General features: G+C 31.9%; 9 protein-coding genes across 11 annotated transcripts; 4 read left to right on the top strand and 5 right to left on the bottom strand.

Annotated features, from left to right (window-relative positions):
• Window positions 1-11,828: 11,828 nt before the first annotated feature.
• Window positions 11,829-28,690, bottom strand: LOC134692691 (forkhead box protein J3-like). The gene is made up of 9 exons (XM_063553168.1): window positions 28,221-28,690; window positions 22,057-22,131; window positions 21,384-21,470; window positions 20,892-20,999; window positions 20,069-20,183; window positions 19,129-19,245; window positions 18,133-18,273; window positions 17,130-17,248; window positions 11,829-16,141 (listed from the first exon to the last, which is right to left on the bottom strand). The coding sequence occupies exons 1-9, from the start codon at window positions 28,584-28,586 to the stop codon at window positions 16,028-16,030; spliced, it is 1,242 nt and encodes a 413-aa protein (XP_063409238.1). The 5' UTR covers window positions 28,587-28,690; the 3' UTR covers window positions 11,829-16,027.
• A 10,315-nt stretch (window positions 28,691-39,005) lies between these two features.
• LOC134692506 (complement C1q tumor necrosis factor-related protein 3-like) lies at window positions 39,006-44,478 on the top strand. Its single transcript, XM_063552963.1, has 3 exons — window positions 39,006-39,096; window positions 39,987-40,199; window positions 44,042-44,478. Exons 1-3 carry the CDS (start codon window positions 39,006-39,008, stop codon window positions 44,476-44,478), a joined length of 741 nt encoding a protein of 246 aa, XP_063409033.1.
• Window positions 44,479-57,073: 12,595 nt separating this feature from the next.
• Window positions 57,074-88,881, top strand: LOC134692690 (homeotic protein female sterile-like). Of its 2 annotated transcripts, none has more exons than XM_063553167.1 (19): window positions 57,074-57,187; window positions 58,079-58,154; window positions 58,666-58,722; window positions 60,044-60,170; window positions 63,581-63,670; window positions 64,316-64,503; window positions 65,257-65,305; window positions 68,887-69,007; window positions 69,933-70,027; window positions 71,529-71,700; window positions 73,461-73,587; window positions 75,477-76,093; window positions 76,718-76,865; window positions 78,072-78,167; window positions 83,414-83,500; window positions 84,356-84,495; window positions 85,531-85,590; window positions 87,137-87,299; window positions 88,492-88,881. In XM_063553167.1, the coding sequence occupies exons 2-19, from the start codon at window positions 58,112-58,114 to the stop codon at window positions 88,773-88,775; spliced, it is 2,664 nt and encodes an 887-aa protein (XP_063409237.1). In that variant the 5' UTR covers window positions 57,074-57,187; window positions 58,079-58,111; the 3' UTR covers window positions 88,776-88,881. The 2 variants fall into 2 exon arrangements, with proteins under 2 accessions (XP_063409237.1, XP_063409236.1); XM_063553166.1 differs by having other exon boundaries at window positions 57,080-57,214; window positions 88,492-88,880.
• A 5,231-nt stretch (window positions 88,882-94,112) lies between these two features.
• On the top strand, window positions 94,113-106,548 carry LOC134692689 (proteasome subunit beta type-6-like). Its single transcript, XM_063553165.1, has 6 exons — window positions 94,113-94,238; window positions 96,846-96,913; window positions 97,948-98,079; window positions 103,171-103,300; window positions 105,449-105,593; window positions 106,343-106,548. The coding sequence occupies exons 1-6, from the start codon at window positions 94,152-94,154 to the stop codon at window positions 106,471-106,473; spliced, it is 693 nt and encodes a 230-aa protein (XP_063409235.1). The 5' UTR covers window positions 94,113-94,151; the 3' UTR covers window positions 106,474-106,548.
• Window positions 106,549-112,499: 5,951 nt separating this feature from the next.
• On the bottom strand, window positions 112,500-132,459 carry LOC134692688 (pleckstrin homology domain-containing family M member 2-like). Of its 2 annotated transcripts, XM_063553164.1 has the most exons (17): window positions 132,307-132,459; window positions 130,971-131,080; window positions 130,227-130,336; window positions 129,393-129,517; window positions 128,645-128,707; window positions 127,832-127,963; window positions 125,940-127,045; window positions 125,613-125,682; window positions 124,608-124,763; window positions 123,637-123,725; window positions 121,371-121,497; window positions 120,611-120,819; window positions 118,784-119,018; window positions 117,015-117,143; window positions 115,581-115,625; window positions 114,563-114,682; window positions 112,500-113,996 (listed from the first exon to the last, which is right to left on the bottom strand). In XM_063553164.1, the coding sequence occupies exons 1-17, from the start codon at window positions 132,376-132,378 to the stop codon at window positions 113,895-113,897; spliced, it is 3,000 nt and encodes a 999-aa protein (XP_063409234.1). In that variant the 5' UTR covers window positions 132,379-132,459; the 3' UTR covers window positions 112,500-113,894. The 2 variants fall into 2 exon arrangements, with proteins under 2 accessions (XP_063409234.1, XP_063409233.1); XM_063553163.1 differs by lacking the exon at window positions 115,581-115,625 and having other exon boundaries at window positions 116,970-117,143.
• Window positions 132,460-137,123: 4,664 nt separating this feature from the next.
• Window positions 137,124-144,659, top strand: LOC134692686 (uncharacterized). The gene is made up of 6 exons (XM_063553159.1): window positions 137,124-137,370; window positions 138,407-138,472; window positions 139,292-139,377; window positions 141,529-141,646; window positions 142,445-142,503; window positions 143,115-144,659. Exons 1-6 carry the CDS (start codon window positions 137,158-137,160, stop codon window positions 143,218-143,220), a joined length of 648 nt encoding a protein of 215 aa, XP_063409229.1. The 5' UTR covers window positions 137,124-137,157; the 3' UTR covers window positions 143,221-144,659.
• A 6,607-nt stretch (window positions 144,660-151,266) lies between these two features.
• On the bottom strand, window positions 151,267-161,024 carry LOC134693553 (carbohydrate sulfotransferase 3-like). Its single transcript, XM_063554394.1, has 5 exons — window positions 160,729-161,024; window positions 160,448-160,629; window positions 155,364-155,504; window positions 154,048-154,222; window positions 151,267-152,154 (listed from the first exon to the last, which is right to left on the bottom strand). Exons 2-5 carry the CDS (start codon window positions 160,596-160,598, stop codon window positions 151,290-151,292), a joined length of 1,332 nt encoding a protein of 443 aa, XP_063410464.1. The 5' UTR covers window positions 160,599-160,629; window positions 160,729-161,024; the 3' UTR covers window positions 151,267-151,289.
• An 8,979-nt stretch (window positions 161,025-170,003) lies between these two features.
• On the bottom strand, window positions 170,004-178,721 carry LOC134693552 (carbohydrate sulfotransferase 4-like). Its single transcript, XM_063554393.1, has 4 exons — window positions 178,631-178,721; window positions 173,041-173,154; window positions 171,567-171,744; window positions 170,004-170,897 (listed from the first exon to the last, which is right to left on the bottom strand). Exons 1-4 carry the CDS (start codon window positions 178,638-178,640, stop codon window positions 170,057-170,059), a joined length of 1,143 nt encoding a protein of 380 aa, XP_063410463.1. The 5' UTR covers window positions 178,641-178,721; the 3' UTR covers window positions 170,004-170,056.
• An 11,960-nt stretch (window positions 178,722-190,681) lies between these two features.
• Window positions 190,682-224,939, bottom strand: LOC134692682 (ski oncogene-like). Its single transcript, XM_063553154.1, has 7 exons — window positions 223,707-224,939; window positions 215,564-215,757; window positions 213,895-213,981; window positions 210,123-210,313; window positions 208,659-208,855; window positions 207,722-207,907; window positions 190,682-195,855 (listed from the first exon to the last, which is right to left on the bottom strand). Exons 1-7 carry the CDS (start codon window positions 224,580-224,582, stop codon window positions 195,616-195,618), a joined length of 1,971 nt encoding a protein of 656 aa, XP_063409224.1. The 5' UTR covers window positions 224,583-224,939; the 3' UTR covers window positions 190,682-195,615.
• Between the last annotated feature and the right edge of the window lie 63,419 nt (window positions 224,940-288,358).

Genomic DNA, 288,358 nt, shown 5'->3' with positions numbered 1-288,358 from the left:
ACAATTTTGTAAAACTGATATATTTTTCCAAAAAGTGGTCTTACTGGACCTACTTTCTAGAACCCTTCGGCAAGGGAAATTTGATTACCGCGAAACCGGTATTTTTTGCGAGTACCCCTTGTAAGCATGATGTAATTATTTCTATGTATCCATCTTGACCTCTCAAAAGTTTATTGTAATCAGGTATCATATTGAAAAAAGTAAAATCACAAAAATACTGAACTCAGAGGAAAATTAATTTAGAAAGTCCATAATCACATGGCAAAATCAAGTGTTTGAAGAAAAAAAATTGAGTTTCCACTTGAATGTATAATTTACGCAGTCAACTTGAATTGGCTGTATAATCATTTCTGATAATTTTGTATGTATAGTCATCAGTTTGGGTGAAGTGTAATTGAAGCTGATTCCAGTTTATGTTTATGACCTGTTGATATTGTGTTTCTGTTGAGTTTTATTTATGACCTCTGGTTACAAATGATTGTCCCATGATTATATCACTAAAATATAAAAATTATTACGGTCTGGTTGAATTAATTCATCATCCACACAGGAAATTATCTCAGAAAAAAACCATCTAATGTACCTTTACCTAACTTTCAGGTATAGATTATTTTATTTATGAAACAAGTGCCTGTGACTATCCACCAGAACTTGCGGTCAACCGATGTTCAGTATTTAAGTACTTTGATTAAGACACCGCAGCATGAATGCACACCATGTCATACTATGAGATTTTTTCAAATTATTTATTGGCGCCGAAAAAATTCTAATTATGTGTTGTCGTCGAATGCTTCAGGTGGTTTATTTCGCCACGACCTGTTCAATTTACATTAAAAAAAAAAGAGGTCAGATTAAAAATAATCAATAAATAGCGGAAAATCAACCCAGCCTTATTTATAAATAAAGTTGATACGTAAATACAAATAACATTTTCTAATATTCTGATCTGTACCAATGTTTTCCTTTTTCCAAATGGTGACCTTTTGCATAGCTGTTGGTGCATGCATGAAAGGACGTAATTTCCCTTTTTTATGCCACTGGTCTCCCTTTCTTTTGAGATTTTCAATTCCCTAAATGTTTATTTAGCATATTGATAAATGTAAGCAATATGTTTTAAAATCGGTTTATTATTGTTGCAACTTATACCTTATGTTGAAATAAGTTACTACCACTAGGTTGTTTCGTTTCGTCCCGGGGATATCATCTGCCCAGTAGTCAGCGTTATTATTGATATGATCACAATTAACTGTCAACAAAACATCAAATTTTAAGAAATACTAAGGATTTTCTACCCCAGGAATGGATATCATTAGTTAATTGTTTTATTTTGAATTCGAGCGACACTTTTGTCGATGAAGGCAACGTCTGGCATCGGCTATATGGGTTTAATCATCGTATTTCTTTTCTTTGGAAGCTTTTTTGTTCATTTCAGCAGTGGATTTGTTTTTGAAGTGGTAGACATAGTTATTACTGCTAACAAATTACATTTTTAATATTATAATACTTGAAAAAAAAACTATCATAGTTTTACTGTGAAACGTTCAAAATTTAATTAATATATAATTTTTAATAGGAAGCTATATTCGAATTAATAAGAAATAAAAAATTATTCAACAAGAGGGAAAGGGCAAAAAGAAAAAAAACAAATCTGCTAAAACGGAAAAACAGATAGTCATTGGTATCGAGTCGTCTTTTTTTTAGCAAATGTGTATAAATATTAGATAACCAGCAATAAAACGGCAAGGCAAGATGTGTGTATGCAATTAACGTAAAAATCCAAGTGTAGATTCAGGGATTCTGATTGAGGAGGGTTTCTTAAGAGTTAGGATTCAGAGGACCATATTTTGACAAAAAAATGAATGTAATTTTACCTTTAAATTACTGTTTTTTAACCTCTCCCATCTGAATCCAGGACCTTTAACTAATGTGTCAGTTATCTCGGTCTTATTGGAATTTGATGCGACTGGCATACAAGTGAGAGGTTTAGATAGCTTTAAAACCAGGTTTTATCTTCCATTTTCCACATAAGAAAATGCCTGTACCAAGTCAAGAATATGACAGTTGCTATCCATTCGTTTGATGTGTATCATCTTTTGATTTTGACATTTGATTAGGGACTTTCGGTAAACCGTTTTGAATTTTCCTGTGGGTTCACTATTTTTTGTAATTTAACTTTTTTACTTACCATAATTTTGCCTGTAATTTACAAAACACGTGTTTTCTACCGAATTGTAATTTCATTTATTGAATGGTACTGATCATTATTAGTTCATATTGTTATGATTTTAAAGATGAACGTACTGAAATATAGTGGTTGTGTTACTTAGATTGACATTAAACTTGATTTTATAACAATGCTTTTAATGATCTGTTAATATTGACAACATTTTAATTTGATTACTTCAAGAATTTCATTAATGGTCATGAAAATCCATTTCACCATTTTATGATATCAAATATGAGATTATAACTACTAGAGCAAATGACGTCATCAATATTAAGGTGTGTAGTCGATCACTAAAGGACGGTTCAATAAGGGTCGTTGGCAATATAAGTGTTATGCTGAGATTGTCATGATCATAGTCAAATTAGGAAATGTATACCTCTGGGATGAAATCAGAAGATTGAAAATTGATTGGAAGCAATAAGTTCTTCACACAGTCGTACATTTTATTTATGTTAAATATCCAGGTGTACATGTTGTGTATGCTTTAAGGTTCATCATAAGGAATTGAAAAATATGGCCGTGTTTACGCCTCAAAAATTACTATGAGTACAGACAAACTGGTACATCCAGGAAAGTTTTAAGGCATGGCAGGAACTAGATATATTAAAGTTATATGAAGTCTACGTTTCAGAAAATTAAAAACTTACCTGCATTTTGATGTGCATTTTTTTCCAGTCTGCAGAAGATAGCAAAATAAACAAACACCCGAGTTTCATTTGATACGGTCCACTCAGTTACACAGTTTAAACCTGTTAAATCACCTATTGTCTACAGGAGTCTATTGTCCATCTATTGTCCATTTAAATCAATACTACTCACAACATTGATTATATGAGGGGAGCTTCTCAATCGTTTTCACTACTTAGTTAATTTTTGCACCTTCTGCAGGAACAAAAAAAAATGGATAGCAAAATCTAGAAAAGTTTATAATTTTCTGAAACATAAAATGCATTTAAAATTTATATATCTAGTTCCTGCCATCCCTCAAAACTGTTCCAGGTGTATAGGTTAGTCTGTGCTCAGAGTAAAATTTGGGGTGTAAATACGGCCATTTTAGCCAAAAGGTTATGATGAACCTTAATGCATTTGTGTATGTACCGAGAGCAAATGTACTTAAGGAATGACTGTTATATTTTTTCTGTCTATGAAGAAATATCATTACAAATTTGGTGCACACTGGATAACGCGCGTAGCGGGTTAATCAACAGTGTGCACCACATTTTTTATGTTATTTCGAATAGACAGAAATAATATTAGAATGGGGTGCTCATTTTCGCTATATCTTTCCATGTTTTCTACAGTTCATGTTCAGGTCTATATGTTTTTGAAGTATACTGATATTTCTATATGAAGATAACTTCAAATGCAAAACATTCATATGCTTGAAAACATGTTTGTTTGAAAATAATCATCCGTAAAGTTAGATGAAAGGGGGTATGAAATTCCCTGAAGTTTTGTCAATGGGGGACACATATTCGCCGTTTTTACACATCTATTTAAAACCAAATAACTGCAGCTTTATATAATATTTATCAAATAAATTTTATTATAGATGAACAGCAAACATTTCAAAGGTGTAAAAAACAGAACTTTAGGCCAATCAGTCAAAAAATTACTAAAAAAAAAATCTTTGAAAATCCTGTTTTTCATTCAGGAAATTGACCGAAAATCATTGTCCGTTTTTCGATCTTTTGCAGTAAGTGCCGTAATTTTGTTTAAGTTTAAAAAATAATCATATTTGTTATAAAATTATAATTTAGTGGCATATTTCTTCCATTTCAGTCATCCTTTGAAGTGTTTACACCTCAAAATCATAAAACGACGAATTGTGTCCCCGGCGAATATGGGCCCCCCACTCTACAGTCATTTCTTATATTTTAATTCTAAATTCCATTTTTAACCGTAGAAAACCATGAAAAAACGTTGATGACGTCACGGTCACATGGCTAAATTATGTTTTTGGGCTCATAACAAATTAACGTCAGCCAATCAGAAAACGCGTTAGATTGCATAAATTAAACGACGTCATTCGATATATGACGTCACGACATAATGACCGTTACATTTGGGACAAATTGGAGAAAAACATATCTCTGTTTAATCTTCCGTTTTTTAATTGAAAGAAATACAGCATTGATGAGAAGATTGCATAAATTAAACCATTACATCCAAAATTAAATTATTTAAAAATGCATGGATATTGTTGTGATATTGTTACAACTGTTTCGGTTATTATACATCCTTGGCTTTCAGATATTCGGCTTTGGCGTTCATGGTAAAGATAAATCTATGATCGCATCGCATCATACGCATGAAATTTATTACCATTTTCGTTTAAATTAAACAAGTAGGCTGTAAGGTAGCATTTGTCGTTGGGTTATGTATATCATAACCCCGCCGCATTTTTGTGCCTGTCCCAAGTCAGGAGCCTATGGCCTTTGTTAGTCTTGTATTATTTTAATTTTAGTTTCTTGTGTACAATTTGGAAATTAGTATGGCGTTCATTATCACTGAACTAGTATATATTTGTTTAGGGGCCAGCTGAAGGACGCCTCCGGGTGCGGGAATTTCTCGCTACATTGAAGACATGTTGGTGACTTTCTGTTGTTGTTTTTTATTTGGTCGGGTTGTTGTCTCATTGACACATTCCCATTTCCATTCTCAATTTTATTCATTCATATATTGATTTATTTTACCACAGTTATTTTTCTTTTTAAATCGTTGCACTTTAGTGTTTTATCCCAGTGCCTTTTTAGTCAAAATACGGTATGGTATAAGTATTGTTCTTGGTTTAAGGCGGTACGATAACTTGTAATTGATCATATCCCGTTGGATAATTAACTCATTGGAACTCATACCATGTGTTATTTCGTGCAGACAGGACAGGCTTTCTCCAATTTAAGATGAAACTGGAAGAGGAAATTAAGTTTAACTATAAGTCATAAAAGATGAATATATAGCAAAAAGTAATCACGATTGTTAGTTATTTTATTTGTATTTGACGTTGATTGTTATACTTTAAATTTGTCTCGGTTATGATTTTTTTTTATTGTTTAAAGATAATCCATGTTCATACTTTCCCTTTTTCAGGTAGGAAACCAAAAGCTTAAAGATAGGCGAAAATTACCAATGACAATGCATGAAATATTCCATTTCAGATGTCAAAAACAACTATCAAAAAGACAAAACAAATAATTTTACAAAACACAATATCGAAAACTTAAAGATTGAACGACGTCAAAAAAACAACCAAAATCCGTGGGTTGTATCAGATGCTTTAAAAGGGTCAGCTGATGTGTATCCGGAGTTTTGGTCACGTTTTCTATAGGTCTCATAAGAGGAAAACTGATTTTAAATCAAATAAATATCAAATCCGGTGATTATGAAGAAATATGTAATATATATTTAGGCAGTTAAAAGATAAACCACTATTCAAACTTTATAAAACAATATCCGCATAATAGTAGTAAACGATTTTCGACACCTCTGAACAATAATGATTTTACTGGTTTTATACTTTATTTAAAGTTGTGACACTTTCACCCCTGTTTTAACCATAAAAAACATGTACAATTGTTTTACCACTAAAGATAATCAATATATTAAGTTTCGAACATTTTACTTGGACTTCATGTGGGTTTTTTTTCTTGAACAAAATATGTAAATACTAGTATTAAGAACCGTCTATTTTTTACAGGTTTTATCGTTTGAATCCAAAATGACTCATTTTATGGTCGTGACACAGACACCCCCTTTCCAACCTTTATGAAAGACAATAACATTAATTGTTTTACCATCAAATGCAGTCAAAATATTATGACTAACACCATTTTCTTTAACCTTATGTCGTGATTTTTCCAGAACAATAGATAAAAAATTAAATTATTGTAAACAATCACGCCATATGTATATAAAAATTGCAATTGTAACTTTTTTACTTGGTCTGAAATTCCTGAAATTAAAGTCGCATTAATTTTTTGTCCGATATGCCATCAAATTTAAAGTGATATTCCATGATAATAATTACCTAGCAAATGCATGTGTTGGTAGTCATTTAATTATAAATGCACTTTTACCACGTGCGTTATTTCCAAATAAATTAAATAAATACAATTTCTTATCCGAAAACCGTCCGGATACAATATCAGATCGAAACGATAGTTCACCAAAGATACAAATTGAATGATTTCTAACCGTCTACATCTGTTCTAGAAAAGGTAAAATAACAAAAATACCGAACTCAGAGGATGCATTTAAAACACATTGCAACTGGAGCCAGCATGTCAGTAACTGCTAGTATTCTTGTATAATCGTCATTTAGCTGAGTTGTTTTGTTACCTATTCTGACATCGGACTCAGACTTCTTTTATACTTAGTTTAACTGTTCATATTGCTGTGTGTTTGGTTTTTTCTACATTGTCTATAGGTATAGGGGGTTGTTGAGAACACAACACTTGTTTTACCCCGCCACATTTTTGCGCTTGTCCCAAGGTAGGAGCCGATGGCCTTTGTTTGTCTTGTATGCTTTTTAATTTTGGTTCATTTATGTATTTCGGAGTTTAGTATGACGTCAATCATCACTGAACTAGTACATATTTTTGTTTAGGTGACAGCAAAGGCACGCCTCAGTGTGTGGAATTTTCCCGCTGTGTTAAAGACCCATTGGTGGCCTTTGGCTGTTTTCTGCTCTTTGATCTGGTTGTTTTCTCTTTGATACATTCCCTATTTCCATTCTCAATTTTATTGTGCTTTTATAATTTTAAACTAATTAAAAAGTTGTTTTCTGCGATTTACAACACTCCCGCAAACTTCAACAATGGTTATTTTACGATGATACCCATGACCTTATAATTGGAATGACTTACAAGGTCACAGTTATGCTGATTGTATAATGATTTTTTTTCTCATCAAAATAAATGCAAATACGAGTATGAATCTGATCAAAAACAACTTGTAACAACTTTCAACTTTTCAATTGAAATGTTTATCCTATCCTCCAAAACTAGATACGATGAGAAAAATGCTGCCTAAAAAAGATGGTATTAGTCAATTCCCTTTAAATAATTTATCAGTTAGAATAAAGAACATACAGAAGTGATCAGATAACAAGTGCAAAAGAATGGTGTATAAGTATTAGATTCTGGAAAAGAAACGAGAAAAAAACGTGTTTTTCGACCCTTTAGGGAGGAAATCAATTTGATGAATGGTTTTGTTTTATCACCTTCAACACGGTAAAATAAATTAGTGTGCACATAATTTTGAGATAACCCCAATGGCTTACGTGCATGATTTGTAGTCGTACTCTTCCACGAACTCGGAGTCAGGTAGTTATTGTAAATCACTAGTAGTAGCACTCTTATAAGTATGTTAGTTATGTACATGTTATCTGTTCGTATATATTTTTCAATTAATTCCAATTATAAGCAGAAAAAGAATCGTGGTTTTGTAACTATTATCAAAATAGCATATTTTTTTTCGGAAACTCCAGCTTCAAACTCTCCGTTTCTGCTGTTTGCAAGGTGACACGATAGAAGTCTGCAAGTTGTTGACAGAATTATACGACTAGAGAACGAGAAGTGGTTTACTAGAGGTACATATAACACAACTAAATCGACAATCTACACGAGGCCACTGAACAAAACTGAAGAGACAACGAAGTCGTCTGAATCTGAGGAAGTATGTTTTCACCAATAGAGTCGTGGACATATGGAAAAGCCTCCCTAAAGAAGTTATATCAGGAAAAACTGTAAACACTTTTAAAAATAGATTTAGATAATTTTTGGGCCAACCAACCGTTTATGTATGAATTTGAAGCAGAATGTAACATTTTATCCGGAAGTGAGAAACGTACAATCAAATACAAAGATGATGAAGTAAAGCAGAATATAATTGTACAACAGTGTCAGCGTTCTGAAGATTCATAGGTATCCATAGGTAGGGCTAATTGAGAAAATCGTTTTGATTGTTTATTACAAATCAAATATTTGGATTGCACAGTGGAGTATATACATGTGTTTACCATATCGCTCTAACTGGTATAGGTCTTTTTAGAGTGCCAACCAGTCCCTCTGTTTTTTTTGTTTTTTTTATTTTATCATGAGATTCGAACATTGATATATTATTGTTGCCATAGAAACAGGAAAAGAAGAAATATGTGGTTTTATACTACATTTTTGTACTATTAATTTTGGCAAATGATGATAAGGATAATAATAATAGTTCAACACGCTTATAAACGAAATGAAAAATAAATTTAGTTCAAATGATTGAACAATATTTAATCATCCTGAAAACTAAAAAAAATATCAAATACTTGTGTTTATGAAATAATATAGACAGAAATGAAGACGTTTAAACCAAAATAAAAAAGACCGTTATAAATAATAAGATATAAAATAAGATAAATGGATAAATAGATAAAAAAAAAAGATGTTTTAAAGATAGAGCAGGTTCTATCTTAAATTATACCTGTCTAGAATAGAAGTGTCCAAACAGTTCAAAGGCAGAACATGTGCTGTTAAAAATCGTTCTGTATGGTAATGTAAGAGTTCCGAGTGCCAGAAACTGTTTCAGATCGATTATACGGACAGATTCTGACAGATTTCAGAGAGGTTAAAACTAAATGCAGGTGATCTTACTCTGTGAACTTAGATGACTTTATAAAACAGAATACTTAGTAATCTTAACTGTTTCAAGACTTCATTTGAAGAAGCTATACGTCCTACTATCTTGAAAGTTCAAGTCACAGGTCTGATCATATGCACTAAAAGGTATAACACCTCAGGCTTTCCTGAAGCTGTAAATATGTGGAATTCTGACCATTATTGATATTTAGAGTTTTATTTTAACAAGTTGTTCGAAATTAAGTTTACAAATTATAAACCACAATAAAATCCTTCTGATGAACTAATTTAAAATGTATGTAAGCAGGGGACAAAAATCAATTTAATTGCAACATGCTAGGATAACGTTAATTCCATTTATGATTTTTATAATTTCTTTTCATTAATAAATAACGCAGTGGAATTAAACAAGAACAATACTTTCATAACTGATTACATGAAATGTTTAAAAGTTTTGGGATTCCTTTGATGAGTGTTATCTGTACTTTGATATTTTTTTGTGTGTCATTCTATGTTGTAATGTTACACTATTTTTTTCAGGTTGTATGCCGGTTGGTGCCTAATAAAACGTTTAAACTGGTATCTATGATGAGTTTATTAACAACCACTGGGTCGATGCCAATGCTGGTGGAGATTTATTTCCCCGAGGGAATCACAAGCCCAGTAGTCGGCACTTTTTGTGCTGACATGAATTGTCATTGATATGGTTATATTTATAAATTGACTGTTTACAAATTTTTGAATTTTTTGAAATACTAAGGATTTTCTACCTCAGGCATAGATTAACTGAGCTGTATTTGGCAACACTTTTAGGAATTTTGGTTATCAATGCTCTTCAACTTCGTACTTTATTTGGCATTTAAAACTTTTTTGGATTCGAGCGTCATTGACGAGTCTTTAGTAGACGGAACGAGCGTCTGGCGTATATACTAAATTTATTCCTGGTATCTATGATGAGTTTATTTGCATCTGTGTATTCTAAGGCATGAACCTGATGTTCGTTTGTTGGTATGGTTCACAAGTGTTTCTCGTTTTTTATTAAAATGATACCGTTTGTTTTTCTGTTTAAAGGGTTTTACACTAGTTATTTTGGAATCTTTTTAGCTTGCTGTTTGGTGTGAGCCAATGTTCCGTGTTGAGGGCCGTACTTTGACCTATAATGGTATCCTTCTACAAATTGTTACTTGGATGGAAAGTTCGTCTTATTGGCAATCGTACCTATATATTTTTATATCTATTTAGCAATGAATTCAGTTTCCACAAACCCCAAAAAGAAAGATTTCTCAATGAAGGTAATAGAAAAAAAAATTTAAATAGATTTGACCGTTGGTTTTCCATTTTGAATGGTTTTCCATTGGTCGTTTCTGGGACCCTTTGTAGCCTGCTGTTCTATGTGAACCAAGGCTCTGTATTGAAGGCCAATACTTTGACCGATAATGTTTAACTTTTACAAATTGTGACTTGAATGGAGAGTTGTCTCATTGGCACTCATAGCAAATCTACTTATATATATGCCCCAGTACATAATTCAGAAAGGACTTTTATGCTGCAGACAAAAATGATTAAATTGATGATTCATAAAGGAAATGGTTTTATGCAATAATCGTAAATAGTTTCTGAGATACAGTGTGACATGAAAAAAACCCCACCTTTTTTAACTAAAAACTCAATAACTCTTAAATAAAATTTTGAATCTTCACCAAAATGTATACAGATCTTAAGATTAATATAACTAAAAAGTGTGTAAAGTTTTAATCAATTATCATAAATCGTTTTTGAGATACAGTGCAACATGGGAAAAAAACACCCCTGTTTTAGTTACAAAGTCCAGTATTTTAAAAAGTTTTAATCTAATTTTTACCAAAAAGTATACAGATCATTTGACCATCATAAGAAACAGCAATATCAATTTATATGAAATTTGGATAAGTCGTTCTCAAGTTATGGTGTGACATGTTTACGGCAGACACCGGACGTTTGTATAACATAATACATCTCAAAAAAAAATTTGATGGGCATACAAAAATCCATGCATATTTTACACTTCCAAAGCATTATTCTAGATTTTCCTTTACCAGGGAATGCTCAAACTTGGCCTCATAATACAATGGGGGCATTCATGGGTAACCAGGTATAACAAACAAAATATTTTATAAATAGACTATATAGTCCATATTTTATTTCAATTTTTAAAACAATCCAATAACCGTTTTTTTTTGTAAAGAAAACAATTTTTTCAACAGTCATGACATACAATTTAATCACATTTTAACAACATTATTGTAATGGATTTCTATGTAATTATGCTACAAGATTTAATCATAAACTTAAATATAACAAACAATGTCAATCTGAGCCATGTTGATGTTTTATATAGTAAATGTAATACATGACTGTTATAGTACAAATGTGTTGCCTAAAGAACAAATGTGTTACCTATAGTTATAGTTCGAATGTGTTGCCTAAAGTACAAATGTGTTGCCTATAGTACAAATGTGTTGCCTATAGTACAAATGTGTTGCCTAAAGTACAAATGTGTTGCCTATAGTACAAATGTGTTGCCTATAGAACAAATGTGTTGCCTATAGTACAAATGTGTTGCCTATAGTACAAATGTGTTGCCTATATTACAAAGATGTTGACTATAGAACATAGGTGTTGGATAAATGGTTTTGTATACATGCATTTTAAATATGTCAAATAGTCTTTTGGACATTGGTTTAATGAAAAGATCTTCAGTTGAGATCTTATAACAGTAAACAAAAATTACATTCATATAATGTTCAGGAATTATAAATAATGTCTTGAAAACATCTTAAAAATAAAAAGTTGGAATTTCATTTTAACAAATTACTTTCAATTAACAAATCCAATTTAATACTTGCACCTTACAATTTGTTTAGACAGCTGACTTAGTTTGATACTCTAAGTAACCAACAAAATTTAGTTGAAACATACTTAAGATTTTAATAAATCTCCTTTAAAATGGACTGCTTATATCAAATTCAAGGTAAATTAATGAACTATTTTCATGTTTTTATACATATAACTTTGCATCATTGCATGTAAAGTAGAAAAGCAATTTTAGAGTGTTAATTGTTCAACTACTACACAATATGCATATGCAAATGAGAACATGATATGCAATAGCCCATATCCGTTTATCACATGTGCTTGAAACATCTTGCATATTTTTAAAACCCAAACTAACTGAAACACATTGCAATGCCAAAAATGAGAATAATTTGAAAATGGGTTTATAATAGCAATCATATTTGTATTCATGAAAAACTTCTAAAAAATAATTTCAATTAAAAATATGACTGATTTTTAATGTATACATTGTACTTCCAACTTCTCTGTTTGATGTCAAAGCATATGAAAAATTTGGTGATGAAATAATTATAATTCAACAGGTTCCATCATAAAATTTTGACAAAATTCTCCAGTACCTTGTAAAAATGTTAAAATAGCTTTACGTCAAAAGCATTTGTCATTCCTGACTATATATCGCAAAAGGAACTTAAAATCTCATTCTGACAGCTCAAAGTCTGTTGAAAAATGAAGCAAGTATGATTTTATTAGATATGATTCTTGATACAATCGGAAAAGTTCTGACCAGTTGCAAGCAAATATGTTTTTACTTACTTATGTTCATTCTAAATTTTACAGTTGACATGTTGATTTGAACATTTTCAGAGACATAATATACAAGTGATGTGGATGGTTCAATAACTTATTTACACTGTCAAAAATTAAATTTTGAAATAAAAATTTTAGTAAGTGAGTGAATTGCCCTGATTCTACAGATAATTTATATAACAGCTGCCATTTAATGCACAAACATAAATCAGCTATTAACATTCACACAAACTTTTTCACTACTGATGTTAAAAGTTAAGTTACATCTCTATATTCAGTTTTGAATGTCTGAAAAAACTAAAACAGTTAGATTGCTTGATTTACTTCCCTTAATATATATATATGAATGTTGAAACTATAACTTAATAAATTTGGATTTATAATATTTTCTTCTACCTTCTTTTGTATTTCCTTTCATTTATCAGTAATGGTGCATTTTAAAATTTAATTCATCTGTATCAAACAATCAAATATCAAGCTAAAACTGATACACCTTTTTTTTTTTTTTTTTTTTTTTTTTTAACTTTTCCAAATTTTTTTAAACTGTTGAAATTATATGCTGATATATTTTTAAAAATCTGCATTTTAAAAACTGACATAAACAGGTAAAAAAGATTCTCTACAAAAACATTCTATCACATAATGGATTTTTTTCTCCTAATTGTGGTTTAAGCATATACAGAACTTTTGATTATAACTTATAAAATCTTTAAAACATAATTTCCTTAAGAATCATCTGAACTAAGGCTGTTTTAAAACTGACAAGCTCAATGTTACTATTGATTGATGTTCCTTTCTGTAAGGCCTTGACATCAAAAAGAAAAAAAGGAGGGAAGAAAGAGACATATTGAACCCCTCTACAACCGACAAATTTTCTAACACTTATTGAGCCTACATCAAATAATATAAAACTGTTATTGACCTACAACCAATTTCTAAAATATAAGTTACCTTCCTACCCTTCCAAATTCATTTTTAATGGTATATTCCCTATTCAAAAACAAATAAAAAAGATTTCATACCACATCTCCTTACTCTATACGGTACTTGTAAAATTTAGTTTTTGTTTTTTTATATGATTACTGTGTACATAACTAAATATTAAATTATACCCTGTATAAAAAAGCAATTATAATATCAAGCAATCAGTTGAAATGTATATTTGTTAATAAATTTTGTTTCACATAAGTGGCCTCAACAACTATGTAGACAAAATATGTTTATCATTAAAGGAGATAGACCTAGGATAAGGGAAATAACTCTTGAAATCATCAGTACGTTTGTGTCAACCATTTTCAAAAATATGTTCTAAGATTCTGGGTTACAAAGATTATTTCAGATCTGTTTCAGGTAAGAGCTTAAATACATAGATGAACTTGGCTTTTACAAACACAAAACTGATTTAAAGAGTTATCTTCCTTCACCAAGGGTTACACCCTTAAGTAGGATTATAATACTTATGTATACTATAAGTACTTAATATATGTTCAGTTATACTGAAAAACAGATCTTTTTGTATACTTAGTTAATAATTAGCACACAATAACATGTATACCTTCTTAAAACTGGAATTTCTCAATAACATACATACATGGTTAAGCCAAGCTGATACAATTCAAATTGTTTATGCCTCTGAGATATGTGCTAGCACATTTAAACTGTGGAAAAGCCCATTTGTTTTATGATATATACGGAGAGAATATATACAAAAGTATTGGTACTAAAAATCGTTCATCAATTTGCTTCCTTTTCATGGGATGTTTTAAACTGAACTTGGTAGCCAAAATGTTAACATCAATAACTGAGAAATTTTAATAATGAAGGTCACAACTTTATATTTATATTAAAAAACAAAACATAACTTTAAAATTTTGGAGTTTTTGGACTGGAATAATGATAAGCTCTTTAAAAAATTGCATTAAAAATTAAAATTTCATATTAAAGTTCAAGGTAAATTAATTATTCATATTTTCTAAAATCATGATATAAAACCTGGTTTATACAACACACTGATCTTATTTTGATAACAATAATTGTTTTATTTTTTTTTTAACCAGTACCTTTATTTTATCTGTAATGCCCTATAGTATCATTAAGAATGGAACAAAATGGATATTTTTTCTCTGTATGCAAGAAATTTAAAAACCTAATGAAATAAAACATTCTTAAATCATTGTTTGAGAAATATTGAAATACAATATGAAAATAATCATATAGGAAAGAATTGCACAAGTGATATGAAGAAATAAAAACAAACATTAAAAGATGATTGTCTGTCAGACATCTAAGAATTGACATGCCAGCATGTCTTGAGCACTTAAAAATCACGAATATTATATAATATAAATAAATATACAAACAAAATATACAACTAAAAAAGCATTATAAAAAAAGTTTGTTTACAATCAAAATTATCAAGTTAAAGCATAAATTTTCTAAAAGCTTGATGCAACTTCACAAAAAGCTGTTATTATCAAAAGATCTTGTTTATTAGACAATAGCATTGAGTTTAAAAGTGTATATATAAAAAATGTGTAAATAAAAAAGTTGTTGTAATGACTTAAAACTATTCAATGCATTACAACAATGGACAGATTTTACATATATGCTTTTTTCTGAAAAGGGCAAAAGGACAAGTAACTTTGTTCTGAATGGACGGATCTCAACAGACAAATTACAATAATTAATTTTCTGTTCCAGAACTCTGAGTTCTATAAACTATTCATCTTACACCTGAAAAATATTTTCTATCAGTAAAACACAACTTAAATCGTTCATCCCAGAAGGAATGTGTCTTTGTAGCAAGTATTTACAAAGCTAATGTACACAACGGTTTTGAAATAATTAATCTAGATTCCAGCAGTATCAGTTGAACATTTTACAGGCATTTTAACAACGATCAAAGGGCAATAAATGACCCTACATAGTTCCTAAAACCCTAAAATGGCATTTTTTTCAAAAGTTTTCATAATATTATAATATCTTTTAAAAATATTTTCACATTTAGAAAGTTTTCATGGCAACAATGAATAATAAAAAAAATATTTCTTACAGGGTTTTTAAATATTTTACTTTTTTTGTACCAATTTTGGGTTAAACAGTGTCCTGTCATATTAGAAAACAACTTCTATTGTTGAGTATACAATTAAGTGTTTCAACAACAGTATATTATGTTGACAGAATTTAAAAAATCATTATAAAGGTAAACTTAAATAATTTATCAATGATATTAAGTACATTACATAAATGTTAAAACAGTTGTGAGATCATATAACGATCTTATATTTTTCATCAACATGATAGGACTTAATGAAACATTCAAACTTCTTTCAGCTGAAATCATACATCTTGTGTTCACATATTTAATAAATTAATAATAAAATATAATATCTAACAAAAAAATCCATAACAAAACAAAAATCATTAATGAAGTTGGGATATGTGATGGCTGACATTTTGTGCCCTAAAGTCATGTGATACATTGACAACATGTCAGCTGATGAGTCATGTGATGATAATATGACAACAATAACAATCACAACAATTTATCCCAGTCTATTTCTTCATCATCAAGTTCTTCTTTACCAATATAAGGTGCAGATTGTGTAGGCTGGACGATTACTGCTTGATTTGATGCTGGACTAAAACCCTGAAAAAAGAAATATTACATTTATTACCATGTGTACATTATTTCATTTCATTAAAGTCATAACTGTATAGAATTGTAGTTCAAGGGAGACGATGCAAAAAGTAAAATAAATCTTTTTTCTTTAACTCATTCAATTCAAAACAGAAAGTCTGTAATCCAAAAGCAAAATCAAAAGCTAAAACACATCAAATGAATAGAGAACAACTGTGATATTCTTGACTTGGTATAGGCATTTTTTATGTAGAAAATGGTGGGTTAGTTTTATAGCTAGCTAAACCTCTCACGTGTATGACAGTCACATGAAATTTCAAAAATAGCAAATGATTTCTGAACTAAAGATCAGAAATTGTATTTAAACAAAAAATTAATTATTGATATAAGGTTCGTCTATATTATTTTAAAAGACTAATAGAATTTACTCTAAATCAAGTAGGACAAATGTGATTATGACATAACAAAATCTATAATTAAAAGATCTATGAGCAGTTTTCCTTTTTTTCTTTTTTAAAGACAGTGTGTATGAACAATCCACCTTTCTGAATAGTAAGTTACAATACACCATATTGCTATTTGTCTGGCATTACTGGACAACACAAAGATTCCCTTAAACTTTTGAAATCACAAAAAATGTCGAAAGGAATTTTCAGTACATTTAACACACTGATTCATATCATGTTAAGATGCAAAATGCAAGATCAAACCAGACCCTTTTCAAGACATATAAAAAGTTAAGAAGACATCAAATATTTACTGCTAATGATCTGGGACTAATGGTCAGACTGACTAAGGATGGAGTGTCTGGTATGGTTAAATGAGTGGTTTATACTTACTGCTTATTATCTGGGACTAAAAGACGGACTGACTGAGAATGGAGTGTCTGGTATGGTTAAATGAGAGGTTTATACTTACTGCTAATGATCTGGGACTAATGGTCAGACTGACTAAGGATGGAGTGTCTGGTATGGTTAAATGAGAGGTTTATACTTACTGCTAATGATCTGGGACTAATGGACGGACTGACTGAGGATGGAGTGTCTGGTATGGTTAAATGTGATGCTGGACTTAAAGATGGCAGTGTTGTGTTGTTATTAAACATCCCTGGATTATCTGAAATACAAAACAAATATTTTATCACAGAAGAACATTAACATCTTTTATATCTATGCCAGTAAAAGGAACTTTCTAGTTACTGTGGATTCATTTATTTTCATTGGTATCAATTTTCGTGGATAAGGGAAAACTTGCATTTTCATGGGTATTTGATTTCGTGGTTTAGAAAATCTTTAGAAAAACATTTGAATATGTGGTTCATTTGTAACCACGAAAACCACAAAAATTCGTATCCAACGAATAATTAAGAATCCACAGTACTTAGAGTTACAAACATAGCATTTAAACTGAAGGACTAAATATGTTGAAAAATTATGGTGTCCTAGAAATGATGTGTATTGGTTGAAATTTTAGTCAAGGACAACATTTGTCAATAAGTTGTTATTAGCAAGGATTTAGCTTTCGGTAAATGTGTGTACTTCTAGATCAGTACTCACGCCTAAATCTGTCTTTTTGTTAGTTGTTTTATTTTTTGTGCCTTAATCAATCAATTTCAACATGGCGTCAAGAGAAAACTAGAGATTTGATACAAGGGAGATATCTGCAGGTATTACCATATTTACACTAGAGATTTGATACAAGGGAGATAACTGCAGGTATTACCATATTTACACTAGAGATTTGATACAAGGGAGATAACTGCAGGTCTTACCATATTTACACTAGAGATTTGATACAAGGGAGATAACTGCAGGTATTACCATATTTACACTAGAGTGTGATGTATGAGGAAATAGAGGGAAATTGCAGTTAAGGGACAGGTAAGTTGTATTATTGTAGTAAACATCTATATTGTGTGTTTTATATAAATAAATAAATAATAGCTTGATATCTTTTAGGTGATGTCTTTGAATTAAATTCTTAATTTCTAAACATCTTACTTAAATTGGGATCCTGTGTTGTGGGTAATGGTATACCAGCTTGGTTAAAGAATGTATTTAAAGATGATGCTAAATCAGAGAACTGTTCTGGACTCACTGCCCAGTTAGTTTGGTCAAGGTTCTTCATGGAGTCCATTAAACCTGTAAGAAAAAGTCGATTTTCATTCATGTTCAAATTTATCTAATGAAAAAGTGAGAAAATAACATTGATGTTTTTCATTTGTGTAGCATTAATTATACTTATACTTTGAGGCACTGAATGAGCTTTCTCAATTTGAATGAACATACTGTGACCAATATTTGTTTATATCCACATAATTTGAATTCTGATGGATAGATGATTGTTTGGCAATCACACCACATCTTTTAATTTTTATATGCCACTAGTTTTAAATCAATGACGCCTCATAAACTGTAGAAAGACAATAATGACCCTTGCTAGAGTATATGGCTAAAAAAGAGGACACAGAACACAAGTGATAGCAAAACTAATAGAGTAATACTGGCCTAAAATATTTGAACAAACATTATTCACCGAGAATCGAAACACCCAAGTTTGTAAAGTTAACTTTGTAGTGTTTGTCTATTTCGTTCTTTTATTTTACATTCAACTATAATTTTGTTGAAAGTTATGATTTCTTTTCAAAGATAAATATATTTGATTAGTGTACATGTAAATCCACAAATTATTGCATACATTTATTATTGCAATTTTGCCATTTTAGATTAAAATGCGATTTTCCTTCTTGTGAAATTGAGAAAGATCATGTTTTATATGTACATGTGTTTAATTCATATAAAAAATTCAAAATGTGAGTTAAAGTTATTGCAATAATGATAATCCTGTTGCAATTTTTGCGATAATAAAAAAATAGCAAAAATTTCTTAATTTACAGTATCAAGTAGATATTTCCTCAATATTTCTAAAAAAAAAAGCCAGTTTACATACCCTGAAACTGTGTTAAATCTATACTATTTAAGTCAAAGTTTACATACCCTGAAACTGTGTTAAATCTATATTATTTAAGTCAAAGTTCCCCGACCCTGCCAGCCGTAAGCTTTCCTTTAATACATCTACATTTTGAACCCAATCATTTATAGTTGTGGTAGTATCTGCAAAATATAAAAATCATGATTAGTCAAACTATCTTCATGAACGCATATTACAAGGAAAATTTTCACCATACTTCTTGGCTTCTATAGAAGATAATATAATCCTTCAACTCCTCAATAACTTTGATGCAACGACACAGGTCCAAACCAGGTAAGGTCTTGTTTAATCACAACAGTTGAAAGATGTTTTCATTTTGAAAAGGTAAAGTAGCACTAACAAGATTCTGTCCATAGCACCAGATGCCACACACACACTATCTTTTTCTATATTCGGTGGGCCGTGAAATTGGGGTAACAACTAAAATTTGGCATTTAAATTTAGAAAGATCATATAATAGGAACAAATGTACTGAGTTTCAAGTTGATTGGCCTGAACTTCATCAAAAACTACCTTCACCAAAAACTTCAACCTGAAGTGGGACAGAGAGACGGACGAACAAATGGACACACATAACCAGAAAACACAATGTCCCTCTACCATCGTAGGTGAGGCATAATAAAACCATATTGATTATTTATAACACACTTTACTTATTTTGGTGTGTATTAAACATAAAAGTGATAGGTTTAGCTAGCTAGCTATAAAACCAAGTTTAATCCACCATTTTCTAATGAAAAGTAAGTAAATGCCTGTGCCAAGTCAGGAATATGACAGTTGTTTTCCATTTGTTTGATGTGTTTAAGCTTTTGATTTTGCCATTTAAAGAATTTTCCTCCTGATTTCAGTATTTTTTTGTGATTTTCCTTGTTTAATCACAACGGCTGATTGATGTTGGTAAACAGCACTATTTAAACATTATTGATAATTTATAACTTGACTTACTTTGGTGTGTATCAAACATAGATTTATAAAGACTTCTGAAAGAAGCACTGAGATCTTCAATTCCTCCATTCATAAATGGCATCTGATGTGTCGGCTGCTGTGTCTGGTGTTGGACCTACAAGGTAAAGATTTAAATTTATTTGGTATTTCAATTATATCAATAGTAACATGAAATATTCATGATATTATAGGCTACTAATTGTCTCCCTTGAATAACTCACATTTTATCAAATCAAGATCATATCCCTTGAATTGTTTCACATTTTATCATCTCATGGTTGTTTAAATTAATTATAGCATTGTAATATATAGCATCCAAGTCACAAAAGTGACCTGTACATGTATTGGTTCACATCTATTTCCTTTAGGTTTTTAATGGATAGTTGTTTCATTGGCAATCATGTCACATCTCATTGCTCCATTATGACCTTGTGTTCAATTTTTTTCTTAGCTAATGTAATGTAATGTAATGGCTAGTTCTATTATTTTTTAGCAATTTTTGACAGAATCCTAATTAACAAGCTTTTCCTTTATCTGAGAATACTTGAGTTCAAAGAAACTAATGTTTTGATTGACAATTTTAAGGGTTTAACACATTTTTTCTAGAAGTTATCAATGTGCAAACTAGTCTACTGACTCACAAACTCAAAGATATTCAGCCTTTTATTCAGCTTGAAACAATATTTACATACATTTGTATTTACACCCCACCCCCACTTTAAACATCTATAACCTTGTGATAATTAAGTAATGAGCAAACTAGGCCACTGACTATAACCTCAAAAAAAAAAGTGTATACTCTGTTAATGAAATTAATTCATACCAGGTTAGGTTGTGGAGCAGGTAAAGTTGTCACCTGGACATTTACTTGTGACAAGCTTGGTGGTGATCCTAGGGACTGGCTACCAGATTCTGGACTGTATGGTGAACACTGAATAAAAAAAAAATCATATTCATACAAGTGATTCAACTGATTAAGGAACATTCATTTCTCTTCACACATATAAGCATCATTAAAAGAATTGTTTTTAGTTACAGGTTACAAACCTAAAACTTTTTTTTTAACAACTTACCATGTAAGTTAAAATGAAATTTAAATATGACTTCAATTTGATAAAATAAACAACTTACAATATTCAGTTATTTCATATATAATTAACAAGTTAAAATTATAAAAAAGGTTTGACAAAAAACTTAAAACTTGCATTCTAATTAATCTAGAGTTTGCCCATTTTGAAATTGTAATGAAAATGCATGCAAAATTATAAACATGTACAGTATTTATGTTTCCTAAATTCATATTTAACTAACTTACCCTATCTGTGATTATGAATTTTCTCTTTTTATGCCTGGCAGGAAGTGGATCATCCGGTGGATTACTGTCTATTGCCCAGTATGAACCCTATAATTAAATGTTCTCAGTTAGTAAAATAAACATTACATTCATAAACAGGGATCTCCATGGAGTCAAATTCTTTTAGAATGAAAACCTACATGATGCATGCATTATTATTTATTCATTAATTATGTTGTAATAGATAGTTTACTTCTAAAATATTGTTTACAATTTACAGCTGTCCGGGGTTGAGTTCAATATCGTAGCAACTACGTAGCGGCTATATAGCTGCTATCAATATCTATGTAGCAGCTAGTCTATAGCTATACGTTCAATAGTCAAAATCTACATAGCACTACGTAGCAGCTACGATATTGAACGCAGCCCTGTTAAAGTGAGTATCTACATTTGTACCATTAAAGGATTGTCCAAACCCTTTTATGACAAATCTCCTGGCTTTGATCACAATTTTGACTGAGTATTCTGACATTCTGAATCCCTCTCAAACTTACTTAATGACCTACATTTTATGATTTGAAATTACACATTGCAATGTGTTCCTGTCTTCCTTTTTCTAAGCGGGAGTGGATTTATACTAGTAAGTTTTTTCAAACTACTAAAGAAGTATTATATTTAGCTTTAACTAACTTACCTTTCCTGGATCTTCCTTTGATCTTGGCACTTTTAAAAAGCACTTATTCAGAGACAAATTATGTCTTATAGAATTCTGAAAGTGAAACAAGAAATATTGTTATATTTATACTCACATGTCTAAAATTAAACTAAAGGTATTAATTAATTGTTGTTTGTACATCATGTTCATTAGAAAAAAATTCTAGAGGTGCATTTTGTTTTCTTTCAATAGCTTTTAAATATACTACATGTTTAATAGTCAATATCTAGCTATCTATTTGAAAGATTTTCATGTTAGTCGATATTTAGTTATCTATTTGGAAGATTTTGGACTGTTGATGTGGCTGTTGTTTTTCTTGTTTATCCTGTCTTTTGAGCATTAGCATGGTATTCACTGTTGTGTGTACTTTTTTCTTCATAAACTTCTGGTTTGCAATTGTCCTTAAGTATTGTCTCTCCTTGCTGATATGTATTACTGTAAAAAACTAAACAAATGTCATGTTCAAGTGCATGTGATGGATCTTTCAGCACTAATTTTAAAAACTTTTCTGTTACAGGGAAATCTCTAAGATTTCAATCTACATGTACAAAAGTCAATTTTTAAAATGTTTATTGGTGGAACCATTAATCGTGTTAATAGCTCAATCATCGCTCAAATTTTATATACATAATGAACATAAAAATAACCAGACAAAGAATGAAGTACAGATAACCATGCAATTATCTTGCATTATCCTTTTACAACTGTTGTAGAATCTAATCTAATCTCTTATTTTACACAACTCCATATGTTAATTAATTAAAGGACTGATGGAAATTCATTATTATGGCTTAAAAATATAAATTCAATTAAACTCTTGACAAAAATGACATCTATAGATACAGGTTAGAATCAATCCCTTCAGATTTAAAGATACATATACAACATATGTAATTACATCCATCATTTATTGCTACTATGATGAATAATTCATAGAAATTGTAGCCGATTATTTCCCATGCGATATAAATAATTATTTAATTTCTTTTGAAAATCACAGATCAATAAATCAATGTTGACATACACTGATTAACAAGTATGGCTCTTTTCTCCACTGATTTACAACTCCTAATTACAAAGTGATTTTTTTAATTACTGTTTGAAATGGTGGTTCTCCTACAGGGAAATAGCCAGGGATGCTATGTTTATTCAAGACTATGCTATGCAATGAATTTTGCTGAATAAGTATAAAAAAAAAGATATGCGTCAGAGACAATTTTCTCTTGTCATGCTTGTCATGTTAGTGCTTACTAGACACAGTTAATACTTAGTCATGTTAGTGCTTACTAGACACAGTTAATACTTAGTCATGTTAGTGTTTACTAGACACAGTTAATACTTAGTCATGTTAGTGCTTACTAGACACAGTTAATACTTAGTCATGTTAGTGCTTAGTACTACCCACAGTTAATACTTAACTTAATCAATTGTTTGAAAACGCATCTTTTTCATGTATTGATTTGTCAATGGAAACTTACCCGTAGCATTTCATAAATGCATCTTTTTTCAATGTATTGATTAAATTTGAAACATACTCTTTTGATGAGCTTTGTTAAAATATACTTTTGGAAAATTTTGTATGTGCTGTATTTTATAGAACCCTGTACTGAGAAATTTGTTTTGCATGCACACATCATACAAGCTGCAGTTTTTATCAAACACAATCATAGGTTTAAAGGTTGTTTTAATTTAGACTAGTTTTATCACAGAAACATGTCATTCCTGGAATTATAATTACAAGAAACAGAAAGATTGTAAGTCTAAGAACCAACAAGAACATGAAACCTATTTGATTGTACAAATACATTTACATGTTCAACTTAACACCTATAAGGACCAATAATGTACACTTTGATTTGAAAACAACATTTTATTAATGAATCTTTAAAACACAAACATACAATTACCGCACACTCAGGACTGTCAAGCTAGGAACAAATATGCTAAACTGAAGTGCATGTACATGTAGATGACAGACACAACTAAAGATACCTTGTTCTATTCAAAAGAATACAACTAAGCCAACACACTTTCTTAACAGACACATTATTATAAGCAAAATTTTATCAACTGTAGCCTACAACTCAATCTTCACATTCAACAAGTTCAAGAGATAAAGTTGCAGAAGACAATGTTGTGTTAAGAACTGATTGCAACATTTTACATACATGACATAGATTGCATATGGTTTAACCATGTTAACTATTTTAAATACTGCTAAATATTAATCTTGCCATTTCAACAGAAATGACAGTAAAATTTGACCTTATAACATGTATAATAAACAAATACTGATACTTCAAAGCAGAATTGATTGTTTTATGGTAGCAGTGTCACATACAGATACATTGTTGCAAATACAGAACGTCTTTTCTGCATACACCTTATCGCTATTACCGGCTGACCAGAGAATCTGTCCTGCTTGAACTATTGATGATATTTATTTTACTAAACCTGTGTGATGTCCAGCAATAATGGACAAATAGCAATAAGGTGAATTGACAGCAGATACATGAATATTGGTACATGTACACAAAAAATGTAGATGAAATGCATTTCATCTTTGTAGGCATTTTGAGTTGTTGCAGTCATGTGAGCCAGCCATTTAACTTTTTAAGTCTTAAGATAATCTGGTATCGGGATCGTTCGCCCTGATTACATGTTCGCCCTAGGTTCGTTCACACTGAGTTTATTCGCCCTGATAGTCCGTTCGCCCTATATTCATTTATGATATGTATATGTTACATTAATAAACGAAATATATATATATATTGAAATTTATGTACATGTATATATATCTATTTAAAGTTAAATACAGAATATTTGCCAAATTTACATTAATAGACTAGTTCAGGGAAAGCTTGTTCGCGACCTAGAATTCTGAGTGGGTCAAGCGTTTAATTAAAATTCATACGAGATTATGCGAGATTTGGATAAACTGGGGGCAAAGTCATATATGGTAGTACACATCAATATTCGATGTTTATTAGGACACCCGCCGCTTTCCCGTTTACCTGTGAAGTCGTTGAGTGTCATCTGTTTTTTTATTTGTTTATGTGCATGTGTAATAAAGTAAAATAAAAAATATTGTGAAAAATTTCGAGACCCAGTGTTGAAAATTACGAGAGAAAATTGAGAAAGAAATTTGAAGAAACTTGAAAATTAAGGCTTGCAAATAAACAAAACGATCGAAATATTTGATAAAGAAGGAACAAGGTCCTTCAAGTCCCTGAAAGCTGTTTGAGGACTTTGAGGAAGTTTATTTATTTGCAGAAATATCATCTTTGGCGATTGAGAATAATTTCCAGAAACATGCTGGTGTAAGGCATTAATTGCCAAAATAGCATATCATACTATACGGTGACGCTACATAATTTATTCTCTTTAGCTTGTTTCGGGAGAATATAAATTAACAACTTAAACAATTTGATTTTCATGTAAAACGGAGATTTTTAAAAAGTTGGTGCTGGTCAAACACATAGTCGATACCATGAATGATATTATGCGATGTATTCAAAAAAATAAATAACCATTGCTTCATAAATGTTATGTGTTCAATATTGTATAAATAGTCTGATCGTTAAACCTTGGAACAGTATACACGTTCCTTGTTCAAACCATACTAAAGAAAGTTATCATGATCTTGACCTGCATGGCTATGCATTTAAATTGCCACTGGACGATTAAACAAAACGGTTATTGATGACTGCTTAACAAACTGTTCAGGAAAACAAAGTCCATCTAGAAGTAAAATGCGGTAAAATGAAAATAAATATTTGCAAAGTTTTGCACCGGTTACTCAGTCTGTATTTTGGACATGACTGAGAAAACTTCTGTCCCAATTTCCCGAAAAATCATTATGTTTGACAAAGATTTTGATGTAAATCAAAACTTAACCACAGATTGAACCTAAATGCTGACGTAGTCGGCGTTAATTCTGACGACGAAATGTAGGGTCGCCAAGTATCGCTTTCGCGAATTTGTCAAAAAGAAGGATGTATGTCAAAAGATCCAAGTATAGGCAGTAATTTCACCCATAAATGTTAAAGACCTCCTTGCTTTATTGTATAGGGGGGGGGGGGGGGGTCTTTTTTCTATAGTAATTGTAATAAAACAATTTTTTTTTTATATTTAGTACTTATAATTTTTCTACCTATTAACGTGAATTTCTGAAACAAAAATTAATATACGACAGAACTGTCATTAAAAGTATGTAATCAAATGTCAAACTAGATATATGTGTGTAAAAATTCACTTTCTGAAGACAACAAAAAATATAAAGCATCTTTTATTCTGTTTAAGATCTTGTTAAATCTCTTTGAAATTATTTAGATATTCTGTATAAAAATATTATGTATGCTTCACAATATGTCACAATAAAATACTGAACGACCCAGATCCCCCTCCTTTCAAAAATTGTCAATATCTGATGCATTTGAATTAAGCACAATAAACTTTATGTAAATATAATACACACATGCAATCAGGGCTAGCATTTTGAACATATATTTTAATGGAACCCAACTGTCAGAACATTATTATGATCAAGGGTATATTAATATTGTGTCTAACTGTCGCCCTGGTGAGATTATTTGTCTAAGGTAAAACTTTATGATACCATATGGCCTCGGTGTTGATTGACTTTTATTTTTATGACTTAAGATCAGTGCCTCAGATATGGTTATGAAATAGCACCCGACTACCTTCTTAAATATATAGACGATCTGCTAATTTAACATCACAGCATGAATCTGTTCACTACACTCAAAGTCAGGTGACATATGAAACCGTTCCTTTTGTAATTAAGATTAATTAACATAACGGTCAAAATTGTCTGTTTTAATATGTCAGTTTTATCTTCAGCTTTAGAAGGATGTAACAAACTTTGTATTTATAAACGATATAAACTAGTATTTGGTTTTGAAAGATACTTAGATTTTCATTGTAATGTATCTATATTACCAAAATTGCGTAGCGGCACACTTAGGTTAAATGTTGAAGTTGGTCGTTATCTAAATACCCAAAGAGAAAATAAAATGTGTATATGTTGCAATATGAATGTTTTAAAGGACGAATATAATTTTGTTTTATCCTGTTCAACGTATAGATCTGTGCGTAATTCTATAGAATTTTATATTTATTCTACTGTTCTTGGCCAAATCGGCACTAGTTAGATAATGTATTCTAACTCAGTTAAAACTTAAATGACAGTAAAACTATGCAATTATTAAATGCAGCTTAGAAAATTAGATCACATGTATTGTCATATATTGTATATATATTTCGTTTGCCATAGCATGTACCTGTGTCATGTATATATGCTTTTTGAAAATAAAGTATTCAATAATCTGATTACAGTTATAACGATGCCGATCTGATAACTGATAATGCCCCCAGTTTATCAAATCTCGTATCTAATTAGTCGATGACGCAAAATCACGATCGATCTTGCACATGCGCATTGTTTCCCTGAACTAGTGTATTAAATAAAAATCTTGGCTGCATTGTTACACTTTATTTTCTAATTACTGTTGCTTGAATGTTGATTGCTGATAAGGTATTATTTGAAATCTTTGATATCACGGATTGTTATATGAATTGTCTTTGATGGATTAATAATGAAAATAACATTTTTCTCAAATAAAAGAGTCAGCTTGGATGGGTATAAACACTGATGATCAATGTACAGCAGTGTGACTGTCTTTTTGGTATGTTTTACTAATAGTAATTCAATTTAATAGTGAATGTACAGAAACTGATAACCTAGTCCTAGTAGCAGCTAGCTATAAACAATATGATACTTTGTAAATATTAGGCCAAATTGTAGACTGACTTCAACACATTCAATTATATACACACAACGCAACACTATTTACTAAAAAATAAAATCAGGGCGAACGGACTCAGGGCGAACAGGTATTAGGGCGAACCAGAATCAGGGTGGACGGACCCGGATTCAAATAATCTGGTGTCTCAAAATTCAAAAGTAAATATTACAATTTAAGCATAACTTGCAACCAGATACATGTACACATATGGTCAATATTTTATAAACACAAAAGCATTATTGCTTTAACAGTTCTAGTTTTTGACATTTCATATTATAAATCAGCATGTAAATATTTGTAAAACTAGAGCCATACCTTCCAACCATTTCCTGCATCTTTATAGTATGGAAAATGGTCACATATCCATTGGTAAATTTCACTTAATGTCATTTTCTTTTTATGAGAACTGTTTATGGCAAATGTTATTAAATTAGCATAACTATAGGGTGGCTTTCCATCTCTGTGACTTGTTGCATCGTTCTGATCGAGTGTTGCAGTTGTGTCTAAAGGTGAATTTGGGGCCTTCCTTAAGGCAATATTACCACCTTGTGTTTTAGTTAAAGGTCCATTTGACACACCGTCTTTACCCACGACACCAGCCATAGCCCCGCCGACGGTTAAACGGGGTAGCCAGTCCATTGCTGTGAGAGAGCTTTCTAGGTCCGCCATCTTAGATTTCATTAATTAACCGTATCACATCATTCGACAAGCGTATTAATATATTCGATTGTAAACAATTCCCTTTTCAACTGAATCAACCAATATCACATTTAAATGGTTGTAGTATTGAAACAAGTATTCGAAATATGATTTAAATTTAAAGCATGCTTCTTAAATAATCAGAATTAAGAAATAACTTTTTTTAAGGGGCGGAATGAATAGACGAATCACAGTCGGAAATGCTTTTGGTCCCCAACGACGTCGCATAGCAGCGTAAACATTGCTGCGTAAGTCCTCTAGACTTTTATCTATACTAAGGAAAAAACACGAGAACAACTTTCCCTGGAAATTTGGCAGGTGCCCGAAATGTAAAATTTCACAATCGTGTGGAAGTGGGAAAACCCCATAAAGATTTTGAACGAAAGAATTATACGTTTATTCATGAATGAAAAAAATGTGCTTAGCTCAATGAAATTTTACCTCTAATAGACGAGGACTCTTTAAATTCCTATACAGATATATATACTGTTAATTAATACAAATTCTAGTCCGGAAGAAAGCCGGATAGAAAGACCATTCACAATTTGTTTTACATTCGTTTTTCTCTTTTAATTAAATAAAAATAATAATAAACCTTTCAAATGTAGAGTTCATAAGATTAAAATATTCCCTGTGGAAGTTAAAGCAGGGGCGGATGCAGGAATTTTCGAAAGGGGTGCTAACCCAGGGCAAAAAGGGGGGGGGGGGGCAAAACATATGTCCCGATACAAATGCATTGATCGGCAAAAATAAAGGGGAGGGGGGTGCGCACCCCCGGAACTCTGGATCCGCCACTGTTAAAGATTTGATTTCATTCAACAAATTAGTTTATAACCTTCATGTACGTGTCGCTTAAATTAGAACCCAGCCATATACCAAATACCAAATGTTCATCCATGTAACTTTGCTCTGTGGGGTGTTTGCAGAATTCAATCAACGGAGGCAATTTCTTGGCATGTGAATACTTCACAAATACAACCCTTGGATCTAACATTTCTGAGTCAGCCAAATTATAACTTAGTGAGTTACTGACTTTAACCACCTGTCTTACACTTTTTATTAAACATACTTTTTGTTAACGACCGCCGCTTTAGTACATCCAGTCAGAGATATGATTTATTGATACGTTGAAACCGGCTTACACAAATTGTCCTATTCACAAGTACCTAGGGTACGTAGAAAGCTGAAGAGAGAACATCAATCGTGACAAATAAATAAGCAGAAAGAAATACAGGAGTCCACATAATGCGATATAATTGGAAAAAAAATGAACTGATGTCGGAGTAACACGGCAAATCCAACCAAAACTCTTCGCATGCAGCCTAGTGAAGAAATCAAATGACACAGAAATTAACAACCGTATAGGTAACTCTAAAATACGAGATTTTGCATTTATCATATAGTTATGATTTTTAATGTTCCCTGGAATCCCCCGTCTGTTTTCTTAACGATTAATAACAAAATGTTAAGTTAAGACTTTTTGATATTGTCAAGTAAAATAAGTTTTATTTGTCCATAATTAAGATTGTTTCCTAATTGTTTTAGTCGTCATGTTTAAGCATGCATTTGATATTTGCCACTGGACGTAAAACAGATAACAATCAATCATTTAAATAATATAATTGCCGAAAATTGCAAAAAGTTGGGAAATTCGGCTTCGACAATCTATACCTGGGGTAGTAAATACTACAGAAATTATAACAGAAATTGAAATACCAATGATATTTCATGTCAGCACATAAGTGCAAAGTGTTTAATACTGTGCTGTTGATACACTCAGGGAGGTAACTTAATGAATACTGTGCTGTTGATACCCTCAGGGAGGTAACTTATTAAAGTTTCCTCCCTGAGGGTATCAACAGCACAGTATACAACACTACCGTAACCTCAACCAGCAATAATACCGACCCAAGGATTGAATTGTATTTGTCAACAAAATTTAATTTATAGTAATATTGTGAACCCTAAACTTCTTTACGTTTAGGTGATATAATTGAACTACATATGTATGCAAATAAAAGTAAATCATTATGTAACATAACGCCCGTATCGCATGTCTTTTAAGACTTTATACAATGGAATTGCATGTCATTTCTAATATAATTTCCAAAATTTGCTATATTATTGACATACTAGCGCGAAAGAATTCAAAAATCAATAGAAAGTGCATAACATATGAGTTAAGTTACCCCAGACCGAATTTATTGTTGTTCGTCTTGTATTTCAGTCTATAAAATGTAAACATTGGTTTATTTAAATTTTTGCATTGAAAATGTAACTTTTTCAATTTGATTAAAGATAAGTCATGAATATGTTGTCGTTTGTTGATGAAGTTCATGAGTGTTTCTCGTTTCTCCTTTTTCATATAGATTAGACCGATGGTTTTTCCGTTTGAATGGTTTTACACGAGTATTATTTTTGGGGCTTTTATAGCTTACTGTTTGGTGTGAGCCAAGGGTCCAAGTTGAAGACCGTACTTTGACCTATAATGATTAACTTTTTTAAATTGTGACTTGGATGGAGAGTTGTCTCATTGGCACTCGGACCTCATCTTCTTATATCTATGTCAAATATCATAAGCAAACCAAAGTATATGTATATAACATGCTATATATTTTAAGTTAAATATAATTACCTGTTTTCATTTCCATCTATTTATTTCACATCACCATCATAGATACAAAAACATTGTAAAAATGTTTTCAAAAATCCCCTTAGGGAAACTTGATCAACATTACCAAAAATTAAATAATAAAGCACTTCTATATAGTTAAAAAGGTGTTTTTATAATTTTATTATTTTTGCCAATTTGCCAAGGGTACAAACTAACAATTCGAAGAACTGCCGATTTAGGGTTTTCCCCAAACAAGTGTTGTATTTAAATGCATTTATTTTGTAAATAGTATTATTCAACCTTGACATTCAAAATTGTTTATATATTCAAATACTGTAATTTTTATTATATAGGTAGGGGCTAGCAATTTTCATTACTAATAATGAGGGCCCCCAATAATGGAAATAAAAGAGAGTCAAACAAAAAAATTCAAAGGGACATTAAAAACTAATATTCGGGAAAAGAAGGCGACATTGTAGTTACGACATAAAGCCTCGGTCACACCTTACCGGATAGCTCGAACGGACGCCTAACGGATAACTTTTTTTCAATCCGTTCAAGTCCGTTAGACGTCCGTCCATATCCGTTGCATGTCCGTTAAGCGTCCGTTTAATCCGTTGCATGTCCGTTAAGCGTCCGTTTTATCCGTCGACGTTTGTTCTGTCCGATGGAAAATTGTGAGCATGTTCAAAACTTTGAACGGACGTCTAACGGATAAAATGTCCGCTAAACGTCCGTTAGACGTCCGTTAGGCGTCCGTTTTGTACGGTACTCGTCCGTTTTGTATCCGTTACGTGTCCGTTATACATCCGTTGGAGGTCTGGCAGATAAATTCACCAACGGACTTCTAACGGACGTCTTACGGATGAAACGGATGAGAAACTGACTTCTACCGGACGTATAACGGACATAACGGATGATGAACGGATCTGAAACGGATAAAATTGATGTCAATTGAAAATTTCTCGTCAGAATTGCCAAAAATATTTCTTAAGGTTCATGAATTCTTATTATTCATAATCGATCTTAGAGTAAGGGCACATCTTCACAATCAAGCAGCTGTTAAACTTATTCAGCTCAGACACTGCCCTTTAGCGGCATTTTGAAGAACAAACAAAAACCAGTTACACAGAACTTTGACTCTGGAGGCTCACAAATCAAAAATATTTGCTTTCATTATATGCATGTTCTTTCAGTTTTGTTTGGTAGTATTTGCATGATTTTTTATGTGATAGTCGGTTAAAAAGTTCACCAGAGCTCATGTTTTGTCTCTTATTATGTATATATATGCCGACTCGAAATAAAATCTACTTACTTAATTACTTAACTAGAACATTTTCAATATTAATGCGATTTACATGTATTATTAATGTCGCCTATAATTTTTTCGTATATCTTGTTTATCCGTTTTATCCGGTACGCTTCCGTTAGGTGTCCGTTTTATGCGGTACTCGTCCGTTGGATGTACGTTCGACATCCGTTCTGTTCGTTACGTCTCCGTTTCATGTCCGTTGCATATCCGTTGCATGTCCGTTATGCATTCGTTAGGCGTCCGTTTTAGTTGGTCAGTACATCAACGGACGCCCAACGGATAACAATTTTGTCAACGGACATCTATTATTTTCATCCGTTAGGCGTCCGTTCGTCTTATCCGGTAAGGTGTGACCGAGGCTTAAGGAACATATTCGTTATCATCTGTAAAACGGATATTCCATTACGGTCAACCAACTCGTGATTATGTCCGAAAAAGGGATGAATCAACCTCGCCGCTTGTAACCCTTGGCTGAATAGCTTCCCTTAATTTGTGAGCAGCAACCTTCTATCAAGGAAATCATGATAGGAAATACAAGCAATCAACTAGGAGATATTTACTCCATATTCAGGTGCTGATGGAATGTTTCCTCATAGAAATGGAAAGTCCATAAATTATCATTAATCATTAGAAAGAGATTGATTCCTAATAACATAGTTTCTTGTTCAGTTTTCTATAAAATTTGATTTTTTTTTCTAATAAAACGTCAAAAATTGTCCATGCTAACAAAACTCGTACAAAGAAGATGACAAAGCAGTTGTAATGCCACAACAAATAACTAACAAAGAAAGTAAAACTGCAAGTTTTGCATGCAAAGTTTGCCATAGATGGAATTGGCTATTATTGTTAGATTTTTTTATAAACAGTATTTCACCGACGTGATATTGCATAGTAATTTACAGCTAATACATTAATGCTAGCAAGACAAATCTTTGTTTGGCTTGCTTGCTTTGCTTGTATCAATGTTAGCTCAAGCATGGCAATTAAGATAGGTGGGGCTTTAGCTTGTATACATCATACTTAAATTTCATTGGACGGTTATGTTTGAAGTTAAGGACACTAAATTTTAAAACATCACAGGATGACAAATATAAAGCGCAATCGTAGAAATGGAAAAAAAAATGTATTTGTTTTTTCTCGAAGATATGCATTTTCATCATCCAACTGAAAAGACTGTCGTCAAGTACTTTTAGAAAAGCAAAATAACTATTCGAACACACCTACTCTGATTTAGTGATTCGTTACATAGGTACTTCATTTGATCCATATATTTCATCTTTTAGTACTGTGATTTTTTTTATGTTATAAAGTCAACCTGTAGTTTTGCGATATAAAATGATAGAATCAGAAGTGAGATGATGTATCAAATGTTCTTCCTTTGTGCGTTTTTCAGACAAATTATTCATCTCAAACACAAGAAGGTTCGCTCGATTTTCTCTTTTTGATACAATTGTTACCAATTTTTAGATTTTTTTTCTTGAGTCACGTAATGGAAGGACAGACACGGAAATAAGTAAACTTATAGATTGATATGTTCTCCGTCCGTATTAATAAAAAAAAAGGGAGTATTTTCTTCATCCAACTTGATAGATAACCATGTCGTCGACTTGATATCTAACTGTTCTGCTTAACTATGTAATAGATAAATTAAAAACTTATGCAAATGGTTGTTTTTTTTTTTACATTAAAACACTCGTATTTGAGAAGAAAATTGTTATTTTATTTGTTTCTGTTCACTTTTAAAAAATTTCTTACTAAAGTAATTTAAAACATAACAGAAAGCACTTATCGCCTTCTCTATAAACAAAGAATAATCAGTTTGAAGGTTTACAAGCAAAAATTAATCCAAAGTGCGCAATATTCAATAACAATAGACATAATGAATAAACTAATTAAGTCATCCCCCCTAATTAATTTATCCCTTTTATTAGAAAATCAAGTGCACCTTCTTTATTAGGGTGTGTTTGAGATGAATATTTTGTGTTGAAAACGTACAAAGAAAGAATATTTGATACATCATCTCGCTTCAGATTCTATCATTTTTATATAGAAAAGCTACAGGTTGACGTTATATAAAAAAAATCACAGTACTAAAAGATGAAATATATGGGTCAAATGAAATACCTATGTAATGAATCACTAAATCGGAGTAGGTGTGTTCGGATAGCTTTTTTGTTTTACTAAAAGTACTTGACGACAGTCTTTTCAGTTGGATGATAAAAAAAAATGCATATCTTCGAGAAAAATAATAAATACAAGTTTTTGGCTTCCATTTCTACGATTGCGCTTAATGTAAAAGCTGTAAAGAAATTATTTAGATTAGTACTACAACAAATGCACCAGTAAGTAAAATATGCCGAATGAATTTGATGTGTTGATCGTTTTGTGTTTGCGCCTGTAAAATGAAACGAAGTCAGAGTGATATGTTTATTTAGTTTTAAAAAGAATTATTTTATCCTATTTTCTATGTTAATATTTGTAGATTAAAATGAACATGTTAAATATAGAAAGAAACAACGAATTATGAACCAGATACATGTAAAACATGCAATTATTTAATTAGTTAAATGTACTTTCATATGTGTTTCCATTTGTCGTTTTGACTTCATTGCCCGATATAGAGAAAACATTGCGAAGAATATATTGAACAATGCTAAAATGGGTTACCAATTAATCAACATCGTCAATTTATAAAGCACGTATGTTTGCATTTTATTATTTTTGCCAATTTGCAAGGGTACAAACTAACAATTTTAATTTAATTAACTACCGACTAATGTTTTGGCTCAACCATTTTATGTATGTATTTAAATATGTTTTATTTTAAAACTTTTATCATTTAATCTTGATATTCATCCAAATTTTATTATATTAAAACGAGTGTGATATGTATGTGCAGGATCTGAAATTTGCTTGATGAATAGCAACAGCAATGTGATGAAAGCAATTTTAATCAGCAATACAAGCACTTTTCCTTCGCTTTTTGTTGGTTTTTTTTGCAGTGCATTTACCGATTTTGTGTCATGGATGGATTAAGAAATAATTCATGGGGGCTTGAATATATCGTGATTTTACCACGGGTTGGCCCTTTATGACAAATATTTTACCCTGAGCGATAGCGAGGGGTAAAATATCGGCATAAAGGGACAACCCGTGGTAAAATCTAGATATATTCAAGCCCCCATGAATTGTTTCGATTCTAATAGGACAAATACGGCAATTCTTTTGGATCGAAGCGCTCTAGGTAGAGGCTGATATTTGCCGTTCCCATAAATAAACGCACAATTCAATATTGGCGTGAAAGAACGGAACAAACTGAATTAGTGACATGCTAAACTATTTGCAATAATGTTTTAGATAGTTTTGGGTGAATTTAATGGTAATTAACTTATACGTCTTATATATTTTTAAAAAATTGGCTTATATCATATTTTAGCATCGTTTGTTTACGATTTGTAGCTAGTTGTGATGATTTTCGGTTTTACAAGCGTGTATTTTCCCGTAAAACGCTTATATTCTGACGTCGTTGTTCTATGACGTCGGGTAGGTCATTCATTAAAATACATATGACGTGGGAGTACAATAGGAACAGCCCTTTCAATATATTCATATTTTACCACGGGTGTGTACTCAAAGCGTTTGAAGGACGTCATGTTAGAATTAAGAAATAATTCATGGGGGCTTGAATATATCGTTATTTTACCACGGGTTGGCCCTTTATGACAAATATTTTACCCTGAGCGATAGCGAGGGGTAAAATATCGGCATAAAGGGACAACCCGTGGTAAAATCTAGATATGTTCAAGCCCCCATGAATTATTTCGATTCTAATAGGACAAATACGGCTACTTTTTTGGATCGAAGCGCCCTAGGTGGAGGCCATTATTTGCCGTTCCCATAAATTCACGCACTTTTAGATTGGCGTAAAAGAACGGAGCAAACAGAATAAGTGACATGCTGAAACTATTCACAAAACTTATAAAGATAGATTTCGATGAATTTTAATGATAACTTACTTATATGCCTTCTATGTATATAAAAAAAATGGGCTTATTCCACATTTTTGCATCGTTTGTTTACGTTTCCTTGTTGTGATGATTTTCGGTATCAAAAGCGTGTATTTTCCCGTAAAATGCTTAAATTATAACGTCACCATTCTATGACGTCGGGTACTTCATTCATTAAAAAAACATATGAAGTGGGAGTACGATCGGAACAGCCAATGCAATATATTCATATTTTACCACGGGTGTGTACTCAAAGCGTTTGAAGGACGTCATGTTAGAATTAAGAAATAATTCATGGGGGCTTGAATATATCGTGATTTTACCACGGGTTGGCCCTTTATGACAAATATTTTACCCTGAGCGATAGCGAGGGGTAAAATATCGGCATAAAGGGACAACCCGTGGTAAAATTTAGATATATTCAAGCCCCCATGAATTATTTCGATTCTAATAAGACAAATACGGCAATTCTTTTGGATCGAAGCGCTCTAGGTGTAGGCAAATATTTGCCGTTCCCATAAATTAACGCACTTTTAGATGGCGTAAAAGAACGGACCAAACAGAATTGGTGACATGCTCAAACTATTTACAATAACATATTTAGATAAATTTGAATGAATTTTAATGATAGTTTACGTATATATCTTGTATATATATTTAAAAAGGTCTTATACCACATTTTAGAACGTTTGTTCACATTTCCCTGTTGTGATGATTTTCGGAGTCAGAAGCGTGTATTTTCCCGTAAAATGCCTAAATTATTACGTCATCATTCTATGACGTCGTGTAATTCATTCATAAACAATCATATGACGTGGGAGTCAATCGGAACAGCCCAACCAATATATTCATATTTTACCACGGGTGTGTACTCAAAGCGTTTGAAGGACGTCATGTTAGAATACACTATATATCCTATGGTTTTCTACACTAACTGTATATTCACATATTAAAAGTCGCGTAAATCTTCACTATTTCTTAGTCACATAATACAATGTCATATTTTACTTACTTACGTCTTGTAACAATAAAATTGAGAATGAAAATGGGGAATGTGTCAAAGAGACAACAACCCGACCATAGAAAAGACAACAACAGAAGGTCACCAACAGGTCTTCAATGTAGCGAGAAATTCCCGCACCCGGAGGCGTCCTTCAGCTGGCCCCTAAGCAAATATATACTAGTTCAGTGATAATGAACGCATAACTAAACTCTAAATTGTACACAAGAAACTAAAAAAAACAAAAAAACAAGACTAACAAAGGCCAGAGGCTCCTGACTTGGGACAGGCGCAAAAATGCGGCGGGGTTAAACATGTTTGTGAGATCTCAACCCACCCCCTATACCTCTATTCAATGTATGTTTCATACTATCAATTGTTTTTTGACAATGTATTTTTCATACCATAACTTGTTTCTTGTTACTCAAGCTTCCATACTGGACTGTTTGCTTTTATCAAAACAAAATAAAACTTTGCCATATTTCATTTGGTTTCCAGTTCATACTGATTACTGGCTATTTATCTGCATGTTCAGATATAAGTTATCTATAATGTCCCTGACATAGTTACTATCACATTTTCATAAACACCGTTTAGTGTGAAAAGATAATTAGAACATGTCTAAATTTCTACAATTGTTTTTTACATTGGTTATAACTTGTTCTGGTGTAAACAGTCTAAGTAATGATCACATTTTGCAGAGATTTGGTGAGTATATTTATTAAATTTATTAATCGGTGAACGGGCTGAGTACTTTGAAAAAAATGAAGTAGCTTTTGGCAATAGTAATCAAAGGTACCAGGCTTATAAAGTAAATCTTCACTATTTCTTAGTCGCATAATACAATGTAATATTTTACTTACTTACGTCTTGTAACAATAAAATTGAGAATGAAAATGGGGAATGTGTCAAAGAGACACCAACCCGACCATAGAAAAGACAACAACAGAAGGTCACCAACAGGTCTTCAATGTAGCGAGAAATTCCCGCACCCGGAGGCGTCCTTCAGCTGGCCCCTAAACAAATATATACTAGTTCAGTGACAATGAACGCATAACTAAACTCTAAATTGTACACAAGAAACTAAAAAAAAACAAAAAAACAAGACTAACAAAGGCCAGAGGCTCCTGACTTGGGACATGCGCAAAAATGCGGCGGGGTTAAACATGTTTGTGAGATCTCAACCCACCCCTATATCTCTATTCAATGTATGTTTCATACTATCAATTGTTTTTTGACAATGTATTTTTCATACCATAACTTGTTTCTTGTTACTCAAGCTTCCATACTGGACTGTTTGCTTTTATCAAAACTAAACAAAACTTTGCCATATTTCATTTGGTTTCCAGTTCATACTGATTACTGGCTATTTATCTGCATGTTCAGATATAAGTTATCTATAATGTCCCTGACATAGTTACTATCACATTTTCATAAACACCGTTTAGTGTGAAAAGATAATTAGAACATGTCTAAATTTCTACAATTGTTTTTTACATTGGTTATAACTTGTTCTGGTGTAAAAAGTCTAAGTAATGATCACATTTTGCAGAGATTTGGTGAGTATATTTATTAAATTTATTAATTGGTGAACGGGCTGAGTACTTTGAAAAAAATGAAGTAGCTTTTGGCAATAGTAATCAAAGGTACCAGGCTTATAATTTAATATGCCATACGCGCGTTTCGTCTACATAAAACTCACCAGTAACGCTAAGATAAAAATAGTTAGAAAGCCAAACAAATATAAAGAGCATTGAGGACCCATCATACATAATTCCAAAGTTCCAATAACGGTGACCTATTATTGCTTCAATTTACGTTTTGTAGTCTCTTTTGAAGAGTTGATGCATGCGCAATCATACCTCATGTTCTTATTTATTATTATTATAAATAATCGCATCTAATTGCACTCTAAAGAAAGTAGATAGTTGATCGCTTATGTAAATGTTAATTGATGTTACAAAACATCATAACATTATATCCATGTGCATGACAACAAATTATTTAAAGCAATGTTTCAATTAAAAGAACATCACATCTAACATAGGGAAAATATAAATACCATCAGCATATTGACACATTTTCGTTATCACTGTCATGAAATTAGAGGTATAGCTAGCTTTAAAACAAGGTTTAATCTACTAGTCGCTACATTAGAAAATTCATGTACCAATTCAGGAATATGACAGTTTTTATCCATTCGTTTAATGTGTTTGAGGTTTTGACTTTGCCATTTAATTACCGACTTTCGTTTTTCAATTTTACTCGGAGTTCGGTATTGTTGTTGATGTACTTTTTACTGGATCATATTTATAATGAACAAACAACTGAGGTATGGTAACTATGTTCTGCTTAAGACTGACAATGATATTACTATCTTAAAAGGAGCAAAGAGTCAAATTTGCTTCCTTTTAACACATTTGACCTTATTCTTTTCTCTATTTCATAGCTTTTATGGAACAAGACATAGCGAAACTGAAAACAGAAGTCAATTTGTTGAATGCTGCAAATGCAAGACTTAATGAAGATAATCAAAGGCTTCATTCTTTGTTGATAAAACTGCAACAATACGAACCAACCTACGATGGTTTACACAGAAACATTGATAAACATACCAAAAACTCTGGGCCAAAAATGGAGACAAAACGGTTACTTCTAAGTTGTAAGTAGTATTGTAGATACAGCGTATACAACTATGTCTCTTTTGATAATTTTGCTCCTAGTTATAACTTTAACGTTGTTATTTCACTTGATTTTAAATGTTTGTGTCAGTTGAACGTCCATGGTAAAGAGAATTCTTAGATTTATGACGTAAGAGCTGTATCAATTATATTTTTTTCTTCAATATCATAGCAGCTGTTGGAAATATTCTAGGGATAAATTGTCACTGTAGGAATAAATATATCGTAAATACTTGTAGAGTAAACAAAGAGGCTTATTCTCATTTCGCCTTAGCTGTCAAAATCTTTATATAAAATTAATCCCATTTTCCCTCTCTTACAAATTTTCAGGTAAAAGATAATTAACTAAGGCGAAATGGGAACTTGTGTAAACAATGGAATTAAGTTATTTTTTGTTTGTATTGCAATTACTTGATATTTGTTATTTTAATGTAAAAATCTGCAATTATACTTGTCTTTTTTTCCATTATGTGATATATTTCGTAAATAAAATAAAGTCTTGTTGTTTCTTATTAAAGATAAAAAAAAATCTGTACGAAATATTTCATATTTCAATAAATAGAATAAATACAATTCTAACATGACGTCCTTCAAACGCTTTGAGTACCCACCCGTGGTAAAATATGAATATATTGATAGGGCTGTTCCTATTGTACTCCCACGTCATATGTATTTTAATGAATGACCTACCCGACGTCATAGAACAACGACGTCAGAATATAAGCGTTTTACGGGAAAATACACGCTTGTGAAACCGAAAATCATCACAACTACAAATCGTAAACAAACGATGCTAAAATATGATATAAGCCAATTTTTTAAAAATATATAAGACGTATAAGTTAATTACCATTAAATTCACCCAAAACTATCTAAAACATTATTGCAAATAGTTTAGCATGTCACTAATTCAGTTTGTTCCGTTCTTTTACGCCAATATTGAATTGTGCGTTTATTTATGGGAACGGCAAATATCAGCCTCTACCTAGAGCGCTTCGATCCAAAAGAATTGCCGTATTTGTCCTATTAGAATCGAAACAATTCATGGGGGCTTGAATATATCTAGATTTTACCACGGGTTGTCCCTTTATGCCGATATTTTACCCCTCGCTATCGCTCAGGGTAAAATATTTGTCATAAAGGGCCAACCCGTGGTAAAATCACGATATATTCAAGCCCCCATGAATTATTTCTTAAATATTATACATTTATAACAAATATTTCATTTCTGAATCTGCATTGAATTACAAGCACAATTTTAGATTATATATTTTATTATTTAAAGATTTACAGCTTATCGGTGTAAACAAGAAATACCAAATTATAATTGCAGCAGAACATGTAGACAGAGAATGTTAACTATTTTGTAAATTACTGTCCCTGACTATCCTAAGACCACCATGAGACACCTCTCGTGCAGTCCTAACTTTATGACCAACTTTAAGACATCCTAAGTAAGGACCCCTTTGAGAAACCCACTAACCCTAAGATATGTTGTAAGACCGTTCTTAGACATGTCTTAGTCCTAAATAAAGGCAACAGTAGTATACCGCTGTTCAAAACCCATAAATCCATGGACAAAAAACAAATTCGGGGTAACAAACTAAAACCGAGGGAAACGCATTAAATACAAGAGGAGAACAACGACATAACACCGAAACGTAACACACACAGAAACGGACCAAGCATCAGACAAAACACCACGAGAAAAACAAATATAACATGAAAACCAAATACATGAATTTGGGATAGACAAGTACCGTGTCACGTCTTATCTCAATATCTCCTAAGACAGCTTCGTGAAATGGGCCCCATGAAAATAAATTTCCCTATTTTTCAGCTTGTTATGTCAGCCCTGTAAGTGATTGTTTGTCCTCGATCTTGTGATGATATTTGGTATTTGTTGGACAGATTTTGTCTGTTATGTATAGTGTTTATCTCCTGCTTTCGAATGAAGGCATTTCTTTTTGTGCAGTCTCAAGGGTCTAGGCCATGGTGAACTGTACTTGGTAATTTGGGCCAATCTTGAAGGAGTCAAGAATTGTATACTAGTATCATGGATTTTCTGATTGTATATAATTAGCACAATTTAAAAAAATTCTTTATTTTTATACATCAAATTTTCTGTTATATATGGAAACAAGACTGTTGGAAAACATATGTTTTGCTCTATTGATTATTTTGTGTTGCATATATATAAGGGATAATTGAAATACGTAGATTTTTCCAATTGCATGAAATTTCTAAAATTGCAGCTTTTATTAAATGATACAAACAATATTTCAAGAGAAGCAACTTTTCTACAGACAATTGTTTTTATTGTAGATTTATTCTGATTTCACAGCTGTAAATCATAAAAATAGTCACTTTTATTAAAAGAATATAAAAATAAAAATTCAACACTTCCCTAATTACATGTTATTTACATTGTTATAAAAACACTGAGGTTTAATTTGTTTATTTAACATTTTTATCTGAATTCACAATTCCCATATCGCCTTAGTATATTTTTTACCTTTTTTACCTGACATTCACAACTAAGGCGAAATGGGAACACACCAACAAAGACACATGCGTTGATTGCCCTTTTGTATCTTTTTGTTCGTCCGTTCGTCAGTACGTCTGCCCCTCTTCAGGTTAAAATTTTTGGTCAAGGTAGTTTTTGATGAAGTTGAAGTCCAATCAACTTGAAATTTAGTACACATGTTCCCTATGATATGATCTTTCTTATTGTATGCCAAATTAGACCTTTTACCCCCAATTTCACGGTCCACTGAACATATATATAGCGATGGGGGCATCCAGGTACTATGGACACATTCTTGTTTTTAAAATTCTCTTAAGGCTGTAAATATATATATATATATATATAATAAAAAAATTTAATTTGCAAATTGAATATATATTGAATGCATCTGACCTTCACATTATTTGAAATGTTAGGAACTTTAGGTCCTCAATGCTCTTTAACTTTCGTATTTTATTTTATTTTAAATTGAAGAACCACTGATGAGCCCTTGTAGGCGAAACACGCGTCTTGTGCATAAAATATTAAGTCTGGTATATATATGATGAGTTTATTAGAAAACCAAATTAAAAAAAAACAAATTGGAGAACAAATCAATTTTTTTCCGTTACTTCAAAATTGATATGACTTTTTGTTAATGAAGAATTTCTAAAATCTCTTCTTTTGTTAACGATGTAGGTGGTGTATGTTAAATGTACGGATTTTCTTTTTTGCTAGGTATTCTTCATACATGTAAAGTTTTTTTGCATATAGTCCAAATATAAATAGGGATTTGACTTTTGAAACAACAATATTTTTGTCGTAAAGCGAGGGAAAAGTATCATCATGTTTATTGTAAAGAGAAGATGTACTCATGTTCTATATTTTTTAATCAACTTTATATCACAAGCCCAGTAGTCAACATGGGGTTGACATGAATATCAATAATGTGGTCATTTTTTCTAAATTTTCTGTTTACAAAACTTTAAATTTTTCTAAAAACTAAGGATTTTCTTATCCCAGGCATAGATTACCTAAGCCTTATTTGACACAACTTTTTGGAATTTTGGATTCTCAATGCTTTTCAACGTTGTACTTGTTTGGCTGTATAAATATTTTTATATGACCGTCACTGATGAGTCTTATGTAGACGAAACGCGCGTCTTCCGTACTAAATTATAATCCTGGTACCTTTGATAACTATTTACAACAGCGTTGATACATTCAGATACGTTTGATTCATCCGATTAGCTGCAGAAACGAACATTTTTTAGAAACAAAAAGAGATACGATTTACCTAACCATTTTTCATTTTAGCTGAATCCCCTCCTACAACAGATCACGTGGCTTTTTGTGCAACACTTACAAACACAATTTCAAACTTGGGAACACATCAAGCTATCGAATACGACAAAGTCATTACAAATGTAGGGCATGGATATGACGCAAGGCATGGCCATTTTACATCTCCCAAAAAGGGAATTTATCTTCTGTCAGTGACAGCTCACGCAATTAATGACGCAAAACAAAAAGTAGCATTGGACTTGGTCGTTAATGGGAACATAATATTTCAGCTCCTCTCTGACGGATCAGGAGGGAATGAATCAAATATGAGCCAAGTATTTCCGATTGTATTGGAAACAGGCGATATGGTATGGATGAGGACTAAGGCAGGATATGAAGGGAAATATCTATATGGTTCTACAACATGGACATTGAACTCTTTCTCGGGTGTTTTGCTATCAGCACTATGAAATCTGTTGCATACTTAAATCATATGCCGAAGTTCTAATATTGTTCTTAGTGGTTCGATGATAATGATTTAACGATGAATGAATTACCGAAAGTTAATTTTACATTTCAAAAACCGGAGATCACGCAATAACACTACAAAGCCCTAACCTTACGATATTCCAACGAATACATAATGTTGAGCCTGTTAAGAACTTTAAAACAGTCACGGTTGCAGTGTGTAATATTTTTTTTTATCCGAATGCAAAATGATCACGAGAACCCTTTCCTGTGCATAGAACTAAGAACATTATTCTTGGCCAGCAATAATGATAGTTTAACGAGAAAGGGGATTATTCAATTAAAAGACAATGTAACCATAACTAGATAGTTAGTCTAACAAGAACATGTTAAATTAATGATGAAAAAAATAAGTTTTTTAAAATAAATTCTTAGATTCTTACTCAGAATACAACAGGCATTTTATCAGTCATACTGTCTTTTTCTCCACACATCTAAAATATGTTAGCGATGACAGGATCAAAAGTCGAGTTGTTTGTTACCAATATTTTGCAGGTTTAGGTTTATTTTTGGTACCCGTTTTTTTATACTCAGTCAACTTAAGGCTTCTTGGCTTTTTATGTTACATATCATGTCGAGAAAAAACAGGGACGAAAGATACCAGAGGGACAGTCAAACTCAAACAGACAAATAATAGTAGATATGACACAACATTGAAAACTAAAGAATAAACAACACGAACCCTACCAAAAACTAGGGGTGATCTCTGGTGCTCAGGAAGGGTAAGCAGATCCTTCTCCACATGTGGCACCCGTCGTGTTGATAATGAGATAATAAATCCGATAAATAGTCTAATTCAGTAGGTCACATTCATGAAAGGGGAGGGGATTGTAGTTACGACGTAAGGAACATATCTGATATCATTTGTGAAACGGTAATTCCATAACGGTCAACCATCTCGTGATGGCGTCCGTAAATTTTACGAAGAGATGATTTCGACTCACCATTTGGAACTCTTGATTTAATAGCTGCCTTGTGAGCAACAACACTCTATCAAGAAAATCATGATAGGAAATGCAAGCACGGGAATATCGTATCAATAGGTATCGAGAACAGTGTGTACAGATTACCACTTAGTTATGAAAGTGTTAGTGGAAATAGGTGAACTAAGTTATTCATATGCATCGTAGTATGCCCTTTTCTAGGCCACGTAGACAAAAATACAAGTTGACGTTTACATCCAAACAACAAAAAAGACACTAGAAACAGATCTGAGAGTGTTCGCAGTTAACTGCCAACTAGCTCAAAGCCACTAACAACTAATTAAAAAATCATGCATCTAAGACTATATTATCAATCCGTACACATCTAACATCCAATGGATTTAGTGTAAAAACGTGGAAAATCATGAACCTTGTGTATTTTTTTTTGTATTCCGATGGGTTCGTACTATGCAGCTCAACTTGCAAAAAGTATCAGGAAAAGGGAGCATGAACAGTTCTTGAATTTCACCTTGAAATTCCCTTGTTTACGTGGGTATTTTGCCTTTTTCGACCTGAGCGTCACTGATGAGTCTTATATAGACGAACTCGACGCGCGTCTGGCGTATTAAATTATAATCCTGGTACCTTTGATACTTATATATGTCATTTGGAAAAGTTAATTTTGTTTTTTTTGGAAAACTTAAATCCTGGTATCTAGGATGAGTTTAATTTTATAACTAAATGATACAGATATGTTCACATATACACAGGCTGTATTTATTATTCTTTATGCATTATATACTTTCGGTTTATTTCTTTTAAACTTGGAAACGATGGAGACTGATTTTGTAGTCAGACTCTAATGATCGAGTTTCGAAACGTTAATCATTGGATTAACAAAAGGCGATATCTTATGTAGACAAAACGTGCGTCTAAAAGTTAAACATATCAGATTTTTATACTGACAATTTTTTACTAAATATACTAGTCAACTGAAGAAACAATGTAGAAGTTTGAACTAAAATTCATCATGCTACATCATAATTAAGGAAAACTGTTAGGTTATCCAATGAAAAACATTCATTTTCAAAGCAAATGCATATGATTAAATTAATAGAATTTGACCAAATTAGAAAGTTAGAAAATACCGAGTGATTGAACACATGGGTCAAATTTATTTTGCTCAAAATGATGACAAAAGTCGATACTTATTTTCGGAGATGAGATTTCAGTATTCAAATTTCCCAAAGGCATTCAAAATTTTAAGCAAATCATGTTTTATAAGTTTAAAATTTTGAAGTTCTAAATTGATTTTTTGTTTTAATTTTTAAATACAAATAAGTTCAAAATTTATTTTTCGCTTTCTTACCTTAAATCAATGATTCTGATGAGAAAATAACACTCTGTAAAAATAAGCACAATACGGCAATAATTTACCTCGATACAGTGTATCCAATTTCATTATAAAGGGAAAATACATTGCCTTGTACCGTTTCTTATGTTGACTACTATATATTGATGATGTCCTGTCAGCAAATAATTAACGTTTCGAAACTCGATCATTAATCAATGAACTTGATATTTTAACATCAGTAAACGTTTATTGCCTAAATGCACATACCGTTTAAAAAACAAAGGATATTTTTTCTTCTCAATATCTTTGATTTCATATAATTACTTAGTGAGCTTTGAAAACGATTTTGTTACCTTTTCATCCAAAAGCAAACAGGATCTTTCTGTAAAACGATTATTAGATGAATTGGTTTACACAAGTAATTGTTACTTGGATAGAGAGTTGTCTCGTCTCATAAACAGTAATCTTCTTCTAACTAATTATTAGAACAACTCGTCTGTCCCGATAACATATCGTGTATCTCTGGATCTATCTCAATTATTAACTTTAAATCATTATGAAATATTACCTAAAATAAAATTTTAATTCCCCCCCCACTCCCAAATATACACCCGGAAAGCAAGGGAATTTATCAAATTTGTACTATCATAAATATTCAAAGGATAAGTAAAGTGCTCCTTTGCAAGTATAAAGGAACATTTCATCACTTCGATTATAATTTTAATATCATATTACCATGTTTATAACTTAAAAGAGAGTATTGTTATATTGTCTAGGTAACAATAAAAATTATTACATGATTTATGCAGCACGATAACATTTGTTATTTCCTTTCACACCGACTTGTAAAAATGTTAACTTACTATGAACAAACTTTAAATTGTTTTTTACTAACATTAGGTACTTTTATGAATTGAAATGGGGGATTTAAATTTATTAATAGGAGATTAAAAATAGCACTGATTTCCTAGTTACCAGCATGTTTAGTGTTTACTCTTTTACACTCCCTAATATAATATGTACATCGTATGAGATATATAAATATAGAATTAAATGCTTGAATAGAAAATGATTTAAGAAGCTGTTTTTCCTTGAGATTTAATTTGAAAACATTACGACTGATGAAACAAATATAAATGATCAATGGGAAAGGAAAGAAAACATGTAATCTAGCAAACGCATAATAATATCGACCAATTCTCGATGAAAAAAAACCAAGTTACCTAAGAGAACCTTTATGGTCGAAATGTGGCAATAACATTGACGACGGTTATGTTATTATATATATACTGCAGCTGTGCTATTTGAGCAGTCAAACTGCATTGACCGTATATTCATATTTATCGGACTACAGATGAATTATCACGTTGTGATTGGTTAAACGCCGTCACGTGGTGACCCCCTATGAGACCGTATGGGGTTAGTAAGTTTCATATGGGGTTCATGACGCGTTAATGGCGACGTCATCTATTGATATTGTTGTGTTTCATTGTTTATTTTTCAACAAAACGCCGCAGAAAAAGTCCAGCGTCCGATAAATTCGTTATACGGTTAACTACCGACCCCCTACGGGTCCATAGAGGGTGAATAAAATACATAGGGGACTCGGCCTCTGGCCTCACCCCCTATGGATTTTACTAACCCTCTATGGATCCGTATGGGGTCAATAGCGAACCATATAACTTATAGTGATATACAGTCACTGACCGTATATCACTTTGTTTATGACGTTGACTATGTAGAGTTTTATTTATGACGTCAATAAATCATACAGGTTACGTCTTCCTCTCAAAATTAAGAAATGATGTTTTTGTTTACCCTAAATACTTTATTTAGAATTGCAGTATATAAAGAATAACCATACATTGTCTCGAAATATCAATGTTATTTGTACTCGGCTCTAAACAGGTATGAATGCTCGGCACAGCCTCGCTTTTTATCGGTTTCTAAGCCTTGCACAAATAACATTGATATTTAGAGACAATGTATGGTTATTCTATATATATCTCATACATCTCGTGGGACTAGAAATTATGGATGTTACAGAAACATGAATGTCTGCTTAGCATCGAGATCCTTACTATACACGATGGAAGCTGATTTGGCTATCATACTTAACTAGCCTCTTAGACGAAACGCAATGTCCTTTTTTAGTTTCCTAACTATCAACTTTTTATCTTTTAGTTACTTTCAACATAGGGTGGTCACACCTTCATCTACATCTTCATCTAAATCTGAATTGCCATCTACGTTCTTGAACTGCAAAGTGCCGGAGACTCAACACGCAAGTCAATATATTGTTTTCCCATAGTTTGCGATGTTTAACCAACCATTTTTCCTTGAAATGTCCTCTTCCATGTCAAGAATTTGGCAGTTGTTATAAAATATTTCGTTTCTATATGAGTTGGCGTTTGTTTTTTCTACACTTCAGTGTTCCTGTTATTACTTTGTTTTACTCTTGTGGTTGGGGTGTTTCACTCAGTTTGGTTTGAAACCTTCATTTGTTTTCTCTCAATAGACATGATAGATTTACGACTTTTAAGCACCGGCACACTGCTGTTATCTTTATTCATATCTTACTATATTGTCTAATTGGCTTTGTTCAAAGTTCCGATAATTGTAAAAAAAAATATGGCTAACTGGGGGCAATATATAACTTATGCCCTAATTCCTTAATCCCTAGATCCATCCATAAAATATTTAAAACATGGAAGCAGCTGAAAGAATGGATAAATTATGAGGTTCTTGAAAGGAATAGGATTGCAGGAAAAAGAGACGCGCTGGGATAAAAAAAATAATCCTAACATTCTTATTTGAATTTATTTTAAACAAAATAAGAACTGTCGCAAATGATTTATAGAAAAAAGGACAACACTTTTTTTTTCGTTTTCATAATTTTTCACTTATTTTGTAAAATTGGTTGATTTTCTTGATTATATTACGAAATATATTCATTACGTCAAGCAGGTATAATAATTGCAGCTAACTGAAGTTACTACAGTTCGTCAAATCAATAAAAACATATACCTAACGTATCTTCTGTCTTTAGAAATTAAAATTAAATTGGTTTTTAAAAACCTGTATTTGAGTTCTGCATTGACTAAATAAAGGCAACTACAGTAGTATACCTCTGTTAAAAACTCATAATTCCACGGACAAAAAGCAAAATCGGGGTAACTAACTAAAATACATATTGAAGAATCTGTATTTAAAGTGAAAAAAGTAGCTCGGACTTCTTTAAAAATGAGTTTTATTGTGCGTATAATTGTACGCTCGTTTATTCTACATTTGGTGGATTTAAAGGGGAGAGTTCGGATCTCACATGTTGAATCCCGACGCATTTTCCCGCAGTCCCAAGTCAGGAGACTCTGACCTTGTTAGTCTTGTATACATATTTTTTAAATTTTGGTTGATTTGTATTTTTAGAGTTAAGTGTTTTGTCCATTCACACTAGCAATTTCACAGTTTAGGTGCCCGCTGAAGCCGACCTCAGAGTTTGATATTTTTTGCTATGTTGAAGACACATTGGTGGGATTGTGCTGTTTTCTTTTCTTTGTTCTAGTTGTTTTTTTGACACATTTCCTGTTTCCCTTCTCAATTTTATTCAATACAAGTGATTAAAAAAGGTGTAACTATTATATTCATTACATCTATAAATTTCCAATATTTATATCAAATTGTCTATGTAACAATATTTAAACTGTCTTTCAGCGCAGTACACATGTATTCGATTTAAATAATACTGTTTATATAGTACTATATTATTTCTTAATTCATGAATGGAAAATATCTAGAGCATGCAGTTCCTGTTCCTAGTTACAAAATGTACACAAGAGTGATATTCTAATTATTTAAATAGGTGACAATAAAAATATATAGGTTAATGGTTGCTGTAATTGTCACATTGTCAAAAGAAGAATTGATTACTGTTGTGGATACCCGATATCACATTTTCTCCTTCAAATGACTTTGTTGATTATGCGAAGTAAAATAAGCGTTATTGTCATGTAGCACACATTCCAGAAAATGTAATAACGGGTAAACAATGGCATGAATATTGATCAAAATAGTTAGAAAGCCAAACAAGGACTATGTTAGAAGAGCAATGAGAACCAAACATTCAAAAAGTTCAAATACAGCTATGGTAATCAATGCCTTGGATAAGACAATCCTCAGTATTTCGAATAATTCATACTTTTGCAAACAGTTAATTTATCAAAATGACCATATAATTGATATTCATGTCAACACCTAAATGCTGACAACTCGGCTGGCGATGAAACGTCCACCATAAAAAAATGGGGGTACTGCAGTCAACATTGTGTTATAACATTAATCAATATTGGTATATTTTCCCCCTCAATAATACGTTTTGAGGATAAATGTACATTTGTACCTAAGGTTATAAATTTAAGATATTTAAAGTAAACAAAAGAAAATGTTTCTATGTGTAATTTAACTCTCTTCTCCCCCTCTAAACTTTGTTGTTTTCAACTGTTTAAGACTCCTACATTCTTACTGTCGATCACTTTCACTTTGCACTGCACTCTTTCGCATTCTCCATTAGCTCAATTCTCCCTTACACGACTCACCCCCTCGCGCACACGCAATCTCCTATATATCTAGCTATCTCCGTCTAACTAACACTCTCTCTCGTTAATACTCTATCACATTATCGCCCACGCCAACAGACTGTAACATTCTCTAGCGCGCCCTCTCGCTCTCTATCTCCCTTTCTCTCTCGCTCTCTATCTCCCTTTCTCTCTCGCTCTCTATCTCCCTTTCTCTCTCGCTCACCCTCTCTCGCTCGCTCTCTCTCGCTCTCGCTCACTCTCGCTCTCTTTTTCCCTTTCTCTCTCGCTCACCCTCTTTCTCTCGCTCACTCACACTCTCACTCGCTCTCACTCTCTATCACTATCACTCTCGCTCACTCTCTCTTTCGCTCACTCTCTCGGTCACTCTCTCCGCTCTAGCTTACTCTGTCTCACTCGCTCTAGCTCACTCTCGCTGACTCTCTCTCTCGCTCACTTTCTCTCTCCCTCTCAATGGCTCACTTTTTCACTGACTTTCGCTCACTCACTCTCCCTCGCTCACTCTCTCTCTCGCTCACTCTCGCTCGCTCAATCGCTCACTCTCGGCTCACTCTCGCTCGCTCAATCGCTCACTCTCGCTCGCTCAGTCACTCTCTCACACTCTTTCTCACACTCCAAGGGAAAAAGATAAGATAAAAGATAGAGAAAGGTTGGAAGAAAAAAGATAGAGAAAGGGTGGGTAGAGAGAAAGAAAGTAAGAATGAGTACTTAGTAGAGAGAGAAAGGGTAAGTAGAGAGAGAAAGGGTAGGTAGAGAGAGACAGGGAAGACAGATAGGGGTGGAAAAGAGACAGGGAAGACAGACAGGGAAGACAGATAGGGGTGGCACAGACAGGGTTGAGAGAGAATTAGTACAGAGAGAAAGGGAAGAAGAGAAAGGGAAGCGAGGCTAAAAGAAATATAAAGAAAAGAAAATCTTCCTTTCCACAATTCCTTCACTGCCCATCAGAAAATTGCACTGACGATACTGTGAAAGGTTAAAGCAATATTGGTTCTACTCCGTCAGGGCTGTGAATTACCACATTCCATCGGGGACAACCATACTGATTATCAGTATCATGGAAAGGTCGGTATCATTACCTTCAGTAAACTTCATTAGGTTATGGTACAACTTCCGACTACTTTGAAAGAAACACTTTATCTCATTGAAAATAATGTACATAGTGGTATTTGAAAATTATATTTATAACATTTAAATATTTTTCAATTTTTTTTTTCATTGGTTTGCTTTTATATTATGTTAATTTTTGACCATTCTTTAGATTTTTACAGTTTAATTGATATGAAAACATTATAATTTAAAATATTTTGAAATATTAGAAACGAGCATATTAAGGGGTGATAACTTCAATGGCTTTATGTGTGTATACGAATACCAAATTATTACCAATCAGTCTGTCCATGTGTAGCCAGTTTTAAATTAAGGTTTATCATAATAAATGAACAAAATATATACCTGTATTTACAGCCTCGAACACTACTCCGAGTACAATTTAACATGTCCCGTTGGAAAAGATTTAAAGCCTGGCAGCTACTAGATTATAAGAGTTAAATGCATATTTGTTTTGTTTCAGAAAGATGACTCAGAAAGATGACTTTTTTAATTTGGTGGGCTTCTTTTTCTGTTACTCTAGAAGGTATAACAATACACTAATTAAGTGGGTTAAATCTTTTAGATGCTCCCTCTCATGTTACAACTGTGTTGTACTGTATTGATTGTCCTTGATTGGCATTGACAGTTATAAAATTAATACAATGACAATTTGTGAGTTAAATGATGTAACTGAGTTGACATTATCAAATGTAATACTTGTGGTTTTTTTTAGGGACGACAACAAAAGATGGATTTAATTCAATTCAATATTTTATTTAAGTCTCATCTCTCAATAATATATAATACAACATTACATTAAATGTAAAAATATATAAATATAAAAAGAGAGCCATTCTGTACAGAATTATAAGAGACTATAACATTAAAAATTATATAAAGAATGCATCTATTATAAAACATATTGACATTAACATTATCTACAGTATAAAACATTTCTACGTCTATTTAAAATAAGATTACAGGCTTTGGCACAGCTACGAATCATATTATTATCTGTAAATAAAAACACTAAATTCTGTTTATCATCATAAGACATAAAATCACTATTAAAATGTGTTGCTTCATCAAATAATGTGTTTCTAAAATCATCATACAAATGACACGATAAAATAACATGGGCTTCATCTTCTAAAACATTCGTACAATTATCACATACTCGATCTTTTAAAATTAATTTTTCAAATCTCCCCGTTTCTATTCTTAGTGGTGCTACACCACATCGAAATTTGGCAAAAGAACTCCTTTGCGAAAATGGCATTGGAATTTTACAATAAGTTTCCGTTTCAAAACTGTTCTTAAACAAATTATATGTGCGAAGTTTGTTACCCCCTTTACCAGATAAAGCTTTCTCTGATTGTAAATTGCCTTGCCACTGTTCGACATATTTACTAAACATTTTAGACATAACAGTATTGACAACTGAGGTACTATCAACATAATCTGTAATGATACACAAATGTTCTGCATTATACTCAGAAAACGTTTTCCTTACATAAAAATTCCAATTTTTTATACACTTATGTTTTTTACTCATAATGTCTGCCCATATGAAAATTTTTCTGTTTAAACGCTCAGAACTCATATTGTTCAAACGGCACCATAGTCGAATTAAGCATTGCCATTGTTTTTGAAAGATAGGTATCCACCCCATATCCCCTGCAACTGCAGCATTTGGAGTATATTTACCCACTCCAAGAAAAAATCTGCAAGCTCTATTATGGATGGCATTTATAAAAGAAAAATTTTTGCAACCCCAAATACCAGCACCATATTCAACAATTGGAAGCACCAAACTCTCATATAATTTTGAAAAGACATTATGAGTAACACCACTTAAAATTTTGCACTTGGCTATAACAAGGCCAAGTGCTCTATTTGCAGAAGCTGCAACAGCTTTAGCAGTTACATTATAATCTAAAAATTCACTTAAAACTAAACCCAAATATGTATAAGTAGAAAAGAATATTCAATGATATCATTCCCACATTTAAATTCAACATGTGACTTATCAACAGAAGGTGTTCTAAAATGCACAATATTACACTTTTTGGAATTGATGGTCATACAATTATCTCCACACCATACATCTAGTGCATTTAACAAAATTTGTAATTCTTTTTCATCGTTTGCAAGTAAAACCACATCATCAGCATATAGCAAAATACAAACTTTTTCATCATCAATATCAATACCACACTCATATGATTTCAAGAATGAAACTAGGTCATTAATATATAAATTAAATAACAAGGGAGATAATGTGCATCCTTGTTTAAGACCACTGTTAACATCAAACCATTCTGATAAATGGCCGTTTAATCGTACTGAACATAATATATTTGAATAAATAGACTGTATAGCAGCACAAAAATTTTCAGCCACCCCCATTACATTTAACTTGGACCATAGTATATTTCTATTGATGGTATCATATGCCTTTTTAAAATCAATAAACGCACAGAAAGTAGATTTACGGATGGATGTAGGATAAAAAAAACTTAATCAAATAGTTTGGGGGTGGGGGTTAAAATTCTACAAGTTTTGTATATCTTAAATCGATTTTTACATATATCCCTATTGGTAAATCATTTTTTTCCCAAATTAAGTTAATAGGGGGGGGGTCAGTGAAAAAACTATGTGAATTAGGTTTGTTATCCTACATTGAAATTTTGATGTCGTCCCTTACACCAACAGCAGAAACGACGATTTAAATGCACATCAAAATCTTTTTGTCTTTTTGAGTAGTTTTTGTTATATTAATTAAGTAACTGTATAATGTGTTAATATTACACCTTACAGAATATATATAAGATCTTAACTTCTAGTTTATAATGTATAGAGCAGTTAGCCGGACAAACCATATATATCATGTATGCCTTATATTACCAAAATGTATAAGTTCAGCAACAATTAAAAAAGGTGCAACAGCAAATTTAAAATACCGATTTCCAAGGAAAATACGAATGAGAAAGTTCTTTCAAGTTATTAAATGGCAAAATTAAAAGGTGAAACAGATTAAACGATTGCAAACCAACTGCCGTATGGGACACTGAAAACAGACCACCTGGAGTTAGTGATACTGTAAAACCAGAAATATTGGCGCTTAGCTAAATGATTCAGACTTACATCAGATAGTGGATATTGCAGCTAAATAAAATCTCTAGCAACCGCCTTGGCATAAACTAAAACAAGCGCACTCGAACCTACAAGTCTTCGTGACCATGCTTTGTTATTGCATAGGCTGACATATGACTAAACATGGTAAACTCAATAAAGGGTTGAACTACAACAAAGCTAACTTGAAAAACATTAAAAATCAGAGTTAGAAAAAAATCAGGCTGACATACTTTAGTACAACATCTATAAATGATCCGACGTAAATACTTTATGGAAGCTTTTCAAATAAAGATTTACAATCATAATCGAAGCAATTATGTCATCAAAAATGCTAACAATACAATACCTGATTATATGATGGAGACATAATCTTTCGTCAGCCAGCTTGATTGAGGTCTAAAGCTGACATTTCAGTATCTTTCATTCAGCTTAATTGAGATCTAGAGCTGGCATTTCAGTAATTGGTAGTAGTTCTTTGTTTTGACGCACTGTGGAATATTTCTTTTAGACGATTTTTCAATTAAAAAAAAAGCGAAAAGACTAACTTCTCAGACAAATATTGAAAAAGTTAACATGCAAATAGAAAATGATCAAAGAGAAGCCATGATACTGAATATAATGTGTGACCTCACTGATACCCGTGCATCATTTCAAAATCACGCCAAAAGGGCCGGTTTTTACGTGCAAAATAGTTTTTTTTCTCAAAATCCTAGAATACCTTTAAAGGGGGCTTCAAATTATTTAAATGGTTGTTTATTTGCCTCTTCATACTTTAACAACCCAGTTTACCCATGTACGATTTGTGGTTTTGTTTTAAATTGTGGACTATAACACTTTCAAAATTCAAGTTTAAATTGGGAGTATCCATGGGTGAAACCGCACGCAAATAGTGACATTTTGCAGGTCTGTGACCTACCAATAAACGAACCAGACCACCTTTCACACAATCAGACAATATTCTTTTCTGTAAATAAACTAAATACAAGTGAGTGAGAAAAAAACCCAATATCCCGGAATAAATCTTTCAGTAAAGAGAAAAATAAAGTATTCACCCAATGCTTGAAGATCGGGACAAAATTGCCAAAACATAGAAGATCATAGAAAAACTACAAATTATCAATGATTCATCAATGAACAGGGCTTTTATTCCTTTTCTGCATCTTGACCGTCGCTGGAGGGTCTTCCAACATTGAACAAATTATTCATATCCAGCAACAAGGTCAAGAAGGTCCCTAGCATCAACTTATGCAGTAGGCTACTAATTTTAAGTTCTTCTAATAGGCCTAATGGACAGTACTGTGATTTTTTTTTAAGTTCCGGATTTTAATCCATATCCCGACGGGTGCGTTTTTCTATCTTAGATACTATAATATCTTTATCATTTGAGTGCTTGTAAATAGCAAGGTAAACTCTTTTCAATTAAACTTTTCAATGATAACGATTTGAAGCAGACGACGCAACCCGGGAAGTTTAATTTGTTTATGGGATGAAAAGTTGTTGACGAATTATACTCTTAAAACACATATGATGAAGGAGTAGACTTGAATAACTTGTAAATTTCAGTTTGAGGCTGTAACTTGTAAGAAAATATTTTTATCTGACAAATATAAAACCAAAACAAAGTAGATTCAAAGAATCATGCATTGCCATAAGTAAATACATTTTTGTAACTTAGATCAAGTAAATGCACTTTTAAAAACCAGAATAACTCAATACCAAAAGTGTAAATACGTTTACATGTATATGTAACTCGAGAGCACGAATTCTGCCAAATGGAGAATAAGGTCAAGGGTATGATTGCATGTTTTAATTACATTAATTTTTTTCTTTCTGCTGAGTTTTGTAACACGATGCTGGAGAGCATTATTCTTATTAGGAAATCAGTTTGTCATTGATTTTAACGATTATAACTGACTGAACTAAAGTAAACGACTACAGAGGAAGACGAAGGACGACAACTGATGAAAAAAAGCTCGTTTGGCATCCCAATAAAACTGCCATGGCGAAGCATCAGTTGCATTTATTCAAAAAGAGAGAAATGGAGAATGCATCTGGTACAATTTTCATTTTAGTCATTTTTCTTAGAATATGCATAGCTTTTTCTTATGTAAGTGCCAAGCTTTATCAGGATAAAATTATACATTTTTGTAAGATATCTTATCTCATCATTGTCTAGATTGTAGAATAATGCCTATCGCTAATCCCTGCTGACCCAGCCGCTTGAACTTTTCCTATGTCCTACACAATAACTTTTCCATTGTGGTGTCAGATGTTTTGTTTTATGATGTCAAAATTTTATGGAAACCTGTGTGATATCCAGTAATGGCGGACAAATAGCGATAAGGTGTATGTAGAAATAGTAACACATACTCCTATTTTGTTAAGGGTCGTACTCGTACTGGTTAATGAAAACATATTTTTTTACATTTTTGTCTCTTTCCAGAACCAAACCTAAAGACTCAGACTGTCATAGAAAATGAGTAATGCAGCAGAGCTAGACAATCTTATTCAAAGCTTTGGTGAGTGTTGTACAGATTGGAAAAGTTTAAGAAAGGAAAAGGAATATTCATGACCTTTTTAGGAAAACTTGAAAACAAATATCAAGGTGAAATGGTCATTGAATCAGACAGACTGATGACATGAATGATTTTAAACTACAATACTGCCAAATCAAAGTTAGATGTTTGATGAAATTTTAACCGAAATAAACTTTTAACAGGGTTTCAATTAATATTAACTTTCACAAAGTCAGACGACCGCTGGTCATGAGTAAGGTAAAGAAAGATTATTACATTAAATACTAGGATGTGTCCAGTAAATGTTTAATGGCACAAAAAATGACATGTTATGTTTTAGACCTAAAATCACAATACAGCACAAGTATTTTATCATGTTTATAACAAAATGAAATGATTATGCTTTTATTTAAAATGTATTTGTTTCTTTTATAGACAATGACTACTTCACGTTATATAATTGATTAAATAAAATAAGGACAAATGCATGTTATTGTATTCTTTTTACTTTTAGAATATGAAAACCAACAGTATATTAAATTGATAGAGAAAGAAAGTCAGCACATTGAAGGTAAATTTGACACAGTGTACTACTTTTATCATTAGAGTTGATCCAGAAAATACTATGTAAAGTATCATACAGTACTTTTGAAAAAAAGTTACTTTTAAAAAAAGTTAGACAAAGTTATTGCTACTTAGTCAACTCAGACTGTATCTTTTAAACAAACTCCTCATAGATACCAGGATTCAAATTTTATATGCCATAAGAGTTTTACTACATTTTTTTGTATATTTAATCTGTAATGGACTCATCATTAATGCTCAAATGAAACAAGTTTAAAAGGCTAAATTGAAAGTACAAATTTGAAAAGCATTAAATGTTTGATACTTTAAAAAATTATGTCTATTTACATGATTTATAAGTAAAATACTAAAAAATGGAAACAAATATTTTAAAATTTTGCTCTGGATGCTGTCTGTTGATCACATTTTTGAAAGCTTTTGTCCAAGTTTCAGGAAATTCTATGAAAGTTTGACAAAGATTAGATAACTTTAACCAGACTACTGTGGATTCATTGATATTCGTTGGATACCAATTTTTGTGGATTTCATGGGTACAGGAGAACCACAAATTCAAATGTTCAACGAAATACAAATTTTGTAAAGGAATGAGTGTAGACTTTGCCAAAATCACAAAATTTAATATCCATCAATATATCAGTTTTCCTCAAACAACGAAAATTGGTACCCACGAAAATAAATGAATCCACAGTATATCTAAATGAGGAGGATACAGTGTATAATAAGAATGAAGGATCTTTATATCTGGATTCTGAAACAAAATGTTACAGACTCAATCAAAAATGTCCTATTTAAAATTATTTCAACAAGGCAGTTTGTATATCTAAGCAATTACAAAATGCATCATTATGAGTTGTCTTTAAAATGTTTACAAATTTGACTGCATTGTTTTGGTGACTTTAAAGAAATAATTTTTCTGGTTTAAAAGCATCAGGGTTCCAGTTCTGCAACCATCCTCAAATCACATATAGATATAAGAAGATATGGTATGAGTTCCATTCAAGTCACAATTTGTAAAAGTAAACCATTATAGATCAAAGTACAGTCTTAAATATGAAGCCTTGGCTCACACCACACAGCAAGCTATAAAGGGCCCTTAAAAATTAAGAGTGTAAAACCATTTAAACGGGAAAAACCACTGGTCTAATCTATATAAAAAAAAAAGAAACACTTATGAACCACATCAACAAACAACAACTACTGAATGATAATCAATTTCCAGTATTACATGCATTGTTTAAAGAAAAATGTAAGCAAAATTTGTAAACAATTCATTACATTTTGAGAATTTGATTATTATTTTTTTACAGCTATTGAATCAGATATCCATGTGAGAAGAGGCCAGGCAGATACTTTACAACATGAGATAGCCCAGCTAGATGAAGATACCAAGAGAGCTCACAAGCAATTCATGCACAATAGAGATAATGTGGAAAAGTTCATATCATTACTATATTAGTTATTAGCTTTATTGTAAATGCTGTTTCATAATTAAACACTAGGGGCAAGGGACTTATGGAGAGATCTTTTCAAGAAGCCAACTACCTATAATATAAATTTTTCAGTTTACATAGAATTCTTACAAAATTCTAAGATAATACAACCACTCACAATTAACTAATATATCTACCATCTCCCACATCACAAACAATTCTGGTTAGCAAAGTATGAATTTGAAAATTTTTGTTCATGTGGTCTTATTTTGGTTAATCTTTTATAGCAAAATATAAGAAGGAACTTTTCCTTGATGTGAGAGTCCAAAACTAGCATATTGCCATTACATGAAGAATATTTTAATTGTTTCTTACATATTATAACTGGCATGGTCTAACAGTAACTATGTATAATGTTCGTTTAATACCAATTCATAATGTGATAGAAATATCATATACTGTGGATTCATTTTTAGCTCACCTGGCCTAAAAGGCCATGTGAGCTTTTCTCATCACTTGGCGTCCGTCGTCGTCGTCGTCGTCGTTAACAATTTTTCAAACATCTTCTCCTCTGAAACTACTGAATGGATTTGAATGAAACTTAGCATGATTGTTCCTTAGATTATCCTGCACAAAGTGTGTGCTTCGATTTTTGATCCGTCAAAAAACATGGCCGCCATTACTGAGGGAGGGTAGGAGGGGTCCTGTTCCCAAAATTCCGAGCTTAAAAACACCAAATCCCGAAATCCCGGGCTTAAAAAACCCGAAATCCCGAGGTCCAGAAATTCGAAAAAGGAATTCCCGGATCCCGAAAGGGTCAATCCCGAAATCCCGAGCTTAAAAACACCCGATCCTGGAGTCCCGATAAAGATCGTATTCCCCCTCATTACTTAAAATAGAACATAGGGGTCAAATGCAGTTTTTGGCTTATATCTCAATAACGAAAGCATTGAGAGCTAATCTGACATGGGGGTAAAAATGTTCATTAGGTCAAGATCTATCAGCCCTGAAATTTTCAGATGAATCAAACAACCCATTGTTGGGTTGCTGCCACTTAATTGGTAATTTTAAGGAAATTTAGCAGATTTTGGTCATTATCTTGAATATTATTATAGATAAAGATAAACTGTAAACAGCAAAAATGATCAGCAAAGTAAGATCTACAAATAAATGACCAAAATTGTCAATTGACCCCTTAAGGGGTTATTGTCCTTTAATGGCAATTTTTCACAATTTGTTCATCATATTTGCTAACTTTAAAAAATCTTCTCCTCTGAAACTACTGAATGGATTTGGATGAAACTTAGCATGATTGTTCCTTAGATTATCCTGCACACAGTGTGTGCTTCGATTTTTGATCTGTCAAAAAACATGGCCGCCGTTACTTAAAATAGAACATAGGGGTCAAATGCAGTTTTTGGCTTATATCTCAAAAACGAAAGCATTGAGAGCCAATCTGACATGGGGGTAAAAATGTTCATTAGGTCAATATCTATCAGCCCTGAAATTTTCAGATGAGTCAAACAACCCATTGTTGGGTTGCTGCCACTTAATTGGTAATTTTAAGGAAATTTTGCAGTTTTTGGTCATTATCTTGAATATTATTATAGATAAAGATAAACTGTAAACAGCAAAAATGATCACAAAAGTAAGATCTACAAATAAGTTAATATGACCAAAATTGTCAATTGACCCCTTAAGGGGTTATTGTCTTTTAATGGCAATTTTTCACAATTTGTTCATCATATTTGCTAACTTTAAAAAATCTTCTCCTCTGAAACTACTGAATGGATTTGGATGAAACTTAGCATGATTGTTCCTTAGATTATCCTGCACACAGTGTGTGCTTCGATTTTTGATCTGTCAAAAAACATGGCCGCCGTTACTTAAAATAGAACATAGGGGTCAAATGCAGTTTTTGGCTTATATCTCAAAAACGAAAGCATTGAGAGCCAATCTGACATGGGGGTAAAAATGTTCATTAGGTCAATATCTATCAGCCCTGAAATTTTCAGATGAATCAAACAACCCATTGTTGGGTTGCTGCCACTTAATTGGTAATTTTAAGGAAATTTTGCAGTTTTTGGTCATTATCTTGAATATTATTATAGATAAAGATAAACTGTAAACAGCAAAAATGATCACAAAAGTAAGATTTACAAATAAGTTAATATGACCAAAATTGTCAATTGACCCCTTAAGGGGTTATTGTCTTTTAATGACAATTTTTCACAATTTATTCATCATATTTGCAAACTTTAAAAAATCTTTTCCTCTAAAACTACTCAGCCAAATTCAACCAAACTTCAACTGAATGATCATTACGGTGTATCAAATAAAGTATGTGCTTTATTTTTTATTTCGTCAAAAAACATGGCTGTCATGGCTAAAAATAGAACACAGGGTAAAATGCAGTTTTTGGCTTATATCTCAAAAACTCCAGCATTTAGACCAAATAAGACTAGAAGTTAAAGTATTTATTAGGTCAAGGTCTACCTGTCCTGAAATTTTCAGCCGAATTGGGTAACTGGGTTTTCAGGTATAATGCCCGTGAATTGATGATTTTTTTCAGTTTTTGGTTATTATCTTGAATATTATTATAGATACAGATAAACTGTTAATAGCAAAAATGTTAAGCAAAGTAAGATCTACAAAATTGTCAAGTTGACCAAAATTGTCAATTGACCCCTTAAGGAGTTATTGCCCTTTAAAGACTTTTTTTCACAATTTGTTCATCATGTTGACTTACTTTAAAAAATCTTCTCCTTTGAAACTGCTGTATCAATTTCAGCCAAACTTAGACTAAATGAGTTTCAGAGTATCTAGTATAAATTTTATATTTCATTTCCTTGTATGTCAAGAAACAAAGCTCCTATGGCAAAAATAGAACATAGGAGAAAATGATTTTTTTTTGCTTTTGAAGAAAATAGGACGATTCAAAGAACATTTAAATAAATTGAAAAGCCAAAATAATCATTGATGAGAGATTTAACCAAAAAAATTAAGGTGAGCGATTCAGGCTCTTGAGAGCCTCTTGTTATTCACAGGATATTAATTTTTCGTGGATTTTGTAGTTTAGACGAACCACAAAATTAATTGTTCTATAGGCTTGTATGTAAACATTGGCAAAACCACAAAATTGATATCCACAAAAATACTATTATTACTGAATCCACAAAAATTGATACCCAGGAAAATAAATGAATTCACAGTACTCATATTTTCTTAGCAGCTGGTATAAAAAGACAGTTGTTTGATTTTGCATTCATTCTCATCATCCTGCTTAACCCAATATAAAGTTAACAAGGATATGTTATGCAAGAAATATGATTATGAAATCTACAATTTCAATTTTCATCCAAATATTATCCAATATATTTTTTCTGATTAGAGTAATCTCTCATATTTTTTCAGTTTGAAGAAAACAATTCCAGTTTTGAAAGATCATGAGGTAGCTTTGGAGAAAACCTTGAAAAGTTTGATAGAAAATGGCAACCAAACAAGGTATAGAAGTTTTTATTCCTTAAAATCATTAAATTTGTAATTTATTCATATCAACAAAAAAACATTTTGAAAAGAATTTCTAGAATGCATGATTTCTATTTAAAAGGAAGAGGACTTTACAGAGCATATTCTAGGCCTGGAAAAGCTATAAGGCATCTAGAAAACTAATCAAAACCCTGAAACAGATGGTATTTTGTAATATGACAACACTGTGAAATTTGAACCTTCTCTTTTATACTTACCAGCTAGCTGAATTCAAAGGGAAGTCTATCGATTTTGTTTCAAAATGGCAGCCCTTTTTTTTTTATTCTCATTCACCTATGGATTGTTTTGGTGTGTAATGTATGTAAAACATTTGTAAATGCTGCAATTTTTTGATATAAAGGAATCACCTGAAAGTCTCTTTTCAAAATCATTAAGAAAGTTCTTGAATCAAACCAGAATCATTTTTTGAAATCTGGGAGAATCTGGCATAAAAATCAAATTCATTGTGTTCTTCAATAAAAAATGAATTATTGTTCACCATTTAACTGTTTAGAAGCAGTGTATTCTACCAAGGAATATTTAATTTTCTCTTTTGTATTTAACTGATACATGTATAACATTCTATATAATAAACTTGTCAGCAAGAAAGTTTAATTGTAGAAAAGAGAGAGAGGCAATGCTACAGCACTATAGAGATGTTTGGAAAGACTATGAAGCAAAGTACAAATCTTTCCCATTAGCTCAAGAATTAGAGGCTAAGAAACAGAAAGTCAGAATTCTTCAAAATGAATTAAATGAAACAGAAGAGAGAGTCAGGAACTTACAGAAACAGATTCAAGATTTTAATAGCAAGTTGTATTTATTATTATTACTGTGGAGTCATTTATTTTCCTGGGTACCATTTTTTTGTGGATTGAAAAACGATTACATGTTCGTGATATTTAATTTCATGGTTTTGCCAAAGTTTTCATACAAGCCTATAGAAAATTTGTTTTTCACTAAACCAATTGATTTTGTGGTTCACCTGTATCCACGAAATCTATTTGGTACTATATTTTTTATTTGATACATGTTATACAAATAATAAGCTACAGATTTAAAAGCAGATTTTTAAAATAAACTTATTTATTGTATACTTAGTAGTAAATACAGATAAATTGTATGTGTAATACAATCAATGGGAAGCGTGCTGTATCAGCCACCCGTGATGATATCGATATCAGCACAGTTGCAAAAGCTTTATCACACCTTTAATATGTATGACGTCATGTCATCGATTGCAGTCACTGTTGCAAAGGCATTATCAAAACCCTAATCTGTATGACGTCATATGTCAAACCTATAATCTGTATGAAGTCATTTGAAACCTCGTCATCTGTATGACGTCATGTCACACAAAAAACATCTACTTGAGGTATATGTGTATATATATACCTCAAGTATAAAGTGTATATGATATGGCCTTTTCAATATCACACACAATATCAACCCTCAACCAATATAATCCCTTGAGCAGAGCTCTTGGGATTATATTGGTGTCTCTGGTTAATACGGATGCGATATTGAAAACGCCATATGATATTCTCTATTTATTATTGTAGGTAATCATGATGTTGATTTCAAAGATATGAAGAAACTGATTATCAAAATGTATCCATTTTCCTGTGGCAGTGTGCCTTAGAACCAGGCATGTGTGATAACATAACAAACAAAAAACCCACTCAATTTTACATTAATTTAAGTTCAAAATGTATAATGGTGCATAAATATAATATATATTTCCTTTCCCTGATCTGGTAATTCAAGATATAATTAGGTTAAAACGCACTAGAAAATGTCCTTTAAGGGGAGATAACTCTGTATTTGCTATAATTTTAACCAAAATGTATCTTATTAATATTGCTTGAATTACCAAACATGCAGAAACAAAAGACCTTTCATTACTAACTCAGGATGAGAGTACCTTCAAAATAGGGTGGTTATTTTTCTTCCATGTTTTGATTTTTGGAAAGTTTGCTATAAACTTTCTTAAGGCATCGGCCTAACCGGAAAAGAGACAGACTAACTTACTTTAGGAAGTGTGTCCTACTTCTAGATAATGTAGTACTGGTGTTTGAAAACTAATAATAGAAAGATGCTTTTGGAATTTTGAGCTCTTCTATTTTAATAGCATACAGCTTGAATAAAAATGTACTGAATTTTCATCGATAAATCAAATAATTCAACTTCATTTGAAAGAAGAACAAACACTACTTTGCGGATCTACGCTACGCAGAAAGTAAAATCAATACACACACGAGACACTAGTTTCTACGTTATGATTTTATGGGTATTCTTCAGACATGTGTCAGATCTATTTCTGTGTGTCTCCAAACGGGAGTACTACAATCCCAGTTTCAATTCGTCGCTTACTACGATTTTTACAAATTTCTATTCAATATGTAAAAATCCGAGAGTATCGGAAGTATCATGGTATCTCATCTGATCTCAGCCCACAACGAACTTTGACTATAATAAACTTGGCCTTTTACATATTCGGCATTAGAAATCGGACTGTACGAAAAATTAATTATTCTAATTGCTATTAAGACTCCTTAATAAAGTTTTTGATCAGTTCTTATTATTTTTCTTCTTTGGGTCTATTTAGTTGTATTTTGAGGGGCCAACAGAAGAACTATAGAACCCTTGGGGATTTTTTTTAAATTTTCAATAACAATAATAAATTATAAACTTGTGGAAAACAGTAAGTGACAGACACACATGGTTTTCAGTAATGCTCACAGGACCATTAAACAAATCAAATTAACTAAATTTAGGTTGAGTCCATGGTGTCACCCCACCCAACCCCTCATGTTTGAATACTTAAAAACAGTCAGATCCCCACTCCTAAACATTATATGTTTTATACGTTACAATAAAACAAATCAAATGAAATAAAAGGCGAGTCCCCTGGGGTCACTCTCACCCCCTGTTTTTTTGAGAACTTATTTACAGTTGAGATCTCCACCCACATACCATATATATTATTGTATGGGACAATGAAATAAATCAAATGAAATATAGAGGAACTCCAGAGGGGTCAGTCACCCCACCCCTTTCTTTTCGAAAACTTGTAAACGGTTGAGATCCCCACCCATAAACCATATATATTTTTGTATGTGGCAACAAAATAAATCAAATGAAATAAAGTGGGTGCCCCTTTGGGTCAGCCCCAACCCCTCATGTCTGGGAACTTAGAAACTGTCGAGATCCCCACCCCTAAACCATATATATTTTTGTATGTGGCAACAAAACAAATCAAATGAAATAAAGTGGGTGTCCCTTTGGGTCAGTCCCACCCCCTCATGTCTGAGAACTTGTAAACGGTCGAGATCCCCACCCCTAAACCATATATATTTTTGTATAGGGCAACATAACAAATTCAATGCAATAAAGTGGGAGTCCCTTTGGGTCAGCCCCACCCCCTGTTGTTTGACAACTTGGAAATGGTCAAGATCCCCACCCCTTAACCATATATATTCTTGTACTGGACAATAAAACAAATCAAATTCAAAAGAAGGCAAGTCCCTAGGGGTCACTCCCACCCCCTTGTTGTTTGACAACTTGTAAACGGCTGAGATACCCACCCACAAACCATATATATTTTTGTATGAGAAAATAAAATAAATCAAAATGAAATATAGAAGAAGTCCACAGGGGTGACCCCACCAACTTCTTTTTGAAAACTTATATGGTCGAGATGATCACCCCTAAACCATATATATTCTTTTATGGGGCAACAAAACAAAACCAATGAAATACAGTGGGAGTACCTCTGAGTCATCCCCAAACCCTCATGTTTGAGAACTTGTAAACGGTTGAGATCCCCAACCCTTAATCATAAATATTCTTGTATTGGACAATAAAACAAATAAAGTGAAATATAAGGAATTCCCTTGGTGTAACCCCACCCCATCCTGTTTTGAGAACTTGTAAACAGTCAAGATCCACCCCCTTTTTGAAAACTTGAAACTGTTGAAATCCCCACACTGAAACTACATATATTCTTGTACGGAATAATAAAACAAATCAAATGAAATAAAAGGCTAGTCCCTTAGGGTCACTCTTACCCTACCTCCTGTCTGTTTGAGAACTTGTAAACTGTTTAGATCCCCACCCCCAAATCATAAATATCACTTTACTAGACCAGACCAATTTGTATAGGACTTTGCTTAATGTCAGGTGACCGTGGGAATGACTAATTTTGAGAGCTTTGTTTGGGAGACTTCCTAGCAGCATCCTGTTACAATTATTTCTTGATAAAGTTTTTTCTTTTTTAAGATGAAAAAAAAGTTAACCATGCAATCTACACACAATCTATTTGAAATATTACAATCTACTTTTTTTTTTGAAATCTATTTTTTTCTGATTCGTACAGAGACTGACACTTAAAGTATCATTATTTTGCAAATTACTTGATATGCTTTGAATAGTTATGCCCAAAAAATTGTATGTACATTTTTTCTGTAATATATTATAGATATTTTGCTGTTGGTTAAATTCTTGAGAAAAGTAAGGAAAAAGAGATCTCCCATTATAAAATAATCATGCAAATTTATAAAACTTTTTAGAGGGATCTGTATCACTATTCACAAAAAATGTTATGACTTAAAATTGGTACATGTAGTAATTAATACTGAAATATAGGTGATTAACAAACATTTTCTTGTAAGATTAAAAAAAAAATTAAAAAAAACATACATACATGAAATTCCCACAGTTTTCGAACTTAAGGTAACGTTCAGATCTGACTCTTTTGTCTAATGTTAATATTTTGAATAATGAAAGGAATTTTAAAAAATCAAAACAAATTCTTTACAAGTGAACTTCACCTATGATTTCAAGATCAAAATAGATTATTAGATATATTTAAAATAGTTCAGATTCCCATTCATTAACCCTATATTTATTTTTATTTGTCATTGCAATATAATTTAAGTACTTCACAGTGTTTGTTTTGCCTTTTCTTTACGTGAAAGACTTTTATGAATGAAGTGGAGACATTAAAACAGATTTGCCTAATACCAGCCAAAATTGCAAATCTTAAATATTTATTTTTACAAGCTTATTGGTAAACTAGTTGACAAATATTTCGATAATGACTGTCTTTATTCTTGTTATTGATTGTGATAAAAGTGACTTTATCCACAAATTTGAATTATTGATTTGCAAGTCCTTAACGTAATCAACAGAGCAGAACTTAAAACTGGAACCTCAGAAGTTGTTAGGAAAATAAAACATGCATATGAAGAGAAAAAGGTCATTGATGAAGAAATTAAAAAGGCAAAAGAGAAGAAGCTTGCACAAGAAGAGGTATAATTGTTCTTAGTGAAAGAAAATGGAAAAAATTATCCATGCATTACCTTCCTTAGATAAACCATTATCTTCTATTTCTTTTGGTTCAATAATGAAATGGTGAAATTATCAGTAATTCATTTAATTGTTTTATACATAATCAGTTATACAATGTGTTTAATTCTTCTTTAATATATATAATTCTATAAGTAAAGAGGGTAATTAAATGTTTGACAGATGGGCAAATGCTACTTTTTGATATATTTTATATGAATAATGAATGTAATATATTTTTCATAAATTTTGTTGACCTTTAAACCTACATGTTTATCTTCTCTTCTGTTGGTCATAAAAGCAAGGATGATGATTTTAACAGTGCCTACCTCAAATTTTAGAGAAATGGTAAAAAACAAATATTCTAATTTCTTGTGCATCAGTGTTGCCTTGTTGCCTTTGACCCAGTGTAAATAAAATTTAAATTGACTTAAATTGATTTTTAAAAAAATGACTATAAAAGCAAAAGTTCTATAATGTTGTCTATAGTGCAAAAAATTAGAAAGACCAATCTGTCAGATACATGATGTTTGTTTGTTTATTTACATTTTGTGATCTGTAATAAACAAAAGTTTTGTCATTGTAAAAGTACTGTAAATTCAGAAATTATTGCGAGCATTTATTATTGCGATTTTGTCATTATAGACTTAGATGCAATATTTATTTTTGCGATAGTGAGACAAAGCCTATTAAAGTTTAAACTAAATTTCAAACATCGCAATAATTTCTGAATTTACAGTTAAACATGTGAAAGGAGGAGTTTGTAAACTGAAAAAAATACAGTTTCATTTTTGTCAGAAGCAGAATTTTAAATAAAGTCATAAATGACTTTCATATACTATTTCTTATGTTGAGTACTTCAACATTTCATTACTCATTTATTTTTTAGGCTTCAAGACTTGAACAAGAAAAATTAAATGAAAGTATGGATTTAGAGGAAAAAGATACTAGCCACGATACTTCTGATTCTTCAGCACTTATCAGGTTTGAAATACTAATTCAGAATGACACAAATAATGAAATATTCAATAATGAAAAAAATAATGGTAAATTGGTATCAGTTACCCCCCAAAAATGCCATTATGCTTACTTATATTGATAATACAGTGTGTCTATATTCTGATGAAGTAGTGTTGAATTTTACAGTAGAATAAAAATTTTACCAAATATTTAAAAAGAAAAAAAGTCTCAGTAAGGCAAGCACATGCTTCATACGCCTGCTTTACCTGGTGTTCATTTCAGTTTGATATCAGTTTAAACCAAATATTGTTTACAACATAAACCATTCATGACCAAACTAATGTTCTTGTAATTGATCAAATTTACTGATATTGCTAAAGTATGAGACGTTTAAAAAAAAATGATAGTGGTTAAAATAAAAATTTATTAGTTAGAAATCTATAAGTTCTAAGTGAGGTTGTTTTCATGAAGTTCTTCACTTGAGCTATTTTTATACCCCTGCTTTAAAAAGGGGGGGGGGGGGGGGGTATACTGTTTTACCTCTGTCTGTCCTTCCGTCAGTCAGTCCGTCCGTCCCATGAATATTTTTCGTCACATTTTTCTCAGGAACTACAATACAAGGATTTCTGAAATATGGTTTCAGGATTTATATAAGTCAGCTATACCGTGTGATGCGTTTTCAGATTGATCACTTGACAACTTCCTGTTTACCAAACACTTGTATGATTTTACACATGATAGCCAAGTTGAAAATTTTCGTCACATTTTTCTCAGGAACTACAATACAAGGATTTCTGAAATATGGTTTCAGGGTTTATCTAAGTCAGCTATACCGTGTGATGCGTTTTCAGATTGATCACTGGACAACTTCCTGTTTACCAAACACTTGTATGATTTTACACATGATAGCCAAGTTGAAAATTTTCGTCACATTTTTCTCAGGAACTACAATACAAGGATTTCTGAAATATGGTTTCAGGATTTATATAAGTCAGCTATACCGTGTGATGCGTTTTCAGATTCATCACTCAACAACTTCCTGTTTACCGAACACTTGCATATTTTTACACTATTAATATTATCCACTTGCGGCGGGGGTATCATCATTGAGCAGTAGGTCGCAGTTTCACTTGTTATTTCAACATTTAAGCATCTGGAATACTTTAATTTGATTTAAAATGGTTGTTCCTTATCCAATTTTTTTGTTTATGGTTAAAATTCTTAAAGTATTTAAGTAACAGTTCTAGTTAAATCAAAGATTTCAATTTTTTGGAATTCAATCATTATTAAAAATTAAAGATATTTTCAAATTCTTGAATTATTAAATATTTTTTTGTGAAGGACCGTTTCTTTTTTTCTATTTTAAAATGTCTGCTGACTTGAAAACTGTTGGTTTTGAAATTAAACTGATTAAAATAGGGGAAGCTGAAAATGTTTCCCCTCATTTGAGGCATAATAATCATATGGGAAAACATTTCCATTTAGTGAGTTGTGCTATTATTTTGTTTCTACATTCTAATTTTAGTATGATGAGAGATGATGAACCTGATATTAATGGTAACTTTATTATTGAGAAACAGTCCAATGTTTTATCACATTCATTGGAGCAAGCCATTGATCAGCCACAGAAGGCTTCACCATCTTTTACAGAACAGTATGCTAGACTTAATAAAGTGACTGCACCACAAAGATCAACAGTAAGTGGTGTAACAGTTCCAGTGGCGGATCCAGGAATTTTTATAAGTGGGGGCCCACTGACTGACCTAAGAGGGGGTATGCTTCAGTCACGCTTCAGTGATTCCCTATATAAGCAACCAAATTTTTTCCCAAAAAGGGGGGGCCCAGGCCCACCCCCTAAATCTGCCTCTAAGTCCAGTAAACCCAATAGTCCATTTGCCAATTACAGATTTGATTCTGTTATTACACACTTTTTAAACAAATTACTTCCCTTTGTCAATCGTAGACTGGTTCCATACCGGACAAAATTTGCCAATGCAAAGTATGATGAATTGAAAGTGATGTATCAGCAGTTTAACTAATTTTTCAAAAAAAATAATTTCTACTATCAAAAGTATTTAGATTAACAACAAATTAATGTAATTAAAAGATTTAAAAACCTTAAAGATTACTCACTTTACTCACAGGTAAATTTGCTTGTTCTGCTAGCTCTTCTTTATAAATGAAAATTAATGTCCCTCAGAAGGGAGACAACTGAGAGAGGGATCTCTAATTACAGGGTCAATTACGGGAATTGGCAAATAGCCTATTAATTAAGGATCTTTGCCACTCTGTTTCAAAATAACAAGCTTTTTAAAAGACTGTTACAAATGAATAGTTTTTGATCTATAAGCCATTGAAAATTTGATGGAAAATGATTCTCTATAGATTTTTCATACTTTTAACATTGTGCATTTTTCTCTCTTAAAAACAAGGGGGAAAAAAGATTCTATAAGATTTTCAAATACGACTTTTAAAACTGTACGAAGTACAATTATTATATAAACAAAAAAGTAGGGGTTAGTGGACAAAATTTTAAATGGCAAAGCATGGATAAACATATTTCGAAAAATCTTGGGAAGAAAAATGAAAAACAAGAGGAGCGATTTATGTTTTGCAACTTTTGGCTGCAGAAAAACAACACAAGTATCTATCAATTCAAAAAAGAAGCTAGAAAAACATGGACTGTATCAAAGTCCATAGAAAGGGCTTGGCACAGACATAAAATATGTGATAGAAGAAGTTTGTTTACAATATTTTTAAATTTTGAAATGCTGGATGACAGAAATCACAAACCATGTTATGCAAAGGTAGATTACATGGCCAGTTCATATCTAAATTGAAATTGTCATAAACTGGTTCATTGAAGGAACAACCATTTGTTTTCTCATTTTAGTTTGCTAGCACTGGGTGGACACCACAGTTGGTGGACTAAGACCCCCAAGGATATCATCAGATCAAAAATCTATGATAATTTCTAACATTTATTTCTTCAATTTATTAAGAAGTTTACAACTTCCTCAGGAAAAGTTGATCTTTTTGGGTTTGGCTGTACTTTTTTAAGTCATTTTGGTCTTCCAGCTCCTCAAATATTTATACATTCTTGGCTTTCGAATTTTGGTTTTGTCTGTTCCTGATTAATGTTAATGAACACCTCAATTTATTATAGAGGCTGATTTTGATGCCCCACCTACGATAGTAGAGGGGCATTATGTTTTCTGGTCTGTGCGTCCGTTCCTCCCTTCATTCGTTTGTCCGTTTGTTCGTCCGTCTGTTCGTTCGTCCGTCCGTCCGTTCGTCCGTCTTGTACACTTCAGGTTAAAGTTTTTGGTCAAGGTAGTTTTTGATGAAGTTGAAGTCCAACTAACTTGAAACTTAGTATACATGTTCCCTTTGATAAGATCATTCTAATTTTATTTTTCTCAAAATAAATAATGAATGTCATTTTTCCATCCTACAGGTTTCCTCTCCAGAGAACCGTCAACAATCATTACCTATGGAAACAGATGTCACTAGTCCTAGCCAAATACATCTAGAGTTTGCTGTTCAGAATGCCAAAATGAAGAATTTAGATATACAAAGACAAAGTATGTTTTATTTCTAATGGCTGTTCCATTGTATGTGTTATTACTAATGGCTGTCTCATTGTCTATGTTATAACTTATGGGTGTTCCATTGTATGTTTTGTTACCAATGGCTGTTCCATTTAGATAAGTACAGTGTAACCTGTGTTATCTGACACGGGAGGGGGGATGGGGCAGGAAAAAATGTTGCATTAAGCAGGGTGTCAGAATCTTTTTTTTTCTGCTAGGATATGTATATTTTTAGACCATGAAAATGTGTCAGTTTAATAAAGCATGATGTTGGAATTCTCATTTCATTCCATCTAAAGTGGGAGGGTGCTGAAAATCTTGTTCAGAATGAAACAGAAACTTGATGGATGAGTTCCTAAATTCCATAGTGTCATCCCAGTAGAACAAAAAAGTTCTTGCAAATAAAATCTAGTAAATTTTCCTGAATCAAATTTTTATGCCCCACCTACGATAGAAGAGGGGCATTTTGTTTTCTGGTCTGTGCGTCCGTTCATCTGTCTGTCCGTCCGTCTGTTCGTTCGTCCGTCTGTCCCACTTCAGGTTAAAGTTTTTGGTGAAGGTAGTTTTTGATGAAGTTGAAACCCAATCAACTTGAAACTTAGTACACATGTTCCCTATGATCTTATCTTTCTAATTTTAATGGCTTATTATGTTTTTTACCTAATTTCACTGTCCATTGAACATGAAAAAATTATAGTGCGAGTGGGGCATCCGTGTACTTTGGACACATTTTGTTAATACTCTACTTTGATAGAAGTTACATGATTTGGTTTCTCAGAATAATGGATTTTTTCTATTGAATTAACTGTTGCTTAAAATATATTGTAACAAAAAATTCCCTAAAAAACTGAGGGATTGACAGTTTTCATTATCAATGAAAGTTAACTTTTATAATATAAACATGCTTTGGTTTCTAGATTCAAAAAGAATAATTGGGAAAATAGGCATATGGGAGATAACTCATTTTATGAAGAAATTTTACAAGTTTTGTGAAGTTTATTTTATTTTATGAGAGACGATATTTTTTTACTGGTAATACTTATGAGCTAAGTTATATAACTATCCTATCAAAGACAAGTGATCTGAAACCATTGACATTGATCTTTTAACAGATAAAATATAGATGGTGTGTATTTCGCCTCTTTTTTCGTAATATATATTCAAAACTATCTTAGAATAAAAAACATGTTAGTAAACATAAAAATAATTTCTGGACCTATCTCTGCTACATTGTTCTTAAGATTTCCAAAAATAGATTGTCCTTTGACGATAAGCTTTAATTGAGAGATATTTCATATTATTACATTGGTTCGATGAAGTGTCATGATTTCCCAGTCAAATTAAATCTTTAAATTTCACTTCTCTGACCTCATACAGCAATAGTTGGTGCCACTGGATGTTGAGCATCTTACAGTCAGTAAATTAGTTAATCAATCATTGACCTTGCATCAAAACAAACTGAGGACACATATAAAATCATTAAGTTTCTTGCATATTTTACTTAATTTAGATTAGAAGTCAATGACAATGAAATTGAAAGAATACTGTAAACTCAGAAATTATTGTGTGCATTTATTATTGCAATTTTGTCATTCTACACTTGAATGCGATTTTAATTTTAACGATTTTGAGTAAAAATCATGCTTAATTCAGTTAAAATATTACAAAATGCTAGTTTTAATTATTGCATTTACAACTCAGTCGCATTTTTCACAATAATAAAAACCTCGCAATAATTTCTGAATTTAGTTTTGAAAACTATTAAACTATTCACTTAATATCACTAGACTTCAACCAATACACTACTGTATGCAGATAATGTTTGGCCACTTGTTATATGTTTTGAATTCTTTGACTTGATATCTTTAATTTTTATTTTACAGATCAACAGAATGTTTCTCAGCCACAAGTTAGACCTCAAACATATCAAGTATTGTCACCACAACAGCAGTTTACTCCAATGTCTGGACAACAAATGTCACAATTCCAACAGCAATTTACAAGACCCTCTGGACAACAATCATCCCAATCTCAACAGCAATTTACTAGACCATCTGGAAAACAAATGCCACAAGTTCAACAGCAGTTTACTCAACCAACTGGACAACAAATGTCACAATTTCAACAGATTGGCAGACCGTATGTGCCTCAAGGTCCTTCTCATCTTTTGAACAAGTCCGAAATGTCGTCTTTGGCTCAAACAATTCAGAAACAAACACCTAGACCATTTGTGCCTCAAAGTACAACATCTCAAGCCACAAGGCCTTCAGTGCCACAATATAATTATAGTCCAATGAACAGAAATTCTGCTCCACAAAACACAAATCAGCAGATTTACAGAAACCCACAAAATTTAAATGAACAGATGTACAAAAACTTGGTGCCCCAGATTAAATCACAGTTTACTACAAGATCAGCTGTTCCCCAGATAGTTCAACGACCAGAAACACCAAAATATACACATCAACAGGTCACAAGACCTTTACAGCAAGCCTCTCAAGTAAGTCTGATTTATATGGAAAAGTTCAAATATAATGTGATATATAAACAGTATGTGTCGTACTGAAAATTAGATAAGTTTGCAACAGTATGGACTTTGTAAAAAATTATCTCACATCTTAATTTTTTACATTGTAATTACATGCAACATTTTTGACCATCTACAGCTATTGTATTTGAATGCAAGGCGCTTTGTCTTTACTTATATTATGATTACGAAAAAAAATACATACTTTGAGTATTTTGCAAACTCCAAATGTTTATACAACCATGAATGACCAAGGATCCATTCCATGTCCAATAATACTCATTAATTTCCTACCCCAAGTCATTATTCAAATAGAATAGCCTCTTTTAGCTACATGAATATACAGACAGTCAGAAACAATGTTACAAAATCACATCATCTCTTGGTGTTTATAAATTTAGTTGTCATCAATGTTTCTAACAATTTACTTAACATTTCATCAGCAAAACAAACATATTTTTGAAGATTTAAACGTATTTTGTATTGTATGATCAAAATGTATATTTGATTTATATATTTAATCCAACAACTTTTATAATTTCTTTACATTTATTTATTCATCTTTATACGTATCTGCTGAAATGATTCTATTGGCAGGTACAAAAATATAGACAAGTAGCTCCACAAACACAACCTCCACAGACTTTTGAAGCACCAAGGACACCACAACTACAGATGCCAACCAGGCAATCACCTGTAACACTGAGACCTAATACTCCAAATGTTGCAAACCTTCCCCTGACAGGTAAACTTTTTGGCAAAGAAAGCAGTTGACAAAAAATATTTGCATTGATAGGCAAATGTTCATAAAGCATTGCAGTTTTATGATAATTAATTTGTATGTTTTTTTTTTCTGTTTTATAGAATGAATTTGGAGCAGAAATCTTAATTCATAAATTGTTCAATTAAGTCAGGATTTTAGATTTGTGTTTCAAGATAAGAATAAATGCTTAGCATACCAAATGGCAAAGAAGCAGTTTAAAACACATTGAAAAAAATGTGCATTGTTAAACAAGATTGCATAAAGCCCAACCGATAAGACATTTGTAGATTTTACCATCCTTATATCTTATTTGTGCACTAAATTTCAAGTTTTGGATTAAATTCATTGATAAGTAATTTCATTCAGAAATTAAGCTAAAAATCTTTGAACAATGGTTATTAAATTTCAATTGTTTTTCTTCATACAGAAATGAGTTAATATGATAATAGAAGTCTTTGGGTATTCTGCAATGCGACAGCTAAAAAATTGAATACATTAACTAAAAGTTATAAACCGGCTTCTATATAATATGTCTAGCAATTATTCATCCCATATCAATAACAGTTGTGTAAATATGTTTGTGGCATCACTTCCAACTAACCCATGATAAAAACATTAACAACTGTTTTGTTTAAACCAACTTATTTTTCGCAGATACTTTATTTTGCATTTAGCCCTTTCTACTCCACTTTGCAGTTATTTTATACATAATCTTGACGATTTGAATTCATGTTATTTTTCTACTTGCAAAAGTGGTGAAAAATTAGTTCGTTTACAGTAATCAATTAAGAACTAAGAATTGAATGCTTCTTTTTGTAACTTCATTGGGGTGTAAAAGTGTTGACCGAAGTACATTTTGTATGAGCACACAGTCAATTCTTTTACAAACCTATGAAGTTACAAAAAGAAGCATTCAATACTTATAATTACATTTTTTAGCTAGGATCATGAAACACAATTTTTATCAATTTTTATTTAATTTACCTGTGCTCTTTATTGTGGAACCTCGTGTCATCATGAATGACAATTTTTTTTGTGTAATGAAGTTTTTAAGGAATCTACATCTAACGAATTATTAGAAATTGAAATTAATACCAACAATTGATTTTTATTGAAATTCTCTGTTAATTCTTGTTAACTTCACAATCTCCTCTAAATAAATGAGTAATATCACATCTTTACTTTCAGATCAAGTCAGGAAAATGACACCATCAAAACAACCAGGGTCCAAGGTTCAAGATCAATCTCCTAGGAAACCACTTCCTCAATCTTCAACAACTGCTGGTAAATTATCAAAATAAATAGAAAATTCCGTATTGTTAGGGCTGTTCCAAAAAGTATTATGCCGCTTTCAAGGAAGGCACTTTTTAGCTCACCTGTCCCAATAAAATCAGTTTTTCTTAGAGGTCAGGTACAAGTTGATTATAAAAAAAAAACCAAAACAAATTATTTTTTTCAGTTATTACGGTTCTAAATGTTTATGAACACTGCAATTGAAAATTGAAACATTCTAACTTGTTTTGACAATATAATATCAGATAGATGAATATAGTTCTTTGGGAATTTTTTTTTCAAATAATATAAATATGTGCCCATTTGTACTAAGGAGTGAATTTTACAACAAAACAAAAAAATGGATTATTTTTAGCTCATCTGGCTTAAAGGGCCAAGTGAGCTTTTCCCATCACTTTGCATCTGGCGTCCAATTCATCCGACGTCGTTGTCCATCATCGTTAACTTTAACAAAAATCTTCTCTGAAACTACTGGGTCAAATTAAACCAAACTTGGCCACAATCATAATTGGGGTATCTAGTTTAAAAAATGTGTCCAGTGACCCGGCCAACCAACCAAGATTGCCGCCATGACTAAAAATAGAGCATAGGGGTAAAATGCAGTTTTATAACTCAAAAACCAAAGCATTTAGAGCAAATCTGACAGTGTAAAATTGTTTATCAGGTCAAGCTCTGTCTGTGCTGAAATTTTCAGATGAATCGGACAACCTGTTGTTGGATTGCTGCCCCTAAATTGGTAATTTTAAGGAAATTTTACTGTTTTGGGTTATTATCTTGAATATTATTATAGATAGAGATAAACTGTAAACAGGAATAATGTTCAGCAAAGTAAGATCTACAAATAAGCTATTCTCATCATCTGGCATCTGTCGTCCGGCGTCGTTAACTTTTACAAAATCTTCTTCTCCGAAACTACTGGGCCAAATAAAATCAAACTTGACCACCATCATCATTGGGGTATCTAGGGTGCAATCAACAGTTTTTTTCTATGACGTCATATTTTGAGGGACCATCTATAATTGACCCTTAGTGATGTTAATGTTAATGAAGATACTTGTATAAAACAAGATATCATTAGAATCAGAATTTTCTCTAGTTTATAATGAAATAAAAATAAATTGTACTTTTAATAGTATCAAAAAGTTTTATCCAGAGAAAATGGGAAAAACATTGCCTAATCTATGCATAAAAAACATGAAATCAGGCCATGTGCACACCCATGCAGACATGATACATGCATATTTTTCATATTCAAAACTATGAATTTCAGAGGTTTTTACCTGGTCTTTCAAAAAATTTATGCTTCACTACGTTCGCCTGCTCCGAAAAGAGCTACATTGGGTGCAAATAAGTTTTGCACTTTTCACTGCCAGAAAAACAGGATGTTTACAGTTTGTCTCCCCTTAAAACATGTGTATTTAATCTAATTTTTAAAAAATATTTTAATCATTCAACCTGTTTTAATTGAAGCTTATTAATTTATTTTTACAATCAAATATAAAAAACATGATACTTTTTTACCAATTATGTTGATAAAAAGGGACTTCCCTTCAAGTCTATTTTTAGTCGGGGAATAACCCCTAGTTTTTTATACGAAACTGTTTATAGCACCCCTAGTTTAAAAATTGTGTCTGACCTACCAACCAACCAAGATGGCCGCCATGGCTAAAAATAGAACATAGGGGTAAAATGCAGTTTTTGGCTTATAACTCAAAAACCAAAGCATTTAGAGCAAATCTGACATGGGGTAAAATTGTTTATCAGGTCAAGATCTATCTGCTCTGAGATTTTGAGATGAATTGGACAATTGGTTGCTAGGTTGCTGCCCCTGAATTAGTAATTTTAAGGAAATTTTGCTTTTTTTGGTTATTATCTTGCATATTATTATAGATAGAGATAAACTGTAAACAGCAAAAATGTTCAGCAAAGTAAGATTTACAAATAAGTCAACATGACCGAAATGGTCAGTTGACCCCCTAGGAGTTATTGCCCTTTATAATCAATTTTTAAACCATTTTTCGTAAATTTTAGTAATTTTACATACAAAAATCTTCTCCTCTGAAACTACTGGGCCAAGTTAATTATAGATAGAGATAATTGTAAGCAGCAAGAATGTTCAGTAAAGTAAGATGTACAAACACATCACCATCAAAACGCAATTTTGTCATGAAACCATCTTCATCCTTTGTTTAATATTCACATAGACCAAGGTGAGCGACACAGGCTCTTTAGAGCCTCTAGTTTTCAAGTATGTATACAGGCTATCCCTTTTACACAAAACCAGAAAAAAAGACTCATGATTTGTACTTATTTCAATCTTTATCTGATAAATGTTTTTTGTTTCAATTGTTTGATACCTAATTTTTTAGTCAGAACATTTTTCTGTTAGGTACATTAATTATGATTTACCTTTTTCATTTTGATGCATCTGTAGGAAAAAAAATTGCAATGATGTTTTTGTTCAAATTGTAATTTTTTAACTAGATTTTCAACAAAATTGGTTATTAATTTGGGGATATACTGCAGGCTGGCATCCATACAGTGTCCATGCATTCCTTCATGAACCGTTCAACCAAAGCTTTTAAAATTTTGATGTGTTGTTACTAGGGATGTCAATGAGTACTCGAGTATTTCTCTGTAGGACCAAGAATCAATTACCAAAATGATACTCGACTAATTGGTTTCCTGTTAGAATGGTGTTGTTTTTTTATTGATTTTTATACATAAGTCAAAAGTAATAAAATTTAGAAAAACGATTTGAAAGTTTACGTTTAACAGTTATTTAAAAAAAATCCAAGCAGAAGTACATGTAGGATATATGACCTCAAGCATTTTCCTGAGACTGACACTTTTAGCAAATCTTGGTCAATTCCCAAACTCTGTACCATTAGCACATATATTTTTAACAGTAGGACTGTTAGTTACCTATTCAATTTGAGAAATCTAAAGAGTTGACAAGATAATATAATTTAAATCAGAACAATTGTGTTGCACCCTGTGTCGACACTCTGTAATTGATCTAAAACATATGATTATTACATCTTTGTTAATCATTAAATGTATGTTAACGGTTCCCATATACTGTTGTTTGAGTAACATTTTTTCTATAGATATTAATAACTAGTAATTACTTGATTAGATTATAACCAGTTTACATGATAATTATAAAAAAGAAGATGTGGTATGATTGTCAATGAGACAACTATCCACTATCCACAAAAGACCAAAATGACACAAACATTAACAATTATAGGTCACCGTACGGCCTACAACAATGAGCAAAGCCCATACCACATATAGTCAGCTATAAAAGGCCCCGATAAGACAATGTAAAACAGTTCAAAGGAGAAAACTAACGGCCTTATTTATTTAAAAAAAAAAAAAATGAACGAATAACAAATTTGTACATAATCAGTCCATATAGTCAATGAGCTATCACTTACTAGTCCTAGGTAATAATGTTGATCAATAAGACAACGACACACAACACATAAATAGTATAATTTTGTGTGTCTTTTTTAGCTCACCTGTCCCGAAGGGACAAGTGAGCTTATGCCATCACTTGGCGTCTGTCGTCGTCCGTCTTCTGTCGTCTGTCGTCCGTCGTCTGTCGTCTTCTGTCGTCGTAAACTATTTCAAGAATCTTCTCCTCTGAAACTACTGGGCCAAATACTTTCAAACTTTAACTGAATGTTCCTTAGGGTATCTAATTTATAAATTGTATCCGAAGTTTTGATCTATCAACAAACATGGTCGCCATTGCTAAAAATAGAACATAGGGGTCAAATGCAGTTTTTGGCTTATAACTCAAAAACCAAAGCATTTAGAGCAAATCTGACATGGGGTAATATTGTTTATCAGGTCAAGATCTATCTGCCCTGAAATTTTCAGATGAATCAGACAACCCGTTGTTGGGTTGCTGCCCCTGAATTGGTAATTTTAAGGAAATTTTGCTGTTTTTGGTTATTATCTTGAATATTATTATAGATAGAGATAAACTGTAAACAGGAATAATGTTCAGCAAAGTAAGATTTACAAATAAGTCAACATGACGGAAATGGTCAGTTGACCCCTTTAGGAGTTATTGCCCTTTATAGTCAATTTTTAACCATTTTTCATAAATCTTAAAAATCTTTTACAAAATTCTTCTCCTCTGAAACTACTGGGCCAAATACTTCCAAACTTTAACTGAATGTTCCTTAGGGTATCTAGTTTGTAAATTGTATCTGAAGTTATGATCTATCAACAAACATGGTCGCCATTGCTAAAAATAGAACATAGGGGTCAAATGCAGTTTTTGGCTTATAACTCAAAAACCAAAGCATTTAGAGCAAATCTGACCTGGGGATATTGTGTTTATCAGGTCAAGATCTACAATGTATCTGCCCTGAAATTTTCAGATGAATCAGACAACCTGTTGTTGGGTTGCTGCCCCTGAATTGATAATTTTAAGGAAATTTTGCTGTTTTTGTTTATTATCTTGAATATAATTATAGATAGAAATAAACTGTAAACAGCAATGATGTTCAGCAAAGTAAGATCTTCAATTAATTGTCAATTGACCCCTTAAGGAGTTATTGCCCTTTAAGGACTTTTTTCGCAATTTGTTCATCATGTTGACTTACTTTAAAAAATCTTCTCCTTTGAAACTGCTGTATCAATTTCAGCCAAACTTAGGCTAAATGAGTTTCAGAGTATTTAGTATAAATTTTATATTTTATTTCCTTGTATGTCAAGAAACTTAGCTACTATGGCTAAAATAGAACATAGGAGAAAATGATAATTTTTTTTGGCTTTTGAAGAAAATAGGACGATCCAAAAAACATTTAAATAAATTGAAAAGCCAAAATAATCATTGATGAGAGATTTAACCAAAAGAATTAAGGTGAGCGATTCAGGCTCTTGAGAGCCTCTTGTTGTAAATGTTTTACCGAGCGAGTACTCAAGTATCGCTCGATAATTCTAACGAGTAATCTATTAGTAATTCTTCACCGAGTTGACATCCCTAGTTGTTACTGATGACCAGATGGAGGTCAAGTTCAATATTGATGATTTTGACTTTCACCGTTCAGGAGTTGTGGTCCTTGTGATATTTAATAATGCCAGGACTCCAATAAATGTTAAAAAAATCATGTTTGCTGTCACTCTAACAGCCTCTTGTCTTTTTTCTTATTATTTTTCATGTATATTTACTGTAAATATGCTTTATTTATCAAACATGTTTTATGTTTAAACAGGACAGAATAAACAGAATGAACAGTTAGATATAAATGGAAATCCTTACCTTAATCTACAACAGTCACCAAAGACACCCAAAACACCAGGTATAAGGCCACACTTAAAAATATTTTGGTTTGCCCAAACCCTACCCAAAGGTTGAGACATTGGGTAGGTAGGTAGGCATTTTCTTTTTTTTTCTTTCAAAAAAAGAAATTGAAGTATCAGATGTTTATTAGTCTTCATGCCTATCTGATTTAAAAAAAACTTCTTCAAATTAGGACAATAAAAGAATTTGAGTAGGCAGCTTTTTTCTGGGTAGGTAGCGTTTGGGCAAACACACCTATTATTTATTATGGCCTAACATACATGTTCTGCTTAAAATCTCACAATAGTGTAACAGATTAATTTTTACTAAGTTTTAAGCAATACTGTAAATTCAAAAATTATTGCATGCATTTATTATTGCGATTTTGTCATTTTAGACTAAAATACGATTTTAACTTTTGCAATATTGAAATCCTGTTTAATTCAATTAAATAATTTCTAAATGCGAGTTGAAACTATTGCAATTATATAACCCTGTTGGATTTTTTGAATATAATAAAAAATTCGCAATAATTATTAAATTTACATTACTACATCTGAAAAATCTTTTAAATGTGTGACTTGGATGTAACTATACCCCATTTTGAAACATTATGTTTTTTTACTGTGTATCTGTTTGTTCATCTGTCAGGCTTAAGTTTTTTGTCAAGGTAGTTTTTGCTGAAGTTGAAATCTAATCAACCTAAAACTTAGTATGTATGTTCTCTTTGGTACGATCTTTCTAATTTATAAAACAAATTACAGTTTCGACCCCGATTTAAGGGTCAACTGAACATAGAAAATGAAAGTGGGAGTAGGGCATATTCTTGTTAATTTCCCTACCTATCAAATGAAATATCTTTCCCTAACTTCAGAACACATGTTAGCAGAAACAGGATCTGGTGACTTTAGCCCATTTGATATGGAGAAACACAGACAAAAGCTCCAAAAGTTAAAACAATCACCAGGACAGCCAATGAGAGAAGCTAGACCAATGTATTCAGCTGAAAAAGTGGTAAATATTATATATTGTGTTTACTGTAGATTTATCAATTTTTATTGATTGAGGAAACTTTGTATTATTATGGATATTGATATCGTGATTTTCCTAGGTCTGCATATAAGCATAAGTTTAATTTTGGATGTAACACTTATTCTGATAGGCTGACGTTATTTTGTTATCAGCCCATAGACATAATTTAGTCATGTGACTGTGACGTCATCAACGTTTTTTCATGGTTTTCTACGGTTTATAATGGAATTTAGAATTAGATTATAAGAAATGACTGTAATATTTGTTTGTCTATTTTCGAAATAACATAAAAAATTTGGTGCACACTGTTAAATAACCCGCTACTCGCGTTATTCAGTGTGCACCAAATTTTTTTATGTTATTTCTTCAGAAAAAATATACAGTCATTCCTTTAAATAGAAAAATATTGCCTGTAACGACAAAATCAAGGAAAATTGGTATCCCACAAGTAATAATGAATCCAAAGTATATTAAAAACAGATAAAAAAATATCTCATGATTAAAGGGAATGAAGTGTTCTAAGGTAGTTACTTTTAACAGCAGAAAAAAAGTATGGTTAACACGCTTTCAGATTGTTCAAGAAGTAAATTTACTGAAGGTCAAGAATATTAAAGTTTTTTTACACTTAGAAAAAGAACTATCTGAAGAAATGTCACTTATGATGTCGCATAACATATGAAAATTAAGATATAGTTTTTATGCAGCCATTTTAGAAACCAAAATTATTTTATCATGTAAACATATACATGTATGTATGAAAGCTTGTACTGACATATTCTTTTGGGTATTAAAGATATTGGAATTATGACAAGATGTTAAAGAGAGATTATTTTTTAACCTTACTTTTTCTATTCAAGATAGTTTTCTCAATTTGGTGTATTTGTTTTAAATTTCAATTGTTTCTTTTTATAGTGTGATGATAAAGGAAAAGGAAAAAATCATTTGATATAATGCAAACTGTATTCCTTGGTTATATAATATAATTTGCATAATGGTTGAATTAAACAAACATTTCAGGATTCCAGCAAAGAAACAGAACCAGGGATATTTATGGGTGTTCAGAGCATATTTGACACAGTAAGTTAGGAAGTACTTTAAAATTATTTTACATTGTAGCATGATGGTGGGTGTTCCTCACTTGCTCATCAACTTAGAATCTTGTTTTGATGAATAAAGGAAATCATGTTTTCCATACTGTGTGCCACTCCAAAGGGATAGAAATATGCGTGTTACAAGTCTTCTTCCGACTCCCAGTAAAACCCTTGTCAAAGGAGTTTTACTAGGGGTCAGAAGAAGACTTGTAATAGTGAAGTGTTTGTTTGTCTGTGAGGAATGTACAAGTACCAAGCCACGTCTGATTAAATTCGGGATGTTGAATCAGATGCCTCGTGTTCAAAGAGTGTTATGTGCTCTGCAGGTTAAAAACTGTTGTAACAAATCTTTCAGATGTCCCTAGGTGGCCTGTTGCAATTAAGAAATAATTCCTTCATGTCATGCTAAATGCTCATTTCAACATGGGTAGGCATTATATTTGTTGATATTTTACACTGAGCGTTAGCGAGGTGTAAAATGTGGTCAAATATAATGCCTACCCTAAAATGAGCATAGAGCATGACATGAAGGAATTATTTCGATTTTAATAGGACAAATACAGTATTTTTATAGGTTGAAGCGTCTGAAATTACCGTAAAAAACTTTTGGCTGTAGCCGTTTCCTCCTCAAGGAGTCTTTGCATTGCAGTTCATATTTGATAAGTTTAAAAACTACGAGCAGGGTAAATATGTGTTGTTTCATAAAAATATATCATAAAAGTTTGCTGCTTAAATGTATTTTAAAGGATAACAATGGAAATAAAGTTAATATAAACAGTAAGATCGTGTCAAACATATTTTGTGCTCATTAGAACACAGCTTTGTTTACAAAGCATAATAAGGACGTCATATTAGAATGGTCAATATCTATCCTGTCCAAAATATCAGTAGCATTCTTTGTTTTCCTGACCTTCATCCCAAACAGCTTGTATTGCCTGATCTAACTTATATTAACTGTTTATTTGTTCTCCTCCCAAACATGCATGAAATATTTGCCACCTGAATGTTAATCAACCAATTATCGATCAATTATATCACTGTGTCAGTGTGTGCCAAGTTGTTCATATGGTGATTGGTATACAATTTTACGAAGAAAATATTATTATTATAAACAAAATACACAAATTATGAAAATCTTAACACTTATTCACTGATTGCAGCAAAAGGGTAATGGCATAAATGTGATATATATTTCTAAAATGATAACATGTTATGTCAGTCAAACTTTGATTTTTATTGTGAAAAAAAAGGGAACAATTGAATTTACCATATATTCAAGCATATTATTTCATTATAATAGATCAATTATCACAAGAAAGTAACTTTGATATATGGTTTTCTGTGTAACTAATAATAAAAGAATAACCATACAGTATCGCTATAGTATGATATTTTACATAATATAAATTTTAAAAAACACCACAATGAAAGAAATCATTAAATGATAGAATATTTGGGAATAATATTTGTAATATTTTGCAGAAATTACTTGCCAGTTGCTTAGACATTTTTTTTTCCTTTTTATTATACAGAAGAGTACCAGCAAGACTGGCAGTGCTGCTGACAATAACATAAACTTTAGTGGTTTTGCTACGGAAATGTCCATGTTTCAGTCTGGTGGTGGAGGTAACATGTTTCCTAGCGCTGGTGATGGTGGCGGTGAAAAATCTAATTTCTTTGGTAGCAAATCACCAGGTAATGCTTTAACATTTTTAGGAATATTTTGACTAAATTTTTTTTTTCTTCTATGGTCAATTTTTATTCAGGTTTCTGATGCAAATCCTGCTTATTACTGTAAATTCAGAAATTATTGCATGCATTTATTATTGCGATTTTTCACAACTGGACAATTTTTGGTTTTAATTATTGCGATTACAAAAAAATCTACAGAAAGATCTATGTTTCAGTCCTTATTATTGTGACACTCACCTGGTCGCCTTATTCGCATTGAAAAAAACTTGCAATAATTTCTGAATTCACAGTATTGATTTGGGATTGTATGGGTTTGGTGAAAGGGGTGGCTTTTTATAAACTGTTCAACAAATGCTTTTTAAATTTAACTATGTTGTTAATGATGAAAAACTTAAGTTGAGTACGATCTTGAACATTTTCACTTTTGCGGTTAAGGAAAAATGGGGCTTCATGATGTTTTCATGATACATGTATAACTGATGAACCATTCAACCAATGCCTTTCAGGATTTAATAAATAAGTTGTTACTCAACAAAATTGAGGTCAAGTTTGATATTGATGATTTAACTTTTGGCATTTATTAGTTCTAATCTTTGATTGATTTGGAAATTGCTTTATGTCGTTTCCAAGCAATAATTTTAGAAGTGTTTAAAACAATCCTTTTGCCAATATTATCTTTGCTGCTCAGGCCTCGCGGTCATTAAACTTTCGAGCATGATTTTTGTACTCAGACTCGAAAATCAACCAATCAAATTGATGGAATTCATATTTCAAGCATGATTTTTGTGCTCCCAGCACTGAGCAAAGTTTTATGCCTTCAAGGCCAGGAGTTAAGGCTGTTACTTCCTTCACACTGACACTTATTTATATAATAAAAACCTTGAATTGCTGTCATTATGAAATCCTATAGTTCTGAAAGTTGCCCCAAATGATCAAATTTATATTTTAATGCCACCTTTTAAACCAAGAGACAGGAAGCCATTGAGAGAGGTTAGTGGTATATCAATCTATATGAAAACCGCATGCAAAAGTTGACTTTAAGCAATGAATTTGAATAAATGACACCCATTATGAGGGAATATTTGCAGAATCTTGTTTTCCCATCTAAAGTTTTAAAGTCAGATTATTTTAAATGTTACCTGATAGGGATTTACTTTAAACAATTAAATTACAGAATATTAATGTTATTTGACAGATTTGGGCACAGCGGATTCAGGGTTCAGTTTTGGAGCGGCAGATAAATCTGGAGGAAGTTCTATCATGTCATTGTTTGGTAGCAGTAATTCAGAAGACGATACACAGGAAACCAGTTTCTCTTTCAGCTTTGGAGGAGGTGGAGGAGGGGACCAGTCAGGAGGAAGTCCTGGATTTAGCTTTGGCGGGGCAGATAAATCTGGAGGTGCTTCAATTATGTCATTGTTTGGTGGCGGTAAACCAGAAGAGAAAACACAAGAGAGCAACTTCTCTTTTAGTTTTTGATGAACTGGCACTTTAAATTCAATTGTTCTAGAGTTCGATTTCTGAAAAAATTATGCCTTTGATCTCTTTTTCTGTTATTATTTAAAACAATTTCGAAATCATTATATTGTTATTGTTATAAGTTATAAATATCAATGTTAATTGTTATAAATTATAAATGTTAATTGTTATAAATTATAAATGTTAATTGTTATAAATTATAAATGTTAATTGTTATAAATTATAAATGTTAATTGTTACAAACTAGAAATGTTAATTGTTACAAACTATAAAAATAAATGTTAATTGTTACAAACTATAAAAATAAATGTTAATTGTTATCAAGTACACATGTAAATCTAAATTGTTATAAATTATGAATATAAATGTTTATTTATTATATTGTTATAAAATTTGTTTTATATATTGTTATGAGACATCTCTTCACAAGAGACCAAATGACACAGAAACTAATATAGGTCACCACATGTCTTTCAACAATGAGCAAAGCCCATACATAGACAGCTCTCTCACAAGCAAAAATTCCTAACCGGAAAAAATATAATTATGTTTATATAATGTAAAAGAAAGGATATGGTGTAGTGCAGGGCTTCCAAAACAGTCATATATTCCGGACATTTGTATAATGTCCGGTAAAAGTCCGGCTGGGCAAAGCATGAAACGGTCATATACTTTTTAGTTCAAAGCTTTTTCGGTCATTTTAACATAATTCACAATCTTTATGACCAAACCTTTTGCCTTTAACATCCACACATTTCCGGTCATAAAAGTGACATGATGATTAAATACTATCAAAACAACCCCTAATTCAATACTTTCTAATTTTAATCAAGGATAATTAGTTGTTGGACAGCTGAAATCTACCTGTTCAGGTGACAGGTTAACTATTTTCTGTTCCGGACATCGTATAAATTGATCGGTCTATTCATAATTGTTTTCTTACATTTTAGCGATATGTATCTAATTGATTTAGTTCAAAAGATTAAAATCATAAGAAATTAGTTTATGAACATGATTTGATGAAAAATTTAAAAAGGATTTAAATGAAAAATCGTCAGAACTACGTTGTATGAACAAGAACACGTGTGCGCATGTGCACAGGTGGGAAATTTAATTATGCAACCTACATTTCTTCAAAAATGCTAAAATTATCATTGATACCTGTATCTAACGTTCATTTCAAGTATTTTGTTGAAGAAATAACATAGATAGAGTTTTTTCACTCAAGTCATGCTTTGAAAGTGTACACGGATTTTACGTATCGGTTTTAGAAAAATGAGATTTTAAAAACAAATGTAAAGTTTTTGACAATGTCATATTGCACAAATAAAGAGTCTAAGGCAGATATGAGTGCGCTGATGTGCATACTTTGAATAATGCACTGCCAATTTAACAGTCTACATCGGAACATCAAATTCATATCAAAGGTTTTTTTTAATCTAAAATCAATCATTGGAATGGCTATCTGATTACCATATTTGCCTTTTGTGACTAAGTCTTAAGGGATTAAAATCGGGATCAGATATAAAATGTCCGGCTGGCTCAAATATTTTTTGAAAGCCTTGGTGTGGTACCTGAAATAGTTCAAAAGCATAAAAATCTTACAAGTTACATGATAATTCAAAAGTTAAAGAATGGCACTTTAATTGCTGTTCTTCATTTCAAAGTCACAGTGGGGCCATCAGTAAGGAGGAAAAAAACTCCCAACTCACTGCAAACTCACAGACAGTACCTATCACCTATGAAAACAGAATAATTTGCTAAATGTTTTTATTGAATGACACATTGCTGGGTAATATAAACAAATCACAAATTATTACAGTCAAACAAACATAATAAATATTGTCATTACTTGTATAAAAATCTCTGTGAAACATTTATATTAGACCACTGACGTCATGAAGAATATGATGGGTAGATTGGCAGAAAATAATGTAGACCTGAGAAATGGAAAAGAAGAAAGACGAGTTATCTCTAAAATGAATTACATTGCCATAACTGAAAAGATGAAACAAAGACAGCAAATACTTTATAAAAAAAAACGAGGACACTGCTTGCTATCTCTTCGCAGCAGAAGAAATAATCTCTGTCAATGAAATGGAAAAAAGGATATGTTGTCTTAATTCAACACACACTTGATAAAATTTAAAGAAAAGTTAAAGTGTTACAAATGTTATTCTTCATCTCAAAAGTTACATTTAGGCTTTCAACACTGTACCAAATGTCATATTGTACAGTACTGCAAGTTAACTACTTGGTTATGCTAACCTATTTGCTGTCCCAGTGGATTAACTTATTCAAACTAGCTGTATTTAGGTGTTGATGGCATACTTTTTATAGTTAGTAAAATTTATTGTGATTTAGAGAGGTTGGCTTGTTGGATAGCTGCTTGTCTATTGTTAAAGACAGACTGTAATTGTGTTGACCTCTAGATGTCTTTTTGAACAGTTTACCCCACATTTCCTTAAAAATTCCTTCCTCTTTTTTGTCAAGCCTGTGACTTTTGTTGCAGAAAGCTCATCATTGGGATGGTGTTCTGGCGACAGCAGCATTAGATAACTTCTGAGAAGCTTTATATTTTAGAAGGTGGAAGACCTGGATGCTTCATACTTTGTATATAGATGCCTCATATGACGAAGTGTCCGTCAGTCAAATGTCCAATGTCCTTGACCTCATTTTCATGGTTTAGTGACTAATGTTAATTTCTCTCTTATTATAAGAAGTAGAATAACTATATTTGGTATGTTTGTACCTTGCAAGGTCTGCATGCCCATCAGACAGTTTTCACTTGACCTCAACCTCATTTCATGGATCAGTGAACAAGGTTAAGTTTTGATGGTCAAGTCCATATCTCAGATACTATAAGCAATTGGTCTAGTATATTCGTTGTATGGAAGAACTGTAAGGTGTACATGTCCACCTGGCAAGTGTCATCTGACCTTGACCTCATTTTCGTGGTTTCGTGGTTATAGTTAAGTTTGTGTGTTTTAATCTGATTTTCTTATACTGTATGCAATAGGTTTACTTTATTAGGTGTATGGAATGATTGTAAGGTGTACATGTCTAACTGGCAGGTTTCATTTGACCTTGACCTCATTTTCATGGTTCAGTGGTAAAGGTTAAGTTTTTGAGTTATGGTCTCTTTTCTAATACTATATACAATAGGTTAACTATATTTAATGTATAGAAATATTTTATGATCTACATGTCAGTCGTGCAGGTTTCATTTGACCTTGACCTCATTGTCACGGTTCATTGCTCAGTGTTAAGTCTTTGAGTTATGGTCTTTTTTCTAATACTATATGCAATAGGTCAACTATATTTAATGTATAGAAATATGTTATGATCTACATGTCAGTCGTGCAGGTTTCATTTGACCTTGACCTCATTGTCACGGTTCATTGCTCAGTGTTAAGTCTTTGTGTTTTGGTCTGTTTTCCTCAAACTATAAACAATAGCTAGCTGAGGTCAACTATTTTTTTTTGTATGTAAGAATTGTTAGCTGTACATTTCTGCCTGGCATGGTTAATCTGACCTTGACTTCATTTTCATGGTTAATTGGTCAATGTTTAGTTTTCTTGGATAATGTTAAACTTATGTGACAGTTGTAATAAAGCTTTATATTTAGGACCATCAAAATAATATCAATGATTAGTAAAGAAGGCGAGACATTTCAGCTATGCACTCTTGTGTGTTATTTCTTCGATCTAGGCTACTTACAAATCTTTAACTATTTTCCTTCTTCTTCCATATAAGAGTTGGGTTCTGAAATGAAACGTTTCAACTCTGCAGGACTAGGCATGGTGACATCATATATTTATTCCCCTAAGGTTATATACAATATTCAATCAAATCAGATTGATACGGATAAAATTGTGTACAATTATTGAGCTGGTATTAATGTGTTGTCTGTAGCCCTGAGCAGAAATCTTCAACTGATCCCGCTTCAACCACCTTGGCAGTTCTTGGCCTTCCTGTAGACATCACTGGTGATCCTCAAGTTCTACTGTTGCCACCTTTTAAGAGGTAAGTATTCTTGGTTGATATCTATCAGTTTATTCTAAATACTATAGAGCTTGCATAGCGTGTTTTCACTGCCTCAGAGATGACCAAAAAGAAAAGCGATTTCTAAACCAAGACTGGTACCTATAAATCAAATCAAATTCTATCAATTATATATAAATTAGGGATTACACAATCATTGATAACATTAGAAGTACAGATACTGGTCTACAGTTGTTCATCTTGTTATATCCCCACTTTCATGGTTCTCTAGCTTCCACATATAAAGATTGATAGAGATAACTCTGCAAAGGTTAGATCAATTAAAAATATGTGCAACAGATTCATAAATCAATAAAGTACTTATTTTAAGAAAATTTGAAACAACTGCGTCAAAACCCGTAGATTTATTAATTTTTTACTATTAATAGTTCATCAAAGAGTTCAATTTGAGATAAACAATCACATTTAAAATACTTGTTACCAACTTTTCTTTAAATAAACTCCTTCTAACTAGGGTGATTTAAAGTTTAATTTGGGGTTGGCAATAATAGATGTAGCTACAGGTGTATCACCACATCACATCATGTTTCAAATGAAAAACGGTTGAAAAATATATTTCCTTGAATAAGGCAGTCTTATAGGAAAACATTGAATCCTACATTTCATTGCAGTAAACAATTTTTAAGTCTGTTGTATTTCAAAACACCTGTATGCTTTATTTTTGGTATTTCCATAAAATATTTTAAACATTTGTTTGTGACATGGTTACTAATTAATCTTGTAAATAGAAAAAAAGGGATCATCCGATGACAATTTTAATTGGTTTATATTTCTGGTGATAGTTATTATCTTATAACTGTAGTACTAAACAGAATAAATATTGGTCAGAGTCAGGTGTTTGCCGTTCAATTGAAACAAAGATACCCCAGTAAATGACTAATATGGGGGAAAAAACCTACATATTCAGTTAAAGAACAGGTCATCACAGTGTTCACTATTATACTGTTGGTTTGATAATCTTAGGAGCTGATAATTATTTGATGTGAAAAGTTTTGAAAGAAAACAAAACTTGAATATAGATCAAGTAAATTTTGAATATTTTTTTACATATTGTGTCAAGGGAGACAATCATTTAAAATTTTCTTTTTTATCACCAAAATAAATTGAGACACTTAACATTGTTTTCTTTCTAAAATCTATCCCAGACACACTTTATTTCTAATTTTCATATATAAAAAACGTCAAAACAAAGGATGTTTCAAGCTTTTACCCTTTAATGGTACATTGTTGTATTGGGTTTCTTAATATTTTAATTGGTCTTAAGCTGTTTCTTTTGACCAGAGTCATTTCCCTTCCCAAAATTTGTGGAAAATGGCAACGATGACTAGCAACTTTTCACCGGCAGGAATGTATTCGCCTTCTATCCCAGACTGGCTGAATGCAGAACATGAAACAGGGGTAAATGATACTAGCTACCTTGTTACCTTGATTATATCAGGGTTATAAATTATGTCCACATTGAAACGAAAAGTTACAAGCCTCAGTTCCGTCGATGAGTTTCTCCAAAAATCCGTTTCTTGTACTGAAAGAGGACTAATCATGCTTTGTATTTTCCCCATTTGATATTTTCTCACATTCTTCACTTAACGAAGCATCATTTATCTCCTCCAATCATCAAAAATACATCTGAAGTATCATTGATGTGAACTTATCAAAATTTTAGGATTTACATATTTTAGTGCTCCCTATCAACAGACAACACAATGAAATCAGGAAAAACACATCTTTCTCCCCTTAATCTCAAATAGAAATTACTGTATTCTAAAATGTAAAATAACAACAACCAGCAGGATTTGAATCTGGAACCTCAGGTGTAAGGCAGCAACCAACTGAAACAAAGAAAATCCAGTACTACGATTTCATGTGAACTCCAAAAAATTGGAAGGAAGCTAAGTTTACTCATACCATTGCAAGTTCTTACCACTTAAACTTGTAAGGGAACTGTTCAAGGGAGACAATAAAGCCAATTTGCCCCAACTATCCACCAGAGCTCCAGATAAGCTGCGTATTTGCGTGATCACGCAATTCAAATAATAGAAAACCCAATGCAATTGCCCATTGCAGGGTTCAATAACCCAATTAATTCAAAGGAAAACCCAATTATATACCAAAACTATGAGTTCTCAACCCTTTTGTTGGCTACCGTTTGCGTTATTTACCCTTATCTGTTTTCACTTGTTGCGTAATCTATTTTTATTATATTTATAATTGGAAATGTCCTTTCGTTCTAAAAATAGATTCCTGCATATCAAGTAGCTGAAATGGGTCCCTGTTGGCATTTTCCCATGCTCAAAAGGTACACGTGGTTTTGAAATCATTTCGATCTTCTCGGCGTTTATCCGATTAGCGTGCGTCATATTGTCATATTTTTTTTCGAATTGCTCGAGATTTATCAAAACATACATTGAATTAAAACGAAAGTGGATGTCCAATAAAAATATTGAATAGAAGCATGTTTTCAGCTTCTTTTGCATAGCTGAGGGAAAGATATGATGATAACAACACTCAGCCAGTGTTTTTAGGAAGCGTCCATCGAACGCATGGGCGTGTTTGCGTACCTCAACGAGAACATAATTTGCTAATAAACACGGGACTTCGTCAAAAACTGAATCAGTTGCCGTTAGAAAATGTGAAAGGCCAAATCAATTATGAAATGATATGTTATTGGAAACCAAAAGTTCTAATAAGGGATGAATTAACCCAGATTTATGTAAATTGAATAAAACAAAAACATTCAAGTAAAAGAGTTTATATACTATTTTTTTTTCTTTCGTTTTCACGGTTAATGAGTGAATACACACACAGGTACTCCTCTCAGAATTTTTAATTAAAGGTATATAAGAGAAAAAAAGATTTGAGACGAGTGCTTGGGAATGCACATATCCGTTATATACAGTTTACATTATAAGTTGTGAGAAATTACAAAACTGGCAGAAGGTTAAAAACGGGACACAAATGAAACCTACAATTGCTCGTCAGTGACTTAAGAAAATAAAACAGCTATAGCATTATTCAAAGAAAGAAACATACTTAAGATGGAAAAACAGCCGGGGTTGATATTGCCTAAATATTCAATAGTGTGTTGATGAAAAAACCCAATACACTAAGGAGCTTGGTGGTGAAAAACCCAATTTGATATTTACTTGAGGGGTGAATTGGAATTGATAATGCAATTGAAAATCTTTATCACCCAATTACATAAGAAAATGGTGGGTAAAAACCCCAATTTGTGAATTCTTATCTGGAGCTCTGGAAAAATAAGCTACAAATAATTGGTTTCATTTGAATGCTTTTAAATAAGTTGGTAAGAGTTTACAATACATGTTATCGCTATTTGTCCGCCATTACTGAATATCACATAGGTTGGGATGAGTTTGCAATGGTATGAGATAACTATAATTCCAAAAATGCTATTAGCTGAATCTGAGAACTGATACCTGAAAGGAGTTATACTGCTTTTATCAATAATATTAAAGTTTGATTTTGAGATATGTAAAAATGTGCGAAAACATTCTCATTTTGATTGTGTGAATTTTTTTGAAATTTTACTATTTTGAATAATTAATAATTGTTATCATCATTGACGAGGGGGGATAGGACCTTTATCTGGACTCTGGGATGGGGTGTTTTAAAGCTCAAGATTTCAGGATTGACCCTTTCAGGATCCGGGAATTCTTTTTCCGAAATTTCAGGATCTCAGGATTTCATGTTTTTAACACTGGGATTTCGGGATTTTGAATTTTTAAGCCTGGGATTTCGGTATCAGGACCCCTCCTATCCCCCTCATTGATCATCAGATCATTCAATCTTGCAACAAAAGAAGAAACGTGTATATGTACAACATGTATATCAAAATTATTTTAACATTTAAATTGGCTTTATTTCTTTTGTCATCTTTTATGTCTTTAGGGGTTTGTTTCCATAATGTCATGTCCAATTGTTTCTTAAGGATCTTATGTCTAATTTAGACAATATAATTATAAAAGATGCATGTTATAATTCCAGACAACAATAATGGCCGTTGAATTTGATGGAGGTGTAGTAATTGGTGCAGATTCAAGGACTACCACTGGGTAAGTGTAAACACAAATACATATACATGTATGTTACTGAAGGTGGGGAATATAATAGAATTTGGTGCAACTGTCATACAAGTGAGAGGTTTAGCTAGCTATAAAACCAGGTTCAATCAACTATTTTCTACATTCGAAAATACCTGTACCAATTCAGGAAAATGATTTTTTTTCATTTTGCCATTTGATTTGGAACTTTCTGTTTCCTCGGAGTTCAGTATTTTTGTGATTTTACTTTTTATACAAACTGTCAATTATGAATACATTGTAATAAACATGATATTTGCATTTAGCATGTTTAACATTATATAAATAACACATAGCTGAGAGGGTGATAGAGCAGATTGGTACCCAGAGAAAACATTGTTAACCGCGGCGAAGCCAAGGTTGACAATGCCTTTTCGAGGGGTTCCAATCTGCTCTATCACCCTCTCAGCTATGTGTTATTTAATTCATTATACTCAATGTCCTATCATTATTGGCTTTTACAGATTACTTTTATTTTAAAAATATTTTCTATGACGTCACGTTCATAACAACGTTCATGACGTTACAGGCATTGGAAAAAAAAAAAAGTCAAGCAAGATGTTTGATTTTATTTATTCTAAAAGTCGATAATAAAATCTGAGCCAAAAGGTAAAACTTAAGCATTGTATTTAATTTCTTGATGTAAATTCATTCATTGTTTTTTGAATTATTGATTTCTGATTGGTCTAGACAAGAGGGTAACATTAAAAAAAATTGTCACCCGCTCAGCCATGTGATAGAGTAAATTGACACCCTCGTCTTAGCCAATCAAAATACGGTATTTTAACTTGAAGTATAATAATTTTAAATGCATCACTGTAATTGAAATAGATTTAATAGCATTTTAAATTTATATTATAGTCAACTTTATTGATTTTTGAAAAGTTGTGAAGGTGATATTGTATACAATTCTTGAAATCCTACATTTGCTCATGCCATATTGTAAGAGTTGAAGAATCAAAACTTTCTATTTATCTGGAATGATTGACAAATGTTTTTTTCTTCAGATCTTACATTGCAAACCGTGTAACAGACAAACTGACAAAAGTAACAGATAAAATATATTGTTGTCGATCTGGATCTGCTGCTGATACACAGGCAATAGCAGATATAGTTAACTATCATCTTAACTTCTACAAGTAAGTATGATACACAGGTAATAGCAGATATAGTTAACTATCATCTTAACTTCTACAAGTAAGTATGATACACAGGCAATAGCAGATATAGTTAACTATCATCTTAACTTCTACAAGTAAGTATGATACACAGGCAATAGCAGACATAGTAAACTATCATCTTAACTTCTACAAGTAAGTATGATACACAGGCAATAGCAGATATAGTTAACTATCATCTTAACTTCTACAAGTAAGTATGATACACAGGCAATAGCAGATATAGTTAACTATCTAAACTTCTACAAGTAAGTATGATACACAGGCAATAGCAGATATAGTTAACTACCATCTTAACTTCTACAAGTATGATACACAGGCAATAGCAGATATAGTTAACTATCATCTTAACTTCTACAAGTAAGTATGATACACAGGCAAAGATATATTTAACTATCATCTTAACTTCTACAAGTAAGTATTTCATAAAATTGAGAAAGGAAATCGGGAATGTGTCAAAGCGACAACAACCTGACCATAGAGCAGACAACAGCCGAAGGCAACCAATATCAGTTATTTTAATAGAAAGTTATTGGTCATGTCATCAATTCTAAACTTTGCTCCTTGTTGATTGCCTCTGACTGATTGAAGTGCCATCATTTTTTTCTTAAGATTTGCTGAAATTGCAAATCAGAGCGTTTCTAAAATTTTGTGACATGTTTGTCTCATTGGCACTCACACCACATCTTCCTATATCTATCATCTAACCTGAAAGTCAAATAGCTGAAATAATCAGTCACAATTCTTTTCATAATTATAGGAGTTATTGCTCATAAATGAAAAAAAAATACACTTTAAAAAATTATCATGGCTGATATTGCATGAAAATAATGCCCCAAAAAATATCACCTAGTTCTTTCCCATTTATGCAGAATACTTATGGCAGATTTTACAATAAGAAGGAATTATTGTTTTTTTGTATCCATCAAAAAAGCAATTGCTGAAACTGTGAAACAGACTGTGTAATGGAGTAATGCATTATGTTATTGAATAAAATGTGTCTTTCTGAGTAAATAAAAATAAAAATTACTCTGTGCTTGTGTTTTTTGTTAGAATTAGAGGGTTTTCAATTTCAAAATATTGGACATGGAATAGACATCATGACCTACTTTACTGACATCCAGCTTATTTGGAGTGGAATTTTGAAGTATTATTTATAAGTTGAGCCTTATCACATGGACTTATATTTTAATAAAAAGTCTTCTTTTGTCATGTTTGTGTTTTAATCATAACTTTAAGGCAGATTTTTATTGGTAAAGGCTAAAAAAGGTAATTTAATAATATTGTTGCTAAAGTCACGTCTTTTCCGTCCATTGTGGTATGTCACGATCGCAATTTTCTTGTTGGTTCTCAGACAGGCAATTGTAGTTATTTTTATCCCGGGTTTTATAAATAATTGAAAATAGCAATCATATTAAATTTGGATGACGTAAGGGGGTCAAAGGACTTGAGGAATCAATATCATTGGCTGTTTTATTTTTTGCGAACGTTACTACTTGAGGTTTCCGTCCAAATCAGTGTCACGTGAGCAACATATATTTAGATCTGTAACTCTCCTGTATAGGAGTTACGATATCGCCCTTTGCAGAATTAGATTCGGAGTCAGTTCCTTCACATGATGGGGTAGCAAAGAAGGTTAGTTGTATGTAATATCGTTACAAGAGGACCTTAAATGTATTCCGTCCATCAAAAAGACGTTCGCAACAAAACGTAATGTCATGATAGTAGATGTTGCTAATGTTACTATTACGAATTGGTTTCATGTGTAGTCATTTGATATAAAGTACACCTGCAAATGACATTCTGTATATTTAGAAATTCTAAACCAGACTGTACAATTTTATTACTTCAGGCATATATTAAACATCACTGTGTGCATACATTTGAACTTTTAAAGATGTTGTTGCTCATGTTACATGTCCAAATGTCGCTAACGTTACTTATTTTTGTCTCCGTCACGTTAGCAACATGAAAGTAGGAGACAGAACACAATACTGTAAAATCTGCCTTATTTAAAATGAGTTATCTCTGTATGTATGTTTTTTTCAGTAAACTTAAAGGAGTAGGGGCTATAAGGGCCATTTTTGGCCCCACCCCCAAATTTCATTTAATTTGTCATGTTGTAAGTCTATACCATAGACCTTCTGAAAATAGTTGAATTTAAGGTCTAGCTCGTTTATTCTGTTGCCTAGCAACCAATATAATGGCGGAGTTAAACTCATCAAATATGATTATTATACAGCTTTAATATATCTATATTTGAAATTAAACCTGTTTAAAGCATGTAGTGAACTTTGCACTTGTACACTATTTAAATATTACATAATTAAATGCACATTTTTGCAAAATTCACTGTTGTTTCTCCCTAGCAACACATCTGTGCCCATGGCAACTGCAATTTGTTTTCTATTTTACAAGATTTAATTTCAAATATATTGCAACAGACAGGCAATTTAAGATGCAAATTGTAAAAAGAGTAAATGTTAAGGGGAAAAGCAATATTGAAACATAAAAAAAACAAAAAAACACCGGGTATTGCTGATATATACAAATTGTGCATCCAGTGCCGGGTGGAGTCTCACTTAGTAGCGACAAGAAGAATAATATAAAGACAAGAACACATATTTAGCGCTAAGAAATCTTAATATCAATTATCTTAAATAAATAGATACAGACACGTGCATTAAAGGGTGTTTTTAAATGTCCGTGTTATAATTTCCATTACAGGTAGTTATGTTTCAGGGTAGGGGTTGAAAAGGGGGGGGGGCACTTTTATTTATAAGGTGATATGACGTGCCTTTGGAATAGTTCACCTTTTTAAGCTTGAAATAAGTAAAAAGTTAAGAAAACTATCAGATATATATATGATAAGGACACTAAAATTCCCATAACTTCTTTGACTGTCAACTTGTTTGGTGTTCCCGCTGTGTCTATATCGAACTAATATTTTTCTTTTGACACTGAAGTATTCCTCTTTTACATAAAACCACATGAAACCAAATTAATATGGGAAAAGGATTTTTTTTCCCTACGCAATATATGAAAGGGTATATATTTTTAAAATGTAAAACAGGGTGAAGTAACAAAACAGAAGCACCCCTATCAATTAAGTATTGAAGTACATCCCATCTCCCCTAGAGATGTGTAGAGGATCCCAACCCCACCCTTCCTGACATATGCAGAGGATCGTTAGGGTTGACTTTTCGAAATTCATCTTATTTTTATTATTATCTATTTCAGGCGTCCAGATTTATAACCATATCATTCTATAGCATTAAAAAACTGGTACATGCTACTATCTCAAATAAATCTGTATTCTTAAAAAGTTTCTATATTCCTTATATATATTATTTGTTTTATTGTAGTTCTTGTCAAGTTTACTAGTTTATCTTTCGCCTTCACAAATCTTAGTGTCGTATGACTTGGTCTGTGATTAATATCATGACAATATTTATTTTTATACACATCAAATAGTTGAAAACAAGAATGTGTCTTTAGTACATGGATGCCTAAATCACAAGACTAACAACATGAACAAAGGCCAGATAATCCTGAATTAGGACAGGCGCAAAAATCGGAAGCTTACACATGTTATTTTAAGATCTTAAACCCCTTCCCCCTTTACCTCTAACCAAAGAAGAAAAAAATCAAACACACAGCAATACACACAGTAAAACTTAGTTCAAAAGAAATCTGAGTCTGATGTCAGAATAAACAACCTTGACCGAAAACTTAAACCTGAAGTGGGACACAAGGACGATCGGATGAACAGACAAATGGACCGCAGACCAGAAAACATAATGCCCACAAATGGGGCGTTACAACAAAACTGGGTCCATTTTTAAAATTACACTTTATTTTTACACATGATTATAAAACTATTCAAAACATAACCTTTAAAAAAAGGTAACAGACATGTCAGTTGCTTACAGACTTCAGGCACTTGTTTCTATTAATGGGAAGGTCAAATAACCATATATATATATTATGCATGTATGTACAGATATATGGATAATATGCCGTTTCTGTTCTCTTACCATCAACTTTTCTGGAACTTTATGCGCATTACCAACAAAGACACATGCAATTGGAATATAGGTAGTTTCATTTTGAAAATAAATTTCGTGTTTCTTGCCAATTAATATGTGAATTTAAGCAAAAAAATATTTTTTATTGGCCCCCCTCTTTTCCTAACATAAATCATGGATCCGACCCTAATACCAGAGAGTGAAGATTGCCCCAATCAAACACTAGATTTTGAATTGATAATAAGCAGAAACATGAGAAATGTACAGATGTTGTTATATATTGGGCTATCTAAAATTTCACAATTAAAAAAAAATGTTCTCAAAGTTGTTATTGACTCCCTTACACGTGTAGTTTATTGCTTTCGGATTTTTTAACGACATTTACCGAGATATACTTACTGAAATAATATTAGGAATACATGTTACATTCATAACCAAAAAAATAAAGTTCCTATAGGCATTAGAATGTATAAACTAAACTTTGTCAGATGAATATGTCCAATTTGAACGGCATATTTCAGCTTTTTATTGTTCCGATTGGCTATGAAAAATATAAAATAAACTATCGCACCAACCGTGCACCAAAAAAATATTTTATCCTAAGTTTGATATGTATGAACTTGTCAAAATGTTAAAATTTCTAATTGGTGCAAGCATGGTGCGGTGGTCAAAATTTGGAAAAAACATCCAAATTTCTGTATTTTTGCTTATTTTCCCAATTATGACGTCATTTGCACCTACCATTGTGACGTCATTGAACATTTTTTGTTAGATAAAAACATTTTTTTTTAAATCATTGCCTCATATTCTAATAATTTATGGAGAAAAATCTGCTCTGTTCAAACTTTTATTATCTTGTTAATCTGGGGCCATTTTATGCCATTATAGCCCCTACTCCTTTTCTTTAGTTTTTAGATTATTTTATTTTTTTCTAAATAAAATTTTCTTGAGTACATAGCATATTTGCCATAGTAATTACCTTATATACAAGTACTTTATCATAATGCAATCATTTGATTTTCAGAATGGATTTTGGAGAAGAACCCGAGGTGAAAGTGGCAGCCAATGTATTTAGAGAGTTATGTTATGGGAACAGAGATAGTGTGTCAGCAGGTATACTGGTAGCCGGCTGGGATAAAGTCAATGGAGGACAGGTGAGACATAGTATAGCAACCAGTTTTGGTGGGCTTTTAATGTTTGCTGAATTATTGGAATGAGGGGAAAATATTATTGGTCCTTGTTGGCACTCTGAATACACTTATAAAAAAAAAACACAAATGGATGAAATTCAACATTTTTAAAGCAGGTAGTTGCAATAAAGTCAGATTTTGAAATCTATTTGAAAATCTTCAATTTTCTGTCCTTGAACAAACTGTATTACTGTAATAGCTACATGTATAAGAAGATGTGGTAAAATGCCAATGAGACAATTCTTCATCCCAGTCACAATTTTTTTTAAAGTAAACCATTAAAGGACAAAGTACATTCTTCAATACGAAAACTTGGCTCACACTGAAAAACAGCAAGCTATAAAGGGCCCCAAAAATTGCTAGTGTATTTAAAACATTCGAATGGGAAAACCAACGGTCTAATCTATATAAAAAAAGGTGAAGAGAGAAACACTTATGAGCCACATCAGCAAACGACAACCTCTGAACATCAGATTCCTGACTTGGAATTCATGTATGCATGTACATGACTTATACTTTGATTATATTCAAATTCAGAATCAGTGCTCTAGCTAGAAATCAAAAGGGGCAGGGTGCCAGTGGAGGGCAGGGCACTTTTTATGATAAGAAAAGGCACTGCTCATTTTTTTGTCTACATTTCTGTGTGTATCACAAGTTAACGAATCTTTTTTTTACTGTATATGTTTTTTTTTTTTTAAATAAAGATGCATTTCAACTATAGTCTTTATTTCATTGTTTGTGTAGTTATGTATGATATATAGTACATCTTCATCATGTATGATATAGTACATCTTCGTCAACATACAATTTATTATTATGTTTTTATAGTTTAACTTCACTCTACCCATTATCAAAGAATACGGTTTGAATATATAAATTACAACTTTTAATACAAGTAGAAGTTTTTAACTACCTTGACTGGCTAAACAGCCATTGCACGGTCAGAACTGACAAATATTTGTGCAATACTAATTTAACAATGTTTAGAACATGGATTGCTAATAAAAAGTATAACTATCAAGTAGAAATTGCAATATTTTTTTTTCAATATGTTCAAAGACAGTTAATATCTTTCAGGTAACATTATTATGTTATTATATATTCAATTGGTAATTTATTCCTTTTTTTATACTAGATAATAATTTTAAAGCACAAATTTGTAATAAGCTAAAACAGGGGAAGTAACTCCAAAATCAATTTCCACCATGTTTGCGTTAATTAAAAACTGTTTGATGTTAGCAAGTTGAGATGGAAGGCATTTCTGTAAAGGCATAGTTTTATTTTGATGACTTAAATTCGATTCTAAAGTCATGAAAGTCTTCATTTATACACTTCTCCATTGTGACTTGGAGATCGAAAATGCCGACCCAAGCTAAACACACTCAAGCTAAACACACTCGCTGACACATTCATCAAAAGTATGACAAAAAGATACATTGTCCTAATTAATTTACCTAGTTATTAACACCTTTGAAGTCTTTACCATTGTAATTGATTGTAATGACATGATTAACCTAGGGGCAATCACACAGGTTTCATATATGTAATTAACTTAGAGATAAAAAATTGATAAAACAAAATTTCACCAAAACGGCACAAGAGATTTTTGGAAAAAGACGTCAGTGCAGAAGGGCGCTGATGAAGGCACCCAGGGCGCTGCACCCTTTTATTTTGGGCTAGCGAGACCACTGAGAATAAAAGATGCTTTTCGGACTATTTTGAATGGTTCTTATATATATCAACATAATTCTGAACAATTACAGATTTTGCTAAGAGATTTTGTCAACCAGAAATAATTTACTGTAAACCAACTTATTTTCAAAGATACTTTATTTCGCGTTTTACCCTTTTTTGACCACTTTGCGGCTATTAAATTTCGCGATTTTCTGATTTATTTGATGAAGTTTAATAAGGAAAGATCCAAGATTTACACATTTGCGATAATTTATATTTGCGTTATTTTTCTACTCGTGAAAGGCACGAAAATAAATGGCTCGCGAAAATAAGTTGGTTTACAGTATTAGAAGATGAATTGATAACCATTTATATAAGGTTGATTTCTATCCGACCCAGCTCATATGTAAATATTTATTCCTTTGTTTTTTTTGTCAGGTATACACTGTACCTCTAGGAGGTATGTTGACCCGTATGCCATTTGCTACAGGTGGTTCTGGTAGTACATATGTGTATGGATATGTCGACACACATTACAAAGAACATATGTCAAAAGATGAATGCTTACAATTTATCTCTAGAGGTAAACATTATAATATAAAAGCAGGATTGTGGTAATTTGATGCATAAAACAAAAAATACTGGTACCTTTACACACTTGACAAAATTTAATTAATGTAACATTGCTTTTATCATGTTTATTGCTGTTGTTCATCTCAAAGTCACAATGAGGCCTTCAACATGACTAAAACCTCTATCTATCCTCACTGCAAAAAATAATTTCATTTGGTTTTCTCATTCCTGGAAATTACTCCAAATGTAACAATATATGTGGCAAAAGAGATGTGAAAGGTACCAAAGGGACATTTAAACTCAGAGGTGGAAAATAAACTGACAATGTCATTGTTAAAAAAAATTATATGGAATTTAATTTTGCTTGGCCAAGGAAGCATCATGATAAAAAAATATTTTTATAAGCCTAGAAGCTACATGTATATTTATCACAGGATAAATTAAGAGTTAAACTTATGACAGTTGTATGCAAACCATACCTTTATTTGAAGTTCTTTCAGTTGATATTTTTATCATCCTAAAGAAAGTGTTCATTTTATTGTCATGCACCGAAAATTAGCATTAACATGATTTGACAAGAATTTTACCGTTTTTCGTCATGAACAACTAACCTCACAGAGATGTTAAAATACTAACATATATATCAATATTTCCCCTTTTATCTTCATTGATCTTGTATCTGAAGAGTGCTGAATGAGATGTTAAAACTCAAACAATTATCAACATCTCCCTTTGTTAATTGACCAATTTGTATTTTAGGTGTTGCATTGGCCATGAGTAGAGATGGATCTAGCGGAGGAGTTATACGTATGGCCTGTATTACCAAGGAAGGTGTGGAAAGATTTGTACTCACAGGAAAGGACATTCCTAAAGTGTTTGATGCCTACTAATGTTAGGATTATAATGACATTGTCATGTTAGCTGTGTTTCATGATTTAATATTAAATTTCATCATTTCTTTGTAATATCATTCGTTTTATTTCAAGCTACTGCACCATTGTTTTTTTACTCCTTGTTCTTATGAAAGTTGCTGAATGCAAGACATATGGATAATAAACAGGCAGCAGCAGCAGTGGTATATACTTTTTGTATGCCTATATATAATTCAGAAGGAAGAAAACCTAGAGGGTTCATACCTTGTATGCAAATATCATATGTTATATGATGTATGTGCATTGTTTTTAGCCTCATTTTCATGGTTTAACTACCAGAAAATTTTGTTTTTTTTCATAGTGCTTGCTTGTTATGAGTTATAGGAACACTATTTTTGGTATGTAGGATCTTTCATTTTTCATTAAACAGGGTACATGGATGTATGGAATGATTTACATGTCCACCTGGCAGGTTTTATGTTTGGTAGTTTAGCATGACATCCATTTTCACTGAACTAGTATACATTTTTATTAAGGGGCCAGCTGAAGTCGGCTTCCAGGTGCTCTATTTTTCGCTGTGTTAAAGACACATTTTTTACTCTTTGGTTGGGGTTTTCTCTCCTTGACACATTCCCCATTTCCAGTCTCAATTTTATCTGATATTCACCTCTTTTTGACCCTCGTGGTTCATTTATCAGTTAGATTTTTATGGTTTGGACTGCAATAGGGTAGCTATTCTTGGTGGATGTAATGATTGTACAACATAAAAATAATGAATGTTTACCAATGAGACGAAGTATCCTTCAGAGTGGAATAAAATGGCTGTATGGCCTTCATCAATGAAACAAATCCATACCTTATAGTCAGCTTTAAAAGGCGCTAACATGAAAAATGTGAAACAATTCAATTGACAAAACTAAGGGCATACTATAGTGGATTATTTTCACTTATGTAAAATTTAATTTTTATTGAATAAAGTATACAAAATATTTTGGTGGATTCTAAACTTTTATCAATACCTTTGGATGTACACTTTTGAATTGGTGGAATTTATTTTAGCCATTTTTTTTCTATCTTAAAAATATGCAAAACTTTACACCCAACGAAAATAACCAGCTATATACGATAATTTATAACAAAACAAATATATAGGGAGGATTTCAGATAAATTCAGCTTGACTTCAATTATGATCAGCAATCAGATAAACTACTTCTAAAGTGTGTATTTTTTTAAATTCTGAAAGATTTTAGCTGGATATCATATAAAAGAAAGATGTGGTACGATTGCCAATGATACAATTCTCCACAAGAAACAAAATGACACAGAAATTAACAACTATAGGTTACTGTATGGCCTTCAACAATAAGCAAAGCCCATATTGCATAGTCGGCTATAAAGGCCCTGAAATGACAGTGTTCAATTCACACAAGAAAACGGCTAGTCCACTTCAACCAAGTTTCTTGATAATGACATATTTTTATCATAAATATTAATCAGAACAGTGCTCACCAACTGTTAACAAAGAATGTGCTGAAATGTTACCACTGAGATTTGTTTGTAAATAAATAAATGGTCAGCATTTCAAAATGAGGAACTGTGTGTATTTTAAAGTGATTGTCTGTTATAAAGACTAAAATTTAATCACTTTAAATGTGTTCATAAACAGTTAAATAATAGATAATTCAAAAGTTAGTGAACACTTTTGAACAGTGTTTCTAATAGAAATGGTTTTAAAAATATAGACTGCTCTTATAAAAAGAACTCATAACTCCTGCTTAACTGTTTTCAACCTGAACTGAACTGTTTTGGAATATTCCATAATAAACTAAATTAAGCTAGATATGGGTCTTTTGAAATGGACTAATCTAACTGGTGACACCTTTTTTACCTGTTTTCAACATGAACTGAACTGTTTTGGAATATACCATTATAAACTAGATTTAGCTGGGGGTTCTTTTAAATGGACTAATCTAACTCGTGACACCTTTTTAGCTTACCTGGCCCGAAGGGCCAAGTGAGCTTTTCTCATCACTTGGCGTCCAGCGTCTTCCGTCGATGTTAACTTTTACAAAAATCTTCTCCTCTGAAACTGCTGGGCCAAATTTAACCAAACATTGCCAAAATCATTATTAGGGTATCTAGTTAAAAAATTAGGTCCGATGACCCGGTCAACCAACCAAGATGGCCGCCATGGCTAAAAATAGAACATAGGGGTAAAATGCAGTTTTTGGCTTATAACTAAAAAACCAAAGCATTTAGAGCAAATTTAAAAAATGTGTGGCGTGACCTGGTCAACCAACCAAGATGGCAGCCACGGCTAAAAATAGAACAAAGGGGTAAAATGCAGTTTTTGGCTTATAACTCAAAAACCAAAGCATTTTCAGGAAATCTGACATGGGATAAAATTGTTTATCAGGTCAAGATCTATCTACCCTGAAATTTTCAGATGAACCGGACAACCAGTTGTTGGGTTGCTGCCCCTGAATTGGTAATTTTAAGGAAATTTTGCTGTTTTTGGTTATTATCTTCAATATTATTATAGATAGAGATAAACTGTAAACAGCAATAATGTTCAGCAAAGTAAGATTCACAAATAAGTCAACATGACCGAAATTGTCAGTTGACCCCTTTAGGATTTATTGCCCTTTATAGTCAATTTTTAACCATTTTTCGTAAATCTTAGTAATCTTTTACAAAAATATTCTCCTCTGAAACAACTGGGCCTAATTAAACCAAACTTGGCCACACCTATCATTGGGGTATTTAGTTAAAAAATTGTGTGGCGTGACCCGGCCAACGAACCAAGATGGCCGCCATGGCTAAAAATAGAACATAGGGGTAAAATGCAGTTTTTGGCTTTTAACTCAAAAACTAAAGCATTTAAAGCAAATCTGACACGAAGTCAAATTGTTTATCAGGTCAAAATCTATCTGCCATGAAATTTTCAGATGAATTGGAAAACCCGTTGTTGGGTTGCTGCCCCTGAACTGGTAATTTTAAGGAAATTTTGCTGTTTTTGGTTATTATCTTGAATATTATTATAGATAGAGATAAACTTTAAAATAAAATAAATGTTGGCAAAGTAAGATCTATAAATAAGTCAACATGATCGAAATTGTCTGTTGACCCCTTTAGGAGTTATTGCCTTTTATAGTCAAGTTTTAACCATTTTTTCGTAAATCTTAATAATCTTATACAAAAATCTTCTCCTCTGAAACTACTGGGCCAAGTCAATTATAGATAGAGATAATTGTAAGCAGCTAGAATGTTCAGTAAAATTAAGATGTACAAACACATCACCATCACCAAAACACAATTTTGTCATGAATCCATCTGTGTCCTTTGTTTAATATTCACATAGACCAAGGTGAGTGACACAGGCTCTTTAGAGCCTCTAGTTTTACCTGTTTTCAACATGAACTGAACTGTTTTGGAATATACCATTATAAACTAGATTTACCTGTGGGTTCTTTTAAACGGACTGAACTATGTTGGAAAATCCTTTGAAAATAGATCCACCTATTTTTTAATGTTTTATTCTATCACATATTTGAAAATCATCTATGATAATAAAATGATCACAATAATTTCTGAATGTATAGTAGTTTGTGATAAAGTCAGATGATGGGCACCGGTCAACCAATAGTGGTCATTTTGTGATATTTGGTTTTATGTTGTATTAGCATTGACACATCTCATATCCATACAGATAATTTGGCCCCATCGCCTTAGTCATGGTCTATTGACTTTAAGACTCTTGCTAAGTTAACATTCTAGTTTACATTTCTCAGTTTGTGTGACAGGGAACCACTAATAGTATGTCAAATAATATGCATTTGTATAAGCATTGGCACATCTCATTTCCATGGAGATTATTTGGCCCTGTCCCTCAGTCATGGTTTATTGATAATATTATTGGTATTTGGTATGCAGTTTTTCTAGAAATGGCATTTTTTTTTTATTTTCATGGAGGTATTAGCCTTCCACCTTCTTGATTACCAATGAGATAATTCACTACAAGAGAACAAAATGACACAGAAATTAACAACTAACCAAAGATATTACATTTAGCTTCACACTCAATGCAATCTGCTGTAAAATCATACCTCTTTAATATTCATTGAGCCATGTGAGCTATTGACACTATCATATGTTCAGCATTGTGCATTGCTAATTTTGCAAACTGATCTGACCTGTAAGTTGTTTTAATCATTAGCTCTGTTATTTAAGAAATACATTTGGAAAAGAACACTCAACACTTAAAATTGATTCAATCATAATCATGAACTTTTATTAAATATTAATCTTTTTAAATATTTAAAAATAAATATTTTGGAACACATAAATAAATAAAAAACAAAATAACAAGTATGAATAATGTAAACTAATCAAATTGTATGGCCACACAGGTGGGTATGTTGTTGTGACATTAAAATTGTGTATTCTTACATTGTACATGTATCGTGTGTTCTTACATTGTACATGTGTCATGTGTATTTCTTTGATATGTAATATTTATGTTGTCACACCTAGCTGAATAATAATTTAAAAAATATTGTTTTTCACAGTTTGCTTAAAAATTCTTTATAATCAAATCTAAAAACAATTCAGAAAAATATTATTGTGGATTCATTATTTTTCATAAATTCTTTTTTCCTCAATCCACAAAAAAATGATATACACACACACAAAAAACTATGCACAGTATTTTCAACTTAATATAAAGCTTTCTACGAAGTTACATCTCAATTGATTTACATTATGCAAAGTTAGTACATACTGCAATATACAAATTATGGGGTATTTTCCTTAATGGCTTTAAAAACTTATATTGATAAGTACAATTCAAATGTTTTGTTGGCAAGAACATTTTCAAGAGCTCTGCATAGAATGATCAGCTCAATCATACACACACTTCCAAAAACTAACTTGATTTTTTGTAGAAAAATAACAAAAGATTCAACCTTGAATGCAATAAATCTGTTGTATGCAGTTCTACCTTTTATCCAATTAAATTGTAATTTTTGTCATGTGTGTATCAGCAGTTAAATCATTTTCATAAATGAAGCATCCCCTGGTATACCCAGAATGCAACAGATTCTCATTGAACCACATTCTTATATTATTCTATTAATCTTCTTGGTCATTGAATATGACCACTTTTTTCTGAGAGAATTTTTTTTACAAAGATCTTATGTTTGAATTTTGCATTTCTAACCAAATCAACAAAAGTAGTTCCTTCATTAAAGTATGAAGTGAACTTGTGTAATGGATGAAAGTCTATAAAAAATAACATGTGGATGGAGAATTTATATTTTAATATTGATTTTTTTTTTTAAATATTCTTCATCTAAAGCTATTCTTACACCTTATAGGATTAATGACCCTCTATAAACATAAATACTAGAAAATGTCATATAATAGCCAACTACGGGTGTTTTTTTCCTGCAGACAAATTATAAATCACCATACAGCCTTCAACAATAAACAAAAGCCATATCACATTACAATCTATAAAAGGCCTTATCATGAGAAATATTAAAGTATTGTATAAACACTCCAAGAAGTTTTGTTTGAAAGGTTATTAATGTCATATAGGTCACCAATAAGATCAATGAATTTTGTTTTGTTTTCATCTCAAAAAGTAAAAATAAAAGTTTTGTATGAATGATTCAATGGGTGGTGTCTTAATTTAATTTAAACATATTTATTTATAGTGGATTGGGAAACAAGTTTTGCAACTTATATTAATCCCTTTCCACTTTGCGGGTGCGAGTGCTGCCTTGTAGCGGCATTAGCCTACTCTTTTTCGAAATCTACAAGGGTGTCTTTAACGTGCAAGAGATGTGGCTCTCTCTTAACACGGGCCAGCCATTTATCGTCCCCGTCCGACGGACTATCATCGTTTCCTCAAGACCATACTTGCGAATGGTGTCAAGGGAGAGCCGAAAATTGGGTTCCTGAAATTTTCATCCCAAACGGGAATCGAACCAGGAACCTTTGTGTTAGTAGTCCGATGCACTAACCACTACACCACGGCTCTCTCTTAATAACAGTGGTTAATTTTGGAGATATGGTGCTATTAAAATGTTGCTATGTACTCAGATGAAAATGCTATTTGCATATACCTACTTAGTATAAGCTTTTTATATATATATTCATGTTTTATGTTATACAAGAGAATTTAATAAAACCAGTAGCTGATCCAGAAACTGACTGCCTAAGAGAGGGCGTGCTCCAGTCATGCTTCAGTGATTTCCTATATAATCTACCAAATTTTTCCCACAAAAAAGCAGGAACTGGTCCCCCTGCCCCCCTTTGAATCCGCCTCTGAAAATATTGAACCTGAATCTGAATTTGAAAACACAAAAGTATGTATATTTCTGTAATGAGTATTTTTCAAAATAAATGCCATGGATTAAACCAGAATGAACTCAATTAGCAATTAATTACAAATCTCAATAATATCATTAAAATCACTCATCTATAAAATCATATATGTGTAGAATGTCCAGGTACTTTACAGGTACCAAATACTGTGGGTTCATTATTATTACTTGGAAACCAAATTTCTTGGATTTTGTGGGTATAGGTGAAACATGAAATTAAATGTTCAACAAATTACAAACTTTTTATACGCTTTGTATGCAAAGATTGGCAAAACAACGAATTTAAATATCCACGAAAATGCAATATTTCCTCTATTCATGAAAATTGATACCCACTAAATTAAATGAATCCTAAAAACAGATGGTAAACTTCAATCTGCAGTAGTCTGCACCATAATGAAACTATTTTGAACCTGTTTGGCTAATAAAAAGTAGTACATGTACTGCAAAATTCTGTTTAAATTAAAAGCATGATTTTCATAAAATAAAAGCAAACATAAAAGTCCTTACTTATGTTGCAAAAATTTAACATTTACTGTTGAAAACATTTTTTTATTTTTGAGAACTCTTGCAGGTTTGACTAGAAATTCAGCAGTTTTGAGCATAAAAAACCCAATAATTGATTCAGATTGGCATTGCATCCTGACCGAGCTGTAGCATACAGCTCTCATAACATCTTGTATTTTTGAAATACTGTAAATTCAGAAATTATTGTGAGGTATTTATCAAAGTGAAAAATGCGACTACAAGAGATTTTTCCCATTATGGCATCTGAAACATATTCAGTATGTAGCTTTCCCGAAATCTGCAATAACTTAACAAGCATTTTTGTTATTTAAAAAAAAAAAAAAAATAATGAATGCACCCAATAATTTCTGAATTTTTGGTAAGATACTTCAGGGACTACATATTTAAATACTGAAAGCTAAGCACAATATACATATACCTATATTTTATCTTTTTAACATATTGCATTGTCAGAGTTTGGTATCATTAAAAACATAAAAGAGTTATATCACAGTCAACAATATAATTAATTTACTAAAGCATTAAGACTTCTTTATAGTCAATTTGTTTTTGAGTAATAGTGCCATTTCTTGACAAATCTTCATAAGAGCAAAATCGTCTACAGGAAAAACAGGAATTTCAACCTGAAAAGAAAAAAGAACAAATATTAACATAAAATCATGAATTCTCGGTTGTCATTTGATAGTTTATAATTATGACAGTTTTCAAAAATGAAATGTTAAAAAAAAATGTATACAAAACATTATTGTTTATCAATTTTCATCCTAATACAACTCATTACAGACCATTTACACAAAATCTTCTCAATGCAATACATTCTATTCCCAGTTGCCAATATCCCCCTTTCTAATATAATAAAATTTTCCCATAAATTTCTATCCAGGGGTCATAACTCCCAAAAATTACAATTTTGCATATTCTTTAAATTTAAAAAGAATCAAACATATTCAATTAGCACATCTTTTAGCAGTTGTTAAACATATTAATGCTGAAGATAACCTTGGACATAAATTTAATTTTATTCCAATGAGAACTAAGTCTAACAGTGCTTACAATGTTAACTTTTTATATTGTTTACATTTCACAGGTGCACAAACTTCTAAAAAATATTTGATCAACTATGATTTATATTACTCACCCAATTGCATTGATTTTATCAATCTAAAATGAGATGACAATTTAAAATTACCTCAAAATGTGTTTTCCAACAATCTGACAGCGACTTGATGAACCGTAACTTCTCCTGTTCCGAGTTAAAATGAAGTACCCACTGCTCATTGCTGACGTTGGTGTCATGGGATTCAAAAACCTGAAAATATTTCATAAGATTGTTGTTTTACACATTAAAATAAAGTTTTCATTTATCTAACTTCTCTTCATTCCTTTTAAAATTTCAAAAGAAACATTTTGAAGTATTAATATTCTCATCAAGTGCAAAAGAACTTGGTTCACTAAAAGAAATATATATCAAATAAAACACTAAAACTACTTAGAACTGTCCCATAGTTACAGGAAAAATAACATTTGAAATTTTACCGCAAGTTTCAAATCCAATACCTGTTTTTTATTTTAATTTTCAGATGCCAATACTAAAATATCTTTTGAATTTTAAAAGTTGAGATACATAAACCTCGTAAAGATATTTCTCTTCACTTTAAAGTTTTCTATTCTGCAGAACTTTTGTAAGTTGACCTCAAAAACATTGTCACTACAAGATTAGCAATAATACATTCTGCTGTCCTTTTAACCTCATTTGCTTTCTGTTTTGTTGGGTAACTGTCTTATTGACAAATACTCCACATCTCTTATTTAAAAAAAGTTCAAAGATTATTCATTTAAATCTAGAAAGAGTGAATGAAATGTTCTAACATTCTACTCGATTAGTGTATGCTGTTAACCAACTAATTTCTGTTTCATTCTGTCTCTTGTGGAGAGTTGTATCATTTGCACTCATACCACATCTTCTTTCTTATAATTTCTTCAATTAAGTAGAAAAGACATATGTGTATAGTATACACTGTATACATATCATAACTTATGCGTAAAATTTGTATTTATCCCTTATAAATATACATCAAGATCAGTTTGAAAAAATCAGGATATTAAATTGCTGCCAAGTGTACTAAAAAGGGCTGAACCATGAAATAAAGTATCTTCCAAAAAATTTGTGAACAATTTTCTACAGCTCTATTGTCTTAAATACCTACCAGAACACAATAAGTTTTCACATTAGGGTCCTCTAGTACTGATGTCACGTAACTTAAATACCTACCAGAACACAAGAAGTGAAACTGCGAGCTACTGCTCACTGATGATACCCCTGCCACAAGTGGATGATATTAATAGTGAAAAAATATGCAAGTGTTCGGTAAACTGGAAGTTGTCGAGTGATGAATCTGAAAATGCATCACACAGTATAGCTGACTTATATAAATCCTGAAACCAAATTTCAGAAATCCTTGTATTGTAGTTCCTGAGAAAAATGTGACGAAAATTTCAACTTGGCTACCATGTGTAAAATCATACAAGTGTTCGGAAAACAGGAAGTTGTCAAGTGATCAATCTGAAAACGCATCACACGTTATAGCTGACTTAGATAAACCCTGAAACCAAATTTCAGAAATCCATGTATTGTAGTTCCTGAGAAAAATGCGACGAAAAATATCCATGGGACGGACGGACTGACTGACGGAAGGACAGACAGAGGTAAAACAGTATACCCCCCCTTTTTTAAAGCGGGGGTATGATAAGTTTTAACATTAGGTAGCACTCCACAGTTAGAAAATAAAATTAAAAATGAGCCCCAAAATGTTTTATCATCTCCTATTCCTGGATTTCTAATACATTAACCTAACTGTTTGTGTTGTACATGTGCATATGTATGTAATCAGTATCTTCCATAGATTCAATTTTCAAAAGTTAAAAGGGTGAAAATTAATTCCTTTTATGTGTATCCATGGCAACATTCAGCATTTATTTACCATAAAATATTGCAAAAAGGGGGGTGAACATTTCATATATCCCCCCAAAATTTGGATCAAACTAGAATTTCAATGCCTTTGAGTGATACCTTTTTAGAAACTGTTTTCTTAAATCTTCCTAATGATCAAATAAAAAATGGGTGTCTTTCGCCTCATTTTTTCGTAAAATCCAATCACAAAGTTCGTGCGATAAAAAGTTGGAAAAAAAACATTACAATAATTGCCGGACCCATGTATGGTATGGACATGCAAATACGGTCTGTCATACAGAAAACAGCCTATATTACATACATTACATAACCTTGATGTTCATATAAACCCAATACAAAGGCTATTTTAATACTCAGCTATCCAAAAATAAATTTTACACACTAGCTCTCATATTTAAAAAATCCACAGGGGCCAAAATGCGAAACTACACACCTAACTGTGGAGTGCTACCTTAGGGTCCTCCTTTACTGATGTCACATAACTTAAATACCTACCAGAACACAATAAGTTTTCACATTAGGGTCCTCCAGTAACGATGTCACGTAACTTAAATAGCTACCAGAACACAATAAGTTTTAACATTTGGGTCCTCTAGTACTGATGTGACGTAACTTGAATACTTACAAGAACTAAATAAGTTTTAACGTTAGGGTCCTCTAGTACTGATGTGACGTCTATAACATTAGCACTTCCAAGTGTTCTATAAAAACTAGATTGTAAATCTTCATGACACATCAGTAATTTGTGTTGTGACATGACCAAACAACAAGCCATACATCCCATCTTTTCTGTCACTTTCTGTTAGGTGAATAAAAGTAATGATTGCTTGAAAGTAAGTACTGTTTTCATTGAGCGTGTAAATATAGGTAATATATCAGGTCAGCTTACCTGCTAGCTGAACCTTGAAGTCATTATTAAGTAAGGTTAACTACCCTCCTTTAAGAGTAGACTAGTCTGACAGATAACCAATCTATCTATCTGTAGGACTAGGCTAATCGAAAGGAAAGTTCTTTACCTTACCTAACAATGACTTCACGGTTCAGCTAGCAAGCAAGCTAAGCAAAGATATAACCTTTACCTACACATTCAATGCAATTGGCTGTAATTAAAATATTATTGCAAAGATTTGATAATGCAAATAATGTGACTGGGTAAGTTTCACAATAATATACATGCAACAATAATTAATCTCTCATTTTGCACTAATAAGTACACACAATAATATCTGAATTTACTGTAACATTTAAGTTAGAAAGTGTAATGACGGTCTGTATTCTTTAAATTTTTTGCTGATCTTCCTTTCCAAATAAAAACTGGTGAACATGACATATTGAAGCGTGCCAAAAGTGGCTTTAAACACCAAAAACTCTATTTAAAGATGACAGATTTTAATTGTCTCTATTAGAATTATTCACAAATCATTTAGGGATGACACCAAAAGTTCAATGTAGGATAAAAAAACTGAATTCACATAGTTTTTTCACTGACTATTTAAATGATTTTTTTTATCCTACATTGATCTTTTTTAGAGCATAACTAACTAATAAATGGACTTAACTCAAGTCATGAATAACACAATCAGACAGTTAAATCTTGTCTGAAAATTAGACAAGTTCCTGAATAGGCCATGTATTGTATGTGGTCTTTTACCCCCATACTAAAATTGCCAGGCAAGATTGCAAATTAAAGAGTACAAAATGTACAATAAATAAGAAATAAAAACTTGGGCTGATATGCATAAAACTACTACAGTTAAGATTTCTTTAGAATGAACAGATTATTCCTCATGTCCTAAAATAATTTAGTACTTTTATTGGATATCACAAGTTAGATAGTTTTATGCATATCAGACCAGATTTTGTGACGTTTGTTATTGAAATTGTACAGGGTGCCCTTCTTTTTATGTCTGAATCTTTCTATGTTGTGATGGTACAGTATTGTTTCAGATAAAGGTGAAGGTTATTACCCATTCAAATGTGTAAACCCGCTGCATTTGTTTGCACATTTCCTAAGTCAGGAACCTGATGTTCAGTAGTTGTATTTGTTAATGTGGTTCATAAATGTTTCTCTTTTTTTTATAAATGGATTAGATCGTTGGTTTTCCTGTTTGAATGGTTTTACTTTTACCATAGTCATTTTTGGGGCCCTTTATAGCTTGCTGTTCGGTGTGAGCCAAGGCTCCATGTTGAAGACCTTACCTTGACCTATAATAGTTTACTTTTATAAATTGTTACTTGAATGGAGAGTTGTCTCAATGGCACTCATACCACATCTTCCTATATAGTTGGGTTCTGTGATTTTTTTGCTGCCATGTTTCAATGCCTGATTCTTATAAAGACTGGCACTTTAAAATGTCTGAAACATTCTTATCAATCACTATGTTCACGCCCAGTTGAGAATTCTATATCAATCACTAAATGATATAAAATAAACCTTACTGAATCAATGCCCTCCGCAACTGCCTGACACAAACTCTGTAACCAATCACTGGCTTCTAGGCCTGATGCTAGAGCTAGCTGTATTGATGATTCATCAGATTTGATGATCTGTATACAATGATCCCTGTCTGTATCTTTCGCCCTTCGACATCCACTACACTCCTCTCCACCTATCTGTACAAAGAGTACTGGTTTACTGTCATTCTTGTCATTATAAATACACAGTAATCCATCCCTAAAAAGAGAAAATTAATGGTTTGATTAAATTTGAGAAAGTTACAGTGTACTATTTTTTATATCATTTGCTCCACTGCAAATATGTGTAATGTATCATTTGTTGTAACTAAAGATACTAGTTCATAAATAAATAGGGAATGCGTCAATGGGATACAGATGATGGCCGTGCTTGCATTGCATATCATATCAAGTTATAAGAAACATAACTGACGAATGGTTAATAAGTTACAATATCCAAATGTGTACTTAATCAGATTTTTGTGGTAATACGTATTGTGTATAAGTTTAATAATACTTGGTTGAAGAAAACATAAGTTAGAGTACAAAAACAAAAAATTAAACATTTTTTTCATTTGTAAAAGGACCTAACTTTAAAACAGTAAAAGTGACACAACTGAAATTCATACTTGTGGTAATAAGCATTGTATATAAGTTTCATAACTAGTTGAGGCTAACTTAAGCTAAAGAGCCGGAATGGAAAATTCAGCAATTTTTCCATTTATTAAGGGGCATAACTATAGAACTGTAAAAATTACCCCAAATGACCTTGGTTAAGGCAAAGGAAAGTTAGAGAACAGAAACCAACTTTGGGATGTGCGTAAAACCAGAGGGACAAGTGTAAAACGTAATCATTATTGCCCCATCCTCTATGTTGGGCAGAAACATGTCAACTTTCTATGACACACTAATCTGACTGGGAGCAAATCAGTCTTTGCAATTACTCCCAAATGGCATGTGCTTGACCTTGAGGAGGAAATAGTTTCAAGTTTTTGGTTGACCTGGTATGGGATCAAGACAAGAAACTACCCCAAGTCCACTAAGGCAGTTTGTTCAAATTTGAAGAAAACACAATAAAATATTTATAATAAATCCATTTTTCATTCCTGTATTTGTCAGAATTAAACATAAAAATTTGTTTACTTACTTTTTACACACCACTTTGTAAAGTTTGGCATTTCCATCCAAATCATTGATCTACCATCAAGTAGATTTTTTCTTAGTTAAAATGAAAATTACCTGAAGATATGAAATATCAAAGAATTTAATAAATTGAGGCACTGTTTTGATGCTCAGTATAAAATTGAGAATGGAAATGGGGAATGTGTCAAAGAGACAACAACCCGACCATAGCAAAAACAACAGCAGAAGGTCACCAACAGGTCTTCAATGTAATGAGAAATTTCCATACTTACTTGAGTTAACATAAGCTTGTTTCCATGAATGTTCATAGATAAGTGAGTATACTTACTTGAGTTCAACATAAGCTGGTTTCCATGACTGTCCGTAGACAAGTGAGTATACTTACTTGAGTTCAACATAAGCTGGTTTCCATGAATGTTCATAGATAAGTGAGTATACTTACTTGAGTTCAACATAAGCTGGTTTCCATGACTGTCCGTAGACAAGTGAGTATACTTACTTGAGTTAACATAAGCTGGTTTCCATGAATGTTCATAGATAAGTGAGTATACTTACTTGAGTTCAACATAAGCTGGTTTCCATGACTGCCCGTAGACAAGTGACTATACTTACTTGAGTTCAACATAAGCTGGTTTCCATGACTGCCCGTAGACAAGTGAGTATACTTACTTGAGTTCAACATAAGCTGGTTTCCATGACTGTCCATAGATGAGTGAGACTGGATTTTGTAGATATTGACTTCCCATGGCCATTAAACCTCCTGGTGGTTCATGTAATTTGTACAATAAATGTCCCTCCCTGTGTAGCTTCTCTGGGTTATGTCCCTTGGTTGAGGGTGTGTCCCAGTGGACCAGTGAATAGCAACAGATAGTTGTGTCCTGGGGGGTAAAAGATCGCCATTATTTTGTATTCATAGACAAAACAGAAAGGTAACAAAAGATAATTCAACAAATCATATTTTTTTTTAATGTAAATTACTTTTAAAGAAGTGGAATTCCCTCATTTCCCTGTGTCCTTGGAAAGACACCTGTACAAAACAAAGAATAGAAAAGCTAGGTATTTTCTTTATGTAGCATTTTAAAGAATGTTACCCCAATGTGACTTAAAATAGTGAGACAATAAGTAAACTTAAAATTTCTTTGAGTTTCCATGGAAACAAAGTATCATTAAAATTTCCATTTTTAAGAATTAAAGTTGAAACTCATATTTTTTCTTCTTTTTATCAAACTTCATTTCAGGAATTGTCTCCAGTGCTCTCTAAAAATACTTCTAAACAAATTCACATTATTTTCATTTGAATTTGGCAAGACTTCAAGAATTTTTTTGATCATACACTTTATAATGAGGATTTAGACTGTGTAAAAAGAACTGTAACTACTAAAACCATGGGAGATAACTCTCTATTCCTTTTTTGTATGAATTGGCATACCTCATTTGGACACTCTTTATTTATGTATTTCTTGAGAGCTATTTTCTGTGTAGTGGCGTCATCGTAAACAGTTATTGCAGTAAGTCTACTCTGGTTACAGATTGTTGTTATGCAGTCTATTATAGCTCTACAACAAAACAAATTATGTCAAAATAAATCATAGTAAAAAAATCATAGATGTTTGACAGAAATATTTTTTAGCATTAAATGTCTGTTGAACATTACTCTCAAAAAGTAAAGATGAACTGACTATTAAAATAACAAGAGTGCACACACTGAAATGTCTCGCCTTCTTTACTAATCATTGATATTATGTTGATAGACTTAAATATAAAGCTTTATTACAACTGTCACATAAACTCAACATTAACCAAGAAAATGAAACATTGATCAATGAACAACGAAAATGAGGTCAAGGTCAGATGAACCATGCCAGGCAGACATGTACAGCTAACAATTCTTCAATACAACAAATATAGTTGACTTATTGCTTATAAATTAAGAAAAATAGACCAAAACACAAACACTTAACACTGGACCGTGAAAATGAGATCAAGGTCAAATAAAACCTGCGTAACAGACATATAGATCATAAAATATTTCCACACACCAAATATAGTTGACCTTAAGCATAAAGTATTAGAAAAATAGACCAAAACTCAAAATTTTTACTTTGACCACTGAACCATGAAAATGAGGTCAAGGTCAGATAACACCTGTCAGCTAGACATGTACACCTTACAACCATTCCATACACCAAATATAGTAGACCTATTGCATATAGTATAAGAAAAACAGACCAAAACACAAAAACTTAACTATAACCACTGAACCATGAAAATGAGGTCAAGGTCAGATGACACCTGCCAGTTGGACATGTACACCTTACAGTCCTTCCATACACCGAATTTACTAGATTGACCACCAAAACTTAACCTTGTTCACTGATCCATGAAATGAGGTCAAGGTCAAGTGAAAACTGTCTGACAGGCATGAGGACCTTGCAAGGTACGCACATACCAAATATAGTTATCCAATTACTTATAAGAGAGAATTTAACATTACAAAAAATCTCAACTTTTTTTTCAAGTAGTCACTGAACCATGAAAATGAGGTCAAGGACATTGGACATGTTACTGAAAGAAAGTTCGTAACATGAGGCATCTATATACAAAGTATGAAGCATCCAGGTCTTCTACCTTCTAAAATATAAAGCTTTTAAGAAGTAAGCTAACGCCGCCACCCGCAGCCGCCACCCGCAGCCGCCGCCCGATCACTATACCTATTTCAAGCTTTCTGCAACAAAAGTTGCAGGCTCGACAAAAATCCATAAAACGTTGACAACATCTCATGTTTTGAAAAATAATTCTATGACCTGTCATATAGATATCACTACAACTTTGATAGAAAGTTATGCCATATTCATTTTGAGTTACAGTAGAGAAGTATACCTAGTTTGATTTCATTGAGATAAATCCACCATTTCACCATACAAATTTGTTCATTCTCGATTTTTATTGAAATTCTCATGTTTTCATGCTTGTTCAAGGTGTAAGAATTTTTAAATATTACGGTAGTTAATTAATTTACTGCATATCAATCCTAAGGCTATTGTAGATATAGTTCAGTATTATAGTCCACTAAATGTTTGCTTCCATAGTTACTTCTTAGGAGTATTATTAATTTAAACACTATATATAGCTTCATGTATATTTGCATATTGGTTAAAGATGTGGATAAATGCTTTTGCTAATGAGACAGCAAGAAAAAGATTAATTGACTAAATTTACAAACCAGTTTTCATAAGCCCAAACTCCTCTGGAACTACAAAATTTTATGCCATTTTTTTTCAAAAGGTAAACAGCAAATTATCAATCAGAGAATAAGATCAATATTGGAGATTTACTAAGGAATATTTGGCTATTACATAAAACTTTGAATCAAAACTTCCTAGGAATGAAAAAGGCCATTTTTTTTATCAGCAAATTGGTTTTAAGTGAAGGAGAGCATTTAAAAAAAAGTTTTTTATACCAAAAAATGTCTGATGATGTATTTATTTAATTAGTACAATAAAACATTATACATGTTTTATACAAAACTAGTGGCAGAGCTAGAAATTTTCATCAGGGGGCCCACTGACTGCCTGCTCCAATCATTTTTCTGTTATACCCTAAATAACCAACAAAATGTTTTCCAAAAAGAGGATGTACAGACACCCTTTCCCCCCCTAGTTCTGCCTCTTAACACTATAAGTTAGCCAACTTACTTTGTTAATACCTGGTTCCCTGTTGTTATCCAATACTGGTTCCTTCTGTTGGTACACACCACATGAAAACTTTGTCCATTAATACCAAGCTGTGGGGGAATAAATGTATCAATCAGTTTGAAGTACATTAAATTCAGAAATTATTGTGTGCATATACATGTATTATTGTGATTTTATCATATTAGACTAGAATAAGATTTTAATTTTTGCACTATTGAGAACAATTCTGTTTAATTCATATAAATTTTTTTTAAGTGTGAGTTTAAATTATTGTGATTGTAACAAAGTCGCATTTTTTGCATTTGAATAAAAACATTGCAATAATTTCTGAATTTACAGTCAACAAAAACAATGTCCATGCTGATTGCATGAATTAATGGTAGTACATGTAGTACATCATTTTTCTTTAACATATTTCAACAAACACAACGCCAATAGAATCATTTCTGTATATCTAAATTGTGGACTTCTAGGCTTCTGCAACACTTAAGTTTTTGTATCAATTTTGTTTTATAAGTAGCAATTGCAGCTATATATAGGTTATGACAAAATATAAATGTGCACATGGCCTATCATTTGTTATTTGCTGAACATAAATGTAAATATGATATGAAATTATAATAATTAAAACAAGGAATTTTTTTAGAATAATTTTGAATTCTGGAAAATTGTTGAGAAATTTATGATGAAAACTAACCCAACTAAATAGGTTTAGCCATGCGTGCATGGCTAAGGGGGGTTTGTTAGTTCATACTGAAATGATAGGGAAAGTAAAATTAACCTTAGCCATATGCATGTGCGCATGGCTAACCCTATTTAGTTGGGTTAGTTATCATCATAAATTTCTAATCAATTTTCCAGAATTCAAAATTATTCCAGATTCAAATAATTCCTTGTTTTAATAACAATTCAAAAAAATTTGATCATTTGGAATATACAACAATGTTTCATATATCTGAATCTTTACTTACATTGATAAAATCTACTGAAGAAAATGGTATAGAAATATCTTTATAAAATCTATGATCACTCTGTTTTTGACTGAGAAAGTAAATGGATCTGTCTGTTAGTGTTAAAAATACTGGAATACATTCACCATCTGTGTGACCTTGCGTTGTGGCAAATATCTATAAAAAAAAAGAAGATATAAAGTTGTATCAGAAATATGAACCTCTAGTTAAGGTTAGTCAGTTATAAAACAGATGTAATACTTATAAATCATCATTTACCTTTTAAGGTTGTACATAACACTACAGGGAGATAACTCTGTTAACATCAGCTGAATGACCTTCTATTGTTATAGAAATATTATGCTTCTTCATGATATATTTTAGTGTTTGTCATACTGCTATATATACATTGTACAATTATTTTTTTCCGATAAAAATGTGTGGTGCATGTTTTGAGTAATTTCTATATTTTGGTCAAAAGATCAAAGAAAGTATTTTGTCAAAACTTTATGTTTATTGTGGTCAAGGTGTTTGGTACCTCGTTGACAATTGCCTTTTTATTCGGCTGCAATAGTACTTTTCAAATATTATGTTTGTTAACCTGCAGCAACTTCTTAAATAAGGTATCAATTTTCACGAAGATAGTAGCATAGAAATTCCCTCACATTTTCAGAATCGAATAAAATATATTTATTGTATTTCTTCAACTTATGATTTATTTATTTTTTTATTTTTTATTTCCAATACTATCATACCCCTTCTTATCAACAAAATAAAATATTACTAATTTTTGTCTATTATTTAAGGAATGACTGTAATATTTTTTCTGTCTATGAAGAAATAACATAAAATAATGTGGTGCACACTGAATAACTCGCATAGAAAACCATTAAAAACGTTGATGACATTTCGGTCACATGACTAAATTATGTCTATGGGCTGAAAACAAAATAACTTCAGCCAATCAGAAGATGTGTTACATCCAACATTAAATTATTTCTATTTAACATGATAATGGTGACAAACCTTGACAAACTGTTCTTCAGAATTATCAAATACATCTAACATCAAATATAATAGGGTGTTATTGTCTAATCTGAAATAAAATAATTTCAGTTATTTACTCTGTTTTATATATATCTCCATTTTGTTCAATCTTAAATTGAAATATCAATGAAAGCTAAAGTAAAAATTATATGTTGTTGATGTATAAATTTTTATTTTGATAATATAAATTGATAAAAAAGTCACAGACTCCGTTTTTGGTATGTCATGTATGTTATCCAATCTAGAAAAATGCTAAATGCAAATTAAAGATTCAGCAAAAATAATGTGGTTTACAGTAACACTTACTTAAGTTCTCCTTCACTTAAACTTTCACTCTTGTTCATGCTTTCATTTAGGTTTGTATCTTCTGGTTCTTCTTCATACATGTGATGCTTTAACTGAATATCTGATTGGTTATTAATCATACTGTCAACAAGGTCCTGCATTTGGGAAGTAGAAGACTTCTGATTGGTTGAATGGTCTGTTTTCTCTTTGGTTGGCTGCAGTTCATTTTTGTGGATTGAATTATCATTTTCATGGTTATTAATTGGTTTAATATCCTGGATTTTTGGGACTAAATGTTCTTTCAATGTAGTGTTAACATCCCCATTGCCAGGATGTTCAAATATTGCACTTTTATGAGTATTATTATCAAGTTCATTGACATCACCCTCAACGACGTCTGCTTTATTTACAAATTTACTACCACTGTTATAGAAATCTCCATTCATTGAAAGAGTGACATTATGTTTATTTTGGAATTTTTTAATCACCTTTTCTGCAAATTGATCGTTATCACAAGGTTTAATTGGATTTGTACATTCCTGAATGTAATCATCTTCTATAAAATTGTCACCATCGTCACTCACAGATTTTTCTGATATATCTAATGATTTATCGTAGAAATCTGTCTTTTCTTCATCTGGCAAACAAGATGGAGGATTTTCATTAACTAAACTATGTGACTTTAAATGATTTGGCTCATCAGGTGTTATTAAGTCGTCTTCTTTCACACTATGGGCTAATTTGTAGAAGGGCTTTACGTCTTTCTCTAAATTTTCTATGTGTTCGTACTGTTCCTGAACTTCTGCTGTTGTCAAATCTAACGTTAACTCATTAGGTCTTTTAACATTTGAATTTTTAGGACTTTGTTCATCTGTGCCCACTGTGCCTATAACTGGTTCCTTTTTGTTCTTTTTACCTTTTGTTTTTTTTGCCTTACCACTTCCTCTTTTTACATGTATGATCTCTATACTGGTGTCCTCAGGTTCAATATCTTCTGTCATTACACTGTCTAATCTATCAAATTTGGTTTCAATATTTTCATCAATCTGTCCTAGATACCCATTCATCTGGGTGCTATGACTTCTATCCTCATCATCAACAATAACAGGACTGTTTCGAGATATAATCTAAGAAATAAAATTCATAAAGAGTCAGATACTTGAAATAAATGGGTCATTTTGATAGTGTAATGATAACAACTATGGTTTGGTAGTAATTAGGAAAAACAAAAACTAATGTTTTGCAATCATAGTATCGTCCCTCCAGACTGCAAGATTACCATCTTACAGCTAATCTAGATTCAAATAAGGTATTTGTTATTCAAAACGACTGAAACACAGACCTGATCAGAAATTTTAACATTGATAAACTAACCAATAAAATAGATACAAGGTCATAAAGGTAATTCGATTCATCATATTAGTATCTTTACCTTTCTATAATTTTATACATCAAATACTGTAAATTCAGAATTTATTGCAATGTTTTTATTGTTGCGAATATTTTATATGAATTAAACAGAATTTTTCTCAATATTCAAAAGATAAAAATTACATTATAGTCTAAAATGACAAGTTGGCAAAAATAAGTGCACAGAATAATTTCTGAACTTACAGAATATCCTAAATATTACTTCTTGAGCTCTTACAAATATGTTAGCCCCTGTCATATTCTACATGTATCTGATTTTTGTCAGGAACTTATAAATCAGTGATTGTTATCACAGTCTTTCCTACTTTCTGTTAAGTTTTGTTTTATACATGAAATTTGGTAATTGGTTACCCCGTTTGAATTGTTTTACATTTTGATGTCTACGCTTTTTAAATAGCTGATTATATGGTAAGAGTTTTGCTCGCTGTTGAAGGCTGTACTGTTACCTATTGTTGCTTACATCTCTCACAAAAAATACCCACCATATTTTTACTGGCATTGGAAGCCACACTGTCCATACTACACAGTGATAACCTGTCGCTTTCTGACTCCTCTGAGTCTGCCCTACTTCTTCTCTGAGGCAGAGCTGTTCCAAGGTCAAGATATGGCACATCCTACAGAATAATTATAAAGCATTTATAAAAATGCAATAAGACTTTTTAAATGTTTTGTGTTTTTTAGTTTATTTTCTCCTTTCTTGTGGCTTTATTTGTTTCTGATTGTACTTGATTTGGATTTCTAATTTTATCATCTTATACAAAATATATGTAGGACTCAAAATCTATGGTATGTTCCAGATCTATGGTAGATTCCTAATCTATAGTAAATATAGTCAATAAATATCAAAGATCCAATATATGAAAAATCTGTTATTAAGTCAAGAAAAAAAAATTAATATGTAAATACAAGTTGAAACTTTACTACCATAAACGGCATTACTTTAAAACAACTTAACACAAATTTTAAATTTAACATCATTTAATAATTTAATTTTGAATGTAACACGTCTTCTGATTGGCTGACATTATTTTGTTATCAGTCCATAGACATATTTTAGTCATGTGTCAGTGATGTCATCAACGTTTTTTCATGTTTTTCTACAGTTTAAAATAGAATTTAGAATTAAATTATAAAAAATGACTGTAATATTTTTTTTGTCTATTCGAAATAACATAAAAAAAATGTGGTGCACACTGTTAAATAACCCGCTACGCACTTTATTCAGTGTGCACCAAATTTTTTATGTTATTTCTTCAGACAGAAAAAATATTACAGTCATTCCTTAATCAACTTACATAATCTAACTGGAAGACAACCAATTCAATACCAGATATAAGTGTTATCAGCACATTTAGTCTCTGAAAAATGAAAATTTAAAACAGTTAGCATTATTCATGTTAATTACCACTTCTACTAAGGTAACCAGAAAACTAACTGGTAAACCAAAATAAGATGTGATGAAAAACCTTATAATTTTGTGTTGGTGTGGAGATTGTATTGTATCATTGTAAATACCTTAGTGACACATCTCCATTAAAATTCTAATAGGAAGTGTTCACAGGTTCCAAAGAAACCTCTCCAGGGGTGCTCCATAAAGAAGATTTGGTGGGAAATCATATAACAGATAATTTTATATATGTAGCTATAGGGAGCGGTAATCAAATTTTTTATCTTACTAGTCAGAAAAAGTTTAACAGTTGTTATTCATTCATTTGATGTGTTTAAGCTTTTGATTTTGCCATTTGCTTATAGACTCTCTATGGAATTTTTCAAGAAGTTCTGTATTTTTGTTATTTCACTTTTTAAAAGCATTTTTATTTGGAAAATATTGTTATTTTCTTATTCTTTTAAATTGATATTTCTTCAAGATTTTTTTTATGATAATGCTCAATACAATTAGGAGATAACTGTAAGGTATTTTAAGCTCGCATGACATCAATTGGTGATTTGATAGATGCAATTTAAATTGATGCCATGAAAACTAGTGACGTTATCCTATTAAAATGAATGTTACAAACGATGTTGCATTACAATTTGCCTTACCTGTTGATCTAAAACTAAGGCATCTCTCACATAGGACCTCTTTACCAGTTTTATATTCCCTTCAAAGCATCTGAAATAACTTTCCATGAGACCTTCATTCAGTGCTATGGACAGCCATGCTCTACCTGCAATATAAAGCATTTGAAATAACTTTCCATGAGACCTTCATTCAGTGCTATGGACAGCCATGCTCTACCTGCAATATAAAGCATCTGAAATAACTTTCCATGAGACCTTCATTCAGTGCTATGGACAGCCATGCTCTACCTACGAAATAAAGCAAAGCTGACATTGCCTATATACGCCTAATACTGATATTTTAGTTTAAACATATTTATTTATAGTGGATTGGGAAGCAAGTAATTGTAACTGATATTAATCCCTTTCCACTTTGCAGATGTGAGTGCTGCCTTGTAGCAGTACGAGCCTGCTTTTTTTTCAAATTCTACAAGGGTGTCTCTCTCTTAACACAGATCAGCCATTTATCACCCCCTTCTGACAGACTATCATCGTTTCTCAAGACCATACTCTCAAATGGTGTCAAGGGAGAGCCAAAAATTCAGTCCCTGAAATTTTCTCCCTGGAAAGGGGATCAAACAAGGAACCTTTGTTAGTTGTCTGATGCTTCCCTTACAGCAAATTTATTCCAGGGTCAGTCAGACATATGGCAATGTCCAGGAATAAATGGTTTGATCCTGTAAACTGCCATCAATTACTGAGAAAACAAATTGCTATTTGGTCAGATTTTGAATGAACAGCAATAGGTGGAGAGATACACTTGCAATAAAATCCCAGTACCTATGGTAACTAAATACTGTTTATACTAGATCTTACCTCTCCCTAAATCAGTGGATACATTGGCCAATCTTTTAATATCTTTCACAGTACTTTTAGTACTGAATTCTGATACAATTTTCAAATATCCATTTGTGATATGCCTCAACCTAAAAAGTAGAACGTAATGTTTTTTTAGAACTAACAAACTATATATGTTAATCTCATTATTTTATGTTCTTGTCCAAGAAATTGTTTCAGTGCACGTTGTTTCTAGCTATTCTTTGAATTTGTCTTAATGAGTTACGTGATTTCAACTTTAGTACAACGCACATGTTACAAATGTACTGGAACTACCCTTATGAAGTGTACTCAAGACAGAACAACTGTAGTCATGGTATGGTTGAGCAAAGCATGGGGTTATGTTTGATACATGTAATTTCAAAAAATATTCATTTGACAATATGATTTTTTTTCTTCATGCCTTATCAAAAATATTATTTGTGTTGCTTTGAGGCCATTAATAATAATAGGTTTGTTTGCCCAAACCCTACCTACCAAGAAAAAAGCTGCCTACTCAAATTCTTTTATTGTCCTGAATTGAGGATCCTGAATTGAAGGGTTTTGTTTTTAATCAGATAGGCATGAAGACTAATAAACACCTGATACTTCAATTTCTTTTTTTGAAAAAAAAAGAAGAAAATGCTTACCTACCTACCTACTGTCTCAACTTTTGGTTAGGGTTTGGGCAAACAAAAATATTTTTAATTGTGGCCTGAGTATACATTAAATCCACTTGTTTACCCATGTAATAAAACATGATCAAGATGTTCTAATAGTTTTCTGGCTGGTCTATCATCGCTTGTCAGTACCACTGGTTCATCTGACGTATGGTAAATCTGAATCTCTTGAATCTGAAAAATTTATGTATGTAATCAAAGAAATTATGTCAAACAAAAGTTTTCAAATTCAAGAGGCCTTTAATTACTTAACAAAGTATATTATTGACATAAAGATAAGTGCTCAATTTGGCAAATCTTGCTTGATACAGATTTCCAAGCATATTTTCTCATTTTATCCCACTACTGCACTAGCATGACTAGTGAAAGTCATCCTTTTTATAATACACCTCTTTGGATATTTAAGTACCAAGATTCAGGTTAACACAAATCCGGGTCCGTTCGCGCCCATTCACGTTCGCACCCACCCATGTTTGCCCCCTTTCACTTTCGCACCCTACATGTTCGCGCCCAATTCTATTCGGTTTTGTGTTTAATAACTTTGTAATCAAGTTTTTGCAAGTGTATTCTTATCAGTATATATGTTGTCATTATCTCAAAATAAAGTGAGACAGCATTTTTTTTTGTGTTGAATAAATCTTTATCATGTTTTGGATAGTGTATTGTTAAAAAAAATCCTTCTATATAAAGTGAGATTCTGTTAACGTTATATTTTGTGTTGAGTAACTCTTCATCATGTTTTGGTTAGTGTATTGCTATAACTTTGTTTCATTGACTTGTTTCAAAATAAATTGAATTTCTGACTACGTTTTTTTTTTGGGGGGGGGGGGTTGAATTTTTTTAATCATGTTTTGATTATAATAGTGTATTGTTATATTTTATTGTTTCATTGTTTCAGATCAAAGAGACCAAGCTGTTAAACACAATTATCTTTTATTAATACCAAGCCAAATACATTCAATTAAAGCAATTTAAAACAACAATCATGATTTTCCAATTATTCTACTGGAATTTGATTAAAATTGGGCTCAAACGTGTAGAGTGTGAACGGACCTTGGGTGCCAATGTGCGAACGTGTAGGGTGCGAAAGTGTATTGGGCGCGAACGGACCTGATACCGGTTAACACTAACCATGCTAACAGATCCTTTTAATATGGTACAAATGTAGATGAGAGCTTATATTATTCTGATGATAACAAGACTCAGGCTGTGTAATTTGCCATATCAATTCATGCCATGTACGCGGAAACACTGCCTAATTGTATACTTATAATACTATAACTTATTTATAGGGGGAAATGCACAAATGAAATATAAAAGTTGTCTATTCGGCCAAGGATTTGTATGATTCAGCCTGTTTGGAGAAAAGGATACATCTATTTGAAGTGTATTTCTCTAACCGCTTTTATTGCCTTTGCTACATTTTCAACAATTCTGTCTTTAAAGCTAGAACGATTGACTGTTATTGACATCGTAATTTCCCTTTCATGTTTGAGTTTCTCAGCTGACTTTCTGGTACCGTATCATTGGAGAAAGCCAAAAAAGTACAAATGAAATGTAAATAAACCAGTCAATAATGGGTATAACTATTTACCAATAATCAAGTTTATTATCAAATACTTTTGTTTTTTTAATCCTACAATTTTTTTGCTATATAAGATTATAGTTTTTGTTTTTTTTGCATTATTCCTTATTTTCCTTTTTTTCTGTTTCAAGCAAGCTTTTTGCTATCTATGCTAAAATGGATTAATTATTAACACAAGTATCTTTGACAGTTGGGTTTCAGCTATTTTATTATAAATAGATGCTACTAAAAGAAAACCTAAAGTTCCGGATCCGTCCAAATGAAATCGGAAGAGGTAATGAATTTCATTCTTTGTCAATTTAATTAACGATATGGTAGATGAGGGGGGGGGGGTGTTCTCATTTTGCCTTAGCTGTGAATTCCAGGTAAAAAAAGTAAAAAATATACTAAGGCCAGATGGGCATTAAACTAAGGCGAAATGTGAATTTAGATAAAAATATTAATTAAACAAATTAAACCTTAATTTTTGTGTTTGACAAAACAATTTGAACAACATGTTTTTCTTGAATTATTATTTTTAATAAAAGTTTTTATGATTTCAAAAGTTGTGAAATCAGGAAAAATCTACAATAAAAAAAATGTAGTTGGAAAGTTGGTTCTCTTGAAATATTGTTTGTTTCATATTTAATAAAAGTTGCAATTTTTTTTTAAATTAATGCAGATGAGGGCCACCACTTTGAAATATCCGAATATGCCAGGCCGATCAGCGGTTGCTATGGAGATAAAAGTTTGTTGATATTAAACTTTTCATTTATTGCTATATGCATGATGTGCATACTGTTTTATTTGTGTGTTTTATGATCTTTTATGTCTTGTGCTTATCATATAAGTATGTATGTCGGTTAAAAGCTTTAAAGAGCTTATGTTGTAATGTTATATATATATACCTGATTTTAAATACATATTCTCATGATACTTTATTGCTTATGAATTTCTGTTACATTTTTTATGTATCTAGTTATATCATTTTCCAGAGACATATGTCTATGCATTAATAGTTTTCGTGATCTTGAATGCACACTATAAACACAAAGCAGATGTCCTAATCCATATAAGAATACATTTCAAAATGGATTGTGCTTCATCCGGTGCCGGATAAAGCATTCACGCCAGTGCAACGGTATAGGCTACCGGGTTTGGTTGTGAATTCCATTTTCTTGCCATCTAAAAAAGAAGAAACAATGAAATTGAAGCGTATCTTAGAAGACTAAATGGATGTACAAACTTATGTTATATTGAAGATACTAGTCAGCATAACTTGTCTGAGATGAAACTATTCGATTTTGAGTGTCTCTCCATTATGGAGCTGATACAACTTTTGGACATGTCTTGATATTCATTGTAAACGGACATAGCTGCATTTTTTGCACCTTAGTTCTTTTTATATGTTGTTTTCAAGTTCCTTCTCTGGTTTCGATTGTTTCTGCCAAAGGTCCCAGACAATGTCATAACACCATGTTCTTATTTTAGTCTGATATATATTTTATATGATTACGAGTTATTCGATTTAGATGTTATTTATGATGTCTTAATATTCCTTTTGATAAATCTTGTTTTGCATTTTCTTTATTTTTTATATAATTTATACCTCACGTATAAATATCCGCAATATTCCCCGTTTTCAAAACTATATAGATATCAGAAGATGCGGTATGAGTGCCAATGAGATAACCTTCCATCAAAGCCAAGATTTGTAAAAACCTTTATTGGTCAAAGTATGGCCTTCAATACAGAGCCTTAATTTGCTTTCACCGAAAAGCAAGCTACAAAGGACAAAAAAATGAGCTAGTGTAAATATATATAAAAAAAAAAGATGTGGTATGATTGCCAATGAGACAACTATCCACAAAAGACCAAAATGACACAAACATTAACAACTATAGGTCATCGTACGGCCTTCAACAATGAGCAAGCCCATACCGCATAGTCAGCTATAAAAGGCCCCGATAAGACAATGTAAAACAATTCAAACGAGAAAACTAACGGCCTTATTTATGTAAAAAAATGAACGAAAAACAAATATGTAACACATAAACAAACGACAACCACTGAATTACAGGCTCCTGTAAAACCATTCAAACAGAAAAACCAACATACTAATTTATATAAATTTCGGGGGAAAAAAGAGAAACTCTTATGAACCACACCAACAAATGATAACCACTGAACATTAGGTTTGACTTGCAGATCTGGTAACACAATAGTTTTTAACTGGCATAATAGGCTTCCGCGTAATTTGAGCACAATAGCCACTGCCTTATTTAAACATTTTATTTAAACATGCTTGTTATTTTTTCTTGAATCAAATAAGCTTCTTTGTTAAGATGAATACAAAATAAGAGCATATTCCTGAAAGATAGATGAGGGGGATAGGGCCTTTATCGGGACTCCGGGATCGGGTGTTTTTAAGCTCTGGATTTCCGGATTGACCCTATCGGGATTCGGGAATCCTTTTTTTCGGATTTTGAAACGTCGGAATTTAAGTTTATTTAATTTCGGGACCTCGGGATTTTGTTTTTTTTAAGTCCGGGATTTCGGGATCAGGACCCCTCATAGACTATAGATTGTCCTCCCTCCATCAAATATCAATTTATTTCATTCGACAAGCTTGATATTCATAAGGTGTATAGGCTATTAGGAACCTATTTATGTTATTACTTTTATTTTAACGGAATTTCCAATGTAAGTTAAAGTTAAAAAATTAATTGCTAATGAACTAGACAGCAACCTCGGATTTAGATTTAGAGTGGCAAGCAGCTAGGGGTCAGAATCACCTTATTGAGCTTCATTTATAAAAAATGTATAGATATTTTTGAATGTAGGACAGAAAGTCACAGGACAAAAAGTCACAGACAAAAAGTCACAGGACAAAAAGTCACAATTTAGTTTTGAGATTATTTTTCTTTGAATAATGAAACACACATAGTGAAATATTTTTTTTCTCATGAACTATCATATATAAAGCATCTTTGTAATTAAAATGTAATCATTAAATATCAATTATGACCGAATGATTGTTATCAAAACAAAATGTCAAAGAGGCTATGTACTTAAATGGCTTTCTTCTGCCAAGAAACGTATCCTTTGCATGATTAAAATTAAATAAATTTTCATTTATCAAGGCATATGAACAATATCCTAAACTTAGAAATAAATATATCTAATAAAAAGAAAATATTTCAAGATCTGTCTCTTATATATTCAACAATGGTCAAAAAATTATTTGTGACTTTTTGTCCTATCAAATTTGTGACTTTATGTCCTGTGACTTTTTGCCCTGTGACTTTCCGCCCGTTTTTTACAAGTACATGTATCCAAGCATGTGCTTGTTATGTCCCCTTTCGGAATCCTGTACCCGCACCTGAACATTTCCACATCAAAATTAATGTAGTCTCCATCAATAGATAATATAAATAAGGAGAATCAGATATGGTATGCGTGTTAATGAGACGACTCTCCATCTAAGTTACAAATGTATATAAAAGTTGACAATTGAATTATAGATCAAAGTACGGTCTTTAATATGGAGCTTTGGTTCACATCGAACAGCAAGCGATAAAGGCTCGTGGCGTATAAAGGGTCCTAATATGACAAGTGCCGTGCAACACTTCAAACAGGAAAATAAACGATATAATCTATATAAAAAAGCGAGAAACACCTATGAACCACAACAATAATCGACACCCACTGAACAACAGACAGCAACACAGCGACCAAAAAAAACCACAGAGGAAATATACAGACCAACAGACAGTCGCCTGGTTGCATGATTTATCAGTGGCGAAAACACTCGTTTCCCTTCCTTCACATTAAAAAGAAATCGAGTGCCTATACATGCATTCTATTAATGATCTAGTCGACTAAATTTACTATGACAAAATATAAACTAAGCAGATGTTGTTTGATTGCCAATGACACAACTCTCTACCCAAATGACATATCTACTTGGAGGTAAACAAGTAAAGATTTCCATATGTTCTTCAACAATGAGCCAAACCTATTCCGTATACATTAAGCTTTAAATCGCAACAGAAAGACAAGACATCATGGAAACAGATTAAATTTATGAGAAACAGAAAATTACTTATCTACACCAGATTCACCTGGTACAACTAGAACACAATATGTATTTTGTCTCATGGTTCCTTGAAAAATAAAACAAGCAACAACAAAACTGATGCACATATCGTAACACTATTAGTCCTTGACTTTCTTTTCCGTTCCCGGTAACAAACAAAACAAACAAAACTAACAAAACAAACAAAACAAAACAAAACAAAACAAAACAAAACAAAACAAAACAAAACAAAACAAAACAAAACAAAACAAAACAAAACAAAAACCAAAAATAAACCAAAAATTAATATTAGTAATATGATAGAACATTAACGAAAAATATACCAATATCCGCTTATTTTGAGAGATGAGAAAAATATGTCACTAGTCAAATTTAAGAGCCTTTAAAATAATTAAAAAAATGCTTATCAGGCATGTAAGGATACAAAAGTTTATATATAATTCTATATTTTTTTCTAACACAAATGACACTTTAATACAATGAACCGGTACTGTTCCGGATATCTCCATGTATCTTTTAGTCTAACCTTTTTTCTTTCGAAATTACCAAACCCGGAGTCTCTTTCGACTTATCGTTAGAAAAAAGAAAATGACAGGCTTAGGAAAGGATCTGCAAAATTACCTCTCGCGAAGTAACAAAGATACAAATATCTCAGTATCAGATGACTCAAATAGCACCGGTTTTAGCCTAGGAAGACTAAACTTTTTTAATAAGTCAGAAAAAAGCTCACTAAATGATACTAATGACGTGGCAAATGGATGGTTTTCTCAAGCACAAAAAGATCCGTATTTACCAAGTCTTGTATGTTATACTAGTCATTACATTATCATTATTGCATGTTCTGAAAAGAGATAACATAGAGTGATTAAACAAAACTATACGATATTTTGATAATCAATGGTAGAACAACCAGTAAGATTCACATTTGCATCAACATTGACATTGTCAAACATCATTAAGACATTAATACCTATAGATTAGTAAACATCCTAACACTGGCCTTACAATGCGTGGGCAGTATAATAAATTTACGGCAATACCCAAAATACCTTTATTTGGCTCCCATTGTTGTCTGACAAACAAAGTTCAGAGGGCCTAAAACTTCCGCAAATAGTGATAACCCAAAGCCTATATAAGCTAGGAAATGACTGATTCTAATGCAACAACGTTTGTAACGTTCATTTTGATTGGATTAGGTCATTTTCAATTGATGCTATGGGACATACACGCAAGCGTAGATGGCATATGCCAGATTTTAAATACATGTTTTAGCGTTGTTTTCTGTCAGTTTCATTAGAATAGAGATAACAATATTGTATTTTAAGCTCCGACGGCATCAATTTGGGATTTGATGGTCGCAAATACCTGTTTACTGTCTCCGCTAACGTGTCACCAGTAAACTTAATTTGTCACCATCAAATCCCCAATTGATGCCGTCAGAGCTTAAAATACAATACAGTTATCTCCTAAGTGTACTTCAATTGGCAGGTCCAGTTAAAGTAAATATCGGATAAAAACAAAAAAAATATAATTCTTGATCAAAATGACCTTCTTTTATACTGCTGTACTACTTGACTAAGATCAGTGTCATTCTGACCGTGTGATAAATGTGTTCATCAGGGTTAACTCTACAAATGTACATGCAGACTTCAGATGGATACATCTATCAGCAACCATCAGCATCCTTCCATCTTCCAATGGCAAGAAATGGGATGAAAAATTGTCAAAATTAAGGCTTTATACACATGATACACCTGATAAACAACTTTGGGCCTTAGAATACACTATATATTGTTTCAACATGTTAAACAAATGTATGATTATTTTTTCATTTCAGACAAAGAAACAAAGAATCCTGGGATTTATACTATGTTTACTGATGGGAACATTTTGTTTTTCATTGGTAAGTTTTTGACAGTGCGACAAAGCCTTTTTATGAGGATATGAATGCCCTTAAAGTTAAACATCAGGCGTCAACAGGTGATTTAAGGCTATTGTTAGTGTCAAATAAATTTTGTAGGTTAAAATTTTAGTGTGATTCATTAAAATATCCTTACTGTAATTCATCAGAGGTTAGAATACATTTGTACTTTCATGCATCTTTACTGTTTATTTTGGAGATATAAAATTAAACATTGTTTCTAGGCATATATATTAACAGAATTCTGTAAAAAAAAAAGAGCATAGAAAACAACAACGGATAACTCATGATGACTTTTGTTAAATCAGGTGTTTTCATTATATTTTATAGGATACAAATTTTCATTGGATTTTTTAGATATATTTTGGCCACGCATGCTTAATGAAGTACACATTTGCTAAAGACTGAGGCTCCCACAGGGTACCCCCTCAGTTCGCAAGGTCGCTTTTAAATTTCGTCGAGAGATTGTTTTTAAGATAAATGTACAGGTTGCAGGTTGTTTTTCCGAACACAGGGGACGTTTTTTTCCAAATTTTACAGTTCGTTTTTAGAAGGCCCTCAGGTCGGAAGTCTCCTCTAAAAGGCCTAGAGGGCGCAGGTCGTTTTTGATCCTGCGGGAGCCTCATAGACTTAAATGCAGATATCTACTTAATTTTATTTGTTCCTGAATCCATGAAAATTGGTATCCGAGAATATACATAAGTCACCAGTATAAGAATTTAAAGGTATGGTAAAAAAGTATAAACCTACATGTACAAAAATGTACAAGATTAGCTACACATGACTTTTGTCTCTTTTTAGGCAAGTTTGTACATTCCTTTACTGATACTGAAAGCCAGGAAGTTTGCAGTTTTATACACATTAGGCAGTTTATTTATTATATCCAGGTAACAATGAAGTTTTGTCAATATTCAAAAGTTTATGTATCATGCCGTACCACTGACCTGCTAATTTGTCAAAATATTAAAAGAGGTTGAGGTGGTACCCAACACCTTAACTAAAATTAATTTGGCTCGTTTAATTTTCATTAAAATTTGACAAAGTAATGACTTTGACCCTTTGACAGAAATGTCAAAATTTCAAAAAATTTGAATCAACCGTTTTATCGAATTACACTGGTTATATAGCTGATTGACAAACACTTATTTTTATCATCGAGAAGCTTAATATTCCCTTAGCACTACAACGTAATTAAAACGTTTAGCTGATTTTACTATGTTCAAATCTCACAAATCTAAAAAGAAGATACAAATAAAGGTAATAAAACAATAATGGAGGTAAAACAAAAGGTAAATAGAATGTCTTCCCCAATAGATGCACATGCCTTCCACACACAGTAAAAACGACACAATCTGTAAAATGACACACACAGTAAATTTACAAATCAAGATAATTTTGTATGAATAGGTAAATATGTGTGCCTATCTTCTCTGATTACCTGTTTTGAGGTATTGAGTTAGCTGTTAAATTCAGGTCTGTAACTCTCATGGGGAAAATCTTCTATTAAACATGAAGTCTTGAACTAAAGTGTGAGTTTGAGAAAATCATGAATTTGCAATGTTCTTCCTTTATTTTTTATAATTTTATTAAAACAATTTAATTTTTTGTTTACGCTTTTCTCAATCATTTTATTTAAGAATTGAATGCTTCTTTTTGTAAATTTATTGGGGTGTAAAAGCGTTGACCAAAGTACATTTTGTATGAAGCGCGGAAGCGCTTCATTCTAAAAATGTACGCACGGTCAACGCTTTTACAACCCTATAAAGTTACAAAAAGAAGCATTCAATACTTATAATTACATTTTTAAGACTTTTTTTTAGCTAGGATCATGAAAACACGATTTTTATCAAGTTTTATCTAATTCACCTGTGCACTTTATTGTGAGACCTCGTGTCATTGTGAATGATAAATGTTATTGTCTAATGCAATTGCTTACGGAATAACATGTGGTGTGCAGTTAGCCAGTCAGAATAACGTATTATAGTGAAACATACATCTAATGTAATTCTTATATAATGTTATACATTTGTACACTTAATGCAATGAAAAAAAAAAAAATCATATCATATGTCTTTCACTTGTCAATCAATTTACAAGCTTAAGGATGTACTTAGGTGAGGTTTTGGAATTTGTGTCAAATGTTCGGACTCCTTGGTGTTTTTCCATAAAATACAATGTAAAATATTTTGCCCCATATCACCTATTGATTTTTTCATATAAGACTTAAGGGCTCATGAAAGGTCATTTACAAAATTTTTGAAGATTCTTGATCTTCTTTCTTTCGTTTTGAGACCCAAATAATACCAATGCAAATATAAGGTAGAAGTCAGAGTCAGCCTTTTCCCGCCATATTTTAAATTTCAAATATGACCTATCAATATTTTTGCTTATCTTTATCTTTAATTGATGCTCTACCAGCTTATAGTATCAAATTTAATTTCTTAATTTCTTAATTTTTACCTGACCTCACCTAAGTTTATCCTTAAGATCAGAGTAGTGAACTTAAGACAGATTGCTTTGATGACTGCAAGACTTTTTTTCTATAACTCGCTTTTTGAATGAGGAACAATACAGCAAACTTTTTAACACCTAGGCCTACACATAGCTTAAAATACAATGTAAAATTGAGAAGTGATGAATATGTCAAAGAGACAAAACCCAACCAAAGAGCAGACAACAGCACAAGTACAACAAACATTTTAGTACCTAGGCCTAGAAAACAATGTTGACATATGGATTCATTTATTTACATGGTACCAATTTTCATGGATTAAGAAAAACTTACATGTTCGGGTATATTTGATTTCGTGAAAAAGCCATAAGAAAATTTTTCATTCATTGAACATTTAATTTTGTAGTTCAACTGTTCCCGCGAAATCCACGAAAAATTGGTATCCAACAAATAATAATGAATCAACAGTATATTGAGCAGTCATTGATGTACAAGGAAAAATAAAAATACAAATATATTTATAAAGAGAAATATGTTAGTTTGTTAATTTATAAGAATTTTTAAACATACCTTTGCTATTTTTCAGTTTCTCATTGTTATGGGGACCAATGAATCACTTTAAACATTTATTCTCTGTTGAGAGACTACCATTTACAACAGCATATTTTGGATCCATGCTAGCAACATTATATTTTTCACTGTGGGTAAGTGGTGATTAAATAATCTATTGCTGAGAATAATACATATTTTAGATATATGTAGCTTGCTATAAAATATAGAAGCTTTTCTGTAGTCTAATACATGTAGTCAAGAAAAAAGTCTTGGTTCTGTTCTGTTCTGTTTTTTCAGTTTTGTTTTTATGTACTATATTGAAAAATTAAAATTTATCAAATAGAAATAAGTAGATGTGGTATGAGTGTAATTTGAAAACTCTGTCAAAGTCACCATGTGTAAAAAGTAAATAATTATAGGTTAAAGTATGGCTTTCAACATGAAGCCTCTATATAATTTATGATAAAATATGAAAGCAATTGAATGTGAGCAATTTGCCAATGCAACGTTTATTTTTACAACTTTCACTGAAATGAAATAAAAGAAACTACCAGTTTTTTTCCGAATAACTGTAAAAAGGACAGATTATATTGCATAGCTGACAGTCTCATGTCATTAATGTCATGTTAGATATTTTATTAATAACCAGGTACAAATTTAAACAAAATGCATAAGTTTAATAAGAAATCAATGAAACACAATGAGTCTAGAACTTTTTACCAACTATATTCAGATGAATACTAATTCTATAGTACAAGTTAGTTGGTTCAACTATTGTCATTAGGCTTGGACATAAAAGATCATGATTAACAAAGCTTGGACAGATTTTGAATCAGATTATGCCATATGCCATGAAAAGAAAACGAGAATTTTGTATAAGAACTGATTATAAATAGCATTGTGAATTTTACACCAATATATTGAAATGGTTTAAAATTTGATTATTGTAGTTAAGAAGTACAGTGTTTACAGTAATATTTGCTGTTATACAGATTTTAGCATTAGTTTGGTAAGTTGTTAATAATTTCTCTCTTTGCTGTTAATGTCTTTTAAATTTCAAGTTGAAAGAAATAAAATATGATGTCTTGAGCATAAAAACTGTATTTAATCAAGCACACATTTGATTAAAAGTCTTTGTGCCATTAAATAGAGTACTAGCCATGAGATAGGAGTGAATTATCTCCATTGTATTAACCAATCAAAATCCGTCATTTCAACATAACTAGAGGATGTCTTGAAATTGCGATACAATTGGGCAGGGAACAGTATATCTATCAACAAATATGTTCTTTAATTTGTGCAAGTGCTGAGTTTCAAAATTTTGTGGGCAGTACATTGACCAAGAAAGCAAAACAATGGTCTCTGAATTCAGATATTTTTTTCTCAAAACTTTGCAGATTTTGTAGATAATAGATTGTTTCAAAACCAAAATTAGGAAGTACAAAACACTGTATTTATACGTCATATCACAAATATTTCTGATTTTGTATGGTTTCAGAGGAATTGTGGCTCAATGAAAATTGGTCTCTTAAAGTAAAGAAGTCTACAGTAATACATGTCTAAACCTATAATACTGGATAACTGCCATTAAATTATTTTGTTTACTGATTTTTTTTCCAGGTACATTGTGAGCTACATACCAGGTGGACAGACAGGATTGAAATTTTTCTCCAAAATATTTTATTCAGTTGCATCAAAGACAGCTTCTAAAACACTGCCAGTATAGCAGCAATGTGTAGTAGTAGTTATAGGAAGAAATTCATTATCAGGAACAAAGGGACATAACTTGTGATAACATTGGTTATAATATTTTAGAAGTGGATTCTTATGTCTTGCTTACCTTTTCAAAATATCATTTAAAACTTTTCTGACAGATGAAATGTAATTTGTGGAGTTTTAAATTAAATATTTTAAAATGAACAAAATATTTATTAATCCTTCAAACATGAAAAAAACATTTTGAAGATTTTTTTTTTTAAAGTTTTATTCAGGAATAGAGGGAGATAATTTGAGAAAATAATGTTGACAAATATTTGAAAATGGAGTTTTTCTTCTTGCATACCCTTAGTAAAATTTCAAATAAAACTCTTCACTGGAATTCTGGAGTCAGTTTCACACAAAAACTTACAACAAAAATTGATTCTTATTATACATAATTTTTCATGACTTACAATTAATCTGAATTGTAAGAATTTTTGTGAAACCAACTCCTGTTAATGATTTTTGAAATTTTTTGTTTAAGAGAAAATATAAATTAATGAGACTAAACAGAAATTATAATTTATTTATGGTTTTAAACCATTTTGAAATAAAAAAACTTTGTAAGTTGAATTTTTATGTTGGATGCAAGATTATATTCAGTATCCAAGGGACATAACTTACGATAATATTGGTTACACTAATTTGAAAATGGATTTTTCTTCCTCATTCAATGTTCAAATCTCTTCTGAATCAGTGTAATTCTGATTCGTTTGTTATGGTATATAAAATGTGTTGTTTAAGTGAAAAAATTGATAATGAGAATAGAATATAATTTTTTTATTGTTAACTTAAAGGCATTTTGTATATTTTTTAAGTTTAAAAGATTATATATTTTATATTTAAATATTTTGCAAGATCTATTGCACATGGAAGCCCAGATTTGATGAAGGAGTTTAAATTATTCATTCATTTTTTAAAGTTTTACCAGCTTTAATTCATTATGTTCATTTATGTGTTTCAATCCCACAACCCCATTGATTTGGCATTCATTTTCGCATGTAAAGTATCATTTTTAATTCATGCATTTAAGGTGGTACCTAACACTACATGGAGATAACTCTGTAAAGTTAGCTAAACGTTTTAATGACATTGTGTTGTAAATATCTTCTATATAAAGCTTCTCAATGATCAAGATTGGTGTTTGTCAAACTGCTATATAACCAGTGTAATTTTTCTGATGAAACCGTTGGTTCAAAATTTTTGAAATTTTTATAGTTTTGTTAAAGAGTCAAAGTAAATACTTTTACAAAATTTTATGCAAATTAAACGAGCCAAATTCATTTTAGTCAAAGTGTTGGGTACACCCTTAATACTTATACAGGGAAAACAATCGGTCATGCATATAAAGATATCTTTATATAATAGTATTTTCATAAGCATTTTATGAAAATGTATTAGGGATTCTTAATAAATCTTATTATTGAAACTTTTTTTCATATTAGTATCGGGCAAAAAAAAAGAATTTTAGTTATTTAAAGTTGCCTACTACCCACCTAAAAAGAGCTGACCAGAAAAAAATTAAAAACAAATTATTATAATTTTTTTTGGAAGACTTAATCCTGCAGTGATATTGTTGGCTTTTTTCAAAAATTTCTCAACCCTTTTTTATTGGGAATATATGCGTCATTTTCATCAAATTGGAAAATTTTAAATAAACCATGAATTTGACTGAAATTCAATTTACAGACCCCCTTTCAAGAGTCGTAACATTTGAGGCATGAAAAATGTATAAATGAGTGTTTTTCATTTTGAATTCATGCACAATTACTACTGAGACTGCCCTGTTTGGGAAAAAAGATGTCTTTTTGGGAATAATTTAAGCCATTTTTTTTTCAAAATTAGGATTCTTCTCCAGGGGAAAAAGCCTTTATTCTCCACTAATTTAATCAAACAATATCACTGTCCTGCTATAACGTTGTTTTCTTGTCTAACAAACAAAACTTATATTGTGTCTAAAAAATAAAACTAATGTTGCTTGTCTTAAAAGAAGAAAAACTCTACCTACCTGTCTTCCTACCTACATGTACAAGACATGGTTATACCCAATAATAAAGATAATTAATGGTGGTCTCATTAAAAAAAAAATATAAGTAGGCACTTTATTTTCAAATTTTGATTGTCCAAAAATTATCTTCCATCAGAACGTGTTGGTTTCCCACTAACTTCAGAAAATCTTCGGTTACATCAGTGTAGTTCACAGTCCCATTAGTTTACACTAGCTGTCTACATCTTATTGTTATTTACATGTGACATATTCAATATTGTGATATATTTTACTGTTAATAAAAGTGGTTAACTATGAGATTTGTTGTACATGAACTGCAAATGTATAAGAAGACAGAAGACAACTTTTGTGGTCGTCCTATTTTCATTGAACTTCAACAGGTCTTCAATGTAGCGAGAAATTCCCGCACCCGAAGGCGTCTTTCAGCTGGCCCCTAAACAAATATATACTAGTTCAGTGATAATGAACGCCATACTAATTTCCAAATTGTACACAAGAAACTAAAATTAAAATAATACAAGACTAACAAAGGCCAGAGGCTCCTGACTTGGGACAGGCGCAAAAATGCGGCGGGGTTAAACATGTTTGTGAGGTCTCAACCCTCCCCCTATACCTCTAACCAATGTAGAAAAGTTAACGCATAACAATACACACATTAAAATTCAGTTCAAGAGAACATGATTCACGTGCTTAGGGGCGTCTTCCGTTCCTTTCCTTTGTTGAGCAATTGTTTGGAAAAATAATCATGCTATATTGCATGAATTATTCTGCAAATTAAATTCTTATAATTGAAATTCAGCACTGCTTTCATTAGGGAATTGTGATTGAGTGTTTACTGAACAAATGTTATTTCTAGTTTATCCTGCATAATGACAACCACATAGGCACTTAATAAACTTTAATAGAGCAGGGATACAGACGATTCCCTGGTAAATGACACCAAAAGGCTCACAAAATTTCGTCCGAACTTTTCAGGTGAAGGACATACATCGAAAGTTGTTTTTAATTCCCTTTATACTTATTTGGCACTGGATTTTTTAAATTTGTGTTGTTCTCTCATTTTGTGTGGATCATCACATTTTAAGTATTGAAATTTATAGATTTTCATACATTTAACATTGGCACAGTTTTCTTTCAAACACTGAAAAATTAAGATGGATTTTATTAGATTTTTATAAATGGCTAGTTAAACTAAATGTAATAAAATATGATCAGAAAAAGGGGGCTAGTGGGTATTTGTTTTCACTGGTACTTCATGGATAAAACTATGGATTTTTGATATCTGACAAAATGTCAAAAAAAGTAGAGAACATCCTTAACCTATACAAAATCCAGGTAGGAATCACAGGATCTGAAAATCCAGGTAGGAATCAAAGGATCTGAAAATCCAGGTAGGAATCACAGGATCTGAAAATCCAGGTAGGAACCACAGGATCTGAAAATCCCAACTGGTACTATAGAAGATATTTACTCTATATACAGGTGGTGTGTGAATGTTTATTGTAATTGAAAAGGCTCTGATAGAAAATTTCTCTTTTGTTAAATAATTTAGTTCTCGAAAGATCCTCAATGTCAATTGGTATGTGTAAGTGCAGAATGAGGTTGATCTATCTATGGTATTTGTATTACCAGATCCAATCTACAATCCCCAAACTTGTGAGGTAATCAGTGATTGTGTATTAATTCAAACTAGAGAACATGGGGTTAAAGGATGTTGCTTAGTTCTTTTCTTCTTTATTTTATGATGTCTGTCTCTCGGAAGTTCATGATTTTTCTTGAATGAAAGTTCAATTTATTCCCTTTTAGAATAACGATTGTATGTCGAAAACATGTCCAATGAACGTAATTAATGCCTACTTGTTTAAAAAAATTAAGTATTTTTTGTAAGTTGAGCTTCAGAGAAGGTTAAACTGGATTTAGAACCTGTTTCTTCAAATTTGATCTGTCACTTCCATTAACAACATAACTGTATCCTAGTTGGTATTTTTTCTTATAGATAAAAGTTAGACTACTCCATTCAATCCCTCTTTAGATTTGTGATAAAAAGCAAAATACTTCAAGGAAACTTGAAAACGGAAAGCCCCTATACAAAAGTCAAAACGAAAAGCCCAAGGTATCAAACGAATAGAACATTATTGTCATATTCCTGACTTGGTACATGCATTTCTTTAAGCATCAAATGTTGGATAAAACCTTGATTTATAGCTAGATAAACCTCTCCCTTAAAGGACGAAGAAGCCCAATTTTCAACATTTCATAAATGAGAAGACCGATTTTGATGATAATGTACTATGATAAACTTTAGGACTTTTAATTCGAGTTAAGATCTGATTGATACTCACAAAAGGTATATCATTTCATTGTCACCCCGAGTTTGACTTTGAATGCTGATGAACATATTTATAATTTGATAGAAAGAAAAGGTTTATGGAGCATTAAGAGGATACGCATTACAAATTTGTAGGAAATTTGTGTATTTTTACCAATACAATGAAGGATGCTAATTTCTTAACATTCTCCTGTAGGTATCCATAAGAAAGGTGCATATGTATTGCTGATAATATACTCTTATCATAAAAGTATTATTGATCGGGGTGTAGTAGGGTTTCCAAATGAAATCTCACTACCTAATCCCTAATAATGAAAAGAGATTCACACATATAATAGTTATCAAAGATACCAGGATTAAAATTTGACACACCAGAAGCGCGTTTCGTCTTCACTAGACTCAACAGTGACACTCAGATACAAATAATTAAAAAGCCAAACAAGTACAAAGTTGAAGAGCATTTATGACTAAAAATTCCAAAAAAAGTTGTACCAAATACAGCTAAGCTAATATATGCCTGGGATACGGAGTCCTTAGTATTTCGAACAATTCCTACTTTTGAAACAGGTTATATTTATAACATTTTGTTGTTGATTCAATATTTAGGGGACGACAGGAGATTTTTTTTTTGTTTTTTTTTTATCGGTTATTAATTTTTGTAAACTTAGAGGACATTAAAGCAAGGGATTATTCATTTTCACAACTTTATTTATGGATATTCGAAAACATACAATTTTTAAATGATTTAGATATAGGAAGATGTGGTGTAAGTGCCAATGAGACAACTCTCCAACAAATAACAATTTAAAAGAGTAAACCATTATAGGTCAATGTACGGCCTTCAACACAAGCTATAAAGGGCCCCAACATTACTAGTGTAAAACCATTCAAACAGGAAAACCAACGGTCTAATTTATTATTATTATGTATAACACATATATAGTCAAGTCATTATGTGCAATTTAATTAGAACTAATCATCATCCTCTGCAAAAATGAATCTTTTTATATTCCGAACAGCATATACATGTATTGCATACATGCATAGTATTAAAGTTTGGCCAAATTTGTTTTGAAGGGTTTTGGAGCCAATGACGATCCAAGAAGCTATACAAGAAATGATGCAAAATTATGTTTTCTGGGTGTTCCAAAGACCCTTTCAAAATCTGAAAATGCAAGTTTTGTTTTAATATTTTTTGACAATATTTTTGTCTTAGAGCAAAATGTATAAATTCAGTGTAAGGCTTAAGTTTCTTGGGACAGCATCAAAAGACTAATGTGCATGATAAGGCAAAAAATGGAATTCACAAGTCTGTGGTTGCTGTTGTTTTTAAACTCATGATCAAGTTCATAACAAAATTACGTGATTACAAGAGGAATGCAACACAAACAGAATTCAAAAGGGCAACCAATGAACAATAGACAAATAAATAAGAAACATTGATACCAAAAAATCAGGGCTACGTCTGAGGGAATACAGAACTTGCTTCTTGCAAGGCACTCGCCGTGAACACAATCTGATATGGAGACAAGCGTTTGGTTTTGAAATTTCATACATGAGGCATTTGCCTCAATGTGGTTACGGCCCCGTTAAATTAAAACTGAGGTAAGGTTTTCTGAGACAATATACCTCAAGTTAAAGGAAACCAATTTTTAGTCATTTTAAGTGTATTCAAATAATATTTATACTTTTATTATTAAAAAAAATTGGGAAGTGTTTCACGATCTTTTTAGGGAAAAAGTTGAATTTATGAAGAATCTGGTGCCATCTTATACTTTCGATTAGATCTGCTGAGTTATTTAATTTCAATACATTGCAAGTCCGGTAATTTATTTTCAAACTACCACAGAAAAAAAACCAAATTTATTTTTGTGATTATCATGGCTGTGTTATTTATTTTCAAAATCCTCCTCCCCACAGAATATCAAATGGTCGTCCCCTTAAAAGTAATGTAATAAAGCAAAACAAAAGTTATAACACATCAAACGAACAGAAACAACTGTCATATTCCTGACTTCTGAACTCAGAAAAAAATAGTGCGAATGGGGCATCCGTGTACTATGGACACTTTCTTGTATTTTTTTTTTTATAGATTATACCGTTAGATTCCCCGTTTGGATGGTTTTAGACTAGTATTATTTTGGGCCCTTAATAACTTAATTGCTGTTATGTAAGAGCCAAGGCTTCGCGTTGATCGTACCTTGACCTATAATGGTTTACTATTACAAATTGTGACTTGGATAGAGAGTCGTCTCATTGGTACTCATACCACAACTCTTTATACTTAGAATCTAAGTACTCTACTATTAAGAGGTATGGACTGTTGTATTAAGAATAAATTTTTTAGACAATCGGCAATACTAGTTGAGACGATGCTCCAGATACTGACCACAAATTCATTAAACTTCTCGAGAGAAAACTTTAAAAAAAAATTACAAATAATAATACCATTACGAACACAATTCCAGTTTTATATTCTTGTCACGGTTACAAAATACATATTATTCTTGTGATTGTCTATACTATAACACAAAACACGTTACTTGTTGTGGCGTTAATGCATCCGTGTGACTAGTGTTCTTTCGTTTATTCATGGGAAGTGTCGGTTGTTACTGTAGATTTATTTATTATTGGAGAGTACCAATTGTCGTGGTTAAAGGACAATTTGCTTTTCCGTATATATTTGATTTCGCCCCCCCCCCCCCCAAATCTGCATCTACGCAAACCGCCAATCTGAAATCTGTTGAACATTTTTAAACATTCCTGGTTTCCCTGTAACCATGAAATCATCGATAATTGGTATCCAACGAATAATAATGAATACACAGTATTTTGATGTTCTTTTATATTATTCATTTATGTATTTGTCTGTCCTGAGTGTTCTTGCATTTATTTTTACTGTGTTCCTTTTAAGAATTGTTGTCATTCTCGCATTATTATTAACACTGCCATTTCTGTATCTATATTTCTGACGTACTAAATTATAATCCTGGTACCTTTGATAACTATTACACACTTCTGTGTATGGATGGATACGTCACAGATTACACTTGGCTATTGCGTGAAGGGTTTGTCTTGTCTGCGCATATGTTAGTCGCGCTTGCTGAGGACAATTGTTTTAAACAATTGTTTTTCATTGAACGTCCTGTACCAAGTCAGGATTATGGCAGTTACTTTCAAATAATATGTTTCTATGCATTTGGTTTTGTTGCAGTATAGTGTTCCTATGTTTTTTTCTTGTAGTTGTATGTTTTCCTCGGTTTTGGTTTGCGATCTTGACTCGATTGATGAAACTAAACAGTGGTACCGGTATAAAAAAATATATAAAAATACTGAATTCCGAGGAAAATTCAAAACGGTATACGACTCTTGCTTTTATTTATACGTATAATTGTTTTATCACATTTAAAAAAAAAAAGACTGAGACTGAGGAATATCATATGTTGTGCCAAAACAATTTATTTAATCTTGATCGTATTTTTTTAAAATAGTTTTTGTTCAGATATTAGCTCTCAATATTAAGACCTATACATTTATTTTTAATGAATTTTGTAAACATTGTGCATTAATTAGAACATATATAACATGTTAAAATACAATTTTAAGTATATTCAATATGAATATTTTATAACTATTATCATTTAAAATAAATGATTTATTACATTTTTGCGTTACAACACTATAAATATACTTATATGAATTATATTAATCGTCTTTGATTTAGTTGTATACGATAATCACGACACATTTCTTCATACAATTTTGGTTTGTTTTTCCGATATTGCTGCAACATTGATTGCGAGTCTGTAATTCCAAGACTTTTGTATAAAATTTTACATTCCTTGTCAATTAGTTTTGACACATTTTGTGAAAATCTAGTTATCCACTTTGTAGATATGCTTAAAGAATTTCCCTTTTGCGCACCAACTTTCCCTTCCTCAGTTTTATTTCCTCGCGTATGTCTTTGCAGCCAATTTGGTACACTATCTGTATAATCCAGATTCAAGTAATTGTATAGTATTTTTGTCACTGTCATCGGATCAGTAGCGAGACATTCATATTTCAAAACAAACGCACCTTGTTTTGTTTGATTATAGTCTTTGTTAGTAATGACATCTTTATACATTCTGTCACACAATGCGTATGCTGAGGTTTTAATACTCGTGATATCGACAGGAGCATTTTTCTCAAAGAAGAAGACATCTCGGGAGTTTAAAATCGCCCTGGGATCTCGTACTAGATGTACAATTTTGAGATGAGGAATTCCACTGAAAATATCGAATAGAATATCCAATGACATCCGAATGGTTTTGATCAGAATGGTGTTAGATCTATTGCAGATATCTTCCAAATAACGAATACATTTTCGTTTCTTTACCAAATCTCTTATATTATTCAAAGTTTTGGGTTTGTAACATTTGTTTAATCTTGACCTTCCAGTGAGGCTTTCAAATTTCCAAAACGAGGCAAGTACTTCTGCTGGGAGAAATGACATTTTACAGCTAAAAATGTTTTTGAATATTTCAAAAGTTGTATTTCGGCTTTCAAGTTTATCTAATGTGAATCTGAAATGATGAAAATAACAGAATTATGACTCTATAAAGAAAAAACAACAAGACAGAAAAAAAAACCCCATACAAGAACAAAATAATGGTACGTCACATCCGGTTGTATACGAAAATAGGTCGAAAAGAAATATTCCCTTAAATTTGACAGCTGTAAGTAATTAATCCTGCATTTTATTGCAGTATTAGATTTCTGTGTCATAAACACATGTCTTGGGTACAAAGCCCCATTATTTTATATTTGGATTTCTATATAATATTTTGTAATCTTGAGGTGATATGGTGACTAAACCTTGTACACAGATAAAATAAGGAGAGAAATTTGATTGGTTAACTTCTAGTTATGGTTTATTTTCTTATATGCAGTGAAACGTTATGTGATATTTTTTATAGTACTGGACAGGATAAAACTTTACTCATGCCAAGTATTTCTTTATTTGAAACAAAGATGAATTCTACAGATTTTTGGAAAAGTGCAAATTTAACAAAGACTAATCGGGGAAAATCATTGGTGGTTTTACACCTTAACTTTAGCCGTATTTGGCACAACTTTTTTGGAATTATTGGTCATCAGTGCTCTTCAACTTTGTACTTGTTTAGCTTTCTTGACTATTTTGATCTGAGCGTCACTGGTGAGTCTTGTGTAGACGAAACGCACATATGGTGTATTAAATCTTAAACCTGGTATCTTTGTACTGTAGTCCTGTCATGTAATGTTGTCATTTTAGTGTTTTATTTCACATTGCCATAAAAATGGGAGGTTTGGATAGCTTATTGTTGATGTGTTTATCTCAGTTTAAGTTTGTAAACCAGATTTTAGCACAAAACAGTCGAAGGCTACTTAGGGTCTTCAACACAGCAAAAATATATTAAGAACAACAACTAGTTCAATTGACCTGTAATCAAAAGTTATTTTAATTCTATAACATTAAACATTAATGCAAAATTAATTCTAAACGACATGGCTATTATCTGTTTAAAATCACACGAAACTTCAAATTTCAAGAAACACAAGTATGTTTCATACACTTGAACGACTAAGTTTTATCATTTAACAAGAGGGCGCAAATTTCTTATACCAGAAAATCTTTTATACTACTAAAATCTATATAAATGAACTGCTATGGAATTATTGTCCCTACACTAATTTTCGGCTATGTTCATGTATGCAAGGACCTTAACAGATATTCCTCTCGTTAGATCTTCGACTACCACACCATTTTGTAGGCCGTACGGTGACCTAAATTTGTTTATTTATTTGTCATCCGGTCTCTTGTGAAGAGTTGTCTAATTGGCAATCACCCCACATGTTATTTTTTTATATTATATAAACTACATTGTACATTTTGGCAAGTACTTACACATGATATGAAATACAAAAAGGGGGATCTACGTCATTATGCAGGGTGTTGGCGATTGAAATTGGACCACCATCTTGTCGTTTGAAGGTAAGAATTTTACTTATTATGCCAGTTATATGACGGTTATGGTTATACAAAACAGTTCATCAAAGACCTTATAAACAAGGAAAATAAATGAGCAATCACTCATTGTTATTGGGTCTCTTTTTTTTTGCAAACACTTCGATATATGTTTTAGGAAGTGTGTCTAGAGTACACGAACAAAATCTATATTTTGTAACAGAAAGGGGAACTATAAGTTACTCTTTGCTCTATGGTATGTTTTACATCAACAACTCTTTACTCTAGGTTCGCTAACCAACAGCTACACGTTGATATAGAAATAATGTCAAAAATAATAGTTTGACCTGTGACGTGAGCTAAAACGGGATAAAATTAATCATAACATCTGATAGGATGAACGGATTCTTCCATTTCTAAAAAATATATTGTATGGGATATTACAAGAATATATATATTGATTGATATTCACCTGCATGCTCCATCTCTCGTGCATACACTATCTTTTCTTCTATACTGCTGATGGTATATACCATGAAAAGGTTCAAAAACGAAGAAAACATTCTTTCCTTGTTGAATTAGTTCTGACGTAAAGGTTGATCCACTACGCATATACGATGCAATTACAATTTTGTTCTTCACTCCATCTAAAAAAAAACCCAACACACAACAACAACAATAAATATAAACAATCAACATACAAACGAACACAGACAGAAAATAGTAAAGTTTTATATTGCAAAAGTACGCCCCAATGGTTTATGGACCTCATTTTAAGGAGAAATTAAAAAAAAAGTCAAGTGTTCATGCATAAACGTGGTATTCTAAGTTCGTTTTTCATTAGCAATTTGTAAATTATATTAAGTGAATGTATGGTTGTTAAGTGCATTTGTCGGTCTAACAGGGTTCATCTGACCTTGACATATTTTGTATGGTGTATTTGTTAACGATGATTGTTTGTGTTTATATCAATTTCTCGGCTCGTATGGTGCAGTAGTTCATTTTATTGTATAGCAATATAATATTTTACACAGAAAGTAACCATAAGTGAGCGTGCAATAAATTCCAATATTGTACTAGTGCAATAAATCTTTCACGTCATCAACGTCTAAAACTTAGTTTAAACCAATGTTTTCCTTTCAAATATTACATTGCTATACCATTAAAGGGTTATTGCATGAATTTTGCACTCTTTTTCTCAAATACAATAGCATAACTTCAACTATAACTATAACTATATTATTAAACTATAACTTATGATCGTAAGGTTAACAAGTTTACATGTCAGGGTTACTCTGACCATGACCTTCTTAATTAATCAAAAGGTCAAATCAAATGATAAAACACTTCAATGAATGTACAACAACTGTAATATTACTGACTTAGTACAGTCATTATCAAATTTAAAAAAATGGTGGATTGAACCTGGTTTTATAGCGCAAAATCCTCACTTGAACGACAGTCGTATCACACTCCATTATATTGACAACGATGCGTAAATAAATGTAACAAATAAGGGTACAACAACAACACGAACCCCACCAAAAACTGGGGATGATTTCATGTGCTCAGGAAGGGTAAGCAGATCCTGCTCCACATGTGGCACCCGTCGTGATGTTCATGTCAGTACAAAGCAGAACACCATGAACACATTAAGCAACATTTTTATATCTTAAAACATCTTTAAATTCACCTCCCCAAAACAAATTAAACTAAAAAAAAATGCAATAAAAAAGAAACAAAGAAACAAAAAGAAAACATAAAAAACAAACCAAACACAAAATATACCTTTATTTTGAAGCTGTTGATGACTCATGAAAGGCATATTTGTATCGTTGTTCACTTTTGTCACAATTCCACGAACCATTTTCGAATTTAAATAATCTTGTACTACTTGCAACGTCTTTTTATATTCATTATTGAAGGTAACTACAAACAAATAACAAAACAAAATTAATTGTCTATATTAATACAAATACGTTAAATGAATGATAAACAAAAATTAAAACGGCTAACGAACAATTAAGCAACAAGAATCATACCAAAAATCGTTTGTCAACTCAGGTATTACGGAAGATTTAACTGTTTCTGATCCAAAAGTCTTACTAGTCATTATGATCTTGGCAATAAAAAAGTAAATAATTACATTCTCAAACCATTGCCAACATTTGAAAATATACATCTTATCAATGTTGCGTTTCGGTGTTGTGTCGTTGTTCTCCTCTTATATTTAATGCGTTTCCCTCGGTCTTAGTTTGTTACTCCGTTTTTGTTTTTTGTCCATGGATTTATGAGTTTTGAACAGCGGTATACTACTGTTGCCTTTATTTAACATTTGTAAAACATATATTTTACTTGTACAAATAAAGTCCCACTTCCACGTTGAGCAAGCGGTAATATGAATATTTCTGTTTCCTAACCAGTTCATTTTGGGTTCCTCTTCGCGGTCCTCGTTCCAATTATATGTTTGAGAAACTAAAGACAATGATTTTGATTTTAATAATTAAAGTTTCAAGTGTTGGGAGTAATTTCAGGATAAACACAATATATGTACATTGTCGGAAAATATAAAATGTAATTGTAGTCGTTATGAAACAGGAGAAAAACTCGGCGGTGCATCGCTTTTCGAACAGTTTCTAAATCTCATACACATATATTTGACAATTTACAAATATTGTATATACATATTGTATATATATTAAACATATGCCAACAAAGTACAAAACGTGTCTTAATGATAATAAACAAATTACTAGGGGTAAAATGCAATCAATTTGTTTTGAGCATTCAAATATCACCTTTTGATTGTGAATAAACTCATAAAAGATACCAGGAAAGAAATTTTGTATGTACGACAGACGCGCGTTTCGTCTACCGAAGACTCATCAGTGACGGTCGATTCAAACAAAGTTGAAAGGCCAATTAAAGGACAAAGTTGAAGAGCATTGAGGACCAAAAATTCCTAAAAGTTTTGCCAAATTCAGCTGAGGTGATATATTCCTGAGGATAGAAAAAAACATAGTAATTCAAAACTTCAATGTTTTTCAAACTACTGCGCTAGGGATACCCTCGGGGAATAAAAACTCCATCAGCAGTGGCTGAACGATCATTCAAACATTTTCAAAATCATGTCGCAGTAAATATCAAACTAAAAAGAGTAGACAAACATTACAATTAAAACACTTAATTCCACATGTTCTTCTAAATATTATGTTTTCAAAAAATATTATCATTAATAATTATTTTTTCCTGTCCATGTTTTTATATACATTAATAGAAATATGCATAATTCTTTATATATCAAATTTGAATTCTGGAACAGATATAAATGATTTTATTTGTGAATTTCTTTATAATTATACACAATTTGTTCACCTATGACATTTGCAAAGTTTGAATGTTAGGATCTGTAGAAAATCTTATTCTTTTTTTTAAATCTATTTTTGATTTCGTTAAAAAGTGTCAAATGCAATATACAAAGAATAATAATATGCTATAAAGAAGTATATAAGTTGCGGTGTTATTATATTAATGTATATTGCAACATGTATCCACGGGATAATGTCAAACGCCATCTGAAATTTTCAGATCTTGAAAGGCCAGGTATGGACACCCTACATACTGATATTCGTAACATATCATGTGTGCGTTTGTCAGCGTATCAAAGCAACATATATACAGTAGTTTCCCTAATGAAACAAATCGCACTAATTTTACAATATACTAAATAGTTATCAAAGGTACCAGGATTATAATTTAGTACGCCAGACGCGCGTTTCGTTTACACAAGACTCATCAGTGACGCTCATATCAAAATATTTATAAAGCAAAACAAGTTCAAAGTTGAGAAGAGTTGAGGGTCCAAAATTTCTAAAACGTTGTGCCAAATACTGCTAAGGTAATCTTTTCCTCGGATAAGAAATCCTTAGTGTTTCGAAAAATTCAAAGTTTGGTAAACAGGTGAATTGTAAAATGACCACATTATTGATATTCATGTCAACCCAAAAATGTTGACGACTGGGCTTGTTACCCTCAGAGACGAAACGACACCAGCATAGACATCGACCCAGTGGTGTAAATAGTTTTCCAAGGTACCAGGATTATAATTTAGTACACCAGACGCGCGTTTCGTCTACATAATACTCATCAGTGACGCTCATGTCAAAATATTTATAAAGCCAAACAAGTTCAAAGTTGAAGAGCATTGAGTGTCCAAAATTTCCAAAATGTTGTGCCAAATACACACAGTAACTCACCTTCCCGCACCAAAAAACCCCACCGCTTTACTACAGAAGGATTTAATAGTGATCACTGTAAAGTCTACCGAATGAGAGTGATCACTAGGTTTGTACTTGCAAGAGTAACACGATGGGTGCCAACTGTGGTGGAGAAGGATATTTTCGCCCTTCTAAGTGTATTAGTGTTATATTTGTTATTCTCGTGGTGTTTTGTCTGATGCTTGGTCCGTTTCTGTGTGTGTTGCGTTTCGGTGTTGTGTCGTTGTTCTCCTCTTATATTTAATGCGTTTCCCTCGGTTTTGGTTTGTTACCCCGATATTATTTTTTGTCCATGGATTTATGAGTTTTGAACAGCGGTATACTACTGTTGCCTTTATTTATCAACCCATTTGTGTTTTTTTCCCATTTTTAGCCATGGTATTGTCAGTTTATTTCCAACTTATAAGTTTGAATGTTCCTTCGGTATCTTTTCCCTCCCCTTTGTTAAAACCGTTTTAGTTAACGTATCAGTACTTATGAAATATATTTTATTTTGTATGGATGACGTTATAGAAATACCGAATATAGAAACACAGTAATGTAATAAGAAGTAATACAAATATATTCAAAAACACTTATATTTCATAAATACGCCGAATTAAGTACCCTTTTAATGTGAATTAGATTTTTGCCTTAATTTCTATTTTTACATATAACAATTTTTGAGGATACCTAAACGATAAATTCAAACTAAATGATTTTTTTTTTAACTCTAATCTGTTATATTTCATTCAACCTATGCCAACATTTTTGATAATAAATGTAGTCCTAAATTGCAAAAGTGTGCATGTTTTTTTGTCTTAGGGAGCTAACATTTGATTTTTAAGGGGGGAGGGGGGCTAGGATAAAATTTAAAAAATAGGCAGGACAGGAATTTTGGTTAAAAAAAAAGGAAGGATGAACAACTTGGCAAAAAAAGTAGAATGATAATTTAAAAATTTAAAAACAGTCAGGATAAACTAAGAAAACAAAAAGGACCGAAATGAGTGAAAATAAAAAGACAGGACAGAGATTTCAACTTTAAAAAAAATGCTGGACAAAATTTCTCTTGGCAATTGTTTATATAGAGTGAATATACCATAAGACTAAGTAAAAAAAGTTGATATCATTTAAGTAACGATGTGTTCAATGTGCAGATATTTGCAGGTCATTTCAGACCTAAAACTTTCATATATATTAATATAAGGATATATCTTTTATATCAAAAGAAAAACTATAACAAATAAACCCTAACTCCAAGGTCAATTAAAAAAGAGGTGGACCACAAAAACTGACAAAACAAAACGTTATCAATGACCTTCAACTTTGTACTTGTTTGGCTTTATCACTATTTTGATTTGACCGTTACTGATGAGTCTTGTGTAGACGAAACGCGCGTCTGGCGTATCAAATTATAATCCTGGTACCTTTGATACATAAGACTCATCAGTGACGCTCAGATCAAAATAGTTATTAAGCCAAAAGACGGAGTACGGTTTTCAACGTTTAATTAATTAACATGGAACAATGGCTCACAGCGAACAGCTAGCTACAAAGGGTAAAAACGATACAATAGATAAAATACGACATCTGATTCCTGACCTAAGGACATATGTCCATAGCTGTTGTGTAAATTAAGTGGATGGCTCATTAAGCAATCCCAATTTTTTCATTCACAATTATTATGAATACAATCAAGGTCTCTACATCTGTTGATACTTTACAATCAACGAAGAAAACACTTACAATTTTTATATTAAGTTTTTGACATCTCATCGATAAGAGAAAATTGAAATTTATAGAATGCATAGAATACACACGAGAGACCTTGTAAAACTAAAAAATCGCTACGTGAAGAAATGAAAGAATGTTAGCAATGGGGAAAAGATACATTTTTCTTTCTCAGTATTGATGTAATTTCTTTAAACAATTATTTTGATAAAAAATGATGTTCAAATATTTGATAATATAGACTACTTGAAACAAGATATTTTTTATTTGGACATAACGAATACTTGATAAAATTTGGATTATTACCCTTTAAGAGGACCTCATAGATAATCCATTGAAAAATATTTGATAAACATGAAAAGTTTCCCAGTACAGTAACTTAATTTAAGACTTAAATTTAGGACACACGGAGATTACGGAAAGAGAGTGCAAAACCAATTACAACTAAAAGATACAAATCATGTTCTCAGTCAGTACAAAACCAACAGATTTAGCGTTAATGTCATAAACAAATAACAGTTTTGATATAAGAGGTTTCCATGGAAAATGTATAGAAAAGAAACAGTGAACATTAAGAAAATTAAAAGTTTATACCGTTAAGCAAATAAAGCCTCAATATGACAATCAAAAATATTGTATACACCTATGCATTATCGAAACAAGGAACTATAATTGTTGATGTACACATCTTAACATAATTATATACATTCACCATAATTGATGATTAGACTCATATTGACTGCAATATTTCCTCACTCGATGTTTAGTTGTTTCAATGAAAAATGACCAGTTAAACTGTTATTTCAAGCATTGAAAATGTTGCTAGCTCTGCTTGGTTAACAAAAATTAATACAAAAATGATTTACTGAAAAAAGCTATAGTTACCTCCCAAAACTAAAATCCCAACAAAAACCATTATTGGCACCACTTTTAACCTAAACAACCTAGTAACAAGATTCCTCATCATGTTGTATGAAGCACAATATCGTCCCGTCGTAACTTGATTTTGAACATTAATTTCTGTTGCGTTTTCCATCACAGTAGTAAATTATTCAATTCCAATTTATCTGAAAAAATATAATATTTTAAAAAAAATTCATTTGTTTTTTTGGAGTGTAAGAAGCTATTGTTAAAAAAGCTTGATGTACACACTATAAGTTACTTACCGTGTTGATATACATTGTCTCGGTGCTTTTGATGTTAATTCAATTTCCTCTGTTTTTGTTTGTATTTCTCGATATGTAAACTCTCAATTATTTCTCGAGATTTGATCACCGGGATATAGCTGTTGCCTCTATTGTCTGTGATGTAATAGAAATTATTTGTTACATAAAAACCAGTAAGACTGTTGTATTTCAAGTCGCATGCTTGTATATTTCTAAACAAATATCAAAATCCGTGTCTGAATCAAATTTTCATTGAAATTTAAATGCACCAATGATCGAAAGTATGTCTTCGTACACTCCTGTGACACATTGTTATCTTTAACTTATACATAACAGATAACTTTACCATATGAACATTATAGATAAGACAAATCGGAAAAAATCCAAAACGAAAGAGGCGTGGCCTGTTTTTCTGGTTTTGCGAAAGCTTATCAATCTGTACTAAAATTATCAATATCAGCTCGTCGTGTGCACTTCGGAATTCTACCACGATATCTTGTAATTTCTTAAAACATGAACCTAAATTGCACATGAGAGACAAAAGTTTTATTTTTTTTCCGGTTTCGGCAAAAGAATTACGAACTTGAGTAAAGATTCTATTTTAAAAAAAGTCGTTTTGAATATAAAAACCATTTCTTAAACAAATCTAACTTTTCTTTTTTTTTTGTAATATTTCTAGATCTATTCATCACTATTAAATAAGTGAAACTTAAATACATAAATGAAATGCGTTGGACATTTTTTATGTCGAAAAACATTTTGTCTTTGATTAATATTACGTACTTAGGCTTCTTACGAAATTATATATAGGGAAGAATCTACAGATCTAACATTGTTGGGTTGATGTTTAGACGAGTTGTATATATATATATATATATATATAACATACGATCCACTCTGAATCCCTACCTGATATGAGATATACTACTGTTCGAACAATACCAAAATATGTAAATTAAGAATTTAAAAGTTTTTGTAAAGGACATTGCTTCCGAAATGAACATCAAAAATAGTTATGCTACCTCATTATATCAATTGTATCGTTCACTCGAGAAAACTAACGTATTTGAGTAATTTACAAATCGTCAAAAAAACATTTAATACAAATTTTACTATTTTCAGATCACAGGTTTCATAAGAAAATTGGCCCGTTAAAAATGCATTATTAATCGAAAAGCAAGATGTCGTACCATCGAAATAATTTACGATTTTCATATTTTAAGGAATGTGACATGATGAGAAATACGTGTTTCACAATTTCCTTATGCTAATGAAAATGTCGATTTAACGCAAGATGTTTCTTTTTTTAATAAAATACGCCATTTTCTCTTCTTCATCAACTTTTTTTGAAAGAAATGTTAGATTTTTCATTATAAAAGTACACGGGGCCGTTTTTCCAAATGATAACGTCATCGTAGTCTTCAAGCGTTTTTAAACGATTTATCGAAAAGTGGATATTAAGCAAGTTGTTTCTTGTCTTAATAATAGAGGCCATTTTCTCTTCTTTTTTATTTTTTTTTTGAAAAAAATGTTTGATTTTTCATCATAATAAAAGTCCATGGGGCCGTTTTCTTAATGATTTCATCAGGATTACGTCATCAGAGTCATTAAATAGTTTTACTAAAGATTCATTAAAAAGTCGATTTTAAGTAAGATGTTTCTTGTCTTAATAATCGAAACCATTTTTTCTACTTATTAAACTTTTTTAATAAATATTTGATTTTTCCTTAAAAAAGTACATGGGGCCGTTTTCCCAATGATTACGTCATCGTAGTCATTAATCGTTTCACTACATTTTCAGTTATTCTTGATTCCCTAATACAATTGTGCACTCGGACATTCTTAATATATCTCTATTATAAATAATGCTTTTCAAGGATACAGTTTCAAACATTCTAGGTTTTTAAAAGGTTTAGATTTTTGTTTTCCTGATGAAATGAAGTTAAGCAGGAAAATGCATCAGAAGTCCTTTATTCATAAGTGTCATTTTCAAAATTGTTTACCAAACTTTGAATTTATGAAATACTAAGGAATTGCTTTACCTCAGGAATAGTATACCTTAGCTGAATTTGGCAAAATGATTTTTTGTTCGTCAATGCTCTTTAACTTCGGGCTTTATTTGGTGTTTTTTTTTTACATTTTTTTATTTGAGCGTCACAGATGAGTTTTTTTGTAGATGAAACGCGCGTCTGGCGCAAATATACAATTTCAATCCTGGTACCTATGATGAGTTTATTTCATAGAAGTTAGCAAATTGTTAACTTCGTATACATTTTTCAGTTATTCTTGAGTCCCTCATATAAATGTGGACTCGATTTTTCTTCATAGATATCTATTATAAATATTACTTCACAATATATAGTTTTCATGAATTTAAAGATTTTAAAATGGTTTGAATTTAAGTTTTCCCAATAAAGTTAATTAGGAAAATGCCTCAAACGCCCTTTATTTATACATGTATGTGTTATTTTCATATTCGTTTACAAATTGGTAAAATATTTTTTCAGTTATCTTGTCATGTGCAGCATGAAATCTAAGTCGTACAAACGATCACTTCTTTCCGGATCATACTATAACTGTGTGTTTCATTTCTTATTTCTGTCTTTTAATAAAAACTATCAATTTCTAGGGTCAAACTTAATAATAAAGGCAACAGTAGTATATCGCTGTTCGAAATTCATTAATCGATTGAGAAAAAAACAACAAATCAGGATTACAAACTTTAACTGAGGGAAACACATCGAATATAAAAGAACTACGACACAGCAGAAACACAACATTAAAATGTAACACACACATAAACGAACTATAATATAACAATGGCCTTTTTCCTGACTTGGTACAGGACATTTTAAGAAAAAAATGGTGGGTTGAACCTGGTTTTGTGGCATGCCAAACCTCGCGCTTTTATGTCAATGTTATATCAGTCATTACATCACGATATTATCTATGCATATTGACTTAGGTTGAAAACAATTGTACTGTTCAGAGCAATTTGAAGAGTTGACTTTAAATCTGATGCTTTGTTTGAGAAAAGTATTAGGGCATTAGTATGCTGTCAAAAATACCGAACGCCGATGAAAATTACAAACTGAAAGTCCCTAATCAAATGGCAAAATCATATTCCTGACTTGGGACGGGACTTCCCTTATTGAATTTTTCTCGGAGTACAGTATTTTTGTGATTTTACTTTTTATGATACATATCATAAATGTTTCTCCTTAAATGTCCCTGGATAAAATAAAGATTAGTTAGAAACAATATTTCCAGCTCACTAAAGCAAAGTTGATCCAAATCAGAAAAATCCTTACTGAACAGGTCCCTTTTCTCGTATAGCTCCAAACTTCTCCTGCTTTCAAATTGCAAATGTGGGTCTGAACGTTATGAACGAAAGTAAATTCAGAAAATCATTTTTAACACATGACAATTTATAATGCATTTCTGTCGCTAACAAGCACAGGGTCGATAACACTGCATGTTTACTGATAGTCTTCTATGTTATTAACTGCTCAATAATTCGTGATTCGGTAGTGACATGATTTATAATATTTTTTTACAGTATGTACAAACAAGGAAACAAATATATATATATATATAATGAGGTTATATAATAAGTTATAAAAACTCCTATTTTGAGGACAGACGGTATAGTAATCTATGGTATCACTACTGCGTATTTTAATAAATGTAGTCACCTAAACTGGTCGTACGGTGATCTATAGTTTTATTTTATTTCTGTGTCATTTGGTCTCTTGTGGAGAGTTGTCTCATTGGCAATCATATCACATCTTCTTTTTGTTATTGATATATTTGCAGTAAAATCAGTTTGGCATGTTTGATAAGTTGCCTTTGTAATTTACGTTCACCACATTCACGATTGGGCTAATTGATTTGCCTCAAACTTTATATTTACATTTTTTTTTATGTAAATGTGGACCGACTGCAAAATGGTTCCCAATCGACAACAAATCAAAACTTTAATGATAAAAGGCTCAAAACATAAAGTACTAGTATTTTTTAAAATGTCTAAAATGTCTATCATTTACATATATTTTATATCTTTATAACTTAAAATTGCAACCGGATTATCCAGATCAACATACGACACTGAGTACTATCAAAAAGCGATAAATATGCTCTTCAACTTCGAACTATTTGGCCTTTAAACATTTTTTGATTCGAGCGTCACTGATGAGTCTTTTGTAGACGTAACACGCGTCTGGCGTAAATATAAATTTTAATCCTGGTATCTATGATGTTTTTTTTTTAAATCTGAATGGCTGCAGCACAAAATGTATTCATTTAATTTTTTTAAGAAAAAAAGAATGAAGCTGTTTGGAACAGAGATCAAGGCAAAAGGAACATTTGTATTTCCTATTCTGTAACATTTGTAAATAAACTCATCATTGATACCAGAACTAAATTTTGTATATACGCGCGTTTTGTCTACAAAAGACTCATTAGTGACGCTCGAATCCAAATAAAGTACAAAGTTGAAGAGCATTAAGTACCAAAATTCCTAAAAGTGTTGCCAAATCCAGTTAAGGTAATCTATGCCGGAGGTAGAAAAAACTTAGTATTTCAAAAATTCTAGTTAATTTATAAATATAACCATATCAATGATTATCCATGTCAGCACAAAAATGGTGACTACTGGGCTAGTGATAATTGTACTTCTTTTTGAAGATATAGTTTGAAATGTAAAAAAACAAAAACAAATAAACCCTGAAAATTAAACACTATATGAGTCATACATTCTTCAAATGGAGATTTATTTTAACACATAGTTGTGTCGTGGAAATTCGCCTTTTCAGAATATAAAGTTCTATGGGTAATTTCATTTTCCTACACCAAAATGAAAATAACGGTACGTCATTGACTCAATTTCCATTGTTTGGAACGTTTTAAACCGATCACCACGCTTTTGAAAATATTACCAAGAAACGGCGAATGATGTCGTCATACTCACTACAACAAACACAAATATAGAATTGTTGGTGGACGAAACAAGCGAGAAACAAAAAATATATGAATGCGTGATTAGAGAGAAACGTTAGTATCTGCATGACCAAAAATATCCTTATTTTTCCAGGTGCAGTGTAAATTCTCTGAATAACATTCTTAATATAATCTGCATTATTATAAGATATATTTCTATCAACTGTGCGGCAACCGAGATATCCGGAGAAATCCAACACAGTAAAGGCGTTGATTTTAAATAACTTACCTGTAGAATCCAATCTTTTGGGGACCCTTGGCTTCGCTATCACGCAAGAACTAACACCAGTAATCTCATTAGTATTGTTTCGTGGAAGTACCTACACTAAAACTAACACCAGTGTTTACAGTATTTGTATGAAAACGCCACAATGGACCTCAAATAGAGGGTAAGATTAAACACTACGTTCAGAACGTAAATTTACATTAGATGTCGGTTTTAGGAACGGTCATTGATTAGATATTTGACGTCGACCTGAGGATTATATATTTACTGTTCATTCCACTGGCAGGCAAAAGGTCAACCATTCTTTTATGACTTAATCATACTATTTTTATAATTGCGTGAAGAAGATAAGTTTGGTCAAAATATCTGTGGAAGTGGAGCAATCGCTAATGCCATTAAAAGTGGCACGGTAGTATTTACATTAAGGAATTTAAGTTGCTCTTTTGTGTACGCTACTTAAGTCAATGTATCTGAAAATTGTGATTGGACAAAACATACAGTATCTACTGAACATACCTTCCCAAACTGAGAAATGAATCAGGTGTAGAACATAAAATCACGTCTGGCCTTATGTTTCTAAAAATAGCCAAACAAAAAAGTCATACATATTTAAATTACTATTATAGTACTACAGTTAATAGTTTAAATACGCTAGACGCGTGTTTCGTCTACCTAAAACTCATAACTGACGCTCAAATCAAAATAGTTATAAAGCCAAATATGTACAAAGTTGAAGAGCATTGAGGACCCAAGATTCAATGAAATTGTACCAAATACGGCTAAGGTAATCTATTCCTGGAATAAGAAATTCAAAGTTTTGTAAACAAGAAATTTATAAAAATGACCATATAATTGATATTCATGTCAACATTGAAGTGTCGACTACTTGGCTGGTGATACCTCAGGGACGAAACGTCCTTCAGTAGTGTCATCGACCCAGTGGTGTAAATACTGAGTAAGTAGAAACTTTGGTATTGTTAGAAAGTGGTGAAAATTCTGAAAAGACTTTCACTTGTATTTTTTGTCTATCTGATGAGTTAAGCCTTTTTCAACTGATTTGTATAGTTCGTTCTTATGTTGTACTGTTATACCACTGTCCCAGGTTAGGGGAGGATTGGGATCCCGCTAACATGATTAACCCCGCCACATTATTTATGTATGTGCCTGTCCCAAGTCAGGAGCCTGTAATTCAGTGGTTGTCGTTTGTTTATGTGTTACATATTTGTTTTTCGTTCATTTTTTTACATAAATAAGGCCGTTAGTTTTCTCGTTTGAATTGTTTTACATTGTCTTATCGGGGCCTTTTATAGCTGACTATGCGGTATGGGCTTTGCTCATTGCTGAAGGCCGTACGGTGACCTATAGTTGTTAATGTTTGTGTCATATTTGGTCTTTTGTGGATAGTTGTCTCGTTGGCAATCATACCACATCTTTTTTTTTATATAATTATCACCAGGAAATACTACCGTGACACCTTAAGCAGAAACCTCCACTTAACAAATCGATCAACATTTACCAGTGTTGAAATTTTCCTGTTAGAGTACACAAAAGGTAAATTCACCAAAGTACTGAACTCTGAGTAAAATTCAAAGCGGAAAGTCTCTAATCAAATGACCTAAAATCAAAAGCTAAAACACATCAAACGAACGGATTACAGCTGTCATATTCCTGACTTGGTACAGGCATATTTAAATGTAGAAAATGGTCTAGTGAACCTGATTTTATAACGCTTAACCTCTCACTTGTATGACAGTCGCAACAAATTCTATTATATTTACAACGATGCGTGAACAAAACAGAGATATTAGGTAAAATTGTCAAAAAAACACAATGAGAGATAACTCTAGTTCACTGAGTCTTAACTATTGCAATTGTATAAAACATTTTGACTTCTCTACCTTTTATTGTAATGAGCTCATTTTAACTCGAAGACATATTGAAAGAATTAGTCAAACTTTGTTTAATTTAAATCAATGTCGAACGTAGGTACTAGTATCTTGGTTCCGAAACAACTTAATTTGTTTTATTGACATATATATATACTATTCCGTATCGAAGACTTCAATTTCAACAAACAATTGTCATTTCTATTCGAACCAAATGTGTTACTCTTCTTGTCGATTTTTTTTATTCATTAGAATTTTGCAGGAACTTTTCAAGAACAATGAAAATAAGCGAGATTTTCCCTTTAACCTCATGTTCCGTTGTATTGAAGATGTCCTCTTAGTAGATATTCCACAGTGTGTAGACATTAAATAGATTTATCCCATTGACATTGAAATAAAGGATACTATAGCTGTTTTCAGTTGCTTGATATGTTTCAGCTTTTGATAATGCCATTTATTTTAAACGAGACTATCGATTGCAATTTTTCTTAGAGTTCGGTATTTTTGTTATCTTACTCTCTCAGCGATTTCTCACTGGAGCTTGGACAATTATAGTTTGATAAACTATCGTTCCAATATGGATTATTGTGGATTCATTTATTTTCGAGGGTTCCAATTTTCATGGATTGAAGAAAGATAACACTTTCGTGGATATTTATTTTCGTGGTTTTGCTAATGTCTGCGTACAAGTCTACGGAAATTTTTTAATTCATTGAACATTTAAATTCGTAGTTCACCTGTACCCACTAAACCCACGAAAATCGGTTTTCAACGAAAAATAATGAATCCACAGTATATATTCGTTGTATGTAGTCTATAGCAAGCCGATTTACTAGTTCTCAAGGTTCTAAATTAAAAGGTTGACGATGATATAGAAATTTTGTCATCTTAGTCATGTTCCGACCGGCCGTAAAATCCTTGCTAAAATTGGGCGTCTGTAAGGCTGTGCGTGATGTACAAATACTTAGTCATGAAGGGTGTGCTGAGAATAGGGCAAAGGGACTATTTATAGGTTAATAAAGACATAATACGTAAATACTCCTGCTCTTTCTGACCATATGTTAACTTGAAGGTGTCTTTTTTGTTGCATGGTTATAAGTACATTCTCTCATAAAACCATACACCTCTTTTGTTAATCCATAGCTACAATATTTGGAAGGAATTAAGCAACACTATCGAATTCAATACAAGACACAAGTACCAACGGTTTGTGGTTTTGTTAAGAATTTAAAGCATTTACAAAATTGTTAAACCCTCTACATTCTTTATATTCTTCTATACCGAGCGGGGAATCTGTAAGCAAGTGATTGTCTATTTTGCTGTCAAGAGATTCGTTTTTCGGTCATATTTGTAGTATAATTCAGACCGTTGTTTTTGTCTTTTGCCTCAATTTGCATTTAGTTTTATGCCTGGTTTTATTATAGCTTATTAAATGGTATAGTTTTTTTTCTCATGCTTGAAACCTGTTATGACAACGCTGTCCTTTGTTCTATAGATCGCTTTTTTATTGGATGTAGCACCATATCTTCTAATTAATCCTCAATCAATTGTACCTGTAAATACAGCTATATGTACGACTAAGCTTACACTTTATGGACATGAAATAAAACGAATATCAAGTAGTGCTTTTAAGTGAATGATAAAGGTCGTCTGAGGGAATATAGAAAACTGCACTTTTTGAGAGAATTGAAGTTCAAAAATGAATGAAGTGAATAAAGGCAACAATAGAATACCGCTGCACTAGTCATAAATCGATTGAGAGTAAACAGATCTGGGTTACAAACTAAAACCGAGGGAATCACATAAACTAGGAGAGGAAAATAACGAGACATGTAACATACAAAGAATGAACTATAATATATCGGTAACAACTGCCATATTTCTGATTTGGTACAGGACATTTCAAGACAAAAATGGTGGGTTGAACCTGGTTTTGTGGCTTGTATACGTTTTGCTTTATGACAATGTTAAATATACCGCTAAATATGGCTAATACGACAACATTACACTACGGGAATACAGTACAAATAAATGACAGAAGACTGAAGACAGATAAATACATAAATAATTATATAACACCAATGTATAGATAGGAACTATTTGATAACAATTGTCAATCTGTCAATATCCATAATTTTACTGGTCATAAAACATGAACTTTGTTCGACCGACATTTTGCAACTTTGTTCATTCCTCTGCATATCATGTTGTCCATATGTTATCCATTACACATATTATCATACACTTTTGTCATATTAAACTTGTTTAAATAAGTGTGTTCCTGCAGAATCGTTTGTGAATCAGAAAATCGTAGGCTTTTGTATAGATTTTTACATTCTTTGTCAATAAGTTTTAATGCATCTTTTGGAACATTATAAATCCATTTCAATGACACTAAAAGGGAATTTGCTATGCGAGTTGTAAATCCACCATTGGATGAGCTGACTTTTCCTTGAGTATGAGTTATAAGCCAACTGTCAATTTTACTGGTATACCTTAGATTTAAGAACAAATATAATTTTTTAGCCATTATAACGGGATTAGAAGCAAGACATTCATATTTTAGCAAAATGATTTTCTCTTTCAACACTCGGTTTTCAATGTTAATGTTATTGTCCATCTTAAAACATAAACTCTGTGACTCATTTCTTACATGCCGATAGTCTATTTGCTCGGCCTTTTGGCGAGAATGTAGAATTGCCCTTGGGTCTCTTACTAAATGAACAACCTTAAGTTCTGGAATATTAGTAATAATTTTAGAAAGTTTATCACATGACATTCGTATTGTTTTGATGAGAATAGTCGATGAATTTTTACAAATCGCTTCAAGATTTTTTATACATTTTCCCTTTGTTGATGAATTGAAGTCTTTAGAGGCATTTACTTGACGGTTTTTGTAGGACTGGTAACACTCATTTAAAATGTCATATCCAGTGCCTTGGGCAAAGAACCAAAATGATTCTGAAATCTCAACCGTTAGATGAGAAAAATTACACATAAACAGGTTTTGTAATACATCTGCAATTTTTTTCATGTTCATGATCTCATCTTCTGAATTTCTGAAATTAAACAAACGAAAGAAATAAGTAATATGTTAACGAACAAATAAAACAGGACAATTGCAAATAAAAAATAATGTTACACCTTTTACACGGATTAAGGGACTGTATTATTCTTTAGGTACCCATCAAAAGCTGAGACTGGTTTGTTTGAGTTGTTTTATGTTTTGTCATGTCTGTGCGTTTTAGATTTATATGTAATATTGGTATTGCTCATCGTTTAATGACGTATAGTGACCAATACTTGTTAACATCTACGATTTGTGATCTTTGATTTTATTTCAGTTCATTTGTGGTGTTTTAACACCACTTTTAAGCACCGCATTTAGGCTATTTCGTGGCGGTTATTTTTCATTGGTGGTGGAAGATGGAGTGCCCGGTGAAAACCACCGACCTTCGATAGGAAAACTGACAATCCTAGTCAATTAGAAGTGCACCCGTTATATGCGGGGTTTGAACTTACTACCTCAGTTCGGATAGGCTAGTGATAGAGTAGTTCAACTACTTAGGCCAATCGACCAACGAGGCCTAACGAAATTTGTGTAATGAAAAAATGTAAAAATATGAATATGAACATATCCAGATTTTAGCATCTAATAAGTTTATGTAGTTAAATATGATTAAACTTCTAAGCTTTCACATGAAGAATGATAAAATAAAGTTGTGTACCTGCATATTGCATCCCAAGTATAATATATGGCGTTATTTTGCATGCCGTGACATATATTCCAAAATGGTTCGAAAATTAGGAACACACCTCCTTCACTTTGACCAATTAAATCTGATGTAAATGTCGACCCACTACGCATGTAGGAAACTAGGAGTATCTTATTAACCCTAGATACTTCTAAAACGAGAAAAAAGGAAAAACGTCGTTGAAAAGACTCAAAATTCAAAGTATATCCAATTTCTAAAAAAAAGTTTTGTGAGTTGTGTCAATTCGCAGTTGCGGCAAGTTGTACAGAAATGCGAGGCTTTGCATATAGATATAGAGATCGCCATCGTTTCGCTCGTTTAAGACTCCTTAAAACTTCTCTACTTGTCTGTTACACGACAGACTTATATGTGCACCACGTCCGTCAAATAAGATTAACGCTTCATTCATTTCATCAGAAACGACAAACTTAAATATTTGAAAGCCAGGAACCTGCGAATACAGTGAAACGTGATGAGCTATGTGATCAAACATACTAATTTGTTTTTAAGTGGCAGTCTTTATTTTCCAATTTAACTATCAACCCAGTTCTGTCCGCCATTTTCTCCTTAAAAAATACCTATACGAAGTGAGAAATATGACAATTGTTATCCACTTGTTTTATGTGTTTAAGTGATGTTATCCACTTGTTTTATGTGTTTAAGTGAAAAATATGACAGTTGTTATCCACTTGTTTTATGTGTTTAAGTGAGAAATATGACAGTTGTTATCCACTTGTTTTATGTGTTTAAGTGAGAAATATGACAGTTGTTATCCACTTGTTTTATGTGTTTAAGTGAGAAATATGACAGTTGTTATCCACTTGTTTTATGTGTTTAAGTGAGAAAATATGACAGTTGTTATCCACTTGTTTTATGTGTTTAAGTGAGAAAATATGACAGTTGTTATCCACTTGTTTTATGTGTTTAAGTGAGAAATATGACAGTTGTTATCCACTTGTTTTATGTGTTTAAGTGAGAAAATATGACAGTTGTTATCCACTTGTTTTATGTGTTTAAGTGAGAAATATGACAGTTGTTATCCACTTGTTTTATATGTTTAAGTGAGAAATATGACAGTTGTTATCCACTTGTTTTATGTGTTTAAGTGAGAAAATATGACAGTTGTTATCCACTTGTTTTATGTGTTTAAGTGAGAAATATGACAGTTGTTATCCACTTGTTTTATATGTTTAAGTGAGAAATATGACAGTTGTTATCCACTTGTTTTATGTGTTTAAGTGAGAAATATGACAGTTGTTATCCACTTGTTTTATGTGTTTAAGCTTTAAATTTTGACATTTGATTAGAGACATTCCATTATTTCAGTATTTTTGTTATTTTACTTTTTTCTCAACTGTGTGGCAACCGACTGTCTATCTTTGACGCCGCAATTGCTTGGCCATAGAAAAGTCAAACACAGTAATTGTGATATTTAAGACTAACTTACCATTGGAATTAATTACTTTGTCCTTTTCGGTGGCCCTTGGCTTTGATATCGCACTTACTCTACTCTTATGCTGTGGAGGTACCCACGCATTCTTATTCTTCAAGTTATATTCTCCTGCAAAACATCGATACCTACTGAATAGAACACTGCCACATTATGTATGTATGTCAGAAAGCCTGTAATTCAGTGATTGTCGTTTGTTTATGTGTATCATATATGTTTTTCGTTATTTTTTTGTTCATAAATTAGGCCGTTAGTTTTCTCAATTGGATTGGGTTACATTGTCATTTCGGGGACTTTTATAGCTGACTATACGGTATGGGCTTAGTTCATTGTTGAAGGCTGTATTTTCTTTAAGTTTCACAGTTTTCCACCTGAAAGAAGATGATTAATAACTGGTGCATTTATTTATCTATTTAAAAGTACTTAATATTTTAATCATATATATATAAAAAATGGTGCAGAGAACAGATGTAGTGATTAAAACTATGTACCGGAGATGAAGCTGGAGAGAACAGCATATGTAAGCTGCTTTCTGAAAGTCTGACTGTCTGTGTATTTACTGTAGTTGGTAAAAAATTCCATTGCGTTTTTGTGTATGGAAAAAATGAAAATCTGTACTAGTCTTTGGATGTATAAATTTGTCTGAAGGTGTGAGAATGGTGTTTTCTGGTTCTTTAGTCTGATGGATTGAGAATTGTGCTAGGTGGAAAAGCAACAAAATGATGTGTGATATTGTACATCATAACTAAACGTGCACGCAATCTGCGTTGTTTTAATTGAGGCCAGTTAAGTGTTCAGAATGTTTGATACACTACTAATGTTATGATACATGTTGCACGCATACCGAGCTGCTTCTTTAGACCTTCTCTATCTTCGTGATAGATTCTAAAATGTGGGTCCCAAACCGAGCAAGAGTACTCGAGTTGGGGACGGACAAGTGCTTGGTATGCCTGGCTCTAATGTTTTGATTTGATATTTTTAGGTTTCTTCGAAGGAAGCCGAGTGTTTTGTTGGCTTTCGAGATATTGTCATCTACGTGTTTGTCTCATTTTAGGTTTGATCGTAATGTGATGTCTAAGTACTTAGCAGATTAACAGTTTCGAAAATTAGATTGTGAAGAGTGTAACTATGTTGTTAATGTTGACGTTAAGTTGTGACAGAGAGAACGTTACATTGTCTGGTGGAATACCATCAGCCAGTTCTCTTCCCATTTTGCAGCTGCATCAATATCAGCTTGCAGTTTTATGCAGTTACTCTGGGATTTAACTGGCATGTATATGATACTGTCATCAGTAAATACTATTAGTTTGCTATGTGTAAGGTAGTCTGGAAGGTCGTTAATATAGGCCAAGCATAAGACTGAACCTAAGACAGTACCTTGAGGAACCCCAGAGGTGACTGGAAATGTGCTTGATGATCTTCCATCCAGAACAACTGTCTGAGTACGATCTGAGAGAAATGCAGAGATCCAGTTCAATGTATTTCTATGAATGTCAAAATAATGTTTCTGTATAGTAAGTGACGATGTGGAACTTAATCAAAGGCCTTCGCAAAGTCCATTATTACAAGATCTGTTTAAGTACAGAAGTTCTTGGATGAAGGAGAGAAGTTGTGTCTCGCAAGATCGAGAGTGCCGAAAGCCATGTTTGAGTTCGTACAAGATGTAATGTTTTATAATATGTGATGTTTCTGTGTAGCAAATACAAGTTCACAAGATTGGTCTGTATTTGAACTATTTATGTTTATCCCCCCTATTTGTTGTGGTGCGACTATAGCATGTTTCAAGTCGATAGGTGTAATACCAATGTTATAAGATTTCTTGAAAATTTGGCATAGAATTGATACAGTTTGTGTCTGCATTTCTTTGAGTAAGCGGCCACTGATGTTATTTGGGCCAGTGGCTTTATGAGGGTTGGTCTTATTTAGGAAGTTTTCAATCCCGTTAGATGTAATATGTAATTCATTGATTTCAGGATGTGAACTGCATTATGCCTTTGTTTGTTATAGGGTCATTTGTTGCCGTCTTTCTTTAGTGCAGGGATGCCAGATTTATCAGTTCTTTTTGATTTGAAAAAGCTTTTTAGGTTTGCTCTGATTATGTGCTTGAATATCTGGTTCCTTAATGCGAAGATCACAGATTAGTTTTTCGATGTGTTACTAGTAGGCTTTCCTTTGTTCTTTTTGTCCCTGAGCTTTCATACTTTTTATCATTCGGTGTTAGAAATGTTATAATTACCTATAGTTGTTAATTTCTGTTTCATTTGGTCTCTTGTGGAGAGTTGTCTCTTTGGAAATCATACCACATCTTCTTTTATATCTGTTCATTATATTTATAAATCGATTGAAAATAGTTTCAATTTATTGGGGCTTACTTGTGAGATGATTTCTCATGATTCTTTCATCCGGTGTTTCTGCGCTAATCACTATTGCGAACCACAAACGCAATTGGTCTGCTGAAGATATTTAGATTTGAGAAATTAAACATGCGAGTTGTAGAAATGGATTAATTGGAAAGAGTGTCATTGTTCAATTGTCTTATATATATTTATATAGTTATCCGCAGTTACCATTTTATAAATCACATTAAAAGTTAACGGCTAGAATATGATTCTTTAGATAACACGTAGCCTTTCATTTATGGACTTTCCGTATTGATTTTCCTCTAAGTTCAGTATTTTTGTGATTTTACTTTTTTCAATGTTATTAAAACTGTTGGTAATAAACTGGGTAGTATCTTTGTACATGTCACATATTTTTTTTCATTTTAAAATCTATTTAAGATTCTATAGAATAGTAAAAACGTTAACATAATATGTATTTCGTTGCAAGAAATCTCTGTATATTATGTTTATATAATTCCGATAGAGTGAACATATACGTACTAAATATTGACTTTACGTTGGCCTTTCGTGTCCCAATACAGTGAATCAAGATAACTTAGGAGCGCTTTGATTTGATGTTAGGGTGCAAAATCTATTATTTCTTATGCAGCAAAAATACTGCAATCTGATTGGTTGACTACCCCGTTGTAAATAACACCCCACCCTGGGTTACCCGGGGATAAATAAAAGTTTGCCAAATTTAAAAATAAAATGAAATTTTGCCAAAAAAAATTAAAATATAAATTTTGCCAAAATAAAGAAAAAAAATAAAAATTAAGAAAATAAATAATAAGAAAATGATTAAAAAAAAATAAAAATATATATTTTTTTTTGTGAACTCAAAAGAACACAAAAATTTTCTGAATTTTTCCAATAATAAAGTAAAAAAGTATATGACAATTTGCACCATCATGGACATTGACAAAATATTACGCTGGAAATTTTTCATTATCATTTTTACAATTTTACATCCTGGTTTCAAAATGAGTAAAGGAATTGTTTATAAGAAATAAATTCGTTATCTTGGTGTAATCAGGGGTGTACGGAATTTTACACAGTTGTTGAAAATTCATACACCCATTCGGCTGCGCCTCAGGGTGTATGAATTTTCAACATCGGTGTAAAATTCTGTACACCCCTGATTACACCAAGATAACTAACATTATCTTTTTAATCTTTTTAAAGATTTGTATAGTACGACATTACAAATCCTCGGAATAACTAACTGCAGTGTGTAAATTTACAATATTAATTTTTTAAATCCAATGAAATTTTTTTTAACAGATTAAATCGAAAAAGGCTTTCGAATTTTCACAGTAATCAACACTTCGGTGTTGACATGAATTAAATTAAATTTTCTGTTTACAAAACTTTGTACTTTTCGAAAAACTAAAGATTTTCTTATCCCAGGCATAGATTATCTTAGCCGTATTTGATACAACTTTTTGGAATTTTGGATCCTCAATACTCCTCAATACCCGCAAAGTGGAAAGGGATTAATATAAGTTACAAAACTTGTTTCCTAATCCACTATAAATAAATATGTTTAAATTAAACTTATACTCTTCAACTTTGTACTTGTTTGGCTTTTTAAATATTTTGATATGAGCGTCACTGGTGAGTCTTATATAGACGAAACGCACGTCTGACGTACTACATTATAATCCTGGTACCTCTGATTACTAATTTCATAAATTTTAGTTAAAATAATAATGGGAATGGCGGGTACCTTATAAAAAGTTCCGTTCGAATATAGTCATGATACATTTGATTTTAACTTCTAACACAAATTATTCACGACTCGTAATATCTTCCAATCAGGTAGTAAGAAGCATTCAGCGCACAGGTTGTCCATCGTTCAATTCTTAATAACGTCTCCAAGTTATTAATAAAGATCTATTTACATAATAGTTATCAAAGGTACCAGGATTATACTTAAGTACGCCTGCTCGCGTTTCGTCTACATAAGACTCATCAGTGACGCTCAAATAAAAAATATTTATAAACCCAAACAAGTACAAAGTTTAAGAGCATTGAGGATCCAAAATTCCAAAAAGTTGGGCCAAATACGGCTAAGGTAATCTATGCCTGGGATAAGAAAATCCTTAGTTTTTTCAAAACGTTAATAGTTTTGAATACAGGAAATTTATAAAAATGACCACATTATTGATATTCATGTTAACACCGAAGTGTTGACTACTGGGCTGGTGATACCCTCGGGGACGAAACGTCCACCAGCAGTGGCATCGACCCAGTGGTGTAAATAGTTATCAAAGGTACCAGGATTATAATTTAGTACGCCAGACGCGCGTTTCGTCTACATAAGACTCATCAGTGACGCTCAAATCAAAAATATTTATAAACCCAAACAAGTACAAAGTTGAAGAGCATTGAGGATACAAAAATCCAAAAAGTTGTGCCAAATACGGCTAAGGTAATCTATGCCTTGGATAAGAAAATTCTTAGTTTTTCAAAAAGTTCAAAGTTTTGTATACAGGAAATTTATAAAAATTACCACATTATTGATATTCATGTCAATACCAAAGTGATGACTACTGGGCTGGTATACCCTCGGGGACGAAACGTCCACCAGCAGTGGTGTAAATAGTTATCAAAGGTAAGAGGATTATAATTTAGTACGCCTGACGCGCGTTTCGTCTACATACGACTCATCAATGACGCTCAAATCAAAAATATTTGTATTTAATATATAATAATATATTGTTCTGTCCGGGATTTTATTTTAAAAGAGTTCGATTAAGAAAATGTTTGTCTTGCCTCCTCTGAAAGAATATTACTGTCTTTAAATAAACTGATATTCACTGGCTAATGCCAACGGTCGAAGTGAATATCAGTTTTTAAACTACATATTCAACTAAAACAAAACAAAAGACAGTAAATGTGTTATTCAACATTCCGACAGAACTTTATGTTATGGCATGTATTTACTAAAACCAATTGTACATCCAAAGATGTTTACCAAAATAATGCAATAAAAGCACGCGACGTTTTGCGCGGTGAATACGCTTATTTATTCAATATCCAATTCATATAGAAAGACCTACTAAAATTTTACCAACATGGAATAAATATATATAATTCTGTTCTCTCAATAATGTAATTTAATAGATACTATAGTTCTGTTCAATCTTGAAATATTAGTTATTTTGCCAAAGCAGTCACTGAAGAAAAAAACATATAATTACCTTTAAACATTTGATATCCAATACTAAGTAGTAATAATACTGTTAAAAAAATAAAATATAGAGATTTCCGAATTTGAGCAAGATTTTTTTCCATTTTTTGTTTGATGAAATGTAATGGTAACATCCTGTATCAGCGAGATAAATATATGGTCAGATGTTTTATAAATATTATTTAATTAGCTATCAAAATGTCTAATCTAATATCAATATTTTGTCTTACACATATGTTTTGGTTTATTTCAGCTTTTTCAATCATTTCTTTCAATGATAAATCCATTTCAATTCCGTTGTATATTTATATTTGTACTTCATTTGTTCAATTTCTAAATGAATATATTTTAAAGAAAATTACGGATGTGGACATCTGCGTCGCTGTGTATATTTACTTTATTTCCCTCTGATCGAAGATTTTGCAAGTAACAATTTTTGTACAATAATAATATTAACATATTGATCAAGACATTAGGGTAATTGAATGATTTGAATGTCACATATTAATTAGAGTGATTGTATCAGTTGAATGTCACCTTGAAGTAAATGGTAATATTTCTGAAGGTTAGTTAAATGTAATCAAAAAACGCTGCACAATCGATGAACATGTGGTATACAAGTTTTTGAGAAAAAATACTGTTATCATTATCCAGATCGTATTTCGTATAACACGACAAAAGTGTTGCTGTGAATGTTGATGACGTTAGATTGTCTAAATAAACACTGAACACAATCGGGTTAATACCTATTAAGTCCTCCCAAAACTTGTTGTACACCTCTGAGTAGCCGAAAATTTCGAGTATCAAACTTTTTTTTCTAAACCTGATTTTTGGGTTTATAAGACTGCAAAAAAAATGTTGGTGAAGAAAAAATCATATGTGTTGCGCTTCTTTTTTTTGCTACGGCCCTTTGAAAGTACCAAATTTTGATGATTTTCCCATTTTTGGACTATTATCGTGGAAAAAATCACAGTTCCACAATTAAACTTTTTTTCATGCTCTCAATAAAGGTGCAGTGGACAAATCTGAATAAATTCAACTAAAAAAACTATAGGTTAGTGTTAATATAAGAAAGTCTTATCATATTTTGATGCTTTTTCGTGTCAAATTTACCATGTTGTCAATTTTGTAAATTACATCCTTATGTGTGATAGACGATGACACATACACATGGTATGCCCAATAACTTTTACACATTTATCGAATAAGGGAGGCGACTCTTCTGTTCGGATGACGCCACATTGGTCAACAATATATGTAGCTCCTTTTCTGAAATTGGGACCAGTCTTAGGCTGGTCCTCTCCCTCGCAACATACGGGTATCAAAGCCAAACAGATAAAGGACAGAGAACCAGTCTAGGACCAGTCTTAGCAATAACACAAGCTCGGTGTGGTACAATGTGAGGACGATACAAAGACCATTTAAATAAATTGAAAAGCCAAAATAATCATTGATAAGAGATTTAACCAAAAAATTAAGGTGAGCGATTCAAGCTCTTGAGAGCCTCTTGTTAATTCACAGCGTTGTGACCCAACCGTCATAAACGTATTTCGTCTAAAGAAATAAGATGAATACCGCTAATATTTAATTCTTGACAATGCGATACACTTTCCGGCCACTTTTTATCACAGACCATACAAAACGTTGATCACAGACGACATATTCTTCAATTTTGCGATTTACTTCACTGATGTACTATTCATATGCTACGGCAAAGGAATAAACGGCTATAGCACCGTTCTGTACAGCTTTAGTCCATCATATACGCCTTTGATGTTATTTTCGGTATGAGTAAAATATATTTCCGGATAAAAAAACAGCATGTCCCGATAATGCGAAAATTCATGCCACTGTTTACTTAACATATTTCCAGACAGAATAACAGTGAAAATCATGCAAAAGTCAGAAAAATGTATTTCCTGGCATATCATGCATGCCAGAGTGCCAGCTACCGTTATTTCACGAATATCATGCCGATGCTAATTAAACACATTTTGTAACATTGAAGTAGGAAAGAGCACGACAATACATTGTATATAAATAATACATAGCTGAGAGGGTGATGGAGCAAATTATTACCCCGCGAAAACATTGTAAACCGCGACGAAGGGGTACCAGTCTATTTTACCCCCTCTCAGCTAAGTGTTATTTAATTTATTATACTAAATGTCCGATCATTTTTGTCTTTTACAAACAAGTTTTAACTAAAAGTATTTTCTATGAAGTCGCGTACATACTAACGTTGCGGGTATAAGAAGAAAAAAACCCGGAAGTGAAGCAAGATGTTTTAATTTTTATTTTGACAATCAAATAATAAAATATAGCTCAAAACTTAGAAATTAAGTATTGTCTTTAATTACTTGATGAAATTATTTTTTTCCTGGCACAGCAGTAGCAGCAAGCATCGTGCCAGTGCTAACAAAAGTTATATTCTAGCAAACATTTTTTTTTTATCATAGTAGCAGGAAATATCTTGCCAACAACAGTTAATTCTTAGCATACCAACAGCAATTACCATGCCAGTGTCATTTTTTTTTATATCCTAGCATAGCAGCAGCAAATATCATGCCAGTGTCAACAAAATGTATATCCTAGCATCGCAGCAGCAAATAGGTTGCCAGTGCCAACAAAAATTATATCCTAGCATAGCAGCAGCAAATATCATGCCAGTGCCAACAAAAGTTATATCATAGCATAGCAGCAGAAAATATCATGCCAGTGCCAACAAAAGTTATATCCTAGCATAGCAGCAGTAAATATCATGCCAGTGCCAACACAAGTTATATCCTAGCATAGCAGCAGCAAATATTATGCAACAAATATTGTTAAGCATAGCAGCAGCAAATATCTTGCCAGTGCTAACAAAAGTTATATCCTAGCATCGCAGCAGCAAATAGGTTGCCAGTCCCACAAAAATTATATCCTAGCATAGCAGAAGCAAATATTATGCAAAAATATTGTTTAGCATAGTAGCAGCAAATATCATGCCAGTGCTAACAAAAGTTATATCATAGCATAGCAGCAGCAAATATCATGCCAGTGCTAACAAAAGTTATATCCTAGCATAGCAGCAGCAAATATCATGCCAGTGCCAACAAAAGTTATATCCTAGCATAGCAGCAGCAAATATCATGCCAGTGACAACAAAAGTTATATCCTAGCATCGCAGCAGCAAATATTATGCAAAAAATATTGTTTAGCATAGTAGCAGCAAATATCATGCCAGTGCCAACAAAAGTTATATCCTAGCATAGCAGCAGCAAATATTATGCAAAATATATTGTTTAGCATAGAAGCAGCAAATATCATGCCAGTGCCAACAAAAGTTATATCCTAGCATAGCAGCAGCAACTATCATGACAGTGACAACAAAAGTTATATCCTAGCATAGCAGCAGCAAATATTATGCAAAAACTATTGTTTAGCATAGTAGCAGCAAATATCATGCCAGTGCCAACAAAAGTTATATCCTAGCATAGCAGCAGCAAATATTATGCAAAAAATATTGTTTAGCATAGAAGCAGCAAATATCATGCCAGTGCCAACAAAAGTTATATCCTAGCATAGCAGCAGCAAATATCATGACAGTGACAACAAAAGTTATATCCTAGCATAGCAGCAGCAAATATTATGCAAAAAATATTGTTTAGCATAGTAGCAGCAAATATCATGCCAGTGCTAACAAAAGTTATATCATAGCATAGCAGCAGCAAATATCATGCCAGTGCCAACAAAAGTTATATCCTAGCATAGCAGCAGTAAATATCATGCCAGTGCCAACAAAAGTTATATCCTTGCATAGTAGCAGCAAATATCATGCCAGTGCCAACACAATATATATCCTAGCATAGCAGCAGCAAATATCATGACAGTGACAACAAAAGTTATATCCTAGCATAGCAGCAGCAAATATTATGCAAAAAATATTGTTTAGCATAGCAGCAGCAAATATCTTGCCAGTGCTAACAAAAGTTATATCCTAGCATAGCACATATCTAGCCAGTGCTAACAAAAGTTATATCCTAGCAAAGCAGCAGCAAATATCTTGCTAGTGTCAACAAAAGGTTTTCTATCACACCAACAGCAAATATCATGCCAGTGCCAACAAAAGTTATCCCCTAGCATAGTAGCAGCAAATATCTTGTCAGTGCTAACAAAAGTTTATATCCTAGCATAGTAGCAGCCAATATCATTCCAGTGTCAACAGAAGTTATTTCTAGGCTATAAATCAACAAATAAAATGCCAGTGTCAATCAAAAGTTATATCCTAGCATAGCAGCAGCAAATATCTTGCAAGTGCCAACAAAAGTTATATCCTAGCATAGCAGCAGCATATATCATGCCAGAACCAACAAAATGTATATCCTAGCATAGCAGCAGCAAATATTATGCCAATGCCAACAAATGTTATATCCTAGCATAGTAGCAGCCAATATGCCAGTGTCAACAGAAGTTATTTCTTAGCTATAAATCAGCAAATATCATGCCAGTGTCATTAAAAGGTATATCCTAGCATAGCAGCAGCAAATATCTTGCCAGTGCCAACACAAAATATATATTTTAGCATAGCAGCAGCAAATATTATGCCAATGCCAACAAAGGTTATATTCTAGCATAGCAGCAGCAAATATCATGCCTAAACCAACAAAAATTATATCCTAGCATAGCAGCACCAAATATAATGCCAATGCTTTCAAAAGTTACATCCTAGCAAAGCAGCAGCAAATATCATGCTAGTGCCAAAAAATATATTTATGAGCATAGAAGCAGCAAATATCATGCCAGTGCCAACAAAGTGTATTTCTTAGCAAAGCAGCAGCAAATATTTTTCCAGTGCCAACAAACGTTATTTCCTTGGAAAGTAGCAGCAAATATATTGCCAGTGTCAACAAAAGTGTTTTCCTAGCACAACATTAGCAAATATAATGCCAGTGCCAACCAAAGTTATTTTCTTACACATCAGCAGTAGAAATTATCATCACATAGAAGAAACAAAAATATTTCCTGGCATAGCAGCAGTAGCAAATATCTTTCCAGTGAAAATAAAAGTTATTTCCTGGCATAGCAGCAGCAGCGAATATCTTCCCAGTGAAAATAAAAGTTATTTCCTGGCATAGCAGCAGCAGCAGCGAATATCTTCCCAGTGAAAATAAAAGTTATTTCCTGGCATAGCAGCAGCAGCGAATATCTTCCCAGTGAAAATAAAAGTTATTTCCTGGCATAGCAGCAGCAGCGAATATCTTCCCAGTGAAAATAAAAGTTATTTCCTGGCATAGCAGCAGCAGCGAATATCTTCCCAGTGCCAACAAAAGTTATTTTCTTACACATCAGCAGTAGAAATCATCATCGCATAGAAAACAAAAATATTTTCTAACATAGCAGAAGCAGCAAATATATTTCCAATAAAACAACATATATTTGCTGGCATAGCAGCAGTAGAAAATATCATCTTAATGAAAACAACATATATTTTCTGGCATAGCAGCAGTAGAAAATATCATCTTAATGAAAACAATCTATATTTCCTGGCATAGCAGCATTAGAAAATAGCATGCCAATGACAACAAAAGTTATATGCTAGCAAAGCAGTAGCAAATTTCATGCCAATGAAACCATCAGATATTTCATAACAGCGAAGATCGTGCTAGCACTTATCATATATCCGGACAAAATAGCATTTGAGAATGTCAATAAAAATACTTCCTGGTAAACCAGCATAGAACGTATGTATACAAAAGATGTTTTCTGTGAGTTATTTGGTTGACTCCAAACAGGACAATATACAGAAAATCAATGATAACAGAGATTTCCTTTCAAAGTAATTTTATTTGCTAGTTTTCCATATTGATAAAATTTTAGTAGGTTTTTCTATATGAATGGGATTTTGAATAAATTAGCATATTCACCTGCGGAAAAGGTATATTCACCGCGAGAAACGTATCGAGCTTTTACGTGCATACTTTTTGTTAAAAAAAAACAACGTTTGAAGTACAATTGGTTTTGGTAAATAATTGCCATTACATACATTTCTCTCTGAATATGGACAAATACTGTCTTTTGTTTCGGTAAATATGTGGTTTAATTGATTTTTAAAAATCTGATATGCACTTCGGCCGTTGGCCGTTTTCAAAAGTCAATAAAACTACATATTTACCTCATCAAAAGACAGCAAATGTATACTGATTTTGTTATTGTAAAACTAAAGTCATTTTACATTTATAAACACTGTTTTTTCTTTAAAGTATTTATTATCTATACATTGCTTGACACGATGCATTACGTTTGCACGCATTACCGCATTACCATTACGTTTGCACGCATTACCGCATTACCATTACGTTTGCACGCATTACCATTACGTTAACAAGCATTACCATTACGTTTGCACGCATTACCATTACGTTAACAAGCATTACCATTACGTTTGCGCGCAGATTTTGATTACATTTGCGTACATTTATTTTACAGGTAAACTCAGATAAATATAGGTTATAATTCTTATCCATTTATTAATTTATTAAATTATTTTAAATTACAAGTATCCTGCGCACATTTATTTTACATGTAAACTCAGGTAAATATAGGTTATGATTCTTATCTATTTATTAATTTATTAAATTATTTTCAATTACAAGTATGCTGTTCGTTAGTATTAGTCCCCTACTCACCAACGAGAAGGTGAAAAATGGACTTCAAGCAGGATAAGTCCGTTTTTTTTTATCAAATTATAGTCATATATATATCATATTATATATATTTTTATATTATTTTTATTTATAAATATTATCTTTAGTTTTACCTTAGTTTACCTGTAAAGTAAATGCGCGTAAATGTAACCAATAGTTGCGCGCAAACGTAAAAAAATAATCCCCAAATACGCGTAAACGTAATGCGTCCTCTTGAGACGAGGGTATGTAAGGGATTAGACTGGTTTCCCATCGCAATATTCAATATATTACACATAGGGTATGGCTATTAGCTAATACAGGATAGGAAGGGATTTACAGGATAGAGAATAATAATGGACAAATCATAAAGATTAAAAAAACATTGAATAGAGAAAAAAACAATAGGCATAAATAAGAAATTATAGAGAAATATGGGCAAAGGAATAATAGAAAGAAGAAAAAAACAGAAAATGTTATAAAAAAATAAAGAAATTATGAGCCAACATCCATTGATTTTATTTAAAACGTGTTCAAATCACTGCAATGTGTACAACTGGGAAGCTATTGACAAATGTTACAGACAGACAGACAGACAGACAGATCATGATAGATGCTGACATAAACTCAATTGACCGAGTAGTTGAATGTAAATTAAGATTGATTGATTTGTGTTTAATGCCACTTCCAACACTATTGTGTTATGTAGTGGCAGTCAGTTTTAATTAGAGGAAGTCGAATTGCACGGAGGAAACCACTGAACTTCAGTAGAAAAACTGCCTAGGAACCATGCTGACTGGATTCCAACTCACAACCTTAGTGTTGATTGGCTAAGACCACTCGGCCCAGGTAAAGTAAAAATGTTTGCTTTTACTGTAAATGATCTTATTTTAAATGATCTTATTTTTCATGGATGCAATTTTTTTCCTGGAATGGGGAGAGATTCTGTTTGTTGGTACTGTTATTCGCTGTTTTGACAAATTCTCAATAAAAGACTATAGGAAATTGAGGAAAAGATTGTAGTCATAAAAAGTTTAAATAAAAAGAAAGCTAGACTATAGGAAATTGGGAGAAAATTGAAGTCGTAAGAAGAGTAAATAAAATGCTTCGCCAAGCACAGCCTGATTTCTTTATGTACTGGTCTAATGGAAGTGCAGTTCTCTTTTTCATTTTCTTCAAAAATCTGGAGTAAACATTTTAACTTTTAAAATACTGCTGTCAAAAATTAACAAGTTAACAGCCTTTTTTGTTACTGATTATGTGCTGCTTAAATATAAACATTGTAGCACTTCTCAGTGACTAGATAGGGTTGCAGCTTTTCATCAATTTTAACAGAATTATCTTACAGTTATAGAAAATTTGCTTTCCAGTCTTGGTCTTATGTTTCTTCTGAATCTTTGCAGTCAATTTTGTGGTTCATACTCATCATATGAGATTTTTATCAGTCTTCGAGTGCAGTAATTGTGTGTAGAGTGTATGTATTTAACATTTCATGGATAATTTCCAACAGTCAAATTGAAATCTGTAAACATAATTATGTTTTCTTATACCAATTACAAGCAAATTAAAGAATGGGTCACTAAGCCATTCAATAATGGCATACATCATTTTACATCCAAGCCTCTTTTAAACTTTTTTAAAAACAGCCTCAGTACTCCTCAGTGTTTTAAGCAAAGCTAAGACTGGTATTTGGAGTCAAAATATTGAGTCAGGGACACATTTCCATAGGGACTGACGTGTGAGCTTGCATGTTATAAGTATGGACAGTTTTGGACACAACATTCAAGCTTGATACAGCTCTGAATTTGGATTGTGATTGTGTTTTCTGACACAGAATGAATGTGGTCTAAGAACTTAAACTTAAAAACTTTTATCTTGGACATTTACCTATTATGTTCCAATATCCAAAATCTAAATACCTGGTTAGATTCAGCATATCAAAGAACACCAATAATTCAATTTTTGATTAAATCAAATAAAGTTCAATTTTGGACCCTCAAGACCTCAATAAGGACCAATTTGATAACCGGGCCTAAATATCAAAAATCTAAATACATGGCTAGGTTCAACATATATCAAAGAAACCCATATATTCATTTTTTTTTTATATCATACAAAGTTTAATTTTGGACCAACTTTGAAAACTGGCCTCATAAGCAAAACTCTAAATACATGTTTAGATTCAGCAAATCAAAGAACCCCAAGGATTCATTTGTTGTTGAAATCAAACAGTTTAATTTTGGACCTCAATTTGAACCAACTTGAAAACTGGGCCCATTATAAAAAATCTAGATGTTTAGATTCAGCATATAACAAACCCCAAGAATTAAATTTTTGTTAAAATCAAACTTAAGTTTAATTTTTGTCTCTTTGGACCTTTATGTAGACCAATTTGAAAACGGTACCAAAGAATCTACATACTCAGTTAGATTCGGCATATCAGAACCCCAATTATTCAATTTTTGATGAAATCAAAGTTTAATTTTGGACCCTTTGGGCCCCTAATTCCTAAACTGTTGGGACCAGAACTCCCAAAATCAATTCCATACTTCCTTTTGTGTTCATAAACCTTATGTTTAATTGTCATAGATTTCCATTTACTGATACTAAAGTTATTGTGCAAAAACAAAGAACCAGATGCTCCACAGGGCGTAGCTTTATACAACCGCAGAGGTTGAACCCTGAACGGTTGGGGCAAGTATGGACACAACATTCAAGCTAGATTCAGCTCTTAATTTGGATTGTGATTAAATAGTTGACACAGCAAAGGTTTCTGACACAGAATGAATGTGTTCTAATGAACTTAATTTTTTTGTTTTCCCTTAGAGCAATTCACTATGCTGTTGAATATTAATCCTCTCAAAAAAATGAAGAAATTTTCTTTTTATTTATGAAATTTCAAATGAGAAAAATTGAACCCAATTTTTTTAATCACATCCCCCTTTCCCTTATTCCAAAACTAATCTCAATTCAAATTTCTAATGGAGTTTGCAACAATAACTACTCATTTAAATACATCATAAAATATTAAGATGTTAAAAAACTGCTTGTTATCACTGAATGGTAAAGATTATTTTAATTTATCAGTTGGTAGTAAAAAGTGAATATACATTGTATATTGTATATAACAAAGATTTAAGTTGATTCTGGACAAAGAAAGATAACTCCAATGATAAAAAATTCTTGCTATTGCACAATATTGTGCAATTAGATATTTCTTGCTTACTTTTCTGGACAAAGAAAGATAACTCTAATTAAAACAAATTTTGCTATTTCGCAATATTGTGCAATTAGATATTTATTGCCATTGCGCAATACTGTGCAATTAAAAAGACTTGCTATTGCACAATACTTAATATAATAATTTTAGATCCTGATTTGGACCAACTTGAAAACTGGGCCCATAATCAAAAATCTAAGTACATGTTTGGATTCAGCATATCAAAGAACCCCAAGATTTCAATTTTTGTTAAAATGAAACTAAGTTTAATTTTGGACTCTTTGGACTTTAATGTACACTAATTTGAAAACAGGACCAAAAATGAAGAATCTACATATACAGTTAGATTTGGCATATCAAAGAACCCCAATTATTCAATTTTGATGAAATCAAACAAAGTTTAATTTTGGACCCTTTGGGCCACTTATTCCTAAACTGTTGGGACAAAAACTCCAAAAATCAATACCAACCTTCCTTTTATGGTCATAAACCTTGTGTCAAAATTTCATAGATTTCTATTCACTTTTACTAAAGTTAAGAGTGCGAAAACTAAAAGTATTCGGACGACGATGACGACTACGCCAACGTGATAGCAATATACGACGAAATTTTTTTCAAATTTTGCGGTCGTATAAAAATGCTTATTTGGGCCCTTTTTTGGCCCTTAATTTCTAAACTGTTGGGACCAAAACTCCCAAAATCAATCCCAACCTTTCTTTTGTGGTCATAAACCTTGTGTCAAAATTTCATAGATTTCTATTACCTTAAACTTAAGTTATAGTGCAAAAACCAAGAAAATGCTTATTTGGGCCCTTTTTGGCCCCTAATTCCTCAAATGTTGGGGCCAAAACTCCCAAAATTGATACCAACCTTCCTTTTGTGGTCATAAACCTTGTGTTAAAATTTCATAGATTTCTATTCACTTTTACTGAAGTTAGAGTGCGAAAACTAAAAAGTATTCGGACAACGACGACGACGATGACGACTACGCCAACGTGATAGCAATATACGACAAATTTTTTATCAAATTTTGCGGTCGTATAAAATGCTTATTTGGGCCCTTTTTTGGCCCCTAATTTCTAAACTGTTGGGACCAAAACTCCCAAAATCAACCCCAACCTTCCTTTTGTGGTCATAAACCTTGTGTTTAAATTTCATAGATTTCTATTTACTTAAACTAAAGTTATAGTGCAAAACCCAATGTATCTTCAGACGACGCCAACGTCATACCAATATAAATTTTACGGTCTTATAAAAATGCTTGTTTTTGGCACTGTTGTTGTTCTTTTACCTGCTGCATGTTAGGGGTACTACCCCCAAACTCAATCCCAGTATTTCTTTGCGATATGAAACCTTGTGACACAATTTCAGAGATCAATTTATTTACACTAGTTATTGTCCAGAAACTACAAAAACGCTTGTTTTGATCCCTAATTTGTAAACTGTTGGTACCATTTCCCCCAAAACAATTCAAACCTTCCTTTTGTGGTATTGAACCTTCTTTTAAAATTTCATAGAGATCCATTAACTTTAACTTTAATTATTGTCCAGAAATCAAGTTAGTCTTTGAAAGACAATGAGGACAGTCCAGACAACACCAACGAAAACATCAACGCATTATACGAACCAAGATCACTTTTTTTGCGGTTGTATAAAATTACCAGCACAAGAAAGCATAATATTAAGTTGTTATTAGACTTAGACTATAGATAGCCTTCAGTAATGGCAGTAATCTCAGATCTGTTCTTTCTGATTTTCCACTTTTTTATTGATCTGATAAGTTAAGCCCTTTTCAAATGATTATAATTGGTTCTAACGTTGTATAGATACACATATGTCCCAAGTAAGGGGAAGATTAGTGATAACAAGAACCTTTGTGTCTGTCCAAAGTCAGGAGTCTTTAATTCAATGGTAGTCATTTGTTGTTCTATATCAGATTTGTTATTGTGTTATTCAATTTTAAGAACAAACGAAATTCTCAATTGAATTATTTTTACATATATCATGCAGTGGCCATTAATAGCTTGCTTTACTGAATAGGTTTTGCTCATTGTTGAATGCCATACAATGACATACATTTGCTTACTTTTTTGTCGTTTCCTCTTTGGTGGAGAGCTGTCACATTTGCAATCATACAACATCTTCTTATTCTAATATTCAAAATGAGACAAAAAACTTGTAATCTAAACAAACATTTATTCAAAATCATTAAAGCACATCAATATAACAATGTCAATAACAATACTCAGTTTGGTCAGAGCATATAAACAAATGATGTTATTCTTCTCCTTTGTTAAAAAAGATACACCCATCATCCAACCATTTGCTTTGTTCGTTGTTTTTCTTTTAAAATTACACAATTGTAACTTGGAATTTGCTTATCTAATATTTAATGCTTAACCCCTCCCACCTACTTTCAATTGAGTGAAAGGGTTGAGTTGCCATATTCAAAATATCTGAAAAGATTAGACTACTGTATGTAACAGTCTAAGCTGCTAGCTAGATATAGGAAGATGTGGTATGAGTGCCAATGAGACAACTCTCCATCCAAATAACAATTTATAAAAGTAAACCATTATAGGTCAATGTACTGCCTACTTCAAAATGACTAAAATGCCCCCCTGACCCCCTCCCAGGTTTTATTCGTCGGTTTTGTCATTTTCTATTTACATCAAGCAGTTTCATATTACAAGAAACAGTTTAGTGTGATATTCAGGTGCAGTCCCCTTTTCTGTTGTGAGACTGTCCCAAATAATCTAACAAGACAACAACAAAAGAACCTGTTCCATTGAATCAGGCACGGATCCAGAACCCCCCTTTTTTTAGACGATCAATGCATTTGTATGGGGACATGAAGTTGGAAACCCCCTTTTTATAATGGCTGGATCCACCCCCGATTGAATGTCAATAACAAGAAAGCCCAAGATCAAATGATAGGTGTGTCTTCTCCCTGCATAATATAACTCTTTATCACAAGACTCCGATGTTATTTTCATTGCATTATTAGATAAATGACTACATAAACACATGAAAAATTTGATCATGTACAAATATATATATTTTGAAGATTTCCATTAAATAACAGATAATGGCAATCTATCAGAAAACTAAAAACAGTCTTATATTTGGCCTGATCAAGTTTTCCATGTAAACATAATATTTTTTACTCATTATTACATATAGATACCTATTTCATACAAAGATTTTCAATAAATTGTTCAATTAAAAATAAAGAGTCTTGATTGGCTTAAATATTTGACTTTCTAAATAAGTGTGTTTGTTAATGGCAGTGGAAATCAGACTTTTCAGAATAAACCATATGCCTTAAGCAAGTTAGCCCATTACACTTCTCTTTAAATAAACAAAAATATATTAACCTCCAGTAGAGAAACATTGGACCAAATTTATTCCAAATTGAAATCGCCATTTCAGAATCTAATGCATTCTTGGTAATATTTCCAAAAGCATACCCCAAAACCATTATGATTGGTTGAAAACATAAGAAAGAAATTCAACCAATGACGTAACATTGTTTTCATTTTAGTGTACGTACAATGAAATTACCCATAGTCCTCTAGACTGAAAAGCTGATTTAGCGAACTGTGCAAGACCCTCAAACTGTGAAAGTCAAGGTCCTTAAACACCACCATAGTACTAGGAAATAAAAATTGAGTAAAAATCAAATTTAAACTGCAGAAACAAACTCTGCATTCTTAAGAATTAATATAACTTAAATATCGTAATTTTCACAAATGTATTGCAAGATAATTTAATTCATTGTAATGTCTTATGTAATATTAAAACGTAATATATTTCACATAGAATACTGTTGATGTTGATTATTTCTGGCTTACCCTATTCTTAAATATGAAATGTCTCATTAAATTAATTCTTTGTATGAAACTAGACTGTCTATGGTAATTTATAAAAGAGTGCATGATACATAAACTGTTCTTATGGAATTGGATATTAAAGCTGGTTACATTTCGATGGTTCACTATAACATAGATTTCAATGTTTTCTTTTCAGTTTTCATATTGAAATTGTAACTAGCTGTTTTTTTTAATACATGTACTTTCCAAAGTGACCTTAAAAGAATAAGCAAGTGACCAAAGTCTGGCTCTAAGAGATATCTTTAGATATTAAACAGTTTCAAAACAAAACTTTAAGAAATAACTTTTTGTTAAAGATTATTGGAATGAAAATGTAGATTTCTCTGTTCCATAAATTTTTGCATCATAAAAAGTTCTCAACTCAAATTGATAATTAAGAATGGCAATAACATTATGGAATCACCTTTTGTTTTATTCTTCCAGGGAAAATATTCCGACCCCCCCTTTTTTTCTTGGTAATTTTGTTTATGAGATGAACCTTCAAAAGACGCCATTGTGAGAAGTTACAACAATAATTTAAAGTCCAGCATGGATATTCAATTCCTTAAAATCAGTTATTCTTTGTAATGAACACGTCAACAAGATGTTATGCTGCCTAGGGGAGGCAACTCCATAAACCTCGTTATATTTCTTACAAATGAAGTAATTACAAATGTGACATAATATATAGCACCTGCAAATAAATGATTCTATGGAACGCCAAAATGGACAAAAATACATGATAGTCTGACACCCGTAAACTACATCCAATGCCATTTAATTACAAATTTATAACAAATGTTTGAAACAAAGCCATAATTGAACACAAAAATATTCACTTCTAAAATACCATTTTTCTTTTGTTTTGTTTGTAAACATTTTCATTCATCAATTTCAAAAGCACATCTATACTAATCCTTAATATCTATCACAATTGTTAATAGTTTTGTATTTTGGAAGATTAAAGTTAAGTTTGAATAGACCCCCTTAAAAACAAAGCATAAAACAGATTTCCCATTTATATGAAAACTAGAGCTTTTTCCGTATTAAAATAATTTGATAGTTGAAAACAGTGGTTGGAAAAAATTAAACTGGATACATAACAATGAAAAAATACACCATGAATTTTACTTTATTAACCTTTAGCCTCCATTAGATGAAGTTTCTTCCTATTCAATGTTTTTCTGTCCCCTTAGTTAGTAATTTTGTTTGTCACATGATCTATAACAAGTGTTTTAAACAAGAGAAACATTTGCTATAAATCAATCGTTGATGGTTTAAATAAAGTACTTTGAAAAACCTCTAATGTTGTATTGAATTCTGGAATCTAATAAGGCCAAACAAAAATAGATATTCCTTTCATGTCCCCTTGCAGAAGAGAGTAAAAAAGGTAAAATGAATTTATTTTTTAAAATATTTTACAAAGACAACATTGTATGTAGAGAAATGTTCTAGACTTTATGTCTACAACCTGAATCATGCTTAATCAAAAAAAGATTTTAGACTAGGTATGACAAAGTAGGGAAGACATGGAGACAGGAAACAAGATTTTATTTGCTTGGCCTAACTCGAAAAATCATACAGGCTTACAGTAAATTCTATACACTTGTAATGGCATTTCAGCAGCACTATATTATTGAATATTCATCAATGTAATAAGTCATGTGATAAAAATGTTAACCAATGAAATAACGTCATGTGATTTAATGTAAACAAACATATGTTTCAACATTTGATAGCATTATAACTCTACATTAAAATTACAGTAACAGGAAATTGATTATTATCTTTCCTTACATGTTCCTTTTGAAATGTCATACTAATGATTCAAATTTTTTTATTTCAACTGTTTTAGAACTTTTTGGTGGCAAATTTACTTTGAAATTATATGTATAAATGAAGCCAATTCATTCAATTTTTTAAATATAAACAGTTGAAAACTTAAGAAAGAAATATTAAGGAAAATATAATATCAATTAACTGTGACTGAAGGAACATTCCATTTGAATTAAGTCCCTTGCCCTATATTATTGTACATACAACTTTAGCTAAATAAAGAAAAGGCAACATATCACAACCATTCTCCAATATAGTCCGTTCTTCAAGCTTTACAAATGAAAATAAAATCTAATGGTAAATGTTTTTTTACTAATATCATTATCGGAAGAAGTTTTTGAATCAACACAAACTCTTCTTTCCAGATCGAAGACCTGAATTTTACTTCTATATTACCTAATCAAATATACTTAATATAAATTTCAAAAAGAAATCATCATTACGGAAAAAAAGAAAATAAAAAATAACTGTATAATAATCATATCCTCATTTTTTTGTTTTAAATGAAAGTATTGTAACATGTAAAAATAAACTGATCGGAAATAATAATATTCCAAAGTAGGTATGCATACAACATTTGAACTTTTTTGTTATCACGAGTACATTGCATCTATCTTAATCAAAAGGGCACAAAAGGGGTAAAAAAAAAGAAGATTAAAATTAATAATAAAATCAAAATATAATAATATGTTGCTGCAGTGCTTACTGGCCAAACTAGAGAACATACACAATGTGACCGGGAAAATAATTATTAAAATCGCCCCCTTTTATGCCCCCAAAAAACTAACATCACAACAATTACCATATAATAATAATAATTAATAATAGCACAACAATTTAACAACAATATTTACAAAGTCTCACAGCACTTCTTCCATCACAGCACTTCATGTTAACGAGTCTGTTCAGAAACGTAAGTTTTTAAAACGCACAGAAGTCTCCATTTTTTGTTCAGTTATCAACAAATCCTAATGCCCTTTTGTTTTGTGACCGTACTAGTATTAAAATGATATAAATTCATAATTCAGAAATTTTTTCGTTCAGATTTCATATCTTTTAAAAAAAATATTTCTGATTGTCAAAACTCCATTGTTCTTCTGAAACTACATTTGACTACGGTTTTGGGAATAAGGAGACTCCATGTGCAACCTTTTTTTCAAATGCCTTTCATCAAGTTACAAATGGGAAAAAAAGATGCCGTCCTCAGCACTATGCACTATATCGTGCAACTCGGAACCTCTACAGAAACCATCAAACGGCATTTGTGTTTCTATGGCAACTGGCTATCAAGCTGAGCACTGCATTGTTACCGGGATACATATTTTATGATGGCACACATTTGTGTTGTAACAACAGAACTACCGTGCAAATTTAAACAATAATTTATCAAAAAACAATTTCATCATGTGTCTCTTTCTTTTTTCACCTGTTCATAGTTTGGTGACAATTTCCGCGGCGACACCTGTGGAGAATTTGGAAGAGTAAATCGTCTTTGTTTTGACAATAGTTCTGTAACCATTACACCAGAGCGTTGTAATTCGTCTTGTAATATCATGTTATCCCGTCTGACTTGTTCATACAAAAGTTCATATTGATGCAAACGGGTCTGTAATTCTCCATTTATCTGTACATATTTCGAAGTCTACAAAAATAGAAGAATAAAATATAATATCTTATACTACAGCATATAACATTACAAAATAATGAGAATAAAATACAGTTGTTTAAATGATTTCATAGGCTATCATTACTATAGTTTTGTCACTGCAAAAGTTAAGGAAAATCACCATATCATTTGGAGTTGTTCCCCTTTGGTCATTGAACAAAAAATTAGGTTTAAAATTATCATTTTATTCTTTTATATTTATGAAGAAACAAAGTTGTCTCATAGGCAATCATACCACATCTTCTTTTTTATAAGTATGTTGCTTACTCAAATATTTGCAAGCATGCTTTAGATACGTGTAAAAATTATACAATTTATTGTGTTTTTTTAAAATGTCAATAACAAGAATAAATATATAAACAAAATTTTTATTTTTTTGGTGTCTTGAATTTGAAATTGTTTTTTTACAGATGTCAACAACAAAAAATTCAAATGAAAAAATACTCTACAATTTTTTATGTATTTGTCATTTTTAATAAAATAATAAATTGTATAACTTTTTTGTGATTATAATGCAAATATATGTATAAAATACATTTTTTTTCACAATTTTCTTTATTTGAATGTACATTTTGTTTCAAGCATTGCAGTATAAATAATGTATCACATATCACGTTGCTAAAGATGAATCAGTCTGATACCATTTGCTAAACACAGCACTTAAAAAATTCTGGGGAAAAAACTTATACATCGCAATATTTATTTTCTATTGTAATTTTTCACAGCACAAACATAAATTCAGTATCTAAGGATACATATCTGTCAAAGACTGAGATATTTTTCTTGTTAACCATAAACCCCCCAAACCTCATTCCTCTACGGAGGCTGCAGTTGTATTTTTCCCCCGTCATATCCTTTTACGATTAATATGTCTGGGTTTTCCCAGTAAAATGTAGGATGATGAACTTCTATTTTTTATTTCCAAAGGGAAAATGTCAGACACGAGAATCAATATCGACAATCAAAGTCGGGATTTTCCAAAATTTCAGAAGCTGCATTACGGTTTCAGGTCAAATTAATTCTTCATTTGACGTCAGTATTCTGTCATGTTCATACAAAAATACGACTTTTGGAGTCAAACTAATTTTGAAAATTGCTGCAAATGCATGTAAATGAAATCTTGGGGTTTCAAGTTCATCAGCAATGTCAATAAACTGTTAAATTAGTTATCAGTTGAAAAGAAATAGTGTCTCTTTTAATGACTAGTGGGAAGTCATACACGGTTCATCAAAAAAAATAAAATCAAATTAGTTGGATAATTTGCCCAGAATTTGCAATGTCAGCAAAAGACAAAAAAATATCAATTGCAGTTTCCGTTCTCCTTTTTTCCATTTGACATGACATTGGTATAAAAATATTCTTAACTTCCTTCAGTCTCTGAACAGGGATGCAAGAACCAGAGAAAAAGCGGGATGAGGAGGGGGGGATTAAAACAGGATGTTTTGCATCATTTGAAAGCTTGTTGAAATTATTTTTTTATTGTATGACTTTCATAACATCTATACCTCACTGTAACTCGGAGATCAGAAACAGAAATATATGTTGATGCTTTGTAATGGGTTTTGTTTAATGCACATTGGGATTTTAAGTAAATGCACATTGGGATTTTAATTTAATGCACATTGGATTTTTAAGTAAATGCACATTGGGATTTTAAGTAAATGGACATTGGGATTTTAATTTAATGCACATTGGGATTTTAAGTAAATGCACATTGGGATTTTAAGTAAATGCACATTGGGATTTTTAGTAATGAATTCACATACATGTAAGCTACACTTGTATTTCAAATTCTGTCCACAAAATTCCTTATGTTTAATATTGATAATTTCATCTATCTTTTCAGACTTCTTTTTCTAAATCGTAAATTTATGAACTTCTATATTTGTTTAGGGGCCTACCGAAGGACGACTCCGGGTCATGAATTTCTCACTACATTGAAGACCTGTTCATGACCTTCTGCTGTTGTCTGCACTATGGTCGGGTTGTCGTCTCTTTGACACATTCCCCATTTCCATTCTCGATTTTATTCTAATTAAAATGTGGGGATCATTTCAAGACATTACATCTTTTTAAAACTTTCCATGAAAATTTGCCATCAAGTTAAAAATAACATGGCAGCTATATACACATGCCAAATGTACTAAACATAAACCACATAGCACAATGTTTACATCTAATTGCATCTTACTTAATCTATAAGTATAAAAGCATGTAATTATAAAAACTACATTGTATAAATGTGCTGAATGATGAAAGGGAGCCTGTCTGCCTTGATAGCATCCAATTGTCAGCTTGGGTAGTCAACCCTGAGAAATTTTGAATAATTTATTCATAATAACAATAAGTACTTTATTAATTTTTTTAGTAATAAAGGTATAAGGTTATTTGAATATGTTTATTGATGTGTTAACTTGGCAGACTGTCTATAAAACTGAGAAAAAAAGAAAAGGACTATAGATAGGTAAGTTTGTGATTGAAAAGCCTATTTGACACATGAGGGTCTGGAAGGGGATGAACAGAATCTGTAATAATAGGCCAAGTGTAGATTTAATGGGTACACATAAAAAAGAGAATAAAGAATATAGAGAAAAATAGTCAGAAAAAAATAAGGGATAGGGGAAAAAAGTCAGAAAAAAAATAAAGGATAGGGGAAAATAGTCAGAAAAAAAATAAAGGATAGGGTAAAATAGTCAGAAAAAAATAAAGGATAGGGGAAAATAGTCAGAAAAAAATAAAGGATAGAGAAAAAAAGTCGGAAAAAATAGAAAAGGATAGAGAAAAATAGAAAAAAATAATAATTAAAGAGTATGGAGAAAAATAGTCTAAAAATAGTAAAACTTGTGATTGGCTTTGACTTATGATGGTAGATCCAGAAAAGTTAAATAATACATTTGTAATATCAAACTATGCATTTGAAACTAATACTTTATTATTGAATTAGAATGCTCATTGCCGAAGGTCATTTCATGCGAGATACAATAGTAACTTGTTAACATCTTTGGTCTCAAGACTCAAATCAAATCTTCTTATTTGTATTCCTATCCAGTTAGTAAAAACAAATATGTTCCAGGAAATTCAATATTTTATTGACATTATTTCTAGTGCATATCAATATAAGACTAACAATTTTATTTTAAGTAATCTTAGTCATCATAGACATAAAACAGTATCTACCATTTCACCAAGGAGGAAAAGACATTATCTATTCCCAGATGAACTTTGAAACTAGGGAGGCAACACTTTGTCAAAAGCATTTTCTTTCTTTCTGAATCATCTAACTTTTCTAATGGGGGTCAAAAAGTCAAAGAATCGATGGCTTTGATATTCAGAAAAAAACATATTTTGCAAATGCAATGGATCTAATGGAACAACTTCAGAAAAACCTGACAGTGACCCAGTGTCAATTACTATTTATCTTATCAATTTGACTTCCAAAAGGTTACCAGTCTTATATTTGTAGAATTTAATAGCCTCGGCTCCAGTGGTCTGCCACATTAATAATTCATAACTCTTATACAATCTTTCTGAGTCACCTAACTTTAAAGTGCATTGGATAACCTAAGTTTTACAGTAAATTGAATAATATAGAAACAACAAAAAGGCGAATCGACTGTAACATCAGCAAAATGGCTGTGATCAACCCACAATCTATAACAATTAATCTCAATGTAACTAGCGTTGATGGAAAGATGGTGTAAAGTTTAACATGCTTTTTACGTTCCTGGGATAAGGAATTTCCAAGATCAAGTTTTAGGTTTCCTTAAATTTAAAAAAAAAAAGTCTAAAAGGTTTAACATTACACTCAAAAAGAGTAATTTCTGTTAGATTGAACTTAGAACAGGCTGTTATTTAAAGTTGGAATTATTTTTAATTATGGAAATTTTTGATAAATTCCATGTTTATTTGGTATAATAATGTTTTGAGCCGCAGCGGTTCATAACACTTTCCATATAATGTATTTTGTATAGATAGTGTTGTGCGCAGCACAGTACATTCTATTGAAAATGTAATATATTTTTTGTAAAAGAAAGTGTTGTGCGCAGCAGACCATTGAAGTACAGAATAAACATGGAATTTATTAGAAATTTCTAACACAAGAAATTATGAAAATTCCATAGTTAATAATAATTCCAAGCTTAAATAATAGCCTGTTTTAGATTCAAACATGAATAATTAGACGTCCAAACTTATAGAACTAATGAACTGAAAAAACACACTATCCTTAAAGCCTCTGATACAAATATTTATTTTTCACACTTTTTTTACCCCCACTGGAACCTTACTTTAACTTAAAAAGTTATGTCAGAAATTTTCTTCACTGCAATAAATTAATATAGCTGCTGGTTCCTTCATTTACTATCAAAAATAGAACAAAATCGTGACAAGGGGAACCACCTGCTAACTAATTACAATATAGACCCAACTAATTACAGAATAGACAACTAAGTCTACAGTAAAACCATTATTTATATCAGATTTATTGGGGAATTAAGGATTTATTTTTGAAAGATAATAATTTCTATGGGTTCTACTGCCCTTAGGAAAAAAAATTATTAAAAGAAAAATAATTGCTTGTTTACGAACGTCTGGCCAATCCCACAATTTCTTTTGAATTTGTTTTTACAATACTGCACATTCATCATCGAAGATACAAAAATAAAATGCCATAATCATCAATTTTCAATTATAAGTCTTCTCTCCTCCCCAAAACGGACATAACAAAACAAAAATAAATCTGAATAGTTTTTCCAAGTCAATTAAAAACTTTAAAAAAAATGAATAACATCAATATTCATTGATCAAAGTATAAAAACTGAATGCTCAACTTTTTCGCCTGCTTTTGATCAGCACCAGGTAATGGCTCTACACTCCTCCCACTCAGTCAGATTCAAAGGACGAAAATCAATACACAGACTAGCCTAATTTGCAATTTTATGGAAAATCCCAAGAATCTGCTGATCACCTATAAATGCAGCAGGGTTATAATCAATAACAATATTCTGTCTATTGGTGATGCAACTGGTGACCATTTGATTATACAATAAAACTAGGGGCTCCAAATGGGAGAACAAATTCATGGCCAAAAAATATTTTCTGCAAAACGCTGTCATAAACAGATAAACATCTTGTCTTTTGTTTTACTGTGTGTTCATTGTTGTGGGATACCAATTTCTGTGGGTATAAGTGAACTGAGTATTTTAAATGATCATCAAAGTAAATATTTGCTATAATCTAAGACTGTATGGAGACTTTGTTGAGCCATGAAAATAAATATCCACAAAAAATCATTCAAAGAAAAATTGGGATCAAAGACACTAAATGAATCATCAATTTTTCAAAGTATTCCCAAAATGCAATCATAAAACTTTTTGTTCATGGTCATGTATTTCATGTTTATTGTAAAAACTGTCAATAAAATGTATGAGGATGCCTATTTTATTGAATTATTCAATAATCTGTCTGACAAGGTAGTAATTCATGTTAGTTAATCCAGTAGATAATCTCTGACTTCTTTATCTTGTACTATAAAACATATACATCCTCCTTAAGATGAATCTTTTGATCTTTGATGTGTATAAATACACAAAGATTAACCATAATTTATTATGTCTATACCAAACCTAGAACAGCCAGGATACAGGTTATAGGTTAATCTGACATAAGGAAATAATCTGATTACTCTCCCTGGTCAAGCTAATCTTATAATACCACTGGTCAGTCTTTACCTGATTATGTCCTGCCTAATCAACTTAGGCCACAAGAATGTTATTTCATTGAAATATGTTTTATAATATATGAAAATCAGATTGTGGTATGATTGCCAAAGAGAAAGGTCATTTTTACTGGAATCCAAATACAACTATAGGTCATTGTATGACCTTCAACAATTTGATGAAAAATACTGAACTATAAGTCTTATAAAATTTGAAGCTTTTGAGTATAACTTTCCCTTGTTGCATACAACATCTTCTGTCTAATTATTTTGTTTTTGAGTGTATATAATTTACATTAATTTCACTAAGCAAAGCAGAAACTGCAATACATTGATTGGTCAGATGATAAAATAATTATAATTATAATTATAAAATAATTTAGGAGGAATAATAAAATTCATTTTTTTTTGTTTGTTTTTTTTACATATATTTTATTACAAGGATAATTTCAGTAACAGATGGACATATTACATCGTGGTATTACAAGCATAGGTCAAAGACAACAGAATCGTGGGAGTAATTGCATGCCAGATGGTCTAGAAACGAAACCATTGTTAAGGAGCAGTAGCCTCTTTCTCTTTCAACTTGGTGTTTTCAAATTGCAGCCTTGATCATCCATGTTCAAAACATGTTTTTCATTTTATTTCATTCATGGATATAATAAAACAGTGCAAAGGTCATTAATTGTCGTTTTCCAGTTTAAAAAACTTAAGTAGTTTGACCCTACTCCTTATGAATTAAGCTTATTATAATTCTTTCTATAAATATGTAAGAAGGCTAATCATTAAAAGTATACAAATAAAAGAATTCAATATAGATTTAAAATTTAATATACATATATGTCAGACAGACCTTGTCAAACAACCATTATGACATATGACTGTGGAACCACAGAATTAATAACATATTGTCGTATTTCATCTGATAAACACACGACTTTTAAAAATTCTACAGTCTGTATGATTAGTCACTAGACGATGCCCCAGACTACTAAACATACGTTTTTATTTATGGCATGGCACATTTTGCTTGTATGGCTCATTTTGCTTCAAACATATTCTCTTTTGAATTTCCATTTGCATTTTATAGATAAGACCTAGGTTTTCTCGTTTGAATGGTTTTACACTAGTCATATTTGGGGCCCATTATAGCTTGCTGTTCATTGGTAGCCAAGGCTCTGTGTTGAAGACCATACTTTGACTTAACTAAATACTTTCGTGGAGTCTAATTAGTTTAATGTCATTTATTTCAAGTCCTATAGTCTGGTAGAAATGTGAGGGAAATAAGTTTGATATTAACACAGGATAATGGTTTACTTTTACAAATTGTAACTTGAATGGAAGGTTGTCTCATTGGGCACTCATACCACATTTTCTTATATCTATATAGCAAGAACCTTTGAATAAGTATTGATTTTTACCCACAATGTACCAATATATTTAAATAAACCTTAAATTAAGTATATGATCAAGCTATAGACATGATATGTTTTTTGTTTCTATGCCCATGATTAATGTGATTTCATTTCAAACTTTATTTCCTTGTCATTTCAAAATTTGATTGACTGCGAAATTTCATGCATATAGGAAATGAACAAGGTAAAAAATATATAAAACTTGTCAAAAACAGGACAAGGAAATGCAGGGCTGTTATCAAGTTTTTTAAGTCTGCAGTTATTATTTCAGTTTATATATATCAGGAACATGTATATTGTTCCCAGTATATATATGTAGAATCAGGATTATTTAATAAATTTTTAAGTCTGTAGTTATTATTATATAGAAGTTATATGTTGAAATTAAAATGATATGTTCCAACTGTCCCAAAAAAAAAAAGGATTTTTACAGCCTCACCTACATTTTGATCTCAAATATAAAAGAACTTTACACATATAATTTTTTCATGCCTTTTTTTGCCTAAAATTTTTGAGATTGTTATTTCTTATCTGTGCAGTGTGGTATTTGTAATGAATAAGATAAAAGTTCTCAACTACATTCTGATTCAGACCCCCATTTTACCCTGTCAGAAAGAAGATATCCACAAGTTATATTTTTGTATTTGGACTGGTCTACATGCACACAGTTTCTTATATGCAGTCAACAATTATGCTTTTTACATGTTCAAAATTCAGTCACGAGCCAGAGGGGTAACTAAGAATTCAACAATGATAGTAATTCTTAAACAGATTCCACAAATATTCTACACAGGTGTTGTTTCTGGCAAGATACACAGGTAAACGACCTTGATAATATATAAACAACATTTTACAACTATGTAGATAAGGAGACCAGTCAGGGGTGACCAACAGGGGATCAGTATTTACATGTCTAGACCAATACATGCTTACTTTGGCGACTTTGGTTGCTTGGTATCTGTTTCTTTGAAGTTAATTAACCACAATTTTTTACTGGTTGTTGAATCAGTGTAATTTGCAGATGAATAATAGGGAAAGTTGTGGTTAACCTGAATAAGTTCTCATGTACCAGAGTTTATTTTAGAAAAGCACAAATGGCTGAGCTTGAGAAAAAATAGAAGAAGTTTTATCAAATAGTTTTTTTTCAATAAAGGAATTTCATTAATTCAAAATGTACCAAGGCATTGTACTTTATAATGTTTTGAAAATGAACACATTCAAATATCTAAAAAAAAAAAAAAAAAAAAAAAAAAAAAGAATCTGAAATTTTATTTACTTGACTGACAATGACAGTGTCTATATTTTGAAAAGCATTGGTGTTTTATTTTCCAAATAAAAAAATAGTAACAAAAATCCTATTGTTTTTATATATTAAAATGAGAAAAAGTTTTTTTGCCATATAAATATCTTATAGATCTCTATTATATTTCTGAAGTAAAGAAAATAGAAACATGATATAAATTTTTAGTTTATAAATATATATCTAAAAGTCCATATTGGCGAAGATACAAGACGAAAAAAAAACGCTTAGTGAACACTTTAACGACTTCATATGTATTATTTTCATTTCTTATTACCATAAAAAATGACAACAAATATCAAGAAATCCTTTTATGGAAACAAATATGTTTCATAACAACATAAATCATCCAGCTTGTTATGTACATATGTTTTAAATCCTGCTTCAGAAAACCTATACAAAAGACGTAGACCAATTCCTAGGTCATTCAGTACTTGATAAATAAGTGACACATCAATTCTGTTAACAACAATGAGACAAACGGAACAATACAAAAACTAGCAAATTGTATTTAGACATGAGGACCATTTGGGTATGCTTTACCTATGTATACGATTTTACCAGCCAGTCAATTTTCAGTAAATAACTTTTAAATTATCTAGATTTTTTACTAGCCTTTCAAAATAATTACAATCTTATTTATAAGACCTTAAAAAAAACCCAACATCCTTGCACCTTGATTTGACCCCCCTTTTTTAAACCCCACCCACACATATACTCAATGGAGCCAGCTGGCAGGGTTAAGTTCAATGCCTCTTTTTAATTATATATTACAAAGTCACACTCAAGTTAAACAGAACATGTTTAATTAATTAGCTAGATAAGTAATGAACCGGCTTGGCATGTCTATAAACTTATGAAATTTAATAAACTATATATATGTCTGCCTGGAGACAGATAAATTTTGTCAACAAAATATATCAATTGGACTGTGTCTACTACACTCAGCATGAAGCATGGATACATTTTCTCTTCATTTAACCAGTTTAAATACATTATTATTTCTTTCATCGGTTCACATAAACATGCATCTTTAAGAAGAAAATTGTTTTTAAAAAAAATGAAAGGTTCTCAAAATTCAGGTTATAAATATTTGAAAGAAAATAAATTATGCTAACCCTATTGAATGCTTTCATCCTTCTCTTTATTATTTTTAATGCATTTTTTGCATCACATGTAAAAATGAAAAAGAAGATTTTTTTAAAGAAAACAAGGTTCTCAAGTGTTATAAATATTTGTCGTTTTAATCTTAGTCTCCCATGAAAAGATGAATACAGAAAGATGCTTTTACCTAACTGTGTAAATCAAAAGAGGAAGCATCTTTGCAAATATACTTATAGTAAAAAACATTCTTTCACCAGTAATAAAAGTACAAGTTTTAAAACTAAGGGGGTCATTAGCGGTCAAGAGGTCTAAGTATGTCATCTAGACTACTACAGTAATTATAATTACTAGCATGTAAACACAAGGGTTTTGAGTTTGAACCCTGCTCATGGCAAGGTCAATTCAACTAAATTTTAATTGTATAGAATTGGTGAAGTTCAGATTGTTAAAGAGACAACAACCAAACCAAAAAGCAGAAAACAGGTGATAGCCACCAATGGGTCTTCAACACAGTACAACCTGAACCATGAGATCAATTTATAGAAGTTCACAGGGGGCAAGATGTTCATAATTCACTATCTGACCTCATATCAATGACCTCAGATCACAGTTGGTCTCCAGTGCCATGAAGCAAATTAACTCGTGTAATAGCCTAGCAGTTACTGATCTAGATACTAGTACATATTTCTTGGTTATTTTACAATATATAACAGTTCTTCTAATTCTTTTTATATCTAAAGATTTTGTCTGATTCTCTTAATGTCAGAAATAGATAAACTTTTTCATACAAGCTTAATTATTGAACTATAGTGTGTTTATCATATTATGTTAACATGCATTTAAACTATACTTGAACATAAGTATATTAAAAAAAAATCAACATTGAATGATTGATTGATCTTATTTGTGTGAAACTTATTTAGAAAATGCATGTTACTTAATTCTGCTATCAGGTCAAATTTATCAAAACAAAGGTACATGTAGAGTTGAAAATTCTTGTTATATTCAGAAAAGGGAGACTGGTGAAAATTATAACAACTTTATAATTTGTAATTTTAGAAAATTTATCAGGCATGCATGTATAACATTTAACAAACTAATCTCTTACTTTACTGTTACTGACCGAATAATAATGCCTTATTAACGGGTGATGTCACCAGTAGTCAATTCAGGTCACTGAACGATTTAATTCACCGGACAGATGAGGAAAGCCAGTCTATTATTTAACAACTTCCTATTGTGCTTTCTTAAGTGTTGTTATTGTAAAATTGTTGAAAAATTTAACTATATACATCTTCATGACAGCATAATACTTTCTGGGTTGGGATGAGATAACAATTACTAGTTCTTCCTCAATATTTTAACCATGAATCATTTTTTTTCTTTCTTTTTTAAAAAGACCCTTCAGGTCATCTACACATGAACAATAATTTAACAACTACCTCAGCCCACTATACAATATTTGCACTTATTGCTTCCTGGCCGTAAACTTTAAAACAAACTTCTTTTCCGGGGAAACAAAGTGGGTAGTTTACAATAGATCATGCAGCTGCTCTTTGAATTAAATTTTTTTAGGGACTTCAAATTAATTTTTTTTCAAACCACTTTACATGGTTTCTTTACAGTTAAATATCAAATACTTTTTTTTATCAGAAGTAAATTTGAAGGAAGACTGAAAGAATTTGAGTTTGTGACAGCACTAAGGCAGTAAAAAGAACCTTAGAGTAATAACTAAGTCAGGAGGGAAAGATATGGTAAGGAACCATCATTTTACCCCTGAAATCCAAAATGTTTTTTTTTAAATCCTTTTAAAATTTATATCTTAGTTATATTGAGAAACAGATAGGATGATATAACATTGGGCATTTAAAAGACACGAAAATGTCAGTTGTGACGTCACTATCAAATCATCAACATTTTAAATAACACATCTGATCAAAAATAGAAATTTGACATTTAATTTTTTTTTTAAAATGATGAGTAAACCCCTTACATAAAAGATATTAAATTGTTGTATAACATCTTTTATCAAAAATATATTTTGGATAATGCCTTAGATTTTGTTCATATTTCAATGTCAATGAAAAAAAAAAAAGTTGGTGCATTTTTTTTCTGCTTATGAAAAAAAATTGTTTCTTGTATCAAAGTATATAAGACAAATTTCCAACTATAAGGAAAAGCAGCAAAAGAGGGGAGAACGTTAGCAGAGGGGATGATCTAAGATGTTCCTGAAGGGTACGCAGGTCCTGCTCCACATGTGGCACGCTTTGTGTTGTTCTCTTACATATGAATTTGAATATATCTTACCTCCACTTCTTCGTGACCTTGTAATCTTTTGATCTCCTTGACAAGTTTATCCTTATCGTCGTTAGCCTCCTCTAATCTACATTCTGTTTCAATTCTTGTTCTCTCCAATTGTTTCGTTAATTTTTCATTTTTCTCCACCATTTTGTCTAGTTTCTCCTTCATGGTTTTCTTCAAGCCCTCAACTTCCTGTAACCATAAAAAAATTAGGTTACAGCAACCATTTTACATGCAAATTTAAACTTCAAAGTAAAAAAATTAGGTCACAGCAACCATTTCACATACAAATTTAAATGGTAAAAAAATGTTTTTAATTGAAAGGATTTTTAGAGACCATTTGGATAGAAAAAAATCAACTAAAGGTCAGTTTAAGAACTTCAACAATGAGCAAAACCATACCGCATAGTAAGCTGTAAATTGTCCCCACATAACAAAATATAAAAGTACTTTCCCTCCCCCTTTATCAAATGTTTCTGGGTCTCCACTGATTCATATTTGGCTGGTAAACCATAGAGTGTTCCTTCCTCATATATCTCATTAGAATAACAAATGACAGTTTAAAAATGAATGCACTCCATAATATCATGTATATCATAATGTACATGTAAATGTATTATAATAGTCTTCAAAACAGTGTCTCACAATTTTGACAAGTTAATTATAAAATGTCATGTACCATACAGGTAGTGGGTTAACAGGCAGTCAATTATTGACCTATTTTTGAATATTGGTCATGTGACAATTGATATTATAAATCAATCTACTCTAACAATGTTTCCCTTTCAAATTTTTCTTGTCTTTAATATTTTGTAACCGCCACTGGACTTTTTCTCAGAATGCATCCAGATTTTCCCTTGGAAAGCATCTAGATTTTTCCTTGGAACTTGTCTAGATTTTCCTTCGAAGGTCTCTAGATTTTCCCTTGATATGGACCACTCACCTTTCTCAAAGTACTGTTCATTCTAACCATCTGATTGAACTGCTCGTCCCTTTTTGAATGAACTTTTCCAAGTTTTACAAGGAAATTATCTTTTTCTTCCTGACTCAATGATGTTTTATCCAGCATACACTGCACTAACTGTAACTCCTCCTCTAGGGAAGCTTTTAGATCTGGTGAATCTGCAGTTGTCTCTTCCCCTAGAAGTAAAAAGATGCCACAATATAAATAAACTTGCCATAATATAAATAAACTTGCACAAAGATATATAAACTTGCCACAATATATATATAAACTTGCCCCAATATAAATTAACTTGCCCCAATATATATAAACCTTCCACAATATAAATAAACTTGCCGCAATATAAATAAACTTGCCCCAATATATATAAACTTGCCACAATATAAATATACCCGGTACTTGCAATTTTCAAGATGGTCAAATGTGCAGTAATAAGTAGTAGAAAAGGAAGACAAACTTGATTCCTTTTTCAAATTGTTTCACATTTTGTCATGACTAAGGACATTTATTTAGCTATCTATTCTCTATGGGTTTTGCTCATTGTAGAAGGCCACATAAATTAATGACCTTTTGTTGTTTCGTTTACATGTGGATAAGGGAACAAGCAGTGTACTTCAAAGAGGGGGGGGGGGCAGATTTTCCACATTTCTTATCTAGTATTCAATTATGAAAACATTTTTTTTTGACTGAGATACATTGTAAAAAAAAACATAACTTCCCCTTTAAAGATAATTGGTTGCTCCCTAACTCTTTAATTCAATAATTGGCAATCACACAACATCTTCTTATTTTTATGTTTTATTAAAGGAAAGAGGAAATATATAGCGGTCAGCAAAATAAGGAAAATTTTCTTCATCTTTTCATATATTAAGTAGATGTTTAAACATGTTAGATGTTTATGTTATTATTGTTTTTACGAAATCAAACGTAGGCTGAAACATTAACCATTTAAGGTCAGCTTGTAAACAAAGGATTAACTTTATCTGTTATAAATCTCGTTTTATCGTATTCTTGTATCAGGTTTTAATTGCACTGTCTGCCACATATAAGGTTTCTTATACAACTTTGACAAACAAATTCTACAAATAGTCTGAAACTGTTTTATATATTACCTACATTTTGTAATTACTTTTAAGAAGATACAAATATACTTTGATTTACAATGTACCTTTAAAGATCAAACCTCTTGATTCAAGGTTGAATGTTCATGCTTTTATCAGAGAAGAAATTGTTACTACTATTCACTAGAAAATAAATTAAGACTATGAACACAAATGTGATAAGATACTAAAGAAAGAATTAATATATCAATTATAGGCCCCCATAAATTGTTTAAGGGTTTCCAAAAGAGACCCTAATTTTGAGTTGCAACCCTAAAATTAATTCATGAATTTCTGGAAAAAAGCACCAGTCTTTTTGTTATCAAAAACATTAAATTAATACCATCTGAAAGGTGAAGGGAGTCATCAGATTCACTTGGGAGATCCCATTCTCTAGAAGCTGGTGACCTTGACCTTTCTGTTTCTGATTTAACTGGTTCCTTGTCTTCCTCGTCATCACTGATATCATCAACATCATCTTTGTGTTTGGATGCTGGGGCCAAAGATACATTAGGAGCAAAACCTCTCTCGTATCTGAAATAGAAATGATTTATTATGAACTTACAATGATTACTCAAATCTTGCTTTAGAACATGACATCTTTGTTTAGGTGCAAACTGAAGCTCGACTACAGGTAGGATTTTCTTCCTGTGTTGAAGACCCATTGGTGACCTTCAGCTGTTTTCTACTTTTTAGTCAAGTAATGGTCTCTTTGACACATTCCCTAGTTTTAGAAAATTGGATATAGAATATAAGGTATATAAAAATTTTCTTCTTAAAAATCCAGGTCTTCAATGTATATATTTATAAAATTGTGTACAGGTACAGCAAAAAGAACAATTTTGAAAAGGCAGGTAAAAACAGTGATATCTTCTGTTCATTTGTCAGTTATAATAATACATATGAAGCTTTCATAATTGTCTTGGGGGGGAATCATACAAGTCTACATTTGATTATTATATTAATCAAGGTTCAGACTTGCTTTTTTAAAATTTGTCTGTCAGTATATATATGTGTGAAATGAATGGACAATTTAAAACCGATGTTCACACATAACATATTGCCCATATAAAGTTGGTAAAACATTGCAAAAGTAAAGTAAGTTGAAGCAAACATCAAGTTTAATTTGGTCAAACTGTATCTTATAGTACATGTCATATCCAACAACACTGACCATTCATTGGACACACACCTGCTTGGTCATAAATTCTTTTATTGATATTCAATAATTCACTTACAGCCAGTCAGACCATTAATCATTGTTTGTATGGTTCAAGTCCAAAGTCCACACTCAATGGATTTTAAATTATGTAATGCTCCCTAGGTCACCCTGATCGAGTTTCTCTAGTTATATTGATCCATTGGCAGCTATGGAAATGAACAATAAGCTTGACCAACAGACATAACTTTGGGATTAGGTCCTTCCTTAGTATTATGAATTCAATTCAAGATTGTGCTAGGACAATTAGGGCCATTTCTCATTTTAGGGGGTGCTTTTGATGATTATTTTTTAAAAACCTTATTTACTTGTCTGTCAACACTTATCTTTAACCTCCCCCCCCCCCAAAAAAAAAAGTAAGTTTACAGAAAAAATAGTAACTTTCTTCAACCTAAGTACGTTTTTAATGGTAAAATTACCTCAAAGATCTAAACTGACCTTCAAAACAAAGTTGTACTTTAACAACGATACCTTATAGGATAGTTGGATAAATAACTCATAGGGCTTATATTGGAATATTTTCTAGACATGTCTTAAATTAATCAGTAACCAAATTCTAGAGTATACAATACAAGTACTTGAATTTATACATGAACATGCATGAATATTAAATCTTCCTCTGACATGTAGATTTGACATTCATTATAACATAAAAAAAAAAAAAATCTCGTTACGTATTGTTTAAAATAAGACAATATCATGAATATGTAAAGAAAGTGGGCAACACAATAAACAATCAGACAGAGTTGGATTTCTACATAAATGAAACTTGAGGAGCAAGAAAATTTTAAATGTGTGTCATGCATTGTCAAAACATGAAAAAAAAATACTTGACTTTCTTTCTTTGATTTTCAGAAGTATTTTAATCTAAGTGTATTTTGTTACAGAAATTAATCTAATCCTGCTCCATATTTTCTTCTTTCAATAAAGCTTCTCATATTATAATTTTAATGAGAAATATAATTTTTGACACTAGCAGTCTTTAAAAGCAATAAAGCCCTGGCTCTCATGATTTTCAATAACATATTTAACACTTGCACCCTATTTGATTTTACAGAAATTATAAAGTTGTTGATAAATCATAAAAAAATCGAAAAAATTGTACAGAAAATAAAATAAAGTCTCAGAAAGTAGTGTTAAACTCATTCATTTTATTTCATTATCAATTCATTACTATCCTTGAGGGATTGTTGTCTCATTGACAATCATACCACATTTCCTTATTCTTATATTATTCTCATAAATCAGCTTATTATCTTGGAAAGATTTATGACGTACAATATACATGTTTTTAATATACATAGAAAATGACATATATATATATCTTTATTGCAAAAAACATGAATATATAAAAAAATGTTTCTAAACAATCAAAACAACTTATTTGAAAGATTGTTATTTAATTTATGTTATTATCTTTCCTAATCTCCTTGTCATATATAAAATATATAGCCTGATCAATTGATAATTATAAATCACTAATCTAGTGAACACACCTTGTACACTCGACCTTCAACTTAACATGCATGCACTAATTACGATAACAAAAGATAGGAGAAAAAAAGAATTTTAATCTGATATAAAATGTTCCATAAAGCTTATTGAACTAGTTTATGAAATCGTCAAGGTGTACTTGAACATGGAGGAATATATCCCTTACATATAGTCATGAAACACAGGCGGACTGCTATTGCAGAATCAGGAAAACGAGCTAGACCTAGACAAATTGTTCTAGTCTGGGTCTGGAAAATGAAAAATTTGAATTTTGACATATTTTGATGTAGTATGATATATTTTGATCATACTTTTATCTTTAACAACAAGTTCTGAATTAACATGTGTTGCATGTACACCTATCATTTTAGAATAATTCTAAAATTTTAATGGGTAATTTTGATTAACATGTTTCATGAGATTTGGATTTTGGTCTTTTATACTACAAGGACCATTAGAATTTTCAAGTGAAAGGTCTTATTATTAGAGAAAGTCCTGGGTCCTCTGTATAAGGCATCAATGAAAAGAATGGAAGTTTCATGACTTAATAGCAAAAATGAAATGTCCCCCGAACCCCCAACTGGTCCTCAGGTCCTGGGACACACATTAATTTGAACCCCTGAAAAAATATAGTTTTTAATATCAGATAAAAGCAGATCTCTTCCTGTTGTCATCAGCAAAGTATTCATTCAAATATAAAGTTCACTTTGAAAAAAAAGACATGTCAAATTGTGTATTATTTTCCTGACCTGACATGTCTATTTATGAGACAAGGTTGGTCATGGATCACTACACAACTGACATTACTGAACTTTAAAATAATTTAACCTGTCAGAATGACCATTCATAAAATTTTATAAGTATTTAAATTTTAAGTATACAATGTTATCAACATCAGACTGTGGCTGTGTCAGCCAAATATTAATGCTTTCTATAAAGAAGCTTTAAGTATTAATCTATAAACAGTAGACACTTGTTTAACCCTAGAGTATAAGACAAAATCTTTTGTCCTGATTTTTAAGAGTATACACAACTAGGTGCACTGTACATGTCTTCAATTAAAACATAAATTAGTAAAATGAAATATAAATTTTGTGAGTTTTCTAAGGAGGGTGTGTGGTTTGAAAGTTCACCATTTATTATCTCTAAATTATAAGCACTAATGGCAAAGTCAACACTTTTTCATATGACCCCCCCTCCCCCCCCCCCAATATCCAAACAGTGAATGGGTATCCCCCCTCCCCATATCCAAACAGTGAAGAGGTATTAGTCTAGAAATAAGGATACAGTTATAACATTAAAAATAAAATATCCTGCTCTGTAAAAAATACAAAAGTACAAGCTGTGACCAAGTTTGGCCTATTTTTTTCCTACTTGAACATTAAATGCTCTATCTACTTGCCTCGATGATTCAGATGAAGGAACAACTCGGTCTGGATTCAGTAAAACAGGAGGACCAGACTGTAGGTATGCAGGAATTCCTGGGAAGCTAAAAATATACACACATGCACGTGTTAATAGAAAAAATACATTCAGCTAAAATAATATGTACAAATGTATATACATGTACCTTAAAGGCCATAAAAAATATGGACCTTTTAACTAAAAGTTTAAAAAAAACCCTTAAACATCTAATTCTTTTGTGAAGGGGTAACTTCCAAATGTCTTAACAAAAAATAAAAAGTTGCAATTCTTTTAAGATAATTTTCACATTTATGTAACAGCACATACTAATCACAGTTTTGGTGTGTGAGGGCAACAGTATATGATAATTTCCCCTTATAAGGTAACAGTTATAACAGTTTGACCAATAATATGGTATTATTCACAGATGCTTTTTTATGGGGGACTAACAGTGTACCACAGTTTTATAAGGAAGGAACAGGGTTACAGTTACTTTAAAATGCCAAAATAACATTCTAAGATTAAATTATTTTAGATTTGAATTTTCACAATAGCTGACTTAGGTAGATTTCATGTTTTCAGCAGTTTTTGGATTTAATAGTTTCAACCTTCCAAAGTATGATGCTAGTTACTTATTTCTTGCGTTACAAACAAAATATTATGAAGTAGCTTTAAGACAGAGACAGTACGATGCAGCCAACACCATTGCAAAACTTATTATTACTGTCTTTAATTCTCAAAGGCATTATTGAAAACTCTTGAAGCTTTAAATAATTGATTCTTTTTTTTACACTGAGATATATATGTACATTTGAAAGAAATATCTTTTAAATATTCTCGTCACATGAGAGAAACTGTCATGTCTAATGTCGTAAAACTCCCTGACAAAATTGAGAAAATATTTGTGTAGGTTTTTAAATATCAAAATTAGGTACAAATATAAAAGGACATTAGTACAAATGTTTTTGTTTGTTAGTTCCAAACTTGGAATTAGTACACTCCATAGATTTCATTAACACGTAAAGGTCAGATGGAATAATTAATTCTATAATGATTGACGGATTAACCTACATGTATCTGTTCATTCAAGATGGATGTAAGGATTAATAAACCTAATAAAACCATAGCAACCGCCATCATCAACCAATCAAACTGTCATAGGATTGGAAAACAATTCATTTTATAACAACTAATGAAATATGAAAATAGCATTAAGTTATATAGGTATAGTTTCAAGTTCAAGTTCAGTATGTTATTGTCAAGGGATAAATTAAAGTGAAACAACCATTAAATGATGGAAGAATAACAAAATAAAATTCAAAGTATTATAATGTTCGATATATGAATTTGTGAAATACATTTTGTACATGTACTAATATTCGTAGTTTTCATGAGTACTGAGGTACATGTACGTGGTAAACCACCAATTTCAATTTTCAACCAAGTCTTAATTATCTATACATTTTTATGTAGAGTATGTCAAAACCACAAAAATCAAATATCCACCAAAATTGGAATCCACGGAAATAAATAGATCCACACACATGTAGTCCTTTAGGAAGCTACACAATGTACCAATTCCATGATAGCATCTACGTTGTTTTTAAACAGTGGGTTGAGGTCATTTATATTTTTATGACGGATTATTCTTTGTGAAATAGACTTACTTTTCTCTGAGTATAGATGATGCATTATGAAGCAGTTTTCCGTCTTTTAATGCCAGCGCTGACCATGGTGTAAATGCTGATAAACCACGCACTCCAGAGGATTCTGACCAGGAGCTACTACTTGACCCACTAGAACTTCCACTTTCTTCACTTTTAGATCTTTTAAGTTCTGTTGGGTCGCAGATTTCTGGTCGCTGTAAAAAGAGAGTTATCACAATATATATTCTGATGCTAAATTAAAACAATATAACAATTTAATAACTGAAACATTCAACTTTAATTGTCGTTTTAGTAAATCATCACATAGGTTGCATTCTGTTATTCAATACAGAAAGAGTAGCCTATAGGGGTATCAAAGAATTGTTCAGGACCATCATGCCTGGTACTCAAGATTGTCAATACCCTAGTATAGTAGCAGAGTTTGTCCAACGTAACTAGTATCATAACAACATTACTGATTCAAGGATGGTTTATATTTACAATTACTTGTGAGAACTCTAGACTAATTGACTACCATTTCAAACTGAAAACTCTTGTTGAATCAAAATGGGGTTATTCTATTACTGAATCATCTACCAGGTGTAAGTATTTAGTCTTAAAATTTTACATCTAGCTCAAATAGTATATGTGTAAATTTATTGGTTATAAACTATGCACATTACATTTAAAACAGGTACTATAGAATGATAGGCAATAATCGTATATATGCTTTACAAATCACTGTGTCTGCCTCAGTGCACAAGTTTTTTGATTTCGGATTCTTTATCTTATTCAACTAAGGTCACAATCGCTGGTTTTATATTTTTAAAAGTCATTGTGTATATGGCAGATTTTACAATAAGAAGGAATTATTGTTTTTTTGTATCCATCAAAAAAGCAATTGCTGAAACTGTGAAACAGACTGTGTAATGGAGTAATGCATTATGTTATTGAATAAAATGTGTCTTTCTGAGTAAATAAAAATAAAAATTACTCTGTGCTTGTGTTTTTTGTTAGAATTAGAGGGTTTTCAATTTCAAAATATTGGACATGGAATAGACATCATGACCTACTTTACTGACATCCAGCTTATTTGGAGTGGAATTTTGAAGTATTATTTATAAGTTTAGCCTTATCACATGGACTTATATTTTAATAAAAAGTCTTCTTTTGTGTTTTAATCATAACTTTAAGGCAGATTTTTATTGGTAAAGGCTAAAAAAGGTAATTTAATAATATTGTTGCTAACGTCACGTCTTTTCCGTCCATTGTGGTATGTCACAATCGCAATTTTCTTGTTGGTTCTCAGACAGGCAATTGTAGTTATTTTTATCCCGGGTTTTATAAATAATTGAAAATAGCAATCATATTAAATTTGGATGACATAAGGGGGTAAAAGGACTTGAGGAATCAATATCATTGGCTGTTTTATTTTTTGCGAACGTTACTACTTGAGGTTTCCGTCCAAATCAGTGTCACGTGAGCAACATATATTTAGATCTGTAACTCTCCTGTATAGGAGTTACGATATCGCCCTTTGCAGGATTAGATTCGGAGTCAGTTCCTTCACATGATGGGGTAGCAAAGAAGGTTAGTTGTATGTAATATCGTTACAAGAGGACCTTAAATGTATTCCGTCCATCAAAAAGACGTTCGCAACAAAACGTAATGTCATGATAGTAGATGTTGCTAATGTTACTATTACGAATTGGTTTCATGTGTATTCATTTGATATAAAGTACACCTGCAAATGACATTCTGTATATTTAGAAATTCTAAACCAGACTGTACAATTTTATTACTTCAGGCATATATTAAACATCACTGTGTGCATACATTTGAACTTTTAAAGATGTTGTTGCTCATGTTACATGTCCAAATGTCGCTAACGTTACTTATTTTTGTCTCCGTCACGTTAGCAACATGAAAGTAGGAGACAGAACACAATACTGTAAAATCTGCCATATAGCTCCACTAAGCCAGACCTGGCCCTACATGTACTATGTATAAACAAACTAAACATTTCATAAAACACCTAACTGCCCAAGGTCATTTTTCTATATTAAAATTATGATACTTCAGCTATTTTTGCCTTTTTACAGTTTGTGTCAGTTGCAATATATGTACAACTTTATTTTGATTGGGAACACTGTAAATTATTAAAGATATAATTACGATTATGTCATTGAATACTAAATAGGTGTTTTAATATAAAAAGTTTCAAATGCAAGTTTTAATTGCGTTAATAACCCTGTCTCATTTTTCACAATAATAAAAACATTGCAATTATTTCTGAATTACCACTATTTACAAACAAAAAGAAAGATACTATTTAATATGCTTTTCACATAAACAATAACAAATAAACTCTGTGTGTGTACATTTCATTAACAGTTTGGAATGCATATTGACCAACATCCTACAGATTATATAAATTATCATTGGGAGAAAGATTATACAAGTTCTATTGACATGTTAATGTATAGCTTGGACATTTACCAATATCTAGAGGGGTAAAAATGTATTGATGGTCTAGGGTCTAGTCAGTGCTGATCAAAATTCTCAGCCCTCAGGTAAATAATTTATTACCTGTATAAAAGGTCACCTGGGTCATTTTCCAGGTGTTATATAATATTTCTACATGATGGCTCAGTATTATGTATTACTTGATCCTGTGACCTGTAATTTTACCTACAGTCATGTAATTGCCTTACATTATAATTGCTCTTTATGATGATATTGTACACCTGTGTAAATCTAATACAAGCCAAATTGCCCTATCTCATTCCTGTCCCATAGCAATAGCTGGTACAACACTTGCTATGTTCACTATATTAATTTTATACCATAATTTGAATTCTTGATAAAAAAAATATAACGCACTTGGTATTAAAGTATATACACTATAAAAAATTTATAACGTTTTTTTTAATTTTTATGTGGAAATTTCGTGATGTGCTGTCTCTAAAACTGTTAACAATAAATATATTTTACTGTGAATTTCATTTATTTTCGTTGGTATCAATTTTTGCGGATTGAGGAAAACTTGCATTTTCGTGGATATTTGATTTTGTGGTTCACCTATAACCATGAAACCCACAAAAATTGGTATATGAAGAATAATAATGAATCCATATATACCTCAAACTTTTTTTGTGAGAAGTTTTAATGGACCAATTTTGATAATATTGTAAACAGACACATTTTCCAGACTAATGCAAAAATAGAAAGATATTGTTAATATGTAAAACTTCGATTACATTTCTATGTCCTAAATTTAAGAATACCTTACTTTTCATTTTACATATTTTGTGTAGTATAATAATCTTATATTATAACAGACAAAAAAATTAAGGTTTTTAGTAATGTTATGGTCTATAACCACGGTAACCATGCATCAACTTAAATGGCTATCATTACATGTTCTCCCTCAGTGAGTATCCATTATGTTTACATTTTTAAGTTTGTTTTTCAAGGTATCATTTTACAAGTGTCATTTAACTGAACAATGAACTGTCTGCACTTAATATGCTTTTAAGCATTTTCGGCAGACTGCGGTTTGGTCTGAAAGTGCACAATAATCATGCACCAAGATATATTTTTAAAAGATTAGGTTTTGAAATTAAAAAAAAACTTTAAATCTGCAAGTGCATTTGACCATAAAATTACAAAGAAAATGCAAAACCTATTTGTAATTAATAGGTTTGTACAAACCAAAATAGAAACAAACCCATGCATTAAATATATAAGAACAGGTAAAATAAATGTCACATGTCTCAGGTAAATCTTGGCAATTTGCCACTGGAATGAATTAACCGAATTGTACTATTCTTCCAAACAACAATGGTATCTAAGTTCTCTGATCAATATATACATGTATATACACTATGTACATATCTATAAAATCTATATATCCATGGCTAAAATGTCATTGACTGGCTGTCTATCAAATCTCACATAGTCTGGATTTTGTCTACTAACTTTATTATTCTTCCTGACATAAAATCTTCTTCAGTATGTAAACTATGCAGATGCCATATTTTGGGTTTGGGCATATTGCCCTTGGCAAAGAATGTAAATTTCAATTTCACTGCTAAAAAAAATCAGCTACGATTGTATTTTTGTAACTGATTGAACTTATATCATTATCTACACACAGGAATGGAAGAATTTTCACTACCCACCTGTTTAGACTTGAAAAAAACATCATACTTTGGAAATGAAAATGTATGTACATTTTGTATCTGTTGTGACTAATTGATTGTTGGTATTTAATTCCACTTTCAGTAATAATTGGCTAAAAACAATGATGTACAGATGTTTCGAAATCTTTTTATATCTGGTGGTCCCTGAAGAAAAATTGCTGGTCCTCACTTATATTTCTATTACAATATACCAAAACAGTGTCGGTCCTTTGTAAATTTTGGTGGTCAAATCCCCTGGACCACCACTTTTCAAAGAACTCTGCATGTATAGCTCACAGATCAGTGGAGAGGAAGCCCTTGTTTAATACTTAGGCCTTTTTCAAGTTCATGTTAATATAAAGCACCTCGATAAGTCATGGACCACCTATTTTGTTTGAGAATTATTAAAAAATTCTGACATGAACAGGATCAACATATATTAATGGGTCAACTTACCAAAAAAATTCCAACTAAAAAACCTTTACAACCTTTATTTTGATTAAGACAGAGACTAAGCACAACTGTGAACATGAACATAAAAGTAAGTACAGATGTGGTATGATTGCCAATGAGAAAACTATAAAATATAGTAAAATATGAAATAAATCAAATGAGACAACAAGTTATGATTATTCCAAGTTAAGGTTCAATGTAAAAAGTGCATTTAGTTGTACCACTTGTGTAATAAAAGTAAACAAGAGTTTGCATTGGTAGGTTGGAAAATCAAATTGTATCCGCATTAGATAATAAATGTACTTAATTTCTAATAATCTATCCACAAGAGAGCATGACCTTTTATAAGATTATAAGTCATGACAAGAAAAGCCTTAAATGAGGAAAACATGAACCTCTAGAGTATTTCAGTACTCTTATGAAATTATCTCTGGTTTAAGTGCTTTTATGTAAGGAATAAAAGATACATGTATCGCTATTCAACCGTTAGGGTACTCTAAGTACATTTACATTAGCTAAAGCTACAGAATTGTTTAGCACTCCAAGGGTGGAATATACATGTATATTAGAACCTTGAACTTTTATTGTCAGTGTAAATATCTTGATATCTCCTTTTTTTCAGAATCTTTCTTTGTCAAAAGGAACTGAGTACATGTGCCATAAACCAGATGAAGCTGGTACAATTACAATGTACATGTCACATGATGTATACATATGAATTTCTTTTTGTCTGTCTTTTACAATGTATTCAGGACAAAATATATGCTTGTGGTCACCTTTATGTCTAGTTCAGCTTCTGTCTCTTAATGCATTGTTGTGCAGAGTTCTGAAAAAGTAGTGGCCCTCAGGATTTGACCACCAAAATTTGGAACAGGACCCAACACAATTTCAGTATTTTTGCAATTGCATTAATAGTACATCGTAGGACCAGCTGATTTTTTTCAAGGACCACCAGAAGAAAAAAGATTTGATGAACTTTGATTGTGGTCCTTCCACAGTACATGTATTTCACAGAAAATTCAGAAAATTTAACTTTCTTGCTACAGATCTTGACAAGGACAAAATTATGCAGTATCTATATATATAAATTTCAAGTAATCAGTATAAAATGAAGGGTGGAAAATTTTACCATCATAGAGATAACTGAAGGATAATATTTAATAACCTGGACTGTTTCCTATCACCTGTCATAAAAAAGATTTAAGGATGGCAGATAAGATAAATAAACATGGATTAATTAATTATTAGATTAACATAATTAATTAAGATTGTGTGTCTATTCAAGACTGGATATTTAGATGCCAAAAAATTAGCCATAATCATAAAAATGCCAACATTTGAAGAATTTTATTGGGATGCATTCTAGATTCAACCTTTGAGTGATTATTATGCTGTAAATGTAATTGGGTATCGTCTTTTTACATATTGTATTACGTGTTTTCTTTACATTTTACATTAATTCAAATTTCTGTAAAACCGCTTTTAAATTTTCCAAAATTATCATATTGATACATACAATGTTTAAGTTAACATACAATTCAATTATGTTTCCTTTTACATTTTACATTAATAAAAAATTTCTGTAAAACCCCTTCTTAATTTTTGAAATTATGGATACATACAATAATGTACATGTACATTTGTATATATATGCTCAATGAAAATCAAATGTAATATTGGTTTTTACTAACACAACATGTACACAGCAAACTATGCTGAATATCTTTTGTACATGAACATGTACTTTATAAATACATATATATTTCTGAAGGCAACATTTGCTATTTCTAATTTGTTATCTGGAAAAAGGTGTATGATCTGAGGTACATGAGGGGGTATAGGAGGGGTCCTGATCCCGAAATCCTGGACTTAACAAAAATGAAATCCAGAGGTTCCGAATTTATATATTTTTTAAAGTAAATCCTGACATCCCGAAATCCGAAAAAAGGATTCCCGGATGATGCCGGATCCCGAAAGGGTCAATCCTGAAATCCTAAGCTTTAAAACACCTGACCCCAGAGTCTCAATAAAGTTCCTTTGCCTCACTCGTACATGTACAAATATATATATATATATATATGTAAAGAGAAGTACATTACTTTGAAAGATCAAGAATTTCAGACCTAGGCTATAGCTATAGTTCATGAATCCTGTATTCAATTTTTAATGAAAGACATAAATTTCATACATGTATGATATAGATTTGTAAGTTACAGCCTTGTTTATTAGCTATATATATATAGGTAATCCACAGGTGCAAAAAATAACTTACATGTGTATTCAACTTAATTAATTTTAGATCACCAATTACAATCTTTTAATTTATTATCTAAGAGACTTGAATACATTTCCAATGTACATTGACCTATAAATCTATATGATTATGTCATGTATGTACAACATGAGCATTCCCAAAATACACAGTTTATTATTTTTGCTGTATTATCATAGAAAAGTTACATAATACATAAGTCATTATACTTATAGTACAAAAATAGTATGTGACTAATTTCATCCTTGAGATAACCTTGTACACTAGTCACAATATACAAAATGCATAGGGTAAATAGGTACACTCTTTTTTATTCTACAATTTTGTACTTACATTATGTAAGTATCATTGGGAGGCTTGTAATTTTTTAGTGACTGAACTTACCAGGATAGACTGTTACTGACATTTTGAGGCATAAAAATAAAGCTTCAATAAGGAAATACATACACATTACAAATATTTTTTTAATGTTGGCATAGTCTACATATAATTTGTTTAAAAAAAAATGTAAGTGTCAAAACATGTAAATAATATATTCAATCTTATCATAAATCAATGCCATACACCTACATGTATATTGTACATGTAGTCTAGATCTATTAGCATGCATATATCTTTAATAATATTTAAAATGCTTAACTGTTATCAATCTTCAAATAAATTTGCATGTACATATCATATGTATTTCAACTTTAAGAGTTGTTTTTTTTAAACATTGATTTTTGAAAAATTGTGATAAATATATATTCAGTATTTACTATATAAGACTTTTTGAGAGTAGAGTTTGTATAACATGGGATTACACATTTTTTGTTAAAACCCTGACATTAAAATTTATGTGTAAAGATACAATTTTGTACCAGGAAAACCATAAGCTATATATCAACTCAAAGACTGATTTTAAGAATTTTTGAGAAGAATGACTTTGTGTTTGCATTGGGGATTCTTAAAATGGATGTTTTAAAGTGTGTGCACTGTTTTTTTTTTAAAAAACATAAGTTTCAAAATAAAAATTTACAGTAATCTCAAGTAAATATTGATTTAATCAAGAAATTTGCAAAGCTGAGACAGATGTGTTTACAACTACAAAATAAACAGTATGCAACTACATGTACATGAACTTGTACTTGTACGTACCATTTATGTAGTTTTAAGGTGTTTAGTGAAATATTAATTTAAATACGTTTCAAAAAACCAGTTTCTTATATAATATCGATTGATCAGTACATGTATCTTAAAATTCAAATTAACTTACCTGCTTTCGTTTATATTTCTTCGAAGTATCGAATCTTGACTTCATGTACTGCAATACCTCTTTCACTCGATCACGGTTTTCTTGATCTTTAGCCAACAATAAATAAGATCTCCAATGTGATGAATCAAATCCCCAATGACAAGTTCTGTTTTCAAGCGCTTTGTGCGAATGACGAACAAATTCACTTGGTGAAAATGAGCCCATACAGTCCACACACTGAATACATTTGGCAATTGGTTCCACATACATCTCAGGACTAAAGATCCCTTTACATTTCCCGAAACATTCATGATAAACTTTAAAGCTGTCCCGTGTAGGGGGCTCAGAACATTTAGCAGGTGCCCTATGAAGTAGTGCATTGCACAGTCTTTCAGCGTCAGTTTTTGTAAGAAGTCCACAACTCGGTGCCCCTAATGGAAGAATCCCTGTCATTTTTAATGTATGAAGCTGTTCAGGATTACACCGTGAACAAAAAATATGAAGTTCGTCACACACAGCATTTATTTGCTGCAAACTAAAATCCCTCAGAACCGTATTTAGAATCTGTGGTAAACACAACCTTTTTTCACCCCCAACTTCAAAACAAGCAATGGTTTCGGTTTCTAACAAAGTATCCGTTTTTTCACTTTTAGTAGCATCCACGGGTCCAAATACTGGAAATTGTTGCACTGGGAAGGGCGGAGGTCCTCTTAGAGGGTCGTACTCCAAACCCTTTTCCGGAAGTTTTTTAAGTGCTTTACGGTATTCCTCAATGTCACTTGGTGAAAGAAATCCAGCGGGACCAGGGCCTTGTAAACTCCGCATGGCTGATGTTTGAAAGTTTTTGATAACCCTCTCTACATGAGGGTTAACAACTTGTGATCTAAGATGTTCCATTAAATATTTGTCTCATTCGAAATAAAATTCCGTTTAACGTTCCTCTCCGTTACTTAGTTCAAGCAATACACACATACGTCTAACGTCTCCCCACTGTCGGCAGTTGATAACAAACTGAAATAGTTGGCTGTTCCGTTAATCAGTCCTACTACTACGATTACGCGATAATAGTTATAAAGTTCAATAAAGGTCGATATTATCAGGAACAACTGTCGAGAATAATTTCTTTTGCATAACGTTTAACATCTGTCAATATTTTAAGGATAGTCGAAGCTTTTTAATATACAAAAACAATGGACATTGTTGATTATACATAACACGGTCTGCCGATCCGTTGACTTCCCACTTCAAATACTTGTATGCATATTTATATGCATATCTTGCGCTTTAAACTTGTTTTGCAACCAGATAATTAGAATACAGTATAGTTTTCAATGTATTGATATGTAACGGATTAAATGAATGTTAATTATGAATCATCAGAAGATGAAAAAAGGTGTATTTAAATGGTCATTGATCGTTCGACCGTCTGGCGCTTTGGTAAATTGACATTAAAGTCGTCTCGACTATGTGTCCGCGCTGACGTCATACGTCTGCAGAATCAACTATAGTCTGTTTCAAAATAGAGATATTGGAAATTCCGCGACTGTTGAATAATCAATGCTACTGATTACTTCTATAGTTAACGGTCTGCTTTATTAAGTTTTCACCAACAGAAAAGTTTATGGGATTTTTTCAACAAGTTTGAACTAAATTTGTTTGTTTTTAAAATTGAACTTCAGTATCAATAAACCACAATCTGATTAAATTAACACAAAATTATACAGACGGGGCAAAATTTTCTATTTTTTTTTATAATACAATTTTTATCTTTTAGCTTTTTGAAAACATACAAAAAACAAGATTAAAACTCAATGTTTTTTTAAAATTATTTCTCGTAATATACAATGGAATCAAAAGTGCTATTTTTTTCACTGCTGTTATATACTTGATTTGAATATGGTTGTTGGAAACGTAGTTCAGTACGTATCATACCGGAATCACAGGGGTGCTCCGGGATGATGTTTGTAAATAGTATAATCATCTATATATCCTCCGTATCAAATTACATTAGCATGCCTGTTCTCTTTCTCTTTACCACCGCATGTTAAGGTAGTCACACACAAATATATTGAGAGCAGTAAAACTAGTTTTTAGAAACGATTTCGTCCTTTATTAGTCCCCCAAGGACGTTGAATGGTGGAGGACCTCAAATACTTCCCGCTGGCGTTATGAACATTGTATTTTTTGTTTGCATTCCGTCTTTAATACTAGTTTTAATAATGCATTTTGATTGTGAGAATTTGACCCAAATTACAGCTTAGTGTGTGTATCGTCTGCACGCAATCGTCATGCAGATAAGGAATGTATTTTTAGATTGCAGTGACCAGCTACATGATAATGAGCTACATGATAATGAGCAATGATAAGCTACAGCGAGAAATTCTTAAATTGAGAAACAAACTTTCACATCAACGTGCCTTTAATAAAACACCTATAATTTTATCCGATAGTAAAGGTAAATATTTAAAATTACACAATGCAGACAAATGGGAAATAGCCGGTTTACATACGAATTTAATGCCTTTTATTTAGATGGAATTCATCCTACATCATTGCTGTCCAAATTATGGCTGTTGCGAATAGTAGCTTTGATTGTTGTTGATTGCGCATAATCACATATGTTTTATTGTAATAAAGGAATGGTCAGTGTTGAAGAATTTATTTGTTTTATGTGTATGCAGATGAGGCTCTCGGTGAGAATTGTCTCGCCAGACCAAGTTTAAGTTCATGATTGCTTTGTATTAATACGACATAGTATGAGTAAGTCTGTAACTTTTGAGGAAGACAAAATGAACCCCAACATTTCTGAATCTTCAATTGAACACATGTGTAAAGAACATTCAAATGACCTCTCTCAGTCTAGATATTTATTAAGTGACAGTCTTATTTCGAAACAAGCTATACAAGGGGACGAGTTTAAATCTTTACCGACCCCGACACGTTCGTTTGACAACATAACCAACATTTCAAAATCTACTCCTCGAACGGACATTTCTCATTTACCGTTTACTAGAAGCACAACTTCCTTAATGTCTTCATCATACTCACCCGCTTCCATATTACAGACTAGGGGAATAGCTCTGGTAGCATGGATGGAGGCGATTACATATGGACACACAAAAACACATCAGCTTCCATTTCTACATTTTAATCAGACAAAGTGCAAACACACAAGAAATTTACAATTCCTCCCAATTCCGAATGTATTGTATGGGGACATGTTCCTACTTATGTTCTGTCTGGATTAAATGGTGTTTGTTCGAATCATAAGTTCATACTCGAAAAAGGTTTAATGGTAGCTAAATCTCTTGTCACAGTTTCTTATAATCACAAGGTTCCTGTGAAAGTTTTAAATGCAACAGCATTGAGTGTTGTTATTCCGAAAGACAGAACTATAGCGGAGTTTTTATCGCTTAATTCCGATTACAGTTATGTGCCTATTGACCAAAGTTGTCCAGTTGTACAGAATATTGATATTGTAAATAGTTGTGTTAAACCTGATTTGAATGATTGTAGTGAAAGTTGTAGTAGTAATGAACATATAGAGAAGGTAAAGGATCAATTCACCTTGTCTGATCACCTTTCAGAAAGTCAACAGACTGAACTTGCATCGCTTCTTTATAAAAATATAGACTTATTTGTTACCGATGACAATCCTAACTTGGGATATACAAAACTAATCGAACATACGATTCATTTGAAGCCCGATGCTAGTGGTAAACACCAGAAACCGTATCGATTACCATCATACAAGCGTGAGATTTTGAGACATCACTTAGATAAACTTTTGACACAAGGTATAATCTCACCAGTCAGTGAGACCGAAGATTTGCCAATAACAAGTCCGATAGTTTTAGTAACAAAACGTTCGAAATCTTCCGACCAGCATGCTCCTCAGAACTTTCGATTTTGTTGTGATTTTCGTTATTTGAATTCTCAAACACAGGAATTTAAGTATACCATACCAAATCTGCAGGAGCTTACTGAATCGTTTTCGGAAATGACGCCGAACTATATAACATCGATTGACTTATCATCAGGATTTTTCCAAATGGGCATAACAACTGAATCTTCTCGTTATACAGCTTTTAATACATGTTTCGGCACTTATAAATTTTTGAGACTATTTAGTTCAATTGATAGGCGAGCCTGCACAAAATGCAAAATGGAAACCGTTGTCGGAGCTACCACCAAAAGCACAGGAACTGATTATTGCTAGGCCACCTCCGCTAGTGTAGTATACCGTAATTGTTTTAAAAAAATGTTGGATAGTAAGATTATCACACATTCAGAGCTCATGGATATTTTGTTATTATTCGGTGATAATTGTATCGCCAAAGTGTTACCGTTTACTTGAATGTGTTGTTTTTTTTTGTAAATACCTACGAAGATGTTTTATATGATCGGTGATGATTGCATCGCCACAACCAGCTTAGTGATTTGATGTTCGGTGATGATTGCATCGCCACACTTGTTTGACAATGATGATGTTATAATCGGTGATGATTGCATCGCCAAACGTGCTGAATCCAGATGTTGTGTTAATCAGTGATGATTGCATCGCTATTATATTCGTCCAGTACCAGGGACCAGTTATCGTTGATAACAGTAGACATTATTGAGACTTTATTTGATTTGATTGTTGATTTGTATTGAGATTTATGATTTTTGAATGTACTGTGTGTGACTGCCACCTTTCTCTTATCACTGTATTATTATTACTAGTTGTTATTGGTCGTTTCATTAATAGACTTTGTGTCAAATGAGGTTGATTGGCATGTTCTAGATATAAAACCTGTTTATTTTTCCTATAATATTTTCGTATGTTTTTGTAAGTGAGAGTGCCAGTGTTAACCAAATCTGTGTGTGAAAGTTGATATTATTTATGAATGTATTATCTGAAATATTAGGAGTTTCAGGTCTCTGCTAGACTTATCAAATAGACTATGATTCCTCAATTGCATAACTGAATTTATGATTCATTTGAATGTTTCATGCGCAAGACCAGAACTGTGATGAGAAAATATTACATTGTAAGAGATTTGTGTGGTAGTCGGCGTCAGAGATATGATAGCTTGAACCTGTTGAAGTTTAGTGAGAAACTTGCATATACATGTATATATATATTTTTTTTAATTATCTTTTTGATTATGGTCGACTATAATGTTTGTTGTCTTATTTTAGTTGTATATTCTCTGACCTACGTTTACCAACAACCATCAGGAAATTTTTGAATTTCTTTTTCTTTCGGGGCGGGGATGTTATATACTTGATTTGAATATGGTTGTTGGAAACGTAGTTCAGTACGTATCATACCGGAATCACAGGGGTGCTCCGGGATGATGTTTGTAAATAGTATAATCATCTATATATCCTCCGTATCAAATTACATTAGCATGCCTGTTCTCTTTCTCTTTACCACCGCATGTTAAGGTAGTCACACACAAATATATTGAGAGCAGTAAAACTAGTTTTTAGAAACGATTTCGTCCTTTATTAGTCCCCCAAGGACGTTGAACTGCCATTCTGAAATCTATATTTTTTCCTTCATTTTTTTCTCTCCATCTAACAACACCCTCTCCTCCGTAAACATAAATTGGCAGAGGCGTTTTGGAACGGCCCACCTCTTTTTATATATTTTCTTTGTGTTAGAGTGACGTTAATAAATAAACTATGTTCATTGCTCTTAATGGAATATCGTATAGATAAGAGAATGAACACATTGGATTAGTGAACATTATGATATAGAAATTTAAAAAAAAGTAAAATATTAAGAAAACAGGGACCCATTCCCACTGGCGTCTGTGCCGTTGAGGACCATAAATATATATATATATATACTTGTGTTCTTTCTCTAATGTATTTGGTTATTCTATGTTTTTGGGTTGCTGTCTCATATATTAAACCAAGTTAACACTGAAATCTTTTTATTCGTAAATTTATAAGAGATATCATGTATTTTACGGATGATTTTAATAATATTGACATGTTTTTAAACACTGCATGTGTGTATACATTTTGTTGTCTGAGCAGATGTGCATGAGAGGTTATGTCCCTTTCTAAAGATGCGGTAATTTTGTCAGTGTTAAAATCTATCTCATTTTGAATTTCTGAATTGAAATATCGTTGAAACAGATGTGTTTTTGGTTCCTCTCGGGGTATATCATGAGAAGACGTGTTTATGTCTACAGTACGGTATAGTAATAAGCAAGTATGTACGTCGCCGTTGGATATAATTATGACACGTTATTGCATATATCTTAGTTTTTTTTGTACCAAAAAATCATGCTTCAAAGTAAACCGTCGAATATAAGACTTCGGCTTCATGGCTTTATTTTGAATGAAGAACATTTGTCTGGATGGATATTATTGATTGGCGGATCCAGAAAGAAGGAGGGAAAGGAGTCCTTTTTCGTTCCCCCCTCCCCCAATTACGTGATATTTCATGGTGTTTGGAATCTGTTTAATTTTCAAAATGACACGATCCGCGCATGTCATAAGACTTTACGCACATGAGTAAAAGAACAAGAGAGCTTTAAGATGCTCTTAATGTTGTGCTTCTAGCATCTTGATTGGCTTTACATGTCACTGAAATTGATATACTATTCCCTTAACGAACGTACATACTGTCAAGCAATAAATTTAAGCCTGGATCTTGTCTCCGCATTTCCAGGAACAATGAATTTTATATCTTTTATGTCTAAAGAAAATTATTACAACGGATGTATTCAAGACCTTCTTCATTCATTCAATTAGTTTACCAATAATTTTGATCAGATTGTGCAAAATAGTGGTGCATACGAACCTATGGAAAACTAATAATGACAAGCTGGAAATAATAAGCTGAGATAAACGTGTATAATAAATGAGGGCGAAAGATATCAGAGGTACATCCAAACTATCGATAAACTAAAATAAACTGACAACGCCATGGCTAAAAATGAAAAAAGACAAACAAGAGTACATAAGAAACAACCTAGAAAACTGAAGACTAAGCAACACAAACTCCACTAATTGATAGCTTAACGGAAATGTGGTGAAAAACGCGTTCTACGAAGATGTACAACTGTTTCAATAAGACAATGGTAGGTTTATAGTTTAAAGTGGCATCAATGGAACATGCGATCCTAGTAGATTATGTTCTCTGACCATCTTCCTGTAAAATTGAGAATAGCAATTGAAAATATTTCAAAGAGACAACAACCTGTCCAAAGAGCTGACAACAGCCGAAGGCTATCAATGTCGGAATCTTCAACGCAGAGAGAAAATCACGCATCCGGAGGTGGTATATCCTCTAAATTAGATGATTTTTTTTTAAAATACTTTCATTGATTGTAAATGGTATGAAATTTAAGAAACAAACAATGATTCGGAAATTTCATCCAGGTTAGACGAATATGTGAATGTGTCGAAAACATGCTTCGTTGATAGAATGTTTGAAAGAGGGACGAAAGATGTCAGAGGGACTTTCAAACTCATAGATCGAAAATAAACTGACAACGCCATTGCTAAAAACGAAAACGACAAACAATAGTACGCAAGACACAACATAGAACACTAAAGACTATAGATATAGGAAGATGTGGTATGAGTGCCACGGAGTCAACTCTCCATCCAAATCACAATTTATAAAAGTAAACCATCATAAGCTGCGTCAGACAACCCTAAGCATTTTATGGATTTTTTTTTTTTTAGATGGAACTATTTTCTAGTAATCGTACCACATGTAGACTATTCAACTTGTTTGTGTAATTCAATGTTGATCAATTAACAATGTAAGACACAGCGGAGACAACAACCTGGAATGATCTGGTCAACTGGTCAAATCCAGTCTTCGCATGATACTATGTTTCCACTTTTACTAATTCGTAGATGGTTTTCAATGTTTTTTTAATTAACACCATTCGACACGGTCGAAATGTCATCTGGCATAATCACCAACTAGTCAAATCCAGTTCTCGTATACCTGTGATTCACTACAGTTAGTACTGGTTTATTTCGGAACCAAGATTTGTTTCAGAAATTCTACTTGAATTTAAAAATGAGAATCTTTTTCCGAACTTTTTTGTTTTTTATTTTGAAAATATATGTTTTTTTAAAATAAACTCATCATAGAAACCAGTCCATTGAAATTTTTGAAAAGATATACTAGTACAATAATACCTTCACAAAGGATTTAAGGAAAATTTAATATTCTTTAAGTATTTAAAATCAAGTAAGCGTTTCCTGAATCTCAATGTCAGCGTTACACATTGAAATTAAGGAAAGAAAAAGGGCGAATAAACCCGATAACACCATTTGTGTATAAAATAACCCTATTAAAAATACGTGCAAATTCATTTTTTTTTACATAAATAAGGCCGTTAGTTTTCTCGTTTGAATTGTTTTACATTGTCTTATCGGGGCCTTTTATAGCTGACTATATGCGGTATGGGCTTTGCTCATTGTTGAAGGCCGTACGGTGACCTATAATTGTTTATGTTTGTGTCATTTTGGTCTTTTGTGGATAGTTGTCTCATTGGCAATCATACCACATCTTCTTTTTTATAAGTTAAGAAAATAGACACTGATTTTCAGGGGAGAGACCCGATACCACCATTTGTATAAAAATCAACCCTACTGAACATAAGTGTATAGAAAATTTTCGATATGTTTGGTTGTTAAGTCTGTTTTACAAGACAATGCTGTTCTGATGTAAACAAAATCACTGTCATTAATCATTGGAAGAAACAATCAATTACAAATTGGATACCATGCTATTTGTTTTGTTCCATCACATTCAATTTCATTCAAGAACAGTGGTAATTCTTTATTTTTTAAGACTTTCGTTTCAACCCGCTCTGTAATGTTCTTTAATTTGTAAAATCAATTTACGACAAATCAAAAGTGATGATTTCAGTTTTCATATTGTGAATTTTCTTAAGCATATGACATGATTCCAGAAGCACCTACATATGAGTTTATATTATATATACTAGTAGTTTAGTTAATACGATATTCAAGAGAGACGCGAAAGAGACCATATTGACATTAAAACTCATAGGTCGAAAATATTCTCCCAAAACCATGATTAAAAAAGAAAGAGAACAGATACACAACAGTAAACAACACAAAACAGACAACGAATGTCTGAGCAACACGAATCCCACCAAACATGGAGGTGATCAAGATCATGCGTTTCTTATGAAGACCTGCTCGATAGAGGGTTGTTGCTTACAAAACAGTTTTTTAAGAGGGTTCACAATGACAAGCCGAAATTTTTATATGCACAATCATGATTTGTATGACCGTTTATCGAATATCTGTCTCGCCAATGGCCTAGGATATGTTAAAATTGTCGTATCATAATCCCGTCTGTTATATTCCACGATTTAGACAGGACCGTACGTAACGTATTTTCTTACGACGGGCAACATTATGGTTGTACTTGTGTATGATCAGAATCTGAGGATTTTTCGAAACACCTAGATCATATAATTAAATTACTCAAAGAGTATTTGGATCTAAGTATTCTTCTAGAACGCATGCGTAGGCCCTTGTTTTTGATTGGGTTTTTGTGTTGTCGAGTCCTTAGTTTTATGTGAAGTGTTTTGTGTTGTTGAGTCCTTAGTTTTATGTGAAGTGTTTTGTGTTGTTGAGTCCTTAGTTTTATGTGGAGTGTTTTGTGTTGTTGAGTCCTTAGTTTTTTATGAAGTGTTTTTTGTTGTTGAGTCCTTAGTTTTACGTGAAGGGTTTTGTGTTGTTGAATCCTTAGTTTTACGTGAAGGGTTTTGTGTTGTTGAGTCCTTAGTTTTACGTGAAGGGTTTTGTGAACTGTTGTTTGTCCTTCGTCTTTACCTTTTGTTTTGGAAGATTTAGCCCCCCCTCTTTATGATTTATTGCTGTACCAAGTCAGGAGAGTTGTTTTCCATTCGTTGAGTGTGTTTGATCTTTTAGTTTCGCCATTAAAGAATGGACTTTTCGCTTGGGGTTCGTTATTTTTGTTATTTCACTTTTTGATATCTTCTGACTCCTTGGTCTAAGCTTTTCATTGTATAAAATCACAAACCAGATGCTTGATAAATTGATTCACAATGAATTTCGTGTTTTTCAACTCACAATAGGCATTATTATTTGAACGGACCTTGTTCCTTTTCTTGCAAATATGAAGTAGACTTAAACAAGGACTTCTGAAGAAGAATGGAAAAAGTAGCAATTTTCTTAAATCGTCTTGCACAATATAAAGGCTATCCTCTAACTAAAGAATAAATAAAAAATGGTGACTATGTCACCTCATATATCTCATTGAACTTTAAATACATTTACTTCTGTCGCAGATCTTGACCTGCATGAAGAAATTGACAAAGAGGGAGGGCAAACAACAAAAATTAACGACGAACGCAAAGATTTCATCGTTCCGTTTGTGAGCTTTTCATTTCTATGTACTAGTATTTGCAATCCAAACAGCGTTGCAAATTGAGCATATAAACATCCAAGTTGATTCAATATTCATTTTGTTGACCAATTAAAAATATATACGTCATAGATGACCATGAATAATTTTTATGCTCAAATTGTCGTAGCCATTCTCAGATCCTCTTCAGTTGCGGATCCATTTGGGGGTGGGGGGGGGGGGGGTCCCTCTTTTTGGGACGATCAATGCACTTAAATGAGGAAATATGATTGGAATCACCCCCTTTTATCCTGGGTTTAGAACTCCCTTTTAAAAATGACTAGATCCGCCCCTGCTCTTTTCCTTGCTCGCTTTGTAATCCTCGATTGAGATTATTAACAAATTATACTTACAATAAGTAACACCACATTTGTCATAAGTGGAACATGTTATGCTGACCATTGCGGTGCACATAATATCAATACCTGGAATATAACGGACGGCGATTATAACTACACATAGTTAAGTCATTTGTAACACAGATATTCGAATAAAAGTTCAACAAATTATGATGGTGTGTGTAAAATTTTCAGCTTTGTCATTTAGAATATCTCAACAACAACTGGTTTTGAAAGCAGCAACTCTATATCTAGCAAAGTCAGAAAAGGAAACGTAAGCTCTTGATCACCCCCAGTTATTGGCAGAGTTCGTGTTGCCCAGAGATTAGTTTTTAATAAGGTATATTGTTGACTCAATGTCATATGATCATTTGAACAGCTCTGGATATTTATTGTTTAACCTATTTTGGGGTTTAATATACTAACTCCCATGGGTTCTCCAATTCAAGACCTACCCGATAGAACAACAACAAAAAATGAAACCGGCAATTATAAGTGCGTATACAGCAATTTGCCGCCGATCTTTACCCGTGCCTTAACCCCCTTTTTATGCAGAATTTATAGAAAGAGATTATTTTCAAACAAAGCAATATGCATTTTAAACAATAGACTAGCAAATACAATGATGAAGCATTTAAAATCAACAGTTTATAATAATACTGAAACAAAACTGAAACTTTTGTCTCAAAAGCTAGAATGACACTCGATATTAGACAAAACTGTAGTGTAACAAAACGAAAAAATTTGCATAGTCTTAGAAAATTTATGAAATGTTCTCCTCCTTCCCATAAAATTATGAAAAAAATACCACCAAATCTTAAACTTAAGTGACAACAGTAACTGAAAAGCCATAAATATTTTGTTCAAACTATAGACCAATTAATAATCGTTATTTTCATACAGACACTGGTACGCAAATTAAAATATCATTTTCTTTCTAAATCAAAACGGTTATTCCCGCATTGTTTAAATAATAACGTTAACCATTCCCGCTACTAACTAAATACATATTACTATACTGCCACGAACACGCATTTTCCTACATCCAGTCGTTAAAACACTCGTTTACTTTGGCATTGTACAAGGTAATATATCTTGTTCTGTATACTGATTGACATTTTAGTCAGGAGAAAAAAGAAAGCCGAAATATATCAAAGTGACACTCAGAATCAGATGTCGAAAAGAATCTGACATTACGCCATGACAAGAGAAGAAAAAAGACCAAAACGACGAACAACAGTATAAAACTAAAGACTGAGAAACACCTACCCAAACCAAAACCTGGAGCGGTCACAGGTGCTCGGAAGGGTAAAGAGATCCTGTTCAACATGTTGCACTCGTCGTGTTGCTTTTGTAAGTACACACCTGATTATAAGTTTAATTCGGTAGGTCACATTCATGGAAAAAAGAGGACAGGATTGCTGTTACGATAATTTTAACATATTCGTCGTCTATGAAACATATACTGGTACTCAACCAACTCGTGATTTCATCCATAACATTTTCGAACAGATGATTTCAATTCCATCTTCGGAATTATTGGTTTAATACTTTCCCTGTTAGGAGAAATCCTCTATCAAGGGAATCATAATAGGAAACGCAAGGCCTGACATATTGTACCTACTAAGAGAGCTATTTGCTCCATATATATAAAGGCGCCGAATTATTGGAATGTTTCATGATTGGGATGCTGAAAACATATCTTTTGCCATAAAGTTTTCATATTGACAGACCCTCAATGTCAAGTTGGAGTTGTGAGTCAAGATTTTAGACAGACTGAAATATATCTGTCATATACCTATCTCAAGTTCGATGTAAAGTATGCGTTCAACAGTCACCAAACCTTGAATTATTTAGTGAGAGGACATCACCCATATAGCGGGAGGTTAAAGGATATAATGCTAGAGTCTTTTCATTATTCAGAAGAAGCCCTTTATGCATACAGCCATATAGATATAGGAACAATCCCACACGAAAATGATCATAGTGGGTTCCCTTGAGGATACCAGTTGGGTTTGTTTAAAACACGTCCTCCAAACATAACACGTATGTTGTCAATGAAGAAACCAATCATCTTGATTATGTCAGTTTCAAAGATTTTTTTTCGTTTGAATCAGAGTGATTTTTTCGATGTATCCCTCCCTTAGCTTGCTATTACAAGATACTGGTATCTACGTTGGTATTCTGTTTATTAAAAACAAAACGGGAAAAACCCTTAATATTATCTTTTAGTCTGAATTGTAAAGTGTAGAAATGTTAAAAGTTTTATACAAGTGTGAGACGAAAGAGTTTTGAATTGTATGCATTCTAACAGATCTATGGATTTATGTTTCACGTCGCCTCTAGAATAGGTAGTATCATTATAACTTTGAAGCTCGGCTGTGATCGTATTTGTTTGAAACTTATCATTTGTACGTATGCTGAAAATTTGTTTGAAACTTATCATTGATACCTAATGCTGAAAATTTGTTTGAAATTTATCATAGATACCTAATGCCATATATTTGTTTGAAACTTATCATTGGTACTAATGCTGAAAATTTGTTTCAAATTTACCATAGGTACCTAATGCTGAAAATTTGTTTGAAACTTACTATAGGTACCTAATGCTGAATATCTGTTTGAAACCTATTATAGGTACCTAACGCTGAATATTTGTTTAAACTTTATTATATGTGCCTAATGCTGAATATTTGATTGAAATGTATCATAGATTCCAAATGCAGAATATGTGTTTGAAACTTATTTTGAATATTTGATTGAAACCTATAATTGGTGCCTAATGCTGAATATTTGTAGAAACCTTATAAAAGGTACCTTATGCTGTATATTTGATTGAAACTTATCATTGACGCGTAATGCTGAATATTTGTTTGAAACCTATCATATATTCCTAATGCTGATTATTTGTTTGGAAACTTATCATGGATTCCTAATGCTGAATATGTGTTTGAAACTTATCAAATATTCTAATGCTGAATATGTGTTTGAAAAACTTATCAAATATTCTAATGCTGAATATGTGTTTGAAACTTATCAAATATTCTAATGCTGAATATGTGTTTGAAAAACTTATCAAATATTCTAATGCTGAATATGTGTTTGAAACTTATCAAATATTCTAATGCTGAATATGTGTTTGAAACTTATCAAATATTCTAATGCTGAATATGTGTTTGAAACTTATTAAATACCTTATGCAGAATATGTGATTGACAAATATCATTGGTTTCTAATGCCAAATAATTGTTTGGAAACTTATCATTGGTGCATAATGCTGAATATTTGTTTGAAACTTATCATTGGTAGCTAATGCTGAACATTTGTTTGAAATTTATTATAGGTACCTAATGCTGTATATTTGTTTGAAACTTATCATAGGTACCTAATGCTGAATATTTCTTTGACAAATATCATTGGTACCTAATGCTGAATATTTGTTTGGAAACTTATCATAGGTACCAAAAGCTAAACTTATCATAGATACATAATGCTGAATATTTGTGTGAAACTTATTATAGGTACCTTATTCTGAATATCTAAAAAAATTAGATTATTTGAAATACTAAGGCTTTTCTACCTCAGGCATATATTACCTTAGCTGTATTTGGCAAAACTTTCAGGAATTTTGGTCCTCAATGCTTTCCAACTTCGTACGTTATTTGACATTTTTAACTTTTTTTGGATTGGAGCGTCACTGATGAGTCTTTTGAAGACTCGTCAGGCGTATATATAAAATTTAGTCCTGGTATCTATGATGAGTTTGTTTACTGACAACAGATAAGTTAATTTATATTATTGCTGATTTTCTACATTTCTAAATAGGTACCACTGAAATTCTACTAGTAATATCTGATGTTTTTCTTTTTTGCTTGGCAGTAATTGGAATACACTAGATTTTGTGGATTAAAAATAAGAATTATTTTGACATTTTTTAAAGTTAATTTACTTGATGTGTTATAAATGTAAACCTTTCTATATGTTTACGAAATTCGTTCCTTTGACCAAAAGCTGACTGTAAATTCAATTCACATATCGCCCAAGTTTTACACAACAACTGGTTTGCTTTAATATGTTTTGCAGCTGTTTTGAAATTATTGACAATTATGTAAGTTGAAATTAAAAAAAATCAAATTATTAAACTGTTTAGTAGTTCATTCGTATATGCAATAGATGAGACACATTATCACATACACCTTGACCGGTTTATTCATATGGCCAATGCAAATCATGACGCAGATCAAAATCTGTTGTACATAATTGCCGAATTCATTTTCTGAAATGACGTTCTTCAAACGCTTTGAATACACACCCGTGTCAAAATATGACTATATTGCCCAACGTCATTGAACGATGACGTAAGAAGATTAGCATTTTACGGAAAATACACAGTTGTGAAACCGAAAATCATTAAACGTAAAAAAGGATGATATAATATGGTATAAGTTATAAGTGTAATTACCATCAATCCCTATGTTATTGCACATAGTTTAAGCATGTCATAGTTGAGTTTGCTACGTGTTGTATTTGTCAAGTTGTCTAGTTGCCTCCACACAGAGCGCTACGATCACAAAGTGTCTTCGTATTTGTTTTATCGGTATAGAAATAATTAACGGAGGATGGAATTTATATTGATTTTATCCGTGAATTTATAATGATTTTACCACCGGTTGGCCCTTTATGCTTATTGTTAACTCCTTGCTATCTTGTGTGGTGAAATAAAGGGCCAAATACAGACAGAAATCTGCTGTACATACTTGCCTAATCTTATAGTATTGCACAATGATAATTGGAAATACAGACATAAATCGATGTTCATACTTGCCAAATCCATAGTGTTATACTATGAAATTGAAAATACAGATAGAAATCTGCTGTACATACTTGCCAAGTCCATAGTATTGCACAATACATACTTGCCAAATCTATGCATTGGATTGCACAATAGAAATTAAAAAATATAGACAGGAACCTGCTGTCCATACTTGCAAAATAAAAACAGACATAAATCGCTCTACATACTTGCCATATCAATAATGTTTTATTAATATTTATTTATATCGGCATTTATATTACAACCAAACAGTCGACTTGACAATACATGTATTAAGTAAAATCACAAAAATACTGAACTCCGAAGAAAATTCAAACCGGAAAGTCCCTATAATCAAATGGCAAATTCAAAAAATCAAAAACATTAAACGAATGGATAACAACTGTCATATTTTGACTTAGAACAGACATTTTCTTATGTAGAAAGTGGTGGATTAAACATGGCTTTATAGCTAGCTAAATCTATCACCTGTATGACGGTTGCATCAAATTTGCATTATATTGACAACGATGCGTGAACAAAACAAACATATATAATAGGTAAAAATGTCAAACATAGGGGTACAGTAGTCAATAAGGGTTAGCATGATAGAAATATCATGCTTAATTATTTCCATTGGTACGCAGGTAATGATATATGTACGGAATGCAGTGGTATACGATTTGTGTTTCAATAGGAATATTTATTATGACATTGTTTATTTCAAAGTTTTCAGCGAAATTTCTGTTATTTGAAACAAATACATTTTGACAATGGTAAGTAGTTTGAAGTGAAAGAAAGAACCATGCTAATTGTACCAAAACAAAAACAAAAAAGTTTGAAAATATTGTTTCGCGGCTTGAACATAGTGGTATACAATAATATTCAAATAAAGAAAACAGTGGTATATTGCTGTTCAAAATTTGATATTCTAATTGATTGATATGATCCAGTCTTTTTAAACAAGTCTGTAATGTATGCATGTAATACACGAAACACAATGAACCAGTTTTCATAAAAAACTGTTATACACAAAACACGTTATATTTTAAAATGACAACAGATAAATACATTTATAAATTGTTGTTTTCTTAATCAATTGCAACTTTTAGCATAACAGGATGTTTTTCTTTATAATTTTGTTTTATTATAAAAACCTCGGAACAATTGTTTGTTAAATAATAAAATTAAAATATAAATAGAACTGTTTTATAAATTATTATTTTGGTTGTTGTCATTAATTTAAGAATTCCTCTTTGTTTACGGAATTCTTCACTTTAATCAAACTCTGCGGGTATTAGTTTACATGCCGCCTTATCTATCCCCTCACATCAACTTGGCTTTTATTTATTTGGCAGATGCAAAAGGTGACTCAAAAACAGAATCTGCTGTACATGATATAAAACCGAACACGACTGGTTCAGTCATTACCCATACAGTTTGACAGGAATGTCAATTTGTCAATAACTATAAGAAGATGTGGTATGAGTGCCAATGAGACAACTTTCAAATCAAGTCACAATTCATAAAATTCAACCAGTAAATGTATGTTTACGCTTTCGGTGTCCCCTTTTAGGCTTGTGTTCTAAAGGTTGCTTACAGAATCGTCTGGATTGACAAATAGTTGAATTTGAAGTGCCAGATTAGAGAAAAATATTAAACGAATTAAAGAAACATTAATAAAAAAAACGAATAAAGGAGTGCCGAACAAATTATTAAAGAAAAGTTAGCAAATATATAAATAAAAGAGAAAAATTAAACAAAAATGAATGTAAAACCGAATACGGATGTCATGTGCAATGTTCGTTTACTACCAGTTTGTCGATACTGCTGCTGTTCGAATATCCAATTCCCTTTTCACAAATTTAACCAATCGAATTAGACTATTTACAAGGTTTGTAATTACATGAGCAACACGACGCGTGAATCATATGGATCAGGATACAATTACCTTTCTGAATCACCTCAGATAACCCCAAATTTTTGGTGGGGCTCGTGTTGCTTAGTCTTTAGTTTTCTATGCTGTGTCTCATGCACTGTTGTTTGTTTGTTTGTCTTTTTCTTTTATAACAATGGTGTTGTCGGTTTATTTTTGATTTATGAGTTTTAATGTCCCTTTAGTATCTTTCGCCGCTCTACTGTCCTACAATGTTTTACGCGTTCGGTTTTATTATATGGTTATACAGCACTATTTTGCAAAAGCATGAATTATTCTAAATACTAAGGATTTTCTTATCCCTGGCATAAATAACTTTTTGGAATTTTGGGTCATTAATGCTCTCTAACATCATACTTGTTTGGCTCTCGGACTATTTTGATCTGAGCGTTACTGATAAGTTTTATGTAGATGAAACGCGCGTCTGGCGTATTGAATTACAAGCCTGGTATCTTTGATAACTATAAGCATGTCGAAATGTATTATTATATTGTTTATTTGTGTATGTCTCTGTCCTGAATGTTCTTGCATTTATTTGTACTGTAGTCTTGTCGTGTAATGTTGTCCTTTTAGTGTCATATTTCACATTGCCATAAAAGTGCGAGGGTTGGCAAGTCACAAAACCAGGTTCAACCCACCATATTTTCTTAAATGTACCAAGTCAGGAAAATGACAGTCGTTATCTTATAATTCGTTTCTGTGTGTGTTAGATTGCCATTTTTTTTGTAGCACTTTAATTTTTCTGTTGTTTCGTTGTTTCCATCTTATAGTTGATGTGTTTCCATCGGTTTTAGTTTGTGATCCGGACTTGTATGCTCTCAATTGATATATGACGTTTGAACAGCGGTATACTTCTGTTGCTTTTATTAAGCACCGATGGTTTCATCATCTAAGTAGTAAATAATTTTAAGAGGAAAAGAACGGAACAATAGAAACACTGAAAATGTACCAAAACAAGCGCCAACATATAAAAAACCGGACTATTTGATAACAACTGCCATATTCATGACTAAGTTCAGTTAGTCATACGAAAACTAACATTATAAAAAAACTAGATTGCTTTGATTTTCCGTACATTTACACATTGTTAAGAAACAAAAGGTCTTACTCGTACAAAAAAAGTTGACCTGGGATGAATTTGGCTCTTCTGTTAGGTCCTTTAACTTATTTATATATATGTCTGTGTTGAAAAAAGATGGGCGAAAGATATCAATGGGACATTTCAAACTCATAGATCAAACATAAACTGACAACGCTATGGTAAAAAAAAGACAAAGACAAACAGAAAGCAATAAAACACAAGACACAACAAAGAAAGACTTGACAACACGAACTCCACCGAAAACTTTGAGTGATCTCAGGTGCTCATGTATGGTAAGCAGATCCTGTTCCACGTGTGCTAACCGTCATGAAGATCATGATATTAGCCAAGCAAAAATGCTTTTTGAGGAATAGCTAACAGTGCAATAGCTGACGATGATGTTACTTTTTTGATTGTTTGTATGCAAGTCGGAACACCCAAATATTGGTAATATAAACATACAAATAATCTCTCTTAATTGTACATGAAATGATAACACCTTCAACTAGTAGGCTACTGTCCTGATAATTGAGGATCGACTGATGGACAAGGTGTCGGGTCAATTCAGAAACTATTGATAAGAAATAAAGTTAGACACATTATTGTTGTGCCACTTTGAAAGTGAGCAACCTCTTTATAGATAAGGAAAACAGCTCTGGCAGATTCCTCAATAACACACAAGTGGTTGAGAACGATCGTCCTGCCATCTTTTGTTAATGACCATTTTAAAAAGTTCAATATCTCTTTAATATGCATACAAATCTTGCCGCTAGACGTTACGATAATAATATTCAAATAATAAAACGCAAACATAGAGGTGTTATAGGCAGTTGTAACAACTTGGTAACAGAAGAACATTTCATTTTGAATAAAAACCTCACATTTCAAAACATGCTGTCTGAAATAAATTTTTATGTAACACAAATGTCATTAATTAGCACGAAAGTCTGTCTCCATTGAATATCAGTTCATTCCGTTGATCAAAAATATATCAGGCAGCTGTTTTCAAGCATTATGTAAAATAAAAATTTCATTTTGATAAGGATAGAAATACCAATGTTCGTTTATTACTAATATTACATTACTTTTTGTAATTGGTTTTTGTCACATTAAATACCATATACAGTAAGTGATTTAGGATTTAGAAAAACTACACGTTTTTTCGTGCGCGCACACCGTCACGGTTTTGTTTATTATCATTTTCCAGGTAGTTCGAAACCAAAGGTTAAAAAGGTAAAACAAAAAAGGTTTAAACTGCCCAAATTAAAAAAAGGTGAAACCTTAACCCAAAAAGGGTCAAATAGAACTGCAACCGCCCCCCCCCCCCCCAAATCTACGATACATTGGCCCATGGGACGCAAAACTGCCTTATTTAAACAAAAAGGATATCGACAATCAAAATGAGACTAAAGAATCAGGCAAGCACTGAACAATGAGTTACTAATAGTATCGATGATGCAGTAATAGTAAAAATATATATAGAATATGAAAATAAAGTGGTACAATTGAAAATGAGCTAACTATCAACAAGACCCTAATGACATAGACCTAAGCATCTAAAAGTATTTAAGCTCATCATAGATACCATGATTGAAATTTTATATTTAAGCCAGACACGCGTTTCGTCTACGAAACTCATCAGTGACGCTCGAATAAAAAAAGTGTTAAAAAGGCAAAATAAAGTAAGAAGTTGTAGAGCATTGATGACAAAAAATTCCTAAATGTTTGCCAAATACAGCTAATGTAATCTGAGGTAGGAAATGCTTAGTTTTACAGATCACATTACCGCTTTCTTGTCTGACAAATATTACACTAAAATCTTGTAAAAACATTCACAGACTTGTCAGTGTTTTCAATTTTGAACGTTTCGTCTACAGAACACTCATCAGTGAAACTCGAATAAAAAATGTTTAAAAGGCCAAGCAAAGGATAAAGCCGAAGAGCATTGAAGACAAAAAAAACAACATTAAAATCATTAATATCTCGTAAATTTAAAGTTTGGTAAACAGTGGAATAAGACAATTAGATTCTGTCAGCGTCACATTATTTGATAAAAATCAATGATGTTTAAGTCCAAATTGTTCACCCCTGATACTCAACAGAAACATTTAGGCTCCAGGAATAGATTTTTGTCCAATTTATTTTTTATTTAGAATAAGTTCAGGTATATTTTTCTAGTGTCTTGCATTTAAATGTACGTGCGGTTGACAGCATATCCTTTTCCCGGTTGTCTGTTATTGGGGATAATTAAGGCGTATCACTTTAAAATGAGAGGATGTATCATATATTAGCACTTGTAAGAATTTACCTTTCTCCATTTGTTTTCATTTAATGCAACCAACACCTTTGCTTTTTTATGTCTATTTATCTTGCAGCTGTAAATGAGCTGACGCAAAGTTCGGATATAATAGAACTATTCATTTAAAAGGAGAGGATAGGCCAAATAGTAGCACTTATCAGCATTCACCGTACTCCGTTAAATAAATATAGATTTTAATTAACACCTTTGTTTTGAAAATATTTATCTGGCAGCTGCTGTTAATGAGCTCATATTGAGTTAGAGAAATAAAATATATAAGTTTGTGGCCATTCGCTCTTATACGTTATTAGTTATGAACTAGACAATGCACAGGGTCCCGGAAGTGACTGATCGATAATGATTTTAAAGACTTGAAAAACTCCTTATTATATACATGATCGATTTCAAATTAGAATAATAATAAAAAAAATGTCAAAGTCTTGCTTATTATTTTGCACTCAATAACATGTCCTAAGTAAGGTATATGACAGTTGTTCTCCATTTGTTTGATGTCTTTTAACTTTTGATTTTGTCATTTGATAAGGGACTTTCCTTTTTGAATTTTCCTCGGAGTTTAGTAGTTTTGTGTTTTTTCTTGAAAGATGTGTATTAGCAATACCAATGTTTTAGAAGATCTTAAAACAACTTTTTATTATTATGGCCAAATGTATGTATAACATCCCAAAATGATCGATGGACTTTAAATATATAATATACGGTAAGCATCAAACAGAAAAAAAAATATTTCAGCAATAAATCAGGCTGTTTGAATGATAATCGGACGTTAAAGAACGAAAAGTAAATTCCAGTATAGTACACAAGAAATATGGTATAGATATAGGAAGATGTTGTGTGAGTGCCAATGAGACAACTCTCCATCCAAGTTTATACCTGTTTCAACTTTATCGTTGAAGGAAGTTGGTAGGTTTATAGAAACTAGTTGCTGAGTATCAGATATTTCGCTTTTATTTTCAATGAACGGATACTGGTCTTGAATCTGTATCATTCAAGGTTATCTTTTGTGTCACATTAGGAGTATGATATGCTTACGTTTTCGCAGCACATTATTAGCAGTTATGTGGTGTTTGTTCTGCTCAGTCTTTCGTATTTTTTGTTGTAACAGTCTATTATTTGAACTTGGAATTTATTTTTAATTATGGAATTTGCATTATTTCTTGTGCTTGAAATTTTTAATAAATTCCATGTTTATTCTGTACTGAAATGTTTTGTGCTGCGCACAACACTTTCTATTACAAAGAAGATAGTACCTTTTCAATAGAATGTATTGTGCCGCGCACAACACTATCTATACAAAATACATCGTATGGAAAGTGTTATGAACTGCTCAAAATATTATAATACCAAATAAATATGGAATTTATCAAAAATTTCAAGCACAAGAATTTATACAAATTCCATAATTAAAAATAATTCTAAGTTCAAATAATAGAGTAAATCGTTTATTTGTCTTTTTGTTGTTTTTCGTTTTTGTTGCCATGGCATTGTTGGTTTGTTGTTGACTTATGAGCATGAATATTATTGGGTTCTTACCACCTCTCTTTTAGGTAAATGACACTCTAAATTGTTATGTTAATTACAAAATGATAAATAAACACATCAATACTAGTTTTATTAATACTTGTGGAATTTTGTGGGTGGTCTCAAAGACCTGATATGTAAATGTCCTGATTTAGGCTCGCTAGTATAAGATTTTCAGAAAAAAAATAAACATTAATTTTTCATTACAAATTTTATTTATTATCTTTAGTAGTTGTTACTTTATCATAAGGTACAACAATCATTCCAAACAATTAATTTGTGTTGGCCCCAAGTGACTTTTGAAATGTAGATATATATCTTTTTTAACTCATTTTTTATTGTGCTTTTAAAATAAGCTGTACATAAACTAAATAATTGTAAAATTTAAGCGTTTTCTGTAATTTAGTTCTTTTTTTATTTCGATATTACCGCTATTTCTCCTATTAGTTCAACAGAAAAAATTACATTAACAAAGATGTATGAAGGCAGATTGTGAGCGTAAATGAACGGTGACACCAGTTTTTTATAAGATAAAGTTCATTTATAGAAAAATATAGAGAAATCCTATATTAAAAAATAATGATTTAGACCCGCGAGCCCCCTTAAGGAAGCACAAACGTACTTCAACCCCTCTGCATTTGTTTGCACCTGTCCTAGGTCAGTAACCTGATGTTCTAGTTGTCGTTTGTTGATTTGGTTCATTCTTGTGTCGCGTTTCACGTTTTTTTTAATAGTGATTAGTTAGATATAGGAAGATGTGGTGTGAGTGCCAATGAGACAACTCTCCATCCAAATAACAATTTAAAAAAAAGTAAACCATTATAGGTCAAAGTACGGCCTTCAACACGGAGCCTTGGCTCAAACCGAACAACAAGCTATCAAGACCTGTTGAAATGGTTTTTACACTAGTCATTTTTGAGACCTTTATAGCTTGTTATTCGGTGTGATCCAATGCATCGTGTTGAAGATCGTACTTTGACCTATAATGGTTTACTTTTATAAATTTTGGATGGAGAGTTGTCTCGTAAGCACACATATCGCATCTCCTTATACAATTTGCTCCCATAGGACAGTTATTGACCATCGAGACTTGACCTCGCTCTCAAAAGTCATTATTACAAAGTGAGTTAACTCCAACCGGCTAGAAATAGTTTGACATAGGAGTTATTCGAAGAGGGTCGACACAACTTCATCTTCATTTTTTGTTCAGCATCCTCTTAATTATGCGAAACGTCCGACTCCTTCATCAAATGAAATCATGTCAATAACATCTGGTAGTTGAAAAGAAATATCAGTCAATTTACTTGGGATAATTCAAGTCTAGCAAGTAACAGGTTCGTTGTGCCCTTCCGGAGTACATGATATCACCTCTTATGTCTTTTTGTCATGTTTTTATTTTGCTAAGGTACTATCAGTTTTATTTTCAACTGATTTAGGAAGTCCCTTAGGTATCCAATGATTCCATTTATCATCACAAAAAGGAGGGATAAAAAACCAAAGGACACTAGAAAAACGTTAAGTTTTATATAAACTCAGAATTGTACATAAATACTGTACGTCGTTAATGACTGTTTTCCAGTTCCATTTGCTGTTAATGACTGTTTTCATGTACTGTCTGCTCTGAATTGCCGTTTTCCAGTACTATTTGCTGTTTTAATAGCAGTGAGAGGTTCAGCTAGCCATACACCAGGTTCAACCAATCATTTTGTATTAAAATGACACAAAAAAATCAGGAATATTACAGTTGTTATCACATAGTCGGTTTCTATGCATGTTGGCTTTATTTTTGTTGAACTTTTTTTGTTTCTATTGTTCCGTTGTTTTCATTTATAGGTGATGTGTTTTCCTTTGTTTTAGTTTGTAACCCGGATTTGTTTTCTCTCAATCGATTTACAACTTTTGAACAGCGGTATGCTACTGTTGCCTTTATTCCAGCAATGCTTGCTGATAATAACTGTTTTCCAGTAAAGAATGATGTTTATGACTTGTTTGCAGTACTGGTAAAGACTAATTTCGAGTATTATTCGCTGTGTATGATTTTTTGTTTTTCATGTATGTTGCTCGTTCTCATTGCTGTTATTGGCTTTTTTAAAGTACTGTTTGCTGTTAATGAATGTGTTCCATTATCGTTTGTTGTTCATACTCATGTTTTGTTTTCAGTTATGAAAGATACTCATAAAAGTGTTTATTAAAACAACCATTGCTATATTTAATCCTTATGTCAAATAAAAATATATTAATTATCTTATCATAGTTACACAAAACAAACAATTGTCTCATGCAGTGAAAGAAGAGAATATTATAAATGTTAGAACTTAAATATTTATAACATTAAATTTGAAGTAAATAAACACGGTGTACAGAATGTATATAATAAAATTTTTAAATTTGCAAACTACATTTCACATCAAATAATAACAGTTCGTTACAATATTATTACTAGCGCTTTTATGCCTGAAGATTGCCAGAAGGCATGAAAGCGCTAGTGACAATATTTTAACGAACTGTTATTATTTAATGTGAAATGTAGTGTGCAAATGTTTAAAATTTTTATTATATATATACATGTCTCCTAAGACAAATGACACCGTTGGTTTGAATATATATTTTTTCTAGAATTTCGGAAGTTAGCCATTAATAATAAAAAAAGACGGAAATGTCACAGTTCTTGTATAATCTCTTTGAGAAATAATTAGTATTATATATTTCAGACAGTCTCAAAGGTGACTTATAATCTATATCATACACGTCTAGAAAAGTTCGAAAACCTAGCCATTACATTATTAGAAATTATATAAATGTCAAAAAAGGAAGAAAAAATAACTTATTACTGAAAAGTCACGCACTAATGAGCAAATATATACATATGTTAAACAAGTCTAATTGGGTGTTCGCAATATGCCTATTCCGAATTGAAATTAAAGTTTCGAAAAAAGAAAAATATCTTATTATATAAAAGTAACTAATGATATCAAACATATATCAAAGTTCATGGAAATTCTCTCGGAGAGATACTTAGCACCATATATGTCAGACAATACCATGAATATCGTAAGGGTACACTCCAATAAGTTATACAAGAATGGAATAGTTAAATAATATGGTCATTATCAATCAAAATTATATGAAGTTACAAAAAGCAAGAAAAATAGCTTATGATTTAAAAGACACGCACTAATGAGCAAATATTTCAGGATTTTAAGATATTTGTTTGGTTAATTTAGGCCAAATTTATGCATAAATCGAACAGTTAGTTTTCTATTCTCTTTGCATTATTTTACATTTGTCTTTAAGGGCCTTTCGTACCTAAGTATTCGGTATTGGATTTTACTAATTGTCGAAGGCTGCATTGTAACCTGGGTCATTTGTTCTCTTTTTGAAAGTCGTCTCATTGGCAAACATACCACATCGTCGTATTCTGATACAACGCATAAGTTGGCTATCGCCGAAACAAAATGGGCTTTCTAAACATAATAGAGAAAGAAAAAAAACGTAGCCAGGATTTACATGTTTGGTCTTATGAAAAATTGGGTAAAACAAGAAGAATAAAACTAAATTTAAAACATAGCAAGGACTCCATAAAGAACGAGAATGGTTGCATCGACATCATACGCGTACCTTGCTATCACCCTTCATGCGAATTCACACTCAGACAAAAAGACATAATCAGGAAAAGAACACTTTTGATCAAGACGAATGTTCTAGTATTAACATGTAACAACGATATCTCACCCTTCACAAAAATAGACAAACAAAACCCCCCCAAAAAAACCAACCTAAAACAAAACAATACACAAAACTAAATCAATTAGAGCGGAACAAAAGTCTTAAAAAAATAGATATGTTTCTTTTCATATGTCAAGCTTCAGATCGGATCGATTCTATAAAAGTGAACAAGTTAAACATATGCAATCAAAGATCTGTCATTGCCATCATTTTGTTTTTCTATTAACAAAATCGTAATGAATTTACGTACTTTAGTATATCATTCTTCGTAATGTCCAAAACATATTCATAAACCTGTCACCAATTTATAGTTAAGTGATTCAGAATAGGACATCGTAAACAATCGTGGACTCCTATTAATATTTTTATCTGTCTGCTATTTTGTGTTATCTATGTTTTGTTCTACCCATTCCCCTTTTGTTGTATGGTCATGTTATTCTCAACTTAAAAATTTAACACTTCAAACATGCAAAGTCGTAACTGCATGAATTAGATTATCAAAGCTATGTTTACTATCTCCACATATTGCTGCATTTCCCGACATTCAACAATAGATCCAAGATTCTAAAATAAAATCTAGAAACCCCTTTAGAATGTACAAAATTTATAATTACATTTCTTACAAACCCCTTTTAAATGTTGCCAGAGATGTATGAATACGTACAGAAACGTTAATTTATAATGTCATTTATCTAATCAGTATAGAATCACTGACGTAACGGTGGTATCTCGGATAGTAAAGGTTTTACTCAGAGTTTATATAAATTACCGACTTTGATTAAACTAATAATGAGTTGAATATCTAGTTTAACTAAATCAAATAACAAACAAAAACAAGAATAGGCAACATTTAAAAAGGTAATTATGAATGTTGTGCACCCTAAATGAATAAACAAAGCCATCATAGATGAAATTGCCTTCGTCACTGATATATTGTACATTTTGTTTAAGGCGATCTTGGAACTTGAAAATCGCATGGTGAACATATTATGCAGGTAATGACTTTTACAGCACACGATAATTAGAAAACACAATTGATATATTTAAGGGGGCTCGCGGGTCTAAATCAAATTTTTTTCTAATATAGGATTTTCCTATATTTTTCTATGATTGAACCTTATCTTATACCTAATGGAAATATAAAATAAAAATATGGGGTCACTGTTCATTTTAGCTCGCAATTTGCCTCCGAAAGAAGCATACATTTTTGTTAATGTCCCTTTTTTCTGTTGAACTAATAGGAGAAATATTGGTAATATCGAAATAAAAAAGAACTAAATTACAGAAATCGCTAACATTTTATAATTATTTAGTTTATGTACAACATGTTTGAAAACAATAATAAAAATTATAGGTCACCGATGAGTTAAAAAAGATATTTCAATTTAAACGTCCAAAAATGCCTTTTTTGCAACAAAGGGAGATAATTTGGAGCTTTTTCAATGATATGAACATTTTGAAAGTCATCTGTGGCCAAATCAAATCGATTTTTCTTGGTGATTTTTGTGCCATATAATAAAGTAATAGCTAATTGTGTAATAAATAAAATTTGTAATGAAAAAACAAATGTTTAATTTTTTGCCGATTTTTTGTATATACCCGCAAGCCTCCTTAAATGCAGAAAAGATGTTTTAAAGGTGAAGAAATATTGAACGACGTTCTATTGCTTAAAACAAATTGATCAACATTTGTCTGGTATTTAATTAAATAATGATTTTATCAATATTCACTTGAAAATAAATAATACTGAGAGGTACTTAAAATAATATCATGATATTGCATATTTTGTTAGTATCAATTGAATAAATAAAAGTTAGTAAGACTTAATAATAAACTATTTCACTTTAATCCGATGGCCTTAATGGCACCTTTCCTAAAGCACGTTTAGTCTTTCAAAACAATTGTTATCTTTGAGTCGCTACTATATCGATGTTACATATCGATGCTATATCGAACGTCGTGACTACAATCCCCTTCCCTTTCATGAATGTGACCTACCGAATTAGACTATATACCGGATTTGTAATCACATAAGTAACACGACGGGTGCCACATGTGTAGCAGGATCTGCTTACCCTTCCGGAGCACTTAAGATAACCCCTAGTTGTTGGTGGGGTCCGTGTTTTTTCTTTTTTTTTCTTTAGTTTTCTATGTTGTGTAATGTGCACTATTGTTTTTCTGTTTGTCTTTGCATTTTTAGCAATGGCGTTGTCAGTTTTTGTTTTAGATTTATGAGTTTGACTCTCCCTTTGGTATCTTTCGTCCCTCTTTTACACACTAGAGAACAACGCTAAATAGTATTAAAGCCAAAAGATTTCAAAGGTTGTGCCAAATCTGAGTAACCCGTTCGGGTGAAATAAGTTGAAATATATGGTGCTATCAGATACGTTTGAAAATATGAACGAAAACTAAATGAATAGTAATGACAGCACAATGTTGACTGCTTTATCAAAATTATTGACATACTCACCTATTAAGTCTGTTTGTTTTGCTATGCGACTGTCATACAACTGAGAGGTTTAGCTAGCTATAAGTATAAAACCGGGATAAAATTACACTTTTCTACATAAGAAAATGCATGTATCAAGTTACAGTTTTAGGTTTCAGATTGTAACCCGGATTTGTTCTCTTTCGGTCGATATTTTACTTTTGAATAGCAATATACTACTGTTGCCTTTATTAAATACAAATGTTTAAACATAGAATGAATTATACAACAAACAACAATCACACTCACTACGTGATGATCTGTATTATATTAGGCTGAATGTCCAACTAAACCAATGCCTCCCCAGTAGTTATACACAGCTACTTTTGCATAGGTACTTGATTTGTACTCGAAATTGAATGACTACAGATTTAGGGTTACTTTTTTTAGCATTTTAAAAGTTTGTCTATTTCAAATCTTTTACAGTTATGATTTTTAAACATGGAATATTGTGATAACTGCTGGTATGATTCATGTTCCAAAATGTTCAGTACAAATCAAGTACTGTAAAGAACAGGTACCTAATTATAACAATGATTTTAAAGTAACACAATAGGACTGATTATTAAATAAAAGCTACAGATTTTTAGTACAGAAATTGTATGCAAACGTATATGTGTACACTAGTAGACTCAATACAGACACCTTCCCAGTGGCAGTACCCTAGGAAATTAAATGTCCACTAAAATGACACCTCCCTAGTGGTAGTACTCTAGGAAACTGATTGTCCATTAAAACCAATATCGCCATAGTGATAGTAAATTAAGATGGAATATTGATATCAGTGGAAATGAAACGACTTTCAGGAACATTTATTTTCAACAACATTTTTTAGCATATGATTGAGAGAAAAAAGACTGAAAACATGAATTTATCAAAACAAAAAAGGACATCAACGCAAGAGCAAAAATTATTCAAAATCATTACAATACCAAACCATTACTTATTGGTACTTGTGTCTTTAGAGTCGACACTTTCATTTAAAAAAGGGGGTCTCATTGGGGGGTTCCGATCCCGGATCCCGCTTACTGTTTTGTCAGATTCCCATATCCCGCTTACACTATGTATGTATGCAATTCTAATTTTTCGTCATTTCCCGGGTTCCGCTAGACCTCAATTCCCGTGTTCACGACACAATAATTTGACTTTCACGTGTCACGCTTACCAAAAAATCGACAATCCTGCATCACGCTTAGACCCCAATGAGACACACTTAAAAGCACCAACGATACCTTCTCATTTATAATTTAATGGCAAGTTAGGCTTAAGATACAAGGACGCATGGCATTATTTATGGACCAAACTTTTACCAGGCAAACATAGTTGAAAAGATTTCGAAAGTTTTATTAAGACAACATCAATTTACCGATGTTAAGTACCATAATCAAGTGAGAAGACAAATCTAAGCAACACACACAAATGCATCGCATTAAATTCGAAAGTAGGTAAAAGTTAAATCACTAAAATACTGAGCACAGAGGAAAATTCCAAACGGAAGGTCCCTAATCAAATGGCAAAATCAAATAATAAAACACCTCAAACGAGCAGCCAGTGCCTCTACAGCTACTTGTCTATACATGAATCATCCCCAAATGTGAATATATACTTAATCAAAATGTCCCAATTGGGAATAAGACACACTCAGTTTTATCAAATCAGATGATCTAATAAATCGTGACGCCAATGAGTTTACACACCGACAGAAAGAATCGGTCAGACATGAAACGGTTTAGAGCCTAATCAATAAAACAATACAGATCATCCAAAATTATCACGTAACACCAATTAAAGTTGTCATAATCAAAATGTAAGCTTAACTTAGAAATAACTGAACAGACCTTCATCATGATTTCATAGTATCATACAATCATTACATCACTTGAAAGAAAACATTAATGATATGTGCAACCCATCTGTCTCTGATTGAAAGTAACTGCATTGTAATCAAAGATTTAGCAACATAAAACACAAATTAATGCATTTAGCCTGATAACATTAATGGCGAATAATTGAATTTTCTTGTTGGAAAACCCCAGTTCTCAGCCTCATTTTGAAGGTTCAAAAACCTGAAATCCGACCCATCTGTGCTTGGTTGCAATACAATAAATATAAATTAGTTGATCAATACATACTAATTGTGGTCATTAACAGTTTTGTTAAATAACCGTATATTACAATTGGAAACAAATTGTGGATGTCATGACCATAATGTGAAGAAAATCGTTTATCAATGCCACAGCCGTTTATGCGACATTATCAACAAAATCGTTAATGGCCTTGACAAATATTGTGATATGGTAACGATTTTACAGAAATTATTCAATAGAGTAGTTTGATAATAACAAACCTAACGACCTTCCAACATATCAGATTTATTAACGGAAAGCTAGTTTAAAACACAACAAAATAATAAAGCTGTATATATTTTTTGTATAAAAAGTAATTGTATGGGTGTATAAGTATCACTGAAAGAGGGGAATGAATTTCAGTAAAATTCTTTCGTCATATTAAATAATAAAAAGTTTTCACCAAAATATTGTATTTGTTGCCTGGCAAGTACGTTTAACTTCATCTTAATTCAGTATGATTGTCAGTTTTCCGGTCGTATGCTGTTGGTTCTCCCTAGGCACTCAGTTTTTTTTTATGCCAATAAAACTTACCGCCACGATATTAAAACGTTAAAAACGAACATGCAGTATGAGCTTTGCTCATTGTTGAAAGCTGTGCAGAGATCTATTGCTGTTAATTTCTTTGTCATTTTGTCTCTTGTGGAGAGTTGTCTCATTGGTAATCATACCACATCTTCTTTTTCATATTATCTAACTTGGAGATACGATAATCGCTTATGTGAATTGTTTGCATGTTTGAAAGCTGTTATAAGAAAATATGGAAAAATCACAGACATAATGAATTGAATGATATCCGTGAAACAAGTGATTGTGTTAAGAACAACATAATGACATATTGGTGTTCTGAAATATCAGATAAATTCTGTTAAGGGTAAACCAAGAATACAGACCTAGGGTTAAATGGCTTCCTCTTCTCTTTTATTTCAAGAATGTCTGCAGTTTAAGCCTCTTTTAAAATCGATTACATCTTCTGTCTGCAAACTATCCAATAAGGAGTGTTTAGAAATAGATTGCATAAAACCAATCCTTAGAATCGATTTACGGTCATTGCATTATTGCAGAAACTAAATGATTCCAAATGATTTTGGAAATTCCAAGAATTTTAATGGAAATTAAGTTTAAACATTGTCTTCCGGGCGCAAGATTGCTTTTATGAGGAATTGAAGTAAGATAGTGGTAATATATCTTTGTAACGTAATTTCCAAGTGCTTGCAGTATTTGTTATTGACATAAGGCAAAAACAGTCGATTCATCAGATTACTGTCTCTATGATCTCTAAGTAGCTTCATTGCAGATAGAAACAAGTAGGGAAGTCAAATAAGAAAAATACTGAACTCCGAGGAAATACAAAACTGAAAGTCTCTGATTAAAAGCAAATCTCTCTGCAGAAACTTTGAAAATGCCAAAACATGTTCACTACTCCAAATCATAAACATAGTAATAGCACCAACAAATCATTTGTCATTACAATGACACATGTGCTTTGCTTATATGCCTTTTTATTCTTTTTTGATTACATGTTTGGTTTTTCTTGGATAGTGATTAACATTATAACACTGCTGTTTCCCTATTGCGACATTTGTACATATTATGTCTGTTTGTTTTATCAATACATCGTTGTCAATGTAAGGCAATTTTAAGCGACTGTCATACAAGTGAGACATTTAGCTAGCTATTAAACCAATTTAATCCACCATTTATTCAAAAGAAAATGCCTTTTCCAAGTCAGGAATATGACAGTTGTTGTCTATTCGTTTGATTTGTTTGAGCTTTTTATTTTGCCATTTGACTAGGGATTTCTGCTTAAAAAATGTCCTTGGAGTTGGAGTATTTTTTGTGATTTAACTTTTTAGAACATAAACAAAAGACCCAATGGTATGCTTTATCTCCAAACAGAACATAAACATTATCAAGCAAAAACGCTATGTAATTGTATTAAAAACAATATGACATTAATCATCTCGTAACATATCAAATGTTGTATTCTTATAAAGTTTATTACTACAAAGGGATTGTTTCTAATACAACGCTTAGCATCTCTTACTTCTTGTTTAATGGAGTATTCTTTTACGAAGCAGAAATATTGAAAAGAAAATACGCATTTCAATGTTCCATTTAATTTTCAGAATAACAAGGATTTACTTGTTATAACTGGATTCGGAAAATTACCGATAAATAAGACCTTTACTGGTTTCTTTGGAGACTAACCAACCTGGAAAAAGAAATAATGTATCAGCAATAGCATGCGATTTAATTGTGACGAATCAAAGCCATCAAAGTCTTGTAAAAACCCAATTAGCACCCACATGAAGCAATGACCAATAGACAAAAACGTGCATATAAAAACACCAAAAAATCCCCAAAACATACACATATGCATGCACACAGTGACGAAAAAGGAAATAGCCTTGTTAGTTTGTATCTTGCACCTAACAAATAATAGTTAATTTATTGACATACTATATATTCTTGATTTGTGTCTTATTTCTTAAGTCTACGTTAAGATAATCGCAAATAATTTCTGTTGATATTGTTCTATCTAACTCTTGTCCGTCTCTGTGTAAATTGTAGATTGTTTTTATTATTCTACCTTTGCCACTGGATTGAAGATGGGATCACTGTTGCGGTCATAGTTTACCATGGTAAAGTAACGGTATTTACCAAGTTTGATGGCGCTCAAATCTCTCTACTAATTGAATTTTGTAAAGATTTCGAATAATTTGTGGTCACGAAATCCTTGACTAAGCAGTTTACCAGCGAAACAAGAATACGTTTCTTGAAATATTAAACGTCGCAACAGACAAGTGCCTTTGAAACAAATTAGGAAATGTCTGTCTCTAGATGAATAAAAGACCACTTCTTTAATAAAATTGAGAATGGAAATGGGGAATGTGTCAAAGAGACAACATCCCGACCAAAGAGCAGACAACAGCCGAGGACCACCAAGGAGTCTAAAATGCAGGGGTAAACGCCCGCACCCGGAGGCGTGCATAAACTGGCCTCTAAACAAAAATGTATACAAGTTTAGTGATAATGGAGGTGATTCTTAACTCCATAATAAATACAAGAAACTAAAATAAAAATCTTACAAGACTAATACAGGCCAGATGCTCCTGATTTGGGACAGGCACACAAATGCCTTCCCTATAACATTTGTAGTCAGAATTATATAGTTTTATGATCATTCAATGAGATAAGTGGCTTAAGACAAACTCCGAAACCGTGGTAACCTTGTCCTTGAAACCAACTCGGACGTTTCCGTACCTTTCATCAAATAGATAGAAGGAGAGTAGCAGATACACCCGATGATTGCTGATTCCCTTGCTTTACTACGTTGACTTTATTAAATAGGCGAATCAACTTCACCACCGTTTCGGAGTTTGGTCGAGAATAGCACGTGGTAACTAGATAGTAGATACCAAGTGGGTAGAGAAACCAGTTTGACAATGACGATAACCAGAGTAAATGGTTATTGAATTCAACATTGAGTCTTTGATACTCGTAGGTAATCTATAATGTTTTCCAAGGATAGAAAAGTTTAAAATTTACTCAATCAAGCTCAAACAGTATAGTTTTTATTTCATTAGATTTAAACTAATTTGTTCATCTTGTATATTACAATAACAACATACATAACTAAGATTTAGCTAAAAATAACATTATACAAGATATTTGATTATTTTTTTCTTTCATTTTTTAAATCTAATGATATTTAAATATCAATGATATGTCTCGAATGCGTTTCTTACGTGCTACTATAAACAAGTGTTTGTATACGATTTTGCACTTACAAAAACAGGTAGAAAATATGACAAGGGGTAGGTTCAAGAAAACACCATGACCAAAAGAAAACAGACACATAAATAATCATCAGCTCGCTATCTCAAGAACAAACATAAATATTTTGACATATCAGAATAGATTATTTTTGTAATTTGTATCACTAGAACGGATTACATCTACTATAATTATATAAAACTAAGAAGATGTGGTATGATTGACAATCAAGCATTTCTCCGACAGACACAAAAAGGACGTAGAAGTTAACAATTACATTTATTTGTAATGGTGTGGCCTTCAACGCTTTCAACAACCAGCAAAACCCTTACTCCATAGCAAGATATAAAAGGCTCTTGAAATGACAAATGTTAAAAATCTCAAACGAGAAACTAATGTCTGTTTGATTTATGTGCAAAAAAATAGTCGACAACCACTAAATTACAGGCTCCTGATTTCAGAAAGGCCCATAGTCGACAACCACTAAATTACAGGCTCCAGATTTCAGAAAGGCCAATAGTCGACAACCACTAAATTACAGGCTCCTGATTTCAGAAAGGCCCATAGTCGACAACCACTAAATTACAGGCTCCAGATTTCAGAAAGGCCAATAGTCGACAACCACTAAATTACAGGCTCCTGATTTCAGAAAGGCCCATAGTCGACAACCACTAAATTACAGGCTCCAGATTTCAGAAAGGCCAATAGTCGACAACCACTAAATTACAGGCTCCTGATTTCAGAAAGGCCCATAGTCGACAACCACTAAATTACAGGCTCCAGATTTCAGAAAGGCCAATAGTCGACAACCACTAAATTACAGGCTCCTGATTTCAGAAAGGCCCATAGTCGACAACCACTAAATTACAGGCTCCAGATTTCAGAAAGGCCAATAGTCGACAACCACTAAATTACAGGCTCCTGATTTCAGAAAGGCCCATAGTCGACAACCACTAAATTACAGGCTCCAGATTTCAGAAAGGCCAATAGTCGACAACCACTAAATTACAGGCTCCTGATTTCAGAAAGGCCCATAGTCGACAACCACTAAATTACAGGCTCCAGATTTCAGAAAGGCCAATAGTCGACAACCACTAAATTACAGGCTCCTGATTTCAGAAAGGCCCATAGTCGACAACCACTAAATTACAGGCTCCTGATTTCAGAAAGGCTCATATAGCATACGTATGTCAAGGTTAAACTTGCTCCCCTTCCCTATGACAGTAATGTAAAAGTACATCAGAACAAACTATACCAATTAATTGAACAGGGCTTAAGATCATAAGATCTAGACAGAAAACAAGTACAAACTGACAAAATAAAAAAAACAACACAAATGACACAAGGTACTGATCTGAGAGTACTCGAAACTTAAAAAAACCACAAGATGAAAGCTAATAACAACTAATGCAAAATCATGTATCTAAGACTTGAATATCAATCAGTACACATTCAACGTTCAATGTATTTAGTATAAAGACAGTCAGTGAAAAATATAGCTATCGACAGATTGTAGGATCACGAATGGAGATATGTGTATACTTCTACAGTTTGAAAATCAATATGAATACCGACAAAACAATATTTTACAGTTTAACCTTTATAGACTATATTATTTATATGAACGATAAATTTATCCGGATCGTAAATAACTTTACGGGCACGGTAAACAACATCACTGTACAAATAAGGATTTGATCTCCCGTTTGTTATAAGGTTATACGTAATTTGTTGGAGCGAAATGCTTGACTTTATAATTTACCAGTAATACATAAGTTACGTTCGTTTTATCAAAAACGTCACTAGCATGGGCTTATTTTGAAACTTTGTAAGTGGATTCTGATTCTCTGATATGATTTTGTTCAACGCCAGAGTAGTATTTTGAGTATGTATGAAAGCATCCAAACAAGTAACACATCATTATAAACTTTTCTGGAATCTTTGTTCAGAGTGAATAGTTATCAAAGGTACCATGATTATTATTTAGTACGCCAGTGAAAATGTGACAAAGCTTCATTTGAATGAATTCAAGTGTGTTCGCCAATTATGAACAAATAAAATCATATAGTATTACCATTCGATACAACCCGATTCCATATCATAATCTAGAAGATTTAAAGCGGTGTCACCCGATGATTGCCGTTTATAGATCTTACTTGTTTCATTTGCGACTTCCATTTATAAATTTGTAAAATGTTTTAAGGTGCCAGAACATCTTTTTATAAGCATTCATTATCTTTAACTTGAGGAGATCGGTGGTACATGTTGATTTATTTAAACAAGAGAAAAACAGCGAGATTACATGTTCTTCCAGCTCAGCAGTATTTGGCCTTCTTGTATTACATCTCTTGTGCATTGCATATTTTGTTCTTTCATTTAATCCATTTTAGGAATTATGAAGTGCAAAACGATGAGATTTACTCGAATGCCTTATGGTGAAATTGCATAACCTTTACAAAATGGGTTGCAAAATAAAGTGTATATTGAAAAAAAGAACCGAGTATTTACGCAAATGTTTATTTTTTATTCGTATTGCCAGATATGTGCTACCCAAAGCGAAGATGGACTAAGCAGGATTATGACAGACCCTCGCTCAAATGTTTCTGTGGACAACATATTTCAAAGCTTACTGGGGTTTAAATACAAAATAGAGAGGCTGGCGTGGCTGCAGTAAAAATTTGATTAGCCGTTTCCTCAAGATCAGTCGGATAAAAAAAATGGAATCTTTATGTGTTTGAATAGTTCTTTCAAAGGGGTTTTATGCATTTGATGGTTCTCTACAGATAAAAAAGACAAACTTGTTTACCCATTGTCTGGCTAAACACACAAATAAACAACCAAATGAACTTGAATCCTATGGGACACGCATAATGTTTTGATCGAGGAGACTATATTCGATGGATCATAATCATATCTTGTTTTATATTTTTGTTTTACAATTGATATATAATAACTTTCAAAAACATTTTTCTTTTACATAGTGTTACATTAGAATAACTACAGGGAACCAAAATTTTAGTAGAGTAACCAGTTTGACAATTGTGATAAACAAACTACAGGGACGTTATAATTGAGTCCTTGATACCAGTAGATTATCGAGAACCGTTATCAAGGAAGCTTTCAGAAAGAACTTCACAAGGTCTTCTTTATTTGTTATGTACAGGTTAAGGTGTTAGTTTTGTATATGATAATAACAACATATATAACTGAAATTTAAAAAAGATCATTATACAACCATAAAATATTAAAAGACCCAGAAAAGTGAAAAGACCAAGGCACAACATTTACTTCAGCTTGTATAATTTCAAAAAATACATTATATAATACCTAACAAAACAGGTGGATATTATACAGAAGGGCATTGCAATATCATAAACATATCTTTCATAACGCCATCACGAGTTGGTTGACCGTTATGGAATTACCGTTTCACAAATGATATCGGATATGTTCCTTACGTCGTAACTACAATCCCCTTCCTTTTCATGAATTTGACCTACCGAATTAGACTATTTACCGGATTTGTAATCACATAAGCAACACGACGGGTGCCGCATGTGGAGCAGGATCTGCTTACCCTTCCGGAGCACCTGAGATCACCCCTAGTTTTTGGTGGGGTTCGTGTTGTTTATTCTTTAGTTTTCTATGTTGTGTCATGTGTACTATTGTTTTTCTGTTTGTCTTTTTCATTTTTAGCCATGGCGTTGTCAGTTTGTTTTAGATTTACGAGTTTGACTGTCCCTTTGGTGTCTTTCGTCCCTCTTTTTTTTTCCATTGTATTTTCATAGTCGAAGTATGTATATGAAGATGCAGTTACAGCCACGGCCATGAAGATTTGATACGACTAAATCCTTTCAATATTTTTTTTCAATATTTTTTCACTTATTCTTAAAACAACATTTTGGTATGAAAAAAGGACTTCATATAAGTAGTGTCATTTTTTGTCGGTAACCTCTTCAGATTTTGTTTTATAGTTATTGAATATGAGTGCCATCTTAATATTTGTTGATATTTTTCTGTCATCAAATTAATTTCGATATATAAAGTGAAATCTTCTTCTGCAAGTGATCAAATATATTTTCGGATAAATGCAAGGCCTTGTAATAACTGGACTTTTATACGGGCCATCCGAAGAGTTATTGCTAAACGAATAATGAATACAGACTTTTATATTGGTATCAATACAAATTATAGGGTTTTTACTAAATACATATTACAAAAAATCCTTTCAGATAGAAAATTAGGTAAGGAATATATTAATGAAGTATATAAACATGATAGTAGCTTGGAGTTTATAAGCATGTATTCTCTGATTTATTGCCTTGGTGTGGCTATACTATTTTGGTTTCCTCGTCTCTTCCATGTATGTTTTAGAAATAGAGGAACACATTACTTTATGAATGTCATAAATTTGAGATATTTTCTTAATTCATTTCTATCAGGACCGCTAAAAGCTAAATATTTGAATGCCAAGGATGTATAAGAACTTCAACAGTTGAAGAACTATATGACCAAAAAGGGACTAAAAAAAATCCACTCAAGGTCAACTTTGACTGTGGAAGTTGAAACATTAGTTTGTTTGATAATATATATATATTTATAAACGGACAATTTACTAAGTAATGCACTACTTAGCTATTGATACCATTGGGTGATAACAGTCCACCAGCAGTGGTATCGATCATATGTTACTATAAATGTTTTTGATTTTTCTATTATTATAGCCTGTATCGTCAATGAAGAAAATAGACAAAAAATGTCGAAATTTTAATGCCATTTTGCTTTTCCTAAATGTGGCATGTAAAAGATTTCAATGAACGCAAAACAAAAACAGCCAATAAATTACTAGTACGTCAAATCCAAAGTCCAGATGACCTTTATGGTATATCCCGTGTCGTCGTTTGTATGTTTCAATCTACATATACAATTACTGAAATAGACAATACAATTTAATATGCGGCAATATCCCAGCCGTTCAGTAGTCTCATTGGAAGCTTATTTTGACTATGCAATAATATGTTATGTAGTATTTGTTTATATACATTGACTAATAAATCATGTATATATATTGCTGGCTTTGAGCCAATATAAGACCAAAGCTTTAATTTACTGCAGACGGTAGATATATTTAAAGATAGCCTCGTGTTATGTCTACGACAGAGCATGACGACTGCCTACGCAGGCCAGTTATCTATATATTACAAGCATCATTAATCCTCGGAGTGTGATTAAATACAAGAGGTTCTATTCGGGATTGATTTAAAAAGAGCATCGTTGAAAACAAACATTTTCAGTACTGTATATCTAATCTTTAACTCTGAAGTTGTGAGTTCATACCCAGCACGTGCCAGCTGCCTTGTTCCTCCGGTCTTATTTTACTATGACTGCCAGTTTTCCTGTCGAAGATTCGGGCAGTACGGCGTCTTCTCTCAATAATAAAAAACTGGCAAACTAAGATAAAACAAAATCAAAAATAAAGTAACATACAGACTTATGGCTGTTTTCGAAAATTCGGTATTGGAAATGCATAATTGTTTGGTATTAAAATCCTTAACCTTTATGTGAAAAAATGGTAATAATTTTTTTTTCTTCATTTAGCTAGTATATATTTTGGAACTGTTTAAACATTTAATAGTACTTTAAAGAATCGTGTTGCATTTAAGTTTAATGAATAGCTGAAAACTGAACGTTGTAATCAAGATGGCGTTATTTTTTATTTTTACTTGCATGTGTTAATCTCTTGTTGACACAGACTAAAGGCAGTTTCAATGTACTGTGTTCTACTGTTCCTTGCCAAGCGCACTAATAAATCCTTGTCAAGACGTGATGTGTATGACGTCATACATTAGCTACGCATTAGGCTTACACACGCAATGTGTATTATAAAATTGAGAATTGAAATATGATTACTTTTATTATTATTATATTTATTGTTTTGATAATTACTTAGTGTGAAAACAATTTGTTGATTTTTGATTTATTCAGTGATTTTTTTCTCCCCGATATTGCACTTCGAAAAAAGAAAAAAGAAATCCTTACTTTAGAAAACTAACTTATTAAATACACTTCGCGCGTCTGAATGCATTTTTGGACTAAGTTTCTTGGTTAAGGGTAGACTATTTCTATCTTCTTACAAATCAAAATCAATCAAAATTCTTTATACGTTTTTTTTCCCAGGAACATCTTTGTTTGTTAAAATGGCCGCTACATTGTATACGTCCATACTGTTACGTAACGAAAAGTTTTGGAGATCTGAACCATCGGAGCATAGTGTAGCCCGTTTACAGCGTTACCATCAAACTCAGTTCAGCACTGTAAATAATCGATTTTTACTTAAATTCAATTTAACCATAGCATATTTGCGTATAAATCGACCATTTAAAACGAAATAGTTTCATTAACCATGTTTTCCGTCGGATATCCGGTTATTGATTTTGGGTTGTACGGCGGATGGGCAGATTCAACTGTTTCCGTGTGTTAATTAATGAACCGTTTAAACAAGTTCATTTTACATTTTATTATGTTTTTAACGATGACAAAATGGCGGTCAAATCAATGTTGATGAATTCAAATTTTGCAGTTCTGGAGTATGGTCCTTGATGACCTTCGAGTCCATTTAATTTTTGTACTTGAGAACTGTTAAGTACAGGCAACAGTAGTATCTTATACCGTTGTTCGAAACTCATAAATCGATCGAGAAAAAACATATCCGGCTTACAAACTAAAACTAAGGGAAACACATCAAATATAAGAGGAAAGCTACGACACAACAGGAGCACACCATTAAAATGTAACACACACATTTCACTTTTGCTTTTCAGAAGCTATGACTTTTGATTGTTTAAACAATGACTTATAAATACTGTGGATCCATTAATTTTCGTTGGATACCAATTTTTCGTTGATTTCGTGATTACTGTTGAACCACGAAATTAAATATTCAACGAATGACCAATTTTCTATAGGCTTGTATGTAGACTTCATCAAAACCACGAAATTAAATATCCACGAACATGCAAGTTTTCCCTAATCCACGAAAATTAGTAGCCACGAAAATAAATGAATCCACAGTAAAACAAAAACCGGATTTACTGTAATTGTAACATAATTTTATACGGTTCAGTTTGTTTATTTATATGAATTTTGAGTTTTGAAAACGTGCACACATGTAAAGAGGTTTTAACAAAGTCAATAATCTCCGAAGTTAGGAACCTGTAATTAAGTGGTTGTTGTTTGTTGTAACTTATACATCATTCAGTCTCAGTAAAGACTAAAGACAGGGTGAGAGGTGTCTAATTGGGAATCAAAATATTCTTATCTTTTTATATACAAACATTAAAAATGTCATATTTTAAATATATCAAAACCTATGGGGGAAAACTTACAGGGTTGTTATCCTCAATGTAATTATGATGTTTACTGTGATAATTACCATCTATAGCTATTTGTCTGGTGAGTAGCTGTCCCAATGGCAATCATTAATCTTCTTTTTTGTATATATGGTTATGACAGCTACACTAACTGGATGTAAACGTTTCAGTATTATCCATTTTGAACAATTTTATCCCCTTTTGACGAGAACAGGGTTTAAAAAATAATTGTTGACAGACAATACATTTCTGAAGTTTAAGTATAACCATGTGTTAATTTTACTTTAGTTATTTCGGGAGTTACTAGCTTTTTAAATAAGATAGACTCGGTTACAAATTTGTTTTGCTACAGTGATTTGCCAGTTCACTCATATGCAGTGACATATAACCTCCCTCCTCAGGCTTCATCGTCAAGGCCTACCAGTTTTCTTTACCTAGGTTAATGGATTTCTCAAAGACCAGGTTGCATAAAACCGATCGTGAAAAATTAAGCAACAAAACAAACAAACCAATAAACGAACAAACAAGCAGATTTAAAAGAAATTAATAGACATTAAAATGTTAAAGAAACCCAACGGAGAAGGCAACAATTCATCTGTGAACCTCTCTTCGATCAATGCAATCGTATAAACGTAATTTATTTGTTCAGAATGATAACCTTTAAAAACTATCATTACCCTATCCGCTATCTTCCTCTTTTTTTTATTTATACAACCATTAAGTCAGACAACACGTAGCCAAAGTTATAAGAAATCTTTAGATAAATACTAATTTCTTTTATTTCAGCAACTTCTAATTCAATAATATATGACTTAAGTGAAAAGAGGTCTGTTTGCCTATAGATGTAATACTAATAACATCTATGGTTCGCCGTAGAGTCGATCTTACTAACGCTTTGAATTTTATTGTCCCTAGTTACTGGAGACATGTTTCTGGAACAAACACATTTTTTTCTGTCCACTTCCGCATATAAACCAATTTTATAAGACATGCTGCGAACTTTAGTATTAGTTATACCCACGAGGACGTGAAATCGGTGACGTATATCTAATTAACACTATTATATCATGGTTAATACATGATGATAGATTTCAATAAGTCAAACTTGAATGGGTATTTCAGGAAATTGACCGTTTTGAAGAATAAAAGCGTCATAAACTGCGTGATATTCAATATCATTCACCGACATCAATGCGTTAATATGTGTAAAGAGTCATGTGTGTCCCAAAAACCCAACAATTACAAAACAAGAACATTTCAATGTACAGCAAGTCGTTTTACGTTTTCGTGGGTGGAAGGCGTCGACTGGGCAGATAAAAAAGTTAATTTCATACGTACAAGATTACTGTCGTCTAGCTTTGCTTTATTTTACAACTGAAGATACATATGTATGAATGAAAAAGTATACGTCAATAAAACAGCATCAAGAAGAAAGAGATATTCCTTATTTTATAGAAAGGCTGCAACTAATCTTAATGATTTTTCAATTAGGTAAACAAGTATAAATTTATATATTTCATTTGGAAAAAGAAGAAATTTTGTTTTTCGTCTGTGTTATGCTTTATTATTTGGTGAAAATATTTTGTATGGGATACACTTCGATCAATTTTTGGACGTCTTTTTTGTCTTCTCGCAGCAGCCTGCTCGCCTTAAGAGTGGGAGTTAGGGGGTTTAACCCGCAACCATTTCAAACTGAAGACATTCAATTTAGCATTTTCTGCTTCCCATGCACATGTCATTACGGAGTAATAGCAAAGATTGATAAGCTGGGAGTCGGAATCATGTGGATATGTAAGATGACATTACTTTCTGAGGACTATTACCTCATGAAGTAGCACGTAAACAGCATAAAACGTGTTGGTGTTGTAATAAGCGTGGTTCATTTTTTATTATTTTTTTGTATATATCATATTGATAAGTTACCGTTCTCAATATGCATTTAAGTTGCCATTGCACGTTGAAATGCATCTATCCATTTAATAATGTCGTAATCATCATTGAAATTGTCATTTAAATTTAGGGTACGTTGAAATAAAAAAAAAATGAAGCGATTTACAAGTTTTCTTGACCTAGGTTGATGGATCTCTCAATGAAAGTTGCCAGAAATTATATAAATATGTTGCTTAAAACTGATCGTTAAAAATTTAAACAAACAAACAAACAAACAGATAGATTTTTCAAAGCAATTTTTAATAGACATTTAAATGGAAAATAAATCAAACGATGCACCCGGGATCCTCAGTTCGATCAATGCATATCATTTGTTCAGAATGATAACCTGTTTGCCTTAGCCTGCATCGTCATCTTTTTTCTTTTATAAAATAAGTAAATTAGACAACGCGTAGCCAAATTTATCAGAAATCAGTGGATTAATAGTAATTTCTATTATTTCAGCAACTTCTAATTAAATAAAAGAGGGACGAAAGATACCAAAGGGACAGTCAAACTCATAAATCTAAAACAAACTGACAACGCCATGGCTAAAAATGAAAAAGGCAAAAAGACAAACAATAGTACACATTACACAATATAGAAAACTAAAGAATAAACAACACGATAACCACCAAAAACTAGGGGCGATCTCAGGTGCTTCGGACTGGTAAGCAGATCCTGATTCACATGTGGCACCCGTCGTGTTGCTTGTGTGATAACAAATCCGGTAAATAGTCTAATTCGGTAGGTCACTGTCATGAAAGGGAAGTGGATTGTAGTTACGACGGAAGTAACATATCCGATAATATATGACTAAAGTAAAAAGAAGTCTGTTACCCATAGAGTCGTCACCACTAACACTTTGAATTTTATTGTCCTGTTATTTGAGACATGTTTGTTGGAAAACACATAATTAATTCGGTCAACTTCCGCATATAAACAGAATTTTATAAGACATGCTGGAATTTTAGTATTAGTTATACCCACGAGGACGTGAAATCGGCGGAGTATATCTAATTAACACTATTATATCATGGTTAATACATAATGATAGTAACTTGAATGGGTCTTTCAGGATATTGACCGTATTTTTGAATAAAAGCATGATAATAACTACATTATACAGATTATTATTCAACGCATCAAGGCGTTAATATGTGTCTACAGTCATGTAAGTCTCTACAAGACCAACAATTACAAAACGACTAAAATTACAATATCAAGCAACACGTTTTCCATTTTTGAAGGTGGAAGGCGTCGATCGCGGAGATACACATATTTCATACGAACAAGAGTTACGTCTTCTTACGTTTGCTATATTTTACCATTAAATATCCATATTTGAATAAAAAGAATCATACGTAAATGAACCAGCATCAAGAAACAGAAATATTTCTTATCTTTATAGAAAGGCTGTACCAATCTTAATAAAAGTTTAATTAGATCAAAAAGTATAAAAATCATATATAATACATCATTTTTTTCATCTGTGATTTGCTTTATTTTGAGATGAATATGATTTGTATGCAATACACTTGGATGAATAATTATACAACATATTTGGTCTCGTTAAAGCCTTTCCGCCCTAATAGTGGGATGTCGTGGTTTCAACCCGCGGCCATGTCAAATTGAATACTATCAATTTGGTATTTTCTGTTGCCTATGCAAGTGGCATTGCGGAGTAATAGCAAAAACTGATAGGCTCGGAGTCGGAATAATGTGGAAAGGTAGGTTGACATGTCTTTCTAAATGAATATTACATCGTGAATTATAACGTTAAAACACAAAACGTGTTTGTCTAGTAATAAGCAGGGTTCTTGTTCACATCACACTGATATTTTTTCTGTCTAAATATGTATTTAAGTTTCCATTGGACTTTGAAAAGACATCTATCCATCTGTTTATGTCGTCATTGTCATCAATGAATTTGTCAGTTTAATTTAGGTTACGTTGAAAAAAAATGTTAAATGATGCAAGTTTTCTTGACCTAGGTTGATGGACTTCTCAATAAAAATTGCCAATTACAAATGTTGCTCAAAACTGATCGTTGAAACCAAAAACAAACGAACAAATATATTTTGAAAGAAACTTTGAATAAACAATGTGTACAACAACAAAAACCATAGATTCACAGAGTTGATAAACGCAATTCATTTGTTCATAATGATAACTGTTAAACAATCTATTGTTACCTTAGCATGTTTCTTCATCTTTTTTTTATTTAAAAAAAACAAGTAAATCAGGCAACGCGTAGCCAATTTTATCAGAAATTAGTAGATAAATACTAATTTCTTTTATTTCAGCAACTGCTAATTCAATAAATTTTCAACAATATTAGACTCAAATAAAAGGAGATATGTTCGCCGTATAGTCGGTACATTACTAACGCTTTGAACTTTATTGTCTCTGGTTACTGGAGACAAATTTCCTGAAACAAACATTATTTATTTCTATCAACTTCCGCATATAAACAAAAACGTAATAAGAAGTACTGGAACCTCAGCATAAGTTATACCCATGAGGACGTGAATTCGGAGGCGTATATCTATTTTACACTATTATATCCTGATTAATGCATGATGATAGATTTCAATAAGTCCAACTTGAATGGGTCTTTCAGGAAATTGACTGTATTATAGAATAAAAGCATACTAATTGCATGTTTTTCAATAACATTCAAAGACATCAAGGCGTTAATATGTGAACCATGTCTCGTACAAAAAGAAAACTTGACAAGACATGTTTGTCCTTTTTTGTACGGGGAGGCGTCAACTGGGAAGTTAAAATTTGTAAAAAAAATCAAAATTTAGGAAAGGATTTCATTGTCTTGTGTTTATTTCAATTAACCAATGAAAATGCAGAAGAGTGAGACAGTATCACACAGAAATACATATTCCTCCTTTTATGGAATTAACTCAAAAGGCTGTTAATATCCTGTATAACTATCCTAAAGCCAAAAGGTATACAACGATTGTAGTTTCTGTTCATTTGATTATCAACGAATGTTTAAAGACGCTTTGGATTCTTCACTTTCAAATATAATGTCAACATTTTTTTGAAACGGTAATGTTACTGGTTTTTTTTCTCCTTGTCATTGAAAGTCTCTCAATATTAAGGATTTTAATTTCATTATCATCTGTTAAATCAGTATACCTTGATTGATATTGATGAAACTTTACACAGTTGTAGACCACTAGCACAGAATCTGCATATAATATTTGACAATTCACTCTTTGTGCTATAAAATAAGTGTGCATGCACATACTTGCTATAAAATACGTTTTATCTTTCTTGAGTCGTTTGTTTTCTCTTATTTTTGAGTGTAAATTCACATTGCGATAAGATGTGTCACGGTACTTGTCTATCCCAAATTCATGTATTTGGTTTTGATGTTATGTTTGTTATTCTCATGGGATTTTGTCTGATGCTTGGTCCGTTTCTGTGTGTGTTACATTTGAACGTTGTGTCGTTATTCTCCTCTTATATTAAATGCGTTTCCCTCGGTTTTAGTTTGTTACCCCGATTTTGTCTTTTGTCCATTGATTTATGAGTTTTGAACAGCGGTATACTACTGTTGCCTTTATATATATATTGATAAACAAAAAATCTTATTTCTCATTATGCCACTCGGGAAAAATAGAAGAGGAAAAACCTTTCTTCAAAGTGTGTCCACTGCATAGTACTATAAGAGATAATAGTAAATGTTTCAAGAAAGTAAAAACTGTCAGCATCGATAGTAATGTGTTGATTTTATAAAAAGGCAAATGATCATGTTTAAAAAATAGAATAAATGTCTTGTTTTGATATGCCTTCGAAAATTTATTTGCTCAAACACATATGAAAAACAAATATGACAGAGACCTATAATGGATGATAAAATATAAGAACTAAAAGACTCAGAAGACTTTAAGTTATAGGGTTATCTTACACCGTGATAGGTGATATATGTACGGTTTCATATAATCATGTTTTGTTTTTGTGATAAAATCCCCTAGTTATTTCTTTCTAAGTTGGTTTTACGTCATTGGGGTGCAACCAAAACGAAACAAAACTCTAGCAAGATACACATATCTGTGCGTGCATTATGAAGCGCATTATTTAAAAAGATAAAATTAAAATTTTGTCTACTGTATTTTGTTCTTGCCGTTAGGCAAACAGCTGGCACGCAGTCCATCAGTCTGCAAAGCGCCAACAATCCTAACGGTTAAATGCAGTTAAGTAAATGGTCACCTGTGCTATAAAGCAGGGCGTCAGTCTTTTTCTAGTGTATATCATAAGGACCAAGTTCACAAAGGGTTAAAGTTCGCATTAAGATTTTTTTTAATCAGGCCATGATACTACAAATTTCAATTAGAATAAGATATTGATATAACTATTACTAAAAAAAACCTTCCATCTTGGCAAAATTGACGAAAAACTAGCTCTTTAAGTATGCATTATTTGCATCGAAACGTCAATTTGAGTCGAATTCTGTTTTTTCTTTGTCTAATATGTTCTCCTATTTATTTGTATTGTAGTCCTGTAATATTATGTTGTCATTTCAATGTTATATTTAACTATGCCATTAAAGTGCGAGGTTTTGCATGCCACAAAACCAGGTTCAACCCACCACTTTTATACCCCTGTAAAAGTGTCCTGTACCAAGTCAGGAAGATGGACATTGTAATAGTATTGTTCGTTTCTGTGTGTGTTGCATTTTAACGTTGAGTCGTTTGTGTTTTCTCTTATTTTTGAGATATTGAGAGAAGACGTGGCACGGTACTTGTCTATCCCAAATTCATGTATTTGGTTTTGATGTTATATTTGTTATTCGCGTGGTGTTTTGTCTAATGCTAGGTCCGTTTCTATGTGTGTTGCGTTTCTGTGTTGTGTTTTTGTTCTTCTCTTATATTTAATGCGTTATCCTCGGTTTTAGTTTGTTACCACCGATTTTGTTTTTTTTGTCCATGGATTTATGAGTTTTGAACAGCGGTATACTACTGTTGCCTTTATCTAGTAACTAGTAACGTTTTAAGCATAATTTACGTTGGCACGCAAAGATCCAGAAAGTTTTTTTTTAAGGGATTCAATAATCAATAATATCATCATTGGCAACTCTATTATATTAGTTTTAACAAAGAAGTAAGGCGTTTGAAACAATTCAGTTACGGAACAAATTATGGCCATTTTGGAATTTTAGGGTATAGTTGGAATTCAAGGTCCTATTTGGCCTAACGTTAAGCTTAACAATCCATTTGTTTGTCTTATAGCTGAATATATACAACTTAGCAATCAATCATTACAATCGCTGACAATCCATTTTGTCCATATAAGATAATATTATCATCAATTAAACAAACTTTGATCAGTAAATATTACAATGACATTTGCAGTTTAATTTCTTGTATGATTGTCTGGACTGGGAGTCATGGATCTCTGTATCTCTAAATTATCCAAGGCAATTTTCTTCATCTTTGAAAATTAAGGCTTGGTCTGAAAAAAATACCATGCGATAGAATTTACTATTCAATTGCTCTGTAATTAAATGATTTCGTTATTCTGTACATCGTTTATTTCTATAATCACGATTTTATTACCTAATTCTTTTATTTTCGACGGTATTCTTTAATCTTTTGCATCCAATTATTGTATATTTTTGATATTTTTGCTTTTCTTTTTTTTTTCCTTTTTTTTTGCTTTTATCTTATTTCTGTAATCACTATTTTATTACCTAATTCTTTTGTTTTCGACGCTATTCTATATATTTTGCACCCAATTATTGTCTATTTTTGATATTTTGCTTTTCTTTTTTTTCTTTTTTTTCTTTTTTTTTTGGCTATTGTCTTATTTCTGTAATCACTATTTTATTACCTAATTCTTTTGTTTTCGACGCTATTCTTTAATTTTTTGCACCCAATTATTGTCTTTTTTATATATTGTTTTTGCTTATTTTTCTACAATCGTTTAGTGCTTGCCTATTATCTCTTTTCTGTATACTCCGCCAGATCTTCCCGTATGATACCTTATATTCTTACATATCTCATTAACCGATATATTACGACCACTCATTCGTCTGGACATGAATCTCATCTTAACAACGTCCGTCGCCGTAATTACATACATAGACTGTTTTTAAGTGCTAGTCGTATATAAAACTGAAGCCATTTTTATCTTTTACTTCCTTATGCATATAACTGAGTTTTCATTTGATCATTGATATTGCAGTCGGTTTTATGAGATGCAGATAAACAACATTTCATTATTGTTTTAAGTATTTAGGGGTTTAGATAGCTATAAAACCAGGTTTTACGGATGTTCGCTGCTCAATTTCAAAATAAATAACTTTTCATAAAACTAGTATTTATTGAAAGGGAATAAATTGAGGAATAAAAATAGCAAAAAATATATAGGGCTCCATGTGCTTGTTTTTGAGATATTAGCCATTGGAATTTTGGCGGGAAAATGTTCTTTCTTGATTTTTCATAGCTTTATCATTGACCAGTTAAAGTTCTCAAATACTATTAAAAAATAAATAAAATTTTATAAGACTTTAACAAATGACTTATAATTATACATGTCAAATATTTATAAAAAGAAAAATGGGGGTTCATGGGGATTTTTTTTAAGGCATTCAAATGGATAAAACCAGAGGATTCCAAAAAAAAGCAGACATCCTTAACCTAGTATCTTTTTCGGGAAATATTTGTACCAAATTCGATGTTTTTTTTCCTGTTCTGTTAAGTGATAGCGTTTGATTTTAAGTTGTCAGTTTTTATGTACTTTCCCTTTCTGAATTTGCTTTGAGTTCGGTATTTTTTAAATACTTTTTCATTATGCAATTTGCGACAATTTCTCTAAGTTTACTCATGAATTACTCATCATAAGTTTGAGATACAATCTAATTATGTAGGATGAGTTATTTTTTCATAGTTCTATTCAAATATATCAAGTAAAAAAAATATATATATATATATCATAGGTATTGGTTCGTCTAAAAATGATAAACATGAAAACAAGTCTACAGATAACTTCAACAGCACTTCGGTGTTGACATGAATATCAATTATATGGTCATTTTTTGTAAATTTTCTGTTTACTAAACTTTGAATTTTTCGAAAACTAAGGATTTTCTTACCCCAGGAGTAGATTACCTTAGCCGTATTTGGCACAACTTTTTGGAATTTTGGATCCTCAATGCTCTTCAACTTTGTATTTATTTGGCTTTTTAACTATTTTGATATGAGCGTCACTGATGAGTCGTATGTAGACGAAACGCGCGTCTGGCGTATAAAATTATAATCCTGGTAATTTTGATAACTATATATAAGATAATAGTTATCAAGGATTTGTATAGTTAGAACTATACAAATCCTTGTAGTTATCAAAGGACCAGAATTATAATTTAGTACCCCAGAGACGCGTTTCGTCTACATAAGACTTATCAGTGACACTCAAATCAAAACATTTATAAAACCAAACTAGTACAAAAATTGAAGAGGCGGACGGTACTTGAAAGATATTTAAACTAATACTAGTAAGTCGAACACAAAACAACATCGCCAGGACAAAAAAACGATGAATAAACAATCAGTCTATGGAACAAAGCATAGAAAACCAAAGACGATCTCATTTGTTTTGGAAAGGTATGCACATCCTGCTCCACGGGTGGAACCCTTCATGTTTCACATGCTAGAACATTACGAGTTAAACGTGAACACGAATAAGATAAATCAGATATGTATTGAAAAACAAATAATTGGGCGACAAATATTTATGATTAATCTGTCTCGATGATAACTTTACTCCACAAAACATACAAATTCAGCAACACCAACCATGACAACGGCTTATAATATGGTCTGCGCTAATAACCAAACAGTTAAACATATAAGAATAAACAAAAATGACAATTCATAAAAGACTGCAGCACAAAGTTTGTTCAATAAGAAGATTTTACCAGTTATATTTTATTAAGAATCTCTACCGTTGGATTTTAAGCCATTATAAATTTTCTGTAGTATTTTCCTATATTATGAAAAAAAACAAAGATTTTATAATTATAAAAAAAATGGCTGCTTAAACTATATGTTATTCTAAAATTATGAGAAGAAAAGTAGGATTAGTAGATATTTTTTTTATGGCACTACATGGGTAAAAGTAGAGGATTTTGAATATAATACACGCAAACAAGATAAGTGAACATCCTCAACATCAATTACTTATGTTAAAAAGAGCAGATCGTATGTCATATATCATCATTGACAAGCTATAAAGATTTTTAAGTTTTGGAAGATGATTTTCAATGATAGTAGTAGGAAAAGATCTGTTTGATTTGGTTGATCTCATTAGTAGTATACATAAAATGCCCTCGGATAATGCCATGACACCTGTAGATAGTGCAGTGCAGATAGTGGAATCGGTGCAGATTTACCACGCAATGTTTACTTTGGATTTGGATCAAATGAGATATAAGAACTCGAGGCATCGTGTGAAGAGAAAAATAACCAACACTGATTTATTATGAAAAGTCATGCATTCAGTTGCATATAACCTTTATGTCTTATTCAATTAGATATCTCTCGTTTATGATTTTTTATATTTTCATATGTGTGTGTTTAATATAATTCCATTTCACGTGCAGAGTGGAATCGGTGCAGATTTACTTTGTAATGTTTACTGAGAATTTGAATCAAATGAAATACAAAAATTCTTCAAGTCATGTCAAAAGAAAAGAATCAGCCCTTATTTATTACAAGAAGTCGTGCATTCTGTTGTATATGACCTTTATGTTCTAACCAATTGGAAATTTCTCTTACACTTTAGGTCGTTTTTTGTTTGATCTGCTCCTAAACATTTAATACGATTTTATATATTTGAATAGCTGAACCTTTGACATTACCGAAGAGACATCAATTATCAAAATGCACATGTACATACAAAATTGGTACTATTCGTGTTTAATATGATGATCGCTATATACTATTATATATATATATATATTTATATTTTATTTCATATATAAATTTGCTCACTTGCTAAAAGTTTATACTTGGTTTAACCGAGCTTGATAAAGATAGAAGAGTTTAATCGTTGCGTGTTTATTATATTGATTGAACGTTTTTTTTTAACTCCACTTTCAGAATATTTTGCTAGTTCGTGCCGGTCATTTTTTACGGTTGTAGGAACCTTGAGTAGTCACCGACAATCCTAGTCAATTAAGACTTGAGTCGAGCACACCTACAAAAACGTGCAAAATTAGAGCTCACAATCTCAGTTTTGACAGGCTAGTAATACAGAAGTTCGACTACTAAGAATACATCGCCATCGAAATTACATATACATTTTAAAGCCTCACATGTTTGAAAACAAAGGGCTTCACTAATTCGCCATCTCAGGGATTAATATATTCTGGAGCCTTTAAAACTTTTGTAGAACTGTAAGTGCCATCTTGTACATTACATCCCCTTGATCATTTGAAAAGTTTTCATGTATACGTTGGTTGCTTATCTGGCACCGTCGGACGTCAGAGCTCGCCCCATATAAAAAAGTTGATATTTACCTGGCCAAAATTGAAGCGCCGCTTTGTCGGTTCTGGATCCGTATAAATTGGACCACAATTCGTTCATTTTGCATCTAACTCGTTAATTATACAAGTAACATATACCTGCCACCCTTTATTTTTTCATATTTTGGCAGAAGCAACGAAGTGGTGCATCATTTTTAGACGGGCAAATATCAACTTTTTGATATGGGACGGGCTATAATGTCCCAATGCTGCAGCATTTCTGTCAAAACAGTCCTTAGATGTAAGATTAACCTCGAACTCGTCATGTCGGGGCAAATGATAGTCGACTGTATGGCTTTTGCTCATTGTTGAAGGTCGTATTAAAACCTTTACTTGGTTGCATCCTCTTCATTTCGTCTCTGATAGATAGGTGTCTAATTTGAAATCATAACATAACTTCTTTTTGGTAAAGCACACGAAACTTCATAGTAAAATGTGCACAGTGTTATTTGTAAAATTACGTAAAAAAGAATGCTCATTTTCGCCAAAATTAGCCCCAATATTCCGTTATCAAATTTTGAAATTATACACTTCAAAAAAATCATTGTTACAATTTAAAACAGGTAAATAATAGTAAAATTGCAAAATTAAGCAGTATTATTCGTAGATACTAAGTAGTAATTATGTACAGCGTGCATGTTGTATTCTTCTCACTTGTAAATATCTTTGGAGATGCTTAATTTGGTTGACAATCCTGCAAGACAATTGTGAAATAAGCATATTTTTACCTTAAAAAATTACAAATTTCTTGTAATATAAAAAAAGAAGATGTGGTATGATTGCCAATGAGACAACTATCCACAAAAGACCAAAATGACACAAACATTAACAATTATAGGTCACCCTACGGCCTTCAACAATGAGTAAAGCCCATACCGTATATAGTCAGCTATTAAAAGGCCCCGATAAGACAATGTAAAACAATTAAAGCGAGAAAACTAAAGGCCTTATTTATGTAAAAAAAATGAACGAAAAACAAATATGCAACACATAAACAAACGACAACCACTGAATTCCAGGCTCCTGACTTGGGACAGGCACATACATAAATAATGTGGCGGAGTAAAACATGTTAGCGGGATCCTAACCCTCCCCTAACCTGGGACAGTGGTATAACAGTACAACATAAGAACGAACTATAAAAATCAGTTGAAAAAGGCTTAACTCATCAGATAGACAAAAATAAAAGTTGACGTGGCCGGGTACTTAAACATCCCGACACAGAAAGACACAATGAACAGATCTGAGAGTACTGGCAGTTATCTGACAGCTAGTTCAAAGCCACTAACAACTAATGAAATAATCATGTCTCTAAGACTAAACACTCAATCCGTACACATCCAACATACAATGGGTTTAGTGTAAAGACGTCATAAACAGCCAGAGAAAAACAAGACTTCATTTGTGTATCTGTAAATAAATGTGTCATAAAGGCACTAATTTATATATCTAGATTATTCAGAGGTCTCTAATGTGACCAATTATTGGATAAACATATTTATGTATTCTACAAAGTTTACACTAATAATTAACATCTAAAAGAAAGAAAAAAAAATATTCTTAAATTTAGACAGGATTTACATATTTGTGGAGTATTTAACATCGTCCTGTAATCTATTAATAATCATATTTTATACAGGATACGAGTATTTACTATACTATGATTCTTACATAAAGAATGTACTTTTAGAAGCTACTAAAAATATGTTCTCTAATTATAGGTTTTTTACTCTTATGGTGGTATCATATGGGAGTCTAATTAAAAATATCAGAATAGTTCATACTTTGCAAAATGAAGTATAATTGTGATATGTTAAAAAATATAATGAAATAATAGGTCACCGGGCGTTTTTTTAAAGCTACAGGTTGTTACAAATTGAAAAAAATTTGTATGGGTTATACTGTTTTCTGTTCAATGAGTTGTATACTCTCTCTAGAGTTAATCATAGACAAAGTTTGTAATTGCTGGAAAAACCTTTCGAATTTTTTTCTGCGACAAAGGTGCATCAGAGGGTAGGAGTTTGGAAAAAATGGTTGATTTTATAGGGAATCCTTTAATCACTGCTTAACCTTCCGGATCACCTGCGATCACCTCTAGTTTTTGGATGGGTTCGAGTTGTTTATTCTTTAGTTTTCTTTGTTGTGTCATGTGTACTGGTGTTTGTCTGTTGTTGATTTTTATATCATTTTTAGCCATGGCGTTGTCAGTTAGTTTTCGATTTATGAGTTTGACTGTCCCTCTGGTATCTTTCGTCCCTCTTTTTTAAACATTAAGTTCTAGACTCGCCACTGGATACCTTCATATTTTATTTGACCTTTTTGAATACTTTTGACACAATTGTTATCCTTGTATCTATGATGAATTTATATTCATTGTCGTATTTTGTTTTTATTAAATTGAATCAAAATTCATATGTATAAACGAAGACATCACCTTCCCGTTTCTCGGTATTTTTAGATGTACATTTATGAACAATCAATTTTTCTAAATATAAAATATCTAGATGGTATATATGATTCCTTTACTTGTAATTGAAGTAATTGCTTAATATATACACAATTGACGCATAATACCATGCCCTGTAGACGAAATTTACTGACAAAAGATTATGACGTAGTTATATTTTGTCAATATGATCAAACATTACAATGATAAAATGATATATTTAGAAGAGTCATGTATAAAAGGATTTCAAAGCAACCTAGGTATTAATCTTAATATGATTTTAATTGATTTGTTGTACTAACTATAGATCTGTTGACGGAAAAAGTCAGGAATAGAGAAATGATATCAAAACATAAATTATATGATGTCACAACGCACGCACAACAGATTTGTTCATGACCAAAATGTTGGAAATCAATAGATTGATTAATTTGTGTGTGCATACGTCCAGTGGCAAATATTTCTTGCATGATCAGGCAAGAAATGGTAGCTCCTGTTAAAGAGGCCGTCCATGATGAGGTTTGACAATTTTGAATGCCACTGAAAAATGGGGATATATTGGATAGGAACATATATTATACCCTGCTACAGGTCAAATACGGACACTTCAGAGTGTTTTTGCAAGGGTTTTTAAAGTGGCATTCTATGAGAAATGAGTATTTAGACATCCCACACACTCAAACGTACGCCAAAATTTGGCAGTTTTCCTCCCGGAATAAGATTAAAAGAAACAATATTTCCATTCCAGAATGAAAAGCACATCCATATCAAAAGTTAGCAACGGTTGTTGGTTGTTAATCACTTTTGTTAAAGAGGGACAAAAGATATCAGAGGTACATTCCAAACCATAGATAAACAATAAACTGACAAAAGAAGAAAACAGAAATAATAATACACAAGATACAACATAGAAAACTAAAGACCAATCAACACGAATCCAACAAAAAACTAGGGGTGATCTCAGGTGCCCCGATCTGCTAAATGTTACCCGTACTATTACAATCGGATTCTTTTTGCTGCTTTTGCATTTCCCTAAAATTAAAAATGTGTGGGCCGATTACTGACTGCAGCTCATTTATAGCTATCGCGATAAATATAACGTCTTCGAGTTATGAGTTTTAATATCCCTTTGGTTTCATCTGTCACTATTTTAAATTTGATATAAACTTTCGAAATTTTTGGATTTTAATGCTTCTCATATTTGTTATTTATTTGACTTTTTCTCTTCTTCTCCGGTGAGTTTATTGTAGACGAAATGGCGTCTGACATACAAAATTATAGGAATGGTATCTTTGATGAGTATTATTTGACATGTTAAGAACATTTTTATTATCATTATTCTATGCGAGTTCCTATGGACTTTTATATGGCACTTATATTTGGGCTGTTAAGTTGTCTATGCCTTCTTAAATCAAGATTTTTTTCACAACTTTTGAAATAAGTTACTTCAGCATATAAAAGGTGGAAAATGTGTAAAATACTTGATAAGGGAAAAGTAAAGAAAGAACGATATAGAAACGTATTTGTAACTTTGTTATACGAAATTGATTGATTGAAAAAAGGATATGGGTGATGACAATCCAGGAGTGAGAACATGTGCGATTCCAATATGTTGCAGCTTTAAACTCATATAAGATAGAAAAAAACTACATGTTGTGAAATATAATCCACGTAACTGCTTATGACCATGTCTATAGATATTTTTAAAGGTTATACATTGTATATGAAATAGTGATAACTACCTCATTTAGTTTAATGCTGTTGTCACAGTTTGAAAAACAAAGTATTTTTTGTCTTTCCGCGTGGATTATATAGAATGATATCAAGAATCTGTGTCATGAATCACTATTTTTTTTTTTTGTTGTTATGAAATCGAGAATACTAAAAGATATTTAACAGTATTCACGTCATATGAAAAAAATGGGGTATTTGCTATTTCATAGTGTCACTACTATCACAAAAAACAACATATCTATATCGACCATTTTCACTTCCATTTTGATAAGTACCATATAAGTTTAAAATAGCTCTGTGGTTTCTGCATGAAAAGACTATATTTAGCCTTTTAGTCATTTAAAGCCCTTCGAATATCGAATGGTGTAGGTCAGAAAACAATATCTTTAAACTTCTGTGTTAAACGCGAAAACTGAAAATTCTAAATGTTCAATTGATCCAAAAAACAAATAGAAGTAGTGAAATTTTCAACTTTTTCCCTTGTTCTCCATACATCTGGAACATAAGTTATATGATTCCTGAATTTATTCCACACTGTAATGCAAACATTTAAGTTCACAAATGAAGACTTAAATATCGCACAATGTTATGTTTTTTTTCAAACAGACTGGTACCTAATGACGTCTTCACACTAAATTCCTTAGATGTTGGACGTGAACTGATTAATATTGTACCTTAGCCGTATTTGGCACAACGTTTTGGAATTTCGGATCCTTAATGCTCTTCAACTTTGTACCGATTTGGCTTCATGAATATTTTGATATGAGCGTCACTGATGAGTCTTATATAGACGAAACGCGCGTCTGACGTACTAAATCATAATCCTGATACCTTTCATAACTATTAGTCTCAGATGCATGCTTGTTCATAAGTTGCTATCGCCTTTGACATTGTGTTAGAGTATTTCTGCTTTGTATCCATCTGATGAGTAAAGCCCTTTTCAACTGATTTTGTTTGTAGTTTGTTCTTATGTAGTACAGTTAACTACACCACTGTCCAAGGTTAGTTGAACCATGCAACATTATGAATGTGCTAGTGTGTGTAAAAGTGCCTGTAATTTAGTGGTGGTTTATTTCTGGATATCATTTTCGTTTTTTGTTCGTTATTTTGTACAAAAATCACTCCGTTCATTTCACGTTTCAATTATTTTACTTAATATGTCATTTTGGGGCCTTTTGTAGCTGATTATGCGGTATTGGTTTTACTTATTGTTGAAGCCCGTATGGTGACCTATAGATGTTTATTTATGTGTCATTTTGTCTCTTGTGGAGAGTTGTCTCTTTTGACAATTATGCCACATCTTCTTTTTTATATATTAAAAATGTCCTTAGATACTCTATCTCATTCGTTTTTACGATTGCTGTAGAGAAACAATTGTTCTATCAGAGATCCCGTGGGCTTTCTTCAATTAGACTGTAAACATATTAAGGCTGTTTTACTTTGTTTTTGGCTTATTTTTTTACCTTTAACTTCCTAACTTTGGTAGACAAAGATGCAATATGTGCAAAATCGTACCGAATGAGAGAAAGATAGAGAATTTAAGAAATAGTATATTTCTAAGCAGAATTCATAACATACATACTTTAACAACAAGACAGTGGCTTTTAATGTATTTACCCTGGTGTTGTCTGTAAAGATAAGCAAAAGAAACAGGAGGGACATTCAAACTCGCAGATCAACAATAAACTGACAAATCCATGGCTGTTAAAGAAAAGAAACACAAAAGACAATCAGTAGTACACAAACCACAACTTGGAAAATTAAAGACTAAGCAACACGAACCCAATCAATGTAAATTACCAAATAAATTTAAAGTTAATTAAGTCCAGTTTCTGGTTTCGTCAGTTTTTATGGATTAATTTCCCGTTTTTTGATTCTCCTTTGAGTTCTGTGATTTATCAAAACAAAAAATATTGAAATATGATATAAAAATCTATGTTGTATAATATTATCTACATTACTGCTTATGGCCATGTCTATAGAGATTATTTTAAGGTTATATAGTATGCTTTGATAAATACCGCTACTTTCTTATGCCGTTGTCACAGTTTGTTAGTGGTGATTGTCTGTTTACTTCCGCTGTCACAGTTTGCTAGTGGTGTTTGTCTGTTTACGTGGTCTAGTATATAGAATGATGTATTACAACTATGTCACGGTGATTTTTTTGTGTTCTTATGAAACTGAAAATCATGTAAATGGAATAGAGATATCCAAGAACTGTTCAGTTTCAACGCAGAAATAAATAAAAATGTATTATTGCGACACTACAGCGGCTTTTTATTAATTTACCATGACGATTTCTATAAATTTGCATACAATCGTGAAGGATTGTTGGCTATAAAATCACGATTACTCTATCACTTTCTTTGGAAAACGTCTGTATAAAGTCAAAAATATGACATCTTTGTCTTTGTTCGTTCTTTTGGTTAATTAAATCGAAAATTTGGTTTTGGAAGGTTTCATGATTTCCCCTTTATATCAATTAACCTTTGGGTTTGGCGTTTTATTAAAACAAAATTGATTCAAATGTGATTTGAAATCTATATTGTATTATATTATCTCCATTACTGCTTATGACTATATCTACTGTGGTTTTGTAAGGTTATGTATCATACTTCAATAAATACTTCTACTTTCATAATGCCGCTGTCACATTTTTCTAGGGGAGTTTGTCTGTTTACACGGTCTAGTATTTAGAGTAATGTCAAATAACTATGTCATGATCTATGTTTCTGTACTTATAAAACTGAAAATCCTATAAGAGGAATAGGAATATGTAAGAACTGTTCGATTTCAATGCAGAATATATAAAAAAATATTTATTTACCATGGTGTTTTCTATAAATTGCCATACAATCACGAGGTTTATTTAGACCTAATTTCATGTTGAACCCATCCACCATTTCTTTGAAAAATGCATGTATCAAGTCAGAAACATGACAACTTTGTTTTCGTTCCTTCTTTTGAAGTATTTGGTAATGAAGGGTTTCATGGATTTCGCCCTTTGTTCTAATTCACCTTGGAGTTTGGTGATCTAAAAAAAGTTAATTCAAATATGACATAGAAATCTATGTTGTATAATATTATCTACATTACTGCTTATGGCATTATCTATAGAGATTTTGTAAGGTTATAACGCATATTGTGATAAATACCTCTACTTGCTTAATGCCACTGTCACAGTTTGCTAAAAGAAGGACGAAATATACCAGACGGAGACTAAAACTCATGGTTCGAAAACAAACAGATAACTCCAGTGATATTTAAGGCTATTTATCATACTGTGATAAATACCTCTACTTTCTTAATGCCGCTGTCACAGTTTGTTAGTGTTGGTCGTCTATTTACATAGTTTAGCATAGAGAATAATGTCAAAAAGCTGTGTCACGATTCATGTTTTTGATCTTATAAAACTCAAAATCATATAAGAGGAATAGAGATATTCAAGAACTGTTCAATTCCAATGCTAAATACATAAAAACACATTTCTTTGACAAGCCAGTGACTTTTAATTTATTTACCATGGTGTTTTCCATAAATTACCATACAGTCGTGAAGGAAAGCTTGCTATAACACCAGGTTTACCCAACCATTTTCTTCGAAAGATATTATATCAAGTCGAAAATATGACATTTTACCCTCTTCTTTTAGTTGATCAAGTTGAGTATTTGGTTGAGAGGTTTCATGGATTTCCCCCCTCTCTCTCTTAATTTACTTTTGGGTTCGGTGTTTTATAAAAATATGTTGTATTATATCATCTAAATTAATGCTAGTGACCATGTCTATTGAGATTTGTTAAAGGTTATATATTAACCTGTGATTAATACTTCTACTTTCGTAATGCCGCTGTAACAGTTTGCTATTGGTGTTTGACTATTTACTTCCTCTGTCACAGTATGTTAGTGGTGTTTGTCTGTTTGCATGGTCTAGTATATAGAATGATGTCAAATAACTATGTCATGATTCATATGTTTGCTCTTATGAAACTGAAAATCCTATAAGGTCATTAAAATCTAAAATGAACAGTTTTCTTTTATTGCAATAATACACGAATATTAAAATTAAAAACTTCCGTGACTACTTAAGGATTACAAATATTTCGTTATTAAATTATCATAATTGCTACAGCAATACATAGTTCTGTTTCAAGAATTACGATATAGTCTGACCGATGTTCTCGTTAATGAGGTTCCCTATAAACTTCGTTAGATGTAAATCAAATGATCATATCACATACTTATTTCAAATTATATGGCATGAATAGCAACAGAAACTCTCCGCGTGCAGTAAGGGTAAGAATATCTTGTAAAGTGCGCAACATACTATTTATTGTACCTTTTGTTATTGTACATATATTTGTAGCACGGTGTTTGGTTTCATTATTTGCTTGTCATTTCACAAAAACTTGTTGTTTTGTATACTTTTGTTTGTCTTTTGATCATTTTAGGTCTTTTCCGTTTTGCTTTGGCAGTTCGGAAAAAAAAAATCTTAAATAGTATGGAGGTTTATATGGGCCATAAAAGAATGGCAAAGCAACCATGACTTCAGGTGGTCTGCGGCAAATGGGGTTACATAATTTTGAGAGGTTTTAAAGCATTATGACAAAATGATTCTGGCTGTTATAGTACGTTTAACATTGATATAGTGGACGTGCGTATCCAGTTATCAATTGTATATCATTGGTTACTTTCGTGTCTCTTTACACGTTTTTGGTCACTTTAGATATTCTCGTTTTATTCGAGTTCATGAATGTTTTTATTAATGTAAATAACAAATAGGTTTTGACCTTTACGTGGGTCTTTGCTTTCTATATTTTTGACTTTTTGACTTTTAAGTTCAGCTACTTCAGCAGATAAAAAGTAACATAAAAAAAATAGTGAACTCCGAGAATAATTCAAAAAAGAAAGTTCCTAATAAAAAAGCAAAATCAAAAGATTAAACACATTAAAACGAATGGATATCAACAGATACAAAATGTGTAATAAAGGACTAAAGTAAAGAAACGAAAGAGATGTTCATGAAAAGTTCAATGTGGTTGCGAACTCCATGAAAAAATCACATTTTATGAAGTGATTTAATTAAAAAAAAAAGAAAAAGAGAGAGTTGTATCATGCCAATGCAGTGGCGTGGATATATAATTGTCGCATGCGCGACTGGAATATAAATGTATATCACTTAAAACTCCTAAATTGTACTGTAAATGTAACATAGAAAACTAGGTTGTATAATGTCACCCACAGCAAGTCTTATGGCTATGTCTGATGTGATTTTTAAAGGTTATTATATGTTATAATGTGATAAATTCATCTTCTATTGATTATGTTGTCAAAGTTTGCAAAACAGTATTTTTTCTTTCAGTGTGGTTTGTTTAGAATGATATTATGTATCTATGTCACGATATTAACATTTTGCTCTTACGAAATAGAAAAATCCTAAAAGTTCTTTTAAATTAAAATCTACAGTTATCTTCTATATTTGCGTTTCTATTTTTTATTGCGCAAATACATGAATATTCAAAACTTCCGTGACTACTTAAGGCTTACAAATACTTCGTTATTAAATTTGGCTAATAGCAATAGCAATACAATAATTCTGTTACAAGGATAAGGGTATTGTCTGACCGGTGTTCTCGCTAATGAGGTTCTTAATACTTCTTTAGAGGTTAAATACAGAAATAATCCTGCGACATACTTATTGTAAGAACAATGGCATGAATAGCAACAGAAAGTAGAGCAGGATGTTTTCCTATTTCAGAGCACCTGGTCTATTCCCTGGTTTTGGTGGGGATTCTTGTTTATCCGTCTTTAGTTTTCCAATAGAATGGAAATATGTTTTGAAATTATTGTACCTGCAGTTATATCTTGGTCTCATTGTGCATTCTAGTCATCCAACATATCTAAATGAAATCTCTTTTCTATATTTCTCTGCTCTTCACCAGTCGTCGTTTTCTGTAAAAGGGATTGTTTCGCAATATTTGACAGTGTACTTATACATATATTATTGTATTGTCTATGAGTTTGACTGTTCCTTTGGTATGTTTCGCCCCTTCTTTGTAATCATTTCGTTTATTTCAATTCTACAAAATATCTGTTCTTTGCTACTACTGTATATGTATATATTCTTATGACTACCATTGTGCATGGTAGGATAGCATCTAAGATTTTCGAAATGGGGAAAGGCGTAATTCGGGACTATTTGGAATAATATAGTGAGCATAATGAGGTTCAAATACATTTTGTGTTCGATCCTATGATAAATAAGATATAATTTCAAATCAATGACGCATTCTATCCACCTGAAATTGTATCCGCCATTCTGAAATACACGTACAAAACATTTACACGAATATGTCAAATTTAACTTCTGTTCTCCATTTAGCTAAAGTTGTCCATTGCTGGATAGCTACCGTCGTGGATATTAAATACAATGAAGTCATAAAATGTCTCCCAGTAAATGGTGTTGTCAAATTTGGCTTTATAAGATAAAGACTAATGATTTCCTTGGTACAATAGTACATTGTATGATCCCAATATTGAACGAACAATTTGCATGTGGGAGTGCAGAATAATTATCTTGTGCAGAACAGTTAATATCGTAATAACATTGTGATAATAACACATTATCCTTGAATAATTGGGAAACGGATTCTGCTTTAAGAATATTATTAACATCTTCTGGTTGATTGTGAATATTCTGTTGAGACATTAAATACACAATTGTTCATAATGTTACAAATGACAAAAAAGTACGTAATTTAGGAGCAATAATGACTAAAGATGAATTATCATTGATATTGTTATATTTATAAATTAACTGTTTACAAAATTTAAGTTTTTTTTTAAAATACTAAGGCTTTTCTACCTCAGGCATAGATTACCTTAGCTGTATTTGGCAACACTTTTAGGAGTTTTGGATCTCAAGGCTCTTCAACTTTGAACTTTATTTGGCTTTTTTAAACCTTTTTGGATTTGAGCGTCACTGATGAATCTATTGTAGACGAAACGCACGTCTGACGTATATATAAAATTTAGTCTTAGTATCTATGATGAGTTTATTTCCTAATGCTTTGTTAAACACAACAATATAATT

Source organism: Mytilus trossulus, chromosome 12 (genome assembly GCF_036588685.1).
Source record: "Mytilus trossulus isolate FHL-02 chromosome 12, PNRI_Mtr1.1.1.hap1, whole genome shotgun sequence".
Lineage (NCBI taxonomy): Eukaryota > Metazoa > Mollusca > Bivalvia > Mytilida > Mytilidae > Mytilus > Mytilus trossulus.
The sequence above is the reverse complement of the archived record's forward strand: the minus strand, read 5'-3'. Positions and strand labels throughout refer to the sequence as shown.

Bases quoted from the DNA above. Each gene is read 5' to 3' on its own strand.
- LOC134692506 (XM_063552963.1), top strand. From the start codon at position 39,006: ATGTCTAAATTTCTACAATTGTTTTTTACATTGGTTATAACTTGTTCT. The intron at 39,097-39,986 runs GTGAGTATATTT...TCTATTTCATAG, and splicing joins TCACATTTTGCAGAGATTTG to CTTTTATGGAACAAGACATA. The intron at 40,200-44,041 runs GTAAGTAGTATT...TTTTCATTTTAG, and splicing joins AAAACGGTTACTTCTAAGTT to CTGAATCCCCTCCTACAACA.
- LOC134692689 (XM_063553165.1), top strand. From the start codon at position 94,152: ATGGCAACGATGACTAGCAACTTTTCACCGGCAGGAATGTATTCGCCT. The intron at 96,914-97,947 runs GTAAGTGTAAAC...TTTTTTCTTCAG, and splicing joins GATTCAAGGACTACCACTGG to ATCTTACATTGCAAACCGTG. The intron at 105,594-106,342 runs GTAAACATTATA...TTTGTATTTTAG, and splicing joins CTTACAATTTATCTCTAGAG to GTGTTGCATTGGCCATGAGT.
- LOC134692686 (XM_063553159.1), top strand. From the start codon at position 137,158: ATGACAGGCTTAGGAAAGGATCTGCAAAATTACCTCTCGCGAAGTAAC. The intron at 137,371-138,406 runs GTATGTTATACT...TTTTCATTTCAG, and splicing joins ATCCGTATTTACCAAGTCTT to ACAAAGAAACAAAGAATCCT. The intron at 139,378-141,528 runs GTAACAATGAAG...GCTATTTTTCAG, and splicing joins AGTTTATTTATTATATCCAG to TTTCTCATTGTTATGGGGAC.
- LOC134692682 (XM_063553154.1), bottom strand. From the start codon at position 224,582: ATGGAACATCTTAGATCACAAGTTGTTAACCCTCATGTAGAGAGGGTT. The intron at 210,314-213,894 runs GCAAGTAGATAG...TTTCTATTTCAG, and splicing joins CCTTCATCTGAATCATCGAG to ATACGAGAGAGGTTTTGCTC. The intron at 195,856-207,721 runs GTAAGATATATT...CTATTTTTGTAG, and splicing joins AAGGTCACGAAGAAGTGGAG to ACTTCGAAATATGTACAGAT.
- LOC134692691 (XM_063553168.1), bottom strand. From the start codon at position 28,586: ATGAAATCTAAGATGGCGGACCTAGAAAGCTCTCTCACAGCAATGGAC. The intron at 20,184-20,891 runs GTATGAATTAAT...TTTACCTTGTAG, and splicing joins CTGCTCCACAACCTAACCTG to GTCCAACACCAGACACAGCA. The intron at 18,274-19,128 runs GTATGTAAACTT...TTTTTCTTACAG, and splicing joins AGATTTAACACAGTTTCAGG to GTTTAATGGACTCCATGAAG.
- LOC134693553 (XM_063554394.1), bottom strand. From the start codon at position 160,598: ATGGAAAACGCAACAGAAATTAATGTTCAAAATCAAGTTACGACGGGA. The intron at 155,505-160,447 runs GTAACTATAGCT...ATTTGTTTGTAG, and splicing joins TGGGATTTTAGTTTTGGGAG to TTACCTTCAATAATGAATAT. The intron at 154,223-155,363 runs GTATATTTTGTG...GTTTTTTTTTAG, and splicing joins TCAACAGCTTCAAAATAAAG to ATGGAGTGAAGAACAAAATT.
- LOC134692690 (XM_063553167.1), top strand. From the start codon at position 58,112: ATGAGTAATGCAGCAGAGCTAGACAATCTTATTCAAAGCTTTG. The intron at 64,504-65,256 runs GCAAGTTGTATT...TTATTATTGTAG, and splicing joins ACAGATTCAAGATTTTAATA to GTAATCATGATGTTGATTTC. The intron at 76,094-76,717 runs GTAAGTCTGATT...TTCTATTGGCAG, and splicing joins CTTTACAGCAAGCCTCTCAA to GTACAAAAATATAGACAAGT.
- LOC134692688 (XM_063553163.1), bottom strand. From the start codon at position 132,378: ATGTCAATAACAGTCAATCGTTCTAGCTTTAAAGACAGAATTGTTGAA. The intron at 127,046-127,831 runs GTGGGTATTTTT...TTTATTTCTTAG, and splicing joins CCAATGCCAGTAAAAATATG to ATTATATCTCGAAACAGTCC. The intron at 124,764-125,612 runs GTTTGTCACCAT...TTTTTTTTATAG, and splicing joins CTGAAGAACAGTTTGTCAAG to ATATTTGCCACAACGCAAGG.
- LOC134693552 (XM_063554393.1), bottom strand. The intron at 171,745-173,040 runs GTAAGTTAGTCT...TTCTCGTTTTAG, and splicing joins CAAAGTAATTAATTCCAATG to AAGTATCTAGGGTTAATAAG. The intron at 170,898-171,566 runs GTACACAACTTT...GTTTAATTTCAG, and splicing joins ACTTGGGATGCAATATGCAG to AAATTCAGAAGATGAGATCA.